General features: G+C 40.3%; 4 protein-coding genes and 1 pseudogene across 6 annotated transcripts; 2 read left to right on the forward strand and 3 right to left on the reverse strand.

The window, feature by feature from the left end:
• Positions 1-14,515: 14,515 nt before the first annotated feature.
• LOC144372198 (obscurin-like) lies at positions 14,516-28,641 on the reverse strand. Its single transcript, XM_078035585.1, has 26 exons — positions 28,426-28,641; positions 27,174-27,273; positions 26,717-26,847; positions 26,162-26,274; positions 25,752-25,920; positions 25,474-25,555; positions 25,189-25,389; positions 24,459-24,519; positions 24,063-24,140; positions 23,606-23,778; positions 23,376-23,402; positions 22,484-22,636; positions 22,343-22,388; positions 21,897-21,974; positions 19,724-21,623; positions 18,960-19,034; positions 18,631-18,741; positions 18,383-18,550; positions 17,361-17,483; positions 17,031-17,201; positions 16,392-16,476; positions 15,954-16,193; positions 15,532-15,755; positions 15,213-15,288; positions 14,845-14,994; positions 14,516-14,756 (listed from the first exon to the last, which is right to left on the reverse strand). Exons 3-26 carry the CDS (start codon positions 26,805-26,807, stop codon positions 14,600-14,602), a joined length of 4,752 nt encoding a protein of 1,583 aa, XP_077891711.1. The 5' UTR covers positions 26,808-26,847; positions 27,174-27,273; positions 28,426-28,641; the 3' UTR covers positions 14,516-14,599.
• A 1,240-nt stretch (positions 28,642-29,881) lies between these two features.
• LOC144372194 (obscurin-like) lies at positions 29,882-50,745 on the reverse strand. Its single transcript, XM_078035573.1, is given in 17 exon segments — positions 29,882-31,584; positions 34,013-34,055; positions 39,708-39,819; positions 40,593-40,722; positions 41,018-41,120; positions 41,383-41,550; positions 46,133-46,246; positions 46,708-46,885; positions 47,073-47,231; positions 47,367-47,531; positions 47,622-47,692; positions 47,695-47,737; positions 48,122-48,278; positions 49,136-49,309; positions 49,696-49,775; positions 49,926-50,202; positions 50,672-50,745. Coding segments are annotated over 17 exon segments (3,204 nt in total). The 3' UTR covers positions 29,882-30,428.
• Positions 50,746-52,658: 1,913 nt separating this feature from the next.
• Positions 52,659-118,286, forward strand: LOC144372195 (uncharacterized). The gene is made up of 10 exons (XM_078035574.1): positions 52,659-53,059; positions 73,559-73,646; positions 75,898-76,004; positions 77,525-77,745; positions 89,336-89,450; positions 89,606-89,779; positions 93,054-93,160; positions 94,205-94,342; positions 96,769-96,833; positions 118,228-118,286. Exons 5-10 carry the CDS (start codon positions 89,445-89,447, stop codon positions 118,284-118,286), a joined length of 549 nt encoding a protein of 182 aa, XP_077891700.1. The 5' UTR covers positions 52,659-53,059; positions 73,559-73,646; positions 75,898-76,004; positions 77,525-77,745; positions 89,336-89,444.
• Positions 114,226-115,000, reverse strand: LOC144372192 (CDGSH iron-sulfur domain-containing protein 2 pseudogene; annotated as a pseudogene).
• A 2,543-nt stretch (positions 118,287-120,829) lies between the features above and the next one.
• On the forward strand, positions 120,830-167,538 carry LOC120885466 (ankyrin repeat domain-containing protein 26-like). 3 transcript variants are annotated; one of them, XM_078035586.1, is made up of 21 exons: positions 120,830-120,923; positions 126,197-126,278; positions 128,344-128,442; positions 129,037-129,068; positions 129,165-129,237; positions 131,527-131,600; positions 133,025-133,118; positions 136,137-136,165; positions 136,251-136,329; positions 138,127-138,200; positions 139,772-139,865; positions 142,885-142,913; positions 142,999-143,077; positions 144,875-144,948; positions 146,520-146,613; positions 147,221-147,422; positions 149,320-149,503; positions 153,616-154,437; positions 160,138-160,410; positions 161,083-161,253; positions 165,602-167,538. In XM_078035586.1, the coding sequence occupies exons 1-20, from the start codon at positions 120,891-120,893 to the stop codon at positions 161,218-161,220; spliced, it is 2,658 nt and encodes an 885-aa protein (XP_077891712.1). In that variant the 5' UTR covers positions 120,830-120,890; the 3' UTR covers positions 161,221-161,253; positions 165,602-167,538. The 3 variants fall into 3 exon arrangements, with proteins under 3 accessions (XP_077891712.1, XP_077891713.1, XP_077891714.1); XM_078035587.1 differs by having other exon boundaries at positions 144,878-144,948; XM_078035588.1 differs by having other exon boundaries at positions 138,130-138,200.
• The last annotated feature ends 41,784 nt before the right edge of the window (positions 167,539-209,322 follow it).

Raw genomic sequence — 209,322 nt, forward strand, 5'->3', positions numbered from 1 at the left:
TCTCTGCCTTTTAAAAAATGACATTTAAAAAATTTAATTTCCATGGGCCATGTCTGACTTTTACCTAGAGCACCACGCGCTCTTGCCTGGGTTACGTTGCACGGTTTACGTACTCTAACCTTTGGCTATTTTCTCTCTATTGCATGTTTTGAGTTTATTGTCCCTTTGCCATTTTTTTTTTTTTGCATCAAGTAATTGTTTTCTAGTGGTCCACCTTAGTCTTTTTTTTTTTTTCTATTGATGGGGACAAGGCTATTGATTGCTCTCAGGATTACAATATGAGGGAGATGTAGAAGAGCCTCGGCGTCCAGGGCAAGATGGCGAGGAGGAAATTGGGGGCAGGTCCAGAACAAAGAGGTCTGGAAAGGGGCTTCTAGGGAGGTCAACTTCCTGGCTGACAAAAGAGCTTGTGGACGCCAGCAGGGGACCCAACCAGACAGACAATTCTGTACTTGTGCTCCTAAGTGGGGGATCCAATATAAAAACCAAAACAGACGCATGGACACAGGGGACACCAGTCAATAATAGCGAGGAGAGCATGGGCAGGGGAGGAGATAAGGAAAGGAGGAAATTCCAGAGACCATAAAAAGAACAGGCCAAAATTCCCCACGGACTCCTGACTCGGGGCCCTTCTCTTTGGAGAAGTCTGTGTCCCCTGCTTTTGCATCACCCTGCTGCTTGCTTGCTGACCGTGTCCTGCTCTTCAATTCTTTGCTGAACAGAGACAATGAACCCAGCACCCCTACATGTATCTTAATTTATCAGTCCCCCTCAGACCAATACTTAATTTCAGTACAATATTGAAATTATGCTCCATTTTCCTTCCTCCTCTTTGTGTGGACACTTACCCCTCAGTGTCTGCTGGGGTCCTGTCCCTCCTCCTAGATGCTTTGGTCGCCTCTAGATCACGGATGTATGTATGCAGTACAGTTGCTGCTTATTTTCAGACGTTTTAGAACATGGTTGATGGAGTCCTCAGAAGCAAAACCCATGGATAAAACAGTAATAGCTTATTGTCCTCAGAATTGTCTTAGGTCTTTTTAAAAAGTCAGCAGAGGAACGTGCTCCTAGGCACCTGTATATTAATCCACATGAGTGTTGTTCTGAGCACTTTTATTTCTTCCTGTAGATCCAAGTGACTGCCTGGTAACTATGTGGTGTTTATGCCTTCCTCCAGGGTAGCTTCAGACACCATTGTACCTATGTTAACCGTTCACGTGTTACCATCCCAGCCTTACAGCTTTATGGTGGTTTTCTTTAAACTCAGCTAAGAGGAAAATATCTCTACATCTACCTAAGCCCTCACCTTCACTGACCATTTCCATCTCTTCATGCGGATCGAGCCAGGGGACTTGTGTCTCTCCCTTCACCATCTGCGACTCTTGCTGCACATGTGTTGGTGTGGCTGATGGTTCCCCAGGTCTGGGCTCTTTCCAGCTTTAATCAACCCTTTTTGTCTTCCTTTTTCAGTCTGCAGCCATATTGATGGATATAACTTAGCTTTTCAACACTGTGACCAAAACACCTAACACAGACAACTGGGGTGTGCAGGATTCAGCTCATATGTTCAGGAGTTCATTCTGTAGTTTGTGTCATTGCTCTGGGCCTGAGGTGAGGCAGGGCATCATGGTGGAAGGGTGTGGCGGAGAAGGCTTCTCAGCTATGGAATCAGGGAAGGAGAGAGAGAGGCCTGGAGAGGATGAACCCTTCGAGGGCAGCCCCGTGACGGACATCCTCCAGCCAGGACCTGAGCCCAGTGATCCACTTAGCCATCCATGGATTCATTTGCCCTGAGGCCTTGGTTCTCACGATCCAGTCTCCCTTAAAGCCCTCCTCTGTGCACTGGAGACCAAACCCGGAAGCCTGTGGGTGTCTAAAGCCTCAGATGGAAATGGCCACACTGCCTCTGGGAAGACAGCAGAGTGCTCCTGAAGCTGGGAGGGCGGAAGGTCGTAGCACAACCTTCACCTGTGCTGAAAGAAACTTGTACACCATGAAATCTGTATCTGTGCTGTCTGGGAGAGAAAGGAGGAGTCAAGACATTCATAAAGTGACCTCAGATAACTTTTCACTAGTAGAACCACCCTCAATAATGCCTAAAGAAAATTCTAAGAAGAAGAAGAAGAAGAAGAAGAAGAAAAAGAAGAAAGAAGAAAGAAGAAGAAGAAAGAAGAAGAAGAAGAAGAAGAAGAAGAAGAAGAAGAAGAAGAAGAAGAAGAAGAAGAAGAAGAAGAAGAAGAAGAAAGAAGAAGAAAAACATGGACAAGAACATGGCAGAAAGAGCAGCCAGAGGAGCAGAGATATGAGAAGATGCACAAGCTACTGTCCCATGAGCTTCGTGAAACAAAAAGTAACACACCTGGAACAGTCAGAACAATGGTATTCAAAGGCAAGGAGGATGTTGACATGTTCCCATCAGGAGTCTCTCTGTCTAGCTCTATCTATATTAATATGCAACAGAAGCAATTTCAAAAAATCAAATTCTTGAGCTGAAAAACACTCAGTGAAATTAAAAGCATGATAGAAGGCATCACTAGTATAATAGATCAAACAGAAGAGGCAGTGAGCTCAAAGACAGGTCTCTCAAAAAGTCACCAAGGAGAAAGAAGGACAAGAGGAGGGAAGAAAGCTCCTTTTTCAGACTGCAGCCATATCGATGGATATGATGGGAAGTTTGGGGAGGTCCTGAGAGCGCACATGGCTGACTTGGGTCAGGAAGGACTTGAGAAAGCCATGAGAACATGGAGCCAACTTAGAGAAAGAGCAGAAAGCTCCCCAAGTCTAGAGAAGGTCATAAACCCAGGTGCCGGGAGGGCGGGGTCCTGGGTCAGGCAGCTGAACCCAGTCCACCCCAAGACCTGAAAGACAAGAAGGTTCTCCAAGGCGCAGGAAATAGAGCACAGGGTGCCAGGTTGGCCTGCAGCAGACAGCAGCAGAGTGCACACCAGAGCCCAGGCACTACCCACTGAGAACATGGTGCTCCAGAAATGAAGTGATGCTTCATGTATTTATTGGCCATTCACATTTCTTTGTTGAGACGTATCTATTTGAATCATCCATTTTTAAATTGGATTTTTTGTTTTTGTTAAATTTTTTTAGTTCCTTATATATTTACATTTTAAATATCTCTATATAAAGCTATTTTATATATTTATATGTAAAGCTATCCTTTAGAAATGAAGGAGCAAGAAAGACATCCCAGACAAAAGACAAGAGGATGTATTTCTGCCAGGTCTGTTTTATAAGAAATGCTAAAGAAATTTTTTCAAAGTAAAAGTGATGTTACTGTATAAGGAGAAAACATGGCAAAGTGGTAACACAAAAATATATAAGGAACTCAAAAATTTTAACAACAAATGAACAAATAATCCAATTTAAAATGGGTGAATAGACACTTCTCAATGAAGAAATGCAAATGTCCAATAAATGTATAAAAATGCTCAATATCTATATATCAGCAAAATGCAAATCAAAACCAGTGTGAGACAGCCTTTCACCCCGGCTGGAATGGCTATTATCCAAAACACAAAGTAACAGTGCTAATGAGGCCATGGACGAGAGGGAGGGGCACACTGTTGGTGGAGCACAGAGGCCCCTCAAGGAAGTCAGAGTGCAGTGCGCATCGCAAGGACACAGTGAGCTCCTCCAGAGACCCCCCACGCTCAGCTCACTGCTGCCCTGTTCACAGTACTGAAGTGTGCATAGGTAAGGAGCCCATGTGCTGGTGAGGAGTCGAGGAAGGGATACATGTGCATAATGGGTATCATGTGGCCACAGAAGAGTGAAATCCTGTCACTTGCAGGAAAAGGAATGGATGAAAGTGGAGGAGGTTAGGTAGCAAAACAAGCCAAACACCGCCATGTCAAGGTGGAAGCAAAAACCACAATGCTGACCTGAAAGTAGATGAGTGGTTCCCAGGGATCCTGAAGGGCACGGGGTGGGAATGGACAGAGAGCAGCTGAGTTTCCCTGGTGTGTCACACTGGTGTTAAAGCACTGTACTTAACCCTAGAGGTATGTGCAATTGGTACATGAAGCAAATTAAAATCCAAAGGAAAACATGGGAAGGTATAAAACTCACCGCTAAAAATCATCATATGAACAAATTCAGATTGCTCTAATATTGTCAGTGTGGTACATAGACCATTCATGTATCTAGTATAAAGATTCAAAAACAACACACTTCAAAATAATAACTACTCCACTATGTTAGAAACAGGTAAGATGGAAAGATGTGAACTGAGATCTCAGAGTGGACGTGTGGGGAGGCCTGGAGGGCAGGCGTGGGTTCCGGTGGTCTCCTGTTCTTTGCTCTTTTGTTTTGACAGTGTGTAGCCATCAGCACGTTGGCTACAGGAGTCATGGGTTTGCTGGGAAGTGCCCACACGGCACACCCTCCTTCCGTCCTCTCCCCAACCTACTTTGCCATCCCTGGTCTACTTTCAGGTCATTTTCTTTAAGTTTCCACATAGGAGAGAAAACAGTTCTTGTCTTTTTTGAGTCTAGATCCTCTGAACACAGCGTTCTCCAGCTCCATCATTCCCTGCACGTGATGGGATCTCGCTCCTCTTAAAGGCTGAGTACCGCTCCATTGAGTGGATAAGCCTCACTTCCACATCCACCATCCTTGAGGGGATGGGTGGGTCCCCTAGCTGGGCCACATGAACACGGGAGTGAGGCACCACTTTGCATGACCTTGCCTCCTTCAGATAAGCAACAAAGACTGGGACAGCTGGGTCACGAGCAGTGTGTTCTGAGGCTGAAACTGTGTGGACTGCTTCTGGGTCCTTCATGTTGCACCATGGGTCAGCGTGTCGGTGCTTGCTTTGTTAGGCCGTTCTGCTGGGTGCGTCTTGAGCTCAGCTGCTTTGCTCAGCATTGCTTGGACTCTTTGGGGTCCTTGTGCCCCCTGTGACTTCTAGGATTGCTCTGTCTAGCTCTGTGGAGAATGTCACTGGCTTCGGGGAGTCACATTGAATCTGTAGGCAGCTTTGGGTAACACAGGCATTTAGTAATGCTAATTATTCCAATCCACAGATGTAGGAAGTGGCTTCTTCCATCTCCCTCCTCAGCGTTTGGTTGTTTTCATGTAGAGGCCTTCTGTGTTCTTACGAGGTTCATTCCTGGGCATGTGGTAAAGGTGTTCCTGCTCCCGCTGCCTGACAGGGTCACAGCGTGAGGGATGCTGCAGCAGGGCCGTGCCATCTGGAAACCGGAACCATGGGGAATTTTGAGGGTTTTGTTTATGATACTCATGATATGGATAACAGGGCATACGTCAATCAATAATAACAGTACATATCGCCTGAGATTGCAGGAAAATTCCCAGAATGAGACTATTAAGGATACGATGGAGACATGCCATGAGGTTTTGCTTCAGTGTCTTTCAGGATACAAGCAATGGTTTTATTCCTCAAGAAATTCAAGGGAAAAAGATTGCAAATCGAGGTTCCTGAGAAAAGAACAATTTGCATTAAGCCTCCCCATTCTAAAGCCACAACCTGTACAACATACATTTCCCCCACCATCAGACCCTCCTTTGCCTTACACAGGAATTCATGATGATGAAAATGGAAAACACATATTTAATATAAATGGCAAATGGGTTGGGGTGCAAAGCCTGTCCTTTAGTTAAAGATTACAAAGACATAAGAATTGGTGTGTTTTGACCAAGGATCAACAAAACTCTGTAAGAAGGCAGTTAAATAGGTCATATGAACAAAGGAAATTACCTTGGAAATTAAAAATAAAATAATGTATAATGAACATAGACATATTTTAGAGACACTTCAGAGTAGTAGGCTTTTAAGTAATAGACTTTCACTATTTTAAGTGTGTTTTATTGGGACTTTAGAAGTAAGAAAGTTTATCAATAATCATAGGTATGCTTTAAAGTTAAAGGTTAATGAAATAATTATGGGTATGCTTTAAAGTTAGAAGTGAATAATAGGTCTGGAGATATGCAGTCTAGTTGCATAACCTAGCACCTAGTGATCGAGGTAAAAACATAAAAGCTTAATCAAGATTGGCTAAGGTTACAGAAAAATACTTTAAACAATGTACTCAATATCTTAGGTATCAATATATGTCAGAAAAGATTGTAACTCTTGAAAAGGCTTTGAGGCTATCCATTAATGACCCGAAAAAACACTTGTGAGAAAAGGTATAAAAATAAAGGCCCCTCTGGGGGCAGCAGATCTTTCTGGAGGCTGCTTGTAGCTTGCAACCCATTGTCCTATCTCTTCTTCTTTCGCTGACGCCACTCCTCCTTCAGGACTTCCGGATTTCTGCTAGGTCTGTATCCCGGCAGGCGTGTGTGTTAGGAGTGGGAGTGCCTCTGGATTTCTTGCCAGGGAGTTCACTGTGGCTGTATGTACAGTGGCTCCTGACTTTCTAATGTTGGGTTAGCACTCTGCTGCCTGGCTGGATTTGCTCATCTGCTCCTAGAGTCTCTGCACAGTCTTCAGGTTCTTCTGTCTAGCATCATATCATCTCCAAACAGGGATAGTTTGACTCTTCCTTTCCTCTTTGCATGTCTTTCATTTATTTCTCTTGCCTGATTGCTCTGAGTGCAACCTCTAGTAATGTCCTTGTGCAAAAGTGGAGCGAGTGGACACCCTTGTCTTGCTCCTGATCTTGGGGGAAGTGCTTCAGTTCTTCTCTGTTTGTGTGATGTTGGCTGTGGGGTTGTCTCTCGCCTGTTATTCAGGGACTTTGTCATGGAGGGGAGTTAGATTCCTGGGTCTCTTTTTTTTTTTTTAAAGAGAGAGTGAGAGAGGAGAGAGAGAGAGAGATTTTTTTTAATATTTATTTTTTAGTTCTCGGCGGACACAACATGTTTGTTGGTATGTGGTGCTGAGGATCGAACCCGGGCCGCACGCATGCCAGGCGAGCGCGCTACCTCTTGAGCCACATCCCCAGCCCCAGATTCCTGGGTCTCTTGAGATGACCACATAAGCCTCACCTTGGTTCCATTTATGTGCTTTATTAAATGTGTTGGTTTGCAGATGTTTAACCGTCCTTGTGTACTTAAAATGAAACCAAATTGATCATGTTGTATGACCTTTTTAATGTGCCATTAAATTTGATTTGCAAGTATTTGCTAAGGATTGTTGCCTCTGTGTTCACTGAGTTTATTGGTCTGTAGTTTTCTTTTCCTTCTTTCGTGTGTGTGTGTGTGTGTGTGTGTGTGTGTGTGTGTGTGTGTGTGTGTAGCAGAGTACAGTGAGGCTTGGTAGGGTGAGCTTGGAAGGCTTCTTTCCTCCCTTTCTATTTATGGAAAGATCTGAGAAGCAACTGTTCGTACTTTGGACATTTGGTAAAATCGGCGGTGGAGCCATCTATGCTGGCTTTTCCTTGTGGGAGACGTCATTGCTGACTCAATCTCACGCCTTGTTCTTGGTCCTCTAAGTTCCTGTGCCCTCTTGATTCAGTTTTGATAGGTCCTGGGTGTCCAGAAATTTGTCCCTTTCTTTTAGGTTTTCCAATTTATTAGCATGTACTTTTTCAAAATGTTCTCTAATGATCCTTTGAACTTCTGTGGTATCAGTTATAACGTCTCCGTTTTCATGTCTAATGTTGTTTATTTGGGTCCTCTCTCTTTTTTGGTTAATTCAATTAAGTATTTGCCAATTTTGTTTATTTTTAAAAGGACGGCTCTTTATTTCATTGTTCCTTTATGTGGTTTTCTTGGTCTCTATTTCACTGATTTCTACTCTGATCTTTGGTATTTCCTTCTTTCTCCTAACCTTAGGTTGGGCTGAATGAGTCCCGTCATTCTGCTCCTGAGTTACACTCTTGGGTTGTTCATCGGAAGTCCTTGTGCTTTCTGATGTGGCTCCTCTGCTTGGAACTTGCTCTTGAGACCAACAGTGCTACACTCCACGACCCTGAGTGTGTGGTGCTTCTATCTTCACTTGCTTCCAGCAAACTTTAATTTCTTTTCTGATTTCTGCCCTATTTGTTGTTCAAGAGCATGTTGTTTCCATGTTCCGGTATGATTTCTAACAATTTTTCTTGTTAGTTTCTAATTTTATTGCATTGCAGTCTGAGAAAATAATGATTTTTTGATTTTTCTGAATTTACTGAGGCCTGTTTTATGGCCCAAGATGTAGGCTGGCCTTGAGAAAGCACCACAGTCTGATGAGCCTGAATGTCTACAGCTGTTAGAGTGTTCTAGAGTGTCTGTGAGGTCCATGTGGGGAGCGGTGTGCCGTGGAAAGCATTGATATTATTCCAAAGGCAGCTTGAAGACAAAGAATCCTTACAACCACTGAGCAAAGAACCCTCCAGGACTTACAAGGTACTCCTCTGCTCACGCCTTTTAGCAAGAGTCTAGCTCAAACACAGGCAGCCTGTGATGGAGCTTTCTCCACAGGGTCACCAAGATGTGAAAGGTGCGGAGTTCCCGCTCTCGGCAAACCGGGCTCTGGAGACTCTGGTCATGACCACAGCTTCTGTTGGGGTTCTTGTGAAGGGGGCAAAAGCTTGTCCTAGCCAGGAACACCCTAAGGCCCCCCATGAAAGGGACCAAACACTCTCGAGTTCTGAGAGTACCCTGGTTTGAACCTTCGTCCCGGGAAAACGTGTGCAGCAGAGAGGTGGGCGTTGAGAACATAGGGTCCGCGCCATCCTGAGAGGGTGAGTTCATCCCCTCTCCTGTTTGCCCTGCCTCCGTCTGCCATGTGGTGATGCAGCAAGCGAGCCTGGCCAATGCTGGAGCTCGATTGCAGCCTTCTCCTCCGTCCACGTCACCCACTCCCAGGTGTGCTCTTAGCAACACAAAACAGACCAGATAGGGAGACCGTTAGGAGGCGAATGGTCAGGGGCTCACTTCTTCTTCTGGCAGACAATATCACCTTCTGAGAAAATCTTTAACAGAGCTGAATTCTCTCTCCCAAATGACTGCTTGGAAGTAAGCCAACCAGGAAAGATCACAAAATACTAGCCTTGCTCCATTCGGACTGTTGGCTTGAGATAGCCGGTTTCCCTGGGAGAAAAGGATATAAAAGAAGTATGTGCTGTATAGCTAAGAGTAAGTTGTGATTCATTAAAAACATTTTGACAAACTCATGTGAGGTTGGAACTGAGGGCAGAGGTGAGGGTGGGACTGGTGGCTCACGATGTGGGTGAACTGAGCACGCTTTACTCCTCCATCCTCCTGCCAGGTTTGCACACTGTTTCTTCTTCTCCACAGAGACCAGTGTACCGTGTGGCCACCATGCCATTCCTGACTGCGAGGGCAGGCACCAGCCTGCCACCAGCACCCTCTGCCTGCCCGCCCACGCCCTACCTCCTACCCCACAGCCTGCCCGTCTGCTGCCTGCCCTGGTCCACACCCCAGGGCTTCTCACCAGGGCTCTGTTAGCAACACTGGGTGGAACGCCCTGTGGGATCCCCATATGTACCCTCTGGCAGCGAACATGATCCAACCCACCACCATTGGCCCAGCTCCTCCTGCTTGGCCCTGTTCAAAGCCCCTTCCCATGAGTCACACCGTCCACTGCCTGCTGTTCACAGGTCCCTGAATGTCCCCTCAGTGGTAGCGTGGCTGTTCAGTGTCTCCCTCCAGCACTTCAGGCTGAGCTCCTCCTTCCTCCCTAAATACTGCTCACTTCCTCCCAGGAGCCACGTCCTTGGGGACTTGTTTTGTAACATTAGTGTTGAGGACGTCCTGTTGGCTGCTGTCCAGCTCTTGCTTGGCACTGTCCAGGCTTCGAGGCCACCTCTGCACCTCCATGGCACCTGCCTCTCCCCAAGAACCCCGGGCCACAAACCTTGGCACCTTGTCCCTTCACTGTCCTGTTGTGCAGAGACCTGTGGCCAGCACTATGCCACTCAGCCATCTGTGTTGACCCGAGCCCACACAAGGGCAGCCGAGCTTCTGCAAGGACCATCACTTTCCTGCACATGGGAGTTCCTCTTGAGCAGACTCTCCCAGCACCACAGAAATCATTTGTGTGGCTCCAAAAATCCATCAGCTGTGATTCTGCAGTCTGCAGGTTGATGGGCTCGGGGGCACCTTGTTGGGCAGCTTCATTGCCTCAACACAGGTGCTGGCTGTCACTGGGCGGGAGAGGCCCTGCACCTGCAGCCCGTTGGCCAGGACGCTGCTCTGCAGCCAGTGGCTGGGCGAGGACAGGGCAGCCCTTGCTTTTCAGATGCCCTGCTCTGGCTTCTGCTGTGATCCTTGGTTCTGCTCCTGAGCATCCCCTGTCCCTGGGAACTCCGTGGTAACGGTGAGCACATGAAAACTGCTGAAAACTGCTTGGTTTCTAAATTAGAGAGTGTGTGTGAGTGTGAGTGTTTGTCTGTCTTCCATACCATTCACTATCCTAGATATGGATCCATCCATCCATGTCTATATCCACCTGCTCTGTCTTCTACAGCCATCGACCCATGTGAAGCCCTCAGTCTCTGGTTGAATCTAGGCCTGCATCTGTCTCTGATCTCGGTCTCCTGTATCTGCATCTGTCCACTTTATCACTTCTGTCATCCTGCCATCTCTCTGTATGCATCTCTGTTTCCCTCTACAGTACTCCCCTCTCATCCACAGGTTCACTCTCTGTGGTTTCAGTTACCTGTAGTCAACTGTGGGTTTAAAATAGTAGGTGAAAAATTCCAGGTGAAAAATTCCTAAGTTTTTAGCTGCACACCGGCCTATGTAGTGTGATGAGCTCCTATGGCATGCCCCTGTGCCCTCCTAGGAGATGAAGCATCCTATGGAACATCTGTGCATCTAGGTATTGTCTTCATCCAGCTGCCATCTGCCTATCATCTGTCATCCACCCATCTAGGTCTCGTCCCCATCCAGCTGCCAACTGCCTATCATCTGTCATCTGCTTATCATCTGTCATCCACCCATCTAGGTATCATCCCCATCCAGCTGTCATCCGCCTATCATCTGTATCCACCCATCTAGGTTTCGTCTTCATTCACCCATCTATTATCTGTCTAACTCTGCCATCTTTTTGTCTGTCAATCTACCTACCTACCTGTCATCCAACTATTACCACTCTCAGCCCAGTTGCCCCATGTTATGGTTTAGATGTGGTATCCCCCAGAAGCTCAAGTGTCAGACAATGCAAGAAGTATTGGAAGAGAAATGTTTGGGTTATAGCCTTAGCCTAATCCGTGAAATGATCTCTAATGGGATTAACTGACATGGTAGGGTGTGGCTGGAAGAGGTGGGAATTGGGGTGTGGCTTTGGGGTATCTATTTGTATCTGGCAAGTGGAGACCTCTCTCTGCTTTCTGATCATTGTGAGGTGAGCTGATTCTCTCTGCCACACTCCTCCTCCATGATGTCCTGCCTCACCTGCAGCTCGGAGGAATGGAGCTAGCCTTCCATAGTCTGTGAGCCCAGCCCTCAAATAAACTCTTCCTCCCCTATGGATGTGTTGGTCAGGTCTTTAAGTCACAGCAGTGAAAAAGCTTACGGAGGTTCCAGCATCAATATGTGCATGGGACGTGAGGTATCCTGTGTTGATGTCACACTGACAGAACACAGGGTCTCAGGAGAAACTGAGGGTCTGTGTTCTCAGTATCTTTGTATCTAAGGACCATGTGGTGAAAATGTGCTGCATGGTGACATTTCAAACCTTGAGTTGTCTTTGATGCTCTATGCTTTGTGCTAATCTCATTACTAGTTCAGTGCAGAAAACTGCATATGCCTAGAATCTGAGGTTTCTCCTGACACTGACCCAAGAACTCCTAGAGCTGGGAGAGAACTTGGCTGCCAGACTCCTGCTTCCTCCGTGAGATACTCTTTAAAGTGGATTTTTAGTTTGTTTTTCCATTCGACACAGGTATCATTTAGATTGTTCTCTAGAACTTCCAAACGGCTAGCCCTGCTTGCTGGTCATTCTTTTACCGATAGTCACTGACATCATTCCACAGTGGCCAGAACATATGGCCTGCACTGCCTCAGCGAGGGAGGATTGTGACCCCTCTGGGGTTCTGCATGTAGCACAAACCTCTTCTGGTCTCACAGTCTTACCTATCTGTCTATCACACAAGTATTTCCAATAATTTTTTGCAATACTTGTACAAATCCATTCATTTTTTTCTCTACCTGATCAATGTGGTAAAATCCCCTGATATGGTGTGGATGTGTCAATTTCACCTTTTACTTTCACTCTCTTTCCTAGACACTAAGTAGGGAGGCATTGCAATTGGGCACCTGCTCCTGCCTGATCGGGGGACACAGGCAGAATGCAGGTGCTGACAACACTGCCCAGGCCACTGTCTGCCCGCACGGGTGTGAGGTCACAGGGTGCAGATACATTGCAAACCCAGACATGAGTCTCGTCCCCAGGACATCTGGTCACCTCATACTTCCCTCTCAGAGCCAGCCAAATCTGACACCTGGACCATGTGTCACTGGGGGGGATGCTGTGGGAGGGCTTCTGGCCACGTGCTCTTTGCTCTGGGTCAACCTAAACCACGAGTGCTGTGTAGGGTAGGTGCTGACTTCAGTGGCTAATCCCTATTGCCATTTTAGTGCATGTGTCCCAGATTGTGTTGTATTTGTCCTTACTGGAGAGTTCCATGGGAGGGACATGCAGACCTGACCTGCCTCTGAGACTCCAACCTCGTGTATTTCATACAGTGACTTGGTGGACACACAGGCATTCCCACTGCCCGCATTCTCCCTGCCCGGGGCTGCTCTAGTTCCGGCAGGTTCTTTCTTTCCTCTTAATCTGCTTTGTGCTTTTGACTCAGAATAGAATTTCTGAATGTAATTTACAATACCCAAATGTGCACTCAGGGATGGCTAAGATGAAAACTAATGATAATAACAACAGCGGCCAGGACAGCAGATTGTGATTTTACCAAAATCAAAACTACCACAAGTACCTGATTCACTTTCCCTTAGAGCTTCCCCTGTGAATCGTCTGGCCTTGGTGCTTCAATAGAGGTCATCTTAAAGTCTTCTTTAGTCAACACTGTTTACTGTGACCTGATGTGGCCAGGGACCCCAAGCCTAGGCGAGTCCATGGGGTCACATCCAGTATGATCTGATGTGGCCAGGGACCCTGAGCATAGGCAAGTCCCTGATTTGGTGCAGGGACTCCAAGGTCACTCATGAAGGATGATGAGAAACCTCTTTTCCTTACATATTTCCCAGCCTTGGGTACAGTGATGGAAGACAGACTCAGTGTCCATGCATTGACGCTGGCAGAAATGCAAAGCAGGAGGGAAGTAGGGCAGGAGTGGGGACCCATCAGCTTGGTTTTTGAGATGTTCAGGTTTTAGGTCAAGTGTCCTGGCTTCAGTAAGATTGGATGGGTGGCAGTATTCCAGCACAGTGACCTGGAGATAGGGAGGTGGAGGCAGGTTGGACTCATGGCACTGGGCAGTCACTGGGTCCCTGGGATTGTCTGAGACCAAGAGGCTGTCCATGCCTTCCAGCCCAGTGCCCCCAGGAACACAGCTGCGGGTTATCCTTGGTTGCAGTGAAGATTGCCCTTCTCCACTCCAGCAACCACAGCATGCTCAGGAAGCAGGCGTGGAAAGAACCAAGGGACTGGGGCTCATCTGGGTCATCCCAAAGAGCAATTGAGGAGGCAGGTATGTGTTTGCTTGGCTACTGTCAGAGGGCGGGCAGTTGTGATGGTGCCTCCCCACACCCCACCCAGGGGTGGCCACACAGCCGATCAGCAGTGGCTGTTTTGGGCTGGTGTGCTTCAACTGTGCTGAGACAGAAGTGGGAGGTGGCCTGGTTCTCAGAGGGACCTCAAGGCTGGCATGAGAGAGGGGTTTACATGGGAGAGAAGGACCCCAGGCCAGTTCTGGGATGACTCCACTGCGCTCCTGCTGGAGCAGGGTGTTGGACATGCCAAAGAATCGCGTATATTGGAGACTTGGTTCTAGGTGCTGCTCTTGGGAGGCGATGGAGACTTTGGGCTGGTGGGAGGGCATTAGGTCATTGGAGTGTGCCCTCTGGGGGGATAGTAGGTCCTCTGCTCCCTCCTCTTCTTCTTTGCTTCCTGGCTGATGACCTCAATGGTTTTTCTCCACTGTGATGTGCTGCTTCACCACTGGCCAATCCATCATGGCCTGGATTCTCTAACACGTGAGCCAAATACATTTTATCTCAGGTATTTTGTTGTAGTAACTGTCCATCTTTTGGAATGCCAATCTACTTTTCACTATGGCTGAGAGCCAGCAATCGTCACATGCGGGTTGAAAACCCCACCGACTGCTGTGGCGAGCAACTCCCCTCTGCCTCTGCGCGGTTTTGTTCAAGAACTGCCATTGATGCACTGTCCAATGGGCGGAACTGCATGCATGGGGGAAGGCGATTGGCCAGGGTGTGGGGTCCTGTGATGAAGCAGAACTAAGGCGCACACAAGTGAGGGCTGTGCACACAACCTCAACAGGGTTGAGAGTGCCCGGCTTCCCAGGGAACTGTTCCCAAGCCCGCCTTCCATCGGGGTGCCCAGCCACCCGGGATGGGGGGGCGGAATACCCTGAGCCGCAGAATACCCTGAGTAAGGCAGAAGACACTTCAGTCGGATTCGCACTTTTATTGGTACGTCTGTGCGTTGCGTGGCCCAGCGAGCGACTCCCCACACGCGCTTCTGCAGGGCTGGCACTCAGCGCACCTGGGCCAGGTTGTGCCGCTTCTCGCGCTCGCGCAGGAAGGCGCGCAGCCGGGCCGTGGGGAAGGTCACTGGCGCTGGCCAGGAGGCAGCGGGTCCCTCCTCGGTCAACCAGGGACACTGCAGGCAGCTGGAGGCGCATGGCCGGCCCCTGGGGAGGAAGGAGGGTCGGTGAGCTGGCCAGAGAGCAGCGGGAGAGCGGGACGGGGCCTGGCGTGGCGAGGTAGGGCGCTTTGTACCAGGGTTGGGCGCACAGTGCACTGCGCAGAAAGGCCACAGCGCCACCTGACAGCCCCGCGTAGCAGCGGCTCAGCCTGATGAGTCCTCTGCGCAGGCCCTTCTGCAGGTCGCGTGTCCCCTCGCTGCTTATGGGGTATTGGGCGCTCAGCCTGAGAGGACAGGAAGCGCAGGGAGCTCTCCATTACCCTTGATGATTTGGTGCAGGGACTCCAAGGTCACCCGTGAAGGATGATGGGGTGCAGGGACTCTGAGGTCATATTTGGATGGCTCAGTGGAGATTCATGGAGGCTCTGAGAGCACCCTCAGACAGATGGAGCCCTGCCCTACCCATCTAGCACCTCTCTCCCCAGACACAAGAAGGGCTCACATGATGAAGGCTGTCACACCAATGGCCCAGATGTCTGTCTGAGGAACAGCCCCGTGGCCTTCCAGGAGCTCCGGAGCTGCAGAGGGGCATGGGTGGGTGGGCATAGAGGGAGGGGCACAGGTGAAGAGGTCAGTAGGTGGGCACTACAGATGGGCCCAGGTGGGTGGGCCCAGGTGGGTGGGCCCAGGTGTGAGGCTGGAGGGTTGCAGTGGAGTTGAGGGGAGGGGAGAGTAGAGCGGGTAGGGAGAGGGCTTCCTCCTGCCCCACCCCAACAGGTCAGGAGCCCATGCCTGCCCCCTCACAGTGGCCACACACACACCCATGGTCTCCAGGTAGTCCTTAAAGTTGTCAGAGGGCAGCACCTTCTCCTGCGTGAGGCTCTGGGCATTGCCCAGGTCCACAATCTTGAGCAGGTTGTACTCGGTGACCATCATGTTTTCAGACCTTAGGTCCAGGTGCAGGATATGCTGGGCGTGCAGGTACTGGGTGGCACTTAGCATCTGCCAGAGGTAGTCCTTCACCTCAGATTCTGAGTAGGAGGTCCTGGGGGCAGAGGTGGCTCAGGACAGGCCCCGAGGGGGCATGTGCACAGGGAAGGAGCAGTGGACTGGGAAAGGCACCCAGTTCTGACACAGCTCGGGGTCAGGCATGCGGAGGAGGGTGGCAGGCCTGGCGTTCCCTCCCAGAACCCTGCGTCATCTGCCTGTCCACCCATCCCTCCACCCAGCCCTCTGCCCCCACCTCTCGGCCAGGCATGGGAGCAGCTCGGGCCCTGAGCACAGCTCCAGGATGAGCACCAGGTGCCGGGGGCTGAGGTAGGCAGCATGCAGCTGGGCCAGGTGCCGGTGGCGCAGCCTCTTGAGCGCCTCGTATTCCCGAAGCACGGCTGCCCTGTCCTCAGGCCTGTAGGGAACGATCTTGGCCGCCAGGGCCTGCCCGCTGGCCTTTTCCTTGCACTGCTGGACCACGCTGAAGCGGCCCCTGGGAGAGAGACACAGCAGGACCTGAGTGGCCCCCATGCACTCAGAGCAGCAGAGACCAAGCTCAGCAGAGGCAGCAGCCAGACACAGGGAAGAGGCTCTGAGCTGAGCATGGGAATGTGGGGGTGGGAGCACGAAGAGCCAGCAGGGCAGCTTGAGGCACCATCCCACTACCCGCTGTCCCCAGAGGCCCCTGCACCTCCGGATCTGCATCTGGAAGGCGAAGTTCCTGGTGCTGGGGAGAGGCGGGGCTGGCCGCCCCTGGCCACTCTCCTCCTCAGAGGCTGTTAGGGAGGGGCAGGTGACAGGTTCAGGAGGATCCCAACGCAGGTTCTCCCCTCTTCTTCCCTCACTCCTCCTCAGACACCAGACAGTGGCCCTGCCTGAGTGCCCGCTCTGGCCTCTGCTCCCTCAGGTCATTTTGCAGGGGAGAAGGGAACTTGGATTCAGGACACAACAAAGCCCTCATCATAAGTGTGTTTGGGGATACGCATCCTGAGCTGCAGGGCGCTTTCCAGGATGGACCAAGGATCACCATGGCATCACACCACCCTTTCCCAGGCCCACAACAGACACTATTGATCCATCAAGCCACTCTTCCACCCAACCCAGACTCAGCACCCAGGAAGTCACTGCCAACTCTTGGGGTGGCACCAGAGGGTATGGGTGAGTGAAGGGAGCTGAAGGATGAGGGCCCCAGAATGTGCAGGCTTTGAATGCTGGCTGAGTGCAGGAGCACTCTCTCGAAGGCAGTGGCCACCACAGGGTCCGCAGGCAGGAGGGTGCCTGTTCTGATCTGCCAGCCACCCCATCCACTGGCTGCCCAGGAGTGGCTCACCCAGGTGGCAGGGCCCTCCCAGGAGGACCTGCTCCGAGGGGCTGCTGTAGGGGCCCATTCCTGCCTTGCTGATGCATGCTGTCCGGAAGGTATACAAGCCGCCCCTGGACAGCTTGTTGGTGAGGTAGCAGCAGTCGAAGATGTCAGAGGCCAGGGTGGTCCAGATACCACCTGGTCACAGATGGAGTAAGAGGCAGTTAGGGAGGAAGGAGGAAAGACCTTCCCCAGACACAGAGCAGGCTGTGGGCAAGGGCCCTCCATGCTGACCCTGGGGGCATGACCTGAGCCTCAGGGGCCCCAAGGAGAGAGGGCAAAGGGGCCGCGCAGTACCTTCTATGCAGCACTGTACGATGTATGTCACAGGGCCATAGGACTCCACGGGCTTCCAGACCAGCAGCACCCTGTCTGTGTAAACCTCCCCGATGTCCGGGCGTGGGGAAGATGAGGGGCACTCTGCAAGAGGCCACCCGTGGTGTGGGTCAGCATCTGACCCCCAGGGATGATTTCTAGCTGGCCCTGCCTCACCCTCCCTTACTTTCGGCAAACGTTAGGCTCCTAAGCCCACCCTCTCCAGTGCCATTTGTTTGGGGTGGGTGAGGTCCTAGGAAGCAATGGGAGGAGGGGCGTGCCTCCTTCCCTAGTGGATAGTCAGATGTCTGCCCAGCCCTCCCCACCAGGATCCCTCCTGGCCAGCCCTTCGCCAGCGTATGTTCAGGCCTCGGTGGAGTGGCCCAGGCTCTGGTCGGGGGGCCTTGCTCTGGTTTCTAAGCTTTGGCTGAACGCCCCAGTACAGGGCCTGAGGTCAGTCTGCAAGTTCCAGACTGGGCCAGCAGCCGTCTCAGCTGCCCACACACCCCAGGCACTGCATACTCAGCTCCTGACTCGACTCTGATGAAGACACAAACAGGATGGGGCTCCTCCCTCCTGCACCACTGGAGGGCAGGGTGGCACCCTCCACAGGGAGCTCCGCCCCTGGCCAGCAGAGGCCTTGGGCCAGCTCCTGGCAGCAGGGTGCACAGCAGGCTGGAACACTGCCACACAGCTCTCCTCCTTCTTGGGCACGCTGCTCCCCCACCCCTGCCTTCCATCTGTCTCCTGTCAGTCTCCTGCCTCCTGCCAACCCCTGAAGACCCTGGACAGTCCAGAAGGCACCCACAGCAGCCACATGCAATGCCCGGCCCATCAGGACTGGACTGCTCGGTAACTCGGATGCACCTGTGGTCACGTCCTGAACCCCAAATTCCACAGCCCCACAGCTGAGGGAGTGGCCAAGTCCAGCTCACGCAACGAGGCTCAGCACCCCCAGCCCAGCCTCCCTGGCCTGGCAGGGACCTCTAGCAGAGCGCACCCACCTGCCTTCCGGAGTATGCCTGTGGTGGTTGCTATGCCCAGAGGGTTGCTCACACTGCAGGTATACATGCCCAGGTCCTCAGCAGTCACCACCAGGATGGTCAGCAGCTGGAAGTTCTTCAGGGTGGAAGAGATGAGGAGGTGGCCGTTGCTCTCCAGGAGGGCCCCATCTGTGACAGCACAGAGCCGGTCTGAGTTTCCCCTAGACAGTGAGGGCCCCTGCTGCCCTGCTTGTATCCCAACCCCTTACCTTTACTCCAAGTGGCCTGGGCAGCTGGCTGGGCTAACACTTGACAAGCCAGTGTCACCGACTGACCCAGGACCACGGTCTCATCTGAGAGCTCCCTCAGGAAGGTTGGTGCTAAGGAGGAGGCAGGAAGAGCCTTCAGAGGGAAGTCCAGGCCAGAAAGTGTGGGCAGGACGCAGCACTGCCTCCTCCTGGAAGCCCTCCAAGATTGCTCAGCCCCCATGCCCAGCCTGCCTCTGGGCTTAAGCCCCATAGGTGGGTGCGGGCTTGCCACTCTGGTGTAGGCACCATGGCGGTTGGGAAAGGACCCTGAGACAGTGGGGCCTGCTCACCTTGGTCCCTGCCCTTCAGAACTGACAGCCGTAAGGAAACCAGGCCTGCCTTCTTCCTGGGGGGCTCCTCCAGGCCTGCAGGAGGAGGGGGAAGGGTCTCAGTAGGGAGGTCTGTCCTTGGGCAGCACCAGCTTCCTCACACTGCCTGTCCTCCCGGCAGGCCCAGGTCTCAGGGACTGGGGTGGTGAAGACAAGCTGGACCTGCGTCCCACCTCCCTCAGCAGTGGGCTGTTGGGGGCTCTAAGGCCTACAGTGCAGGAGGGGGTTGCTTGGGGCCAGGGTCAGGCTGGGGTCAGGAGGGTGGGGGTCACAGAGGCTGCTCTGGAGTTGGGACTTCCAGGCAGCTCAGGGGTCAGGGAAGCTGGGGTCAGCTGTGCCTAGGGTAGAGTTGCTCTGAGATCAGGAGAGACCTGGAGTCAGGAGGATCTGGGGCCACAGGACTGGGCTCATAAGGTCTGAGGTCACTGAGGGTGGGGCCGTAAGACTCCTGGGTCAGAGGGTCTACAGTGGGGGAGGCCTGGGATCCTGGCTGCCGTCTCCCCAGGTGCCCTCCCTGCAGCTGTCTCCAGGATGGCCTCACATGCCCAGTAAGGCAGGTTCAGGTCAGCAGAGGTGCCCCCCAGGACTCAGGTAGAGCCGTGGGTGCAGTTGGGAGGTAGGGGCAACAGCACCCAAGGGGGGGCCCAGCAGGACCCTGAGCACGAAAGGGTGAGTGATCCTAAGGGGCAGGGATGTGCCAGGGGATAGGACGAGGAGGAGGTCACCTTCCGGCCTGCCCTTCAGGATCCGGGAGATGTGAGCCATGGAAGCCTTCACCCTCTGGCGCAGCCCAAGTTCCAGGGGTTCTTCCAGTGGCAGACACTTCCCAGGGAACTGGAATAGGCCACGGGAGGGGGACCACTTGCGCTTTCTGCTGGCCGCAGCCTCCCCCAGCAGTGCCTCCAGGTCCTCCGGCTCCTCTGTGATCTCCAGGCCAGCTCGAAGGCCCAGCTCCCCTGGCCAGGGCCACGCAGCCTCAGGGAACTCTGCCAGCTCCTCCCCAGCCTCAGCCTCAGGAGAGGGCGGCTCTGGCTGCTCCCAGGGCTTGGGGACCCTCCTGAAGATCATGAACTCGAATGGGAGATACTTGATGTCATACAGGTCAGAGAGGTTGAGGTAGGCGGGATCCACCTCTGAAATGTCTAAGGACACAGTGTCAGCAGCCTCTGTATCCCCTGACAGGTCCCGGATCTGCACCAGGGACACCTGCCCATCTTGCTCCCACGAGGTCAGCTCTGGGGAAGCACTCAGGGTAGCCCCTCTGGTCTCAGGCACTGGCCCCAAGTCGGCCTGGGGTTGAGGGCTTCCCATTGCAGCCTCGTCCTGCTCCTCGGAGGACTGGGATACGGCCCAGGCCATCCTGGCCCACAAGGGACCCTGTCCTAGCATGCCCCCTGCATCCCCACCAAAGGCAAAGGTACCGTAGCCCGCCACCCCCGCATAGCCCCCACGGTACCCCAGGGAGAACTTCCGGGTGGTGGCCTGCTCCTGAGGCCTTGGTAAGGGGGGTGTTGGGTCAGGGGAATGCTCAGCCTCCTGAGACAGGCTGCCAGTGTCCAGGGAAGGGCTGGACTCCATGCCTGTGGGGCAGGTTGGTTCCAGGGAGCTGGAGGAGCTGGTCCAAGGCCCCCCAGGTCGAGAGATGCTGCCAGGCTCCTTCTCAGAGCCTGGCAGGGGGCTTGTTTGGGCTGGGCAGGGGGGCTCCAGAAGTATCTCCTTGACAGACCCTGGAGGCAAACAGCCATGAGTTTGTGGTGACGGTGGGCCACAGCCCTTTTGGGGGGCAGAACCCTGCTCAGGGTGACAAGAAGGAGCCTCCTGCCCCAGCCTGGACGACCCCGCTTGCTGAGCAGGCCCTGAGTCTCTAGCAGGTGATGGAGACAGACTGGGCCTTTTCAGGGGCTTCTGGTCTCTCCCACCAGCCTCCCCTGTGGAGGCTGTGGGAGGGCACTGTCCTTCACTGCAGGCCTCACTCAAGGGGCTGATGGCACTTGGAGGGTCTTGGTCCAGGGAGTGGCTACGGCCGGGGGCCTCAAGGACACTGGCGCTGGGCAGGCTCAGGGCCGTCTCAAAGGAGGGTGTCTTGGTTATCAGCGCGGCCTGCTCCTCCCTGGCGGCCTCCTCCTCCAGCACACGATGCTCCATCAGAGGCTCACGCAGACCAGGCAGGGCCCTGGCGAAGTACCCGCCCTTGAGCAGGTGCCGCCTCCGGGCCGAGTGTCGGCGGCCACCAGGGGCCAGGGCGCCTCGCTCAGGGCCCTCGCCTGCCTGCTGGTAGAACAGGCTGCTGATGACACTGTGCCGGGGGACGCAGCCGGGGGCTGCCAGGGGCCCTGTGCCTTGCTGTGAGGCTGGTGGGGCCTCCGCCTCCTCTGGCAGGCTGGCTGAGGGCCACAGGAAGCCCCGTGGGTGCAGCAGCGGGGAATGGGTCACCGGTGAGGATGGCAGCGACTTGGCCCTGGCAAACGGGGTGAGCTCATTGTCCGAGGAGGAGGAGCTGGAGGAGCAGCTGGCTTCTGCGCGCAGGTGCCTGGCCACTCCCAGGGAGGGGCTGTCGGGTGGGCCCCGCAGCAGCTCTGGGATGGAGCGCATCACCAGGATGGACTTGTAGCTCATCAGGGAGCGCTGGGGACGGCACAGAGCAGTCGCTGGGTGGGGCCACGGCACCGAGCAGGCCTTCTCCCTCCACGTTCCCAGTGGGGCAAAGCGGTGGGGACCCAGAGCAGTGGGAACCTCTGCACCAGGGCTCTTGGCTTCTGCCTGGCCACTGGGTATCCCTCTGCGGCTGGCACACTCATGGCTGAGATCCGATGAGGTGCCAGGCCTGGGAGTGTGCTAGGTGGGCTTGGACTTGCGTTTCTGACCCTGCCCTCATCCCCTTTTCAGGGGACAGCTCACCTGCCAGCGGCTCCTGGCCAGGAGGAACTTGAGCTGCTTGGTGTTTATGAAGTGGGCCTCCTCCGCAGGCATGGATTTCTGGGGTGTGAGGGAGTAGCCACATTGAGGAGAGACCCCAGCGCCCTGATGGGGGCCCCTCCTGGGATGGAGGCCCAGTTGGGCAGGGGGAGGTGGACTTGCCCTCAGCCCTGGGGGTCTCATGGGCTCATCCTCTTACTTTGCCCAGACAGAGCAAGGCAAAGGCCAGAGGTCGTAGGGGAGGCCCTGACCCCCTGTGAGGGTCTCAGGATCCCAAGCCTGTCTGAAGGGACAAGTGTCCTCTGAACTGGGGCACAGGGGCCTGGGTGCCACCACCATATGTGCTGATACAGGCAGGCCCTCGTCCCCCTTGGGTTGGATGTCCCTCCCTGCAGGCCTGGGGTTTGAGCCAGGCTGGGCCTACTCACCAGGAACCAGGGGTGGGTGAGGCACTGGGAGGCACTGGGCCTGGCCCTGGAGGGAGAGGGGAGACCAGGTCAGCCAAGCAGTCAGCTGGCCCTGGGCAGGGCTGGCTGCACCCTGGGCAGGTAAGAGAGGCATGCACTCACCCTGGGGCCCTCTGCAGCGTGGCCTTGAGGAAGTTCTTGGCGTCCTCACTGAGGTGGGCAGCCATGGGGCTGCTCCAGGACACCCGCCCCTCCAGCACATTCAGCAGGGTGGCACGGTCACTCTCTCCCGCAAATGGGGAGGAGCAGGTCAGGCTGGAAACAGACAGAGCCTGCCCTCAAACAAAGCCCCTGGGGACGAACTCTGGCACCACTCCCACCCAGCAGTATCTGAGGTTCCCCAGATACTGCCTCAGCTTGGAACACCAATCCAGGCAAAGCCTAAGAGGGTATCTGGGCTCAGACCAGGGTTGGGGTCCCCACTCAGGCTGGGACAGGGATCAAGGAAACGTCAGCCTGCATGGGGGGCCCTGCTTTAACCTGAGGCTCTCATGGCCAGAGGTGGGTACAGGGCTGAACTTACAAAGGAGACCCAGGCTAGCTTGAAGCAGGGATGTATGCCAAGGCTGGGTGCTGGTTCAACCTGGGGTGGGTACTTGGCCTCAGCCTGAGCTAGGGATCCAGGCTCAGCTGGGACAGGAGTCCAGGGAGCCTAGATAGGCACCAGTCTATGTCTGAGGTGGGGACAGGTCTTAGTCTGCAGAGGTCAAGGATCAGTCTGTACCACCAGCATCTTCAGGGCAGCAGTGACCACTACGACTGGACTCTGGACAAAAATCCCACAGACCCTACAGGGTCAGCTCAGCTCTGCCTAGTGATGACAGGGTGTTTGTGAGGAGCAGTGGGCAGGAGCCTCTTATCAGGGTTGGCTGACCGCCTGTTCCCAAGATAGCTGCCCCTGGGCTCTTGGGTCTCTGGTCTGGGGTGTGGCCAGCAGGATTCTGCAGAAGGGTTGGCTTTGAAGAAGCAGCTGCCAAGAACAGGCTGTGCTCACCTGAGGTAAGAGATGACCCCCATGGCCCTGCAGAAAGAAAACCACCCACTGTGAGTCACCCCAGGCCTGGCCACAGGCAAGGGGTATGTGGGAGGAGGCATGGGGGATCCCAGGGGTGCAGAAGGAGGCAGAGGTTCAGAGAGGACCCTTTGGCTGGCTGCTGGGCTTCCAGATGACTCCCCAGCATGGTCCCAGAAGGGTCACAGTCCTGACTCAGCCTGACCACTCACCAGATGTCAGAAGCCTCGCTTACGGGGGTCTGCTCAATGATCTCGGGGGACACGAACTCTGGAGAGCCGTACTTGCTGTACTGTGGCTCTGAAGGGATGATTTTTTGGGCAAAGCCAAAGTCGCAGATTTTAATGTCTTCGCGAGCAGGATGCACCATAAGGATATTGGGGGGCTGTCAGAAAGTATTGGGGAGTCTATGGGGGTTGGGCCACCTGGGGTTTCCAGGCCACAGGGAGTCATTCAGGGTCCATGAGGCCAACGTGGGGCATGGAAAGCACCAGTCAGACTGTCAGAGCAGAGCCCACGGATGAGCTGCCAATTAGCAGTGCATCCAGTCCCTGCAGGACAGCAAGCCCTGTCAAGGAAACTGGACATGGTAGACCTGTCCCTTCCTATCCTGCAGGCCCAGGGCTCCCCTCTCCCACCCAGGTTCTGGAGGGGCCCGAGGGACAGTACCTTTATGTCCAGGTGGAGGACCCCGTGGCTATGCAGATAGTGCAGTCCCTCCACCAGCTGCTGGAGGTAGACCTTGACCTGTGGCAAATACTGTGCTCAAGGAGGGGCCTCGGCCCTCCACCTTGACTCATCCTGCTTCAGTGCCCCAGTCTAGCACCTGGGACAAGCCCACAGGGTAGGTGGCACCCTGAGCCCTAAGTGCCAAAGCCAGAGAAATCCCCAGAAACAAGCAAGGTGTGCAGGAAGCCAGGCAGTGCAGCTGGACACAGAGCCCGGGTAGCCACGGGGCCTGGGATCCAGAGAGGCGGGGCCTGGGCCACATTTGGGGCAGCTGTGTCTGGGTGGGGCTGGGACCCGCATGCAGCTCAGGCCAGCGGTAGGCAGGTGCAGGGTCACCTCGGCTTTTGTCACCACGCTCTTCTTGAAGAGGCGATCCAGCAGCTCCTCTGATGAGCACCTGGGGCCTGGTCAAGGAAAGCAGCTGAGGCTGGAACCCACCAGGAGGTGGCCAGGACAGGGTTCCTGCGGTCTCAAGGGTGGGGTACTGGTGCTCAGGTTGAGGGGAGGTGCCATGGGCCCCTGGAACCCCAGACAGCATCTAGCCCAGATGAGGGGGGCTGCCTGGGGACTGAGGCCACAGGGCAGTGGTAGGGTGGGGCACCTGGCCTGTCTGCACAAATCCCTCTTCAGGGGAGAGACAAGAACACAGGAGCAGATCCAGCCACAAGGCCCTCCACACTGAGACCCCAGTCAGGGACCTATGGGCAGTGGGCAAAGACCTGGAGTAACCTGTGTAGGACACACCTCTCCTGACATCTGAGAGGTCACCCATGGGAGGAGACCCCTGGCCATCTCCACTGAGGACATCCGTACCCTCAGGAGCAGCTCAGCCACTGACCCTGCCTGGTGACTCCCATGGACAACCCTCAGAGAGAAAGAACCCCCTGACCAACACCATCACAAGCGGCAGGAACAGGGCTGCTTGTCACACAGCATTGGCCACCGGAAGGTGGGCTGAGGCCGTCACAACCTGCCAGGCCCAGGGAGCATATGCTCCTCCAATCCCCAGCCTGGTGGCCACTGCACCCCTCCTCAAACCCCAAGGGGCCAGGAGAAGAAAGGATACAGTTCTAAAATGAGGATGAGGGTCTTCCGGGTCTCAAACTGGTCCAGCAGCCCAGTGACCAGTGGGTGGCTGAGCGTGGCCAGGATATCTCGCTCCTGGTACGCCTGGGCCCGAGTTCTGCTCCGCAGGGGGATGAACTTGGCAGCACAGAATACCTTATTTCCTTTGTGCTGTACCCTTTTCACAAAGCCAAACATGCCTCTGGGGAGGAGGGAGGGGGATCAGGATGGTGACGCTGTGCCACGGGTCCTGGGCATCCCCGGGGCCAGAAGGGCTGGAGTGTACCTGCCAATCTCCTCCTTGACCTCATAGAAGGAGTGCAGCTTCCTCCGATGGCTCTGCTCTTCTGAATCTGGCTCACTGTCTCCTGTGGTCAGCACAGAAGGTAGTTAGGACAGCAAAGGCACTGCCCTGGCCCTCGTCCCCAGTACTGTGGAGCTGGCAGGCTGTTCCCTGGGCCTGGCCCTATGGCCCATGGGAACCTTGAGCTGGGGTCCCTGTGGGGACTGGGGATGCCATGTGGAGACCGAGTGGCCCTGGGCCTGGGAGGCTCTGCGGCTTACCCCCATGGACTAGCAGCTCCGCCTTGCAGAGCACCTGGCCAGCAGCATTGTGTGCAAGACAGGTGTAGACGCCTGCATCTTGCTGGGCCACATCCTTCAGTAGCAGGCAGTGAGTGGTGCCATCCTTCTGCTGGCTCAGCCGGGCACTGTCCTCCAGTTGGACACCGTCCTGAAACACCAGCAGGCCAGGATGCCATCAGCCCATCCCAGCATCAGGCCCACCTGCCCTTCCCTGGCACCTGCTGTGTGTCGGCCCCAGGTCCAGCCCCATGCCCAGCCATGATGGGCTTGGGGATTGCAGGAGGGGCTGCACAGCTAGGATCGTGTGGTGTGGTTTTCATACACACATGCACACACAGGTGCCTCCGGCCTCTGAGCGCCCCACCCTGCCTCCCTGGGCCAGCTCTTACCTTGTACCATGTCACAGTGGGCTGTGGGTGCCCCTCAATGACAGCCTCAAACTGTGCCGTACCACCCGCCTGGACCTGCACATCCTCAATGGTCACCTGCATGGTTGGGGGCCCTGGGAAGAGGTGGAAAGGGGAACATGAGGAGGGATTCCCAGGCTGCACAGCCCATACATGTGGTCAGTGAGGCTCTGAGTACACCCCAGGGCAACAGGCAACAGGGCCCCCTGGTAACTGGGAAGTTCTTCCTTCCATCCAACCACTGTCTCCCTGCTTTGCCCTCAGCTGGCCCAGCAATCACGAGAACAGTCAAGCCAAGGCAGGCAGAACATGCTAGGGGGTGGTGGCTCTCTCCAGGACTGGGTGCAGCAGACACCGGATCTGTAGTGCCTGCCTCTCCTGGAGGAGAGCTCCAGCCCCCACCCCATTGTGGCACAAGAGAAGGGGTGGAGAACCTGGGCTGAAGCAGGCGGGAACCTCCACCCTCCAAGCAACTGCCCCCAACCCAGGCACTGCAGGGCCACCCTCACAGCACGCCCTGACCCCTGACCCCCATACTTGAACTTGTAGCACTGGTGTCAATGGGTTGGTACACATAGGTCCTTTGTGTGGTCTCTGTGATTACATGGCTGTGGACATCCCAGAACATCTGCCCGGCACCTGCCGCTGGCCAGGCAGCACCCTCCACCCTGGAATCACAGAGCTAGGTGAGCTTCTGCTGGCTACAGGTGACAAGATGGCGTCCTAGGCTTTCCCCACATGCGGGGGGATGAGGTGTGCAGATGGAAGACCCTGGTCCTTGCTGTGGGGGCTTCCTGCACCTCCTGCCCTAAGGTTGGCCTTCTTCCCTGCCTACTGGCTTGGCCTGGGGCAGTCAAGGAGTGCACAGGAGGCCACAGGACCACCCCATTACCTCTGTGTACCACACGGCCAGAGTGGATGGACCTGCCCACCCATGAGCTGTCCTTGGAAGGACTGCCCCCATCTCATGACTCAGTTAACTGGGGGAGGTTACCGGATGGGGACGGTCCGTCCCTGGGCCCCAGAACCAGTCACCGTCTCCTGCTCCAGGACTTCCCGGATGAGAGGCTGTTGCACCTCTGGGGTCTCAGCTGCTGGGGGATGAGGAGCCTCGTGAGACAGAGCTGGGCTGGAGCTCAAGGGACCCTCCTTGGCCCTGCACTGCCCAACTGTCCCCCACATCACCAGGCCAGGGTGTGTGTATGCTCAGCAAGACCACTGCTTGCAGGGACCTGGGGGCCATGGGTGAGACTGTCCCCAAAGCCCAGGTTCAGCCCATGGCTCAGCATGTGCATGCTGGCTGGGGTCCATTCTGCAGGCACCTGCCCCACCAGGGACACCCACTTCAGTGTCCCTGCCCAGCAGCTAGGCTGCCATCCAGGGAACATCCTGACAGCCTAGGTCGGTGACCCAGGAAAGTGGCTATATCCCACGCCATGGGTGCCATAGGCTCTGGAAGCTTCCTACGGGCAGTAGAGACTGCAGGTGACGTCACCCAGCACTACAAGTTGTATTGTGGCCATAGCACACAGACAAGGCCCACTCTATCAGTGTCCAGGGACAAGACGATAGCCTAGCAGACTGGCTAGAAAAGTAGGGCTTAGGGTGACCAGGTGGTCACTTAGAGCAGGCGGTGGTTCCCTTGGGGAGGTTCTCCAGGGCCCTGAGGCTAGCTGCAGGTGAACTGAGGCATCTCAGGCTGGAGCCAGCACTGGGGTGGGCAGGGAGGGGCAATGTGCTGGGCCTCCAAAGACAGGGCTGGATGGAGGCTGAACTTAGGGGAACCCCTCCATCTTCAGGCAGGACACAGGGAATGAGTGGAGGGAAAGGGAGCCCAGGATGGGAAGGGGCTCGGCTTGCTCCCCAAAGCAGCAGCAGGGAAAGTGAACACCAGTGCCAAGGCAGGCCAAGCAACACCAGGGGTTTGCTCCATCACCGCGTTCCTGGACACCAGAACTCTGTGGCCACTCTGATCCAGCAGCCTCCCACAGAGCTGCCATCCCTAGTCTTTGCCTTTCCATCCCCTGTGGGCACCAATCTGTCACAGCTGGTGGTGGTGACAGACAAGACAAAGCTGCCTTACTCTTGGTCCTGAGAGGGACACTGGGCCAGACCTGCACCTAACTGACACCATGCTGAGAACGCTGGGGTGGCCATGTGCAAATTCAGAGCCCGAGAACATTCCTTGGCCAGGACAGGGTCAGCACAGGATGTGGTCCTTGCAGCCAGTTCCCTGCAGGGCTTACCAGGTGTGCCCGAGGCTTCTGGGGCCTGGGGGCCAGCCTCCTGAAATGCCAGTGGTTCCCTGGGGCCAGGGGTGGGGTTGGCAAAGTCCCCTGCAGAAGGGCCTGGAGCCTCAGGGCCCAGCAGTCTCTGCAGCACAGATGGGACTTCCTGGTCGGCTCCAAGGGAGGGCTGGGCGGAGCCCTCCTGGGTAACACCTATGAAGAGGTGGGTTAGCAGCAGATGGTAAGGCCCAGGGTCTGGTGTGGCCTGACCCCAGGTAGGGGCCTCCAGAGTCCAGTCCCTGTCAGAGACAGTCCAGTGGGCTGACCCCCAGCTGGCCCCTCCCACCTGCTTCACTCACCCACCCACTCAGGAGGCTGTGAGGAATGGAGGCTTGGCACAAAGAGAGAAGCCCCAGAACCCACACTGGGGACAGCTACTTCCTCCCCTGGAGCTCAGGCCTGTCCTCACCCAGGTGCCCCATGGAGAACTCCTCCTCCTCCTGGGCCAGGGGACCGGGAACTCACCCTTCACCCTTCATGTGCCCCAAATCCCAGCACACACTTCATCCCAAGGCTGGCTGTCCTGCAAGGCTGACTCTGAACCCCAGCTCTAAACCTGGGGGCAGCCTGATACCATGTCAAGGTCCAAGGGATCATGGGGCTGGTGTCCAGGTGGCCAGAGCCATTGGCCCCCCTCCTGGAGACAGACCCACTGCCCTATCCTTACCAAACTCCATCTGCATAGTAACCGTCCACCCTCCACTTACAGCTAGTCCAGGCCATGCTACCCTTCCCTGGGCCCTTCCACCTATCCCTGAAGGACTCCCCAGGCCCCTGCCTGGCATGGCCCCTGCCCTTCCCACCTGCCAACCATCTGCAGCCTGAGGATGCTGACCACTCCCATCCCCAGAAGGTCCCTTCCCAGAGCCTTCCCCAGCCCTCCTGAGCCCCTGCCCAGGAGGGGCACCCAAAATGGAGAGGCAGCTCCAGGATGCCCTCTGTGGGGTCAGGGAACCCACCCTCCCCTTCCCCATCCAAGAAGTCAGTGGATCCCTGGGAAGCCTCACGGTTGGAGCTCAGCACAGAGTGGTTCCCACCCCTCTGACAGATGCTAGGTTGTCCTGGGAACTTGGGACCACCATATCACACCCCCACACCACATCTGTCCTGACACTAGCCTCAGCTGCCAGGTAGAGGAAACCCTGCACTGCTCCTGGTGGGCCAGAGGGACAATTATGGGTGATTCTGGTCATATCATGTGTCCACAGGACCAGCCCCACAGCCCCTGCCTGGGAACAAGACAGGCCCATGTGCTGCCACAGCCCGTCTGGGCACACAGGAGCCAATACAGGGCACCCATGTGGCTCCCAGCTTGACCTTGGAGTGAAGGAACAAGGGCAGTTGGTCTAGGCCCAACCAGGGCTATGTGTGGAGGGGATCCCGGGGTATTGAGTGCAAGAGCGAGAGGAGCAGAGAGGAGGCGCAGACTGGTTTATTGCTCTATCAGCCAGAATACAGGTGCACTTCCCAACACAGACCCTGTGTCCACCCTGCAGAGCCGCTGGTGGCCACTAGGCCCTGGGTGTGGCTTTGGGAGTCTGGGTCCCATCCCTAGCCTGGGGACAGGCAAGGCTATGCCCAGTGGGAGCAGGACACAGGCCCAAGTCCACATCTGTGTCCAGAGCCTGGAGGCTCCTGCAAGCCAGAAGGGACAACCCAGAGCTTGGTCTTTGAGCTGCCCCTGGCCAGGGCTCTCTTGAAGGACTTCAGTGCATCCAGCATTGTAAGCACTGTGGTTCTCTTTGTTGAGGACCAAAGTCCAGTGAGGTAGAAAGGGCCCAGGACAGAGGGCATGGCAGGCTGAACCCCGAGCTCAGAAGAGCAGCGCATTGAGCACAGGTGACTGAGGTGAGCTGGGGTTCCTGAGCAGGTGCTGCTGCCCAGCAGGGTGCAGGTCCCATGCTGCAAGGACGGCACAGTAAGAGTGCCCTGGCCTCCCTGTCTTGCCAGGGTATGTGGCCTCAGCCCTGGGAGGGGCCAGGGGCCTCATCTCCATCTGGGTGAATATGCAGAGTGACAGTCTCTCCCACAGTCCCCAAGCTGACCATCTGGGTGGAAACCTCCGTCTTGAAGCTGCTCTGCCTGCCGTCTGTAGAGTGCTGGACCCGGGTGCAGGAGGAGGTCCAAGGAGCACTGCCCACAGGCCCAGCTCGGGCCCCTCGCACGTGGAAGGACAGGTCCTCGGGGCTGTGGACCTGGGATCCCGTCCTGAAGAAGCCAGGTGGACCCACATGTCTGGGTGGGCGCCCCACATTGAGCAGGATGGGCTGCCCCACGGTGGGCTCACTGATCTCTCTCTGGAGCACGGAGACCTCACAAGGCATGTCGTCGGAGGTGCTGCTTGCTGGGCCACGGCAGCCAAAGGTCTCCCCTGCCTGGGGCACGTAATCTTCCAGGTCAGCCAAGGTCAGCACACGACCATTGTGTGTGAGGATCTTGGGGTCACGGCTGCAAAGGCCATCCATGTCCTGGGGCTCCTCCACCACGAAAGGGCTCTCCCCATCACCCTCTCCTCCTGCCCACTCCGTGCTGCTGTCCCTGAGGGAAGCCCCAGTCTCCTCTGGCTCAGGGCTGACTGCTCCAGAAGCAGCCCAGTCCACACTGCCCCCGGCATCCACATGGAAGACGAGGGGCTCCCCAATGCGGACCACAGCTGGACCCTGCGCATGGGGCTCCTGGTCCAGCTGCTTGTTGTTGGAGTTGTTGGCATTGCGGTCCCCACCTGGCGTCCCACCAGGCAGTGTGAAGAGCAGTGCCCCCATGCCTCTGGGTACCTCCCTGGCGGGAGACACAGCCCGAGGACCCGACTTCTTCACTCGGACTTCAACAGTCTCCTCAACCTCCACCCACTTGGGCTGGGGCCCTGTGCCCCCTGGCAGGGCTCCAGAGGGGGCCTCAGCCTCCGTCACGTACAGTGTGGGCACAGTGGGCTTCCAGCCTGGCTCTGTCTCAGGCCTATGAGGTTGCCTGGACCCCGGCAGGAACAGCAGGTCAGGGGCCAACAGAACTGGCCTTTGTGGGCTGGTGGAGCGGCGGGAAGGCGAGCGGGAGGGGGACTTGCTGGGGGACCGTCGTGGGCCACGGGGACTCTTCACCACGGTGGTGATGGTCTCCTCTCTGGTAGGGGAGAGGGCCCAAGAAGAGATGGGCACAGAGATCTGCAGCCTCACCCAGCTCCAAGCCACCAGCACATGCCAGAGACCAAGTTAAGGTACAAACAGGTGAGGAGGGTGAGTGTGCAAACTCCTACACATGCTCTTCAGCCCCACCTGCAGAGCCCCTGGCAGGAAGCCAAGGAAACCAAGCACAGTGTTTCACATGGCTAAGCTCAAGTTCTGCTCTGCTCAAGACATATGGAGGCACCTAGAAGGCCCATGCTACATCACCCAAGCTGAGGCCTCTGGACACCAGGACTGCACTGTCTCCCCGTCCCCCTCTTCAGCAGGCTTTCTGCTCTGAACCTCAGGCAGGGTGTCCAGCCTGCTACCAGGAAGTGCCCGCATGCAGTGAAGTCTTTGGCAGGTGACAGGCTGCTGGCCTGTGGCCTGTGCTCCTTGCCTCTGGATCTAAGGCCAGTGAGGCCCCAGCAGGCCAAGGGGAAGACTGGCTGAACACTGAGCTCCACATGGCTGAGTCCCCCGCCTGGCTGGCATCTCCCAAGGTGGGAGGGGCAGAGCTCAAGGTCAACAGCTCAGTAGTGCATGCTGGGAGGGCCAGCAATGCTGCAGCCCTGGCCTGTCTCAGCAAGGGCCCTCAGTGGTTCTGATCCCCTTTACAGGCATGGACAGGGGGAAAGGCTCAAAAATGCCCAGATCCAAGGGTCAGCAATGCACTGGTTAGCCCAGGTCCTCCTCTGCTGCCAGTGATCCTGGCTCTAGCAGGAGCTGAGGTAAAGTGGGCCATGAGCAGGGAGCAGGCTCCAGCTGAGGGAGGCAAGTCCACGGGGCTCAGCTGAGGATCTACCCATGGTCAGGACTTGGTGCTTTGACCAAGGCACTGCCTATCTCTCTCTCTCTCTCTCTCTCTCTCTCTCTCTCTCTCTCAGCATTTATTTTTATTTCTTGCTCTAACTTCGGGGCTCCAGGAAGAGTTGCTCCCAGGGACGGGCCCAGAGACACATGGGCACCCTCAAGGTGCACAGCAGTGATGAACCCTACATTCCCTATCCCTTGTCCAGGAAGAAGGGAATCTCCTACTCCACTGACTGGTGGGGAGGTTGAGGCTCCTGGTGGCCTATTGAGGGCCAAAGCTGAGGGGGCACAGCCTTCTCTGCAGGATGAAGGTGGGTACTTCCCAGAATGTTTCTGATCCCCAGTCCCCCTCAGGTCGCCTCTGAAGCTTCCCAAATGGGATCTGGCTCCATCTCTACAATGCTCCCCCTGTGGAGGGAAGGGAGCAATAACCTGTCTGAGGCCCTAGAACACCTGCTTGTACCCAGGATGGCACTCTACCACCCAACTGTTCCCATCTGTTGGGTGGCACAGTAGGAGAAGCCTACTTCTGGGGAGAAGGGAGGTCAGGGAAGAGCTAACCCAGGGCCTCATCAATTCTGATGACAGAATTCTTCTGTAGCACAGCTACCCTCAGGCCCTTCTGGCGGCTGCTCAGCCCCTGGGGAATGGAGGTTTCTATCCTGGAGCATCCCAGCCTGTAACCTATAAAATCCTCAGCCAGTCCTGCCTACAGCTCCCCACACCTCCACCTGCATACCTCCTCTGCAAGTCTCCAGGACTGTCCAGGTCATAAGCAAGCCTATGTTCTGTGAGTTCACCCAGCTCTGATCCCCCAAGTCAGCTCACCAACATGCCCAGATTTTCTACAGCATGAAGGTACTGAAGGACAAAGAGCCCACGGGCATGGCTCTGGGGAAATGGGCTCTCAGCTGACTTCTGGGAGCCACCCTAAGCCTCCTCACTTCCCTGAACCTTGGTTAGGCTTGGGTTTGGAGACTGCTAAAATTCCTTCATTTAAAAAAAAATTTTTTTAGTTGTAAATGGAACTTTTTATTTTATTTATATATTTATGTGCAGTGCTGTAGATCAAACCCAGGGCCTCACACATGCCAGGCAAGTGCTCTACCACTGAGCCACAATTCTAGCCCCTAAAATTCATTTCTTAAGCTGCACTAGATACTTCAAGTACTCAACAGTCACACGTGGCTAGTGGCTGCCACACTGGGCAGTGTAGAGAGAATACTCTCACCACTGCAGCAAGTTCTGTTGGATGATACCGTCCCAGACCTGGGGTACCAAGGGATAAGAGTCTGTCTCTAGTCTTCTGAGGGAAGTGGCTCAGTCCCAGCCCCACCCTAGTTGTGCAACTCTGGTGAGCCATTGTGTTGTGTGCAGAGCAAGAGAGCCATGACGTGTGGAGGGACCTGAGGCCACGGCTGTGTGAGAAATCTGCAAGGCACTGGTGGCCAGAGTGAGCCAGGCTGTTAGTGCAGCCACTGCAAGTGGCCAGGACACACAGCAAGGTCCAGGAAGATTAGTGGCATGCAGGGCACTGCAGTCTGAGGACGGGTTAGGAACACGCCTGCACTTACATGATGACGGTTTTCTTGGGGACTTTAGTCGCCTGCTCAGTGACTACAAAGAAAACAGTCAGAATAGCAAGGGTTACAGAGAAGCCAGTGCCTGGGGCTGACTCCCTGATGGCACTGCAGTGCAGCCATCTGCTGGGCTTAGGAGCACTGGCCATGTGTCCCTGGGCAGCCTGTCTCAGCTAGGAGGTCCAGTTTCCTCAGCTACAGACGGGTGAGAGCATCTGCCCCGGGGGGCTGGGGTGTGACAGCAGGCACCCCAAGGATAGCCCACTCTCCCTCCTGAGCGCCACAGGAGCTGTGGGGAGGAGAACGAGCTGGCATCTGTTGCCTACACAAAAGGGCCCAGGCTTTTCCTTATGCTGACATAAGACTGTGAATTCCTCAAACATGTAGCCCAACATAGCCCTGAGGCCTAGGGAAAGGGAAGAGTAGCCTGTGGCCATGCAGTGGGCCACCAGCCAAAATGGGGCCAGGATGGTTGATGCCTTTGCCACAAAACGAGTTCAAGTCCAAAAGGTGTCTCCAGGGGAGAGGGACACAAGAGTCCTGAATGTGGACATCTGAACCCCATGCATGTGGTGAGTGTCTCCAGGGGAGGGGGCACCAGATGCTGCACATGGCACATCTGTGCCCCATGCATGTGTGGGTGCCTGAGGTCTGAGTGTGAAGGGCAGCTGTCCCAACTGCGCGGCCTTTCCTGGTTTTCCCAGCTGTTGCCCTTACCAAAGCCAGCCCATGGGGCCTATGTTTCCATCTTGCTGCTGGGGACTGGAGTTCCAAAGAGGATGAAACTCATCTGGAACCAGGCAGCACCTACTCCCAACCACCTTTAGGCCTCTTCCCTTGACCTCTGGGCAGGCCTGGGCTTGACTACTGCAGGCCATCTCCAGGCTCAGCAGCCCTCTCACTGCTCAATGGGAAGGTGGAGGAGGTGGCCAACAAAGCCAAGTGGCCTGTACTGGGACATGGTCCCACATCTCCTGGACCAGGGGAATTTCTGCTTCACTGCACTGCAACACTGAAACAGGCTTTCCCTAGGCAACTTATGGCATTCCAAGCTTGTCTCAGATGATGAGCACAAGAATTAGACACTGTCTGTGTGTGTGTGCATTGGAGGTCACACTGGCTACATTTGTGTGCCTGCACATGGATGTACCTTGCATACAAATGTGCACACAGGTGTACTTGTCTGCACACATATGCATGCTCAGACATGCTGCACACACATTCACACACATGTATACATGTATGTGCACATCAGTACATGTACATGTGTTTGCTCAGGCATGTGTGTTTATATGTGTGCATTGCTTGCACAGGCTATGCTCAGGCATGTGTGTGTTTATAAGTGTGCATTGCTTGCACAGGCTGTGTTCAGGAGTGTGTGTACATTTATATGTGTGCATTGTTTGCACAGGCTGTGCTCAGGCTTGTGTGTGTTTATATGTGTGCATTTCTTGCACAGGCTGTGCTCAGGCAAGTGTGTTTATATGTGTGCACTGTTTGCACAGATTGTGCTCAGGCATGTGTGCATACTTATGCATGCATTGCTTGCACAGGCTGTGCTCAGGCAGTGTGTGCTTATATATGTGCATTGCTTGCACAGGCTGTGCTCAGGCAGTGTGTGTTTATATGTGTGCATTCTTGCACAGGCTGTGCTCAGGCAGTGTGTGTGTGTGCTTACATGTGTGCACTGCTTGCACAGGCTGTGCTCAGGCAGTGTGTGTGTGTGTGTGTGTGTTTATATGTGTACATTGCTTGCATAAGCTGTGCTCAGGAGTGTGTGTTTATATGTGTGCATTATTTGCACAGGCTGTACTCAGGCATGTGTGTGTTTATATGTGTGCATTGCTTGCACAGGCTGTGTTCAGGTATGTGTGTGCGTTTATATGTGTGCATTGTTTGCACAGGCTGTGCTCAGGCTTGTGTGTGTTTATATGTGTGCATTGCTTGCACAGGCTGTGCTCAGGCAAGTGTGTTTATATGTGTGCATTGTTTGCACAGGCTATGCTCAGGCTTGTGTGTGTTTATATGTGTGCATTGCTTGCACAGGCTATGCTCAGGCAAGTGTGTTTATATGTGTGCATTGCTTGCACAGGCTGTGCTCAGGCAGTGTGTCTGTGTTTATGTGTGTGCATTATTTGCACTGGCTGGGCTCAGGCATGTGTGTGTTTATATGTGTGCATTATTTGCACCGGCTGGGCTCACGTGTGTGTATGCATTTATAAGTGTTCATTGCTTGCACAGGCTGTGCTGAGGCATGTGAATATTTATATGTGTGCATTGCATGCACAGGCTGTGTTCAGGTGTGTGTGTGCATTTATATGTGTGCATTGTTTGCACAGGCTATGCTCAGGCAGTGTGTGTGTGTTTATATGTGTGCATTGTTTGCACAGGCATGTGTGCTTATATGTGTGCATTGCTTGCACAGGCTGTGCTCAGGCAGTGTGTGTGTGTTTATGTGTGTGCATTATTTGCACCGGCTGGGCTCAGGCATGTGTGTGTTTATATGTGTGCATTATTTGCACAGTCTGTGCTCACGTGTATGTATGCATTTATAAGTGTGCATTGCTTGCACAGGCTGTGCTGAGGCATGTGTGCGTTTATATGTGTGCATTGCTTGCACAGGCTGTGTTCAGGCATGTGTGTGCATTTATATGTGTGCATTGCTTGCACACATATAAATTCACACACCTGTACTCAGGCTTGTGTGTGTTTATATGTGTGCATTGCTTGCACAGGCTGTGCTCAGGCAGTGTGTGTTTATATGTGTGCATTGTTTGCACAGGCATGTGTGCTTATATGTGTGCATTGCTTACACAGGCTGTGCTCAGGTGTGTGTGTTTATATGTGTACATTGCTTGCATAAGCTGTGCTCAGGAGTGTGTGTTTATATGTGTGCATTATTTGTACAGGCTGTGCTCATGCATGTGTGTGTTTATATGCGTGTATTGTTTGCACAGGCTGTGCTCAGGCGCGTGTGCATTTATATGTGTGCATTGCTTGCACAGGCTGTGCTCAGGCAGTGTGTGTGTGTGTTTATATGTGTGCATTGCTTGCACAGGCAGTGTGTGTGTTTATATGTGTGCATTGTTTGCACAGGCGTGTGTGCTTATATGCATGCATTGCTTGCACAGGCTGTGCTCAGGCAAGTGTGTGCTTATATGTGTGCATTGTTTGCACAGGCTGTGCTCAGGCATGTGTGTTTATATGTGTGCACTGCTTGCACAGGCTGTGCTCAGGCGTGTGTGTGTTTATATGTGTTCATTGTTTGCACAGGTGTGTGCGCTTATATGTGTGCATTGCTTGCACAGGCTGTGCTCAGGTGTGTGCGTGTTTATGTATGTGCACTGCTTGCATAGGCTGTGCTCAGGTGTGTGTGTATTTATATGTGTGCTTTGCTTGCACAGGCTGTGCTGAGGCATGTGTGCTTATATGTGTGCATTGCTTGCACAGGCTGTGCTGAGGCATGTGTGCGTTTATATGTGTGAATTGTTTGCACAGGCTTTTCTACAGGGAAGTGGCTGATGGCAGGAATAGGAATCCAGTCAGGAAGCTGTATGTATTTAGACTAAGTTGGGCACAAAGAGGGACAACCTGTGTGCCATCTGCAGGCAAGCTCCTGTGCACAGAAAGACAGGAAAGCCCAGGGCCTCCACCTGAGTCCTCCCTGGCAGGGACCCGGCTTACTGCTCCATCTTGCTGCTCCAGGACACCTTGGGTTGCTAAGCTGGCACTTTATTCATGGTCCCCAACTGCCCCAGACCAGCTGTGGGCCCCAGTGAGTCTGCCGTTACAGAAGGGCTGCAGCCGTACAAAGCAGCATCCTGGTCTGGTGCAGACACTCAAGCCAGGTCAGTGCCACTGACAAGAGACAGCCAGGGCCCCTCTGGCTGCGGAGCCACTGGTTAAGACAAAGCAGCAGGACAGGATTAGGAAGCAGGAGGCACAGGGCTCTGATTGCATGGCCTTCGAGAACCAGCGCTCAGTGATATGCCTGGCCCCAGTGGGCTCTGGAGGCCTGCTCTTCACACTGACACCCGCCTTCTTCCAGAAAGGGACCCGTCGTGACCAACAAGAGAACAGCTGCAGAGGACACTCCTGCCCCAGTGAGAAGGGCACGTCCCCAACCATGAGACATGCAATGCAGAGGAAGTGGACGAGCCGGTGGCAGCAAAAGCATATATGCATGGTGCTGCTGTCCCTGGGTTGTGGGACAGTACATGTCACAGGTCCCAAGGAACACAGGTCCAATATGGCAGGTGAGGGTCACAAGCCCTCACACAGGGACTTGCCCTTGGAGAAAGAGTCCATGAGGGCCACGGGGGCTTCGAAGTTCCTAGGGTTGGGATCTAGGGCGTTGGCTGGCCCGGTCCTCTGAAGGTCCAGAGGGACAGAGACCCTGTTTGTTGGTCCCTGGGATGGACAGACTGCAGTGGGAACACTCCACAGGAGCCTGTGCTCAGGAATTGGATGACACATTTTCCAACTACCCTCTTGTGGAAGCTGTGGCTCTACCAACATGGGTCCAGCCTCTGCTCCATGGCTGTAGGGACACGGACTCCCCACCTGCCAAGGCAGCCCTTCCAGGGGAGCAACTCCACCTGGGAGCCAAGATATGTAACAGTGGCCCTCCTCCCATCCTGGTGGCCTGGGCACTGGCTCACCCAGATGGGGCCTTGTAGGAGTGACTTGTTATGACCCTGGGAGTGACCTAGGCCAGGGAAGGAACACTAAACCACAAATGCTCTGGCCTCTCCAAGGCCAATTCAGCCTGGTGGGAAAGGGCCAGACCAATATCTGACTCTCCACTCATCAGTTTAGCCCTCAGTGTAGACACCCTTCCCCAGACGTCCTACTGTCCTGCCCTCTGCCCTCAGTATAGAGGCCCCTTCCCCAGATATCCTACTGTCCTGCCCTCTGCCCTCAGTGTAGAGGCCCCTTTCCCAGACGTCCTACTGTCCTGCCTCTGCCCTCAGTGGAGATGCCTTCCCCAGACGTCCTATTGTCCTGCCTATACCCAGACACCCTTCCCCAGACATCCTACTGCCTGTCCTCTGCCCTCAGTGTATATATCCCTTCCCCAGATGTCCTACTGTCCTGCCTCTGCCCTTAGTGTAGACGCCCTTCCCCAGACGTCCTACTGTCCTGCCTCTGCTCTCAGTGTAGATGCCCTTCCCCAGACGTCCTACTGTCCTGCCCTCTACCCTCAGTGTAGACGCTCTTCCCCAGATGTCCTACTGTCCTGCCTCTGCCCTCAGGGGGAAACCACCTTCTCTAGAAGTGCAGCCCATCCCAGCTGCTGCCTGCAGGAGGCCTGTGTGACCACTGCCAGGCAGGCTGCCCTGGGTCAGAGATGACTCTATGAGTTGTCCTGTAGGCCAGGGGCAGGACTCACACTTCCCCACCACAGAGCAGCCTCTCCAGTGCTCACTCCAGGTTCCTGGCCACCTCCGCCTGCCCCACAGGTGCTGAGACCAGGTGGCCTGCAGCCTCTGGGCTCCTCCCCACAGCCTTCTCTTCTAGCCAGGTCATCTGCCCAAGATGCCTGCCCAGCCACCCCCGCAGGAAGTGCACCCGCTCTGAGACATGGTAGGTCTGCTGCCCCCAGATCTGGCTGGCTGTGCAGCTGTCACAAGGCTCAAGCCTGAGGACCCACCTAGGAAGCATGGGCAACAGGCTCGGTGGCACCTACCTTCTACGGCAGCCACAGTCTGCTCCCTGTGGCGCTGCTCCCGGGCCGGCAGCACAGGGCTCTGCATGTACAGCTCCCCACCACCACGAGTGGAGCCAAGCCGGTTCACCAGCTGCAGGATGGACAGAAACCACTCAGGACCCCTATCCTCAAGGGACCTAGCTGTCTCTCGTCCACTCTGGTGGTCTTTAGTTTGAGGTCCCCACTGAGACTGTGTCCCCCAAAGGGGACAGGGCTCCCAGCCAGGGACTCGCCCAGGCATCTTACGCTGTACAGATGGCTGCTGGCCATGTGTGGCTCTGAGCCCCTGAAGTGCAGAGCTGGCTGGGTCTCCCTGCCTCCTGGAACTTGCATGTGGGGCCCACATGCAGGAGGCTGGCCTCTAGACAAGAGCCAGAGACTGGAGCCTGGGGCTCTCGGGGGCCCTGCAGCGGGCACACACCTGCTCAATGTCACTGTGTACCAGGACAGGCCCTGAAGATCAGAGGCTCAGACTGGGCCTTGCCTTCAGGAGCCCCAGCCTTGGGCCTCTGGACAGTGAACAAGGACAGGGCAGCTCTTCCCTCTGTAGGGTCCCACCTATGTGACACCAGGAAAAGGTGGAAACTAACACTACTTTTTACATAAATGGATGAAAGTTGAGGTCAGCACTGGGTTCCCTAGAAAGGCAAAACCAAAGGGCTTCTTTGAGAGGGTGGGAACAATGGCAGGTGGCAGGGCTCAGCCTCATGTGGAAGAGGAGCAAGGCAAGACACGGTGTGGTGGGTTGGGGATGATGGGTGACAGTGGCCTGGTGTCCCCAGGCCTGTGCCAAGAGCCCAGGCCCTTCCCTTGTCAAGCCCCAGTGGACAGCTGGCCATGAGGCTCCTTGCCCACCCATCTTACCTCGCATTCATAGTGTCCCAGGTCATCCTTGCCAGCTGCTCTGACCACAAGCACCAGCAGGCCGCTGCGGGGCTCACTCAGCATCTGGTACTTGTTGCCCGTGGTCAGCAGGGCCCCATCTTTGTACCACCTAGAACCATCCCAAGAGTCCATGAGGCAGGGTGTGATATTCCCTGTGCTGCAGACCCGCTGCCCTGGCCCAGATGCTACAGTCCCTGGTGAACCCACCCTCTGGATGCCCACATCCAGCTTGGCCATGCTATCTTGTGGCAGAGGCCCCATGCCCAGTGGGTCTCAGCCCCACAATGCCCACTCTTCAGTAATCAGACAGTCACTGTGCCCAGCCCCGTACAGCTGCACAACCCTTGTGTTGCAGACAGGAGCCTGAAGGCCCTTCCCTGGTGCCCCACCATGTGCTGGCCCACCTGATCTGAGGGTGTGGGGCGCCTTCGATGGTGCAAGTGAGCTGGGCATCCTCTCCCTCCACAAAGGGCGAGGCCCGGACCTTGTTCACAAACCGTGGCGGGACTGCAGGGTGGAGAGAGACAGGGAGCCACTCTGATGGAGCTGGGGGTGTCTGAGCTCCCACATTCTTCCTGAGCCCTAAGTGAGCCCATGACCACATAGGGCTTCCACCCTCACATGCCTGCCTGCCTGCCCTTCCCTCCCACCCACACCCAGTCCCTCATCACAGCGAGCAGAGGGATGGAGGGCCCTTCCACCCATCCACCAGAGCCACATGGTGGGCTTGCTCAGGGTGTCTCCCTGCCCCACGGGCCTCCAGGCTCACCTTGCACCAGGATTTTTCCCAGGGTGCTGGCACTGCCAGCGGCGCTGGTCGCAAAGCACATGTATTGGCCAGAGTCGACCCCAGTCAGGTTGTCCAGGATGAGGGTGCAGGAACCATCTGGGTCTTCGATGAGGATGTGGTGAGGGTCCACTTCCACTGGCTTCCCATCTAGAAAGGAGGAGTGAGGGCTGTTGTCGGGCAGGGACCTTGTAAGCCTGCCCCAGTGGATGAGAGGCTGGGGCTGGCCTGCACCTCTCTGGGTCTGTCTCTGTTTCTCTCTCTTTCTCTCTGGTGTGGCCCAGACCTCTGTCTCTGTGTCTCTATGTCCACCTTGGACATTAGCTAGAGGCAGGGCCAGGTGGAGAGACCTGAACCTGACAGAAGACATCCACATGGGCAGCTAAGTCCATGGTCGCCCCACTGCCCCAGTGTGACTCCCTGTGGACCTCCCATGTGCTGATCATGCCCAGCTCCCTGGCTATGGGCCCATCCTCACTCAATCCCACCAAGCCTATAGCTACATAATCCACTGCCTAACACCCCTTCCCTCCCACCCACACCTGGTCCCTCATCACAGCATGCAGAGGGATGGAGGGCCCTTCTACCCATCCAATCTGCAGGGGGCTTCGAGAAGAAACTCAGATTTCCATGGCTCTGCTGGACACAGGCACCAGGCCACCCAGTTGTGGACAGGGACCTCTGGGTGCCATGGTGATAATGTCTGCATCTGAACTCTGGCCTGAAACTGCGTGTGACTCTGAGTTCACACATGGTGGACCCTTAGCACCAGCCTTCTGCTCAGGGGGAGCCAGGCATCCTGCTGGTCTTCCTGAGGCCACTAGTGCAATGTGCCCTTGTTGACCCAGGGGCTGCTGCAAGTGGCATGGCCATTTGGTTTGACAGTTAACCAGCTAAGCTGGGAAAGCTCCACGCAAAGACCTGGCAGTAAAGCGTGGATGCCACACCCCAACTTCCCAGCCTTTGCGTGGCTGGCAGAGGAAGTGCCAGGCCTTGCTATAACATAGAGGCAGCCAAGGTAATGAGAAGATGAATCACAACTTGATGTCCTTGTATGGCCAGCAGAAATGGCCAAAGGGAGCTGGCCGCTAGAGTGATCACCACCAGCTCTATCTACTTGCTGCCCCCGTGGCCCCATGTGGTAGGCACATACATAGGTCGTGCAAGCCCAGCAGCTCCGGATGGGGTGGTTCCGAATGGGGTGCCCTGGGAGCGCTCCCCTCCTGAGAGGAGGGGCCCAGCAGAAGTGAATTCAGTCACTGAGGGCACTGACTGGAAGGGATGGGTGCTGGTCTCCAGAGGTCAGCACGCTGCTATAAAAGCCAGCCTGGTCCTAAGCCCCTCTCTTCCTGTCACTGCAACTGCTCCTTCCCCCTGACAAGACTCCCAAGAAGTTATGAGGCCACCAAGGGGAACCCCACCAGATGGCACCATGCCCTTTGGACTTTCAATCTGAAAACAATCTCTTCACTTTATAAGTAACCCAGACTCAGGTGTCTTGTTGGCACATCAGGAAATGGACCAAGACATGTCGCACGTTCCTGAGACAGACCGTTTCGCGGTTAGAGCCCTTGATGAGTGAAGCGTCCCCTGGGTCTGGGACTTATCTCCTGCCAGACATGGCTGTCAGATACCACTTTTGAAAATTAGCTCTCAGCATGCAGTGGGGCTTTGGAGGAAACCAGATGCCCAACTCAAGTGAGGCCTTGTGATCTTCCACTCAGGGATAGACCAATTGGACTCCCTGAGGAACAAGAGATAAGGGCTGCCCAGCCGCATTCATCAAAAGGAAGAGAGCTTCGTGAATGAGTGGATGTCCCCCAAGGGCAGGGTGGGCTCCGCTCTCCACTCCACTCCCTGATGCAAGGCAGCTGACTCCATGAGAATCTGGATCCAAGGGTCTCCACTCATGGGCTTGGGTTTGCATGGTCTAGCTAAACTGAAGCCCACTGACATGGCAGCTCACTAGCCTCATCACCCAGGAAAGGGAAGCTGGACTCATTCATTGTTTTGGGGGCTGGCCAGAGCTCTGGGCACTCCTGGGCCCTCTCTGCCTGACCGCCCTTCCTCGCTAGCTTCCTGGGGTCCCTCCCATCTCTCTGGCTTGCCGCCCCTTCACTTATGTTCCTCACCTCTCTGACTCTGTGAATCCCATATCCCAAGCCTTGAAGCCTGAACCTCATCTCTTCACGCTCATTCCACATTCAAACTGACCTCAGTGTCTCTCTCTCTCTCTCTCTCTCTCACCAGGGATTGAACCCAAGGGCCTTAATCACATCCCCAGCCCTTTCTACATTTTATTTAGAGACAGGGTCTTACTAAGTTGCTTAGGGCCTTGCTAGGTTTCTGAGGCTGCTTTGAACTTGCATCCTCCTGTCTCAGTCTCCTGAGCTGCTGGGATTGTTTTGAGGGCTGTGCACTAGACCTGACCCATAGTTTCAGACACACTATATGCCAAGGATCTGCCTGCCATCTCTCACCTCCAGCCAGACATCTCTCCTAAGCTCTAGATTTATTCTCAAGCTATCCCCTCCATAACCACCTGGAGCCCAATGGTTTCTTCAAAACCTCACAAATCTAGGTTTCTTTCCTCCCTGCCCAGCTCAGAATGTACCAGCTTTCCTCCCTGTGGGTCTGCCCCACCTCTGTGAATAGGACCAGTGGCCTCTGCTGTCCACAACCCCTGTGCTGCTCCCTGGATGCCATCTCTCTTCCACACACCCCATGTAACCCATCAGCAAATCTGGCTGGCTCTGCCTTCAAAATGCATCCAGGATGCAACCATGGCCACCACCAACATGATGCCATGTCCCTAAGCAGGCCCTTGGCACTACAGCCAAGGTGACAGATGACAGATCTGAACCATGCCCCCTGCTGCTCACAAGACCATGGGGTTTCCATGTAGTCAACGCTCCATGCTGCCCAAAGGAATCATGTTGATCCCTGGCACCAGCAAGGTGCCTCGGGACCCGAGAACAGTCTGCCAGGGAAGAGCCTTGGATTTTCTGGAACCTTGGGCCACAACAGATGGGCTAGCCTAGGGGTTTATGGCTCAGGGCCAGACTGGACACTCTATTTTACAATGGCATTCTGGGAGGAGGCTCTGGCCCATGCTAGCCTCTGCACCAACTAGGAGATTCCTGGTGGGTGACCTGGGCCATGCTGGCATCTATGCCAATGAGGAGATTCTTAGTAGGTGACCTGGGCCACACCAGCATCTATGCCAACAATGAGATTCCTGGGGGGATTCTCAGGCCATTCTGTGTCTATACCATTGAGGAGATTTCTAGTAGGTGACCCAGGCCATGCCAGTGTCTATGCCAATGACGAGATTCCTAGTAGGTGAACCAGGCCATGCTGTGTCTACACCAATGAACAGATTCCTGGAGGATGCTCCAGGCCACGAAGGCTTCTATGCCAATGATGAGATTCCTGGTGGGTGACCAGGGCAATGCTGGCATCTCTACCAATAATGAGATTCCTGATGGATGCTCTAGGCCAAGCCAGCATCTATGCCAACAAGATTCCTAGTAGGTGACCCAGGCCATGCTGGCATCTACGCCAATGACAAAATTCCTGTGGGTGACCTGGGCCATGCTGGTGCCTACACCTTTGACGAGATTCCCAGTGGATGACTAGGGCCACGCTGGTGTCTATGGCAATAACGAGATTCCTGGGCCACACTGGCATCTATACCAATGAGGAGATTCCTGATGGATGACCCAGGCCACATTGGCGTCTACACTAACAATGAGCTTCCTAGTGGAGCTCCATGCTGTCTTCTATGCTAACGTGAGATTCATAGTGGGCTTCAGGCCATTAATCTTGACTTCAGGAGGACTAGAGCCTGAGGTCAGCCACATGAGCGGTCTGACATGCAGGTCTGACAGAGTTCAGATGACAAATGCTGACGTCAAGTCTCATTAAGCCTCCTGGTTGGCATAGGTCTGTTTGTGTTCTCAGGTGTCACTGGGAGGAGAAGGTGCTCTTCCTCACTGCACTGGGAGCGGGAGGCTGGCAGCTCATAAGTGGTGACACTGGACCCTCCCGAAGTGCTCTTCTTTTTTCTCAGGGGCTGCAGTCTTGTCTTTATGCTGAAGTAAACCCTAACCCTGAGCATAATAGCTCTGAACTCCAAGACCTTCTCGTGAATCACTGAACCTGAAGGCAACCTTGGGGACCAGTGAACTGGACGTCAGAAGTGAGAGTGGTCTCGGGACCCCAAGCCTATGGTGGTGCAGGAAGTGAGGATGGTCTCGGGACCCCAAGCCTGTGGCAGTGTCAAGTGAGATGGGCCTGGGAGACACCTGACCTCCCTTGACCTTGGCAGCTCCCATCCCTGAGCCACGTAAGGCCTGTGCTCCATGACCCTGAAGGTGCAGTGTGATCAGCACCCTTCCTGGCCCATTAAGCTCACAGGCCTCTCCTGCACCCAGGTGCCTGCCTGTGGCCCCCTCTGTGGTCCTGGTGCTCTCTTGGCTGCCCTCAGGCATGTCTGTCTCGGCCCTGTGCTGACTCCTCACCCTGCTCATTCCCCAGGGTGGCCATGGCACCACCTGACTTACCTGTTCACTGTCCATCCCCAGGATGTTTGCCCTTGAGCAGGCCTGGACTGTCTCTTGTTCCCCATGCCCAGCCCACTGACCAGACCCCATGCTGTCCTCAGCCCCCGTGCAGCCTACCCCTGGTGGGGGTTCCTGTGAAGGGTCAGTCTGTAGGCCCTGGCAGGTACCTTTGTACCAGCTGACAGTAGGCTTGGGTATGCCGGTCACGCGGCAAGCCAGCTTTACAGTTTCCCCCAGCTCAGCCGTGCAGTCAGCCAGTTCCTCTTCAAATTCCGGAGGACCTGAGGACACATGTGGGGGTCTGAGGACTCTGAGGGTGGGATGTCAGGCCTATGTACCCTGAGTGCACCCTGGCAAATTGCCCCCAACAACAGCAGTGGCCCCACATCCAAGGGCCTGGTTACTGACTAAGCTGGGTGTGGCTGAACGAGGCAGGGACAGACCAGGGTGCAAGACCATCACACCCAAATATGACCTGGTCAGATATCCCAAGTCTGGAGCTATGCTGTATCCCCACTACATCCCTTTGTGTCCCCCATTTGGGACAGGGTCAGCTCAATACCTGCTCTGGGGCTCCCTGGGAGGCCAAAGCCACCGGTCCCTCAGCTAGATCTGACCAAGGGGAGAACCAAGCCACCAGTGCAGAAAGCAACCCATGCCACGTGCCCGGCCTGGGTGCAGCCCACTGGGCATCTAAGTGATGTTCAGGTCCCCACCCCAGCACAGCACCAGGGACACTCACGCCACACAGGCAGGGCCAGGCGCTGCTGGATGCCGCTGATCTCCTTCACCCAGGAGTGCTTGATGATGACTGTGCGCGCCTGCAGCAGGTACTTGCGCACAGAGTCCTCCCGCTCATGCCACACCTCGAAGGCACGGTCGTCCCCTTCCACCTGGTCGTTCAGGTCGATGCTGCTTAGCTGTTGAGGGGTGCAACATTAGTCGGAGGACAGAGCTAAGCATCCCCAGACAGACAGGGTCCAGTAGGGTCATGCCCAGGTTACCCCAGAACAATGGCAAGTTCTGCTCCAGTGGCCACCCCATAGCCCAGGAACAGAGAAACCTCCACTGGCCTGCATGACACCCCCAGCCCCTGGCACCACAGACCTTCATCATATTCCGGAACACATAGCTGAAGGTATCAGTGCGCGAGTCTCGTCGGGGCTTGCAGATCACCAGGTGGTTCCGAAACAGGAAGACATGGCGATTGTGGCCCTTCCAAGGCATGCGGGCCCCTGGTGCGCCCTCCCACACAATGAAGTGGCCCTGGGGTGTGAGTAGATGTGGTTGGACTGTGGTTGTCTGGCCCCATCCCTGGGCGCAGACCCCAGGGTCATCTATGAGTCCAGCACCCACAAAAGCCACACCCCACCACATGGCAGCAGACGCAAGTCCCCCCACCTGGCGGATGGGCTCCCCCAGGGCCTCCAGGGTGCCAGGGTAGTTCTCCATGAGGGACACATGCAGCTTGTTCTCAGCACGCTGGGGCAGCGCTGACACGACTGCGTAGGCCTGCTGCAGAAGGGCGCAGTTCTGCCGGTTCCGGGCCTTGTTGCGGATCAGCTCCTGAGGCGGACCAAGGGTCAGGACCCAGACCACTTCAGCCCCAAGGCCTGGCCTGGACATTCAGGGCTGGGGCAAGACAGGGCTTCCCACCTTGAGCAGAGCCTGGTACTTCTGCACCCGCTCCACCGGCTACTCCAGGTAGTGCTGCAGTGGGGGTGGGGTGGCTGCGAGGGGTCCCCAGCGGACAGCATCTCCTCAGTGCATTTCTGTAGGCACCACAGGGCGGGTTTCGGGCAAGAAAGCACAGCCCAAGTTAGGGCATCCTGACAGTAGAGGACATCCCAGCGGCACTCTCACACCTGGCCCTGAACCTGGACAATGGCTGTGTTACCATCTAGCCGGAGGCATGCACAGAACTTGGGCAGTGAGGTGGCCAGCCCAGGAGCACAGAGCTACAAGGCTCAAGGGGCCCTGGGGACTGTGGGGGAGATCAGGAAATATGAACTAAGGCCATGAGCACAGGACAAGGGCTAAGCCTCAGGGGACTTTCAGGTCAGTGAGTTTTCTGGTGGGAGTCAAGGCCAGCACTAGGCCTGGGAGCAGCCAGGGAGGGGCCCGGTGGCCAATGCCATGGAGCCAGGCACGGGCACCTTATAGAACTCCTGGACGGGCGTGCTGACAACCACGGACTCTGCCTGCACACGGCCCACCAGGAACTCCAGGTACTTCTCAAAGGCTTCCTAGTTCTTGATGAAGCACATGGCCACATCGTCATCTGTGTCACAGCGCTGCAGGTCCTGCAAGAAGCTGCCACAGAGAGGGACAGGGTCAGGGACAGGGTCAGGCACAGCTCACAGCCCAGTCCTGGGCCCTCTCTTTGAGAGGTTATGGTTCTTGCCCAGGAGTGGGTTCTGGGCCTGTGAGATTGAGTATACTAAGCTGGGTGTGCAGACACGTGGGCACGTACAGAAGTGCATGGGTATGTACACTTCCCCACGAGTGTGCAGATGTGTAGTATGTGAGCATATATATGTGGGTACATGCATGTACATGTGCACGTGTGTGGATGCATGTGTGCATGCATGTGACTGTGCATGTATACACAAGTGTGCAGATGTGACCATGCATGTGTGGCATATGTGTATAATATGTGTGCATGTGTTTGCCTGAATGTGTCTGTGGATGTGCACATGGCACACACATGCACTCAAATGCTTGTGTGAGTGTGTAAGAGTGCATGTGCATGGAGATCAGCATGCATGTGAGTGCACATATCTATGTGTATCCAGCATGTATGCACATTTTTGTACAGGATTCACATATGTATGTGTGCACACATGTACACTATGTGCACATGCATATCAAGCACATGTGCATGCACATTTGAGGCTGGGTGCGTGAGCATATGTGGTGTGCACATGGGACTTCCCGTGTGCCCATGTACATTCATGTGCATGCACATGGGCCTGTGTGAGTGCTCATGGGTGGCAGGTATTCTGCAGCCTTCAACCCATATGGCGAGCGTCTGTCACTGGGGCATCACACAAGTGGGATGTGCCCATGGGTAAATCGAGTTCCTACCCTAGCTGCTGAGTGTCACCCTCCACGAGGCCTGACCCACAGCTGTGCGTGCACCTCACATGCATGTGTGTGGCCTTGCCTACCTGCTGTGGAAGCGACTGATGTCCTGCACATTGCGAAAAATGACTGCCTTCTGGCTGGCCACGGCTGCTGGTGCTCGGGGAGCATGGTCCAGTTGCTGTATGTAGTGGCTTTGGAGGAAATGAAGCTCACCCACGAAGGTCTGCTCTGAGCTCAGCAGCTCCTGGATGACAGAGCTGGTGGAAGATTGACATCAGGGGGTGCCCAGCAGCTGCCCTGCTCCCACTGTCCCTAGTCTCCACATGGGGACTAGGGACACATGGAGAGCTTGCTCCCTTGCACTGCAGTTAAACGGGGTTCCTGTGATCAGGAGCCTGTCACCCAGCTTCAGAAAGTGGGTAGGTGGTGGAGCAAGGGCACCACCTCTTCCCCAGGAAGCCCTCCCGCATGAGGCTCTGGGAGGGCACAGCTGCAGCAACCAGGGGCAGGACCGTGACCTAAGGAGGCTCACACAGCTTCAGCAAGCACAGGTCCCCCATGAAGAAGCAGGGCAGAACGCCAGCTGGCCCTTGAGGCCCAGCAGCCAGCTGTGGCTGCACCCTCAACCTTCCCCAACGCATACCTCAGCCTGGTCTTGTACTCATCCTCGGACACGGCCTCGGGGAATTCGGGGGCCTCACTGGGCCCCCACTCAGGAGACAGCTGTTGAGAAACAGGAGTTTGTCCCAGGGCACCAGTTTATTCCACCTTCTCTGTGGCCACCGGGCTCCTGTCCCTTACTTCCAGGGTTCTCTGGCGAAGGGCCAGGATCCCAGGGCCTTGGCACCCTCCCCCAGCTCCGGACTACCATACCTTGAGCCTCTTGTCCAGGTAGGCTGGTGACACCCAGCCTTGCCTGGAGGGGCTCGACTTGGTGGGCTTGGTGCGCACAAGCCAGCGCAGCGGGTGGGCTGAGTCCAAGATCTCCACATACTGGCCTTCCCGCAGTGTGATGGCATCCTGCTCGGCCCCTAGGGGTAGGTAGTCGGCCGTGGCCATGTAGATATCAAAGATCTGATAAAGAGAAATGGGCCTAAGTCCTGGGGCCAGAGGGGTGAGGCCTGCCAAGGCCCCCCATGGCCCCCCACCTCTGAGGAGGGAGAGGTTCTCCTAACCCCCTAAAACCCCCAAGAGCACAGAGGCAAGGGTGCTGAGTCCAGGGGCCGAGGAGGTACCCAGTCCAGGGCCACAGGGCAGGAGCCCCCAGGTCACTCTGCACAGATGCCAGTGAGAGGGCTGGCTCCTGCCCACGTGGATGGGCGCCTAGACTGTAGTTGCTCACAATGCCTTGCTGCCCACTGCCCCCTGCAACCCAAGAGGTGGTGGGCTCTGGAGGCAAAGGTGCACTCTCCACAGATGGCAGTGAGAGTGACATCAGAGGTAGTGCTCTGCAGGAACCCACGTGCAGAGACCCTGCCCTCTGCTCCAACCTCTGGTGTCCCTTGGTGTCTCTGGGGGTGATGCCCCTCCCTTGGTAGCACCAGGCCCTTGAAGCCCCCCATCGTCTCTTCAGCAGGTCAGGCCCCAAGCCCTGTTCGCAAGGGTCCCAGCCCACCCACCTCTCCTCGGGAGGCCCCATCCTCTGACTCCGAGGATGACTCCTAGACGCTGGAGGAGGGCCGCGACCGGCCATGCCGGGGGGAGGCTGACTCCTAGACGCTGGAGGAGGGCCGCGACCGGCCATGCCGGGGGGAGGCGGATGGAGTCTTGGACTCCTCATCACTGTCACCTCCAGGCACCTGCAGCTTGGCTGGGCGAACACAAGGGTTGTGATTTCCCTGGAAGGCTGTCCCCCTACTGCCTACCACCCAGCCAGTCTCCAGGGCTCCCAGGCACAGAGTCCTAGCTAGGCCCCATGCGAGGACACAGGGTCCCAGCCTCCCCTGGGGACCCTGGATGCCCATCCTGGCCCCCTCACCCTGTGTGATCTTGGCCGACACCATCTTAGTGATCTGGGAGGTGAGCTTCTGTAGGAATTCCTCTGTGCCCACCTCAGCGAGGGACAGGTGGCCATGGGCCTCCTCAGCCACCAGGGCCTCCCCTGGGGGAACAAACACAACACTGTGGGGTCATGCTTCCCCCAAAAGTTCACTGCAATTTTCCTAGGGGCTGATGGTGAGCAGGAGACCAGGCCCTGGCAGGAAGACCATGAGGTGGTGCCAGCAGGAAGAGACCAGTGAGGTCAGCAGGATGCAGAGCCTGTGACCAGGGATGAGAATGAAGGGAGCGGGTCTGGACAGAAGAGGCAGCGAGTGGCCAGAGAACGGCAAGCACAGCTAAGGGGCAGCAGGTGGCAGGCAGGGCTGCAGGCAGATGGTGAGGGAGCTGAGGACAGGGCTGGGCAGGGTCCAGCCTGGCATCAGGCTTGAGGCGGGGTTGGGACTGTGGGGGCCAAGGTGACTTTGTGGCTCTTCTTAACATAGCCCACTGCGCATGGGCCCCCTGACCAAAGAGGTCAGAAACAGCTCTGACTCCAACCAGAGCTGGGAGCTGGCCATGAGGGGCTGCCCTTTGAACCTCCCCTGCACCCAACCCGGGCATACCTTTCCTCTGCCCAGCAGACTCTAACATCTGTGCTGAGATGACTTGGGTGGTCCTGAGGGGAGGAGGGGTGTCCTGCAAGCCCAGCTTGGACCCCACCACTCTGTTCCCCACAGAGGGGGGCTAGGGGCCAGAACACCACAATCAGGGGCTCCACACCAGAAGGGGCCCATAAAAACTTCATTTTATAGTGTGGAGAAGCTGCACGGGGAAGGGGGTGGCCACCCACAGGGCTACACCACCCTAGCCCACTAGTAAGACCCACGCACTCACCGACGCACGCAGGCAAGGACGCACACACGCATGGACTCACGCTTGCATGGACTCACGCTTGCATGGACGCATGCACGCAAGCACGCACGCACGCAAGCACGCACGCACAATGCACGCACGCACGCACAATGCACGCACGCACGCACAATGTACGCACGCATGCACGCACAATGTACGCACGCACGCACGCACGCACGCACGCACGACGCACTGCGAAGTACTTCTGTGCAGTGGGTTTCCTGAGGCCTAGAAGTTTCAGGCAGACGGTGGAGAAGCACGTGTCTTCATGGAGCTGAGGACTTACCTTCCGAAGGCTGCCTGGCCTGCTCTGCTCCTGGCCAAGAAGCTTTGTCGCCCTCTGGGATGAAGTCCCTTCCGGCGTTCCAGTTTGCGGTTCCTGGTGAGGATGTGAGGCTTCCCACAAAGGCAGCCTGGCGCTCACCACTGTGCTCCTGTTGGACATTGTGGATCCCAGTGGAGAGCCTCAGGTAGGGAGGGCACCAGTGTGTCCAGCAGTTTGTCGGGTGCAACACTGGATGGAGGGGCATCATGGGACCAGAGCTGGGTAAGTAATGCATGGGGAAGAGGCAAAGTGTGTCTCTCTCCCTGTAAGGAGGTTCATGGATGCGCCGACCCTGCTGAGTCCTGTTTGGGATAGGAAGCTTGCTGGATAGTTCTTAGGGAACCAGGAGCAGGGTGGGGTAGGAGGTGGGAGGGGTAGGAGGTGGATGAGGTAGGAGCTTCGTGGGGTAGGAGCTGGGTGGGATAGTGCAGGGGAGGGGATGCCCTGTTCTGTCCCTAAGAGGCAGTGACTGAAAGGGTGACCATGCTGAGGCTTGTGGGGGAAGGGTCCTGGCTGGAGATCTTAAGGGACCTGAGCTGGGTGGGGTAGTGTCTGGGGAGGAGGCGCACTGTGCCTGTTGCCAATAGGCATTATTTGGTAACATTCCTGGGCAAAGCCCCACCCTCAACACACAGGCGAGTGCATGAAGCACACAAGCTTGGGCAGGCATATTGCAAACTGTTTCTGTGTTCTGAGTTTCCAGGCATCCAGAAGTGGCCAGTAGACAGTGGAGAAGCATGTTCCTCAAGTACCTGAGATCCTTCCTGCTGAACCTGGGAGCAGAGCCTAGGTAGGGAGACTTCCAGTGTCCTCAGCAATGTGTGGTGTATGGCCCTGGCTGGAGAGGTTTTGGGGGACCAGACTGGATGGGGTAGGTGCTAGGTGTGGTAGTGTGTGAGGAGGGGGCACGCTGTTTCTATAAAGTGGTGCCTGGAGAGGAAGCTCATGCTGAGGCCTTTGGGGGCACCGCCCTGGCTGAAGAGGCTTCAGGGGAACAGAGCTGGGTGAGGTAGTTGGTGGGGAGGGGGCACACTGTGTTTTTACCTATGAGGAGATGCCTGGAGGGGGCGCTCTTGCTGAGGCCTGTGGAAACAAGGCCCTCACTGGAGAGGTGTTAGGGCACCAGGAACTGGTGGCCCTGAGTGGAGAGGTTTTAGAGGACCAGAGCTGGGTGGTGATGGAGTTCGGTGGGTAATGTGTGGTGATGGGGCACACTGTGCCTTTCTCTGGGAGGCAGTTACTTGAGGGGATGCCTGGGGGGTGGGGGCGCAGCCCTGGCTGCAGAGGCATTGGGGACTGGAGCTGGATGAGTTAGAGCTGGGTGGGGTAGTGTGTGTGGAGGGGACATGCTGTGCTGGCCCCTCTGAGGTGGTTCCTTGAGAGGGGCCTCTTTCTGAGGCCTGTGGGGGTTGGACCCTTGCAGGAGAGGTGTCCTGGGGCCAGAGGCTAGGTGGGGTAGTTTGTGGGGAGGGGGCACTCAGTGCCTGTGGCTGCAAGGTGATGACTGGAGCAGACACATGGTGTGAGGCCTCTGGCTGGAGAGGTGCAGAGGGACTGGCAGCTACGTGGGGTAGTGGGTGCCTGCTGAGAGGGAGTGCCTAGAGGGGGCACTAGTGCTAAGGCCTGTTGAGGTGGGGAAGTGGGGCATAGGAGTTAGTGCGCTGTTCCTGGGTGCTCTTGGCAGGAGCTGAGTGGGTGTGGCAGAGGTTGCAGGGGAGTGGGGCAGAGGCACTTGGGTGCTGTTCCTGGGTGCTCCTGGAGGCAGCTGAGTTTGTGTGGTGGAGGTTTTAGGGCTGTTACCTGGCTTCAGTATTGGGACCTTGTTGGGGGAGTAAGTGTGAAGGGAAACTTTGGTTGGGGGCTGGCCTGAATGGGAGGATGTTAAAGAGAGAAAGCGGAACACCTGGTTTAATTTGAGTACACATGTATCATTTTAAAAGCTGTGCGTACATGTATGATTTTAAAAGCTGTGTTCTCAACTTTATCTGCCAGTGTTTTCTTTTGTTTGTCCCCCCCCCAAAAGAGTTAATTGCAAGTTTATAGTATAAGTCCATTCTCTACATTCTGTACATATAATTTATGTGTTTTTCTTGTACCTTATATTTTATTACAATTAGGTGATTTGTAATGATTCATTGTTTATATATCAATGACTTTCACATTTTAAATCAATCATTTTTATGGAAACCATTTTTGTAAGTCCTCATTTACTTTGCTTTTTGGTTCCCTATTTCCCAGTAAGTACAATTACTCATCCATTGGCATTTCCCTTTTTGCTGTGCAAAGGGTATATTCATTCTGAAATACTTTGATGTGTATTTTGTCCAGTGTGTGTTACTCAAGCTTCATGGAAATTTAATTATCAGTTGTTTTTGTCTTAAAATGGGAGATAAAGAGTAGTTGAAATGGTCAGGTTTTTAAGGCATTTGTCTTCTGGTGACATTTTGCTCTGTTGAGACATGCATTTTGTAAGTACATGTCTTTATAATAGCACACATATTTCATGTCAATATTTTTGTTCATAGAACCAGTTTTAGTAAAAAAAAGGTTTTCTATTTTTTCACTTCATCATTCGATATGTTTGAGCCTCTGTTCATGTTCTATAGGTGGGAATTTATTATGATCACCATCTGATAAAAGAGGCTGGTAGCAAAGTTAGGGTTAATTTTTATTTTTACCACAAGTTCATTTGTCATAACGAGGTTTTACTTAGGGGTTTCACAAGTTAGCATCAAAGTAGGCAATTAAGAATATTAACATTAACCAGCACTATTATAATTAATTCTTTTTTACTTTTGGGATTTCACAGTGGGATTGAGAATATATGAGGAGTATCATTTCTTAGAAGTATTTTATGTGTGGCAGATGCAACCAAGCTTACATATTTCCATTAAAATATGTAGCCCTGAATTCCTGGGCTGGGGTTGTGGCTACACCTCAACATATACGTGTGTGTGTGTGTGTGTGTGTGTGTGTGTGTGTGTGTGTATGCTTTGACATCCTGTCACTTTTGATTTTCAATTATGTAGAATACCTTTCTGAGTGTTGATTATATTTGTATAAGTTCATTTCATAGTTTTTGCTATTTAGAATACCTCAAAATGCAAATGAGGGCTCTCATGAGGAAACTAAATGTGTAAATTTTGGTTTCCCATAGCAGTTCTGTGACGTATCCCAGGGCCTCCAAGCCCCGGCTAGTGGTTTGGTTTAGAATGATGATGGTATAAATGGAGAAAAGGGATGCATACTTGAATCTTTTATTTGTTCATATGAGCTATAATTGAGAATAAAATGTATTTTGACATACATAAATGGAGTGTATCTTCTCATTCTTTTGGTTGTACATGATGTAGATTCACATGGTCATGTAATAATATATGTATATAGGTTAATAATGTCTAATTCATTCCACTATTCTTCCTACCCTCTTACCCTCCTCCACTCCCTTCACTCCCCTCTGCCTTATCCAAATCACCTGTATTCTTCCCTAGAGGGCATCCTCCTATCTCAAGTCTCTAAACTCATGGACATTACAGGTGTGCACCACAGTGCCTGGCTTTTCTTCTCATTTATTCTGAGGTCCCAGGCAATATTTCTTCTCTCAAAGATTTATATTGTTTAACACCTCATAAGTACATATTAGTATGTACAATGTAATTACTTTGATTCCTGGGTAATATCTATCTCAACTTTTATCATTTTTTATTGTAAATATATTTTAAATATCCTCCTTTCTATCTAGTTTCAGTTATTCAATGCTGTATTCACCCGCCTCTGCCATAGGACACAAGAACTTACTCATCCTAACTGTAATGGTGTTCTGGTTGACCAATCTCTCTCCATCCTCCCACCCTCTACACTCTTCCCAGCTTCTGGTAACAACTATTCTCTCAACATCTATGAGATTGACTTTTGTAGAATTCACATATAAGTGGAATCAGGTAATATTTGTTTTTCTGTGCCTGGATTAATTTATTTAACTTAATGTCCTCTATGTTTATCTCTGTTGTTGCATATGACAGGACTTCTTTTAATTTTGTGGTCAAATAATATTTCTTTGTATATATCACATTTTCTTTATCCATTTGTCAGTTTATGGGCACATCTCTTGTTTTCATTTCCTGGCTATTATGAACAGTGCTGCAATCTGTAGGCTAGTGCAGGTGTTTCTTTGCCATGCTCATTTCATTCTTTTTTGTATTCATTCCCAATAGTGGAATTTCAATATTATGTGGTAGCTCTATTTTTAGTTTTTGATGGACTCTCCATACTTTCTTCAATAATAACTGAACTAACTACATTCCAACCATCACACTCTTCAAAAATGGTTTTTGTGTCTTGCCTACCACATTTATCCCAATATTTCCCTAATATTATGGCTTTCCAAGTATGAAAATATCTACCTAGCCAAACCATTATCTCACTGTCCTCAATACTGTCATGTAAATAAAAAGTTTTTACAACTGTTTCTCAAACACACAATGACAGTTTCTGTCTGGAACTTTACTAGATTTTTATGCAACAATATCTTTGTCTTTCTCAATAATTTACATAGTTTATTCCAGTATACTTAATTTTAAGTATTTACTGTGTTATTATAAAATTGATTTGTAATTTTTACTTTACCATATTTGTTAATAGTACCTCAATTTTACCTTTGTATCCCAAGGGATTGAATCTAGGGCCTTGTGCATGTGAGGAAAGCACCCTACCAACTGAGCTATATCCCCAGCCACAGACTCTATTATAAAAATGGAGAATTTCATAGATACCATTGAATTTATGTATTGAGATGCAAGAATAAATAAAATGGCCACATGAGTCATGAATAAAGAATAATTTGAGATTATTCAAAAATAATATCAATAATGATGATATAAATTAAGATTTACTAATAATTAAAATGTCTATTTTTCTAACACTTAAGACAAATAATCAACCTAGTCAGCAAGAAAATGAGCACATGCATTATTATCTAGGCAGTATATATATCCATGTAAGGTCTAAAAATACTTGGCTTTTATTTGGTGCTAAAGTTAAGAAAAGTCACACATCACTATTGCTGCATTATTTAAATAAAATTCTTTTTGTTAATCTTTTCTTTTTTGCTGGCATTGTAAGGATTTCTAGTAGACATAATGTATTAATTTATTGAGGTATTCTGCTTAACTTGCATCACAGACTCCTCAAGATTTACATTTAATATGTAAAAAAAAAATTTTGACATGCATAATCTATTTTTATTTCATCAACACTTTTTCTTAAGTTATGTATTTATGAACCACATAAACAAAAATATTCTACAAAGGTAATAACAAAATGAGGAGAAGTAAAACAATTCCATTAAACATATAATAATAATCTATGTTCACCATTGAGCATCAAATTTTTAAATTATCATATCTTGGCATTTTTCCCTTTGTTTCCTAACACAAATTATATTATTCAATACATCTTATACAAAAACCCTTTATTTCTTATTAATAATGTTTTCCAGCTAAAGCAGAATTTTCTGAATATTTCTCTGTGTGTGTGTATGTTTGTGTGCATAAACGTGTATGACTGTGTGTGTGTGTGTGTGTGTGTGTGTGTGTGTGTGTGTGTGTGTAGAGAGAGAGAGGGGAGAGAGAAGGACAGAAAGACTTTTTATGTTAGGTAAATATATTTGTATTTGTATGGAAACTCTGGTATAATTTTGCTATAAAATTTGAACTTAAGAATGAAGTATCTAATATAAATAGTTTATAAACAGAAAAATGAAATATCTGATAATAAACAGAAAAATGAAATTGAAAAAGTATTATCTGCTGGTACATTCTTTATTTTGTAATTGATCTTTTAATATTAGATATTGATCAGATAATATCAGTACACAGTGAGACTAAGTATTTGGGAAGATCATCAATATTAAATGCATTTGAGAAGTCCAAAATAGCAGCTATGTTTCCACTTTGTTTTTCTTTTATTAGTTTTATCTTAGTTTTTTTCACTGTAGGCAAAGTATAAACTATCACCACCTCCTTTTCTCATATACTATAGCTACCTAAATAAATTATTTAGAAAATTTATAATGTATTCTCCAGTATGTTACATGATCTTTAAAGTTTGAGACAAATGTTTTCAACTCTTTGTATGTTTTTTCCATTGTTGCGATTTTTTTTTTCATTTTTATTAGAATACATGTAATGGGAGGTAATATCTCTATATTTCAATGTTGAAAATTTTAAAGGTCTTAATCACAGTACTTGTTGTAATACAGAGTTATATACACACCAGAGAATAATATTAATTTGAAAATATAGGACATAATGACAATTAAACAGGAGGATTGCACGTTCAAGGGCAGCCTCGGCAACTCTGTGAGATCCTTTCTCAAAAATGGTTTCATCTGCTTCACTGAAATAAAATGTTGGGGATCTTGCTCAGTGGTAGTGCATCCCTGGGTTCAATCTCCAGTGTTAGAAAATAAATGAATAAAAATAAATGAAAAAAAGAACCAATTAGTTGATAACAATCTCATGAAATGAATGTGTATTTTATAAGATAACACATTAAAGGTTGTTTTTTTATTTAGGTAGAACAAACAAAAAGATAAAGTTATTTTGTCCTAATCATAATATTTATGACTTATGGGATTTATTTTAATAATTTTAAATTACTGAAAAATTGGTATATTACTTTAGTTATTTATATTTCTTTTTGTTAATAACTAGTTGTCAGCTAGTTATATCTAGTGTATAGTGGGCATGGTTTGGCCACCATTCTTTGATGATATAAAACATTTAATCATAAATATGGCTTAAGAATCCTAATCTGGAGGCTTACTGAAGCTGGGGTGTGAGTGGCAAATAATGAACTATGAAAATAATAACAAGGACTTTGGAAAATGTTTATTTTTCTCTCTTTCTCTGATTGATATGAGTCTACCTATATGTTTATCCATTTATTTATTAACATGTTTGGAGATTGAAAAGGCAATTTGATATTATTTCTTTTTATATGACAAGGGAGGAAAAAGTCACCTTGTCCTCCAGAAAGGACTCCAAGATGGGTGTTCTATCATGACAAGTCATCAAAATTTGAACCATTTGCTATTTGGGAACTGAGGCAATTTACTTTTTTTTTTCTGTTCCTATTTCTCTATCTAAAAGGTAGCAATAAATATAGCAGCTTGTTTATAATTTCCATTAGTTTTAAATAAATGACGTGGAGACAAGCTGCCATGTAGACAGTGCCCAACAAAAATAGCAGCGACTCTTGCCACTGTCATCTATCTTGTGGTCCTTTGTCATCATATCACAACAGTGCTGAAGTATCAGAGAGATTTAATCCCTGACAGTATCACAATTCTCTGTGATCTAAATAGTGACAGCTAATCTTTCTGGGTTTGGTTTGTCATAAATCAGTTGGTGATGAATGGTTCCTTTTCCACACAGATGTTTGAAAAATTTTATGCATTGTTCATACACTGTTGGGTCACATTCTCAGAACACATTCAACTGCAGCTATTTGAAATGTTATTACTAAGAGCCCCTCCCCCAATTGTCTTCATGACATCCCTCTTCTGTAGCTTTTCCTATTATTTTCACTTACATCATAAATTTCTTTCTAAAAATATTCACTCTTGTCACATTACTTCAGATGTACCTTTAGGATAAAAGTACAAACAAAAAAGAAACTAACATAAATATAATGATAATGAATTCTTTTTGATAGTTGATAAGCTAAACATATAGAAGTTCTCTAATTTAGTCCTTCCAGTGATTCTTCAATATGGGTGATTGTTTTCCCAATTTTAACTGCTGAAGAGACTGGCAGAAGTAAGATGAATCATGTTTTAGTGGCATCATCTTCTCTTTGTTATTGAGACTTAATGAAGAATCTGTCAGTTTATTTTCTCCTTCTTGCAACTTAGAACTTAACATGTTTTTATGCACTGAAAATAAATACTAAAAATAAAAGAAATTCATGTTGTATATCTTTGTTAAGGGAATAGTATACTAAAAATCCTCAGTATCAGCAGTCAGATATAAGGTAAAAATAAAATTTTAAAAAATATCTGTATCAGTATTTCTGAGAATAATTTGAAAAAGTGATCTAAGGTATTTGAAAAAATGTTACCACACTTCACTGAAATAAATAGCACTGTTATTGTTTTTGAGAAAAAAATAAACACTCAGGATATTTTTAATTAAAAAATAAGTTATAAATTTAAGCTATAAAGGATAATACTTAAATAATTTAAATTTAACAAAAACATTTGTATAGGATGCATAAGTGTGCATCAAATATAACTATTTATAATAGAGATACCTGGAAAATAAAAAGGAGTAGTTCTACAAAATATTTAACTGTATCATTATACTACAGTAAAGCATTATAGTGTGGACACAAGGTAGCAGGTCTATTATATGAGAATAAAAAAGGATAACTACAAAATTTCTAATTTTTTGAAAATAAATCTAATAAATTAATTGTAGAACTTGAAATTTTTATACTATTAACTTCATTTCTAAAAATCTTGCCAGAAGTTACAGAAAAAAACGTGTGACATCTTATGGATGAGTACATGCATTGTAAGTTAAACAGTAGAACACATTGGTGTTCAAGTTCTTACAGGCATGACATTAAGCACCTTGCAGCAGAAGAATAAGCTGTAGGTAAATTCTTCTCCATGACATTATCACCTGTTTCTTTAGTAGAACTGCATAAGCATCTCAATAAAGTTCAAGATGAATGCACATTTAATTAAGGATGACAGTAATTTTTATGTAGTTTTTTATCTGCCATCATTAGAAATGTGATTAATATATAATTTTCCTACAATAAATATAACATTAGAATTTCAACTATTTTGCAGAAATATTATTCCAGTCTCATCACAGTGAAAACTCTAGTAAACTTTGTATAATCCTTAAAACATTTTTATAAATATTATGCTAATTCAATATTAATAAGAGATCAGTCTAGTTTATATTTTTCCCTAAAAATGGCATTTTAAAACAAAAGTGCATATTTATACCTACTTCCATCTTATTTTCAGATGTGCATCTATAAGAAAAAGTGGATTTTTGTGAAAAGTAATAAAAAATACTTTTTTGTTAGCTTACAATGTATAATATGCAATTTTCAAAGAACACTGTGAATTATGTACACATTAAATACATATAATCGTATATGTAAATATTTTGGTGTATATATATATATATACATACATATATATGTATATATATGTACAATATAAAGCAATGTTTTGATGTTCTAGAACAGAAGTATCTAGGGAGTTCTTTCAGATTTCCTTACACTAAATTCTAAATCGGCAAGCTAAAATGGATGTATTTCTCTCAATACAGCATAAACTAATAGAAATAAAGAAAACTATAATTTCTAAATTAATTTAAAAACTACCTGTTGTGTTACAAAATGGCAAGGTTGGGGCTGGGATTGTGGCTCAGCGGTAGAGCGCTTGCCTAGCATGGGCAGGACTTGGGTTTGATCCTCAGCATCACATAAAAATAAAGGCATTGTGTTGTGTCCATCTACACCTAATAAAATCAATATTTAAAAAAATAGCAAGGTACTAAAATTAGAATTCAAATTCATATCTGTATATATTTTCAAATATTTGAGCTCTTTTCAGTTTTGCACGAGTCCAAAATAACAATGAAAATACCTAAATCCACAGCGTACTAGCTAAAATTTTCACAATCTCTAATTACATACTTATTCTATCCAGATTCCATAGTAACTCTTGGCAATAACTAAAAGTGTTTCTAGTAGTAGTAGTAATAGTAGGTAAATGTTATTTTTTTTAAATCCAAAATTATTTTTTCAATTTGTAATTTCTTTATGGTTTATTTATTATTTCTGCCCATGTGTGGTTAAGAGTTATGTGACAGAGCAGCCCTGAATGAGGCTATGTAAGTTTCCTGGAAGTTACATAACAAAATACTACAAACTGTGTAGCTAACAACAGACATTTATTCTCTCAAAATTCTAGCTGTCAGAATCTGAATTCAAGGTTTGAGCAAGGCTGTGCTCCTTCTGAGACTCTGGATAAAATCCATCTGTTCCTCTTCCTAGCTCTGGTGATAACCATTAATCCTCTTCAATTTTTGTCAGCTTGAAGCTGCCTCACTCCAATCTGCTTCTGTTCTCACAGGTCCCTCTGTGCCCATTATCTTATATATAAGTCCTTCAAGCATATTGTTTAAGGGGCAACATTAATTCCCTCATGTTTACTGCAAGTAATAAAAACATAATGGATTTTACCATCTTAGCCATTATTATAGACTGACAGATTAATTTTGTTCAAATTATAATTTAAAATAAACAACTTATAAGAGTGACAGGCTTATTGCGTATTTTATTTTACAGTCCCAAGCTCTATTAAGTATCCCATTTTGTAATGCCATTTGAACATTCTTAAGTTAGATATGTAAATAGTTGTTTTGTATTAAAATATGCTGGTATTTTAAATCTATAATTTCAGTTAGGAATAAATTTTCTTAAATGATACTTAAAAAAATCAAATAGTAATTCCTTTAAAATAACATCTTAGCCATTTTAAGTGTGTAATAGAGTAATATTAACAATTCACATTGTTGGAACAACCTAGGTATTCTTCAAGAGATGAATCGATTAAGAAAGTATGGTATATATACCCAATGGAATATTACTCAGTCTCAAGGAGAATGAACATATGACATTGACTTGTTCATTGATGGGACTGAAGCTGTCATGCTAAGTGATATAAACCAGCCTCAAAAAAACCAAAGGCCAAATGTTCTCTCTGAGATGTGGATGCTAACCCATAACAAGGGAGGGGAAGTATAGGAGTTCACTGATTTGGACAAAAGGGAATGAAGGGAGGGGTGGGAAGAAGAAAAAGAGTCGAATGATTTGCACATGATTTTTGAATGTGCAGTATAACTGCACAAGAATGGGATAAAAATTGGAATGGTTTGCACTCCATATATGCATAATATGTTAAAATACATCCTAGGGTCATGTGTATGTAAAAAGAAACAAATTTTAAAAAGGAGAAATAATTTTATATAGGTTTTGTATTCAAATTAACATATTTTATGCTGCTAGTGATGAGAAATATAATAATGTTTTCTGATAAATAAAAAAAATCAGTATTTGCATAGTTTCCTTTCCTAGAATGTTTATATGATCATTTGCTTTTTTTGTTATACCACTCTTTTGTTTCCACTTGAAAGACTGCCTGTAGCAATTCCAAAAAGGAAATCTAGTGGTAATTAACTCACTCAGCTTTTATTTTTTTGCCAAAAAGTTGTTATTTTTTCTTAATTTTTAAAGGAAATTATTGCTGGTGCTCTCTTCTCAGTTGTTAAATTGTTTTTAGTTTGTGTGTGTGCATCCTTTTTCTTTGAAAAATTAATACATCATATCTGACCTAAAGTTTTCTTCCAAAAAAATCTGCTGATGTTTTTCTGAAAGCTCCATCTTAGGAGATAAATCACTCTGCACTTCTTGCATTCAAAATTTTTTATTTTCATTTTATGTACTTATTTATTTATTTATTTTCTAGTTGCCGATAGACTTTATTTATTTATTTATATATGGTGCTGAGAATTGAACAGACTTTTATTTATTTATTTATATGTGGTGATGGGAATCAAACCCAGTGCCTCACACTTGCCAGGCAAGTGTGCTTCTGCTGAGCCACAGCCCCAACCCATCAGAAATCTTTATTTTTAAATTTTGATTGTTACAATTTTCCTCACTTTGGGTCCTTTTTGTATTCATCTTAATTATTTTTCTTTGAGTTTCTTGAATTTGGGTATCCATTTTCTTTCTCAGAATTGAAAAAAAAATGTCTTTTATTTTTTCAAATGAGTTCTACTCACCCTTCTCTTTCTCTTCTTTAGAGATACTTGCAAAACACATATTTGTCCTTGTGATGTTGTCTCATAAGTCCCTTAGAGTTTCTTCACATTTAAAATTTTATATTTTTAATTTTCTTTTTGTTTCAATCAATAATTTAAAAAAATATTTTATTTCAATTGTTGTTTTATTTAAATACTGTCATGTTGGCATTTTTACACTTTACATGCATTTTCCTGATTTTGTGTCATTTTTTTAATATTTATTTTTTAGTTGTAGTTGGACACAGTATCTTTATTTTATTTTTTTAATGTGGTGCTGAGGATTGAGCCCAGGACTTTGTGTGTGCTAGGTGAGTGCTCTACCAATGAGCCAGAATCCCAGCCCTATTTCCTCATAACACATGTAGGTATTTTTACAAGGACTATTTTTCATTTCATGAAATTATTCATAGACCTTCAAAGTCTTAGGATTGGTCTTTGTAGAGTTATCTCATTTATTTGATTTATTTGTGTTTCTGTGTTTCTTCATGTGTCTTGTTATTTCTGTTATAATTTTTTTTTTGTTTTTGCATTGAAGAAACAGCTACCTCTTCCAGACTTTGTGAATCAGTTTTGTATGGGGGACAGGTTTCACAAATTAGCCAGAAATTTTGGAAGCCCCTTGGATCATTTATGGGAGTGGTTCTTTTCTGGACTTGAAAAATGATTTCTGAATTAGGTTTGCTGGTTTCTTTAAGAAAGTCTTGTACTCTCTCTCTCCCCCTGGTGTCTCATTGCTGTATGGTAGAGTCTGATGCTTAGACAATCCTTTGAGCTCTCTCTGGTTCTCAGCCCAACTCAGGTATTGAAAGTAAGAAATTTCCTCATATGAGCCTTGAGACAAGTGAGACAAATCATTTCCTCAGACATCTGTCTCTCCCTAAACAATACCTATAATATTGGAAGCACATCCACCCTTCCTCCTAAGAAAGTAGTCATGAATTATGTTTGTCTTGCTGGGTTGGGCATGGGGTTGATAGCAAGTGAATGGAAATGGCCTTTTTTTTTTAACCTCTTTAAATAACACTGTGTATTCCTGGAATACCCCAATTTCATAACTGGCTTATGCAATGTTCTTATGGGATCATTGGACCATAATCTTTGTGTGCCAATATTTGTGAGGAAGTGAGGTCTGGGGCTTTATATTCTGAAAAATTTCAGACATCACTCAAGGAAAACATTTTTATTTAATAAAAAAGTTGATACTAGGCTATTCATATTATAATGTGACTTTCATTCAAGTATAATTTCTTAAATGTGAGCTACATTGTAGCATAACATTCATTTTACAGGAAAGCTTCAATACACTTCGGCCATTTATGGTATTGTTTAAATATCCTAAACCTTTTGGGTTTTCAAGTTGCAATATTCTTGTAAAATATGTATTATTTAAATTATTTTTCAATGCTGAATAGCTGAATGTATCTAATTAAAGTCATATGCATTCTCCAAATTTATAATTCAATTTTCTCAAAAAAGTTTAGTCAAATAGTATTTTTTAACAGAAGTGAGTCTGTATTATGTATTTGGGGAGTTCAAAACCCAATTGAGTCGAATGTATGAAAGATGATATGTCTTGAGCTCTGTAATGTTTTGAACAATCAATAAAAAAAAAAAAGAAAAAAAAATAGTATTTTTTGTGAGTCCTGAAATAAGGGAATCTGATGAGCACACTGAAGATTTTTATATTTTAAGGTGTTAGATTATAATCCAAATCTGAAATCAAAAAGAGTTTTCCATTTAATTTTTAATATTTGATATCTTTTCTCATTGTTTTATTGAAAATATTTTGCATTCTTTTAATTTGTTGCTCAGAGCCCCTATACATCCTAGATTTTACCTTTTAATATTATCCCATATTTCATGAAATTCAGCTCCTATTCTCTTAACATCTTTTTTTCATGATCAAGTTTCTTTGCCAAGATTATGTAAATTGCCTTTATTATGTCAATATCTATTTTTCAAATGATGTAGTCTGTTGGTAATGCTTTCCATTGTATTTTTAATTTGGTTTATTGATTCTTAAATTTCAAGAGTTTCCAAATTATCCTTCTTCAAAATCTATATCTCCTTCTTGACATGATCTTTCACTTCTAATATTTTCTCTCTGATTCCAATCTTTACCTCATTTTTTACCTCTTATGTCTTCTTATCTTTGAACTTTCTAAATTTATTCCTTGACATTTCCTACACTGCAGTATCAGTAGAGTGTATTGTTGAATCATTCTGTTTTGGATGTTTTCTTCTCTTGTTTTTTTTACATTGTTTATGTATCAACCCATCTTTTCAAATGGATCTGAAACAGTGGGGTTTCTACTCTACCAGCTTTTAGTTATCCTGTAATTTTCCAGTGCCTCAGAGATTAAGGGAAGTCAAATAACTGCAAAAACCCATGCATATAACATATAGGATTAAATTAAGTACTTAGTTCCTATTATGACATGTACAATGTTGATTGACACAATAAACAGAAATTGTAGGGTCAGCAATTTCTATTATTAAAGATAGTAGTTAATCATGAATTATGTCCATCAAAAACTCAAACAATTGTTATTACCTATGACTTCCAGTGTTTTAACTGCTTCTATTGCATTAGTGGTGGGGTCTGACATTATACAAACTAACCAGTGGTAAGAAAAGTTAAAAATAGAGATAATTAAGAGTAAAGAAGAATATATTAGGGAGACAAAGATTTGCGATTTCAAAATAGGGCTGATCCATAGACAACATATTGTTCATTATTTATGAGGGGGAAGAGAAGAAATAAAAGTAAAAGAAAAATTAGAGGAAGAGTGAAAGAGAGAACAATGAGTCTGGCTTCTGTTGGTTTAACATCTATTTATTTATAGATTTTTAAATTACTGTATTATAGACATACACAGCATTGAAATTCACCATGCTTTATTCATAGATGTACAAAGAGAGTTTAGTTTGTTTCATTCTACTGTTCATCCCTCTGTTGGTCCTCCATGCCTTCCATGTAACCCCTTCCACAGATATCTCTGTTGAATGCCCTCTTTTCCATTATGTGGTCGAGTATTCACATATGAGGGGAAATATTTGACCTTTGGCTTCCTGATTATGGCTTATTTCATTTAGAATTGTGTTCTCATTTCATCAATTTTCCACCTAGTTCCATAATTTAATTCTTCTTAATGAGTATATAAAACTTCATTGTGTATGTACACCATGTATTCTTTATCAATTACTCTGTTGATAGGTTTGATGGCTGGTTCTGTAATTAGGTTATTATGAATTGTATTGCTATAAGCACTGATGTGCGTGTGTTTCTATAGTATGCTGATTTCAGATATTTGGGTATGTACCAAGGAATGAGACAACTGGGTCAGATGGTAGTTCTATTCCAAGTTTTGAAAGGGCTATTCATCAAGTTTTCAAGAATGGCTGTACTAATTTGAAGTCCTACCAACACTGAATTTCCCCATGAATTATTCTTTTTTTCTTTTTAAAAATTATTTTCAGGTGTATGTACAGTAAAGTGTATTTTGACATATTATACATACATGGACTATAACTTTCCATTCTTGTGCTATATATACTGTAGAGTTACACAGGTTGTGTAATTCATATAAGTACATAGGAAAGTTATGTCTGTTTCATTCTACTATTTTTCCTATTCCCATCCTCTCCTTCCCCTTCATCCTTCTATGTCTAATCCAATAAACATTATTCTTCCTTTCCCCCCAAATGTTCTGTCTGATATGTGGATCTCTGCACAATATTCTTGATAATTGTATTTTGAGTAGAGTGAGATAAAGTCTCCATGCAGTTCTTTTTGAATCTAATAGTTTTATTGAAGTATAGGGAAAGAGCAAGGACATTATAATAGACTTTCTCTTCCTTGTAGTTTTGATTGTCATTTCCCTGATTCTTAAATATGTTTTATGTATATTTACACACACACACACCACTTGTATTTTTTCTTTTAAGCAATTTCTGTTTTAGATTTTGTGCCTGTTTCGTTTAGTAATTGGGGTTTAATATTTTTTAGGTTTTTTTTATTATTCTGTATATTAATTTCCTGAGGAACAGATGAAAAATATTTTATCACATTGGTAAGCTCTTTGTTTACATTCTTGTTTCCTTTGTTGTGCAGAAGTTTTGAAATTTGATTTCATCTCATTTATTGACTGTTAGTTTTATTTCTTGTGCTTTAGAGGTCTTGTTAAGTTGATGATTTTGTCAATATGTTGGAGTGTTGGGCCACATTTTCTTTAAGCAACTGTAGAGTTTCTGGTTTAATTCCTAGGTCTTTGATATACTTGGAGTTGGCTTTTATGCAGGGTGATAGGGATCAAGTTTTATGTTTTTCACATATGAATATCCAGTATTCATAGCACCACTTGTTAAAGTGTTTCTGTTTTCTTCAATGTATATTTTTGGCCCTTTTGTCGAATATCAGGTCACTTTATCTATGTGGGTTTGTCTGTGTTTTCTTTTCCATTCATCTTCAGGTCTGTTTTGGTGCAATATAATGCTGTTTTTTTTTTTTTTACTAAAGCTCTGTGATATAATTGTATATCTGGTACTGTGAAGATCTCAGCATCACTCTTCTGGTTCAGGATACATTTGGATGTTCTATGTCACTTCTGTGTCAAAATGAATTTGAGAAATATGTTTTGTCTGTGTTGTGAAGGATGTCATTGATATTTTGATTGGGATTGTACTGAGTCTGTTCACTGGTTAAGGTAGTATGACCATTGGGATAATATTAATTTTGCTTTTTTCAAGATTATTGAAAGTACTTCCACTTCTTAAGATTGTCTTTGATTTGTTTTACTTCACCATTTTATAATTTTCATTGTTGAGGTTTTTCATCTCCTAAGTTAGATATTTTCCAAAGTATTTTCTTCAGGGATTTTGAATGAGACATTTTTCTCAATTGTTTTGAAAAGGGTTTGCTATTGCATATAGGACTGCAGTTGATTTATGTATTATTTTCTTGTATCATCTCTTTTAGTAGATTTGTTATCAGTACTATAAATTTTCTGATGGAGCATTTTAAATCATCTAAGTAAAATGTTCATGTCATCAGTAAACAGAGGCAACAGGACTTCTTTTTCCTATGTGCATGAAATTAGTTTCTTCTCTTGCCTGTTTGCTCTTGCTGGGAATTCAAGGAGTGGTGAAAGTTTACTTCCTTGTTTTGCTTTTGTTTTTAGAAAAAATGCTTCCATTTTTAAAAAATTCAGTTTGATGTTGGCATTTGGTTTCTCCTTCTATCACTAGTCCCTCTAGTGTTTTTAACATGAATGGGTGCTGAGTGTTGTGAACAGGCTTTTCTGAATCTACTGATTATATCATGGTATTTTTGTACTTAAATTTGTTTATATAGTAAATTTTGTGTGTGTGTGTGTGTGTGTGTGTGTGTGCTCATGCATGTGTGTGCGCATATGTATATATGTACACATATATGTACTTAAATTTTTTTTTGGAATTGGGAATTGAACCAAGGCATGATTTTCCATTTAGGTTCATGTGCCACTATCCACTTTTTCATTTTTTTCATATTTTTGTAAATGCATTATAGTATTACAGAACAATGGATTTAGTGTTACATATTCCCTTATAAATCTAATATAAAATAAGCCAGCAGCTGATGCAATATTATACCCCAGTGTTTCCCTTTTATTCCTTCCCTCCCCCAGGTCCTTTTACTCCTTTTTTATTTCTTCTTTTTAGATATATGTGACAGTAGAGTACATTTGGAGATATTATATATGGATGAGATATACCTTATTCCAATTAGGATCCCATTCATGTGGTTGTACATGGTGTGGAATTTCACTGGTCATGAATTCATATATAAACATAGAATTGTTATGTTCAATTCATTCTCATGTCTTTCCTATTATCATGCTGCTCTCTTACCTTCATTCCTGTTTGTCTAATCCAATGTACTTCGATTATTTCCTCCCTGCCCCTTATTGTGTATTAGCATCCACATATAAAACAAAATATTTGGCCTTTGGTTTTTGGGACTGACGTATTTCACTTAGCTTGATAGTTCCTAGTTCCATGAATGTATTGCCAAATGCCTTAATTTGATTTTTCTTTAAGGCAGAGTAATGTTCTATTGTGTATATATAACCATATATTCTTTTGGATATTTGATTTTAAGAGAGACTAGGATGAAGGGTCAGAAGCTTGGAAGAGAAAAGCTATTGGTATGATTCTGTAATTCCCAGGTGTCCTTATGGAGAATAAAATTGACACTTTCACCCCAGGCCATCTGTTCAAGACTACAACATACAACAGTACATCTCAAGTAGGGTACATGACAGTCACCTGGAGAGCTCACTCAAACTCAGACTTCTGGGCCTCAACTCAGAGTGTCTGACTCAGGGCCCGGGGTGGCCCTTCTTTATTCCTTATAAGCACTCAGGGTTTGCTAAAGTTCCTGGTCTAAACACTTACAACTGATGGCCCTGGTCTAGAAATTTCAGGGGCAGTGAAGGTGACATAAGGTCCTCCTTGGGTCCAGTCTTCACCTTCTTTCCCTACCTCTTTTCCCAGTGCCCTACAGAGAAACCTACTGTAGCTCCTACTTAGATCACACCTGCATATGTCCATGATAAATTGGAGCATGTGGGATCTTCCAGTCTCATGGGCCTTCCACAATTTCAGATTTTTTTCCCTGAAGACTGCAAGCCCTATCTCTGTACTTCAACCACTGTCTTCATATCAGTTTTTAGAATCTCATCTTTTGGATTGTTGATTTCCACGTGAATTTTAGAACATCGTTTACTCTTAGAATTCCACACTGCATTTTCATGATATTTTATCCAGGACTTTGTGGACACAGGATGTTGCTGATGACAATGAGATTCCTGTTTTTCCCTTTTATGAAAGGAAGCTACCAGTCTGGGACTAACTCCTCTACTGAGTGTCAAGGAGGAGCCAAACATGGGCCCTTTTGGGTTCCTAGGACTACTCTGAAAAATAATATTTATTGGGTGTCCTAAAAAATCAATTTATTGTACCACAGTTGTGGAGTCTAGGAGTCCAAACTGAATTATTATAAGGTATCTGCTTTGGAAGGTCTAGGGGAGGATTTTTCCTTGTCTCCTCTAGTTTTCAGTAGTTGTAGGAAATTCTTGGCATACCTTGATGTGTAGATTCATCTCTCCTTTTTCTGTCATGATTATCACATGTTGTTCTCTCTGCACATGTATACTTGTCCAAATTTCCTCTTCTAAGGTCATGAATCATTAGATTATAGCCCACTCTAATTGACTATGGACTCATACAACATTTTTATGTGCAAAAACCTCATTTCCAGATGAGATAATAAGCTGATATGCTGGGAAGGACATGAGTATTCAACCCAGAGCATGTATTGAGCACTTAATGTGCCCTATTCCCTGTATTTCCCATGGCAGCACTGTGAGGTACACACAGGCATCACTCACACCGAATAAACTAGGATATGAAGCTCAGTAAAGTTGTGCTCCAGCCAGAAGCACATGGAATACACAAGGTTGTAGTCACAGTGTAGCTGTAGCATGGGTCCACCTGTCCATTGAAAGAACCAAAGGCCAAATAGTCTTTATGATATGTGGATACTAACAAATAATCAGGAGGGAGAACGAAGAATGAGACGTGTGTAGACATGAGACTGCTTCCCAGAAATAATCCCAGAGTACTAGGACTCCAAATCTTTTAGTAGCTGCCTCTTTGAGAATCTTAGAGCAGGAATTGATGCATAAAATAACAATGCTCAAATTTACTCATCAATTATCCCAAAAGTTGCAATATTACTCTTCTAAATTTAGATTACTAGAATTTCATTGAAATTCCTATGTGGGTTTATAGTATGGAATTAAAAAAATAATTTTCTTCACTATTTAGATATATAAATGACAGTAGAGTGAATTCTGAAATATTATATACACATAGAGTATAGTATATAACTTATTCTAATTAGGATCCCATTCTTATGGTTGTAACATGATATGGGGCTTCACTGTGTGTGTGTATTCATAGACGATCATAGGAAAGTTATGTCTGATTCATTCTGTCTTTTCTATTCCCATTTCCCCTACCTTCTTTTATTCCCATCTGTCTAATCCAATCAATATGTATCCTTCCTTCTCCCCCCTGATTATTTGTTAGTATTCACATATCATTAAGATTATTTTGCCTTTGGTTGATAGGGTCTATTATGCTGATTTTATGTCCTTTAGGTTTATTCTGAGAAGTGGGATAACTTGGTCAATTGGTGGCTCTATTACAAGTTTTCTGAGGAATCTCCATACTGCTTTCAAGTATTGGTTGCACCAATTTGCAGTCCACCCAGCAACGTATGAGTGAACTTTTTTCCTACATCCTCTCCAACATTTATTATTACTTGTATTCTTGATAATTGTCATTCCAATTGGAGAGAGACAGAATGCCCATGTAGTTTTAATTTGCACTTTTCTAATTTTTAGTGATGTTGAAATTTTATTTTATATATTTGTTGGCCATTTGCATTTTGCCTGTGATGTGCCTGTTCAGTTCCTTTGCCCATTTGGTGATTGGAATGCTTGTTTTTACAGTGTTAAGTTTTCTGATTTCTTTATATATCCTCGAGATGAATGCTGAACTTGATGTGCAGGTGGCAACATTTTTTTTCCCATTGTAGGTTCTCTTCACATGCTTGATTGTTTTCTTTGCTCTAAAGAAGATTTGTAAATGGGCAACTCATGCCCCTCTTGAAGCAGTTCAATAATAAATGATACATGGAAAGCAAAATATAAATTACTTGTGTGTCACGCTCATTTTTAGTCATAATACCTTCAAGAGATAAAGGCAGTGATAATCCTATTTAAAATCATGAAAGTAGGTTCATAAAATGTAGGCCCTTTAGCCAAATCCCCGTTTCAGTAAGTCATAGAGTACAGATAGAAACCTAGTTCTGCACTGTTATTTGTGTTTTCCCTGAGCCAAGCTGTAGTAACAGGCCCAAAAATCTAATGAATTCAGTTTATTTGAATAGAGATAATAAGACATTCTTATTAAAACCCACTGGCCCAGATAGTATGATGGTTTAGCATTATGTCCTCTTTTCCAGTATTAGATGTTGACAATTTAAAATATTGTTTAGGATTCATCATGGATTTTCTAAATACAGATGTTGGGGTGGGTGAGGTAGGGAGAGAGGCTCTGCTTGTAATATAAAAAAAAACAAATTGCCTCATTCAAAAGTTGACAGATATAGCTGAAGGATGTTAGAACAGTCAGTGAAAGAACTCAAAGAACTCAGAAGTAAGCCTGTATTCTCATTTCAATTGAATATATATATATATATATATATATATATATATATATATGTTACAAACTGTCATTTGTTTTGCCCGTTTTATTCCCCTTTTTTTCCATTTTGACATCAGAAGAAAAAAATAAAGAAGAAAATGCATAAAAAAAGAAACAGGAACAGATAAGAGAAGGAAAATCGTAAGACCACAAGCATATGAAAGAGTAAGTAAAAAGGGTCTTCTCTCCTGTACCTTATATCTGGGAATGATTTTATTGTGCTTCAGCGTAACAGGTTTATAACTAGACAGGGCCCCTCTCTCTGTGAATTTCTCCACTGATTAACTTTCAAAATGATCACTAAATTTAATAGAGATCAATCAGTGGGTAGTTGAATAAAAGTTTGTGGGGCATGCAGTGCCTTTTATATAAAAAGATAAGAAGTTAGGAGATGGTTAAAACACCACTATCTGAATTGTTCAACATCCTTCATTCAGAGCACATGATGAAAACAAAACTAGTATCCTGGGAGGCACCTGACCTTTGTCCAACAGCTGGCAAATAGTACCCTCCTAGGAGTAATAAGAATGTTGGAAGTTCATTTTGAAGTGAGGTTCCAGATTAGTTGGTAAAATGATCCGTTGCTTCAGGGAGAGGATAAAGATGGTTTCCTACACCCTAGAGGTGGTGCATCAAGAGGTATGTGGGCTCATGATTCTTTACACTCTGTAAATGGTGTGTGAGCATTTTGTGAGCTTGTTGAGCACTTATGGAAGTATATGCAATGCCTTGCTGTACCTTTTGATCACTAGCACCCTGAAGAGTTGCTACAGGGTGTAAGCACTCTATAATCAGTGTTTCTTCACAAACCGTTATCTGTATAAAAGAGCTTCTTTGAAAATAGAAAAGAATCATTTGTTGAAACATGAACCTATAGACATGATGTAAAAGGGAGTTTTTAAAAAGGAATTTGGAGTCATCATCAGTGATAGAGAAGACTGGCAGACTCCAGGTGTTACCAGATCCAGGTCCAGGCTCCTCATTACTGGAAAACCAGTAGTCAGGAGATGTGAATTAGTGGGAAAGAAATCAGGTTTACTGAAGATCCAGCACACTGGTAGAGGGAGGGTGCTGTCAACCTCATAGTGTCCTCTTGGGAATCTCAGGGACACAAAGGATTTTTATAGGGAGAGAAAGATGGGATTGTGAGGCAGTGGGAGAGGTTTCTTTAAGCAGAACTTTTGTCATTGAGGGTGTGTTTCCTTTTCTTTCTTTCTGAATGGACCATCACAATAGAGCTTGACTTTCTGGGGCTAGTACCTATACTTTTTTTGAATCAACATATTTCTTTCTGCATTGTAAATGTCACAGAAATTTGCTTGTTTTGTGTTGGTGTATAGCTGAAGACTAAGAAGAGGCATGACACATTCTGATTTTATCTGAGAATCACCAGATATTCTGGGTTTTGTAAATCTAAAGAAACATTATACAGCAGTTCACATCTTAATCAGTTAGCCACAGCTTCTCTCCAAAATTTAGAAAACTGTGTGGAAGAGAGGTGCAACTCTGTGGGGTACACAGGAGGAAAGCTGAAGTAACTACCTAGGACAGCTCCCAGTGGTGATGTCCTCCCCACCTTTTTCTTTTTTTTTTTTAAAGAGAGAGAGAGAGAGAGAGAGAGAGAGAGAGAGAGAGAGAGAATTTTTTAATATTTATTTTTTAGTTCTCGGTGGACACAACATCTTTGTTTGTATGTGGTGCTGAGGATCGAACCCGGGCCGCACACATGCCAGGCGAGCGTGCTACTGCTTGAGCCACATCCCCAGCCCCTCCCCACCTTTTTCATTGATATTTTTTAATTAATCCAGAGGCACTTTAACAAACAACTGAACTTATATATTTTTAATTTAAAAAACATTTTTGTTCTAATCTCTCATTAAGTCGTTGAAACTTGCCTCAAAGTTGAGATATTCTGTCTCGGCCTACTGAATAGATGAGGTGACAAGTATACACCAGTTCACCTGGATAAGGGTGGCGACTGTTACACAGAAGCAGTCCTTATTTTTATTTTTAAATATATTGTTATTAAAATGTTTAAACACTCACAAAAATATAAGTACATGGAATACCGTCCCACCCTTTTCTGTTATCACACTGTTTAAAAACTTAGCTCTAAAGTACTAAATATGGAAGGATAATTCTTGACCAGGCCAGCATATGATGAAATATACAATATAGATTAAAAAAACTTTTAATTTAAAGAAATGTACAAGTTTTTGAATTTTTCTGAAAATGAACCTTTTTTCATATGTACTTTATTATGGATAGAAGAGGAACGATGTAGATGACAAGAAGAGCTCATGGAAAAACAGGAGGTAAACTTTTAGCAGATTCTGGATGGGGAGCCAAGGTAAATACAAATGACATTTAATCTCAATTCAGTAAGAATTAAAAACTTTCTGCTTCATGTAAGCAGGTTTACATTCCCAAGAGGCTGGCCTGTGGTACCTGGAGTCTTCTGTATCATCCTGGATGACATCACCTGCCAGCCCAACCCCATCCTGGAAGGGCATCCAGCAGCAGGTAGGGAAGGCTCTAGGGTGACCAGGGGGAGTGGGAGGTGTTTCAGTCTTTGTCAAAAGAAGTTCCAGGGGACCAGCACAGTGTTGCTGAGGAAGGTTGGGGTGAGAAGGAGATGGGGGAGGGGAGACCATTGAAGCCTGTTCAGGGGTTCTGTGCAGAGCAGAGGAAGTGGAGGCTGGGTGTTTGTTGGGGGCAGCAGGTTTTCAGAGGTGATAGCATGCCAAGCTTGGGAACTGGGAGGGCTTCAGGGTATGGGAAGCACACTTGGACTGGAATAAAGGAGAGATTTCTTACATAATTAAGTGTCCTGAAGCGGTGTCATTTGAAGTCAAGGTTTAGAACGTGAGCTGACAGTAGTTGTGTTTCCTCTGAAGAAGAACTTGCAGGTTTTTAGTGCAGGTCTATACTTCACCTGATTAGTCTCAGGAGTGGTTATCTTCTTCTTCACTGATCGTTCATCCCAGTTCAACTGAATGGCAGCGGTTCACTGTTTTGTATGCTAAAGATTTCCACATCCATGCACAACTTAATGTTGTCAGAAGCATTTTGTGTACTTCTTTCTTGACTTTTATTTGGTCTTTTCCAATAAGCAGAGTAGCTGTCCAATGTTGTTTATTAACATGGTCCCCAATGTCTATACAGACATTTAGACCACTGTAGATCCTTTTTTGAAGTGCGTGATGAGATGACTTTTAGTCCAAATAGAATTCACACATGTGCAATTAAGTACTCAAAAGTATTTTGAACCTGAGGGGGACCATGGCATTCTCAAGTAGGAAAGAAAAAGGATACTGCAGTATGATCCTTCAAGATATCTCTGAACAGAAAAGCATTATATGTTGTGAAAAAAAATAGCTATATATTAAGATTTGTGTGTATCTTTTCTAGGTAGAAGAATCTAGAATTGTTTTAGTTTAGCCTTGATCTGTTAGTACTGTAATAATGATGAGGACATTGCCTTGCCTTTCCTTATCTTTCTTGCTTCCAGTTTCCTTCTGTATGTAAACCTAAAAAAAAAAAAAAAGTCGAGTGTGAGTGAAGTTCTTATTTTCTCTCTCCTTCTTTTGTAAATGATGTTTATATTTTGACCAGTAGAAACTTAGATGTACCAGAGTTGTACATATTTGTGGTAGTTAAATATATTAACATGGTTATTTTAGCTCATTCTGTTTGTGCTCAGTTTTGATAAATGTGTCCCTGTTGTCTGAATGCTTAGTAACACAGTGTGTTTGCTATTAGAAGAGTATGGAAATAGCAGCACTGTTGCCTCTGATCCTTGGCCTGGTAGTTTTTAGGGCTTGCTTGCTGAGTAGAAGTTTTATGAGCCTCAAGTCAGTGAACTGGTTTCTTGTGAAGAGTATTTCCTGATAGGGTTGCAGTCTAAATTTCATTTCTGTGTATGAGAGGTTGTGTTGATGGGATGGGACACCAAGTATAATGGGAAGAATGGTGCTCCAATGCTAAGGGAATGACTCCTAGAAACATCAGTTCTCACACTCAAACCAAGTGTGATCTTGCAGGTGCTGGAGAGAGAATCTGAGGCTGACCATGAATCAGTGGATTGGAGACACTTGGAGACCCTGCTGCAAGCTAGGAGGCACTGGTTTGCAGTTGAGCAGAAAGGCAGTGTGGCCTCTGGTTCAACATCCACTTGGCAGACACCATCACCAGTGCTTAAGGATGGAAGAGAGCCCCCCGATCTGGATTCTGCTTGACTCCAGGGGAATGACGCAAATTGGAGGTTAGTTGTGGCCTACGTGAAGGGGAAGTGTGCTCCTGAATATTGCTACTGAGAGGACCACCTGCCTTCTACATGTACCACAGTGCTTTGGATGTCTGGAAGCCCTGGGATGTGTGTCTAGGTATTAGTGAGCAGTAGGAAAGTGGGAGGCAGTGGGAGCTTCCAGAAAGGGGAATTGATAGAATGCAGGACCCTGTCAGGACAGGGTTCTTGTGGGGATTAGGCTGGGAGTCCTGGGAGGGGAAGCAGTGGGAGGCAGTGCAGGGGCAACTGGCTGAGGAGTAGCAGTTTGGGTCTGGACATTGGCTGATTGATCTTTGAAGAGGTTAGAGAATGCCAAGCCTGGGGACACACACCAGTAAGGATGTGTGTCCTCAAGGATGTAGGGCCTGTACCTGGGGGTGAGGTAGGGTTATTACATGGAGGAGGAAGTATTTTATGATGACTGATTGTGGGCATTGGTTAGAGAGAAACTTCCTTTTGTTATTAAGCATATTGAAATAGCAAATATGAAATCCAGGTTCTGAAAAACATTTAGCACATTTTTTTCCTCAATGAGGAGTCTCCTGCAAACTTGTGAATTTTTTGTATACCAGTGACTCCTGTAATTTAAAACAAGCTTACCTTGCCCAAAGCTCTTTTTATATCTCTTCTGGTACTTTGAATTTTATTTTACCTTTGCCAATAAACAGTGTCTTTCCACTGACATTTGTCATCAAGTTGTGCAAGCTGAGTACTCAGTAACTTTGCTGTCGGTCCCATTCAATGTTTTAAGCTCACCCATCTTAAAAACTACCTTGCCACTGAAAAGCTGAATATCCAGGTGTCCTGGTGTAAATGCCAGTGTGTTGCACTTTGTACCCTCAACCCCCAAGGACCACAGCATGCCAAGATGGAGGATCCTATCTTGGTGAGACCTACAGCTCCAGGAGCAAAGCCTCTTCCATTTTTGTGCTTGAAGGGAAGAAGGAACCCTCAATGCTGGCAGCTGGCTTGGATCAGGGAGGCCCAGCAATTGAGAAGCAAGATATCACAGGAGCTAGAATAGTGTCTGGATCTTCTAAGAGACCCTGCATTATTAAATGATTATAGATATTTGTAGGTTTTTAAGCTGAAACAATCAGCTCACACTGGCTATTATTATTTTTTCAACATTTTTAAAATTTGTGCATTATAATTGTACATAACAAGGATTTGTGTTATATATTTATACATGCACAAAATTTAACAATATAATTTGGCCAATATTGCTTCCCAGCACTTCTTCCCTCCCTGCCTACCTCTCAACCCTTGGTCTTTTTCTTTAATTATCTCCCTTTGATTTTCCTGAGATTATCCCCAACACCTTTCTATTTCTTTTTCCATTCTAGCTTGCACATATGAGAGAATGCATATGATCTTTGATCTTCTAAGTTTGACTTATTTTGTTTAATATTATGGTCTCCACCCATTTTCCTGCAGATGACATAATTTCATTTATTTTATGGCTGAGTAAAGTTTCATATTATCTCACTGCTTTTTGAATTCCTAGCATTAGGCACACAGGGAAGCTAGTGTTAGTCCATCATATTGATGGTAGTAATAGCACAGCCCTCCTTTCTCGTTCGCCTCCAATTTTGGTGTTCCTCATGTGTGCCTGCCATGATCCTTTGGGTGATCTTTCATGCTTGTGGTGGAATAGTATAACTTGCAGTAAGGATGAAGGATACTAAGCCAGAGAAGGAAACAGATGGCTGTAGAGGGAACTCCATTAGTTTGACTTTATGTCCATTATCTTTTTTCCTTGAGAAGCGTGGGTGCCAATTTTAAGCTACAAAATGTCTGCAGTATGAGGATTGCCTTCATCTTATAAAATTTTATTCTTCTTGTATGTATCACAGTATTTTTCACATGTGAACTATAATTCTGTATGTAGTATAATTTTGATAATTATTTGACTTTCTCATTTTTTTCTGGTTGGGGATATGTTAGTATTGTAATAAGGATTTTCATTAATGAAATAGGTGGATTGGATCAGGTGATTTCTAATTCTGATTTCATCTTTGATACACCTTTTAATCTTTTACAGTTATTTGATATGTGTTTCTTTTTTCCTGAGCACCTAAAAACATTTTTTATTCATTCTATTTAGTTGTACATGGCAGTGGAATGCTCTTTGACACGTCATACATAAATGGAGCATAACTTCTCATTCTTCTGGTTGTACATGACATAGACTCACTGATCTCATAGTCATATATGCACATAGGGTAATTATGTCAGATCCATTCTGCTATTCTTCCTACCTCCATTCCTTTCCCCCTTCCTTCACTCCCCTCTGCCTTATCCACAGTACCTCTGTTCATCCCTAGGAACCCCAACCCTTATTGTCAATTAGCATCTGAAATTCAGTGAAAACATTCAGCCTTTGGTTCTTTGGGATTAGTTAATTTTGTTAAACATGATATTCTCCAGCTCTATTCATGTATCACCAAATTCCATAATTTCATTCTTATTTAAGGCTGAGTAATATCTGGTTGTGTATGTATACCACATTTTCTTTGTTCATTCATCTGTTGAAAGGCACTTAGACAGGTTTCATAATTTAGCTATAACATTGATGTGGCTGCATCACTGTAGTATTCTGTCTTTAAATCCTTTGGGTATGAACTGAGAAGTGGGATAACTGAGTCAATTCCAAGTTTTCTGAGGAATCTCCATGCTGCTTTCCATAATGATAAATTGAAAATATGCCTTCCCACCAGCAAGGTATGAATGAACCTTTTTTCCTACATCCCCCCAACATTTATTGTTGCTTGAATTCCTGATAATTGCCATTCTGACTGAAGTGAGATGAAATCTCAGTGTAGATTTGACTTGCATTTTTATAATTACTAAAGATGAACATTTTTTCATATATTTGTTGATGGTATTTTTTTCTGCTGTGCAGTGTCTGTTTAGATCCTTAGTCCATTTATTGATTGGGTGGTTGTTATTGTTGTTGTTATTATTAATATTATTATTAGTAGTAGTATAAAGTTTTTGAGTTCTTCATATATCCTGGAGATTAATGCTGAAACTGAGGTGCAGGTGGTAAAGATTTTCTCCTGTTCAGTAGGCTTTCTCTTCATATTATTGTTTCTTGAGCTGAGAAGCATTTTAAAGGCTGCTTCTTTGATTCCATCCCATTTATTGATTTTTTTTTTACTGGTTGTTCAAAACATTACAAAGCTATTGACATATCATGTTTCATACATTAGATTCAAGTTGGTTCTTGATTTTACTTCTTGTGCTGTACTGATGTTATTAAGAAAGTAAGTTCCTAAGCTTACATTTCTACTTTCTCTTCAGTTAGTTGCAGGGTCTCTATGTTCCAATGCCTAAGTCCTTGATCCACTTTGAGTTGTGTGCAGGGTGAGAAGTAGGGGTTTAATTTCATTTTGCTACATGTGTATTTCAAGTTTTCCCAGCACCATTTGTTGAAAATGCTATCTTTTCTTCAGTGTTTGTTTTTGGTGCTGTTTTATAATATTAGATAACTGTACTTACGTGGGTTTTTCTCTGTGTCTTCTCTTCTTTACCATAGTTCTGGTACTGATTGTAATGCCTCCTGCATCACTTTTCTTGCTAATGACTGCTTTGCCTATTCTGATTCTCTAATATTTCCAAATGAGTTTTATGGGTGATTTCTATTTCTACAAAGGAACTAACTGGTATTTTTATAGGAATTGCATTGAATCTGCAAAGTACTTTGGTTAGTATGGTTAATTTGACAATATTAATTCTGCCTAAGATAGGCAGAATTAGGGCCTGGGAGATCTGTCCATCTTCAAAGGTCTTTAATTTCTTTCCTTAGTATTCTGTAGTTTTCATTGTAGAACTATTTCATACCTTTTCTTAAATATATTCCAAAGTATTATATTGTTTTCTGAGGCTATTTTGAATGGGATATTTTTCTAATTTCTCTTTCAGTTCATTTGCCATTGATATGTAGGTACATAAATTATTTATGGGTGTTAATAACCCAATGAATTTTGACGTATTGTATCCCTGTTTCCGTTTATTTTTGAAATTTTTTATCCCCTGATTGTATCTGTTATCCAATCCTAATCCAGAATTGTATATTTTAACCTCCAGGCATTAAAAGGTTTGTTTCTTGTCATTAACTTCTTATTTCTTTCATTTATGATCTTATAGGGTGCAAGAAGTTACCTCTATTTCTTGTATTTACCTTGTACTCAAAAATATGATGTTTTTTGGTTCAAGGGATTGAACTCAGAGGCACTTGACAATTGAGCCACATCCCCAGCCTTATTTAGATACAGGATCTCACTGAATTGCTTAGCATCTTTTGTTTGCTGAGGCTGGCTTTGAACTTGCAATCCTTCTGTCTTAGATTCCTGAGCTGCTGGGATTACAGGTGTGCTCCACCACGCCTGACAATATGAACTATTTCAAAGAATGGTCATTGTTTCATGGAGAAGCAAATGAATTTATTGTTGCTGGATTAAATAGTCCATAGATGTCTGTTCAGTCTATCTGATTAATGTTTTCCATTTAGTTCTGAAGAATCTAGGCTGGCAAGTTTTTCTTTTTGGGTGGGCATGGTACAGAAAGGTTTCCCCAAACCTCAGCAGTGCAAAGAGTATGCAGTGTGGTCCTCACAAGGCCTTTCATCTGCCACAAAACCTCTGTGTTCCATATATGGCTCCCTCCAATTGTCACCTCAACCACCCCCCCCAACACTAGACCATTTTATAGGAATCTTGTTTTGTTTAAAAGCATTGACCCAGGTGTTGGGTATATGGCTTAGTGGTAGAGTGCTTTAGCATGTATGAGAACCTGAGTATGGTGCTTATCTCTTTAAAAAAATGACTTGCCAAAATTATTTTTGCCAATGAAAAAGCTTATCAAGGGAGATTGAGGGATACTGGCTGATGTGGGCCATATGTGGAGGTCCTGACCTGAAAGCCTAGATAAGCTGAGACCATGAGTATCTCCATGTATCTATTCACTCATTTTGCAAATTTGACTGAGTCCTGGAAGATAAAGTGCAAGTCAGTTATGTAGGTTAGAACAGTGTCCAAGATAGTATCTGGTCTCCTTCATTTCAGTTAATATTTAGGGGTAAAATAAATTAAGTACAATAAATACAATAAAGAAGGCTCTGTAAAGGACACAAACTAGGCATTCAGTGTTCACGGTTCCAAGACTGGATTGCTTCTGAGTGAGGGCTTCATTATCCTGTGATGGCAGGAAAAGTGGGACAAGGTGCTACCAGAGGCATTGGATTAAGTGCAGGGATATGAAATAATGCCACAGGCCCTGAGGGGAGGGAGCAAGATCAAGGGAGGGTACAAAAGGATTACGGAGATCATTGCCTGGTCATGGGGACTGTGGACCATGGTGAGTATTTTGAACTTTATTCTAAGAGGAATAGGAAGTCATCTGTGCCTGAATCAGGGTGGGTGTCATGGGTTGGCTCCTGGTATAAACTTTCTTCATTGAACTGATTTTGTTTTAACCCAACTGTTATGTTGTTCTCCCATTTTCATTATATCAAGGTCTCTAATTTTGTTGGACCATTCATTTAATGAAGAATTTTTGGTTCCTTGAGTTACCACGTTTCTCTGATTCTTCTTGACCCTAGTAGCTTGAAAAGGTGCATGCACATTTGAAGAAACCGTTACTTCTTCTAGACTTAAGGACTTATTTGAGGATGGGAAAGCTTTTTCCTGCAGAGCAGTATGGGAGGACATGCTGACCTAGTATAGCTCTGGTCTAGTGGCATGGAGCAACATCTTTGTTATCTGAGGTTGAAGGATGCGATGCTTCTCTTTTAGCAGGCACAACTGTTGGTAACATGAGAACCTTCATGGTCATTGGTGGCTAGAGCTATGGGAAATCTAGAGTTGCTATGAGGACTAGCTGGGTCATAGATAGTGCCTCTATATCCATGCAGAGAAGACTAGAAAAGGTGAAAGACATATGGGCCAGGCAGTGTGCACACTTTGGTGCAGTGTCAGCTGCAGGCATGTGCAATGTAGACAGGCTACCTGTGGGCAGAGAAGTAGTAAGGAAAAGCCAGGACCAAGGACAGAAACCAGGGCTGGCAAAGAGTTCCTACGAGGTGGGACCTAGTTTGTTAAAGCACAGGACTGTAAGATCAGATCTGATTGTAGACACATAGGGCTTCAGGGAAGGACCAGAAGTAGAGCTTTGCCTGGCTGCTGTGTATCTATAGATCTGGGGCCTAATCATGGATGCATAAAGCTAGAAACCTCATCTGTGAATTGAAGTATGGTGGCAGGGACATGGAGGTGTTGAGGATGGCTGTAAACATGCACTATTTTTTTGTGAGTGTAACTGAGGAGAAACGTGTGCAGTGGCACAGAACAACTCTCTTCAGGCAAAGCTACATGGTGGTGGGGATGGTTAATGGGACTCTGGGTGCTTACATATGTTAATAACACCATGAAACAGAGCTGGTGACACATGTGTATGTAACTTCAGAGGCTGCTAAATATGGTGAGCAGTGGCTCATGACAGGTGTTGGAAGTGGTATTGTGCATGTGCAACTGCCAGTCCAACATCTGGCAGTGTGCATGGATATGGCTGCAGGTGTACACCCATCACATGGGATTGTGCCTCCAGTATGGGCTGCAGTCTTCATGTTCTCTTGCACAGGAAAAGGCTGTTTGGTGACCTTGAGTCTGGATTTGTGGTAACTCTAGCTGAGGTTACCTTGGATAGGCAGAATCTAGAGGTAGTGGTACAGGTGCTTGGAGATTGTGAATGCAAACACCTTTGAGGCTTTTTGTAGTAGGGAAAGATGCAGGGTTTCTCTGTGGCTGTTGGTTTCCTCAGTGGCAAAAACTGCTGCAGTCTGTTTGGAGCAAGCACCTGAAGTATGTAATGGCAAACCCTGAGGGAACGCCAGAAATGAAGGCTAGAGTTGTTTACAGGAGACAGTGCAGAGGTTGTGGGGGTTCTGGGCACAGTAGCCACTGGGGACCATGATTTCTTCGGCTGCAAGTTGATCCATGTGTTGCACCACTTCTTTGTTTCAGGTCATCTCCAAATAGCTCATCTCTTCTTCTCTGCTCAGTAATCTGGGTCGGGAGAAACCGAATCAGGACATTTTGGTACTACACTGGAAAGCCTAGGGTGATGGTTGTTACACTATTCTCCTTTTGCTTTTGAGTGGAACTGGTGGGCTGCTTACTCCCTCTTTGTGTTGAGCAGAGCTATGTCAGGGAGTGGTTGATGCAGCAGAGTGACACTAAAATTGCTTTTGGCGCAGTTATTCTATTGTTTTCTTCTAATCTGTTGCTTTAAATTAAATGCATTCCTGAATTTTTCCAGATTTTTTTAATGGACATCTTAAGTCAGGGATCTCCTTTTCTGCCATTTACTGAATAAAGTAATAGGAAGAGTGCAGTATTTGTTTCCTGCTGTGGACATAGGCAGCTGTGCAATGGCAGAGAGGATGAGTCCTGCCCTCCCAGGTCTGGGTGTGGGGGGTTCTCACCTGCCTGCCATTGAGGCCCACCTGATTCTGGTGGGGCATCTCACTCACTGTATGGGTCTTGGGGGGGTCTCAGAGCAGTCCCACCTGGTTCTTGGTGGGTTCTGTACAGAATAGCCAGGCGCTGATCACAGTACAGGGGGCGGACCTTCCAGGAGCCAATCACCTAGGGCCATGCAGATTGTGGAATGTGCATTTGTGTTTATCAGTGTCACCTGGCAACGACTATTTTGCCAGTTGGTTGGCAGATAGGCAACGACAGACCTGCTTTAGCAGGACACTTGACAGAGGTTGTTACCTAATTGTATTTAGGATGGATAGAGCCTGGAGACAGTTTATTTATATAAGCCTGGGAATCAAGTTTTTCGGATATAACCCTCTTGATAAGCTCCACCAGGCTGCCAAAAATGGTGAACTGGGAAGAATTAAGCGTTATCTGGGACGTGGATGTAATGTTAATCGCATTGATCGTAAAAATAGGTAATAGGGTCTGGGAGGCCAGGGACTGAGGGGTAAGGGACCAATGGGCTGATGGAATTGAAGCCTGCACCATCCAGGCTGTGTCAATGGGAGCAGAGCAGAAAGGATACCAGTTCTCCTTTCACCAGAATATTTGACTTTAATATTCTGTGGGGTCCTCAATATCCAGGACCTGCACACCTTGGAAGTTCAGTACCCAGGACTTCTAATGGGCAGCTAAACAAACCAAATTTTTAACTGGTTTCCCAGAAACTTAAAATTTCCCTATAAGGTCACTGATTTTTTTTTTAAAATAAATACACACAACAGCTTTTAATGTACACATTTTCAAAAGCATTGAAAAATTTTCAGATGTAATCTATTACCTGTTGTGTCTCAAGAGCCTCACAAGAACTCTGAATTGGGAAGATGGCTCCATGTTATTTCTTCTTTTTTATATTTTTAAAATTCCTTCACACTAGTATATTTAGGGGTGTGTCTTCCACCTCTAAAAATAAGATTTTACTTATTTCTCACATGCTTCACTCACTAATTTATGCAATTCTTAGGATAACTTGATGTCATCTTGATCATCCAACCATTTTCATAACAACAGTGTTGACAAGCCCTGAATTTTCTGCAAATAATTCATTAACTTCAGTTAGTGAAGTTAACTACCTTTAACTACCTTTCCACAGAGGACACTAGAGTTCACTGGCAGCTTTCACACTTTCCAAAACACCAAACACAGCATGCTTTTTCAATTTTGTTATCACTTTAAAGTAAAAAAGCATCTGCCAAAAGCTTCTCGCACAAAATTCCAAAATTGCTGATTCCACTGTTCCAGTACCCTTTCCTGTAGTTATCCATTACTGTGTTTCTGTACAAGCATGAAGAGTAGAGCATTGGTTGAGAGCATCCAGGCAGTGCAAGCTCTCAGTCACCAGGGCCAAGGGAGTAGCACACAAAGGGTGCCTAGTCTGTACAGTGCTGCCTGCTGCTGCCCTACTGTAGCTTTCCCTACTCTGTTCTGAAGGGACTAAGAGTATCAAAGGTAGGTCCTGCTTGTGGTTTGTGCATTAGAATACTCACTGACCCCAAATGTGAGCTCTCTCTCTGGTTATCAGTTTCACAAAAAACAAATAAAAATATCTGTACATTTTTTAGTTCCACACGCAGTCATTTAGGGTCATGATGACACTAAGAAAATGTTTGCAATGAACAAAGACTTGCCATTCTGTGTATCAAAATACATTATTAACTTTCACAAATTACTTGTTTGCCAATGGCCAAAAGATTAGTGACTGGAACAGGATAAAAAGAATACTCAAATATCTGGAAGGGAGAGTAAAATGGAATTGGTAGGTAGTGGCATGCACAGTTTTAAATGTGGCACAGCAGTTGTCAGTAAATCATCTATTTGAGGAGCAATAAACAGCTCAAGCCATAATCAACAGCCCAATACCACTACTCTTCATCTTCAAAATATTGTAGCTGCGAAATTTATTTCATTTGTTAGACTTAAATTCCTTCTATTGCCAAGGACATAAATATTTTTTCTATGTTCATATGTCACTGTCACTTGAGCATCTGTAAAATTAGAGTATTTTATCTGATTAAATTAGAATTCCAAGGTTGGAAATGTAGCTCAATGTTAGAGCACTTCTTGCCTGTCAAAGCAAAGGGTAAGGGTGCAATCCCCAGCAAAACAACAACAACAACATTGTCATCATCATCAACATAATAAATTTTAAAAAGAGAGGTAGGAAAAAAAAGAAGTCTTCTTTCAAATTCATTATTTCTTAGAACGCCTTTGCCAACATGAAGAAAGCATTTATGTTTTCTTCTAGTACATTTCTATATAGATGTCCTATAGTGCATTTCATCTATTGTAGATATTACTATACATACATTTCTTATATATGTATATTTTATTTTACATATGCAATTATAGGTTAATAATTTTGTTTTGGTGAGAATAGAAGAGAGCAAGTATAAAAGATTATTACTCCTAAAAAATATTGCTTTACTTTATAAAAGTTTCCCATAAAAATACTAAACTTCTCAACTTTAGTATTTTTAAGTGAAACTTTTATAAAGTAAAGCATTAAAGAATTATTCTTTAATTCTATTCATTTGTACTCATAAAATGAATACGTTTTTAATGTGCAAGAACTGCACAGCTACTTATTTTGTATTTGACATATTCTACTATCTCAGAGAACTCTTACATAAAAACTTTCTAGGTGTGACCAGTTAATTAAAACTGACGTGATAGGACTCAATTTCAAATGAAACGGTTCTTCCTCCTTTTCAATCATGCATTCATGGAGGTAAGAAATTGTAAACGTCCCTTGTGAAAAATTAAGACAGTATTAAATACTGAACATTGAAAATGCCTGATTCATATATAAATCCCATATATATAAATACTGAATTAATTTAACCATACTAATTCATTTGGGTTCTTTTTCCTTTGGCATTAAGTTTGCTTTCGGTTTGGCCTTTTACGGTCATTATTCAGCCTACTTTACCTATCATACTTCTAAAACTGAATTTAAATGCCATCCATGTCATGAGAACTGCCATAAATCTATTGTTTGTCTCACATTTCACTTAAGGTAAGGCACCATGAATTATGATGGTTCTTTATTTTGTTTATGAAGAAAAAATTAAATGCTGCCAATTATAGTTGTAATGCAGCCTGAATTATTAGTGGGATTCCATTGTCAGTCTTGTTAAAATGATAAGAAAAAAAATCATCTTAGACTCATTGAAATACATAGTTTTAAATATATATTTTTAAAAAATCACTACAATACTATTAACTTATTAATTGAAATACTCTTAGTTGATAAAAAGCAATAATATTGATTACAATAGCTACCAATTATGGAGCTGTTGCTGGTGCTACAAAACCTTCAGATGTTTTACAGAGATTCTCCATTAAGCATCCTGGTAGTATCCAGGGAGATACTCATTTTAATCCTTACTTTTTTAGGAAATTGAGGGAGAGTAAGACTGTGGGATAACTAGTACATCACAGAGTCTAAAGTAGAATTCATACTGAAGATGAGCTAAATCTCAAGTCCATCTTCTTTCTAGGCAAGTGGGCTGCTCTGCTCTGGGGATGTGGTTCTGTGGTAGAGCCCTTCCTTACCTAGAATGCTTCAGGCCTGGGTTCTATCCCCAGCAATATGAAAACAAAGCAAACAAAAATAAGTAAATTCAATGGAACCAGGCACAGTCGCACATACCCATGATTCCAGTGACTTAGGATGCTGAGGCAAGAGCATTGGAAGTTTAAGACCACAGTGGGCAATTTAGTGAGACCCTGCATCAAAATTGTTTATATAATAAAAATGTGCTTAGGATATGACTCATTAGTTGAGTAATCCAGGGTACAATCCTCAGCAGTATCAGAAACAAGAAATAAGAAGAAAATGTCAGTGCCTTAGGCTGATCATTCATTAATAAAATAAGTAATGACAGCTACTAAATATTGTACCTTCTTCATAAGAAAATAGAGGAATTATGAGCTACTTAATGTTTATAATTGCATTAATAGTTGTATATTTCAAAAGGTACCTTATGAATTCCTAATAAAGCTTCTTACTTGCACAGAACCCCTCTACATTATGCCTGTGCCTATGGCAGACCAGCAGTGGTGGCTCTTCTAGTGAAGAGGAAATGTAATGTCGATTTGTGTGACAGTGATGGCAACACACCATTGATGAAGGTAGATATACCAGTGGTTTTGCAGGAAATGAATTTGATGAAATGCTTAGAAGAAAAATTGGTTAATGCCATTTAGTTATAACTAATGAACAAAACGTGAAATATTTTTCTTGGATTTCCAAAATTTACAATCTATTTCTTGGTTAAAACCAACAGGCTCTACAATATGAGGAAGAGGAATGTGCAATTATTCTTCTAGAACATGGTGCCAATCCAAATGTTCACAACAACAAGGGTCAAACTCCGCTCCACTATGTTATCTTTTATAGGAACACGTTAATACCAGCAAAACTGCTTTCATACAACGCAGATATTGAAGCCAAAAACACGGTATATACATCAATCACTGTTATTTTCAAAATATTTAAAATTTTTCTTAAAATTAACAGTAATGCATGTTAAAAAATACTGATCATAAGCAAATTTTCTTTTTATTAAAATACTAGCAAATGTTGGAAGTTCTCCTCATATTCTTCCTCCTCCTTTTGTAGCTCACGTGTGTATTTAGTTTGCCTCCATCAGTTGAATCCACACTTAGAATTCAAGAGACTCATGCAGAAATCTGAACTTCAAGCTTCTGTGAAGGAATCTGATGCGGTCCCTTTGAGCCATAGTACTGTGTGGTGTGGTGTGCAGGGTTTGCCTCCCACATGCTGGGCACGCATGTTCTTCAGTTTGCTTCTGGCAACTGCAGCACTTACTCCAATCACCTACTTTGCCTCTATAAATGAGGTTACAACTCCTCTTTTTTAATATAGTGTGATAAAGATTTCATGGTGTTTTCTACTGATATACAAGAATATGGACTACATAATATATTATGAATGTCTTTCATATGGGATTAATTGTTTGAATTTAGAATTTGGAAGTTAAATAGTTTTCTCTATATATACTATAAAAATCATGTTCCCATTGGAATTTTTGAAAGGCTGATTAGGTCACTCATTGCTAGAATGGATAAATTATTACTAGAAGTAGATAACTCATGGATTTTGCCAGCTGTACTATGTATCAGTCTTCCGCTTTGTTCCTTAAAAATGCAAATGTTTAGTGCCTTTCATGATGCTACAAGTAATCTGTGTAGATCAGCATTAATCTTGATGATACACAAAATTTCTGAATTAAATTTTTCCTAAAATTATAAGTAACTTTAAGTAGCAATTAAAGTGGATGAGAATAAAAAGAATTTTGGAAAATAACCAAGCATTATGTTACCAGGATTGTCGTTACAAGTGAGAATACATTTTCAATGTTATTTTTATTAGAGTTTATAGTTTTACATAGTAGTTAAATTCATTCCCCCCAAATCTTACATGCATGGAATTCCAGTTGAGTCATTGATTCCCTCTTTTCCATCTGTCTACCCCTCCTCCTCCATTCTCCCCCTCCTATTCTCCTGGACCTCCTTTCACCTGTCTATTTATTTATATTTGGTTGATTCTTTTTACTTATACATAAGGGTGCAATTACCTGTGGCATATTTATATATGCATATAACATGAATTTTAAAGATTTCCTTCTTCATTGCCTTCCCTTTTTCATTATCTCTGTGCCTCTCAATCTTCTTTTTCTACACTAATGATCTTCTTTACATTTTTGATATTCTGTTCTTCATTTCTTTTTCTTTAATTAACTCCAGCTTCCACATATGAAACATTTTACCTTTGAGTTTCTTATTTGACTTATTTCACTTAGCATGATATTCTTGGATACCAACTCATTTACCAACAAATGACATAATGTATTTTTATGGCTGAATTATAACTCCATTGTATGTATGTGCACCAGAATTTCTTAATCCTTTCATCCATTCACAGGTACTTGGGTTAATTTCATAATTTACCTGTTGTGAATTGTGCTACTGTAAACACACATGTGACTGTATTAATATACAGTTACACGTAAAATTTTGTTTTACTAATTTTGGGAAAATACTGAGTCATGGGATAGCTGTTTCATGTTGTGGTTCCCTTCTTAGATTTTGGGAGATCTCCAAACTGTTTTCCAGGGTAGTTGTACTAGTATGTAGTCCCACCAACAGTGTAAATGTGTGCCTTACCCCCACATTCTTTTTTTTTTTAACCAGGGAGAGGGAGAGAGAGAAGGAGAGGCAGAGGGAGGGAGGGAGAGAGAGAGAGAGAATATATTTATTATTATTAATTTTTTCATTTTCAGCAGACACAACATCTTTGTATGTGGTCCTGAGGATCGAACCTGGGCCACACACATGCCTGGCAAGCGTGCTACCGCTTGAGCCACATCCCCAGCCCCACATTCTTACCAGTATATATTACTGTTTGTGTTCTTGATAATTACCATTGTGGCTGGAGTAAGATAAAGTCTTAGTGTAGTTTTTATTTGCATTAACGTAATTGCTAGAGATGTAGAAGACTTTTTTTATATATAGTTGGGAAATTTGTGTTTCTTCTGAGAAATTTCTGTTTAGTTCTTTTGCTCAGTTATTGACTGGGTGGTTTTTTTGTTTGTTTGGAGTTTAAAAAAAATATTTATATTTTAATTCTTATTGGAGACAATACATTGATTTTATTTATTTTATGTGCTGCTGAGGATCAAACCCAGGGCCTCACATGTGCTAGGTGAATGCTCTACCACTGAGCCATAATCCCAGCTCTGTGTTAATTTTTTTTGAGTTGGTTATTTCTTTTTGTTAATCCCCTCTCAGTGGATTAGTTGGAAAAATTTTCTCCAATTGCATAAAAATAATATGTTTTTGTATTGAACTTTCTGACATGTAAGATAAATATCTTTCAACTTATAATAAGAGAAGACACAGGAACAATTATGAAAAAGCAACATAGTTTACTCAGACTCTATCAATTTTAAGCAGAAATTCCTTACATTGGAATCTGGGATTCTGATTTCATAAATAAAAAAGAATCAAGTGGACTTGTATAACATGGAGAAAACTTCCATGTTGCTGGAAAAGCTCTCAGAAATATATTCCTGTAACTTCAATTGTTCACATGTGAATATCTCCAATAAAAAATCAGTGTCAAGTAGGTGTTAAGCAATGGAAAAGATATTTCTGTACTACTGGACATACAATGCACAGTTGTGTAAATTTTCTCGAACAGTAAAACAAGGAATCTTTTCTATGAGGCTTGGTATTACTGGAAAAGTAGACGTTCTTCAGAATATGATTTATACACCCTACTAGTGAGTTGAGAATTTGGCTTGTTAGTGAAATATAATACTTACGTCCTTTACTAATATGTATTAGGGAATGGGTCTATTGGGGTATAAAATACAGTTTATGTTCTAAAGATGCTCTTGGTTGAGGAGGGTTCATGTTACATAACTCCAAGATGCCAGGATGAATGGTTGACAGCAGCAAAGATCCATGGAAACAGTAAATGTATGAAGCAGTTTTAGAAATGCTGGAGTTCATGTGGCCACTCTAGGCAGAGGAGAGGCATCTCAAAATGAAAGAGCAGCATGTACGGAAGCAGAATGGGAAGAGAAGAGAGTGGCTACTCTTAATTTACATTATTATTATATGCTGATGTTCATACAGTATTTTGTAAGGTTAACTTCAGTTGAAAAATAGTAATTTTGTGAATAAACTATATTTGTTGTTTTTCAGAGTGGCCAAACACCACTTTTACTCGCCATAAAGAAAAACAGAAAGATGATGGTAGAATTTTTTATTAAGAATAAAGCAAACATACATGAAGTTGATGATAAGGGAAGGTATAGTACTTTATATTTTTTGGAAAAAGGTTAATATTGTAGTAAAATCACTCAAGTTAAAAATATTAAATTAATGGGAATGACATAATCATTGGAATAGAGTGAAATTTATGAACATACACTAAAATTAAGGAGAAAAGCAATTATTCAAACTGAGCAACACAAATAAGAGTATGTAGTATGATTCACATGCCCTTATGATTATTGGCTGATGATTACTATTTGATTTTGTTGATCACATAATCTTGTGTTAGCTAGAGTTTTCATGTTAGTTTTGTAAAATATAGACTTTTAGTTTGTGCTTTTATTCAGTATTGAACTTTTTAAATTCTCTGCAATATTTCATCTTCTGGTATAGTTTTCTTTTGGAAATGCTGTGTTGAGTACAGATGGACATTGAGAATTATTTTTTCCTTTATATGACTATTTGCTTTAAATTACTTAATTTGTAGAATATTGATTTCAGATTTTTCCTAAGTGACGTCTAATTAGTCTTAACAAATTTTGAACATTTATAATGAAAAAGAGTGTAACATATGCTTGAAATCTGGTTGCAAGATTATACATGTAGCATTGATTTCAATGCCTGGCATATGCTTCTCAGAGTGAATGACTGAAGCAACAATTATTATTAGTATCACCAGTGCTACTGTTATTATGTTATACCTGCAAATACCTTTTTTACTCCTTGACCTTTGGCTGACTGTGAGTTACAATATATTACATCACTCTAAGAAAGAAATGGAGCTTTATTCATTGAAATCTTTGCCAACTCCAGATGAATGACCTCATCATAATTAATGTTCATTGAAGGATTTTAAGTTTGTAACTCTCCCCTTTTGGGACACGTGATTTATTTTTTTATGTGTTTGTTTTCCTTTTAGATTTACAAATGATTTAGAAAGATAAAGATTTGATCTTCCAAGATGTATATGTCTGTTAGTGTATGTAAAGCTAGATGTCAAATTGGTAAAATGTATTACAATGGCTTTTTAAATAAACTTATTAAAATATCTAAATTTGAAGTTATCTCTCTTATTTTAGAACAGCCCTCATGTTGGCTGTGGAACATAAATCAACATACATAGCTGAGCTGCTGCTTCAATGTGGTGTTAATGTGTCTGCTTCAGATAATTGTGGAGAGATTGCCTTGTCTTATGCCATTGCTAGTGGAAATACTGCGTAAGTATTTACATTACAATACTAATCAATATTAGATGTACATACACAATAGTTACACCTGTTGCATCTTATATATGAGGTGAGATTTCATAGCATTACTATGTATGGAACCTTAGTGAGTTAGGACAGTTCATTAGTCAGAAACACTTCAAAGTCTAGCCAAGAAGCAGTGATGATACTTTGATTGGGAAAAGAGAAAGATGGGGAGGGGTAATGGAGGCAAGAAAGATGGTGGAGTGAGATAGACATTATTACCTTGGTACAGGTATGACTGCATATATGATACAATGGTACATCCTGTGAAATCAGAAATGAAAGTTGTTGCAGTTGTGTCCAATGAATCAAATTGCACTCTACTGTCATATATACATAATTAAAATGGATTAGTTATTTTAAAAAAAATAAGTAGTGATGTGTGCATGAGTCACCTTCAAGGTTTGTTCTCTCCTCTATCTTCCCCTCTCCTTTCTTTTTCTTCTCATGCATGCTGGGAAATTTTCCTACCACTGAGATATACCACTAGCTAATATCTTAGGACTTTGTAAACCTTTATCCTTAGGGTTTCCAGCATTATCCAATTCATTTCAAGCATAACCCCTCCTCACAGGGAGAGATAGTATCACACCTATGATTTTATAATTTGCTATTTGAGTCTTGAAATTCCCTGTTTAGCTGAAGTTAGCTATTCTACCATCCCCCTTTAATTTATCAGGGACCTAATGATATCCTTGAAGTGTAAGGAAGATAATTCTGTAGTCAGATGGAGGGGAATAAATAGATTTTTAAATTGTTCCTTTGTCAGTTCTGTTGCTGTGGTGTTTCTGCCAGACCTGGCCCTGCAGTCTGGTAATGAAGAGCTTTTATTTCAAAATATCCTGACTGATCCAATCCCTGAGTCTTCACGGTAACCCATACTTAGACTCAACACTCTTTTTATTTCTCATGCACTTACGCTTTTTTATTCAACAGTTGTTTCCAGCAGAAGCACTCTGCTTTGACAGCTTGGCCTCTAGCTTTGGCCAACAAATACTAAGCACTCTGACCCTTTCCCCCTTTTAGGAACCTTATGTGGAATCCCCATATTAGCCTTGCCCTTTCTGGTGCATTATCCTTTTAGGACTTTGTCTTTTCTGTCATAAAATTAAAATTATTCAAATCTATTAGAAAACTTCAAGTAAAGCTTCAAGTAATCTCTGGAAGAAATCAGAGTTTTCTGTCATCCTGGCTAACAGATCTGTGCCCCAAATCCTTCCATCCCTTGAAATAGATTTCCTTTGACTGCAGCGGGTTCCACATCACTGTTTTCCATGTTGAGTGCCAATTTAGATTGGCACTTCTAGTAGTTTTCCCAAGTAATGGAAATTTCCAAGCTGTTGGAATTGCTGCCTAAAGTTTTCAGCATTTATTAAGGTCTGCCTCAAAAGGAATATATGAAGCAGATTCATTGAATCTAAGAGAGCTGAGCCCTATCATGACTCCTCAGTATCCATTGTGTTAAAGAAAATGTGTTCCAAGTCAGTTGGAGATCAACATGGAAATGTAGCTACACTTATCTGCTGATTCTGTTCAACTAGGTAGAGAAGAAATAGTAGTAGTCCAAGTTTTTGGCATTTGTTAATTTCTTGCCTTTGTTATTATTGATTAGTCTCACAGAGGGGATGATTATATTCTCTAATTTAAGGAGATATTTATAAATAGTTATAAATTAATTGTTGATTTGCTTTGAGTTACAAAGCACAAAGAAAAGCCCAATTGATCATGAAAATTAGGACACAAGCATTTTTAAAAATAATTTTAACTTTTGAATATTAGAACCTATGAAAAATGCACATTAGTTCTAGCTGAGATTGTAAGTAGTTAAGTATGCCATTATTTTACTATTTTGCTTAACATGTTTCAATATTATCTTAGTAAATCTCATAACAACCTGGTGAACTAAAGTGATACTACCCTTATTTTTTAAAAGGCCTTAAGCCTAAGAGAAAGAAGTTGTGCAAGAACAAAAAACTATTTTTTACAGAGACAGGGCATTTTCTGAGTTCAAGCTACACTAGTTAATATATTTACCTGTCCTGTTCTCAATTAATGATCATTTCATCTTTTTTCTTCTTTAACTTCACGCTGTGTGTGCAGTGACACATACATTTACCCCAGCTACTTAAGAGCCTGAGGCAGGACAATTGCTTGAGCCCAGGTATTTAAGATCAGCCTGACCATCATCATGAAATACCATCTCACAAAACAGAAAAAAACATTGTACAAATAATTTTCAAGTTAACAAAATGTTTATAGGGCATACAGATTAGGAGAGCATATGAAAAAGTTCTGATACTAGATCTAAAACATTATAAAGTATTGAATTATATTTGGTCAGTGTTTTCATATGAGTGTTAAAATACCAATTTTATTACTTTTTTCAAATACAGAAACAGGGATTTAATTCTTCAATACATGAAAGAACAATCTAGAACATCAGTAAATTTCAATCCAGGTAAGACTTAAAAAAATGAGTTACTCTTGGTGTTCATGCCCTGTGTAAATAAGAGTAAGAATGTTTGATCACAAAAGAAGAGTGGAAAAAAATAAATGTTCAAATTCCATTCATATTTTTATATCTTTCTTGCTCATATAGAATCCAGGATATCTTAATAATTAACTATAAGAAATTTATCATCTAAATGATATTGTCTGAAGAAATTTTACATTAATTTTGACCCTGAAATTTTATGTCTTTGCAGAAGTAAGAATATTTTTAAATTATACATTCTGTTTCATATATGGTCACATGATAGCAGATTGGACTTGTTATAATGTCAACTGTTAATATCAGTTCCTATTGAGTGCCTACATTAGTGCATTTCACAGTGATATTTCTATACACACATATACAATACTTGAATCCTGATCACTCTCCTTACTTCCATTTTCCCCTCTACTCCCTTTTTCATCCCCAGTTACCTTCCCTCTTCCTTAATGTTCCCTCCATCATTTTCTAGTCATTCTTATTTTTTTCCCAGATTCCACGTTAGGAAGAGAATGTGATAATTGGGGTTTTGTTTCTGATTTTTTCACCTTAACACGATGATCACCTTTTCCATCCATTTTACAATTATTGTCTTTGTTTCTTTTTTAACATTTTTATTTGGGGTTTGAAATATACCATTTCCTGGGCCTTAAAATTTCTACTCAGAAGTCTAATATTTTTCTGATCTGTTTATAATTGCTTTGGCACTTATTATAGATTTCAGTTTACCTTTGGTAATTTTATAGACTATGATTTGGAGAAATACTTTTTGGGCCATGTCCATTTGGTATTCTAAAATCCTATACCTGGATGTCCATAACTTTCACAAGAGATAAGAAATAGTTTCTTTTATTCACTGAGAAAGCTTGCATTGCCTGTAGCCTGTACCTCTTCTCCATTATGTGTACCAGTGATTCATAAAAGTAGTCTGAATTGTATCTAGTGGTTTTGTAATTTGTTTACAATTATTTTGATTGTTGTTGATATTGTCTGAATGTGCTATTTCATCATCAACTTCAATCTCTGATATTTTTTCTTTCACTTGATCTAGTCTATGGGTCTAACTTCAACTGGATATATTTATTTGAGGTATTGAGCTCTTTATTTTCAAGATTTCTAATTGATTCTTTTTCAGAATCTGTATTGAATTGTTTTCTCATGCCATGCATTGTTTTCCTTAATCTACTCAGTTTTTCTTTGCTTCATCTTTGAAATAATTCACTATTTTAACATTTTTTTTGAATTTTATTCTGGCATTTTTTATATTGCATTATCTTTAGAAATAGTTTCTAGGGTAATTAACTATAAAACAGTCATGCTACTTTGCTTTTTATCTTTCTTATTTTTCTATATTGAAATTTGTACATCTTCAAGGATATATATCTTTTCCACATTTATTTGAGTGTCTGCTTAGGAAACTGTTTTCCCTGGATGATGTGTCTTATGCTATCGATTAAATGTGTGATGTTGAATTATTTTCCAAATGGTGTCTCTGTTGTAATTTCCTATGTCCAATCTGTGACTCCTGAATGGTGATAGCTTGCACTGTTAAGTAACAACTTTCTTTGTCAGTGTTGTGAGAGTGGAGTCATGTTAGTGAAATAGTGATATAGGCAGTAGAGTATCTGAAATGCATTTTCTGTGGTGGTTCCTCCATACTTGTCAATAATATGGTGTCTGCAAATATATGGGAGATACCTAGGCTGAGAACCTGCATAAATGAAGATCTCAAACTTGCAAAATTCTGTAAGAGTTTCTTCATTTATTTCTAGTCTTCCTTTAGTGTGTCCAGACCACTGAATTTTAGTCATCTCTTTCCATTACTAAATGTGTGTGTTAGGTTAAAGCTTTTTATCGCTGTTCTTATTTTTAATTTTTTTCAGCACCAGGTTTTATTTTATTTTTTTAGATATGACAGTAGAGTGTATTTTTTACATACATGGGCTACATCTGATTCTATTTAGGATCAGAGAGAACTTTTGGCCTTTGGTTTTTTTGGTATTGGCTTATTTCACTAAGTATAATAGTCTCAAGTTCCATCCATTTACCAGCAAGTGCCATAAATTTCATTCTTCTTTATGGATAAGAAATACTCCATTGTGTATATGTACCCCATTTTCTCTAACCTTTCATCTGTTGAAGCTCACCTAGGTTGTTTCCTTAGCTTAACTATTGTGAATTGGGCTGCAGTAGACATTGATGTGGCTGTGTCACTGTAGTATATTGATTTAAAGTCCTTTGGATATATATATATGTGTGTGTGTGTGTGTGTGTATGTGTGTGTATGTGTGTGTATATGTGTGTGTGTGTGTGTGTGTGTGTGTATAATATACATACATGCCCAACTCTCCATCATGTCAACTTAGGAACTGATTTCCTCAACAAGACTTCTAAATTGCAACAAATAAAATCAAGATTCAACTGGGGTGATAACGCGTTGAATGGTGTTTCCATTCCAAATTCTTAGAGGAATCTCCATACTGTTTTCCAGAGTACTTGCACCAATTTGCAGTCTCACTAGCAAAGTATGAGTGTAACTTTTTTCTCACATTCTCTCCAGCATTTATTGTTCCTTGTATTCTTGATAATTCCTATTTTGACTGGACCAAGAATGGAATATCAATGTAGTGTTGATTTGCATTTTCTAATTTCTAGAGAAATTTAGCATTTTTTCTACTTTTTATTGATTTTATAATTTTTTAAGTGCACGATAACAGTGGAATGCACTACAATCTTTATTACACATATAAAGCACAATTTTACCTCTGAATATAAAGTATGTTTATGTCAATTTATGCCATTTTACATGTACTTTTTTGCACTACAATTCGTTTTTTATTTTTATTTGTTTCAGTTAGTTACACATGACAGTACAATGACCTTGACATATCATACATTTGAACCACATGAGATACAATATCTCATTTTTTTGAGTATACAGGTTGTAGATTCACATTGATCATGCATTCACATATATACACCAATAATAATAATGTCTATTCCATTCTACTATCCTTACAATCTTTCCAACCTCTCCTCTCCCCTCCCATCACTTCTCTCTTCTTAATCTAAGGTAGCACTAGTCCTTTTTTTTCTCACATCTTCATACATGTGGTTTGTATAACAGTGAGGCTCTCCTTCCACCATCCGTGCAATTCCCTTTCTCCCTTCCTTTCCTCCCACCCCTCTTTCCTGTGTATAGGTAATCTTCTTCCCATGCTTTTTTCTCTCTTCCCCATTTTGAGTTACCCCCTTATATCAGAGAAGACATTTGGCATTTGTTTTTTGGGGACTGGCTAAATTCACTTAGCATAATCTGCTCTAATGCCATCCTTTTCCCTGCAAATGCCATGATCTTATTATTTTTTAGTGCTGAGTAATATTCCATTGTGTATATATGCCACATATTTTTATCCATTCATCTATTGAAGGGCATCTAGGTTGGCTCTACAGTCTAGTTATTGTGAATTGTGCTACTATAATCATTGATGTGGCTGAGTACCTGTAGTATGCTCCTTTTAGGTCTTTTGGGTATAGTCCTAGAAGAGGAATAGCTGGGTCAAATGGTGGTTACATGCCCAGTTTTCCAAGGAATCTCCATACTGCTTTCCAAATTGGCTGCACCAATTTACAATCTCACCAGCAGTGCAATTCTGATCAAAATCCCAATGACATTCCTCACATGAATAGAAAAAGCAATTATGAATTTCATCTGGAAATATAAGAGACCCAGAATAGCAAAAGAAATTCTAAGCAGGAAGAGTGAAACAGATGGTGTCACTATACCAGATCTTAAACTATACTACAGAGCAATAGTAACAAAAACAGCATGGTACTGGCACCAAAACAGGCTGGTGGACCAATGGTATAGGATAGAGGACACAGAGATTAACCCACAAAAGTACAACTACCTTATATTAGACAAAGGTACTAAAAGTATGCACTGGAGAAAATATAGCATCCTCAACAAATGGTGTTGGGAAAACTGGAAATCCATATGCAACAAAATGAAATTGAATCCCTCTCTCTCACCATGCACAAAAGTTAACTCAAAATGGATCAAGGGTCTAGGAATTAAACAAGAGACTCTGCATCTAATGGAAGAAAAAGTAGGCCCTAACTTCCTCATGTGGAGCTAGGCCCCAACTTCCTTAATAAGATGCCTGTAGCACAAGAGTTAAAACCAAGAATTAACAAATGGGATGAATTCAAACTAAAAAGTTTTTTCTCAGCAAGAGAAATAATATGTGAGGTGAATAGGGAGCCTACATCCTGGGAACAAATTTTTACCCCTCACACATCAGATAGAGCTCTAATCTCTAGGGTATGCAAAGAACTCAAAACGCTAAACACACACACACACACACACACACACACACACACACACACACAAATAATCCAATCAACAAATGGGCCAAGGACCGGAACAGACACTTCGCAGAAGAGGATATACAATCAATCAATAAATATATGAAAAAATGCTCACCATCTCTAGCAATCATAGAAAGGGAAATTAAAACTACCCTATGATACTATCTCACTTCAGTAAGAATGGCAGCCATGATGAAGACAAACAACAACAAATGCTGGTGAGGATGCCGGAAAAGGGTACCCTCATACACTGCTGGTTGGGTATTGAGCATTTAAAAAATATATTTGCTCACCAATTGTATTTCTTGTTCTGTGAACAACCAGTTTCAGATCCTTTGCACATTTATTGACATCCTATGACCACTAGAAGAGAATATTAACTATATTGGGTTGTGTGTGTGTGTGTGTGTGTGTGTGTGTGTTAAGTTTTTTTATTTTTTTTTTCATGGGGGCAAGTAGTGGGGATTCAACTCAGGGGCACTCAACCACTGAGCCACATCCCCAGCCCTGTGTTTTATTTTATTTTTATTATTTTTGTTGTAGATGGACACAATTTACTTATTTACTTGTTTATTATTTATTTATTTATTTTTATGTAATGCTGAAGATCAAACACGGGGTATTACACCTGCAAGGCTAGTTCTATAACACTGAGCCCCATACCCAGCTCTGTTTTGCATTTTATTTAGACATAGAGTTGCTCAGTGCCTCACCATTGCTGAAGCTGGATGGATCTGAACTCTTGATCCTCCTCTTTCAGCCTCCTGTGCTGGTTTGTTTTGAATTCTTTATATATCCAGAAGACTAATGTTCTGAGGTGCAGGTGGTAAAGATTTTCTCCCAGTTTGTAGGTTCTCTGTTCATGTTCTTGATAATTTTCTTTCCTGTGAGAAAGCTTTTTACTTTGTTTCCTTCCCATTTATCGATTCTTGATTTTATTTGATGCAATTTAGAAGTCTTGTTGAGGAAGTCAGTTCCTAAGCCAAGATGATGGAAAGTTGGGCCTATGTTTTCTTCTAGTGGGTACAGGATGTCTGGTTTAATGCCTAGTTCCTTGATGTACTTTGAGTTGAGTTTTGTGCAGGGATAGGGGTAGGGGTTCAATTTGATTCTGCCACATGCATATTTCCAGTTTTCTCAGTACCATTTGTTTAAGAGGCTGTCTTTTCTTTTAATGTATGTTGTTGGTGCCTTTGTCTAGATTAACAAGACAGAATGTATGTGATTTTTGTCTTTGTGATGTCTTTTCTGTTCCATTGGACATTTTGCCTGTTTTGGTGCCAATCCCATGCCATTTTTGTAGCACTATAGTATAATTTGAGAGCAGATCTTGTGATGTCTGCTGTCTCCTTCACTTTTTTTCACTAAGGATTGTTTTGAATATTCTGGGCTTTTTGTTTTTCCAAGTGAATTTTATGATTGCTTTTTCTATTTCTTTGTGAAATATCATTGACATTTTAATAGGAGTTGCATTAAAACTATAGCATTTTGGTAGTATGTCAATTTTGGTAACATTAATTCTGCCAGTCCATGAACATTTGAAATATTTCATCTTCTACGGTCTTCTTCAATTTCTTTCTTTAGTGTTTGGTAATTTTCATAATAGAGGTCTTTCACTTCTTAGATTGTTTCCTGATTATTTTATTTTTTAAATTGTTTTGAATCCATTGTGATTCATCAGCTGATGCACAATTTGTGTACAGGATCATAATTGATTTATGAGTGTTAATTCTATATCCTGCTACTATGCTGAGTGTGGTTATGAGTTTTAAAAATTTTGTGGTGTAGTTTTGTGTCTTCTACATATAAAATATTGTTGTCAGCAAATAGGGCTATTTTGAGCTCTTTTCATATTCATATTCCTTTAATCTCTCTTTCCAAACTGTTCTGATTAGAATTTCAAAGTTCATATGTTGAATAGAAGTGGTGAAAGAGGGCACCCTTGTCTTTTTCTAGTTTTTAGAAAGAATGTTTCATTTTTTTCCATTTGGAATCATGTTAGTCTTGGGGTTTTTGGTATAGAGCTTTTAAAATGTTCAGTTACATTCATATTATCCCTATATTTTCTACCATTTTGAACATGAATGGATGCTGTATTCTGTCAAATTCTCTTTCTTCAACTATTGAGATAATTATGTCATGTTTTTAAGTCTATTAATGAATCCTGTGTTGATTTCCATAGGTTGAACCATCCACATTTTTACATAATGCCATATTAGTAATTGTTGTATTCTGCTACCTTTCCTATCCTCTACTCTCCCTTCTCCCCTCCCCTCCCATCTTCTCTCTCTACCCCATCTACTGTAATTCATTTCTCTCCTTGTTTTTTTTCCCATTCCCCTCACAACCTCTTATATGTAATTTTCTATAACAATGAGGGTCTTCTTCCATTTCCATGCAATTTCCCTTTTCTCTCCCTTTCCTTCCCACCTCATGTCTCTGTTAAATGTTAATCTTTTCCTCCTGCTCTTCCTCCCTGCTGTGTTCTTAGTTGCTCTCATTATATCAAAGAAGACATTTGGCATTTGTTTCTTAGGGATTGGCTAGCTTCACGTAGCATAATCTTCTCTAGTGCCATCCATTTCCCTGCACATTCCATGATTTTGTAATTTTTGTGCTGCATAATACTCCATTGTGTATAAATGCCTCATTTTTTTATCCATTCATCTATTGAAGGGCATCTGGGTTGGTTCCACAGTCTAGCTATTGTGAATTGTGCTGCTATGAACATTGATGTGGCAGTATCCCTGTAGTATGCTCTTTTAAGGTCTTCAGTGAATAGTCCGAGAAGGGCAATAGCTGGGTCAAATGGTAGTTCCATTCCCAGCTTTCCCAGGAATCTCCATACGGCTTTCCAAATTGGCCGCACCAATTTGCAGTCCCACCAGCAATGTACAAGAGTACCCTTTTCCCCACATCCTCACCAGCACTTGTTGTTGTTTGACTTCATAATGGCTGCCAATCTTACTGGAGTGAGATGGTATCTTAGGGTGGTTTTGATTTGCATTTCTCTGACTGCTAGAGATGGTGAGCATTTTTTCATGTACTTGTTGATTGATTATATGTCCTCCTCTGAGAAGTGTCTGTTCAGGTCCTTGGCCCATTTGTTGATTGGGTTATTATCTTATTGTTTAATTTTTTGAGTTCTTTGTACATTCTGGATATTAGGGCTCTATCTGAAGTGTGAGGAGTAAAAATTTGTTCCCAGGATGTAGGCTCCCTATTTACCTCTGTTATTGTTTCTCTTGCTGAGAAAAAACTTTTTAGTTTAAGTAAGTCCCATTTGTTGATTCTTGTTATTAACTCTTGTGCTATGGGTGTCCTATTAAGGAATTTGGAGCCGGACCCCACAATATGTAGATCAGAGCCAACTTTTTCTTCTATCAGACGCAGAGTCTCTGATTTGATATCAAGCTTCTTGATCCATTTTGAGTTAACTTTTGTGCATGGCGAGAGGAGGGGATTCAGTTTCATTTTGTTGCATATGGATTTCCAGTTTTCCCAGCACCATTTGTTGAAGATGCTATCCTTCCCCCATTGCATGCTTTTATCCCCTTTATCAAATATAAGATAGTTGTAACTTTATGGATTAGTCTCTGGGTCCTCTATTCTGTACCATTGGTCACCGGCCTGTTTTGGTACCAGTACCATGCTGTTTTTGTTACTATTGCTCTGTAATATAGTTTGAAATCTGGTATCGCTATACCACCTGATTCACACTTCCTGCTTAGAGTTGCTTTTGCTATTCTGGGTCTTTTATTTTTCCATATGAATTTCATGATTGCTTTATCTATTTGTACAAGAAATGCCATTGGGATTTTGATTGGCATTGCATTAAACCTATAGAGAACATTGGGTAATATCACCATTTTGATGATGTTAGTTCTGCCTATCCATGAACAGGGTATATTTTTATATCTTCTAAGATCTTCTTTTATTTCTCTCTTTAGAGTTCTGTAGTTTTCATTGTATAAATCTTTCACCTCTTTTGTTAGGTTGATTCCCAAGTATTTTCACCTCTTTTGTTAGGTTGATTCCCAAGGATCTGTCCAATGGTGAGAGAGGTGTGTTGAAGTCACCCATAATTATTGTTTTGTGGTCTATTTGATTCTTGAACTTGAGGAGAATTTGTTTTATGAACGTCGCAGCACCATTATTTGGTGCATAAATATTGATAATTGTTATATCTTGTGGCGAATGGTTCCTTTTAAGAGTATGTAATGTCCTTCCTTATCCCTTTTGATTAACTTAATCTTGAAGTCAATTTTATTCGATATGAGGATGGCCACCCCTGCTTGCTTATAAGGACCGTGTGCGTTGTATATTTTTTCCCAACCTTTCACCTTCAGCCTGTGTGTGTCTTTTCCAATAAGCTGTGTTTGCTGGAGGCAGCATATTGTTGGATTTGTTTTTTAAATCCATGTTACCAGCCTATGTCGCTTTATTGGAGAGTTTAAGCCATTAACGTTTAGAGTTACTAGTGATATATGGTTTGTACTTCTAGCCATGTTTGATTATTTGTCTTTTTTAAAAAATTTAGTTTGTTTCTCCATGATAAGCTTTCCCCTGCCCTCTGTCTTTACTGAGGCACTTCCCACTGTTGGTTTTGGTTATTGTTTTTCATTTCTTCCTTGTGTAGTGTTTTGCTCAAGATGCTTTGCAATGCTGGATTTCTGGCTGCAAATTCTTTTAACTTTTGTTTATCATGAAAGATTTTTATTTCGTTGTCGTACCTGAAGCTTAATTTTGCTGGATACAAAATTCTTGGTTGTCATCCATTGTGTTTCAGTGTTTGAAATATGTTGTTCCAGGATCTTCTCGCTTTCAGCATCTGTTATGAACAAATCTATTGTTAACCTTATTGCTTTACCCCTGAATGTAATCTGATTCCATTCTCTTCTAGCTTTTAATATTTTCTCTTTGTTCTGTATATTGGATATCTTCATAACAATGTGTCTTGGCATTGGTGTACTGTGATTTTGTATGCTCGGTGTCCTGTATGCATCTACAATTTGTATATCCATTTCCTTTTTTATTTCTGGAAAGTTTTCTATAATTATTTCATCCAGCAGATTGCTCATTCCCTTGGTTTGAACCTCTATACCTTCCTCTATCCTGATGACTCTTAAGTTTGGTTTTTTTATGTTATCCCATATCACTTGGATGTTTTTCTCGTGATTTTTTACCAGCCTTTCTGAGTTGGCTAGACTCTTTTCAAGACGATATATTTTGTCTTCATTATCTGATGTTCTGGCTTCTACTTGCTCCACTCTGTTAGTGATACTCTCATTTGAGTTTTTAATTTGGTTTATAGTTTCCTTCACTTCTAGAATTTGATTTTCTTTATAATCTCTATCTCCTGATAAAGATGCTTAATTTCTTCTTTTATCTCTTTATGTAATTCATTTTCAATGTGTTCTTTTACTGTTTGAATCTGCTGTCTCATATCCTCTTTAAGGTTCTATTCCATCTGTCTAAGGTATTTTTTGAGTTCTTTATTTGACCATTTTTCTGATGCCTCTAGGTCCTCCTGAATATTTAGGCTGTCCCGCATTGTTTGTACTCCTTTTCTTCCTTGGTTTCATCCTTTTCTATTTCGTTTTCTATTTCATGGAATAATTTTAGGAGTATTGGTGTTAGTTCTTCTTTAAGGGTTTCGTAGGAATTGCCAGAGAATTTATCTAGTTGTGGACTTTTCTTTATTGGTAGGTCAAAATATCGATCTATTAAAAATAAGTTGCTTCAATAATGCTAGAAATCTCTGGGTTCAGTGGTACAAACCTATAATTCCAACAGCTTGGGTGGCTGAGACAGGAGAATTGTGAGTTCAAAGCCAGCCTCAGCAATGGCTAGGTGCTAATCAACACAGTGAGACCCTTTCTCTCAATAAAATACAAAGCAGGGATGGGATGTGGCTCAGTTGTTGAATATCCCCAAGTTCAATCCCCAGTACCAAAAAAAAAAACTACAAATGAGAAAAAGAATTATGAATATGTATAAATGTCCATGAATCATTCAGGTAACAATTAAACAGGAAAGGGAAAAATATATTTCAAAAAAAAAATAGATCTCAGTGCTTTTGTGGTGCCAGTGATTGAACCCATAACATCATGAAATTGAGGCACATTCTCTGTGAGTGGGCTACATTTAAAGCTGTTGTCTTCCACTTTCAGTACTTTTTTACATCAGTATAGGACATGAGGACATATAGATTGCATGCTGAAGAAGTGTGAAGTCTATAAACATCTTCCACTTATGAGGAGGATTGAGAAAATTGACATCATATTGTATAACACAGTACTAAATGGACCATCCCGCTCCCCTGGGACCAGATAAACTCTTCGTTATGGAATTTAAAAGTCTCAAAAAATCATAGTTTGGGCTGAGGTTGTGACTCAGTAGTATAATGCTCACTTAGCACATGATAAACACTGGATTCGATCCTCAGCACCACATAAAAATAAATAAAATAAAGAAATTGTGTCCAACTACAACTAAAAAATATTTTTTAAAAAAGTTATAGTTTATAAAATTGTCATCAAATGGTCTTTTACATCTACCTTGCCATGTGAAATAAGACTAGAATGTGAATAGCATGCATGAAATGAAATACTCCTTTTGAGTGGTGAATATAAACTCAGTTTATATAGTTTTAATAGTACAAGTCTTTTTTACTCCTCCTCCTTCACATCATCACCATCATTGTCAGCATCATCATCATTATTTATTTCACTGTTGAGATTGAAGCCAGAGCTCCTTCATTCTATGCAATACATTACCACTTAGCTCTTTCCTCTGCCCTACCAGTAGATTCTCACAGAGTAAATGTCTTATTCGTTTGTTGTTGTTGTTTTGTTTTATAGTTTTAATGAAGTGGGAAAGAATTTGTTCTATATGGAGAAACAGTGTTTGGCTCATTCTGAAAGATGAGTGAGTTCATAGCCTATTTAAATATCAACTATTACTACATAACAACTTGCTGCTACCTCTGTAGTGCTTCTTTCTGTATTTCCCTATGACCATGTGGTATGGATAGATAAGAGTGTATAAACTCTGAAGGTTGTTATCTTTCAACACTTTTGTCCCTAGGGGAAGTAAAGTTTTGTTTGTACCACACATAAGATAGAAAAAGTAGCTGGAAGTAAGAGATGAGCATATTTGCTGTCTCCTACACTGGAATGTCTTTGTAAGCTTTGTGTTCCTGATCTGTTTATTGCTTTTCTCTAATTTCTGTAGATGTTTTTTTCCATACATTTGTTGACCATCTGTATTTCTTCTGTGAAGTGCCTGTTGAATTTCTTTGCTCATTTATTAAATGGGTAGAGATGGGTGATGGTGTTATTATTAGTTTTAAGCTTATTATTATTATTATTATTATTATTATTATTATTATTATTATTATTATTTATCCTGGAAGTTAATGCATTTTCTGAGGTGCAGGTGGCAAAGGTATTTTTTCCTATTGTGTTGGCTCACTTTTCATGTTCTGGTTTTTTGTCTTTGCTGTGAAGAAGCTTCTTAATTTGATGGAGCACCATTTATTTAAAATTGATTTCACTTTGTGTTGAGGGGCCTGCCCTTTCAGCATCTACTCTTGGGAGCTTGAGGGCATACAGAAACCCCTCCAAAAACAGATTCAGATAATTGCTTTTGCTATATTATGCAGCAAAACTAGCTTTCATAGTGGCTATGTTCCAATTTACATATAGCAGTCATGAGAGGCCAGAGGGGATACACAACATATAATATTATGGGAGTCCTGCCACCAAGAGTCTAGCAACTGCCTTGTACCAACTGGGGAGTAATTTCTTGTCAAAGGAGCAGGTAAATGGTACTTGCCAGTGTTCTGACAACACTCTGTTCCAAAACATAGTGTTGTATGTTAGGACATCCCTGCTGCACAATGGGAAAGATGAGCATTCCTCCATGTAGATCCAAGGTCAGGCCCACCAACAACTTCTTTTGCTTTAGAGATTTTATTAATAAGTCAGTTCCTGAGCTGATATGTTGGAGTTTTGGGCCTAAGTATTCTTCTATCCAGTGCAGGGATTCTGGTCTAATACCTAAGTAATTGATCCACTTTGAGTTGAGTTTTTGTGCATGGTGGGAGGATTAGGGTTCAGTTTAATTCTACTACATATTGATTTCAAATTTTCTCAGCACCATTTGTAGAAGAGGCTATCTTTGCACCAGTATATGATATTTGTGCCTTTGTCTAGAATGAGGTAATTGTATTTATGTGGGTTTGTCTCTGTCTTCTGTTTCATTGGTGGTCTTACCTGTTTTGTTGCCAATACCATATTGGTTTTGTCTTTATAGCTCTGTAGTGTAATTTGAAGTCTGATATTGTGATACCTCCTGCTTCATTTTTCTTGCTAGGTATTGTTTTGGGTATTCTGAGTCTCTTGTTTATCTCTTTCTGTGGGCTCTGGAAGGGAGAGCATTTCTTTGGGCTCTGGAAGGGAGTTGCATTGAAATTTTATTGCACTTTTGGTAGTATGGTAATTTTGACGATATTAATTCTGCCTATCCAAGAACATGGGAAGTCTTTCCATTCCTAGAACCTTCCTCAATTTATTTCTTGAGTGTTCTGTAATTTTCATTGTAGAGGTCTATTTTTTGTTAGATTGTTTCCCAAGTGTTTTTTTAATGCTGTTTTGAATAGGATAATTTTCCTAATTTCTCGTTTACTTCATCTTTTAGTGGAGTTTAGAAACAAAGTTGATTTATGAATGTTACTTTTGTATCCTGAAATTTGATGAATTCATTTGTGTTCTAGAAGCTTTCTAGTGAGTATTTTTTTTTTGAGGGGATCTTCTTAATATAGAATCACGTTTTCTTCAAACAGTGCTCGTTTTAGCCCTTCCTTTCCTATTCATATCCCTTTAATTACATTCCTTTGCCAAATTGCTCTGGCAAGAGATAAAAGGACCTGATTTGTTCAGCTCTCTATTTATCATTCAGTTGTGAATTTGGTCTTCTGGTGTTTTATTCACTTATGATCTGATAGATTGCAGAGTATTATCTCTACATTTTGTATTTGCTAAGAGTTGCATTGTGTACTAATAGAAGTCGTGAAAGTGGGTATCCCTGTCTCATTGCAATTTTTAGAAGAAATTCTGTCGTTGTTCTCCCTTCATAATTATGTTGTCCTTGGGTGTGTCATGTATAGCTTTTACAATGTTGAGGTATGATCCCTTCGTTCCTATTTTTTCTAGTGTTTAAAGCATGAAAAGATGGGGTTTTATGCAAAAAATAGATGCTGCATCTATTTTGATAATCAAGTGTTCTCATCTCTGTATCTATTTGTGTGATGAATTACATTTATTGATTTCCATTTGTTGAATCAGTGTTGCATTCCTGGGATGAAACCCACTTGGTCATGTGCACTATTTTTTAAAATATATTTTTGTATGAGATTTAGCAGTATTTTATTGAGGATTTTTGCATCTATGTTCATCAAGGATATTAGTCTGAATTTTTCCTTTCTTGATGTATCTTTGTCTGGACTTAGTATCAGTGTGAGATAGGCTTCATTTAATGAATTTGAAGAATTCCCTCGTTTTCAATTTCATGAAATAATTTAAAGGTTTGGTAGAAATTGGCTGAGCATCCATCTGGCCCTAGGCTTTTTTTTGTTGGTAGAGTCTTGATGACTTTTTTATTCTCATTATTTGAAATTAATCTCTTTAAATTTTCTATATACTTCTGGTTAAATTTGGGTAGCTCATGTCTCCTGGAATTTATTGATGTCTTTTAGATTTTCTACCTTATTGGAGTATAGATTTTGAAAAAATAGCCTCAATTTATGCTCTGTGCTGATATTTCCATTTTCACCATAGGTTTTGGTACTTTTCATTTTTCTCTGATAGCTTGGTTAATTTTTATATATTTTGTTCATTTAAAAATTTTTGATTCATTTCTTTTTCAGTTTTTACATCTTGATTTTATCAATTTCATCTTTGATTTTTTTTTTATTTGCTTATTTTAGTGTTTTTCTCTAGGTCTTTAAGATATAATGTTAGATTATTTTACTCAGTAACTTTCTATTCTTTTAATGTATGGGCTCAATGCTATAAACATTTCTCTTAGAACTACCTTCATAGTGTCCCAAAGGTTTTTATATATTGTATCACTCTTCTCATTTACATTTAATTTTATTTAAACTCTGATTTGTTCATCTATCTGTTCATTATTCAATAGTGAATTTAGTCTCCTAGTGTTAGTTTTTTTTTTTTAATTTTCATCTTGTAGATTTCTAGTTTTATTCCATTATGGTCTGACAGAGTTTAAGGTATTAGCTCTATTTTTGGTATTTGTGAAATGTTGCTTTATGTACTAAAATATGGTCTATTTTGGTAAATGTTCCCTGTGCAGCTAAGAAGAAAATGTATTCAGTCATTGACGAGTAAAATATTCTATGCATTTCTGTTAAGTCTAAATTATTTATTGTAATTTTAATTTTATATTTATCTCTTGTTGGTATGATCTTTCTAGTGATGAGAGACACATCTTAAAGTTCCCAATATTATTGTGTTGTGATATGTTTGATTCTCTATATTGAGAAGGAGCTCTTTGATTACTTAGATGCTTCATAGTTTGGAGCATATATATTTACCACTATTATTTCTTTCTGTTGTATTACTCTACTAAGCAGTATGAAAATGGAATTTTTAATCTGTTCTGATGAACTTTTGCTCAAAGTCCATTATATCAGATATTAAAATAGATAACCTTGTTTATAAGATCCATGTGAATGATATGTTTTTCTCATCCTTTCACAGTTAGTCTGTGTATATATTTGTCTAAGAGGTGAGTCTTTTGGAGACAGGCTATTGTTGGGTTCTTTTTTTTCCAAATCAATCTGCCAGTGTATTTGTGTTGATGACTTGAGTCCATTAACATTCAGTGTTATTATTGAGAGATGATTTATGCTTCCTGTTATTTTGGTTCATTTCTAGTTATCAAGTTGAAATAGATTCTACTTTGATTAACTACTCTTTTAGTTTTAGTTTCTGTATGTTTTTATTTGCATATTTTATTTTTTCTTTTTTTTTTTTCAAGAGCTAAGTTACTTTTATTGTATCAATTCAGAGGCATTTAATGTCTGTTTCTTAAGATACACATAACAGTATTCTGGGAAGTGGTGGCAACTGACAATACTACTTATGTAAAAGAATTATGAAAATAACAGCTTGCTACCAGTTCAGGCTTCTGAAAAATTTGCACAGGCAGGAAAATATTTGGCATAGCTCTTTAAACATATTTTTAAAATGGAAAATGTGGAGGGGGAGAAACCCTTTATTGTGAGAGTTTAACCATTTTACTTTTTGTGCATTAGAATTACCTTTCTATGACAGAATTCACTTTCAAATATTTTAAGTGCTCTTATTTATTTGACAAAATTAAAAGTTGACAATTTCATTTTAGACTACATATTCTCAGAAAATTTATCTTCTGTGAAATCTAAGTATGGAAAACACTAGAACATGTTTAGAGACATGTTGCTGAGTTACAGTGAATGGGTTTACAAAAAAAAAAACCCAACATTTCATGACCACAAACACAGACAAGAATATATAAACTTTTGGTAAGGAGGACTTTCTCCAAGTCTTGGGACCAACCTTAGAAAAAATAATTGATTAGTCTTGACAGTGAAGCCCTTAAGGGTATTGAATAAAAGTCATAGGGAAAAAAAAAAAGAGCAATGTTGTATTTTTCCTTCACTGATAAATAGGAAGAGGAAAGAACAATAATTTTGGACTTCTTAGAAACTACAGACTAGATTTCTAACTAAAATTTTCTATTAATCACAAGAAAGTTAAGATCAGGCAGTACAGCCTTTTGACATTACATGTAATTCAAAATCCAAGTACCATGTTAGTGAAGTGCCAGATACATATAAATGCTCAATAATTATTAGATTTATTACTGGAAGAATTAAATGCCTGACTCCTGGCACCTCTACATATAAAAAAGAAAACAGTGAACTGAATGGATTGTACCTTTAATAAACAGACACACGCCTATAATCCTAACTACTTGGGAGGCTGAGGCAGAAGGATCACAAGTCTGAAGCCAGCCTCAATAACACAACAAGGTAGTAAGCAACTTAGTGAAACCTTTCTCAAAATAAAAATGAAAAGGACTGGGGATGTAGCTCAACGGTAAAGCACCCCTAAGTTCAATTCCCAATACCAAAAAGAAAAGAAAAAGCCTAACTTAAGCAGCTATTATTATAAGAACTGTACTGTACATGCTGGTACTGCCTGTAATCCTGGCAGATTGGGAAGCTAAGGCGAGAGGATCGCTAGTTCAAAGCCAGCCTCGGCAATTTAGTGAGACCCTGTCTCTAAATAAAATACAAAAAAGGGCTGGGGATATGGCTCAGTGTATGTTAAAAAGAAAATATTTGTAAATATTTTGAAGATTGTTCATTAAATTTATTTTGAAAATATTTTAATGTTTTGTTTTAATGATTTATACTATTAAGAGAAAAATGTTTGAACTACTTAACATTTTAATCTGAATTAAGATATGCTTTTATTTCTAACTGACCTCAAATTGCAGCAGCAGGTACATTTAGATATTAAATGTTCTTGCCACCCTACCCCCAGCTGTCACTAGCTCAGACACACAATACATACACACACAACGTGCCTTTTGTAAAGTAAACAAATCTTTTATAATGTAAATAACTATTCCTCATTGGAACTTTTTATATCCAGTTTACTTCTTTTTTGAAATTGGGGTATTTATATTAATGAAACAACAATTTCTATAAAGCAAAAAAGCTTATCTCTGTAACCTTAAGTAATTCTTGATGGTAATATTTTTCTTAATTCACCTAAAAAATCAGAGTGTGAAGGCCAAAGGAAGATAAAATCATTTCAAAGGATCAAAACAAAGCAATATAAAAAATATTTAACAGTGTAGTGAAATTTTAAAGTACAGATTCTGTTGAATTATTAATCATCAAAAGAAACAGTTTGGACACATTGCCAAAATTTTAATTTCTAAATTAATTAAAACCAGAAGTATGGATTTTATTGCCGAAATATACATTAATTCCTTGAAGTCAGAATGAGGCTTGACAGATAACTTCTACATAAATGACTTTGAATATACTAAATATCAAATATAGACAGTAGTGTAGCAAGAAAATAAATTGGCAGAAATAATTATTCAGCCAGTGGTAATAATTAAAACCACCATTTCAAAGATTTTCTATACACAAAGAATGAGAAAATGTTGTTGGAAGATTTTACAGCACACAATTGACAATCCTAAATCATTACTATTACACTTCTTTCTTCTTCAGTATGAGTGGACCCACATTATCTCCTGTCAATTCATTATGTTTATTGTGGGAACCATCACAGGCAGGAAACGTCTTTGAACGCCAACACCTACAATAAGCTGCTTTAGTAAGACACAAATCTTCAATGTTTATTTCATTCACCACTTTAGGGTTTTCCTTTTGTATTTTAAGATTTATCAAGCTATCCTTCTGTTGTTTTTTCTTCGGGAAGAATGGACGGACTGCAAGGTAGCCAAGTAGTGCAAGTGCACCAAGGAAAGGCAATAACCGAAGCCATTCTGAAACTGTGAGCCGGGCGAAACCGGTAATGCTCTCTGGGACTGGGAGCCGCTTAAGATAAGCCGGGAGCTGCACCTTCACAATGCGGGCCACGCTCTCAAGTACCATCCTGGCCAGCGGCATCAGCTCCTCTCCGAGCCCCCTCCGCACTCCGGCTGGGCTGCCGCGCCTGCCTGTTTTTTCTTAATAAAATATTTATTGAGTGTGTTTTATAATGCCAGCTTTCTAGTTGTGATTTTTTTAACTTTTGTTTATTATGGATGTTATTATCTCATATTAAAATCTGATATAATTTAGTATTCTATGCAGAATCCGTTTTCTTTCAGAGCTTAGTATATATTATTTCAAGACCTCCTAGCTTTTAGGGTCTTTGAAAAATCAGCTGAGATCTGGATCGGTTTGTCTCTGAAAATGACTAATCATTTTTCACTATCAGGTTTTAAAATTCTATTATAAGTAAAATTCTATACTTATTCTGTATGTTAGGCATTTTCATACTATTGTGGCTAGGAGTGTTGTAATTCTATATATTTGGAGTTGTATATACCTCCTGTGTTTAATTTTTCATTTCATCCTTAAGATTTTGGAAATTTTCAGTTATTTCATTGAAAAGATTGTTCATTTTTTGTTTTGAAATTCAATACCTTCATCTATCACAGTGTATCTTAAATTTGGCCTTTTCTTATTATCCCATATATATATTTTTTTTCAATTCTGTTCATGGTCTGGTAACATCTTTTCTCCATGATGAACTTTATTTTCAAGATTATGCACTACTTCTTTATTACCTGAATATTTGTTCTTTAAGTCATCTAGTGTATTGGTGATGCTTTGCATTGCATTTTTAATTTGGTTTATTGATTTCTGAATTTTGAAAATTCCTGATTGATTTTTCTTTAGAACTTCTATTTCCTTATTGATTTTTTACTCCTTGTGTCTTCTCTGTGATTTTACTTTTTACATTATCTTTTATCTCATAGATCAGTTGAAATATAAACTTTCAAAATTCCTTCTCTGATATTTTCTTCACTGTGGTTTTTGTGGAATCTGCTTTTGAGTCATTCTGGTTTGTTTGGCATGCTTTGTTCCCTTGCTTGTTCATATTGTTTGTGTGTCTATTCATGTGTCAAAATGGATCTCTAACAACAGAACTTCTATTCTGTGCATTTCTAGTGATCCTGTAGATAAATTGTGGCTCACAGATTGCGGGAGGCGGGGAGCCAAGTAATTGCAACCCAACTGTGTATAAAAAAATAGAACTAAATTGCATACTTAATTTTTATTTTCACACAAAGTTAGTTGGCACAATAAACAGAAATGTATCAACTTATATCAGTAACGACAGTAAGTAATCATGAGTTATATCTTTCATAAAATAAAAGAATAGGTGTTTTCTATAGCTTCAATTGTATTAATTGTTGCTTTAGCATTAGTGGTGGTGTGTGGAGTTTTATAAACCAAGAGTTCTGGGAGAAATTAAAAATAGAGTTCACTATGAAGAAAAAAGCAATGGTGATAGAAAAGGATTAGCAGTTTCAAGATATGAGTAGGGCAGAAGCAAAGTGATATACGATGTATTGTTTATGAGGAAGAAGGAAAAACAAGTAAAAGAAATAAAGAGTAAAGTGAGAATAATGGAATTTGACTGTTTGTAAGAGAAAAGAAATAGAAACAAAAGAAATAAAAGGTTTGAAACAGAACACAAACGCAATCCAAAATAGGCTAATTGAAAACTTTAACCCTTAACAACAGAGTAAGGAAAAATAACTATGTTTTAGAATAGTACAAATGAGAAAGCATAAACAAATATGTACAAGTGTATGAATGTCCTTCATGTATCTATCACTACACATACAAAAACTAAAAAGAAAAACAAAAAGGATTGTTACTGAGAGTATGTGCTTTCTGTCTCTTCCAAAGTGTCTTTCCATCTCTCAGTTTCCATTCTCCATGGGATGGTATGGGGAGCTGTGAAAGGTGCTGTCAGCTCCACCCCCAGGGAATAGGTCATGCTAGGTTCTACAATATGTTCTCAGGGGAGGCAGTGAGGTCCTGTCTTTGCCCCAGATGTTTCACTTCATGGGGAGTTACTGGGCATAAATAAATCGGTGCACACCTAGGACTCTACTTTACTCTTCTCCTCAGGGCTACATTCATGGGACAGGGATGCCAGTCCTTTACCAGTTCTGTTTTTTCAGGGTACTGTTCTTTCTTACCTCCTTAGGTCTGCCCTCAAGCACCAAGGTCCATCACTCCTGCTCATTGAGATTTTGAAGTAACTGCCACTGGTCTTGGGCACAGCTGTGTCAAGGGAGGAGAGGAGGACAGGCTCTCTTTGGCCTCTCTGACTAGTGTTACCCCCAGGAGAAATAATGTCCATGCCAGAAATTCTCCTGATTTGCTAGGCTCAGTTTATGTCTTGTGGATGGTGTCTGCCAGATTTATATATCGGACTGAGCCCCAACACATGGATATAAATTCCCAGTCTGAGTTGGTGCCATTGCAGTGCACATGTTTAAATATGTCTCCAGCTTCAACTCTGTGTACATTCCAGGCAGAATGGTGGTGACTTTCCTGCCACAGTTTAATGAGTAGAATAGCTTGACCCTGTGGTCCCACATTCTGCATTTCAAGACTGTCTGCTGCACTTTTCATATATATAATTAGTTTTAGGTAGACACAGTATCTTTATTTTATTTTACATGGATTGAAACCAATGCCTCATGCATGCTAGGCAAACACTCTACCACTGAGCCACAACCCTAGCCCCTTGTCTGCATCACTTTTCAGTCTTTTTTTTGTCCTAATGCACTGATTTCCCCCAATCACATCAGATCCTAAGCTCCAGCTCTGTTTCTCATCTTTGTCTGATATACCCCAAATTCCCCAGTTTTCAAGGTCTCTGTCCAATATTGAGAATCAGTGGCATGCTTTTATCTCCCGCCTCACAGAGAAGCAGTTTTCTCACTCTCTGAGTCCCATATGGTGGAGCTGTGAGAAAATCCACTTCCTGCTAATTCACCATCATGTCTCCCCTTGTTTGACACTTATATATTTATGCTACTTTATTTGACAATGATAAGGTTTTCTTTCATTTTTACAACTTTTAATAAGGATTTTGATTATGGGACCAATGATTTACTTTTAAGTATCAAACTTTTATAATTCCTGTTGTTTCTTCCTTGCATTTGATAAGTACAAAGTGGGAAACATAGGAGTTGTTAATGCATTCATTACTTACCTGTCATAAATACAATTAATATGAATTCTAAAAATTTCTCCGAGTATGGGTTTGGAGGAACATTTTATAACAAAACATCAGAGTCATAAATTTATATATTTTATATTTCTGTTTTGATTAATTATATATTTTACTGTTTTATTTAATAGTGAAAGAAAGTCCTAAAGATGACTCATTAAGAAGGTATGAATTTATAGATTCTAAATAAAAAATGTCTATTAACTAAGTGGAGAGTTAAGGTAGAAGGATTTGTTGAGTATTGAAGGATTTGTTGAGTACTCTAGTGTGGGATAGACACCACATTCAGTTAACACTTGTTTCCTAAAGGTATCTTATAAGCACTTTGAAAGTATCTGTGCTATTATAATCTGTTAATTACGAATAAAGAGCTGTTATTCATAGAGGTTGACTTTTTGTCCCATATTTGTGTAATTAATAAGTTTCAGGCCTGTGTTTAGACTGTAGTCTTACCTGGCTGACTACTCCATTGTGTTGTTCCACTGTAAAGGTTGATACCAAGTGGGACCTATACAGGAAAAAATCAATTTTACAATTTATTTCAATGTGTCTGACAAATGTATTCTAAATAACATATATATTCACATTTTAACTTTCATATTGTGTATCATCAATTTAGAAAGTCAAAGGCAGTTGTGTGTTAATTCTGATTTATATTTTACCTGATAAGCCAGGTTGTAGTTCAAGATTTTGTCCTGATATTGACAGTTCCACTAGTAATCAGGATTTTTTCTTAATGTATCAAAAGCTTTTATGGAAAATCTCACAGAGCTATGGCCTCATGGTTTCTAATAAACAAGAAGATCAGGCAAGTGTTGTAGAGAAATTATTTTACTGAAAGTTATGAATAACATTATTTAGACAATGTTGTATTACTTATATTAATCCTTAGAGGACATTCTAATTTCTCTACCTCCTGATTTTCCAGTTAGTTTCTCTTCAATTACTACCCCTAACAATTTTATGAAGACTTTTACTTTTATGTTTTTTTCCTTTTTTATGACTATAACCTTTTATTTAATTTCTATTTGTATTTTCTGTTTTGTTCTCTTTTGAGTTTCTGCTTTATTTTGTCAATTGAATATTTTTTTCTTTTGACAGATCAAAAGTTTAGAAATTTCAGAATTTTAAGGAATTTTAGAAACCTTCTAGTCTTTCAGCATGTGTTCTACATGCCAGCCAAATGATAGTTTTGAGGATGTACCTGGAACTTAAATATATTAAAGGGAGTTTTCTGGGTACAAACAATGACAACAATGAGATTTAAACTCCAGTTTCTTAATTCTGAGCTCAGTACATTTTCTGGTTATCATTTTTAAGGTGATTTTTTTTAAATAATAGATTGAAGATTGACTATAGGAACCCAACTAAAGAGGACAAGACTAGAATTTTTAAGTGAACACAGTGGTAGAGGATCAAAATTTAACTAGTGAAGGAAAGGGCTATAAAAGTATTCACCCAGAGTAACAACACTGTGTTGGGTAGGAATAAGCATTTTAAAAAAGAGACCAAAATCTTAGGGTTTATGATTAGTTTGATGAGCACAAAACAGGAATGAAGGACACAGAATATTAAAAGCTCTCTATAAAGGCATATTAATACAAAATTTAGAGGAAGTCTTAATAGCTTGTATTTTGCCTGTTTTCATCTCTGCGATGCAAGAATGGATTAGAGACTAGTGAAACAGACTGTGGAAATTGTTAGAATACATGAATCTGTGGCACAAAACAGGTTTTCATTCACCTTCACTTTCTTTCCCAATTGCTGTTGTCCTTAAAATGTACATGTAGTGCTGGGCAAAGGAGTGATTGGCAGGGAAAGTTATTATAAAGCTTCAGTTGAGTAGTTGGAAAGGTATTCAGACAGGCCAATGATTGAGACTCCATTTAGTTTAACCTTGTGTCAGAAATCTGAATATTCAAGGGATGTAGATTTCAAGTTTAGAGACTGCCACTGAGTTTTGCAGATGAGTGACTGGGAAATGGATTCCCAGAGGAAGGAGGGTATTTACATAATTGCTAGGGAAACAGAGGTACAAATACCAAGACTCTGCTTTTCTGGCAGTCTTTTCCCCTGGGTGTCTGAGTGCTTGTAAAGGTTTTAAAGGGCTTGCTAGTTTATGAGGACCTGAATAAAGTGAGACCTATACAGGAAAAATCAATTTTATAATTTATTTCAATGTTTCTGACAAAGGTATTCTAAATAACATATATTCACTTTTTAACTTTCAATAATTTTTAAAGTTCCAGAGAACTCTGTGCATTATTTATGGGTAGAGGGAATAAATAGTGTATTATTATTGGTGATTTCTATGCTGAAGAACAATATTGCTTAGTATTTGACTCCCGGATATTCACGAGAGAGAACTGTGCCTCTTGTTATCTTGTCTTGTGTTTCCAGAGGTTTGTTTCAGTTCAAGTGAAAAAAAAAAAAAGTCAGCCATTAATTGGGTTTTTAAATTCAGCCTTCAAGTCAGGCAATTTGCAAGAAAAAATTATTATCTGTTTCTGCTCATGTACTGGATATTGCTCTGAATTGGAACTAAGAGTGCCTTAATATCTATATTGAATATTTTATAGATTCACAGCAGTAGAGTCAGAAAGAGGTGAACACAAGCTATTTTTTTTGATTGGAGGTCATATTTTAAGTAATCAATCAAGAAACACCATTTAATAAGTTATACCTTAAATTAAACAGAGTTTATTTTAAAAATAAAACTATTCACCATTTTTGTTATACATTTTTGCTTTAAAGATCTATCAAAAAATCACACTCAGATGATTCCTTGTTTGCAATGGTTCAGGACAGCTATGAAGCTCCTATTAAGGTAAAGTGATTTTTTTGTAAAAAACCTCATGTTCTTGCTCTGAATTTTGTGTTTTAAGATGTTAATGCTGAAAATTTAGCTATATTTTTTCTTATATTTTATATGAATATTTGCTAAGAATCCATTTTAAAGAATTATTTAATTTTTTAATTTAATTATTTGATTAAATTATTTAATTATTTGATTTTTTTAAAAAAAATGCTTTTTGTATCACTGTTCTCTCAAGTACTTGGGGATCATGGGGGCTGGAAGTAACAATGGGCTGTGAAATGCATAGTGAAAGAAAAATTGCATTAGAAACAGCTTTCTAACTGTAGAGGAAACATAATATTTATTCAAGGATTTTTTGTATCAGTTTTCATTACTGTGGTTTTTAAATCATTCTTACATGACTTACAATACTCATGCCTAAATTAATTTTTACAAAATTGTGGAATTTCCCTGGTGCCTTTAGTTTGGAATATATAATATACATTGCACATAACTTTTCTTTTTTTACTTGGACCCTTGATATTTTGGTATCATAGCATTTGAGGAGACCTATATTCTCTATTTCTTTCCGTGGCTCCATGTTTATACTAAAGTAATATTGGGAATTATGGCAACCCAGAAATCTAGAATCTGTATCTTAATACTTGTATTAAAATGGCTTGCATATCCATACTTTGAGTCTTTCCACTAAAAGTGACAGTAATTAAAAAAAAAACTCTAAGTAAATAGCAGAAAGATTAGAAGAACAGAAGGAAGTACTAGGTCCTGAATTAGAACAAATTATATTCTTTGCTTTTATAATTATATTCTAGTATATAACTTCTATTTTGACGTATAACTGAAAAGAACCAATAAAAATTCTAAAGAAATTTGAGGTAATGAAATTTTCTAAAAATTTACTCTTCATCTAATCAAAGAATAAATGGTGTGTGCAAAGTAATAACCAGTTCTAGAAGCAGAAACACTCAATAATTGTATGGTAATACTTTAGTTTCAGAATTGTTGTTTTTCCATTATAGTTTCTTAAAATATATAGATTCTATGTCAAATTTTGAAATTTCAAATTTTAGATGTTTCTGTATTTACTTACTTTAATGTTTATTGTAAAACACTACTATTTTTATGATCTATTCCAGGTTAGGAAATATATTTGCAAATATCCTGAAGAAGCTAAAATAAGGTTAAATGTAAACGATATCTTTTGTTTTTGAAATTACTTTAATTTTATTTCAGTTATGAAGAGCTAATGGATAAAATTTATTATTCATCTATTTTTATGTTGAACATTTCCACCTCTAGTTTTCCATGTGAGAGAAATATATGATATTTGTTTCCTGAGTCTGGCTTATATTATTTAACATTATGCTTCCCTGTTTTATTCATTTTCCTAAAATTAACTTAGTTTTGTTGTTCTCTATGCATAGAAATCTTCCTTGTTTATATATACCACATTTTCTTTATCCATTCTTTTATTAACTAGCATCTAGCCTGATTCTATAACTTGCCTATTATTAATAGTGTCATGGCAAGATGGGCATATGTATATTTCTAAAATAAGCTGACTTTAATATTTTCTGGTAAGTACTGAGTAGTATATTTGAATAATAAAGTAGTTCTATGTTCAGTTTTTGAGTAGCCTTCATATGAATTTCCATAGTGATATAGTAATTTATGTTCCTGCCATTCACATGTAAGAGATTTTTCTCCTCATCTTCCCAGTATTATTTGCCTTCTTGATGATTGCTTTTTTGAATGGTGGAAAATGGGAGCTTGATGTTGTTCTGATTTGCATATTCCCAATTGATAAAGATGTTATGGTTTTTATTTTTTCCCCTGAAGTGTTGGCCATTGTATCTCTTATTTTGAGAACTAGCTGTGCATTTGCTCATTTATTGAAAAGGTTTTTGTTTTTCTGGTAGGAAGATATTTGCATTAATATTTTTAGGATATTAATCCTCTGTCAGAAGAATAGCTGGCAAAGCTTTTCTCCATTTCTGGAGGCTCCCATTTCTTACTGTTTTGTGTTTCACTTACTATGCAGGAATTTTTCAGTTTGATGCACCCTCTCTTTTTTTTATTGGTTGTTCACAACATTACAAAGCTCTTGACATATCATATTTCATACATTAGAATCAAGTGGGTTATGAACTCCCATTTTTACCCCAAATACAGATTGCAGAATCACATCAGTTACACATTCACACTGTTACATACTGCCATATTAGTGACTGTTGTATTCTGCTACCTTTCCTATCCTCTACTATCCCCCCTCCCCTCCCCTCCCATCTTCTCTCTCTACCCCATCCACTGTAATTCATTTCCCTCCTTGTTTATTATCCCATTCCCCTCACAACCTCTTGTATGTAATTTTGTATAACAATGAGGATCTCTGATGCACCCTCTCTTATCCATTGTTGCTCTTATTTTCTGAGCTGTAGGGGGCTCTATTCAGGAAGTTATTGCCTACATACTGAAGTGTTTTCCATATATTTTCTTTTAGTATTTGTAAACCTTCTAGTCTGGTACATATGTCTTTAGTCCTTTCTGAATAAACTCTTGTACAGTGTTAGAAAATAGGCATCTAGGTTTCTTCTTTTACATATAGATGTCTAATTTTTCCAACACTATTTCTAAAATGTTGTTTGTCTTTTCTCCAAAATATGTTTTTGGTGTCTTTGCCTAGTATCACATGACTGTACCCCTGGGTTTGCTCTCTGACTTCTTTTCTATCCATTGGTCTATGGGTCTTTCTTTACACCAGGACCATGTTTTTTATTACTATGGCTCTGTTTTATTTTGAAATTGGGCATTGTGGTTTATCCATTGTTTCTCTTATGATCAGTATCACTTTGTCCTAGTATTTTTTTGTTTGTTTTTCTTCCATACAAATTTAGAAGTAGTTATTTTCCCCCCATTTCTGCAAACAGTATCATTTGAATTTGAATGGGAATACATGGAATCTATAATTCATTTATGGTACTATGCCCATTTTCACAATATTAATTCTGCTTCTCTATGAACATAGCAGATCTTTTTACTTCCTATTGTTTTCTTATTTTTTTCTTCAATGTGTAATTTTTCTTGAAGAGGTCATTCACTTTCTTGTTTAGGGTTATTCCTAGCTATTTTTAAAGTTATTTGAATGAGCTATTACTCTTGCTTTATTCTCTCTAGGTTTGCTATGGTATATAGACAAACAGTTTATTTTTATATGTTTATTTTGTATCCTGTTACTCTGATGAATTCATTCATCAAAGTAGAATTTTCATAATATATTATTTATGTTCTTCTAAGAATAGGACTAAATCATCTGCATATAGAAATAATTTAACATTTTAACTTTCCTATTTGAATCCCTTTTATTTCTTTCTCTTTTTCTAAATTTTTTTTTTAAAGAGAGAGTGATAGAGGGAGAGAGAGAGAGAATTTTTTAAATATTTATTTTTTAGTTATTGGCGGACACAACATCGTTGTTGGTATGTGGTGCTGAGGATCGAACCCGGGCCGCACGCACGCCCGACGAGCGCGCTACCGCTTGAGCCACATCCCCAGCCCCACTTTTTCTAAAATTTTAAGTACTATGATTAGTGAGATTGGCAGCAATGAACATCCTTGTGTATTTCCTGATTTTAGAGAAAATATTCTTCTTCATTTTACTATTGGCTTTGGATTTGGTATACTTGGTCTTTATTTTAATAAAATTCTCCTGTTTCTAATCTCTCAGGGCTTTGTCATGAGGGCCATTGAATTTGTCAAAGGCTTTTCCTGCTGCTTCTTAAAAGATCATGTAATTTTGTCTTGATTCTATATGTGATGTATTAGTTTTATTGATTTGCATGTATTGAATCATCCTGGATCAAAATCAGCTTTTATGGATTTTTTTTTTTGTATGTGACTAGAGTCTCATACCAGGAGCATGGTACGAAGGAACCACATCCCCAGCACCTTTTATTGTTCACTTTGATAACAGGTCTCACTAAATTTCCCAGGCTGGCTTTGAAATTACCGTGTTCCTCAAACAACCTGATGCTTTTCTGAGAGTATAGACCTACAGCACTATGCCTGATATGTATGTTATTTTGTAATGTGTTGTTGAATGTGGTTTGCAAAGATTTTATGAGAATTTTTATACTATGTTCCTCAAGGATATTGATATCTAGTTTTTTCTTGTTCTGTCCAATCTTCACTTTTCCACTCAGGAAATTGCTTTGGAAGCATCTTTCCTTTGCTCTTAAATGTAATGGGGGATTAATATCAGTTCTTCTTTAAATATCTGATAAAATTTAGCCATGTATTCACCTCTGAACCTCTGATCCATAAGGCTTTTTATTATTGCTTCAACCTAATTGCTTGTTATTGAGCTACGGTTTTCTCTATCTATTTGATTCAACATTTTATGACATATTTCATTAATATCACTTAGATTTATTTATCTTTCGATTTTATTCTTTAAAATAGTCTAAATTTTTTCCCATTCATTGAATAAGTTCTCTAGTAGTCTCTAGAGATCTTCTGGATTTCAGTGGTATCTGTTTTAATATTTCACTTTTTGTTTCTAGCTTTATTCATCTGTATCTCCTTTTTTCTTTTAGTTCCCTTGGCCAAGGGTTTATCAAGTTTATTTACCATTTTAAAAACAAACTATTTGTTCCATTATTACTATGTTTTTTTTTTTAAAAAAATTATCTTTTATAATTTTGGCTCTGACTTTAATGAATTCTTTTCTTGTATTGGTTTTAGAATTCATTTACTGAGGTTTTTCTTAGACCTTGGGATGCATTATGAGGTTTTTAAATTGAAATATCTTAGATTTTCAAATGGAGGTAGCCCTTAGTATAAACTGTCCTCGTACAACTGCTTTTGGTGGATTAGTGGAGAGATATCTGAAGGGTTAGAAAATGTACTGGGCAGTAAGATTTGTCTAAATATGTTATATGCATTTCTGTATAAGTTATAATGAACCCATTATTATATATATATATATATATATATATATATACATATATATATTCCACAACCCTAGCCCTCGTGTTGATAGTTCTCTATTGTCATTCTATCCTGGTTTTATAGAGTTAGTAGACAAATGAATATAATATTTGGCTGATTTGCAGAGTATATATAACACTGTGATATAAAATATTTCAATTTTTAATGTGTACTTCTCTAGTTTTTCATCTAATTTATTTCAAATCTGGAAAATTAGGTGTCTCCTTAGAATACTGATTAGGCAATCTTCATATAATTCATTAGTTGTTTAATTTTACCAGACGACTCTCTCTCAGATTCTTCCTCAGAATAATGTTGGTCATTCATTTGGTGATGCACATCAAAGAGAAAAAGATGGTATAAATGGACATACAGAAGGTAAGAACCACTCATTATAAAATCATTGGATATAATGCATGTTTAAAACATGAGCACTAGTATGATTTAATAGTGGAAGAAATGAAAATAATAAATAGTATGGGAGTTGAAATAGCGTATCTTATCAAGTTGCAACCACAGGGTAAGTTGGAGTGGTCCTAGAGGAGCTGAGTTATTAAGTCCAGACCTGCTGAAATTAGAGAAAAGTTGGGACATAAGAAAGGGGAGAGAAGAATTCGGAAATGAAGAATGAGAAAAGACTATAGACAACAACAACCAAAAGAAAAAAGAAAGAAAGAAAAAGAAAAAATAAGCAGATGCACATTGATGATGGCCTGATGAAACATTCCTTGGAAAGATTATGACTTCTAATACATCTATAAATTAGAGTACAAAATAGGGAGAATTTTAAATAGGTGAAATAAATGGCCAGGCACATGGTGCATGCCTCTATTCCCAGTGGCTCTGGAGGCTGAAGACGGAGAAATAATTTTTATTTTAAAGCCAGCTCAGTAACTGAATGAGGCCCTCAGATATTCAGCAAAACCTTTTCTCTAAATAAAATATAAAAAGGGATGTGGATGTTGCTCAGTAGTTAGACACCCATGGGTTCAATCCCCAGTACCAATAACAAAATAACAAAGCAAAAAGAAACATCAAATAGGCATGTTAATTTAGAGGAATTGGTAGAAGATTAAGCATGCCTAAGAACTCTAAATTTTATTGAATCATATGTTGGGGACCTTGTACAAAATGTATGTTCTGACTCAGCAGGTCTTTGGTTCTACCTCCTGAATACATTCAAAGATGCTTCCAATGCTCCTTGATTCTCAGACTACATTCTGATTTGCAAGAGCAGTTGAATGAATTGCCCTTTAGAAAATCTAAATTAAGAGCCATTGTGTCTTAGTTCATGGCATAACTATATTAAATTAGAGAATAAATCTTGCTTTGTTTTTGATTATGTCTGTTGGCAAAGGGGAAGAACAAATGGATGAAACATAGAAATTGTATTTTTTAAAATATTTTTTGTAGTTGTACACAATAACTCTATTTATTTATTTATTTATTTATTTATTTATTTATTTATTTTTATGTGGTGCTGAGGATCGAACCCAGAGCCTTGCACATGCAAGGCAAACACTCTACCGCTGAGCCATAACCCAAGCCCCCAAATTGTATTTTTTTAAAGATTTTTTGAGTTGTAAATTGACACAATACCTTTATATTATTTATTTTATATAGTGCTGAAGATTCAACCCAGTACTTCACATGTGTTAGACAAGCGCCCTAAGACTGAGCCAAAACCCAGCTCCTAGAAATTGTATTTTTAAGATACAGTTACTGCATTGGGAAGAAAAAGTAGTGGGAATAATCTAAACAACAACAACCAAAAAAGAATCAAGACTAGAGGTCTAGAGATAGCTTTTGAAAATCAAAGGGAGGGGGTAGTGAGGAGGGAATAAAATTAGGTAGGTAATTTTGAAGGTAATAATAAAGAGACTGAGGTAATGCATTTCAGCTGGTTTCACTATATTTGCCTTCAAACAAAAGTGAGAATTACTAGTCCAGAGATGGTTTTAAGCAAGGGAAACTGTTAGAATTGGGGCAACCAGACACTTTAATTCCTTTGCTGCATAACCACCAAGTATAGGGATGTATTGATATCAGTATTTGAGATCAGAAACATAGCATTTAAGAAATATGGGGCATTTAAAAAGACAGTTTTTTTCTTTAATGAAACCATGGCTTTAGGCATGCTAGGAATGCACTCAATTACTCTGCCAAGTCCTTTTCTCTAAATAGCTAGTATTCTGATATGACAGATATTTTATGAAAATCTTTGAAAGTCTAAGAAGTTATATCAAACAAGTCTCATTTTGTAAACAGCAGACTCTTTAGGTTAATTTGTTGAATACCAAAGCTGTTATTTTTTGTATATATGCTAATGAATTTGAAATATAAAAGGTTTTTCATGTCTGATAATTCTTCTGCATTTCAGTTCACTTTTCCCCTTTGGATTACCATATATTAATATTTTATGATTATTAAAATTATTTATTAGATACAGTTCCTATGTCTTCTCAAATGAATGAATCAAGAAACTTTCAGTGGGTCAGACCAGAGGATATATTAAAAGAAGATACACCACTGTCCTCCATGGGTATGGAAAAATGATTATTTTAATAAGTGTATACCAAAGCTGATCATTTCTCAGAACTTTCCTCAATGCAAATGAATTATACTTTCCACTTGATGGTTATCACAACTTTGGACTTACTATATTGTAGGACAAATGGAGGAACAGGATACATACCTGTAATAAAGTTAATGAAATGATTGTGATAGGCTACATTAAACATACCTGCTGTTAAATTCTTTTCTTTATTTTATATATTTATGCCCCAAAGTTTCTCCTTTGCTCCTCTGATTAGATATCCCCATTCCCTCAATCAATCCGCACCTTTACTTGGCATGTGTGCATTCCCTATTATATTTGTGGTAATCGGAAATGTAATCTCACTTTTGAAAACTTAACTCTATGCTTAATTAAACTAATATTGGATGTTTTTCTTCAATATATTTGAATCATGCTGCTGTACTCAACAAAAACCAGCAAACACAGAAGTCCAAATGTTAAAATATTATTTATCAAAGCTAACCCTTGGAACTTGACTCCATGTCAATTCAGCAGGAAGGTGTGGGTGATTTTGTCATATTCATGTTTTGTGAATTGTGTATCCCCTTTGCTTTTCAGTATTCCAGAATTTCACACATCCTGTTGTGCAGGTAATTATAAACTTCTATGTTTGTCTTGAATTATTAACCGTGTATAGTATAAAATGTACAACACATATTTAATATCTACTTTCCAAACCCATACAGCCTATCTTAGACAGGAGGTATTTTCTTCAAAAGAATACAGTGGGGACAACAGAAGAAAGGATATGCAAATCAGGTAAAAAATATATATACATATACATACATACACACATACATACACATTCCAGTGTCTATATTGGCATACAAGTTTAAAATTGTATCTTTAAAGTCACAACAAAATGATTTCTAAAAAAATCTTTATCTCAGACATTTTTAAAATTAAATATCCCGGAATTCTTATACCTGTTAGGTGAATTATGAGGCTCTATTTTCCTCCAAAATTTTATAAAAACTTATTGCATAGCTGCCAATAATTTCCAAATCTTGGGAGATGAACATAAAAATATGTGTCTGAACCCAGAGATTAAGTATAGTGTGTGAAACAAGACCCAATCAAAATTTAATTTCAATTCTAATATAATACCCACTTTATTGAACAATTACATTGTACTTTATGCAGCTGTGGATTCTATGTCCTTCATCAGTTGTGATTATCTCTGTATTAAACCATACGTATTATTGTGTATTCTTTATATTATTCATTTTCTGTAAAACTAATAGAGTATTTTTAGGAAATTACTCTTTTATGATTTTTATTGACCCAGAGTTGTAAATTCAAAACTACTTACACAAACCACTTTATATATTCCCTCTTCATGCTTTTCTTTCTTTTTTTGTTTGCTTTTGTTTTAGTTTACTTTTCAATGGTGGGGACTGAACACAGATACTTTGGCATGCTAAGCAGTGGCTCTGCCACAAAGCTTTTTCTCTTATTCATTGGAAGGCTGGGTAAATCCAAGATTCAGGAAACTGACCCCCAAGCACTAAAATGAGTCCCTTAACATACAAAAATGAGAAATTCAAATATTACATGCTAAACCCGAAGAACTTAAACAGTTGGTGTGTTTTATTCTACATGCCATTTGAAACCTTGTGTAACAGTACAGAGCCTCTTATTCCAGAGACCCAGCTTTGTCCTTTATTACTTAATGGAACTTCATTCTACACTGGTCCCAGAAAATGATATATCCTCTATTTTTCATGGAACATTTTTTCCATTCTGGCCTACTTCCCTCTATTTGGCATTCCTGCCACCTTCTTATTCATTTCTGCTCATGCATATGCTCTCCACACTCATCCTATTGTCAGCATTTGGAGCCATCTAGCTACAACGCAAATGTGACTATGAACCTCTCTAGAAGATAAAAGGCCAGCTTTTAAAATTACCCAGAAATCTTTCATGCGTTCAGCCTAACACTTTATCCTTTCCCTTAATTTTACAGTCATCTTGATGGCTCCTCACCAATCCCTATATTTTCAGACAAATACTGACCCATTTAATGCTTCACTCTGTATCTAGCTGCAGCCTTTTAAGCTTTCCCCATTTTCTGCCTCTTACTGGTAACCTCATTCCTTTAGTCTCTGCTGAATCCTAGCTCTAGGAAAGCCATTATTCCTGGCACCTTTTTACTCTATTCTCATAGGGAACATAATAATTCTCGGTTCAAATAAACTGTTGATGCTAAGGTGATATAAAAGAGGTCTTCTCAAGTTCAGGAGCCAAAGGGCTAGACAGGGGAAGGAGTAATTTACAAGTCAACTGGTAGCTATCCAGTTGAACAGTGGCTGAAATGCTGAGACACCTCAAGGGGGTAAAAAGCAGTTTATGACAAGGAGATTGATAATCATGCAGGACTGAACAGACTAAGTCTTACAGAAGAACACATTTGTTTAGAGTAATGTAGGAAAATATTGCATATGCAAGATGTTCATTGATAACAGTAGAGTCTAAGTCACTGTGGAAATGACTATTGATGAATAGTTGTTTTTAAAAGTTACTGTTATGGGGAAGAGAATACCAAATTGTGTGTATCCCCACATTTCTTTAGTGTTCTTAAAATTTAATTCTGGCAAATTTTCATTCATCTTGAGTGGATATACCTTTGAGATATTCTGGTTTCTTAAACCTGGTGATACATAGTGTCTCCTCAGGTAGACTATTGAAGTTTTATACCACTAAAAACATTCCCTGAAAAAAAATTCTCTGCTGGGTACAGTGGATCACCTCTAAACACAGCTATTGGGAGACTGAGACAAGAGAATGGCAGTCTCAGGCCAAAACAAACACTTTAGAGAGACCCAGTTTCCAAAAATAAACAAATATACAACTCTGGCAGAGCTCTTGCCAATGTTGCAATGTTCTAGGTTTAAATCACTGAGTACACACAAGTATACCCCACCAATAAACAGTTAAAGAGGTAATAGCACCTAAAATTCAAGCTTATTATTACTTTTTATTTTTGGCAGACTATCATTCTCTCTAAATGTTCTAAGTTGTTTACGTAAATCTACATACATTTTTCAGCTGAACCACTTTGGTTCTCATCATCTGAAGAAGAGGAGGAAGGTCTTGATGACACCAAAAATAAGCAGCCACAGGTGTGTTCACTCAGATATATTTTTTAAAACTTCTGATTTCTTACTGTATTCCTTGTTTTAAGAAAGTCAATATGGACAAATTTGATTATCTTTCATAACAGTGGTTTGAAATCTAAAGATGATAATTTAATATTGAAACCTAATAGAATTTAACTGGTTATGAATCTGAAAATAGCATTAAAATTCAGGATAACATATAGATAAATATTATCCTTGTGATTCGGGCAGATTTTTTTTCTGAATATTATTTGGGTTTCTGTTTTTTTAACCCCTGAAAATGATGAAGAAGTTAAAATTAGTGGTTTTGGTAATAACCATTTTAATTGATGAACATATATAGTGGTGATGGTCATTGAGTACATTTATGGTAAAAGATGGTCCTTCCCAGTGGCTCAGTTTGTTACATTATAAACATGGAAAATCACACCCATCTCAGGTGCTCTGTGGGTATCACAGGCAGAGTGAGTGAAAAGACACACATACATGCAGATCCTAATCAAACAGTAATTTCAGACCAGTTTTTCTCATACACTCAAATGTGCATAGCTCACACACCCAGCCCATGGATGCCTGGTGAAATCCTTGAATTCATTTACTATTCTAAAAGCCAAAATTCTGGGTTTCATTTGGTCTGAGGCTCTATACGGTGCCTCTCCAGGTTTTCTTTTTTTCCATAGCTGCTCTTTTTTTATCCAGAATGCATACAGGAGCCAATATGACTCAAGCTCTGAAAAATAGTCAGGAAGTGCTGTACATTTTTGTGCTGCCATTTTTCTTCATTGGTGTACTTTTTAGTTCTCTCTCAGAGGAACATGTTGTTTACTCTACCCAGATCCTGTGTGTTGCTTTCTAACAGTACCATAGAAACATTTCTTCACCCTACTTTGTCATTTTATTAAACTGAATTTTCTCTCTGTGAAACACTTACTATAAGCTCTTTAGATCCTGTGAGACTCTGATGACCAAAATGAGGCAAGTCCAATAAAGTCTTATTCCTGCTCAACATCACATAATTCCAAATCTCTTTATCACACTGAGTCTCATAAGTCTGTTATTTAAAACATGTAATGCAACATAATATTAATTATATTTCTCAATAATGTTTAATTAAGTATTTAATGCATTCTCATCTTGTGGGGTTGTGATACATGGTTGTTTAAACTCTTAGAATACATGCATTTATGTTATTAAATTTTCAGGGAATACCTTTTCTATGATATCCATCCTGCTTTACCAAATCAGGAGCCATTGGAAGACAAGAGTTCAGCTTCATCTGAAGTACAAATTCTAGGTTTCCCTGTGGAAAATATGACTGTACTTATCTACATTTTAGTTAGCTGCTTTCAAGACCAAAATTTGGGTTGATGTCTAAAAGAGTGATAGTGAAGTTTTCATGTAGCTCATTGGGGTCCTTTATTTTGCAGGTATTTTCTGAGGGTGGTCCACACATGTGCATTTCTCACTCATCTGGAGAGAAACATTATATACCAAAAGAGAAAGCAGATGGACATGTCCATGGTAAGAACTACATACTCTACACAGTTCTTTGGACAGAATATTGATTTCTAACATGAGTGCTAATTTATTCTAATACTTGGAAAAATGAACCTAGTAAACAGGTAATAATGAAAAAGTAAGAAAGATAATGAGTTGTCTCTCTTAAGACCAAAGTCCAGCAGCAGGTTATAGTGGGAGTGTCCCTCTTAGTTTCTATACAAGATAGGCATAGATCATAGGGGAGTTGGAAATTGTGAAGTAGAGAGGATAAGGGTGAATACACATTGAGAAAGGCAGAGAGAGTGAGTGCAGCGAGTAAATGAAGGAAAAAGAAGCCATGAAGGCTGCTAAATTTCAGTCATGTACCAGAATAAAAAGACCACCTGTTCAAAATGTGGAAGGAAAGTGAGAGTTTCCAGTTGTGCAAATGACTCAAGGTGAGAATATTTTTTCTCACCACTCATTTCTGAGTTGTCATTAGAAAGCAATTGACATGTGAAGAACTGATCATGAAGAAAGGAAGGTTTTTTTCTGTTTAAGTGAAATGTTCATAAATCCATGTGTCTGGTCATAAATTTATGTAAAACAATATTGTAATTAAAACAAATAAAAAATAAAAATACCTATATCATAGACATTCTTGCCACTACCTGGGATGAAGCACAGATGGCAGACACAAAAGTATGGGAAGTGGAAAAATGTGCAAATTGTTATGGACTGACACCTAAATTCATAGGTTTTTAAAATATTCTTTGGACAATTTGGAAAGGAGAAGGGAGAATAGACACTGAGAAAAGCAGAGAGAATACAGTGAGTAAATGAAGGAGAAAGGACTTCTTCTCATCGTTCAGGTTTGGGAACATCATTGGGTGGAAAACTGGCTGTATTACTGTAAGGCATTTGAAGGCAGGGAAATGAGAAGCAGACTAAGTGCAGACCCAGACTCTCAGACTCTAATAGATCATCTGTGGCGATCCCTATTCAAAATGTATACTCTGACTTACCTGGCCTGCACATCTATGTTTTCTTTCATGTAAAGTGACTCCAATGATCACTATCTGCCGGCCACCATGTAAAGAGGCCAGGAGAGGATTTCCTTTTAGCAAAACTAAATGCAGAGCCACTGGAACATCAAATATAATAAAGTTATTACATACATCTAGTTTTTATTCTGATCTTGTCTCTTGGCAAGTGATAAGAACTCAAAGTATAGAATTTATATTTCTTAGGTCTAATCTTTAAATTGGGAATTAAGAAAGAGTGGTGGACTTGGGTTGTAGCTCAGTGGTAGAGTGCTTGCCTTGCATGCCTGAGGCACTGGGTTTATCCTCAGCAACACATATAAATAAATAAATAAATAGATAGATAGATAGATAGATAGATAAAATGAAGACATTGTGTCCATCCTCAACTAAAAAAAAAGTAAAGAAAAAGAAAGAGTGGGGATAATTCATTGACAAAATGGAAAATATAAAGAATCAAGACCAGAGATCAAGATGTTGCATTTGAAAAGTGCCTGGGAAGGAGAAATGTGGAAGAAACAAAATAAGTTAGCTGGGTAATCTTGGAGGGAATGAAGGGGAAACTGAGAGCTTGCAATTCAGGGGCTATCAGTATATCTATCTTTCACAATATGTGAGAGACTGTAACTTGTCCATCATTTGAATCATGAGGGGCTTGTAAGTTGGGGAAAGATTCCAGCCATGACCATCTTTTCTCCATACCTCTCAGACATACTGCTTGCTGTGGTTTAAATTGAGTCATTCTGAGGAGCAAAATTACATTTCAGAATCATTAGTGATTTTTAATGACAGCTCTACTCTTTCTCTTCTTTTCTCTCTTCCTTCCTTCCTTCCTTCCTTCCTTCCCTCCCTCCCTCTCTCCTTCCTTCCTTCCTTCCTTCCTTCCTTCCTTCCTTCTCCCTTACCTCCCTCTCTTTTTTCCTTACATAATTACTTTCTGTATTTCTTTCCTATTTGCCTGAAAATAAAATTTTGATCATGGGAATTCTAGAAATTCACTTCATTACTGACCTACATCCTCATCCTTCAAAAGCTAATTATAATTATATATTATATAGGCCTGGCCTTTTGTGAATACACTTAAAACACTGGCAAGTCACACCAAACCAAATTCATTTGCAAACAGAACTCTTTATACAGTTTACTCTTTGAATACCCAAAATCTTTGTCATATATGAGTGTGTTTGTGTGTGTAATAATATATTATTGTTATCAGATAAAGCTGTGCTCTTCCATTTCAACTTTCCCTTTAAATTTTTATGTCTCAAAAGTTTAAACCAATTAACCCTTATTTCTTAGATGTAGAAACTATCTGTTCTCACACAAGGGGATCATGAAAATCTAATCTGTTTAAACCAGAGAATACAGGAATAGAGGATGCACAAGAGGAACCAGCATCCCACCTGAATATAAGAAACAAATAATAGATGTCATAGCTTTCAGTGTCAAAATATGTATATCAACTGACTCCTTCAGATATCTTTGTTGAGAAATGAACCTAACATTTCCCTGGGATCTGAACACAACTTTGGCCTTACTAAGCAAAAATGAAAGGACAAAGGCAGTAAAAATATACATACTTAAAATTATAAAGATTAAATCTTTTCAATAGTATTTCAGTAAGATAGGTTCTATGGCTTGTTTTTGTTTTGACTTCACCTTTGCCATTGATGCTCTTAGGGACCTTCTTTGCTTCTCCACTAGAGGATTGTTGGATTCTCCATCAATCTGTATCTCTGCATTGGTATATGTTTCCTTGTCTGTTTTATTTATGGTCCTTGGACAAATAATCTCAGGTTTGTGAAATGAACAGCATGTTTCACAAAACTTATTCACAAAATTCCTTTAGTCACATGATTGTTGTCAGCCAAACCAGCCAGCACAGAAACCCAGGAGATAGCATAATTTTTAGCACAGCTGAACCATGGACCTCAGATGTATGTGGAGGCATCTGTAATGTATGAGTTGTTTTGTCCTCTTCAACTTTGCTTGATTATATACCCCTTTTGTTTTTCAGCCTCTAGGGATTCATCTGATTTCAGAAAGGTAATGAAATTTCTATATTTATTCTAAATTATTAACTTTGTAGTCAATGAAAAATACACTCTTTATGTACTATCTTCTTTCTAAGCGTACCGATCCCATCACAATAAAAAAGGCGCTTCCACGGAAAGGATTAGGCAAGGTGAAAGAAAAGACAGTCGAATTGGGTAAGTTTTACATTACAACACTCCAGGGAACACAATGTTAAAACACTTGAAATGCTACCAGTGTTCTCACATGTAAGGTGGTTTTCCCAAAGAGGTGGGAGGATTTTCCTCACAATGTCATCAGTAGTCATAGAAAATGATCTCTCCTCTGTTTCTGGGAATATCCCCTCAATTCTGAGTTGTTTCCCCTACATATCATACTATTACATTCTCCCTATTTCCAGCCTTTGGAGTGAACTAGCTACCATGCAAATGTCACCATAAGCATCTCTTTAGAATGTGAAAGGTCAACCTTCTGAAATTTCTTAGAAATATTTCCTGACATAAGCCAAGCCTCATTCTGTATCTTTATACCTTTCTTCTGCCTCAACTGTCCTCTGGCATTAGGCCTCACCTATCCCTTTATTCTGAGACAAATCCTGACCTATTTCATACTTTTCTCTGTGTGGGCCTACAGAATTTCATGCTCTCGCCATCTCCTGCTCTCTGGCTACTCACCTCTCACCTGTCTTTTTGAGGGGTGAGTAGCCAGAAAAAACACCATCCCTGGGGGCACATTTTCTCTTCCTTCTTAGGTCATTTTCTCTGACACTTCAGCTGGTCACATTAGCTTCCAGACACATAGGTTCCCCTTTGCCCTTCTCACTGGAGTCACATGGATATAGTCTAGCCTGCACCAGTTTTTTCTACCTTCCATGAGGCACAACCTAGGTCCCTTGATAGGCACTTCCAGGATCCTCATGTGTGTGTGTGCGTGTGTGTGTGTGTGTGTGTGTGTGTGTGTGTGTGTGTGTTGTTTAGAGGAACTGAATCAAAGAAATTACTGTTGCACTCTTTCCGAGGATGGCTATGGCTTCAGCACTCCCATCACTCATTGAGAGAAGAGCATGCTTTTTAAGCACCAGTGCATAGTGCACCTTTTGGTCAGATCAGTTAAGGCAATATTTTTGATCTCAGGTTTCTCCTTAGCAGGGCACATCATGGTACAACTTAGAATGCAACTTCCTCTTCTCTCTCCCCCTTTGTCTGAGGCAGATCTGCATGCAGGTTGTAGGCTTTTTTTGTTTATGGTACACATTTTACTGAATCTCAGGACTTTTTCAGTGTTCAGAAATTTTAGGGATTTGAATAAAATCCCTCTTTCACTCACTTTGCTGAGAAGCTCTTCACCAACTCTTTGGTCTCCATGCAATAGTGCAGCTTAGAATGCAGCTTACTCTATACTAACATTTTCCCAGAATCAGCCCTTCTTTCCATGTGTATTTTCAAGCTTGTTTCTGAGCAAATTTCATTGATCTTGAGTAGACAAATCTTGGCAATATGGTTTGCACTGAACCTTGTATCCTGTATGTCTCTATAAGATGTGTGTTGAGGATTTGGATCAAGAAAAAATACTCCCTGAGAACTCAATGTTTGTTGGGTGCAAATGGGTACATCTTTATTCACAACTACTTGGAAGTCGAAGCCTTGAAGGATGGCTGTATTCAGTCCACTCAGAGGACTCCAGTTGCCAATTAAAGTGTCCATGGGATAGAACTAAATGTTAGAGTATTTGACAAGAATGCATAAGTTTGTGGGTCCACTCCCAAGGTGTATACACAAAGAAAGAAAAAGAAAAAAGAAAAACTGTGGAAAGTTGAAACCAGTAATTATTTACCAAACATTAAACTTAATTGGAAATCACATTTGGGAATATTAAGTTGTTTTGGTGTTACAATCATCCTTTTCTATTTGGATTGATGTTCACACTTTCTAATGCAGTTCTAAGGAATGTGAGTAAATGTATTCATTTATCAGCAGAGACCCATTTTGACATGACTTCAGAAGAAGAGCACAAAAGTTCTGATGACGCTCAATGCACCCAGTCTCAGGTTTGTCAACATATAAAGCATTTCTTCCTGTTCCTTCTTGTTTTTCTTTCTTGAGGAAAGTAAAGGAGGCCAAATGAAAATACCTTTTAAATAGTCTTTTGGAATCCAGGCATTATATATTACTAATTACATCTAAAACCACTCTGAACTGGTTAGAATCTGAAAATAGCATTAGTAGTCCTGTCAACTTATAGCTAAATTTACTATGTAATGGAGGCAAAAAAATTCTAAATGTTGCTTGTGCTTCCACTTGCATAAACATTTTGAAAAATAAAAAGTTGAGATTAAATTTGAGACTGACGAATAACCACCTGGGTTATGAATGGTAATAATGGTCACTGACTGCATTCATGTGAAAGGGTGATGTTGTCAAAGGCTCAAAATACTAGTGAAAATCAGTAGTTATTTGCTACAAGTTGAAATATATATATATTTATAAACTTTAAATCCTGGTTAATGTTTATTTGTTATTTTTTGTTTATTTTTTATTGATTTTTTAAAAAATAAATGACAGCAGAATGCATTATAATTCTTTTTTTAAAAAAAAAGAGAGTGAGAGAGGAGAGAGAGAGAGAGAGAGAGAATTTTTAATATTTATTTTTTAGTTCTCAGCGGACACAACATCTTTGTTGGTATGTGGTGCTGAGGATCGAACCCGGGCCGCACGCATGCCAGGCGAGCACGCTACCGCTTGAGCCACATCCCCAGCCCTGCATTATAATTCTTATTACACATATATAGCACATTTTTTATATCTCTGTTTGTGTATAAAGTATGTTGACGCAATTTCTGTCTTCTTACATGTATTAAACAATTTTTCTGTGGTGACCTTTTCATTTTATTTCTCATCCTTGCAGAAAATTCAGTCAATATGTTGAATAATTTTATCAAAATGTCTTAGTATATTAAAGAAATGTATTTGTGTGCATTAATGGGGGGATGATGGAATTTAGAGATGCTATCTCATCTTTTTTCTCACATTGCCAACATTCCTGGTGTGAGATTTAGCACACATCTAGATTTATTTTATTTGGCTGGCATATGTAGGTCCTTGGGTTTACAGCTTTCCCTTTGGGGTGTATCCTGGGCAGGAGCCATATCTCAGTGTCAAATCCCCAACTGAACACCTAAGTCTCATATTTTCAAACAAAAACTTTGTTAGTTCATTGTTTAAAAAGTGTAATCCTATTTAATATGAAACATACTCCTCAAAATTCTTTAAAATAAGACTTGAAAGCCTTCTCACATTTGATGGTGAATGCAAAGTCGGATGAGTTACAATGAATATCATTCCTCCCGTCCTTTGGGGTGTATACACCTTTGTTAGCATGTTGTCAAGGAATGCCTTTTCTATGACATCCTCCCTGCTTTTACCAAATCAGGAGCCATTGGAAGATAAGTGTTCAGCTTCATCTGGAGCACAATGCTAAGACACGCTATGGAAAGTATGACTGCTCAGTCTGCAGTTATCTACATGTTAGTTAGCTGCTTTCAAGACCAAAATTTGGGTGATGTCTAAAAGAGTGATGGTGAAGTCGTCATGCAGCTCATTGGGGTCCTTTATTTTGCAGGTATTTTCTGAGGATTCTCCACAGATGTGTGTTTCTCACTCATCTGGAGAGAAACATCATAAAGCAAAAGAGAAAGAAGATGGACATGTCCATGGTAAGAACAACATATTCTACACAGTTCTTTTGGATAGAATATTTATTTATAATATGAGTGCTGATATATTCTAATACTTGGAGAAATGAACCTAGCAAACAGGGAATAAAGAAAAAGCAAGAAAGATAAAGAGTTGTCTCTCTCAAGACCAAAGTCCAGCAGCAGGTTATAGTGGGAGTGTCCCTCTTAGTTTCTATACAAGACAGGCATAGATCATAGGGGAGTTGGAAATTGTGAAGTAGAGAGGATAAGGGTGAATACACATTGAGAAAGGCAGAGAGAGTGAGTGCAGCGAGTAAATGAAGGAAAAAGAAGCCATGAAGGCTGCTAAATTTCAGTCATGTACCAGAATAAAAAGACCACCTGTTCAAAATGTGGAAGGAAAGTGAGAGTTTCCAGTTGTGCAAATGACTCAAGGTGAGAATATTTTTTCTCACCACTCATTTCTGAGTTGTCATTAGAAAGCAATTGACATGTGAAGAACTGATCATGAAGAAAGGAAGGTTTTTTTCTGTTTAAGTGAAATGTTCATAAATCCATGTGTCTGGTCATAAATTTATGTAAAACAATATTGTAATTAAAACAAATAAAAAATAAAAATACCTATATCATAGACATTCTTGCCACTACCTGGGATGAAGCACAGATGGCAGACACAAAAGTATGGGAAGTGGAAAAATGTGCAAATTGTTATGGACTGACACCTAAATTCATAGGTTTTTAAAATATTCTTTGGACAATTTGGAAAGGAGAAGGGAGAATAGACACTGAGAAAAGCAGAGAGAATACAGTGAGTAAATGAAGGAGAAAGGACTTCTTCTCATCGTTCAGGTTTGGGAACATCATTGGGTGGAAAACTGGCTGTATTACTGTAAGGCATTTGAAGGCAGGGAAATGAGAAGCAGACTAAGTGCAGACCCAGACTCTCAGACTCTAATAGATCATCTGTGGCGATCCCTATTCAAAATGTATACTCTGACTTACCTGGCCTGCACATCTATGTTTTCTTTCATGTAAAGTGACTCCAATGATCACTATCTGCCGGCCACCATGTAAAGAGGCCAGGAGAGGATTTCCTTTTAGCAAAACTAAATGCAGAGCCACTGGAACATCAAATATAATAAAGTTATTACATACATCTAGTTTTTATTCTGATCTTGTCTCTTGGCAAGTGATAAGAACTCAAAGTATAGAATTTATATTTCTTAGGTCTAATCTTTAAATTGGGAATTAAGAAAGAGTGGTGGACTTGGGTTGTAGCTCAGTGGTAGAGTGCTTGCCTTGCATGCCTGAGGCACTGGGTTTATCCTCAGCAACACATATAAATAAATAAATAAATAGATAGATAGATAGATAGATAGATAAAATGAAGACATTGTGTCCATCCTCAACTAAAAAAAAAGTAAAGAAAAAGAAAGAGTGGGGATAATTCATTGACAAAATGGAAAATATAAAGAATCAAGACCAGAGATCAAGATGTTGCATTTGAAAAGTGCCTGGGAAGGAGAAATGTGGAAGAAACAAAATAAGTTAGCTGGGTAATCTTGGAGGGAATGAAGGGGAAACTGAGAGCTTGCAATTCAGGGGCTATCAGTATATCTATCTTTCACAATATGTGAGAGACTGTAACTTGTCCATCATTTGAATCATGAGGGGCTTGTAAGTTGGGGAAAGATTCCAGCCATGACCATCTTTTCTCCATACCTCTCAGACATACTGCTTGCTGTGGTTTAAATTGAGTCATTCTGAGGAGCAAAATTACATTTCAGAATCATTAGTGATTTTTAATGACAGCTCTACTCTTTCTCTTCTTTTCTCTCTTCCTTCCTTCCTTCCTTCCTTCCTTCCCTCCCTCCCTCTCTCCTTCCTTCCTTCCTTCCTTCCTTCCTTCCTTCCTTCTCCCTTACCTCCCTCTCTTTTTTCCTTACATAATTACTTTCTGTATTTCTTTCCTATTTGCCTGAAAATAAAATTTTGATCATGGGAATTCTAGAAATTCACTTCATTACTGAGGTACATCCTCATCCTTCAAAAGCTAATTATAATTATATATTATATAGGCCTGGCCTTTTGTGAATACACTTAAAACACTGGCAAGTCACACCAAACCAAATTCATTTGCAAACAGAACTCTTTATACAGTTTACTCTTTGAATACCCAAAATCTTTGTCATATATGAGTGTGTTTGTGTGTGTAATAATATATTATTGTTATCAGATAAAGCTGTGCTCTTCCATTTCAACTTTCCCTTTAAATTTTTATGTCTCAAAAGTTTAAACCAATTAACCCTTATTTCTTAGATGTAGAAACTATCTGTTCTCACACAAGGGGATCATGAAAATCTAATCTGTTTAAACCAGAGAATACAGGAATAGAGGATGCACAAGAGGAACCAGCATCCCACCTGAATATAAGAAACAAATAATAGATGTCATAGCTTTCAGTGTCAAAATATGTATATCAACTGACTCCTTCAGATATCTTTGTTGAGAAATGAACCTAACATTTCCCTGGGATCTGAACACAACTTTGGCCTTACTAAGCAAAAATGAAAGGACAAAGGCAGTAAAAATATACATACTTAAAATTATAAAGATTAAATCTTTTCAATAGTATTTCAGTAAGATAGGTTCTATGGCTTGTTTTTGTTTTGACTTCACCTTTGCCATTGATGCTCTTAGGGACCTTCTTTGCTTCTCCACTAGAGGATTGTTGGATTCTCCATCAATCTGTATCTCTGCATTGGTATATGTTTCCTTGTCTGTTTTATTTATGGTCCTTGGACAAATAATCTCAGGTTTGTGAAATGAACAGCATGTTTCACAAAACTTATTCACAAAATTCCTTTAGTCACATGATTGTTGTCAGCCAAACCAGCCAGCACAGAAACCCAGGAGATAGCATAATTTTTAGCACAGCTGAACCATGGACCTCAGATGTATGTGGAGGCATCTGTAATGTATGAGTTGTTTTGTCCTCTTCAACTTTGCTTGATTATATACCCCTTTTGTTTTTCAGCCTCTAGGGATTCATCTGATTTCAGAAAGGTAATGAAATTTCTATATTTATTCTAAATTATTAACTTTGTAGTCAATGAAAAATACACTCTTTATGTACTATCTTCTTTCTAAGCGTACCGATCCCATCACAATAAAAAAGGCGCTTCCACGGAAAGGATTAGGCAAGGTGAAAGAAAAGACAGTCGAATTGGGTAAGTTTTACATTACAACACTCCAGGGAACACAATGTTAAAACACTTGAAATGCTACCAGTGTTCTCACATGTAAGGTGGTTTTCCCAAAGAGGTGGGAGGATTTTCCTCACAATGTCATCAGTAGTCATAGAAAATGATCTCTCCTCTGTTTCTGGGAATATCCCCTCAATTCTGAGTTGTTTCCCCTACATATCATACTATTACATTCTCCCTATTTCCAGCCTTTGGAGTGAACTAGCTACCATGCAAATGTCACCATAAGCATCTCTTTAGAATGTGAAAGGTCAACCTTCTGAAATTTCTTAGAAATATTTCCTGACATAAGCCAAGCCTCATTCTGTATCTTTATACCTTTCTTCTGCCTCAACTGTCCTCTGGCATTAGGCCTCACCTATCCCTTTATTCTGAGACAAATCCTGACCTATTTCATACTTTTCTCTGTGTGGGCCTACAGAATTTCATGCTCTCGCCATCTCCTGCTCTCTGGCTACTCACCTCTCACCTGTCTTTTTGAGGGGTGAGTAGCCAGAAAAAACACCATCCCTGGGGGCACATTTTCTCTTCCTTCTTAGGTCATTTTCTCTGACACTTCAGCTGGTCACATTAGCTTCCAGACACATAGGTTCCCCTTTGCCCTTCTCACTGGAGTCACATGGATATAGTCTAGCCTGCACCAGTTTTTTCTACCTTCCATGAGGCACAACCTAGGTCCCTTGATAGGCACTTCCAGGATCCTCATGTGTGTGTGTGCGTGTGTGTGTGTGTGTGTGTGTGTGTGTGTGTGTGTGTGTTGTTTAGAGGAACTGAATCAAAGAAATTACTGTTGCACTCTTTCCGAGGATGGCTATGGCTTCAGCACTCCCATCACTCATTGAGAGAAGAGCATGCTTTTTAAGCACCAGTGCATAGTGCACCTTTTGGTCAGATCAGTTAAGGCAATATTTTTGATCTCAGGTTTCTCCTTAGCAGGGCACATCATGGTACAACTTAGAATGCAACTTCCTCTTCTCTCTCCCCCTTTGTCTGAGGCAGATCTGCATGCAGGTTGTAGGCTTTTTTTGTTTATGGTACACATTTTACTGAATCTCAGGACTTTTTCAGTGTTCAGAAATTTTAGGGATTTGAATAAAATCCCTCTTTCACTCACTTTGCTGAGAAGCTCTTCACCAACTCTTTGGTCTCCATGCAATAGTGCAGCTTAGAATGCAGCTTACTCTATACTAACATTTTCCCAGAATCAGCCCTTCTTTCCATGTGTATTTTCAAGCTTGTTTCTGAGCAAATTTCATTGATCTTGAGTAGACAAATCTTGGCAATATGGTTTGCACTGAACCTTGTATCCTGTATGTCTCTATAAGATGTGTGTTGAGGATTTGGATCAAGAAAAAATACTCCCTGAGAACTCAATGTTTGTTGGGTGCAAATGGGTACATCTTTATTCACAACTACTTGGAAGTCGAAGCCTTGAAGGATGGCTGTATTCAGTCCACTCAGAGGACTCCAGTTGCCAATTAAAGTGTCCATGGGATAGAACTAAATGTTAGAGTATTTGACAAGAATGCATAAGTTTGTGGGTCCACTCCCAAGGTGTATACACAAAGAAAGAAAAAGAAAAAAGAAAAACTGTGGAAAGTTGAAACCAGTAATTATTTACCAAACATTAAACTTAATTGGAAATCACATTTGGGAATATTAAGTTGTTTTGGTGTTACAATCATCCTTTTCTATTTGGATTGATGTTCACACTTTCTAATGCAGTTCTAAGGAATGTGAGTAAATGTATTCATTTATCAGCAGAGACCCATTTTGACATGACTTCAGAAGAAGAGCACAAAAGTTCTGATGACGCTCAATGCACCCAGTCTCAGGTTTGTCAACATATAAAGCATTTCTTCCTGTTCCTTCTTGTTTTTCTTTCTTGAGGAAAGTAAAGGAGGCCAAATGAAAATACCTTTTAAATAGTCTTTTGGAATCCAGGCATTATATATTACTAATTACATCTAAAACCACTCTGAACTGGTTAGAATCTGAAAATAGCATTAGTAGTCCTGTCAACTTATAGCTAAATTTACTATGTAATGGAGGCAAAAAAATTCTAAATGTTGCTTGTGCTTCCACTTGCATAAACATTTTGAAAAATAAAAAGTTGAGATTAAATTTGAGACTGACGAATAACCACCTGGGTTATGAATGGTAATAATGGTCACTGACTGCATTCATGTGAAAGGGTGATGTTGTCAAAGGCTCAAAATACTAGTGAAAATCAGTAGTTATTTGCTACAAGTTGAAATATATATATATTTATAAACTTTAAATCCTGGTTAATGTTTATTTGTTATTTTTTGTTTATTTTTTATTGATTTTTTAAAAAATAAATGACAGCAGAATGCATTATAATTCTTTTTTTAAAAAAAAAGAGAGTGAGAGAGGAGAGAGAGAGAGAGAGAGAGAATTTTTAATATTTATTTTTTAGTTCTCAGCGGACACAACATCTTTGTTGGTATGTGGTGCTGAGGATCGAACCCGGGCCGCACGCATGCCAGGCGAGCACGCTACCGCTTGAGCCACATCCCCAGCCCTGCATTATAATTCTTATTACACATATATAGCACATTTTTTATATCTCTGTTTGTGTATAAAGTATGTTGACGCAATTTCTGTCTTCTTACATGTATTAAACAATTTTTCTGTGGTGACCTTTTCATTTTATTTCTCATCCTTGCAGAAAATTCAGTCAATATGTTGAATAATTTTATCAAAATGTCTTAGTATATTAAAGAAATGTATTTGTGTGCATTAATGGGGGGATGATGGAATTTAGAGATGCTATCTCATCTTTTTTCTCACATTGCCAACATTCCTGGTGTGAGATTTAGCACACATCTAGATTTATTTTATTTGGCTGGCATATGTAGGTCCTTGGGTTTACAGCTTTCCCTTTGGGGTGTATCCTGGGCAGGAGCCATATCTCAGTGTCAAATCCCCAACTGAACACCTAAGTCTCATATTTTCAAACAAAAACTTTGTTAGTTCATTGTTTAAAAAGTGTAATCCTATTTAATATGAAACATACTCCTCAAAATTCTTTAAAATAAGACTTGAAAGCCTTCTCACATTTGATGGTGAATGCAAAGTCGGATGAGTTACAATGAATATCATTCCTCCCGTCCTTTGGGGTGTATACACCTTTGTTAGCATGTTGTCAAGGAATGCCTTTTCTATGACATCCACCCTGCTTTTACCAAATCAGGAGCCATTGGAAGATAAGTGTTCAGCTTCATCTGGAGCACAATGCTAAGACACGCTATGGAAAGTATGACTGCTCAGTCTGCAGTTATCTACATGTTAGTTAGCTGCTTTCAAGACCAAAATTTGGGTGATGTCTAAAAGAGTGATGGTGAAGTCTTCATGCAGCTCATTGGGGTCCTTTATTTTGCAGGTATTTTCTGAGGATTCTCCACAGATGTGTGTTTCTCACTCATCTGGAGAGAAACATCATAAAGCAAAAGAGAAAGACGATGGACATGTCCATGGTAAGAACAACATATTCTACACAGTTCTTTTGGATAGAATATTTATTTATAACATGAGTGCTGATATATTCTAATAGTTGGAGAAATGAACCTAGTAAACAGGGAATAAAGAAAAAGCAAGAAAGATAAAGAGTTGTCTCTCTCAAGACCAAAGTCCAGCAGCAGGTTATAGTGGGAGTGTCCCTCTTAGTTTCTGTTCAAGACAAGTATAGACCACAGGGGAGTTGGAAAACTTGAATTTTTATGTTGGAAAGAATAATGTTCTTCACATTCTACCTGATTTCTGTTCATTTCTCAGTGTATTTTTATTTTCCTTAGGGAATCTTTTCTAAAGATCAGATCTATGTATTAGATCACAAACCTTCTTTCTAATATCATCTGTCTAAAATTATAATGATCTTTTTTGTGTCTGTCTTCTCCATTAGATTTTAAGCTAAAGAACAATAGGGGTCTAATCTCATCTGCTATAATCTTCAGAGTTCAGCATATTGTGTCATGTGTTTTATGCACTCATTGTTTTAGTATATAAATAATGCATGTGAAATATACAGCATTCATATATTTAAATTAGTCACATATTTTATTTCTATCTTCTTTTTTCTAACAGATTCTGTTAGCCTTTCGAAAATCCAGAAAGCAGTTCTATCACTTCAAAGAATAATAAAAAGCAAAAAAAGTCACTGCACACAGTGTTCACTACATTTTGAAAAAAATGCACAACTGGAAAATGAGATTCATGAGCTAAAAAAGAGTGTATCAGAGTTTAAGCAAGAAAATATAGAATTGAAACAACAACTCCACAATTTGAGGTATTATTTCCTAGGTTGAAAGAAGGAGTGGAGTCTTTTCCTTTAATCCAGTAAAATAAGAAAGGACAAAAATTTTTTTAACTACTGCCTCATCTGTTAGCACTTTGCAAAGGAGAAAACGTGAATAAATTATAAAATAATTACAAATATGATAGCATATTATTAAATATGATTACTTCTAAAAACTAAGTTCATATTTTTCCCCATCACAATTTTAATGTCTCTATGGAACCCCATCTGCTAGTAATCTATTTATTTAACAAGCATAATTTGGGATTGTTATTTGTTTATATTTTTAACTTTTTATTACAATTAATATTTCAAGAAATATCATTTATAAAAAAATCATTTCCTACTCAGATACCATAGCATGTGCCTATAATTCCAGCAGCTTGGGAGACAAAGATAGGAGGATCAAAAGTTCGAAGTATTTCTCATTAACATGGGCAGCAATGTCCTAAGCAAATTAATGAGACCCTGTCTCCAACAACAACAACAACAACAACAACAAAAGAAAGTAATGAAAAAGACCTTGGGATGTAACTAAGGGATTTAGCTTCTGGAGGTTCAATCTCTGGTACCAAATTTGGGGATGAGAAGAAAAGAAAAAAAATAACTTTCTATATTTCTGTTTAGTTTTGAAAAAAATTTCAATATGGAGTTATTTGGTTAAAGTTGGGAAACTTTAAAAAGATGACAGGATTTTTAAATTTCTCTCAAGAAAGTTTGTATTCCACCAGCGAGGCATTTTTCACTGCCCTGAAACATGTTATACATTTATAGTTTTTAGGTTGATTTTGGGGATCAAACTCAGGGTTTTGTGTTACTAGTGTGATGTGCTAGTGCTGAGCTAGATACTAGGCTACACTTCTAACATTAACATTCATTAATAAATGAAATGAAAACAGATTATTTTTTTATTCAAATTCATTCTCATTCATAAATTTGTTCATATTTCTGTATTGAAAGGACATATACTTTTTATGTTTTTTAGGTATACATGACAGTAGACTATACGTTGACATAAATTTATTTTTGTTATGTCTTATATTCCATTGTGTGTGTGCACACACACATATTTTTTTTATCCCTTCATCTGTTGAAGAACATTACTCTTCATTATTGTCTTAAATATTAGGTCCCATCTTGTTCAAAAATGGATTTTGAGTTTTTTGTAAAATACATAATGATCAAAAAGGTAAGTTGAGAGTGTTACCATAAAAGAAACATAAAAAGCATAATAACAGGTATTAGATTATTTATTCCAGTTCGGAGTTATAGTAATACAAAAGATACATATTTTTTATATCTTTATTTTATTTATATATGGTGCTAAGGATCAAACCCAGCACCTTACTCATGCTAGGCAAACACTCTACCACTGTGCTACAGCCCCAGCCCCAAAAGACACATATTGAAAAAAGAATGTCTGAATATGCTGTTACATTGTAAGCCAATTATAGGTATGTCTGACATATTTTATGAAGATAAATGATATTACTACTGAATTCATAAGTTTGTATATAAACAATGACTTTAAAACTTATTTGACATGAAATTATCTTTTTAACTGGGGAGGACCTATGATTGTGCAAAAAAAATTACCTTAAACTTGTCAATTTACCAAATCATTTCTAATTTACTTTTCCGTGGTATCTAAAAGATTTGCTAGTAACAGAAACTTATCAAATAACAAAACAATCTTTTATTATTGACTTTCAATTATGTATGTTTTACACAATATTAAAGGAGAAATTTAAAATGTTAAACTAGAAAAGCTTCAGAGAACATAAAATTTTTATTAAGATACTAAATCAGCATACAAAGAGCCAGAACATAAAAAGACATTTTTGGTTTTTGGCAAAAATCAATTAAAAGGCATCCATATTACCTTCAGATATACCTTAAAAGAAGATGAGGTGAAGAGAAAAAATGATGATATGTTACATGAAAAAAATAAGAACCCACTAAAAGAAAAAGAAACAGAATTTAACAAAGAGGATCAAGTGAGAAAGCAAGCTGAAATCTCTGTTTGTACAATAGATACAGAATTGGAGACTGCAAGAAATCATTTTAATCAGGTAAATGAACGTTCAGTAAAGTTTCAAATTTTTACTGTATTTCATTTGAATTATTTATAAAATCCCTTTAACTTATTTATGTGGCCATGTTTCACTTAATGATGGCAATGTGGTCTGAGGAATGTGCTGTTTGGCAATTTCACCAACATGCAGTCATCATGTGTGTGTACTTCTACACACTTCAGACATCTCCCACAATGTCAGGAAACACAGACTTATAGGACCTCCATTTATATGCAGTCTGCTGTTTCCCAAAGCATGGGTATGTGGGGTGTGAACTACTATTTTGATTTAAAACACAATGTTCATTATTTGGCAATAAAAAAAATTTAAAAAAGATCTAACAAACCAGAAAAAAATACCACAATGTTATCTGACTCTTAAATTAAATGATGATATTTATGACAAAACTAGTTACAGCAAAACTTTGCATCTGGTAGTTGTTCAGCATTTGTTTTCTGAATGAAGAAGTTTAGTTTAATCACTGACATAAATATAAATTTAGGTGTTTTATGTTAAAATACAAACTAAATATCTATGCACCTATTTAAATCATTTTTTAAAAAAAATGTTTGACAATTACATTTCTGTCTGCATTTAAGAAATGTTTTTTTTTTAATTTTTAAATTTTTTTAAAGATAGATAGAATTTTAATATTTATTTTTTAGTTTTCGGCGGACGCAACATCTTTGTTTGTATGTGGTGCTGAGGATTGAACCTGGGCTGCATGCATGCCAGGCGAGCGCACTACCACTTGAGCCACATCCCCACCCCAAGAAATGTTTTCACTCACCCAAATTTATCTGTCATTTGTGCAAGTGAAATGTAAGACATTTACTCATAAAGAATAAATCTATCTTTTGGAATTATTTTTTAATCTTGAAGGTCCCACTCTTAAATTAATCTTTTAGACTTCTGTCACCTGCTGATATACAGCCAAAACCTTGCTGAAATAAATTTGTAGATTTTAGCAGAACAAAATGAAACCTACAATTTCCATGAGACCATAATGCCAGAATTTACAATATGAAATTTCAGTAACACATTTTTTTGCAAACAAAAAGGAAATGTTTCCTGAATTATTTTCTTCTGTTTTCAAATGATTGAGAGAGAGAGAGAGAGAGTGTGTGTGTAATATAGTTAAACAGTAAATCTATTAATTATGGGAAAGTATAGAGGGTTTTAAATCCATATATTTATAACCATAATGTACATATTTTGGAGGTGAGGGGTGCAATTTTTGTCCCATTGAATTAAGTAATGTTCTTAATTCAACTGTATTTCTCCGCAGCAGTTCCATGATGACTTTCAGAGTAGCCTTATAAAGAGAAAAGACTTTTAATATTTTCCAGAGGAATAGTTGATTTTTCTATGATCTCAAAACCCTTGCTTCTAATAGTAGATCTTCTAGTTTGGGGAAGTGACTTTGCTCTCTTGTTGTATTAATGTGCATTACTACTTCCACTGTTAAGTAAGGAGGAAAAGTGGGGCCAGCAAATACTCTGGTTTTGTAAATCATTTTCTCACTTTTAAGAAGAGAAACAAACACTTTGCTTCAAGTAATCTCCTACTTCAGTACAAAACACCTTTGGAAAAAATGGCATACCATAATATGTTCTTAGAAATAAATTACTGGTAAGTATTTGTTCCTAATACATAAGATCTGTTTACTTCCTTTATTTTATATTGACTCATGTTTCAATGTTCACTGAGATGAAACAAATGCTACTGAGTATAAATCTCAGGATTTTCTGAGTAGAGCCTTACACATTTTGCCTTATTTGTCATTTGTATTTTGAAACACAGGCCTTCTTTGGTGTTTATCCATTCATAGGACAGAAGTAACTGGCTTTGTGGATGAGCACTAGAAGCAGAGACAAAAGACTTGGAGAAAAATCATGCAATTTGCCTATGTTTTTAGCCTTGTGATCCTTTTCAGAATTGTGATACATTGTTCATTGATATAGATCATGTGTTTAATGCTGTTCCTACATTTATAATTTATCAATAGATGCAATTCTCATTCACAGCTACAAAATGTTAGAAAACAGAATATGCTAGGAATATTTTTAGGAAAAGACCTTGGAGAACTTTTGTTATGTCTCAGTAGATGTAGAGCTAAGGCTCTTACTATGGACTGGTTGAATACATGAGGTGTCAGATTGCAAACTTATTCTTCTTAAAGTTAAGTGTCCTTTTATTTGCCACTGAAGCCATCCCAACAGATAGGTACATAATAAAATATTTGGAATTTTTAACTGTTTAAAGGATAGATCATACGATCCTAAAAGTGGATCAACAAAGAAGTAGTGAATTCTAATTTTTATTTATTGTTTTTAGGTATACATTACAATAGAGTTCTTTTGGTGTGTTACACATACATAGCATATAACTTCTTCTATGTAGAGTTTTTCTGGTCATGTATTCATATGTGAACATAGGAATGTAATGTCAGATTCATTCTACTATATCCCCTCCCCTCTCAGCCCTTTATTCACTTTTGTCTAACCAACAAACTTCTGTTCTTTTATCCTCCACCCTTATGTGTGTTACCAACTACATGTTAAGGAGAATATTCAGACTTTGGATTTGGAGGACTGGATTATTTCACTTGGCATGACAGTGTCCAGTTCCATTCATTTGCCAGCAAATGCCATAATTTCATTCTTCATGGCTGAATCCATTGTGTATATATAACACATTGTCTTTATCCTTCCATGTGTTGAAAGGCACCTAGGTTGGTTCCACAGCTTAACTTTTGTGAAGAGCTGCTATAAATATTTATGTGGCTGTGTCACTATAGTATCATTGGAGTATACACTGAGGAGCAGAATAACTGGGTCAAATGGTCGTTCCATTCCAGGTTTTGTGAGAAATCTATATACTGCTTTCCTGAAAAATTGCTTGGTGCAATGTATGAGTCAATCTTTTCCCCACATTCTCACCAACATTTATTGTTACTTGCATTCTTTATATCTCAGTGTAGTTTTAATTTTCATTTTTCTAATCGCTAAAGATGTTGAACATTTTTTTCATATACTTGTTAACTGTACATATTTTTCTTTGAAGTGCTTGCTCAGTTTTTTGTTCATTTATTGATTGGGTTATTTTTTGTTTGTGAGTTATTTTTCGAGTTGTTTATATATTCTGGAGATTAATGCTCTATCTGACATGTCAGTGACAAAGATTTTCTCGTATTCTATATGCTGTCTACTCACATTCTTGATGGTTTCCTTTGCTGTAAAGATACCACCCCATTTATTGATTCTTTATTTTACTTCTTGTGCTTTAAGTGACTTTTTGAGGAATTCAGTTCCTACACTGACAAGATGGAGTGCTGGGCCTGTATAATCTTGTAATAGGTCTAGGGTCTTTTATCTATTATGTAGGTTCTTGATCCACTTTGTTTTTGAGAAATAGGGGTTAAATTTTTCCTACGACATACGGGTTTTCAGTTTTCCCAGCACAATTGGTTGAGGAACCTATCCTTTCCCCAATGCATGTTTTATAGTGTGTTTGTCTAGTATTAGATAACTACATGTGTGAGGTTTTCTCTGTTGCTTCTCTTCTGCAAAGTTTTTTTTTTCTTTTTACATTGGCAAACTAACTAATCACTTAATCTGTTCTTTCATTCTGGTATAATGCAGATTTTTTCAATCTTTATTTTTTTTCTTTTTTATATAACCAGGAATTGAACCAGGGTGCTCAACCACTGAGATGCATCCCAGCCATTTATTTATTTATTTATTTTTGAATGAGTCAGGGTCTCACTGAATTGCTGAAGACTGGCTTTGAACCTGTGATCCTCCTGCCTCAGTATCCTGAGACACTGGTATTACAAGCATGAGCCCCTGAACCTGGCAGTTCTTACATTCTTTAAGTTATAATTTTCTTTTACTCTCATAGATCCATCTTCTTGAATTAACTTTTGAACTCTTGGGAATTCATATTTTTATAATCTCAGAAGTTTGCATCTAATTTTTCTTCTGTGGTTATCTATTTATTGAAACCCTTTCACCATATAAATAAACAGGTTTTTCTTTAATTTCAGTGAAAATTATGAAACATCATTTTATTGAGTGTTAGCTAAATGTATCCTTGGTTTTATTTAGGTTTCTCCTAGTGATGGGACAGAGAAAAAGCTATTGCATAAATATCACAAGAAGAAGGATGAGGTCTCTATAAAGAGATTGGGAATGGACACAGTAAAATATCAGAACCAGGAAAAGAAGTGCTTTGAGAATACTGAAATTTTAAGAGAAAAGAATACCAGCCTTCCATGGACACAAAAATTGAATGAGGAAACACTTATGGAAATATTTCAGGACAATGAACAGTTGGATATTTGTAAAGTTGAGAATACATTGGAAAATTTCACACCTGAGAGTGAAAAACAAAGCACAGAAAGACCAGAAACAGATAGTTTACAGGAAAAAAAGAATATTGATGTATCTAACCTAAACGGTAGTAGTGAGATTCCTTCCCAACAGATTGCAAAGTCTGAAGTAAAAACTAGTGACCTAGAAAACGAGCTGCATCAGACAAGAGTAATGACTTTGGCTACAGATCAAGTAAACAGACACCTAACGCAAAGACAGTGCCAACTGAAGGAGATGGAACACAGGTATCAAAATGAAGAAAGAATAATGAATGAACATCTCAGAAAGCAGGAAGCTTCTAAAGAGAAGGTATCTAAACTACAAAGAGAAAGTACATTGCATGAAGACCAGTTGCATGAGTATCAGAACAAAGGTGAAAATAAAATAGATGGAATTATTAATGTCCAAACCCAATTTTATGATGTTATAAAAAATCTTCAAGCTCGGAATGACAGATATCGTCTCGTGCTGGAAAACAAATATTTGGAATTAATCAATGAAACTAATCATTTAAAAGAACAACTGGATCAATATGGAAAGGAGAAAGCAGAAGAAGTAAGTATCAAGCAAGATATCTTTATAAAGAGTCTTCAAAGGAATACTCAAATTGATATCTGCTTATGGCTAAATGTTGAATCTTGATGAATATAAAAATGTAGATATTATGAATGTGTTTCTGTATCAACACAGAACTACAACCTGTTGTCCAGCCAAAATAACTTAGACCTCATTTGCAGCACAACCAATCTGTGTTTGAAGTGCTGAGTATTCCAATTTCCCTGCTCTGATTCTTACACACTGTGTACATATTTTAAAATAACTATAAATACTCATGTGTCAACTAAACACAAAAGACTTAGTTTAAAATGTATTTTAATATTTAAAAAGGAGGAAATTTTTAAAACTTGGGCCTGACCCTTCAATTTAAGAAATTGTTTCTTATAAAGATTTAAGAGGTTGAGTTAAGATTTTTTTGTAGGTTTATATGCTGACATTAGTAATATGGTCTCAATAATGCTGAAACAATATCTAATTTTGGTGCTATTAATTCAACCCAAAGTTTGCACATGCTAAACACATGTTCTACCAATGAGCTACATCCCATTACTGAATAACAATTTTAATGTCTTCTTGTTGCTATACTTGAAGATCACAATGAAACACATAATGGAAATGCTCATACCTAGTTTCAAATAAATTAGTTACTTTTACAGTTTATTCCAGATTTTACAGTTGAACTGAAATGTAGATGGTGTATTTTGTAATAGACTTTCTTCAGTATATTTTTGTATATTTCTAGTTGGTAAATTTATTTTTAGTCATTTAAGTTTATCATAAATCTGAAAATAACTGTCCTGATATATTTTTTTTGTTTTCATTCATGTCTTGTCCACCTCTTTAAAAGCGTCTATTTGTCATTATCATAAATTGGGACTAATGTGATGAATTGCAGCAAAACCACAGTTGATTTCATCTGTAATTTGATGCATATATTCATGATAACTTGCTAATAGTTTTCTTCATTTCATGGCCTAATTCCTATTATATAGTGACAAAGATAATTGTAGCCATCTAAAATTCATTAATTTGGCACTGAACCCTTATGTCCAGACTAATGAGGGTGGCAGGGTTTATGTAAAGCAGGAGTGGTGTGAAGACCAGTGAGAAATCTAAGAGATGTGGACAGGCAGTGAGGTGGAGACCAGGTTACCTAGCATCTCCTTTATTCTTTGTGAAAGTATATTGGAATTATTTTAGCAAAGCTTTAAAGATGTGAGGATGTGGAGTATTAACTTAAGTCTCTAATAAGAGAAGGATAATAACCTCTATAGAATTCACCACTACCAATGAGACCTGTGTAACCATTTTTGATTGAGATTTCAGTAGTTTGTTAAACATTGCAACTTTATCAAGGGCAGTATGTAGAGATACAGGGCTCACCCTTTTGTGTAAGGAATGTGATAGTGACTAAGCAGGAGTACACAATCTTCTATTTTCTTAAGGGAATTCAGAAATAAACAGCAGCTTACTGTTGTATGTAGTGATATTTTTTCAGAGTAAACATCATTATATAATAATAATAGTAATAACAATAGTAGTAATAATAATAATAACAATAATAATAATAAAATTTTAAAGTGAGCTGAGTAACAAAATCATTAACAGAAATATCAGGTAGTTGCGAGATGTCTTGAAAAACAGCCAGCTGGTACCCTGAAACTACAATGTGTATCAGAGGCTTCTCTAGAAGATTTAGCACATTTTCACATAAATTTAAAATATAAAGACAGGATTTAATGAAGAAACTAAGACAAATGACAAGTCAAGTATGTAGAAAATTGAACATGTCATCTGTAAATCAACACCTGCTTAAGTAATAAAAGTTATTCTGGGATACTAATTTCAATGAACAGCTTTCTTTATATTTTCATTATAATTGATTTTATTATATTTGGGCATCTTTATACTGCACTTATTTCTTACACTTAAAATTTTCTTTTAGAATTTTTCTCTTACAAAATCAGCATCTTTCATTAAAATATCTAGTCTGAGAAAAGCTGAGACTTTTTTCTATAACCCAGCAGCTTTTCATGCTGTCTCTACAACAAGGAAAACTAAATAGAGGTACTATTTAATAGAATGTTTCAGGAAAATTTTTTATTTTTACTTTATTTTTGTGCATCGATTCAAAATCTGAAAGTAATTACTAAATTGACTTTAAAAATGTGTACAAATTTTTTTATGCTTTTCTCAAAATACAGATATGTTTAGGTTTTAGTTTAATTATTGAAAAACATAGGCTATTTCTTTATTTTTTCATTTATTTAGATATATTATGAAGCATATAAATATTTGTATTATGTCTGGACTGTTATCCAAACTAGACAATGAAAAATGTTAGCTAAGTTTTTTTTCAGTACCTCTCTTAAAAGGCATTTTTATGATATATGTAATGCACCTGACATCGAATTCACCCATATAACATGTAAAATACAGTGTCTCTTAGTACATTAACAGAGTTATGTAACCATTTACATAGTCAATTTTAGAACATTTTCATGTTCTTGAAAAGAAACCTGGAACCTCTTAGCTGTCAGTTTTCTAATCCCTACACGTCCAAAGTCCTAGAAAACTACCAATATATTATTTTAGTAATTTACAAATGTAAACCATAGTACTTTTTATTTATTTATTTATTTATTTTTTAACTTTAGGCAAGACTCTATTTTATTTTTATGTGATTTTTAAATTTGTTTTAATTAGTTACCCATGACAATACAATGACCTTGATATATCATACATTTGAATCACATGGGATAAAATATCTCATTTTTCTGAGTATACAGGTTGCAGAATCACATTGGTCATGCATTCACATATATACACATGGTAATAATAATGTCCGTTTTATTCTACTATCCTTCCTATCTCCCCAGCCTCCCCCTCCCTTCCCATCACTTCTCTCTACCTAATCTAAGGTAACACTATTATTTTTTTTCTCACATCTTCATACATGTATTTTGTATGACAATGAAGGTCTCCTTCCACCATCCTTGCAATTCCCTTTCTCCCTCCTTTTTCCTCCCACCCCTCTTCCCTGTGTAGAGATAATCTTCTTCCCATGCTCTTCCTCTCTTCCCCATTTTGAGTCACCCCCCTTATATCAGAGAAGACACTCGGCATTTGTTTTTCTTGGGATTGGTTAACTTCACTTAGCATAATCTGCTCTAATGCCATTCATTTCCCTGCAAATGCCATGGTCTCATTATTTTTAGTGCTGAGTAATATTCCATTGAGTATATATGCCACATGTTTTTATTCATTCATCCATTGAAGGGCATCTAGGTTGGCTCCACAGTCTAGCTATTGTGAATTGTGCTGCGATAAACATTAATGTGGCTATGTCCCTGTAGTACACTGTTTCTTTATTGTTCTTTTTAGATATATATGATAGTAGACTGTATTTGAATATTTACATCATAGATTATAACTTCACATTTTTATATTTGTACATAATGTGGAGTTACACTGGTCATGTATTCACATGTGAATATAGGAAAGTTGTTTCAGATTTATTCTACTGTCTTTTCTGTTTCCATTGTCATTCCCATTCCTTTTGTCTTAAAATTCAGTGAACTTCTATTCTTTTTTTCCCACATTCCTTAATGTGTGTTAGCATTCACTTATGAAAGAGAACTTCCAGCCTTTGGATTTGGAGAATTGGCTTATTTCACTTAGGATGATAATCTCCAGTTCCATCCATTTACTGGCAAATGCCATAATTTCATTCTTTCTCACAGCTTATTAATATTCCATCCTGTGTACATGACATTTTTAAAATCTGTTCATCTATTGAAGGTTTCATAGCTTGAATATTGTGATTTGAGCCACTTTAGACATTGTTGTGGCTGTGTCACTGTAGTATGATGATTTTAAGGATTTTGTGTGTAAATCAAGGAGTGGGATAAGTGGGTCAAATGGCGGTTACATTCCAAGATTTCTGAGGACTCTCCATACTGCTTTCCAGAATGATTGCACCAATTTGCAGTCCCATCAGCAATGTGTAAGTGAACATTTTCCCCACACTGCCACCAACATCTATCATTATTTTATTCTTTTCAGTTGCCATTCTGACCCGAGTGAGATGGAATCTCAGTGTGGCATTTGCATTTCTCTAATTGAATTTTTTTCATATATTTTCTGACCATTTGCATATGTTCTTCTGGGAAGTGCCTTTTCAGTTCCTTTGCCCATTTATTGATTGGATTATTGGTTGGTGTTCTTTTGGTGTTAAAAAATTTGAATTATTTGTACATCCTGGTGATTTATGTTCTATTGGAGGTGCACATGGCAAAGATTTTTTCACATTTTGAAGATTCTCTGTTCATAATTCTTGATGGTTTCCTTTGCTGTGAAAAAGTTTTTTAGTTTGATACCAACCCATTTATTGATTTTTTTAAAAAAACAGTTGTACATAGACCACAATATCTTTATTTTTATGTGGTGGTGAGGATCAAACACAATGCCTCACACATGGAAGGCAAGCACTCTACCACTGAGCTACAGCCCCAGCCCCAGCCCCATATTGATACTTTTAAAAATATTTTTATTTGTAGATGGACACATTATCTTTATTTATTCATGTGTGATGCTGAGGATCAAACCAAGAGCTGCACACATGCTAAGCAAGCACTCTACCACTGAACTACCAGCCACCATTTTCTGATTCTTGATATTAACTTTTGGTTTTTGGAAATCTTGTTTGGAAGTTGGCTTATAGTTCTAACTCTAAAATTACTCTGTAATGGATATTTCATACAAGTGAATTGATACAACAGTAGGTCTTTTGTTTTTTACCAGTTTCATTGACTTAGAATACTTTTTTCAGGGATCCTCTGTGTTGTAGCAAGCATCACTATTTTATTTCTTTCTGTTGTCTAGTAGAATTTTGTTTTATGACCATATCACTTAGCCAGTTATCAGTTGCTAAACCATAAAATGCTTCCACCTCTTGACAACTCCAGTACTACATGACTAGGGGCATCTATTTACAAGTTAATATTTGGACATGCTTTTATTACCCTGCCTCTTTGTGGTCTTCATGAATTGTGCCAATTGTACCATATCTCTGTCTTATTCATGCTGTACTTTCTGACTTGTCTGTTTTTATTCACTTGATCATGTTTATTCAGAGATCACATAAAATGAATTTTTATTTTTCATGCACTTTCTCTGACTTTTCTGTCACCAACAGTGTTTGCATGGTGATTATCTTGTTGAGATATAAATTCTCCCAAGGTGAGAGTAATATCTGATATCCACACCTATTCTAGAATGAATGGAAAATATTAATGCCTAATAGTTGTTTTAACAAAATTACTATTTGATATCAATCAATATTTTTTGTTAGTAGATTGGCCTGTTAAGACTTTTATTCTAACTATATTTCAGTGACAAAATATAAAATTAAATTCACTTAATCCAATAGTAAATTCAGTATGGGAAAATTCATCTTCTATATATGTTTCCTCAACATTTATTATGTAGCCAGAATTGGGATTTATAGATGTGAAATCCTTACCAACTGAAAAGCTAATATGCCTTGTTATAGAAACTCAATCTACTCTTCATAATGCTGGTATAGATTATGTTTTGTTGCAGTTGAATTTATGTAAAATTTGTTGAGTTTGTGTCGAATATTTTCAGTATCTTATTTTCATATTGTGTTTTTTCATACTTCTTTTATTCATGCAGATGGATGATCTCACTGCAAAGATGAAAAATGCATCTTCAAAGCACTTACATTTGAGAACAAACTATGAATGTTTTATGCAGAACTTGTTTTTTATAAAAAGTATACAAGATACATTTGAAAAAATAGAAAGGAATCAAAAGAAATTGGAAGAAAATGTAGTAAACTTTCCAAGGCACACACGGAGCACTAGAGTAGAACGAGGCCAAGGAGTACGGTGGGAATGTGACATTGAACATCGAGCAAGATGGGATTTAGAGGAGAAGCAAAAACAAGTATTTCTGATTTTACAGGCTATCTTACTTATCTGCAGTTTGCTTTAATTCATTTCATTGTAAACTATTTTGGATATACGTATCATAGGTGTATTCTATATCTCTTGAGGAAAGACATTTGATGCCCCTTCAAATACCACAATTTACATCATCCTTTCAGCTAATTTGATCTGAGTAATAATTTTCATTAGATAACTGTTCTATATTTGATAATAGTGGGCATAAGTAAGACAATGAGGAGAAAAAATATGATGCAGAAATATACTTTTGAATTGTTAAGTTAAAATTTTCAACTTTCATATTTTGAATTGATTCTATTATTCTTTAAATTATCGGATGATCTGAGTGCTAATGTGAGAATGATTCATTACTTTGAGCACAGATCAATGGTAGATAGCCTAGCCTGTGCAATGCCCTGGGTTCCATTTGCAGTAGAAAAGAGGAGGAGGAGGGCAGGGAATGAGGGGGGAAAGGGGGAGAGGAAGAACTCAATTATTATTATTTCAGATTTAATGTAATTGATACTGATGACAGAAGTTTACAGTCTAATATTTTTTTCTTCACTTTTAAAATTGCTGTCTGAATTTTTGACTCAGAAGTAAATAAAATAACTACATAATAATTATTTGGGTTCTAATTATTTTTAAAATATATTCTTCTTATGTTCTTTAGACACAAGAAGCAGCTCCGGAAATTACAGAGCAGTTCAGAAAGACTAATTTTACTTCAATAAGAAGTCAGATGGAACTCAGAATTAGCCATCTGGAATCTGAACTGAAAATTCTAAGAAATGCAACTGAGAGAATATAGGCACTTCCATATAGAACAATCCAGATTCCACAAGTATGTCAAAACCTAGATTGAAAGAGAGCAACTTAGTCTCCTTAATTTGTGTCTACTGCATAACTTTGAGACAGGTTGATGAGATCGGTAGCATGCAAAAGCAAACTAGACCCTATAATTTGTGGAAGTAATGTTAGGAAATGAATGTACTCTTGAAATATTAGTCTAGGAAGTTTATCTTTCACTCACCTTTGCATTTTACATCTGAAGGTAAACTATTAAGCTTTCTTCCCTTAGTGTTCTCCTATATGTAATCTGGTCTATTAGACTTTTAGTTAAGTATTTTTGAAGTTTTGTGATTCACATAGTTATATTGTGACAAAACTGCTTCTACATGGAAACATGAACCAAGTTTCACAATTTTTGAAAGATTATAACTGAAACCTTAAGTGTCCAGTGTTGCTATAACTACACTCTGAGCACATTCTGACACCTGACCGATTAACTGATTTTTATTTTAATTTTTAAATATTATCCTTACATGGTATCTAGAGACAAAATGTTCTATATAGTTTTTCCCCTCTACATTGTCATACTTGTGATGATGGGAAGTATAACCTGCAAAGTGGTTAAAATATTCTGATGATAAGTGTTGGGGCCTGTGAATGACAGAATGAATGGGCAGTCTCCTGAAGCCCTGGTAACAAATTCATGGGCCAACTTTCTAGGCAGCAGCTTTAATCTATCTAGATCACCCACTCACCTGTCTTGTTCTGAACCAGTGGCTGTTGCTCTGAATTGTCTCATTGTCAAATGCTTAATTTATCTAGGTAATAGGTAGAATATACATATGATGGTAATAAATGCTTGACAATATCTTCAAGGAACATTCTTTAAGTCCTTGAACTGGTTCACTAAATATGAATCTTTCTAGCTTTACTAAAATTTTCTAGTTGCATGTGTTTAAGGAAACCATGATGATTTAATATACTTCAACATAGTAAAATGGCTTTGGTAGTCAAATAACTAAGGTATACATCATCTGCTATATTTATCTTTAAAATATCCATATTGCTAATGGCATCCTCAAGAATCTTCCAAGGAGAGTCTTTCAAGAAGGCAGCATTGTTACCTGCAAAGTCATACATCGCTGATTTCTGTCTCTCTTCCACCAACATTGCTTTAATTGGAAGTTTGAAGCCCCCTAGAAATATGTACACTTCTTTAGAGAAATTACAAACCCATAATTGCATACACTGTCTCTGTTCTGATTCTTTTAGTGTTGTGCCCACATATGGAGAATTTCTACCTACTCTCTTTTTAAAATATTTTTTTAGTTATATATTTTCTTTATTTTATGTGGTGCTGAGGATTGAACCCAGTGCCTCACATGTGTAGGCAATTACTCTACCACTGAGCAAGGATCCCTCCACTTACTCTTATGGAAAATTTAAATTATTCTTTTATTTGATGAAAATTTTGAAAGTGCATTTAGACATAAATAATATTGAGGTTAATTTTGAAATAATTAAACAAGCATGAAATATAATGTGCTCTAATTCAGTGACCAGTACTTCCACTTTATCTCCCCTTCTTCCTCCCTGTGTTCTCTTTCTTCTGCTCTACTGATCTTATACTTATTTGTAGTTTTTAAGTTTCTTTTTGAATTATGCATTATGAATATACATGAAGGTGTAATTCACTGTGATATCTTCATATGGATTCACAAAAAAATTTGATCAGATTCATTTCACTTTTCCACACTGAGTGCTGTCCCCAACTCCCTGGCGTGGGTTGGGTGAGGGTTAGGGTTAGGTTAGGGTTAGAGTTGCATTGTAGAACAGGAGCCCTTCAGTATAACCCAGTGATTTCCTTCATACTAAGACTTCATTTGAGCGAGTCAAATATTAGTCCAAAAATGATGAGCTATATTTTTAAGAGCTAATAAGAAAAACAATGTCGAGCTATTTTGAACCCATTTGAAGATATTTCTATAATATTTGACAATTTTTTTTATCAGGGGTATTATTACAATAATGAAATATCTGCTTGAAAATGAACAAATAAAAGATACCATCTTGCTTTCATTGCACCTTGGTTTAGAGCTTCCATGGTTTTATTTATTTATTTATTTTTGGTTGTTTGTTTCTTTGCACCAGGGATTGTACTCAGGGACACTTGACCACTGAGCCACATCCCCAAACCTATTCATGTTTTATTTAGAGACAGGGTCTCAGTGAGTTGCTTAGGCCTCACGGTTGCTGAAACTAGCTTTGAATTCAAGACTGTCCTGTCTCATCCTCTTAAGCCACTGTGATTACAGGCATGTGCCATCACACCCTGCTTCAATGGTGTTTTGATGAACTTCTTAACACATAGTAAAGCCATGCATATCTATATTAAATGTGGCCTCAACCTTATTCTTTTATTTGGCATTTTGACCTAAAAAATCACAGGAGAACAAATCTAAGCTTTATAAAACAATGCTGAAGTTAAATAGTTATGACAGAAAGAAATAATTTTAACATATAAATTACAATTTAATTTAATAGCTGATATATTTTTTTCAGTTTCTTAGCTTACATGAATATCTTTCTGAAAAAAAATGAGAGAATGGGGTTTGAAGTGCTTCAGAGTCATGAAATTGGATGACTATTTACAAAAAGAGAATGAAAGTTAGTTGTTATTCAGGATGCAAGTATAAGTTGTTCTTATTAGTTCTTACCAGAAAAAAATGAGATAATTTACCATTTACAAAACAATGATAAATTGTGTATGAATGTAGACACAATGCAAAGGGGATTTGGGAGGCAACTCTTTTTCCAATGTATTTCTGGGAGAAAGTGGTGTTTCTTTTTTACTTATGCCTAAGCTAGTTTATTTAAAACTTAATGTAATAGTTCTACATTTCCTTGTGGAACATTAGTTTGCCATATCATGCTAGCCTGAATAGAAGAGTGTTTTTTAAACTCTTTCATCACGTTTCAAAGATATGTCTCCGTAATCACTGCAGAATGCCTTCAAAGGTGAAGGGAGAAGGAGAGGGAAAAAACTACTAGAGAGGAAGAGTGATCAAATTATTTTATGTGCATCTGTGAATATGTCATAATCAATTCCTCTATTATATATAGTCAAATCCACCAGTAAAAATTTTTGTTTAAAATAATTTTCTTTAAAAATAGAACATGAAGACAGGAATGGGAATTCTGTCAGTCAAAATCATTTGTTTTCACATCAAATGTGTAAAGGCATTAGACACCACCTTATTGTTATCACTACAACATACTTACTATGTTCAATAATATATTTTAGACCCTATTTGGGGAATTAGTAAGAGAAGAGTTTTATACAAAGAACACTGTACATGGTGATATTTATATAAGAGTTGGAAGTATTTACCACATAACTCATCAAGTGCACATCTATAATGAGCCAAATGTTTAAAAACTGCTGGTCATAACTTCTGAAATCAATTACAATTAAAGAGCTATGTATTTTTTCCAATTCTGAATATCAACAAATTAAAGACCTTAAGTGTGAAACTGCTTTTTTCCCACTTCTGCCCCACTATGAAACTGTCAGCCTATACACTGACATTCTTTTGTGGGAAAAAATGGCATCACCCATTTTCTGTGGTTTATGGCCAAAATCCCAGACTGACTAAGTAACAGTCACACATTTAAAATACCCTTTCATGACTCTGTCATTAGTTTACATTTGCCTCAATAAAAGTATGAAATTTCTTAGCCAAAAATTAAAATATCCAAACAACTGGATTTTTGTCAGGTTACTCAGGCTATCTCATCTCACTTGCTTTATGGCACTTTGCTCTAGATTCTAGTGACACTGGACCACTGTGATTCCACAAGTGTTCTTTCTCATCTCGGTGTCTGCAGTGTCTGCATGCACCTCTTCCCTTTCTCTCACAATTTCTCCTTTTACTTCAGGTGTTAACTCATGTATCACTTCCATTGAAGGACCTCAAACACTGACACAAATTTGGGACAGAAGTCCCTTCTAAGTGTTCCAGTGGTAACCTGTTTTATCCTTGTCCTAATGCCAATGACTCTGTATGGAAATTGCCCGATTGTCTGCTTTTGAAGCTATTGTATATGACTGTTGAGAGGTGTCCATTATCATCTCCATGTTGTCATCCCAGTTCTTGCCAGAATACCCTAGCATATGGTTGTCAAATTTATGCATAAGGGGTGGAAAACCCAAAGCTCTGATACTCAGTCATAATGACAATTGTGTATGAAAATATGGGCGTACTGCATTCCATAGTGATTTTGTATTGTGGACATATCTTTTTTTCTTCTTATAAACAATGAAAAGTTCTAAACTTCTTCACTGACTTATACTTATAAAATGTTTGAGAAAAAATATAATTCTTTTTCTCTTGCTGCAGGATTTGAATCCTGACCATGGAAGCTTCTGCCTTAAGAATTACTAATAAGACAAGACAAGATTTACTTTTGGAAACATCATAAAGATATACAGAGATTTTAAGAAAAAAAATATGAAAGCTAATATTGTGTTTTTCAGACTGTTAATATAATATTTACATATTTATGAAATGTATGATGTAAATACTTTATTGAAATGGATGTGTGTAACATATAATGAAATTATCAAAATATGAAAATTGTTTATATCTGTAAGAAAATTTGAAGTGCAAGTGCAAACCAGTTTTTATTAGATGTGTTTTCAGACTATCTAAATGTTAACATTTAAGCTCAATTCAGCAACCAAGTCAACACTAATTTGGAAGATCTAAATATCACATTAATGATGGATTATTTATATTATATCAGTGAATATGGGTCCAGAGAATTAGGCAACATTATTTTTACATGCTGGTTACTATATTCATAATGGATTAATGTATTGCAATTATTATACTGCCATCTTTAAATTTATATTTCAGGCACTGACTTATTAATTTTTCTAATAAGAATATTTGCTTAGTGTTTTATCTTCTTTTTTTTCCTTTTCTCTTTGTTTATACAATCTTGGGAAATAATAGTAAATTTACAGGTTCTAATATAAAGTACTTTTGTCTGCTGAAGCATTTTAAATTGAATTGCTTACATAATGCTATCATTTATGATATTTTTAGTATTTTGTACAAGTCAGAACATGCTAGATAACTACAATTCAACATTCATTTATTATGAGTATATTTTTGAAATATTAACAGGTAACAGCATAGTTGTTAATTGTATCAGTTTCATTATAAAGGTTATATTGTTATCTAGCATGTTCTGACTTGTAGGAAATACTAAACCTATCATGAAAGATGGCATAGTTAACAATTCATTTTAAAATGCTTCAGTGGGAAAAAGTACTTTGCATTAGAACCTGCAACGTCACTAATATTTTCCAAGATTGTATAAAGAAAAAAAAAAACACCACACATTAATTAAGCAAATGCTATTTCTCAAATCAACACTTATACATTCTATCATAATGCCTTGGACCACTTAATCCTCAGATTATTTTCATGTTTTTCTAGTAGCCTAATATTGTTCTTTATAAAAAAATATTTCCTTCAGAGACATGAAATGAACTTAATTGTTTTATTTTATAGATGCCTTCTGAATTAAATATTCCTTAGTCTTTTCTTAACCTTCATGACCTTAAATTTTTCAGAGGGAAAGCTTGTAGAATGTGCTTAAAATCGATTAGAGCTAGATTACATGTTTTTGGCAAGAGTACCACAGAAATCAATTCTATGATTTTCACTTTGAATCACATCTTGTGACCTATAATATCCTCATTACTGCTGATGTTAATATTGGTCATTAATGTGGTATTTGCAGGATTTTACTTTGTAATTATTATTTGTGTGAAGATAGTTTGAGACTATACATATTAATATAAATATAAATGTGTATCACTCACCACTAAATTTGTTCATTTATTATATCTATACAGATTCATGGTTTATTTTATTGTGTTTGCTGTTACTTGTTAATATTTTAAAAATTTATTTTTCTTTCAGAAATGTTCTATTTTGATAATCTCAGATTTATAGAAGATTTAAGACAGCAGTGAAAGGAATTCATAAGAAACATTCCCTAAATGTTATTCTTTATTTCTAGATAAGTCTACGTACATAACAGTTTTTATCTCTGAAACATTTGCAAGATGCACACAATGTCTTTTTATTTGTAAATAAAAAAACTCACATTATCTAAAAATGAGAAATTATCTCTGTAACTATGGTGCAATGATCAAAATAAGTAAACTATATTGTGAATATCTACTCTACAAATCTTATTCAAAATTTGACAATTATTTTAACAATTGTCTTTGAACCAAAATAAATCCAATTTGGGGAAATTTTAATATCAATTATTCACTGTGTCCAGTGGTCTTGTTTCTTCTGTTTTTTTTTTTTTTTTTTTTTAATCTGGGATGGTTCCTTTAGCATTTCTGGGCTATTCATGATATCTTTGATTTTGATTTTTGAATGATGTATTTCAGTAGTAGTTCTATAGATTTTTCTTCAGTTTATAATTAGATTTTAATTTTCATAACCAGTGGATAAATGCTCAAATATTTGACTCTCAAGTTAACCTGAATGCTGCTGGTAGATTGCACATAGGGATCCCTGTTCTATCAATATGTCAATATATTTGGTGATATTAAAATTAATACCAATGGAATTTGCAAATATTTCTTTAGAGGAGCACATCATGAAGACTTTAGGCTTTGTGGACCAGAAGTTCTCTGTGGTCACAGCCTAAAATCTGCAAATATAATAATCATTCTTCTACAGATTTCCTGTACAATTCAGTTTATGAAATAAGAATATTTTCTGAATTTGCCCTCAGGTTTTGTTATTGATTTCACCATTTCAATATTAATAAGCACTTTGCATATCTGCCCTTGAAACTTATCTTTTAAAAATATTAATTGTTGATAGACCTTTATTTTATTTATTTATTTATATGTAGTGCTGAGTATCAAAAACAATGCCTCATCCATGCTAGAAAAATTCTCTTACACTGAAAAACAACCCCAGCCCTGTGTTATCATTAAGAATGAGAAAATTAATACTCAGTTTATTTAATAAATCAGGAAGAAATTTTCATGGTGACTGTAGATTAAATTTTTATCAATTTATTTTTTAGCATTTTTGGTGTTACATATGTAATTTTTAAAATGTTCAAAGTTTTACATATGATCATTATGTAAAGATTGAAAAATACAGTTAAAGAAGAACAAAGATTATTCTCCATTATTCCACTTAGATACAATGTCTTTCAAAAGGAGGGTCTGCAAACACTAAATTAAAATCCGTTTTTTTATTTTATTGATTGATTGATTGATTGATGATATTCCAATCTAATCCAGAATATGCTCTACCCTAAGCCATATCCCAAGTCTTCCATTCATTTGTGAATCTCACTCTTGTGTTTTTCTCTTCCTGCATAACTCCAAGAATTACTTTTTCCAAAGTTACCATTGAATTTAACTTTTAACACATCTACACTTAATTTCATGCACTTAATTTTACAATTACTCATTCATCAATGGAACATTTCCACTTCTAATAACAAGAACTCCCAAGTGGATGAAGGGAGTTTAGACTCCGCCAAAACAGCTATACAAATGATTTCTCTTTCCCACAACCACACATAAATGTATATAAACAGCCTCAATACCCAGCCAAATAGTTGTAGTAAAACTAATAAGAACTGGAGATAGAGGGCAAAACCAAGAATAGCCTCACTAAATGGTAAAGGAAAACTTTTGCCTTTCTCACAGATCAGCTTTTCCCCCAAGTTGACACACCAGTATGATCAGGAGAAACTGCCCAATTCTCAGTTTTCCCCTTTTGGTGTCAGAGAAAGGAGAACATAGCTCCAATATTCTGGATTTTTAGGGAACTGTTTTCTGTCTACTGTGACACAGATCTGGTGGCATATTTTGATAATTAGTCACATTGAGAAAGGAAACACCGTTGAACATCAAAGAACCTACAGTGCAGAAACCAGGTGGAAAAAAAGTTTATGTACTTTTGATATAATTCCACAGCTTTCTTCCTAGAAAGCTAAGTGTTTGGAGAGAGTGTATCCACAGCAAGGGTGACAAAGCCCTGAAATACTTAACTGGGCTTGCTGGTGAAGATCTTCCCCTGTGTGCAGCCACCAGGAGAGAGAAGTTTGAAACTAAAATTCTCAACCAAAGGCAAACTAGTTCAAGGAGCACATCAAGAAAAGCCATAACACAGAGCCATGCTATCCTGTAAAATCTATGGGGCCTAGAAAATTAAGTTTCTTAGTGTTTCTGTTAAGAAACAAGAATGTCAAAAACTACAGTTTTAAAAGTATTAAGAAATACTAAACAATAAAAAATAAATGACAATAAATTAAATATTAGGAAAAAATCTATCAAATATATAATTGAAAATACAAATGATCATTAAATTTGTGGTTCTCAATCTCCCTGACCCCCAGTACTGGGGATGGAACCCAGGGGTACTCCACCACTGAGCTGTACACACCATCCTTTTTAAATGACCACTTTTAATTTTGAGACACTAAGTGCCCAGGCTGGCTTCCAATTTAGGATGCTCTGCTTCCTTCCACCTCTACCATGCTGGGATTAAGGGCATGAGGCACTGTACCAAGCTTCTCAACCTTAAATAAAGGGAAAAAATAAGGCAAGCGAAACTTTAATACTAGTATTGAAAAAGAATAATAACCACAGTCCAGTAAAGAGAATTTAACAAACAAAAAGTTCAGGAGATTGAAGTGTACATTTTTCCAAATGATTTTACTTGGGAGGCTAAATCAGAGCACAAATTCAGGGCCAGTTGCAACAATTTAGCAAGGCCCTAAGCAACAATGAGACTCTGTCAGATTAGTATATGAAAAAGTTTGGAATGGAGCTTGGTGAAAGACTACCACTGAGTTCAATCTCCTATACCAATGAATAAATTAATCAAAATCACAAAAGAATATGTCAGGTAATTAATAGCAATTCTCTTGAGAATCAAGAAGGAGGATTATTTTTAAAATAAATTTCAAACAAATAAAAATAACTCAGTAAGTAACAAATATGAATGGATAAATTATATCAGAAAGTGGACTATAAGCTACCATTAGGTGGGCATGCAGACAGTATAGGTTAATAACTGAGTTCTAGGTAAATTTAAGGATCAGATCATTAGATTCTAAGGTGCTTCAATATGTTCTGGACTGCAGAATTTTATCATGGAAATCTTGGTGTTTTATTAATATCAAAAAACATGAATATAAACTCAATGGCATAAAAGTTCTACAAATGAATGGAAGTGGAAAAATCTAATTAGAACATCTGTAAAGAGAATCTATAAAACAAGAAAAATACATTCTAGATATAGTAATCCATAAGTTAAAGAGATTATTCTCATGTCTGATCAACACTTTGAGGAGTACAGATAAAGATGCATCTTGGTGAGTACTTCTAATTAAAACAGCACTGAAAGTGATTTTGCAAATCAGGAGATAGTGCCATTTTTAGATGGCAAAACACTTAATTTTTTCAATTAAAATCTTGAACCTGAGGCATGCCAGCTAATGCTGTTTATATACTTAAATAGAAAATAGAAACATTTAAGCAAAGAAAGGAGATAAATGACATATACACAAGAAAGATTAAAAGTTCTTTATTATTAATCTTATAATTTTTCACTTAGAAAACCTGATATATTGTAAAAAATCCTCAATATCTTAAAATCACAATGAGATATGAATAAGAGATAAATTTGGAAAATAATAATTTTATTTATGTTAGGAATTGGGACGCAATAAATTTCTGTTGCTATTGTCTGAAATCTGTAATAGACAATAAATGAATGGGAGTGGACTCATTCCAAATCTGTTTATTACTAGAATAGTGGCAGGGTGATTGCCTACTATGAGTGTGCATGAAAGTTCCTGAGGTTGATGCCTAGCAGCTATAAAATAAAACAAAAGAGTCAAAAAGGTGCCTTTATTTACACATATGAACATGCTGTGGATTGGTCTACAGGCATTAATTTGATGGTCTTCATGCAATATCCAATTTTCTGCTAATGTAGCAAATCACTTTAAAGGTACTTTATGTACCTCTCTTGCTCCTTTGTAAGCATATCTCAATATGCTTACACAATATTTTTCAAGTGACTATGTAAAATTTTCAAAAATTCAGATTTCTAAATGACATTACTTAAAAATTTTCTCCACTTTATTTCTGTTTTTGAATTCAATTAATCCATATGACCAATTTGTATATTTGAATATCCTGGAATAAGCTAATTTGTGTTTACAAAGAAATATTGTCTTTGAAATATTTATTCTTCATGGAGCTTTTATGTGCACATATGAACAAAATTTTAAAATTAGCTTTTATAATATATTACTAAGAAATATTCAAGGGCTGGGGATGTGGCTCAAGCAGTAGCCTGCGGCCCGGGTTCGATCCTCAGCACCACATACAAATAAAGATGTTGTGTCCGCCGAAAATTAAAAAATAAATATTAAAATTCTCTCTCTCTCTCTCCATCTCTCTCTCTCTCACTCTCTCTTTAAAAAATAAATATTCAAGGGGTCTTTTAGTTAATTTATATCTTTTTGAATTTATTACTAACTATCTTGGTCTAATGTGGTTTCTGGGCCACATGCATATAATGTTTAAAAAAAATAGTGACTGGCTATAATGGTGCAGGCCTGAAATCCTAGTAATGGGAAAATAAATCAGGAGGATTACAAAATCAAAGCCAGCCTCAGCAACTCATTGAGAACATCAGAAACTTAGACCCTGTTTCAAAATAAGAATAAATAAATAGGCTGCAGGGTACAGCTCAGAAGTAATGCAATCTTGGGTTCAGTCCCTAGTAGCACCCAGAAAAAAAAATGCTATATATACACTACACTATCATCCTGTTATAAACAAATATAATATGACTCATCAGTATTTTATATATATATATATAATTTATATATAAAGTATTTTAAATATTTCATATATAAATTATATATATATATAAAATATTGATGAGCCATAGTGTATATATATATATATGTTTTTAATGCTAAATATATTATATATATACATATATATATATATTATTCATTGCAAATAATGTAGAGGTCAGTATGGCCAAAACAATGCTGAAGAGACTATAAAAATGGGTACATTATCTTTAATGGATTCTAAAATAATGTATATTTTATGAGCTAGTTAATATAGGGGTGTTTTAAGCAAGCAGGAAATCACTCAATAAAAGAAAAAAAACACAAATGAATATTTCTGAGTATTTCCTGAGTATTAAAACATAAAAGAATGAATGTGACATGGTATTATTTTATTTATATATTTATCTACTTATTTATTTCTTACATACATGACAATAGTGGAATTCATTACATTCATATTTATCCATTCACAGAACAATTTTTCATAATTCTGTATATAAATCATGTTCATGCTAAATTATGCCATTATACATGAGCTCTCTTTTTTTGCATTACAATTTTTAATACATCTTTATAACACAAATTGTCATATCTCTGTTTATATATAAGATATGTTGACACCAAATTCACATCTTCATACATGTATTTTGTATAATGATGTCTGTCTCCTTCCACCATCCATGTTATTACCCTTCTTGGCAGCTGGAATAAGAACCTTCATACTAATATTTGACAATACAGAGGTTTCTTAGACCTGGAAAGGAAAAGAAGGCAAGGTGAGGCTTTCTTCTGACAGCCCAGTGAAGTGAAAGCAAAGCAGCATGGGGCAAGGGGAGCTCAGCTTCCCCTCTACAGTCAAGTCTTTAAAAGACAAAACAGCAAGGAAAGTAAAGGCTTGGCTTCCTCTTCATAGCAAAGCTAAGGGCAAGGACAGGAACAATGAGACAAATTTAGCTTCCCAATGACAGCCATCTCAAGACAATGCATGGAAAAATGCAGAAAGGCCAGGCTTGTTTTCCCCTCAGTAGCCAAGCCATAGCAATACAAGAGAAGAAAGGTAAGGTGAGGAAGAAAAGCAAACAAGGGTTGGCTTTCCTGATACAGAAGGCAAGGTCAGGCCAGGCAAAGCCTGGCTTCCCTCATGACCAAGCCATGAAAGTTTGGACCAGACCAGGGAAGATTTGGCTTTTCTTAGATAGCTCAATCACAGCAAGGTATATCAAAGAAAAAAGAAATAATAATGCAAGGCAAGACTGGTTTTCCCCTTCATAGCTAAACTATGGTCGGCCAATGAAGAGAGCCACCAATTCAAATTCAAGTTAGGGCAAGCTTTGGCTTCTCCTGATGCACAAGCCATGACAAAGCTGGAAGGACAAGTCAAGGTCATGCTAGGCAAGGCCAAATAAGTCTTAACTTCTCAGCAGCCATGCCACGAAGAGGCAAGGCAAGGCCAGATAAGGCAAGACCAGGCAAGAGTTAGTTTTTCTCCAATAATCAAATCTTGGCAAGAAAGTCAAGGGAAGACCAGACAATAGAAGTATCAATTAAAAAAAAAATCAGACTGTGTCTCACAACTGATTCCTCAGCTGGGTCTGTCAGTGAGATCACCTAATATGGCTCATCAATATGGTCTCAGCTACCTTCAGCATGTGGTATTTGGGTAGCCAGACTTTTTTATGATGGCTTGGGGTATCTCAGGATATAAGGCAGAGGCTTGTCTATTGTGTCATTTGATTTATTCTTGGAAGTCACAAAGCTTCTTTAACACTGATGCAATTGGTCATGGTCCTGCCCATATTCAATACAGAAAACACACTACCTAATTCTTAGTGGGCAGGTAAGAAGTGGTCAAACAGACTGCTCACTCTGCCTAAAGTTGTTAAATCATCAAAAAGCCCTGTGACTCCACTCTTCATTACATTTTGATGTCTTAAACTATCACTATAATGTGTAAGTCCCTGTGTATTGTAAAAGAACCAAGTTATGCATGATCCACTAATGGTCTTAAAATATCTTGGAATAAGATGCCAATTTTGAACTTTATGTATCTGCCAGAAATACTTAGTTGCAGGACTTAAACATTTATTAAAGGGCATTAGGTAGCTTACAGATTTTCTAAAGGGGTCTGAGAATCTGGGTTGGAAACTATACGATTGGGAGAAACTATGAAGTTATACTGCATATTGCTTAGGGAAGTTCCTGATGCCACTGATACTGAGCAGACATTTCCTCTCACTCAGCACAATGTTCCAGAACCTCTGGCTATTGCCATCTCTGAGATCTCATATTCCATGCCTTTATTCTGGCCAAGGTGGATCTGTGCAGAACCTACTTCTGAATGTTATTTGCGTCCCAAGAGGTGTCTTATGCATATGTACTCAAATGGCTGATGTTAGCCCTTTTTCTTTGTGTGAGATGCAGCCATGGGAAGAGAAATTGTGTCCCATCGTCCCAGATGTGGAACACGTATGAAAACCTAAATACAGTATATGACATATAATTATGTGATATGTAATGGTTATAAGACTATAAGTACATTAAAATAAATATAATGTTGATTAGCAGCAACATGATAATATATAAGCTCTCAATGATAAGTTCAAACCTATTTTAATGCACCTGTATCAATTTCATTGAAATAGTCATAGAATTGAGTTTCTGGAAATTTAATGGGTTAAGTCTGAAAATCTACTCCAGGTCTGGAAGGGATGCATAAGGTTTTACTAGACAGAACAGAGTGGTAGGGCACTCATTTAAAAGTCATTACAGAGAGGTAGAAGGCCAAGAGAGGTCAAGAACAAGTATTCCAGCATATAGTAAAGGACTTTGCACTGAAATTATGCAAATATGTGTATAGTGATGTTCAAGATAGGAGGTTAGTATAGTTTTTCTCATTCACTAGTGTACTTTTCACCCTTTACAAATCATATTTTCTTTTTAACTATTTGAAGGTAGTGTGTGCCATGACCAATATACATGAATTACTGATTTTGTTACAAGAAACGATTCCAGGTACTCAAGAGACACTAGCATAAAGGTTTAGATAACAGGCCTTAATTCTAAGTAAGACTTTATAGATTTTTAGTTTCAGTTTTTGTTGCAGGACCTGACCTTGGAACTACACGGAGGAATGCTTATCTTGCTCATTGTTCAGCAAGGAAATTCTAACATAGAATATTATGTTTGGGGACAAATTTCTGTCAGAACACTGTCAAGTGCAACTTCCTTGTTCCTTTGACAAGGAGTTATTGCCCTGTTGGTGAAAGGTCAGCCTACATGTCAGTTTCTAGACTCTTGATGTCTAGACATCCATAAGATGGTCTGTTGTGAATCACCTCTGGCATATCATGACTATTATATGTAAATTGGCAAATACTCACTCTTAAAGCTATTTTTGCTGTGAAATAAAGCATATGTTGTTCTATGAAACAATCTCTGGAGGGGTTTCTCCATGCCCTCAAGCTCCCACAGTAGATGTTGGAAGGGTAGGCCCTTCAGCATTCTGATGCTCAAACATTGTATAATCAGGTGATTTTGCGTGAGGGATCCCTGGCCATAAGGAAACGCAAAGCTCAAAACATAAGCAGTCAGGGCATTGGGTAATTTACCTGGTTAACATAAATATGCTCATCTGCTAATTACACAACAGCTTTTAAATGCTCAGGGTATAAAAGTAAACTATGAGGAATTAGAAACTTTTTGGCAAAAATTTTTAGCTACAAATCCATGGTTTCCTTTGGAAGGAATATTCAATACCGACGTCTGGCGACCAACTGGCTCTGAAAAATGCTCCTCAGCAGGAGTAGCAAACACATAAACAAGCCTCAAACTTCTTTTATGTTATCTTGCTAGCTGTTAGTGGCTCACTCTGGGTGGAGAAGACATTGCAGCAGTGGCCCACTGTTGTTTGGGAGAGACAGCTATCGCAAGAGAAGATTAGAAGGAAAATGGGGAAAGCTAACAAGAACAAAAGATAGTAAGCAAGAGGAGGGTAACACAGATGTAGAAGAAAAGGGGTATCTGATATGAGATGTTGAGATTTAAGTAGAAATGGAGAAAGAACAAGAGAAAGAATGTAGAAAGAGCAAGGAGTCTCCTCTTTGGCTATAAGCTCTTATGTTTTTCTTTTTCACAGATGTTGCAACAGTGCCATATAGAGGAGTTGACTCTTTCTGCATATATTAAATCAAGCTGTACCATGTCAGAGATGGCGATGTTAGGCTTAACATAAGGCATGAAAACCAGTTCTATTATTTGTCAATATTATATATTCCAGGCCTTGGTGCCTTTCTTTAAGGTACCAGACCTCATGATTATACATTATATGGATGACATTATTTTAGCCCACCCGTCTGCACAAGACCTAGACTCCATCTTCCAACAAGTCCAATTAACACTTAAAGAAATTGAATTAAATAGAGCTCCAGGAAATGTTCAAAAATTAGCCCATTTTCACTTTTTGTGAATCATTTATTAACTCTTGCAGAGATCTTAGTACAGGCTCTCAACATTTACATAAAATCTCTCATTACATTAAATGATTTACAAAAGATTTTAGGAAACAGAAATTGGCTTACATTTCAACAGGTTCTTTGAAGGGCTCTACCTCCTCTGTTCCAATGTTTGGAGAATGACCTATCTTCTTTGTCTTTAAGAAGATTAACTCCTGAAGCTTACAAAGCCTTATAAGAGGTTAATAATCAGCTTGCTGATTTGCATCTTAGCCAATGGGATCCTGATAAGGACACTATTACTATAGTTTATACACCTCACCTATTCCCACTGGTCTTCTTTTCCAGGAATAAAGTAGCCATTTAGAATCAGTGCATCTTTCTGCTGCTTTTTCTTTCAAAATTACCCCCAAATTAGTATGTTTTGTCTAATGGTATTACAACTACACACTAGGATTCTTCAATTATTTGGTCTAAAACCTGATAAATTTGTCTTGCCATTAATTAAACAGGAAGTAAACCTCCATTTGAAAAATAATATCCTGTTTCAACATTCAATTATGACTTTTTCATTGGTTAATCATTTACTTGTTGCAAACCTATCCAAGATTTATTTGATAAAACAGTTTATGTTTTAAAGATAATTTGTGATAAACAAATTCCTGGAGCTGACCTTATCAGTACTGATGCCAGTTATTCTGGTGGCCTATTAATTCTTATTTATAATCTTACCAGGGATGAATACAAAACCTGAACTTACAAGGAGCTACCTGCCTCACCCCAATTATTAGAGTTACAGGCAACCACTTGGGTGATTGAAGCTAAGTCACTGATAGTGTTTGTTGTGCCTAACTTATAGCCAGGTTTCCCTGTTTCTTTATTAAAGGGAAAGCAAAATCAGCTTTGGATATACTCCTTCTTTCTTCTCAAAGAGTGCTCCAAAAATATACTAACTCACTGTTCATCACTCATATCAGAGCTCTTATGTTGAACCCATAACGCAAAGCAAAGCCCACTGATGCTAATTCTAAACCAAATTAAAACAAGCTTATATTGAGTTCACAAGAGAGCTGATCAGTGAATTGCCTCACCCAAGAGTAGGGCCAGAGGACAATGCCTGGTCTAAGAGCGGGGAAGTTTTTTATAACATAAAAAGTTACAAAGATAGATATCTAGGCAGCTTACAGCTGACAGGATCCTGGGAAGCATATTGCAAAGGCAGATAGCAGGTTAATAATCCACATATCTTAACATCTCAAGGTAGGGAGTAAACTCAGATTCCACCATCAGAATTAATGAGGAGCAGCTGAGATTTTTAGGAAGCATTGTTATCTGGTGAGGGAGAGCCAGGTATAAGTAAGTTCAAAGCTTGGGCAGGAGTTCCAAGCAAGTTTAAAACACCAAAGTGTGATCAGGCCAAATAGAAATATTAGTATTTTACATTAAAACAGAAATGAACTTTTCATGACCTTGTGACAGATGGCTCCCAGTCTTAAGATGGAATTAGGCTGGATTCATCACATACTGTTTTACATGGATTTATCTCAAAGTTTAATAATTTAACAGATCAAGCCATGTGAAGTGAATATGGCACTGATTGGGAATCTGCAAAAGTTACAAGCTTAATTCCATCATTCATTCCACTTCCTTAAACAGTTTTTTTCTACACTCAGTATCCTACAAACTAAACAGATAGTGAAAACTTGTAAAAGTTATGCTTCTTTTTTTGGGGGGTGAGGTGTCTTACAACCTCAAGGAGTCATTTCATGGGGTTTAAAGGCATTGTCTTTATGGAAGATTGTTGTCATACACATACCCTTGCTTGGTAAATTAAACTATTTATATGTCACAATTGACACATCTTCTGGACTACTTACAGCTACTCCTATGGTTGGGGAAAAAACTAATCATCTCATTCAACATATGCTCAAATGCATTGTGACAAAATGTTTTCCACATAATGTAACAGCACACAATGGTTCAGATTATACTTTCAAAATGTTTGCTGTATTCTGTACAAAATAGAACATTAAATATTTTCCAAGAATTCCTTTTAACCCCCCAATCACAAGCCATTTTTGAGACAGCCCATCAAAATTTTATGGCTCAAAACACAAAAATTAGAGCTAGAATCCCTTGCTAACTGATGCAATTCCTCATATGTTAACCAATATGGCTTTATTTACCTTATGTTTTTTGAAATTTGATGATGTTAACCATAACCCAATACAGAAATACTAGGAGCCATTAACAAGTCCCTCAAGTTACCATAAGTGGTCTGGAAATATCCTCAAAAACAACAATGGCAACCATGAGCTTCTTCATTAACCCTAGTGAAAGCTTTTGCTTTTTTTTTTTCCAGAATATGTAGACCAATATGGATCCCAGCAAGACTTGTGCAACACTTGATGTCTGATTCCCCAGATGCAGAAACTGACTCTCAAGATGAGAAAGCATCATCAATGACAATAAACCACAATATCCAAAAACCTGTGGTGATGTCAAAGTGTTGGTCAAACAATCTGAACAGATGAGATAAATTCACATCAAAATGTCTCCCAGCCTTCTATATTCTTAATTTATTCTTTAACTACTTTAATCATCAATAGTACACAGACTTGTTGTTTTGTTTGTTTGTTTAAATTGATTTAAAATAAAAGATGACAGCAGAATGCATAAAAAATTTTATTACACATATATACCACAATTTTTCATATCTCTGTTCTTATATAAAGTATGATGAAAACCAATTTGTGTCTCCATACATGTATTTTGGATAATGATGTCTATCACATTCCATCATCCTTGCTAATTCCCTGTCTCCTCCCCTTCCCTCCTACCCCTCTGTCATATTTAGAATTCATTTGTTCCTTCCATGCACCCCCTCCCTATCCCATTATGAGTCGGTCTCCTTATATCAGAGAAAACATTAACCATTTGGTTTTATGGGGGATTGGCTAACTTCACTTAGCATTATCTTCTCCAATGCCATCCATATACCTGCCAATGCCATGATTTTATTGACTTTTATTGCTAAGTAAAATTCCATTGTGTATATATGCCATGTTTTTTTATCCATTCATCCACTGAAGGGCATCTAGGTTGGCTCCACACTTTAGCTATTGTGAATTGTGCTGCTATAAACATCGATGTAGCTGTGTCCCTGAAGTATGCTCTTTTTGAGTCCTTTGGGTATAGACCAAGGATAGGGAGAGGTGGATTACATGGTGGTTTCATTCCCAACTTCTCAAGAAATCTCCATACTATTTGCCATATGGGCTGCAACAATTTGTAGTCCTACCAGGAAAGGATGAGTACCTTCCCCTCCCACATCCTCTTCAACACTTATTGTTGTTTGTCTTCATAATACTTGCCATCTGACTAACGTGAGATAATATCTTAGAGTAGATTTGATTTGCATTGCTCAAATTGCTAGAGATGATGAGCATTTTTTTTATATATTTGTTGATTGATTGTGTATCCTCTTCTTATATGTACCTGTTCCAGTTTTTAGTCCATGTGTTGATTGGGTTATTATTATTTTTTTTTGGTGCTTAGCATTTTGATTTCTTTATATGCCCAAGAGATTAGTGCTCTATCTGATGTGTGAGGAGTAAAAAGGTGTAGGCTTTCTGTTCACTTCACAGATTATTTCTTTTGCTGAGAAGAAAGTTTTTAGTTTGATTCCATCTCATTTATTGATTCTTGGTTTAACTTCTTGAGCTATAAGAAAGTTGTGTCCTAATCCCACATGAAGAAGATCAGAACCTACTTTTTCTCTTATTAGACACAGAGTCTCTGGTTTAATTCCTGGGTCCTTGTTCAATTTTGAGTTAAGTTTGGCGCATGATTGTTTTTATTTACTTTTTGCTCAAAACAACATAATAAAACAAATAAGCACTGTTTTTGAGATTAAAAAAAATCAATGAAAAATTACATGCTGCCATCTTGGTTCTCCTGAAACAAAATAAACTTGAAGAAGAACAAATCAACACTGGCCTGGTGGTCCCAGGCTCACAGCAATCCCATTCCACCCTACCCTGGTGGGGCAGACACCCACCAGAGCCTAGCCTCAGGTGCAGGACAACGCCTTCTGACCAGCAGAGTACTGTGGGAGCCAAATTTCAGCCCAGACTACCACCGTCACCTGACTGCCAAGAGAGGTCAAGCCCAGTGGCCCAGATTCACCTGTCATGTTTCTCATGATAAAAACACCAAGGGTAACTCCAGGTCAACTGGGCTGCATGAAATAACCACAAAGAGACAGAAACACCTTTTTTTTTTGGGGGGGGTCCTGTGATCCCTCCTCTGACCTTAAGTGTCTTCAGAGAGAAAGAGTACGTGCATACTGAACCTTTTTGTTGAGGAGAAGCCATTCAAATGAGGCAAGGGATCTGGTTTCAGGGATTGAGTTTATTTTTCTGAAGCCTGCTGTCAGTAGGTTGGCTAACATATAAGAAGGCCACACCCAAAACCAGAGCAAGAGAAATGGACACACAAAGGCATTTCCATGGAACATTCTATCCCAAACTGAGCTAAGGGGTAATATCACAAAAGAACAAGTGAGCATAGCTCAATCTATGGGGTGACATGCCTACTTCTGAAGATGCATCCTTAACCTCCAGGACTGGGGCAATGTCCAGGTCACTTCATAATGTAGTGATGGTGAGAGCCTCTCTGCTCCAGGGAGGAGAATGTGAAACATTCAGACTGGCTGCCCACATTTACCCATGCCAACTTATGCAGGACCCAGATTCAGTATGCAGAAGCATTCATTGAGGGATACCAGTAGAGTCTGAAAGCCCAACATCGAGTCAAGGTACAGATAATCTGCACAGGTACAACAAGAATATAGGTAAAAATGTAATATCTCATATCCACACTGCAATAAAGGAAGACACAAACACAACTTGAAAAACTAATGGAGGAAAGTGCCCCAAACAAACAAGGACACTATAATAACAGAACCCATGGAAAGTGAAGTTGATGAAATGTCAGAGAAGGAGTTCAAAATGTTATAATTAAAATGATCTGTGAATTTGTAAATTACCTAAAGGAGCAAATACAGGCAGAAATTGATCACTTCAACAATAAGAGAAAAAAATATAGGTAGCACAAAATTACTTTAAGAGAGAGATACTCTAGAAAAAAAAAACAGAAATCCTTGAAATGAAGGATACAATAAATCAAATAAAAATTTCAACAGAGAGCATAACGAATAGACTATATCACTTAGAAGAAAGAATGTCAGATAATGAAGACAAAGTATACAATCTAGAGAATAAATTTGATCATACAGTGAAGATAGTTAGACATCATGAACAGAACATCCAAGAATAATGGGACAGCATCAAAAGACCAAATTTAAGAGTTATTGGTATACAGGAAGGCACAGAGTTTCAAATCAAAGAAATGCACAATCTTTTCAATGAGATAATATCAGATAATTTTTCAAACATGAAGAATGAATTGGAAAACCAAATACGAGAGGATTCAGGACACCAAATATACAAAATTACAACCGATCTACACCAAGGCACATTATAATAAAAATGCCCAGCATACCAAATAAAAATATAATTTTTAAAGTCACAAAAGAGAGAAATCAGATCACATATAGAGAGAAACTAATTCATATCTCATCAGATTTTTCAACCCAAGACCTCAAAACCAGGAGACTGTGAATCAATATATACCAAGCTCTGAAAGAAAATGAATGCCAATGAAGAATCTTACATCCAGCAAAACTAAGCTTTAGATTTGATGATGAGATAAAAACCTTCCATGATAAACAAAAGTTAAAAGAATTTACAGTTAGAAAGCCTGAACTACGGAACATCCTCAGCAAAATATTCCAAGATAAGAAAATAAAAACAATGATGAAAATCAGAGGATAAAACAAGCCACATTAAATATCATAAATTTAAAAAAATGGCTGGAAACACAAATCATGTCTCAATAATAATCCTGAATGTTAATGGCCTAAACTCACCAATCAAAAGACATAGACTGGCAGATTGGATTAAAAGAAGACTAACAATCTGCTGCCTCCAAGAGACTCATCTCAGAGAAAAAGATATCCACAGACTGAAGGTGAAGAGTGGGGGGAAATTGTACCACTCACATGGACTGTGGAAGCAAGCAGAAGTTTCCATCTTTATATCAAATAAAGTAGACTTCAAACTAAAGTCAATCAAAAAGGATAAAGAAGGGCACTACCTTCTACTCAAGGGAACCATACACCAACAAGACTTAACAATTTTAAATATATATATATATATACCTAAAACAATGAAGCCTCTACATTCATCAAACAAACTCTTCTCAAGTTCAAGAATCAAGTAGATCACAACACAATAATTTTGGGTGACTTTGACACACCTCTTTCTTCACTAGACAGACCTTCCAAACAGAAGCTGAGCAAAGAAATGATAGAATTTAATAATATAATAAATAATTTGACTTAATTGACACATAAAGAATAATTTGTCTTTCAATGAAAGAATATACTTTCTTCTAAGCAGCACATAAATCCTTCTCTAAAATAGACCATATACTATGCCACAAAAAACCTTTAGCAAATATAAAAAGTAGAAATACTACCCTGCATTTTATCAAATCATAATGGAATGGAATTAGAAATCAATGATAAAATAAAAAATCCATTCCAACACCTGGAGACAAAATAATATTCTATTGAATAGACAATGGGTTGCCAAAGACATCAAAGAGAAAATTAAAAAAAAATTAGAGGTAATTGAGAACACAGACAAAATATATCTAAATTTCTGTGACACTATGAAAGCAATTCTATGAGGAAAGCTCATTGCATGGAGTTTATTCCTTAAAAGAAAAAAAGTCAACAATTAAATGAGTTAACATTATATTTCAAAGCCCTAGAAAAACAAGATCAAATCAACACCACAAGCAGCAGAAGGCAGAAAATATTTAAAATCAAAGCAGAAATCAATAAAATTGAAAAAAAGAAATAATTGAAAAAATTGACAAAACAAAAAGTTGGTTCTTTGAAAAAAACTAAATAAAATTGGCAGACCCTTAGTCATGCTAATGAAGAGAAGAAGAGAGAATACCCAAATCACTAACATATGTGATGAAAATAGAAATATCACAACAGACACTACAGAAATACAGAAGATAATTAGAAAATATTTTAAAAACTTGTACTCCAATAAAATAGAAAATATTGAAGGCATCAAAAAATTTCTAGAGTCATATAGTTTTCCCAAACTGAATCAGGATGATATAAACAATTTAAACATATCAGTTTTGAGTGAAAAAATAGCAGATGTCATCAAAATTCTACCAACAAGAAAAGCCCAGGACTGAATGGATACACAGCCAAGTTCTAAAAGACCTTTAAAGAAGAACTAGTACCAATACTCTTCAATTTATTTCGGGAAATAGAAAAAAAGGCAGAACTTTCAAACTCATTTTATGAGGCCAATATCATCCTTATTTCAAAACTAGGCCAAGATACATTAAAAAAAGAAAAAAAAACTTCAGACCATTATCTCTAATGAACATAGATGCAAAAATTCTCAATAAAATTCTGGCAAATGAAATAAAAAACATATCAAAAAGATTGTGCACCATGATCAAGTGGGATTTATCCCAGATATGCAATGTTGGTTCAACATATACAATCAATAAATGTAATTCATTATATCAATAGACTTAAAGATAAAAATCATATGAACATCTCAATAGATGCAGAAAGAGCATTTGACAAAATACAGTACCCCTTTACATTTAAAACACTAGAGCAACTTGGGGTAACAGAAATATATCTCAAAATCATAAAGACTATCTATGCTAAGCCTCAGGCCAATGTCATTCTAAATGGAAAAATATTGAAGGCATTCCCTCTAAAAACCGGAACAAGACAGAGGTGCCCTTTTTCAGCACTTCTATTTAACACAGTTCTTAAAACACTGGTCAGAGCAATCAGACAAATGAAAGAAATGAAGTAATACAAATAGGAAAAAAAGAAATTCAATTGACACTATTTGCTGATGATATGATTATATACTTAGAAGACCCTAAATGTTGCACCAGAAAATTTCTAGAACTAGCAAATAAATTCAGCAAAGTAGTATGTGTATGTATGTATGTATATATATATATATCAACACCCCTATATCAAAAGCATTTCTCTATGCCAGTGATAAATCCTCAGAAATCTGAAATAAGAAAAACTACCCCATTTACAATAGGCTCATAAAACATAAAATACTTGAGAATAAACTTAAAAGAATGTGAGAGATCTATGTAATGAAAATTACAGAACCCTACAGAAGGAAGTCAAAGAAGACCTTAGAAAATTGAAAGTTCTATCTTTCTCTTGGATGGGCAGAATTAATATTATCAAAATGACCATACTTCCAAAAGCAATATACATATTTAAATGCAATTCCAGTCAAAATTCCAATGGTATTCCTCATAGAAATATAAAAAGCAATCATTAAATACATCTGGAAAAATAAGAGACCTAAAATAACTAAATCAATCCTTAGCAGAAAAAGTGAAGCAGGTGGCATCACTATACCAGACCTTCAACTACACTACAGAGCAATAGTAACAAAAACAACATGGTATTGGCACCAAAACAGACTGGTAGACCAATGGTACAGAATAGAGGACACAGAGTCTAACCCACAAAATTACAACTATCTTATATTAGACAAAGGTGCCAAAAATATGCATTAGGTTAAAGATAGCCTTTTTAACAAATGATGCTGGGAAAACTGGAAATCTATATGCAATAAAATAAAATTAAACCCCTATCTCTCTCCACTCACAAAACTCAACTCAAAATTGATCAAGAACTTAGGAATAAAACCAGAGATCCTGCAACTAATAGAAGAAAAAGTAGGCCCTAATCTTCATATGTGGAATCAGGTCTCAACTTCCTTAATAAGACTCCTGTGGCACAAGAATTAAAATCAAGAATCAATAGATGGAATGATCTTAAATTAAAAAATTTCTTCTCAACAAAAGAAACAGTCTGTGAGGTGAATAGAGAGTCCACATCTTGGGAGCAAGTCTTTACCCTTCTCATATCAGATAGAGCACTCACCTCTAGGGTAAATAAAGAACTCAAAAAGCTAAACACCAAAAACTCAAATAACACAATCAATAAATGGGTGAAGGACCAGGAAAGACACTTCTCAGAAGATTATGTACAATCAATCAATCAATCAATACATAAAAAAATCTTCATCATCACTAGCAATTAGAGAAATGCAAAGCAAAACCACTCTAATATTTCATCTCACCCCAGTAAGAATGGAAGCTATTATAAAGACAAACAACACTAAGTGTTGGCATGAATGTGGGGGAAAAGGTACACTTATTTACTGCTAATGAGACTTAAAATTGGTGTAGCCAATCTGGAAGTTAGTATGGAAAGCAGTATGGAGATTTCTTGAAAAATTGGGAAGGGATCTACCATTTGACCCAGCTATATTCTCCTGGATATATACCCAAAGGACTTAAACACAGCATACTACAGGGACACAGCCACATCAATGTTTATAGCAGCACAATTCACAATAGCTAAATTGTGGAACCAACCTAGATGCCCTTCAATAGATGAATGGATTAAAAAATGGCATATATTCACAATGAAATTTTACTCAGCAACAAAAGAGAATAAAATCAGCATTTGCAGGTAAATGGATGGAGTGAAAGAAGATAATGCTAAGTGAAGTTAGTCAATCCAAAATAACCAAATGCCAAAGGTTTTCTTTGATATAAGAAGGCTGATTCATAGTGGTGTAGGGAGAGGGAGCATGAGAGGAATAGTTGGACTCTAGATAAGGTAGAGGTTTTGGAGGATAATGGAGGGGGCATGGGACTATAAATGATGGTGGAATGTGATGATCATTAATATCCAAAGCACATGTGTGAAGACAAAAATTGGTGTGAATATACTTTGTATACAACCAGAGATATGGAAAATTGTGCTATATATGTGTAGTAAGAATTATAATGCTTTCTGCTGTCATATATAAATAAAAAAAATTAAAGCTCTACATCAAACTTAAAGACTTAAAGACTGCTTTGTGATGTGTGTTTTATGCACATTTATTGGACTCAATTTTCCTGAAATGATTCTCTCTAAAATTATACTATTGTGTCAAATTATATTCATGGAACTTGAGACAATCAATTCCATCAAAATCTCTTCAATCTGACAGCTCAAATTGTAAAAACTAATTCTATTCAAATTAAGATGACTATGGTTTCCACTTTCTTTTAAGGGTAGGATACACACTTGCTTGACCAATGACAAAAGTTAGTTTCATGGTTTAATCCCTACAGTCTGTTAACATATGACATATTAGGTATACTTCTCTTGTTAACCTTGTTTGCTATCAAAAGTCTTATTAACTGTATGCCTGAAGCTGAACAAAAAATTGTCTTAACAACTCAGATTGTTCAAGATTTAGAGTTGGGAACTGTTTCAGGCCCTGATCTTGGACCTACCTGGGGGTCTTGCTCATTGATCAGCAGGGAAATGCTAACATAGAATGCCATGTTTGGGGACACAATGCTGTCACAATATTGGCAAGTCCAATTTTGTTGCCTCTTTGACAAGGAGTATTTCCTCTGTAGGTGGAAGTTCAGCCTACATGTCAATTTCTAGACTCTTGGTCTGGATTCCCATAAGATGATATGTTATGTATCATCTCTGGTCTATCATGACTGTTATATGTAAATTGGCACATATCCACTATAAAAGCTATTTTTTGCTGTACAATAAAGCAGATGTTGTTCTCTGAAACCATCTTTGAAATGGTTTCTCCATGCCCTTAAGCTTCCAGTCAATGCTGGACAATGGCAGGTCCCTCAGCAACTTTTTTTTTTTGAATTTTTTGTAATTTTTTATTTTTGTTTTTACTATGTCAGACTCTCTGTATAGGTCTATTTTCAAAGACTGCCTAATCTTTAGGGAGACTACCAAGAGTTTAGCAAGATAGCTTCAAGTAGAAGTAGCTCTTTCTATTTTGATGACAGATCAAGAAACAAGTTTTATCCTAGCCATTTACTAGTATGTGATTTTGAAAATAATGTTTAACTCTCTTTGTTATGTGTGGCCTCATCCAACAAGGAGGTCCACAGAACAGGGTCGAGGAGAGTGTGGCTTCAGAGTCAATAATCAAGATCTCCAGAGACCAAACAGAAAACAGGTCTCATTGTATTGCACAGTTACCATGTATTTATACTCAGGCAGTAGCTAAGCAGATTACAGGCAGCCACCAATGCAATGTCTGCTAACTTTCCTTGCAGCAACCAATCAATAAGTGGGCCATGGAGCAAGCACAGGAACTGCAACGTATGGCCCGGGGCTGTGCCTCTCACAAGCCAAGCCTAGCATGAGGGGAGTGGCCTGTAACTCACATGCCTAGCACAAGGGGTGTGGCTTGCCACTCAGACTCTGTTAACACATGCCATGTATGTAGTAATCCATGCACTTTCCCCCACATCTTCCCACTCTTCCTCTGCTGCAAAGATTTCAGTTAGCATTGCTGTTTTTCGTTGTGTTGTCTTCACATGGTTACATAACAATCTCACAACAAGAGAAAATATCATCACTATTGTGAACAGTAGGGCCAGGGTAATAGCTTTATAAAAATTAGTTAATTTGGCTATCAGGTTTTTCCAATGTTCAGTCAATTCATGGAAGCAAAAAAAGGTTTTCAAGATAGACACCTTTGTCCATTGATTTTGACAATTGTCTTGGTAAGGTTATGCATAGTCATAAAATAGCATCCCAAACATCATTAATATACTAAAAAAAATTGGAGAAGTGTAAGGTTACATTTTCAGATACAGCATATAGGGTGACACAAATACTCTAAAATTTAGAGTCACAAGTGAGCCTTTGCAACATAAACAGAATATCTAGTTTTTCCTGGTAGAGGTCTAGTTCTTGCTGAATGACTAAGATATCGGCTTGAGACAATATATTTAGTCATTTTGAATGGCATAGGCTTCTGCCATGGTAGTAGACAAATTGTTTATAGTCTGAGCAGTCTAGATGTTCTGAGTTTGTGAAGCGGCGGCAGTGGTTGTGGCGGCAGTGGTGGCAATCAGGGCAATAATCCCAGTGATGATAAGTCTAATTGCCTACCTTGTCCAGTGTAGTATCTCATTTAGAAGATTCTTCATCTCCATGTCCCATGGACTCCTCCACTCTCCAGACAGGTTCACTGGAAGCCAGACTGCTGGGGACACTCTGAGAATAAATAGACATTTAGCTTTCATAGCATGGGTTAGACAATTTGTTAGCCAGCAGGATATATTTACTGCATAAGGGATGTATGTCTTAGTGATATTTATGCCATAAGTATCATTGATTATTAGCCTGGCAAAGAGTGGTGTAACACAAGCTAGTGCATAGTGGGTACAAGCATAGTTTGGCACAAAGACAAATCCATGTATATATAATATATATTATATTAAGGGTGCTTGGGATGCTAATTATTTTATGACTATGCATAACCTTACCAAGGCAATTGTCAAAATCCATGGTCAGGGTATGGACTCAATATAGACCCATTTATCCAGCCAGCTGCTGTCCATTTGATGGGTTTAGCAGCTAGCAATATTGGTGTGATATTCATCGTGCCATACTGATTTTCTGCATACCCATTGGTAATGGCTTGTTCTGCATAGCAGTTATTGAAGTAGCCCATATGGTTTTTGGGCACGTTAGTTACATTCCAGGGGACTGCACTTGCCCAGGCACATAGATGTTGTTCTTCCCCAGAGAAGGTACGGCAGTAACACATTAATTCTATGGGGTGTTATCATTATCAGAGGGGAACGTTCCAAAAAGCATTGTTGGGTATGTTGGTAGCAAGGATTTTTTGCAGTCTCTGGTTATAGGTAGAATTAACTATAACTCTAAGGTCAGTGAGAGATAATCCAGCATATGACTTATTATAGTTATCTACAAGAGTTTCATTTCCAAGAGCAAAACAGAGAGGACTGCCTGGATTGTTGTAGGAATAGATGAAGCGAGGCCCTGAAGATATCAGGAAGCAGTTTTATTTGGCTGCAGCCAGGTTCAGAGGGCAGAGCTTTTCTGTAATCAATCAATTCCCTAAACCCTGAGTTCAGGTAGTTTCAAAGTTTTATACCCAGCATGTAAAGGGAGAGGCTTAGAAGTTCGCAGTCTACAGAACTTCAGATCAAAGCAGCTTTTTCTCTCAGTGTTTTGGGCAAGTTAACCCTTCAAGAACAACACCTTAAAAGTGGAGAGATTCTTCTTCTCCCCTTTCTTTCCTCCCCCTGCCAGCTGTTACTATAGAGCTCAATTAGTAATTTCTCTTATCTTAAAAATGTAGACATCTCTGTGAAGCCCAGCTCAAGGCCAGAGGCTTTGTTTGAACATTTCTACAAACTACTATATTGGATATGTTTGTAAAAAACTTGTAAATGGGTGTCCAGAACTTGAAGTGCTGTTATCTTCTTGGCCAGTGGCCAAGTAAACAGGTGACACAAAAATAGTTTATCTACATTGAACTCTTTTGCTGGAGATCCTAAAATCAGCCATGGTAAAGATTCTGGAGAAGACCAGTTAAGGCTTTTCTGTGGAGAAAGGGGGTGCAACTTCATAATCAAGGTCATACACTTTTGCTTGTGGGGATGCACCAACTTGTTGGCAATGTGCCTTCTTTGTTTGGCCTTTATATTGAAAAGATATATGAAAATGCCCTGGGGGTTTGTTAGAGGCTATTGCCACCTCTGAATAATGGATGACCAATATTCCCAGTGACTTGCATCTTCTTTCAATTGATGGATTCCTAAATTTTGCTTTTTGGGCCTGACCTCTGCCCTCAGTCTGACACTGCAGAAAGGCCCAGTGCTGACTACACATGAGGCACCTTGGAACATGCAAAGATTAGACTTAATCTTGTACTCAGGGAACTTCTAAGTCCTTAAAAGGAAAGTCTGTAAAATGGTATCCTTCTGTTAAATGGAGCAGGTAACAGTGATCTTGGAATTGAAGTGCTCAAACCTAGTAGACACTAAGCCATATTCTTACCAACTGATCAACAAAGGATGGCAAGTGCAACCTGTGATGTTGGGAAGAAAGATGTACCTGAGCTTTGCTCATCCTTCACTCACATTCATTTCTTTTTAGTGTTCTTTGTGTGGCACAACTTCATCTTTCCTTAGGTGTAGGCCCTCTTGTCAAGTCTGTCTTTGAGTTTCATAATTTCCTCTTTCTTTAGAGTCAAGAGGTTGTTCTGGCATTACCTGTAGCATCTGTGCTAATTGCAGGTTCCCTCACCTGGATCAGCTCATGTCTCCTCTTGCCTACAGATTACATCAAGGTGGAATTAATGGACTCATGAGATCCCAACCACAGCTCATTTCCTGTAGATTCCCCACCTCCTCTACTGCTCAAGCTTCCAGAAATGCCAAGTAGGAGTTCCCCAAAACTGAAGAGTGGAAGCAATGTAAGCATCCATTGATGGAGGAATGGATAAACATGTTGTCCATCCACACAATGGAATATAATTCATCCCACATTATGTTAAGTGTAGTCACACAATCACAAAAGGACACTTACTATGTAATACTGCTTAGAAGATGTATATAGAGACATCAAACCCACAGAAACAGAAAGCAGGGGACTGGATGATGGGCAATGGGGTGGCAATATTTCATGGGTACAGAGTTCCTGTTATGAAGATGAAGTCTAGCAATAGATGGTGGTGATAGTGAATGTACTGAACACTTCTGAATTCTATTTGCACTTAAAAATTATTAATGTGAGCTGGGATTATGGCTTAGTAATGCTGCCAATGTTTATAGCAGCTCAATTTACAATGACTAAGCTGTGGAAGCATCATAGATGCCCTTCAATAGATGAAATGATAATGAAACTGTGGTATGTATACACAATGGAATATTACTCATCTTTAAAAGAGAATAAAATTATGGCATTTGTAGGTAAATGGATGGAGCTGGAGAATATTATGCTAAGTGAAGTAAGCCAATTCCAAACAACAACAAAAATCAAAGGCTAAGTGTTCTCTCTGATAACTGAATGCTGATCCATAATGGGGGGGGGATAATGGAGGAACTATGATGAGGAAAAGGAGAGGGAGGGATGAAAGGGAGCATGTGGAGAGTAAAGATGGTGGAATAAGATGCAAATCATTAACCTAGGTACATATATTAATGCACATATAGTGCATTGTTACATCGGGTACAACCAGAGAAATAAAAACTTGTGCTGAAATTGTATAGAAGGAACCAATATGCTTTCTTCTCTCTAGCCCAAGACTACAGGCACCTGGGTCTATCCCTAGCCATAATTGACAGCTGATTTAAAGGAATTCCTGACTGCATCCCTTACAACCCCACTGTCAAGATGGTCTAGAAGAAAACATGCAGGTGATTCCTATCACTACAGCCTCTAAGAACAGAGGTGTCTCTTTGCAGAATGCAGAATGGCTTCACCCCTCCTACAGAACTAGCCTCTAAAGCCTCCTGGGTCATCGGGGCCTTGGGCAATGGGCTGTGTGAGAGAAAGCTGATTCTGATACCAGTTGGCAAAGGAGGTGAGAAAAGTGAGTTGTGGGCACCTAGATAGCCTTCATCCTCCATCAAATAGTAAGTACTACCTCAGTGAGGGAGATCCTGGGAACAAGGGAGATATGCCTTTCTGGCAACAATTGCTAACACTCAACCCCAAAAGTAATAGCCCAAATGTGATCTACTGGGTAGCCCTAAAGGGACTGCCTTATGTAGGTCCAAGGTCAAGAGAGCCTGCTAGAAAGGCTGAATCTCCTGCCTGGAGAAACTCCTTCCCAATTTCAGGTATACAATTGTATAGAATTTCAGTGAACGGGAGGCCATAGAGGTGGAAGGAAGTGAAATCCTCCAAAACCCGGGTATTGAGGTGCTTCAGAAAACAACCAAGGAATGTGGAGTGAGGTGAGGGCCAGGATCAATTCTCAAAGATCCAGATTTGGAGGCTATTCAACCTCTCTGCATGTTAGATACTGGAGGTACTGACATAAAGTTGATTAGAATAGCCAAATAAGAAGGGAATCACCCAAGAATTCAAGTTTTCTCCCCTTCAGACTTTTCTCCCCACTAGGAAATGGCCTACAAAGTGTTCAGCTGACATGCAGGAACTTAGGAACACTTGTGATTGCAGGCAAAGAGTTGCTCATGGCTAACTTCACTTGAAGTTGTTTCTTTGTTTCAGAATCTGCTCTTTAGAAAAGGCCTTAAACCAGTCAAAGATACACAGCTGCTCTTGTAAGTGACCTAGAGTAAACTTTGCTCATATAACTCATTATATTGCTAAACTCTCTGCCCTAAATTAAGTGCATATGCATTTATTTGGTTTGCTTTGGTTTGGTACTGGGAATAGACACTAGGAATGCTTTACCACTGATCTACATTTTATAGTAAAGATATCTCAGAAGAAAAGAAAAATAACATGATGCCATGTGTATCATTGTGAGCCCTCCGGAAATCAATCTTGAACATTCTTGCTACTTTGTAGTATTGAAATAGAATGTCCAATCAGGAATGTCTATTACCTCATATGAAGACAAAGACTAGTATGTAAAAGGAAACTAACTAGAATATATAAGAGATCACTTTCTACACTAAATGTTCAGCCTTCAGATAAGAATCTACTGAGGCTAGATGCACACAAATAAACACTGCTTCCTGTTGAATACGCTGGTGTCTCCTGTCTGTGTGAGAATCCCACACAACATTTTATTTTGTTTTGTTTGAGTCAGGGTCTCACTTATCTTATCCTTCTCTTTGATATATATTTATAATAAACAGCTTTCTTAGAAGTGTTTATATCCTGTGAGAAGTGAAAAGAACATCTGAAAAAAGATTTCAAAGACTCTTAAATAAATAGTTGTCTACAAAAAATGAAATGAAAACCAACTCAATTTATTTTTAGAAACATTTCATATCATATATTATTTTAAAACAACTTATCAAAAACTGATTTATTCCCATGTTTGCAACTCTTCTCAAGTTATTTTTCAAATGTCTAACACAAGAGTTTTTCTATGGAATAATTCAGATGACTTCTGTAGAAATTGTCAACAAGGCTAAACATGTAGCTCAGTGGTAGAGAGCTTGTCCAGCATGTACATGGCCTTGAAGTTTAACCCCCAACACTGAAAGGAAATGAAAGGGAAAAAGAAGAAAGGAAGGAAGGATAAAGAGAGGGGACAGGAGGGGAGGAAAAAGAATGAGTAATTAAAACAAAAGGGGAAGTGGTATAAATATAAATATATGGTGTACTAACTCTTTAAAAAATTTACAGAGCTGTAGAATTTTAGTTACATCAAACTGGGTGATATTATGACTATATAGAATGACACATAATAAGTTCTGCCTTAGCCTGGCCTAAACCAAATAAATGGGTGGGTGTCCTGGAGAGGACTTCTCTCTGGCTTGATTTGGACACTCTTGAACCTTCACTGGTTCAGAATTTATAGCATAGTGGAGGGACCAAGACTTCCCTGACAGGCAGTGTAAGTGTACTAGGCCCCTGAGATCCCATGACCAGGGATGCCCATGCCCATGCCCACAGTCCCTCCCCACCACTCACTGGTACAAAATGGTCTGCTCCATTGCCTGGTGCAGGTTTTCTCCTGACCAAAGGCCTGAGTGTTCACAGCCTATTTTGGCGTGGCTGGGGATTGTATGGTTGTGGAGGGAATAGCCAAATTAGCCTTAGCACGATGGAGAGGCAACAGCTATCTCTCAGCCATAATTGGGGGTGGTCGTGGAAGAAGTAAGTAGGGTTGTGGTCTACCTTGACTGAAGACATGGAAACACACTCTAGTCCTTATGGCTGTCCATGGGAGTTGGTGATATGTACAGCTATTGGATTTTTTGTTGTTCTCTTGTTTTTTGTGGAGAAGTTATCAGTCTATGAGAAACAGGCATTACATGAGAAGATAAAAAAAAACTTGCTCTAAAACTTTTTGGACTAATTCAAGAAAAATGTCAATTACTTGAAAATGTTAGCCTTGTTTAAAAAGCATAGGAAGGCTTAGAGTCACCTTTAAAGGATATCATTTTGGTGAAGGAGTCAGTAAAAACAAAAAACTTGGAGGCAATATATAAAATCCTGGAGAGGTCCATATCTAAACTTGAGGATGAAATACTCTTTCTGGAAAATGAGCTAAAAGAAGAGAAAACTAAATATTCTCAACAGGGTAAATTGATGATGGATATATCAAAAAGGATTAAGTTCCTAGAAGATGAATCAAAATCCCTTAAATCACAAATACCTGAAGCTAAAACAAACTTGAGAATATTTCAAATGAATAAAGAAAGAATTACAGTAGCAATAAAAGAGGCTTTGAATGACTTCAGGAAAGTCATAAAGAGCTTTTACAAGAAGTTGAAGTATGGAAAGGAAAAGTGAATGGCCTTACTAAACAGAAAATTATATTTGAACACTCTAAAGTACATGCAGAACAAATTCTAGGAGACAAATAAAATCACATTAATTCTCTGACTGAACACTTACTGCAGATAAAAGATTTGGCTCCCATGCTTGAAAAAGTCCTAACAGATGATGGTTACTTGGAATTGGATTTGAAGAGTTAATCAGAAATTAGTGCTCACTTAGAAGATCAGCCAAAAAAGTGTTGGAAGACACTGGTTTATGATGCGAAGTTAAAGGCCTCTTTTAAAATCTTAGAAAGAGAAAGAAATCAAATTTTTACTTTATTATCTGAAGTAATTGAAACAAAGGAAGACCAAATAGAACATATTAGAAATAATAAGACAGAACAAGCATATTTGCAAACAGAAAATACACAGTTTGAAAGTGAGAATCAGAATCTCCAGCAGAAACTTAAAGTCGTGATGGAATTATATCAAGAAAATGTAATGAAACTCCAAAGAAAATAGGAGAGAAAAATTACCAGGTAGAGCAATAAGAGAAACTTTTCAAAGAGGAAGAAAAGATCAGCCATACAACTAAACTGCTGGAGACCAATAGAAAGCGATCAAAAGATCTTGAAGAAGAATTGGAAAGAACCATTTGTTTTTATCAGGGGCACATTATTTACTATGAGATAAAAGCTCATGGTAATGGGTTGGCAGCTAGGAGTGCTGAAAGATACCTCAATAATTTAAGAAAAAAATGCTCACAATATACAAAAATTAACTGAAATAGAGTTATAATTTAAGCTTGTAGAAAAAGATCCTTCTGTGCTTGATGCTTCAAATACAGCCTTTGGCAAAAAGAATTCTCCAAATGGTCCCTCACCATTGGGTCAACCTTCATGTGAAATAAGACCTTCTCATTTGGAAAAGAAGGCTACACTTATACCCTCAACTTTGGTGCCAGTAGGAGGAGAAAAAGGCTCAAGGGGCCCAGAGAATCCTCTGGACCATCCAACTAACAGTGAAAGAAGAGAATCAAACTGTGATAAGTCAACTTATCCTCAGAGAGCACCTTCTGACATACAGCCCCTGGAACATCCATGGGAACAGGCCCACAGGATAATGATCCCTTCACAAGGCCAACAATATTCTGATCCACATCTTCCTCTACAAAGGCAAGATGGATGTTATTCTAAATATGGTAGACCATCTGGATCAGCAGAACTCAGAAGTTCCACTATGCTACCTTTGGATAAAATGGATGGGCCTACATATTCAGAAATGGAATCTAGTAGAAATGATACTAAAGTTGATCTAGGTGATTCCAATGTACCTGATTCATCTCCCCCTGCTGAAAACCAAGCAACTGGCTCTGGCTTTTCTTTCTCATCTTACCCTCCAATCAGAGGTCCATTGTTTTCTGTGGATCCAAGGAGTCGGTTCATGAGAAGAGGACCTTTTCTTCCTCCACCTCCTCCAGGAAACACTCATGGAGCATCACGAAAATATATACAGTACATACTTATATGTACTTTACCTAAATAATTGGGCTGTTATTATAAAAATCAAAATTTCCATGACTAAGAAGAATCCTCTTTTGATATTTGAACTGTCATAATTAAAGAAATAGTCTTTTTGATATGACTGATGTGGAGAAATATAGTACAAGGGAATGAAACTTATAGGTATATGATTAAGTGTTTTATTTATAATTTTTTTAGTTGTTGATAGACCTTTACTTTATTCACTTATTTATATGTAGTACAGAGAATCAAACCCAGTGCTTCACACATGCTAGGCAGGAGTTCTGCCACTGAGCCACAATCCCAGCTCATGATTATATTTTAATAACCACTAACAATGATCTAAAAGAAAAGGAGAATATCTCCATTATTAAACAAATACAAGCCAAAAATATATAACCAATAACAATTAGACCTTAATTATTTTCTAATGTTGTATTCATTACAGGGATTCTTTGATTCTCTAGAGGTTTTACCAAAGGCCTGAAATATTTCCTTGCACTTGGTGAGCATCTACTCTTCTACAATAGAGGAAATGGGCATGGTAGAATTTTGTTGAAATGAATTAAATTTATACACTCAGGGATATCAATATTCCTCAAATATGCTATGGATTAGAAAGTATTCATATTGAGTAAAAGGACTGTATGTTAAAAAAAATGAGGGCTGGGTTTGTAACTCAGTTATAGAGCACTCACTAGAACATGTGAGGTCTTGGGTTCAAGCCTCAGCACCACATATTAAAAGATAAAGGTATTATGTCTATCTACAACTAAAAAATATTTTTAAAAATGGTTAACATAGCAAATTTCATGTCATGTATATTTTAACCACAATCAAACATGTAAAATGGGAAATAAACAACTCAGGGGTACCAGTGAGGGAGCTGTGGGTCTAAAGGAAAATAGACAGGTGGGTTCTCAGTAAGGATGGCAGGTGGCCTAATTTCAATAGGTGTTTTAGATGGTTCCACATCCCGGGATACTCAGCCTGGTGAGGTGTCCATTTGAGGATTCATTTGGGAGGGCTTGGTTGGTGATGGCATGCTGTTCATAAATCCTTGCCTGAAATTTTTGGTTGAATGAGTCATTATGGCATTAGCTATATTAATATTGAATTAGAGGACAACATGCAGCTTTTTTTTTTCAACATAAAACTTTATGAAGGTCAAAAATATGACAAATGTGGCCTCCTATTGTTAGAGTTTTAAAGTGACAGATTCCTGGAAATAAGAAATGACAATTCCTTTTGAACATGTAAACCTCTATTCAAAATATAAATATATTTTATGTATCCATAGAAAAATTCTCTGTTATAAATTACATGATGCACTTTTTCCTGAGTCCCCTTTCTTCCATTATCCCATGCCTCTAAGGAGAGCATCTTCTGAGGCTGCAGGGCATGCTCCCTGAGAGTAGTGTGCTTTGCCCTGAGAAACCTTGAAAGTGGCTCTCTGGTGAGGTCCGGAGGAAGGCAGGAATGGAAAACTCTGGGCAGGGTAATGGCATAGCATGACAAGGAATATTCCAGAAGATACTGCCTTCTGTCTGGAGGACCTAGTAGAGAAACAGGTGTTGAAAGGAATTGTGGCATCAAGGAACTTGGGAGAGGACCATGCAAAGCATGCTGTGAAACCTGGCTTCTCCCAGGAACTTTTCAGTAAGCATGTTTCTAACTGTTCCTGGATAGGTGTGTGGCTGTCTGCATGGGGGACAAAGTGCCAAGTGACCCTTCCTTCATCAAGGATAAAATCAGTGCCTTAAGCAACTTAGTGAGACCCTGTCTTTTTGTGACTGGCTTCTTTGAGTTGGCATAATATTTTCAAGGTTCATTCATGTCATAGCATGTCATCAGTATTCCATTCCTTTCTATTGCAGAACAACATTCCATTAGATGGATATGCCTTATTTATTAAACTATTTTGTTTGTTGACTTAGTCACTTGTACTTTTTGGCTATTTGAATAATGCTGCTGTGAACACTCATATAACTTTATTTCTCTTGGATGTACACATAGGAGTGGTATTGCTGGGTCATTTAGTAAGTCTGTGTTTAATATGGAGGGAGTTTCCAGACTGTGCTAGAAAGCAGGCACATCTTTTACATTTCTTCACCAGGTCACAGTGTATCTTTGTCCCTGAGAACATATGCTATTGTCCATGTCATTGATTGTAGCCATCCTTCTACTCATAAAGTGTTCTCTTGTTATGACTTTGATTTGCAATTCCTTAATGATAAATGATAAATGATGACTACTTATCAAACATAATGATCTTTAGAGAAGTGTATATTCAAGTCTTTGGATACTTTTTTATTGGATTTTCTTTGTTGTTTAGTTGTAACAGTTCTTTCTCTATTTGGGGTAACAATCAGTTCTGAGTTATAATCTATGATTTGCAAATATTTTCTTCCATTCTGTGAGTTGTCAATTCATTTTTAGTGCATTCTTTGATGCTCAAAAACTATAATTTTCAATAAAGTTTAATTTATTTATTACTTTTTTCGTTGCATAGCTAGTGCCTTAAATTAGTAACCACTTCTAAATGTAAGGCCAAAATAACAGATTCCTATTTTTGAGTTCTATGATATGTTTTGAGGGTGTGTGTGTGTGTGTGTGTGTGTGTGTGTGTGTGTATGTATATGAAGTGATGTAGGGAGTCTGACTCCATTCTTTTCTGTTCTCACATGCCCATTCATTCTTGGTGATGCCTCAGTGTCGGGAACTACAAGGAAATTCTCCTTCAAAGATTAGCCTGACTGCCCCCTGGGAGACATCCTGCCTGGGAGGCATCCTGCAGCTACCTATCTCCCTGGAACATCCTGCAGTTATCAGGATCATCAGACATCTTGCATCTGGCAGTTTTATCACCCACATCCAGCAATTGCTGATTAGAGAGCTTTCCCATCCCCAGCATATAAATACACCTGTGTGAACAATAAAAGTTTGCAGCTTGATCAGAACTTTTGTCTTGCTGTCACCTTTCCTGTCTCTTGTTCCTTCATTCCTCCCCATCCAGGTTCGCTGCCCATGGTTGATGTGTCCTGCTGGATGGGACACCTCCGCACATAATAATATTGACCATACACATAAGGGTTTTCTGCAAAAATTCATACATGATTTGCTCTTCAGGATAAGGAGCTACGAAAGCCCCTCAGTGACAGGTTTGCTCTCTCTATCCTTCCTGGCTCACTCTACAGTGCCCACCTGAAGCTATAGTTACAGCCTGTGCTTCCAGAGGCTGGGCTGTCTCTGGACCTCATGTTCTGAGGACTCCACTTTCAGTGAGCCCTCATACCCATTCCTCTGTGTCCACATGAATAAATGGTGCTGGGAAAACTGGATGTGCATATGTAGAAGAATGAAACTAGACCCCTGTCTATAACCCTGCACAAAAGTCAAATCTAAATGAACCAAAAACTTGGGAATTAGAATAGAAACCTTGCAACTTCTAGAAGAAAACAGAGGGTTAAAACTCCATCATGAAGATGCAGGCACCAACTTCCTCTATTTTCATTGGTTGAATTGGTACCACTCCTTTGGGAGGTGAGAGGCACATTCCATTTTCACCCAATGGAGGAGGAAGTCCCGCTTTCTCAATGCAAGCTCATCACTGATAGATTTGGGTGGAGTTCAAACTGTCCACTGCACTTCCACTAGAAACACCCTCAACTGAGGGGCAGAGGTGCCTCATTATAGCTTCACAAGTCCCCAGTGGTGCTGTGCTCTGGGATGGTGTTGTCATTTCTGAGCAGGGATATATTGCTCCTGCCCCACTAGCTGTGTCTAGCAGCAACTCACTGGGAAGGAAAAAGAGCCTTGTTACCCCCAGACAGGGGGAAAGTCCAGACATCCAGATGGTCTCCATTGACACTGGGATTTCAGTTTTTGGCTGGCTGAATCCCAGTTCATTTGCTTTATCACTTATATTAAATTTGTTTTTTTTTCCTCCCTTTCAATTCTTATCAGCTACCACCAGATTTCTCAGTGACATCATTTGCCCTGGGGTCAGAAACATCGGCCTTTCCCTCTTATCAGGTGAGGACAGCCTGCCAGAGGCTTCACTCTTTTTATCAGGGTAGGGGAAAGAAATTGTTTGAGGCCATACTGGAGAGATCTGTGGGTGTGCCTGGTGAAACTGCAGGTTTTTAAAAATGGAGTTGCTTAGGCTCAGGCCTAAGGCCATCCTATCATACACACACACACACACACACACACACACACACACCCCAACCCAAAAATCAGGGGATTTGTTACTAATCTACTTATGATAAAAACAAGTAAAACAGAGCAGAAAAGCAGAGAAGAAGAGGAGGCAGCAGCCAGTCCTGGGACCCTCCTTCAAATTCCATTGTGGACTGAAGAGCAGGGCAGGGCTACATTCCCAGTCCTTGCCCCTTGGCCAAAGATCTATGTGCACATGCAGCACATCTCCCACAGATGCAGGCAGTGAGGAGGGTTCGGGCAGGTGGAAAGGGTTCAGCCTTAGCAGCTGAGTCCACTTAGGAGCTCAGGTGGAAGAGATGCCTCCTGGCCCCTGGAGAAGCCACCTTCACTGCCACTTCATGAGCCCTTCCTTAGTAGGAGGCACAAGAAAAACAAATAATTCCTTCTATCTAATGGCACCTCAGTGGGCTGGCCACTACACACACCTGGAACACCCTGGGGCCACAAGTCCTCCTGTCATGTCCTCATGCTCCCTTGTGAGCTTTGTTTTGTAATGCAAAAATACTTAATCAGAGAGCTGTCCTCTGAACAGGTTTTAAAGGGCAAAAGACCACATTCTTAACTACATGAACTTAGGGTGCAGATCTTTAGGTCTCACTCACCTGGCATACATGTGCCCATGTAGCTTTGACCAACACCTATTTTTCACCCTCACCCCTGTTGACCACCCTTTATTCTCAGCCTCTGTAAGTTTACATTTTTAGATTGTCCATGTAAGAGAGGTTGTGCCAGATTTCTCTGTGCCTGGCTTATGTAATTCAGCACAGTGTTCTCTAGGATCACTCAAGTTACTGAAAGTGCTGGCATCTCTTTCCTTTTTGGGTTGAATAATATTCCACAGGCCACCCGCCAATTTGCTTATCCATCCATCCATTCACCCACAGAAAATTAAGATGGATTGTATCCCTTCCTATTGTGAAGGGTGTTGCAGCAAACCCATGAGTACAGACATCTCTTCCACATGCTGATTTCATTTCCTTTAAATGTACACAAGAGAGGTCTTTCTGGGCCATATGGTTGTTCTATTTTTATTCTTCCAAAGAACCTTCACACTGCTCTCCATGGAGTCTGCACATATTTTCACATTTGCAAATCCTCTGTACATAATGCATCATGGGTATGGAGGAGGAGAAAGGTAGTGAGTCAGCCACACAATTCCAACCAAAGGAGTTTTTAGGGGAATGGCCATGTGACCTCAGAGCCCACAGAAAATAAGCTCAGTGGCCTTGAAGAGTGGCACTGTCATGCACAAATCTAATGGAAGGTGAAGTTCATAGCAGGAATAGGTTTTGTGCTGGGTCTGCTCCTCCACCTGAAGGTCTGTAAGAGGCTTCACCAAGTTTCTGTTCTCCCCAGTGCTATCAGTCTAAATCCCTGAAATGGTTTCCTGGAGACATATAGAAAACCTGCCATCAGTTGAACACAGCACCTCCTCCTCTCACCTGCTGCTTCCCAGGCTGGCAGTGACAGCCTCCCCCATGTCCATGAGTACTGCAGTGTACGTGCTGGTCACCTTGCCACTATGTGCACTGCCATTTCTGCAGATAAGTGCCTAAGAAGGACTGAGTCCAGAAGACCCAGGCCCCCTCCACTTCCACTCAGGATAAGATTAGAACACATCTAGGCCTGGATAACTCCCTGAGGAAAGTTCTGTTCTTCTGGCTCTAAACTCAGAGGGACGTGAGGCTGGATCTGCTTCCATGATGGAAGAGCCTCTCTGACCATGAGACACATGGCAGAAGGCAAAAATGAAAGTGAAGGGAAATTGTACCCTGATGAGTCCCTAGATGTTACTGGATCTGCAGTCCACTCTTCCCCTGAATACTTCAGCTATACAAAATATTATTCCTTCTTGTTTGTCCAAACCTGTTTTAATTGCATTTTCTGTGATTTGCAAATGGAAGATAACAAAATGACACATTTCATAAACTCAGAACAATCTTTACTGTAATTTTTTTGTTTTGTTTTTCTACTATGTAGACTAGCATCTCTCTCCCACAAGAAGAAAGGGAGGAAGAAGAAGGGAGAGTGAGTATTTGATGGAAGGTTCTAGCTGAGCAGTCAGCCTGAGAAGTGAAGAGCAGAATGATCTTACCATCACCACAAACAATGACCGCCTGCACTCTAGTAGGCTTATCTGTCCCTCACATGGCACTCTAATTAAATAACCACCTTTAAAAAACCCAGAACATCTGGTGATCCTCAGATAAAATCAAATGTGTCATGCCTCTTCTTAGTATTTAGTTATATATCAACACAAAGAAAGTAAATTTCTGTGACTTTTGACATGCAGAAATAAATTTGTCTATTTAAAGAAAGTTTAGATACTAGCCCCAGAAAGTCAAGCTCCATTGTGATGGTCCATTCTAAAATGAAGAAAAGGAGACACACCCTGGATGACAAAAATCCTGCTAATAGAAACCTTCCCTCTCAGTACCTCACAGTCCCATCTTTCTGTCCTTATAAAAACCCTTTGTGTCCCTGAGATCCCCAAGAGGGCACAGTAAACCTGATTTCTTTCCCACTAATTCACATCTTTTGACTACTGGTTTTCCAGTGATGAGGTGCCTCGACTTGGGTCTGGTAACACCTGGAGCCTGCAAGTCTTCTCTATCACTGATGATGTCTCCAAATTTTTTTTTTAAACTGCCTGTTACATCATGTCTAAAGGCTCCTGTTTCAACAAATTATTATATTCTCAGAGTAACCCATTTTATACAGATAGTGGTTTGTGAAGAAACACTGATAATGGAGGGCTTACACCTGTAGCAACTCTGCAGGGTGCTAGTAATCAAAAGGTACAGTAGGGCATGGTATTTACTTCCATAAGTTTTCAACAAGCTTACAAATTACTCACACGTTTTGTAAAGAGTGTAAAGAATCATGAGCCCACATAACTCTTGATGCACCACCTCCAGGGTGCAGAAGCAGACCATCTTTATCTTCTTGAAACAACAGATCATTATACCAACTAATCTGGAACCTCACACTTCAAAATGAACTCCCAACATTCTTTCAACTCTTAGGAGGAAACTATTTGCCAGCTGTTGTACAAAGGTCAGGTGCCTCCAGGACACAAGCTTTGTTTTCACCATGTGATCTAAATTAATGATCTTGGCCAATTCACATAGTGGTGCTTTAACTATCTCCTAAGCTCTTATGTTTTTTATCTAGAAGGCACTGCATGTGCCTAAACTATTATTGAAGTACTCCCTGATTGAGCTCTATTAAATTTAGTGATCATTTAGAAAGTTAATCAGTGGAGAAATTTACAGAAGAGCCCTGTCTAGTTATAAATCTGTTTCTCTGAAGCACAATAAAATTATTCCTAGGCATAAGGTACAGGAAAGAAGACCCTTTTTGCTTACTTTTCCATATGCTCATTGTCTAAGGATTTTGCTTCTCTTATCTGTTCTTGTGTACATTTATGCATTTTCTCCTTTAATCTTTTCTTCTGAAGTAAAGAAATACAAAGGGAAATAAAGCAGGCAAAACAAATGGCAGTTTGTATTAATACATTTATATATATGTATCAATTGAAATGAGAATACAGGCTTACTTCTCACTGAGTTTTTTGAGCTTCTTTCACTGATTGTTCTAACACCCTTCAGCAACATCTGTCAACTTTTGAATGAAACAATTTGTTGTTTTATATAATTATTAGCAGAGCTTCTCCCCCTACTTTATCCACCCACATTTCTGTGTTTAGAAAATCTGTGATGAATGCTCAACAACATTTTAAATCATCAACATCTAACACTGGCAAAGAGGACATAATGTTAAACCATCATATTGTCTTGACTGATGGGTTTTAATAAGAATGTCTTATTATGTCTATTCAAACAAACTGAATTTATTAGATTGTTGGGCCTGGTACTGCAGATTGCCTCAGGGAAAACACAAATAACAGAGGAAAACTAGCTTTCTATCTGTACTCTATGACTTACTGACACTGGGATTTGGTTAAAGGGCCTACATTTTGTGAACCTACATTCATGATTTTAAATAGAATTATCACTGCCTTTATCTCTTGAATGTATTATGGCTCTTTAAATGAGCATGACACACATGTAATTTATATTTTGGTTTCCATATTTCACTTATCATTGAATTGCTTCAAGAGTTAAATGAGTTTCCCATCTAGAAATATTCTTTACAGAAAAGAAAACAATAAAGCATGTGAAGAGAACTTACAATGGGAGAAAAATTGTTGCACCTGCACGTCAGGTTTAGCGTTCATCTCCAGGATATATAAATAAATCATAAAACTTAACACAGTACAAACAAGTATTTCAATCACCAAATGGGCAAAGGAAATGAACAGGCACATCATAAAAGAAATGAAAATGGCCAACAAATATATGAAATAAATGTTCAACATCACTACAAATTAGAGAAATGCAACTTAAAACTACACTGTCATTCCAACTCACTCCAGTTGGAATGGCAATTATCAAGAGTACAAGTAATAGAACATGTTGAAAAGGATGTGAGAAAAGTTGATTCAATTAGACAAAGGGGAATAATAGGAAGGTGGAGAAATGGAAATAGAAAAGACAGAATGAATCAAACATAACTTTCCTGTGTTCATCTATGAATATACACACAGTGAAACTGCATATCATATACAACCATAAGAATAGAATCCTTATTAGAATAAGTTATATGCTATATTCTATGTATATATAGTATTTCAGAATTCACTCTTCTGTCATTTACATATCTAAAAATAGTGAAGAAAATTAATTTAAAAATTCTATACTATGAACCTGTATAGGATGTTCAATGAAATTCTAGTAATCTAAATTTAGAAGAGTAATATTGTAACTTTGGCGATACATGATGAGTAAATTTGAGCAATTTGATTTTATGCATCAATTCCTGCTCTAAGATTCTCAAAGAGGCAGCTACTAAGAAGATTTGGAGTCTTTTGTAGTACTTTAGGACCATTTCTGGGAAGCAGTATCATGTTTACAGAGATGCAGGGGGTACAGAATTATTCTTTCAAGGGACAGGTGGACCCATGCTACAGCTACACTGTGACTACAATCTTGTGGGTTCCATGTGTTTCTAGCTGGACCACAACTTTACTGAGTTTCATATCCTAGTTTATTCAGAGTGAGTGATGCCCCTGTGTACCTCACAGTGCTGCCATGAGAAATACAGGGAATAGCGCACATTAAGTGCTCAGTACATGCTCTGGGTTGAATTGCCATGTCCTTCCCAGCATATCAGCTTATTACATCATCTGAAAATGAGATTTTTGTTCATTAAAATTTATATAAGGCCATAGTCAATTAGAATGGGCTATAATCTGATGACTCATCACCTTAGAAGAGGAAAATTTGGACAAGTATACTTGTACAGAGAGAACACCATGTGATAATGGTGACCGAAAAAGGAGGAATGAGTGCACATGTGAAGGTATGACAAGTATTCCCCACAACCACTGAAAGCTAGAGGAATCAAGAAAAAATTTCCCCTAGACCTTTCAGAGCATATACCTCATAATAATTCAGTTTGGACTCCTAGACTCCACAACTGTTTTACAGTAACTTGATTTTTTTTCCAGTGGATTACTTTTGAATTTTATTTTTTTAAATTACATTAGTTTTTTAATCTTTTTTTACTTTTATTTATTTTTTTATTATTAGTTGTTCAAAACCTTACAAAGTTCTTGACATATCATATTTCATACATTTGATTCAAGCAGATTATGAACTCCCATTTTTACCCCCTATACATATTGCAGATTCTTTAAGACACCCAGTAAGTATTATTTTTCAGAGTAGGGCCCATATGTTTGGCTCCCCCTTAACACTCAGTAGAGGGGTTAGTCCCAGACTGATAGCTTCCTGCCATCAAAGGGAAAAAGAGGAGTTCCACGTGGTTATCAACATCCTGTGTCCACAAAGATCTGGATAAAATATCATGAAAACTCAGTATGGAATTCAAAGAGTTAATGATATTCTGAAATTCACATGGAAATCAACAATCCAAAAGATGAGATTCTAAAAACTAATATGTAGACTATTGTTGAAGTACAGAGGAAAGTACAGTCTTCAAGACTGTACAGAAGTACAGTCTTCAGGGAAAAGGTCTGCAAATGAGAAATGCCCATGAGAATGGAGGATCCTAAGTGCCCCATTTTATCATGAACATATGCAGGTGTAATCTAAGTAGATGCTACAGGTAGGGCACTGGGAAAAGAGGCAGGTAAAGAAGGTGAAGACTGCACCCAAAGAGGACCTTATGTCACCTTCATTGCCCCTGAAATTTCTAGACAAGGACCATCAGTTCAAAGTGTTTAGACCAGGAACATTAGCGAACCCTGGGGGCTTATAAAAATACAGAAGCTCAGGCCCACCCCTGGCGCCTGAGTCAGACACTCTGAGTTGAGGCCCAGAAGTCTGAGTTTGAGTGAGCTCTCCAATTGACTGTCATACACCCTATTTGAGATACACTGTTCTAGTCTTGAACAGATGGCCTGGGATAGAAGCATCAATTTTATTCTCCATGAAGACACCTGGGAATTGCAGAACCATACCAATAACTTTTCTCTTCCAAGCTCCTGACCCTTCACCCTAGTCTCTCTTAAAATCAAATATCCAAAATAATATGTGGATACACACACACACACACACACACACACACACACACACACACAAAATGGAAAATTACTAAGCCTTAAAGAAAAGTCAAATTAAGGAATTTGCCAGTAAATTGATGGAACTAGGGAATGTCAAGGTAAGAAAAATTTGTCAGTCCCAAGAAACAAAGGCCAAATATTTTCTTTTATATGTGGAATGGGGAGGGAATGGGGAGGAAAAAAAAGGAATGGGGAGAGAAAAACAGAAGTTTATTGGAGTGTATAAAGGGGAATGAAGATAAGGGAACAGCATGAGAATAGGAAAGATATTAGAATGAATTGGACGTAACTTTCTTCTGTTTATATATGAATACATGACTTGTGAAATTCCATACCATGTACAACCACATAAATGAGACCTAATTAGAATAAGGTATATTTCATGTATGTATAATATCTCCAAATGTACTCTGCTGTCACATATATCTAAGAAGAAGAAATAAAAAGGAGTAAAAGGACCTGGAGGAGGGAAAGAAAGAGGAAAGGGAAACACTGTGGAATGATATTGCTTATTTTTATAATAAATTTATATGTGAATGTATAACAATAAATCTCATTGCTCTGTAAAACTATAATGCATTAACAAAAATTTGGAAAAGATTAAAAAGTGGATAGTGGCATATGAACCTGATTGGCAAATCATAACTTTGAATTCCCAATACCAAAAAAATTTTAAATACATATATATGTATGTATACATATGCACACACAGACACATATACAAAAGTTACTGTAAAAAATATTTAATTACAAAAATCCCATGAGGTAATCAATAGATTCAGAAAAGCCTGTCCACAACACTCAGCACTCATTCATATTTAAAACACCAGAGGAACTAGTGACAGAAGGACATTTCTTTAAAATTGTAAAAGCTGTACGTGAGAAACCAAATGCCAACATCAAACTGAATTTAAAAAGTTGAATTTTTTTCTAAAAATAAAAACAAAACAAGTAAGTAAACTTTCACCACTCCTTGAATCCCTGGCCAGAGCAAACAGGCAAGAGAAGAAATCTAATGGCATACACATAGGAAAGAAGTCCTATTGCCTCTGTGTACTGATGACATGAACATTTTACTTAGATGATTTAAAATGCTCCATCAGAAAATTTTTAATGTTGATAACAAATCTACCAAAGGAGATGATACAAGAACATAATACATAAATCAATTGCATTCCTACATTGCAAAAACAAACCTGCTTCAAAACAATTGGGGAGAATATTTTATTCACAAACCCTAAAAAATAAATACTTGGTAAAATATCTAACCTAGGAGATAAAAATCTTCAACAATGAAAATTATAAAATGGTAAATAGAAACATGTTGAAGACAACCTTTAGAAGTGGAAATACTTCTAATGTTCTTGAATAAACAAAATTAATATTATCTAAATGATCATACTACTTTAACCAGTGAACAGACTCAGTACAATCCCAATCAAAATATTAATGAGATCCTTCACAACACACAGACAAAGCACATTTCTCAAATTCTTTTTGACCCAGAAGTGAAATAGAATAGTCAAATGTATTCTGAACCAGAAGAGTGATGCTGAGAGCTTCACAGTATGAGATATCCAATTATGTCACAGAGCTTTATAAAAAAAAAACAAAAAAACAGATTTATGCTGGCACCAAAACACACCTGAAGACCAATGGAATAGAAAATACAGACAGATCCACAAAGATACAATGCCTGATTTGCAACAAAGGGGCCAAAATATATGTTGGAAAAAAACAGAAACTTTTTTTTACAAGTGCTGCTATAAAAACTGGATATTCATATGTAGAAAAACATAAAACTTAATCTGTCTCACCCTGCAAAAAAGCCAAATCCAAGGGGATCAAAGACCTAGGAATTAAACCAGAAACTCTACAGTTGCTGAAAGAAAATGTAG

The sequence above is a fragment of the Ictidomys tridecemlineatus genome (genome assembly GCF_052094955.1).
Source record: "Ictidomys tridecemlineatus isolate mIctTri1 chromosome 1 unlocalized genomic scaffold, mIctTri1.hap1 SUPER_1_unloc_3, whole genome shotgun sequence".
Classification (NCBI taxonomy): Eukaryota; Metazoa; Chordata; class Mammalia; order Rodentia; family Sciuridae; genus Ictidomys; species Ictidomys tridecemlineatus.

Bases quoted from the DNA above. Each gene is read 5' to 3' on its own strand.
- LOC144372198 (XM_078035585.1), bottom strand. From the start codon at position 26,807: ATGTTCTGGGATGTCCACAGCCATGTAATCACAGAGACCACACAAAGG. The intron at 25,921-26,161 runs GTAAGAGCTGGC...CTGGTGTTTCAG, and splicing joins CCACTGTGACATGGTACAAG to GACGGTGTCCAACTGGAGGA. The intron at 17,484-18,382 runs GTGGGTGCGCTC...GGCCTCTTGCAG, and splicing joins AGGCATACTCCGGAAGGCAG to AGTGCCCCTCATCTTCCCCA.
- LOC144372195 (XM_078035574.1), top strand. The intron at 93,161-94,204 runs GTATAGTACTTT...CTCTTATTTTAG, and splicing joins GAAGTTGATGATAAGGGAAG to AACAGCCCTCATGTTGGCTG. The intron at 94,343-96,768 runs GTAAGTATTTAC...TTTCAAATACAG, and splicing joins ATTGCTAGTGGAAATACTGC to AAACAGGGATTTAATTCTTC.
- LOC120885466 (XM_078035586.1), top strand. From the start codon at position 120,891: ATGGTTCAGGACAGCTATGAAGCTCCTATTAAG. The intron at 128,443-129,036 runs GTATGGAAAAAT...TTTGCTTTTCAG, and splicing joins TACACCACTGTCCTCCATGG to TATTCCAGAATTTCACACAT. The intron at 131,601-133,024 runs GTGTGTTCACTC...TTTATTTTGCAG, and splicing joins CCAAAAATAAGCAGCCACAG to GTATTTTCTGAGGGTGGTCC.